The sequence below is a fragment of the Poecile atricapillus genome, chromosome 4, assembly GCF_030490865.1.
Source record: "Poecile atricapillus isolate bPoeAtr1 chromosome 4, bPoeAtr1.hap1, whole genome shotgun sequence".
NCBI lineage: Eukaryota > Metazoa > Chordata > Aves > Passeriformes > Paridae > Poecile > Poecile atricapillus.
Window position 1 is genome coordinate 49,944,027 of NC_081252.1, and position 283,906 is coordinate 50,227,932.

The 283,906-nt window shown below is 39.0% G+C and overlaps 3 protein-coding genes and 2 non-coding genes across 5 annotated transcripts; 2 read left to right on the forward strand and 3 right to left on the reverse strand.

The window, feature by feature from the left end:
* The first annotated feature begins 1,724 nt into the window (after positions 1-1,724).
* Positions 1,725-193,120, forward strand: SCFD2 (sec1 family domain containing 2). The gene is made up of 9 exons (XM_058838116.1): positions 1,725-2,591; positions 7,101-7,269; positions 32,325-32,452; positions 50,735-50,910; positions 82,335-82,584; positions 178,235-178,380; positions 181,903-182,037; positions 187,348-187,467; positions 191,453-193,120. The coding sequence occupies exons 1-9, from the start codon at positions 1,856-1,858 to the stop codon at positions 191,525-191,527; spliced, it is 1,935 nt and encodes a 644-aa protein (XP_058694099.1). The 5' UTR covers positions 1,725-1,855; the 3' UTR covers positions 191,528-193,120.
* A 1,450-nt stretch (positions 193,121-194,570) lies between these two features.
* On the reverse strand, positions 194,571-198,412 carry RASL11B (RAS like family 11 member B). Its single transcript, XM_058837908.1, has 4 exons — positions 198,232-198,412; positions 198,087-198,143; positions 196,996-197,072; positions 194,571-196,159 (listed from the first exon to the last, which is right to left on the reverse strand). Exons 1-4 carry the CDS (start codon positions 198,353-198,355, stop codon positions 195,692-195,694), a joined length of 726 nt encoding a protein of 241 aa, XP_058693891.1. The 5' UTR covers positions 198,356-198,412; the 3' UTR covers positions 194,571-195,691.
* Positions 198,413-234,587: 36,175 nt separating this feature from the next.
* Positions 234,588-234,706, reverse strand: LOC131579385 (small nucleolar RNA SNORA26). The gene has a single exon (XR_009277702.1). It is a non-coding gene; the product is annotated as a small nucleolar RNA SNORA26 (small nucleolar RNA).
* Positions 234,707-235,999: 1,293 nt separating this feature from the next.
* LOC131579378 (small nucleolar RNA SNORA26) lies at positions 236,000-236,122 on the reverse strand. The gene has a single exon (XR_009277696.1). It is a non-coding gene; the product is annotated as a small nucleolar RNA SNORA26 (small nucleolar RNA).
* Positions 236,123-243,897: 7,775 nt separating this feature from the next.
* On the forward strand, positions 243,898-278,874 carry USP46 (ubiquitin specific peptidase 46). Its single transcript, XM_058837953.1, has 9 exons — positions 243,898-244,031; positions 257,026-257,106; positions 257,850-258,063; positions 260,314-260,543; positions 263,933-264,009; positions 269,249-269,332; positions 269,628-269,825; positions 270,488-270,566; positions 271,540-278,874. Exons 1-9 carry the CDS (start codon positions 243,996-243,998, stop codon positions 271,639-271,641), a joined length of 1,101 nt encoding a protein of 366 aa, XP_058693936.1. The 5' UTR covers positions 243,898-243,995; the 3' UTR covers positions 271,642-278,874.
* The last annotated feature ends 5,032 nt before the right edge of the window (positions 278,875-283,906 follow it).

The window sequence follows — 283,906 nt, forward strand, 5'->3', positions numbered from 1 at the left end:
GGCTAAGAACAAAAAATGCTTTAAAATACTTTAATGCAGATCCTCCAGGCAGTTTTCCATGTACAAACCTTTAAGGAGAAATCACACAGAGCTGGCGGTGATGGAAAAATCCACTTTGAATGGTTGTGGCTTGTAAAAACTCTTTCTTCTAAGACTTAGAGAAGCTGAAAGGCTAAAGACAGAATGCATCTGTGCAAGCTGCATTACCATATTCACTCACAGGTTACACCCCAGAAACCCAGAAAAAGATACCAATTTATGGGAACCAGTTCTTCTGACACAGTAGTTGTCACCTTGCACAAGGGATAAAATAAGCTGTAAAAACTACTTAGATCATTTTGTTTCATAATTTAACCATTGTGCTTTAAACCGATTAACTTCATTTGGTCTTCTGGCAAGTAATTTTTTCTTTCAACACTGGCATATGCACAACTAGTTGCAATCTATACAATATTAATAAAGTAAAAAACTATTCACTTTCTTTAAAAAAATCTGATATTTTGACAATAATATCTGAAAAAAACCCCTCAACTTTTTAAAGGAGGGCAGCTCACCTTCCCTCTCCTTTTTAATGGTTTTAAAAGTTTGGAACCCCTTTTAAATTGTTGGGCAAACCATTATTTATCTAGATTTTGTCTGTGGTACTCACCTATAAAGCAAAAACTCAGAGATACATAATCTCTGAGGTAATTCAGTCTGAGAGAAGGATAGTTCTACTTCTTTATAAACTCTCAGGCCCAGTGGTTAACTATCCCCCATCCTTTCTTAGCGTTCATTTTTCAAATCAAAATAGTCAATAAGGATATTAACTTACATATTTTTCTAGCATCATGAACCCATATGCCCTAAAGTTAAAATAACAGATTGGTGCTAGAACAGCGCAAAGATGGGGAAGAATGTATCTGAGTAGAAATGTCAGTGGAGAGCACTGAAAGGAAAGGATCTGATTTAATTACTGGAAATCTACTGAATTCAGCATTACTCATGTTTTTCATGTTTTTCTGAAAACTGTTGAATCTGTAAAAGACCTGAGAACACCAGTTCAGATGGAGGGTGAACGAATTAAGTATTTGATCTCTTTATTAATGCTGATAATCCTGCTATGTCAGAAAGGGTACCTTCCTCACTGCGTTGCAAGGAGGTTGTCCAAGTGAATACTGTGTAGAACACAGATTTGCAATCGAGCGATCCATTATCTGGGGAGGAGAAATTGCCCATGCTTGTTATGGCTTTTTTTCTCCTTAGCTTTGAAACTGATTTCGAGATCAAGAGCTTTTAAGGGGGGAAATGGAATTAAACTGATTTGTCATACGTCTCTAACTGTGCAGAGAAAAGTCGCATTTACTGAGGAAGATTACTCCGTCTTGCCAGCTCATCCACCAAAGCCTTTTGCTAGTAAGTCACAATAGTAGGGTAGGGAGCAGTGATGAAAGTTTCGCCTCTCGGCTGCTGTACATTTAAAGTGCCGGGGAAGCAGCTGGTCTCGCCGTGACACCCAGGCAGGCCGCGGCACGGGCGGGGCGGTGACACTGCGGGGCGGTGCCATGGAGGGACGGTGGCATGGAGGGGCGGTGACACAGGCGGGACGGTGACACTGAGGGGCGGTGACACTGAGGGGCGGTGACACAGGCGGGGCGGTGACACTGCGGGGCGGTGGCATGGAGGGACGGTGGCATGGAGGGGCGGTGACACAGGCGGGACGGTGACACAGGCGGGGACCCTCAGCAGCCGCAGCGCCCACCGAGGGCCCCGAGCGCCCCGCCCCGCCGGCTCGCAGCCAACCCGCGCCCGCCGCGTCATCGCGCGGCGCCGGCGGCGCGCCCGGCACGTGCGGCGTGTTGTGGCTGTCACCGCCATGGCGGTGCCGGAGGTGCTGCGGCAGCTGAGCCGCCGGGCCTGGGAGCCCGCGCTGGCCCGGGCGCGCCGCGCCGCCGTGCTCATGGACGCGCCCTCCGCCGAGGCTCTGCACTGGGCCGGCGGGGCGGGCGAGCTGCTGGCGGCCGGGGCGCTGGCTGTCAGCGCGCTGTCCGCCGAGGCGGCGGTGCCGGCGGGGGCGGCCTCCGTCGTGTTCGTGCTGAGCGGGACGTTGCGGGGCGGCGCGGCGGCCGCGGTGCGCGGCGTGCTGGAGCAGGGCGCCGTGCGGCACTACGTGCTGGTGTGCGGCGGCGAGGCGGAGGGCGGCGGGGCGGCGGAGCTGGAGGAGACCTTGCGGCGGTGGACGGGCGAGGGCGGCCGCACCGAGGTGGTGCTGCGGGACCCGCCGCTCCTGGCACCCGTCTCGGCGGAGCTCTGCCTCCTGCCCGCCCTGGCAGCGCTCCTCCCGCCGCTGCCCGGCCCTGGCGGCCCCGGCCCCGCAGAGGTCGGGCTGGGTGCGCTGCCCGCCGAGCTGCGGGCGGCGGTGCGGGCCCTGGTAGGTGACCTCGACTCTCTCTTCACCGGCCTGGGCCTGCGGGAGGAGAGCTTTGCTGTGGGAGCCCTTAGCAGGGTCATCGCCGCTGAGCTGGCAAGCTACGCCCCAGCCAGAAACAGGAGAAGGACAGCCACCAACAAGGCCTCGGTCATCTTCGTGGACAGGACGTTGGACCTCGCTGGTAAGAAATCCTCAGCTGGTGTGGGCTGTCATTCTGAGGGGCCTATACCCACCCCAACGGGAGGGTGTCAGATAGTGGGAGCTCTGGTGACCTGGTGTTACCAAGAATCCATATTCCACTTTGTACTGCACTTCTTCCATTGCTATGTTCAATTCTGGGTCCTGTGTGGGATTACTCTTGAGATCTGGTCTGCTAGAGTACACTTGCTCAGTGTTCAGTGGCTACCAGGCAGTCATAGTAGAACTCTGGGCTTCTTCTGAAGCTTAGAGAAACACAGCTGGGTTCAAAGCAGAAGTCACTGGAAGTCCCACATCATCCTGCTCCAGTAGGAAAACTTGGTGTTCCAGAATTCTGCTGGTGATACTCAATATCCTCCTTTCTGTCCCAAGACAGCTATTACCATGCAGAATATGTGTACTGTAATCTTTTGTCCCAGTGTCAGTTTCATGCTTCCTGGATTAAAAGCCACTGCTCTCAAGCATCCAGATCATCCGTTACTCACATTATCCAGTTGTTTGGAAAAGTACCTTACAGGCTGCTTCCATGACCCCAAATGCTGTGCCAATACCCCTAATGCCAGGTGCATACTTTCATGCAGAAATAGCTCAAATGGTTTGGTTAAGTGGTTGTCCCTGGTGGTCAGTGACCCCGAAGTCATACTTAGCTGTCCAATGAACTGGTGCTGGTTTCCAAATTAGGAGGAACATAGGCATAACTTAGCTGGTTACTCTTCTGTTCTTCTTGGTTTGTGTTTAGCATGATCTTACAGAATAAGCGCTTCTGTTCCACAGGCTAGTGGTTTGAAGAGTAATCATTGTATTAAGCCACCAGGTGTGCAAACAGTTCTTCATCTGGCAACACTGGGAGCACGCTTAACCCTGTGGCCACGATGGTTGCTTACACACCCTTGTAGCCCAGTGGATCATAGAGATGAAGAGTAAAGTAGAAGGCTCTGCTGTAAATCCAGAGGTTTGTTTCTAGCACTTCAATTTTGCTGCGAACTATAAATCTTAATTGTACCTTTGTGCCGCCTTGAGGGGTGAAGGAAACGGTCTGCATGTTTCAGACTCAGCCTTATGGATTGCTGTGAGGTATCCAGTGTATCTACTTGTCACTCTTATCTTTATATCTGTCTAAGCAGATACACGTCTCTGTGTAACCCTTAGCCATATCTATATGCCTGAAGGTGTTTCTGTACATATGTGTGTTGATGAAGGAATGACTGCATTTGCTATCCCAGTCGTACATACCTCCTGCTGGCATGCAGAGTGTGGGCCTGGTTCTGTTTGTAGTCAGTAATTCAGGTCATAATTTTTTGCCACCACGTGTCATGTAGCAAGTACTTGGTACAATGTTGCACCCTGCAGCCGGTCTGTCTGAATTTTCCGAAGTATTTTTTTTTCCTTCCATGATTTTGCCATTGTGTATCCTTGAACTGCTGTAGGGTTCATAGCCCTCAACAATGTGCTAAAGAGCAGCTAAGGATCCAGACAGTTAATGTTGTGCTGAGGTTGGGAAAATTGATCAGAAGACTGCAGGAAAGTGGACTTGGATAAGGAGCCATAAAATGAAATTATGAGAAGAGTGTTGGTTTGGGGTGGGAATGGGGAAAGGATTTATTTATGCACTCAAATAGTGGGAAGTGTGGTGTCTCGTACTTCAATAGGAGAAGGTTTTTCAGAGATAACATCAGGGCTGTAGTGAGCAGCATTGGAAGGAAACATCAAAGCTTACAGAGTAAGGATGCAAAGTTACAGGATTTGGTTTTTTAAGATTCTATTCTCAGTATCCATAAATGAAATTAAGATCCCTGCATACAACCATTCTTTTGTTACCAACAAATGTCTCTGGAATTCATTAGTAATTTCACTGAATTATTCCTATGTGTTGGATGTGATGCTTGTCCTATCAAATACAACGCAGACTGAAGGAAGAAAAATCTAGTGTATTCTAGAGGTAAAGCTGAATATGAACCTGAATTTAGCACCACACAATGAGATTTGTTTCATTGGTTTGCTAAAAACTGTACATTAAAAAATTCACAGGGGAAGCAGGGGGTGTAGCTAATGAGTTTCTGGCTGATGTTAAAGAATTGGTTGGTTGACTTTGCAAGTTGTATTGGCTACAACTTGTATCAAATGTCACCTATTTCACTTTGTAAGTTATAATGTAAAGAAAAAAATTAAATTAGAACAGCATGATGCATAAGAGTTCTTCTGTCCTGAAAGCTAGATGTTAGCTTGGCATGGAAACTCATATTTTGCAGTGGATAACTTGTCACATGAACGCTCAATCTGTCTGTGCTTTGGCAGAATTCAGACCCATCACTTGTGCCTTAAACAGTGTTGCTCATGAGAAGCTGCTGAGCAGTCTGTTGACTGTCCTCAGAAGTGGTGAGTAGAGAGGATCAGAACTAGTCCCATGCACCCTGCTGAAGTCAGTGCAGTTTGAAAGCGACTCCCTGTGATTTCCTGTCCTAGTCTTGTGAAGTTTAAGTCTTTTCAGGCTTGGTTGATTTATGCAGTTGATTGGGGTGACAGTGACTTTTAAAATCTCCAGCAGATATTTTGTGATTGATTTGATGAGGCATGGCAAAAGCCAGTAGCGTCAGTGGACCAGTGGAAACCTCCAAGAGGTAACAGTTATGGGAAAGAGAGATGGCACTGGCTGTTCATGGAGTCAGCTCAAGTACTGAGTCTTCCCCCTATGCCAAGAAGAGAGGAGGGATGTTAATTATGTGGGTTAATTTGCATTTGAGGTGTTTCTAGTGTCTTGTCTAGCTAAATGTTGCTCGCATGCAGCATGTGTGGAGAGATGCTTCCAGTACATGGGGTGGAGGTTCAGAAGATTACTGCTGGTTTTCCCTGTGCAACTTTGCAAGTGTTGCAGTGTGCCTTACATATGATTGACTTGGTAAGAAGAATGTAGGGATTTTGACAATAAGATAGGTTAGGGAGTCACAAAGATAACCCAGCTCATTCCATCTGCACTTCACTGGTCTAACTCTGGCTGAGAATGGTAGAAAAGAAAGTTGCTGTCATTCTGTAATTCTGTAATTGTTGTTGTCTTTGGTGGAACAAATGGGTAATAATCCAGCTGAGTGGTCAGATAGCCACACTGCAGTATCACCCCGTGCTGGACACATGTGCCTTCTTTGCTTTCTGTGGATGGAGGCATTGCCAGAACAGAATTTGACTTCACTTTTCTTTTCCTTTTTCATCCTTGCTTCTCAATTTCCTTTGCAATACAGAATAGTGGATAAACCAGTGGATAATCCATGGCTTACAACCTGGATACCTGTCTGCTATAGAATTGGAGACACTCTTCTGCTTCTGCTATCCAAGAGCACTTAATAATCTGACCTTGGCAATTTACTTGATGTAAGGGCCTTGTTTGGATTTGTGGAGCATGTGAAGCTAATTCAGCTGTTGAAACAGATCCCTGGAAATGATGAAAACATAAGAGCGGATAGCTGCTACACAGACAGACTTAGATGGAGTGGGAACATTGCCTGAGAGAACTTTTTCCTGCCTCTCAGTGGTGCTTCAAAAGTTCCCATTTTTCTGTGGTTAAAGCTAGGACAACAAAACTGAGTTCAGCACTGCTGTCCAGCCCTGTGCTGATGGCTGAACCATAGCTTAAGTGGCAGACTACAAATACCCTCAAATATCTTGTTCCTGACCTAAAGGCAATAAGGTTTCTGGTCCCTCTCTCTTGACTTTTTTATCTGTAGTGTGTGTCATGTTTTTCTGCTTTGACTTGGCTCACAGCCCTAGTATTTTTTAAGTTGGTTGTAGAGCCTGTGTTGAGAGTTCATGAATAGAAAGAAAAGCATGTGTGTTTGAAATCAGGAAAATTGAAGAATACATGCCAGCTGGAGTCCGGAATTTCTCTTGGAATCCAGTCAAATTGACATTTCGTACTTTGTAGCTTGGGTTGGTTTAGTTATTTCATTTTTGTTTCACCTGAGCTGCCCTTAGTTCATATAAAAGTGATGATCTTGATTGTGGCATGCCATTGGTAATTGTTTATTTTAATATTAGGCTGGCCTGCCTGGATGACTATTTATGCAACTTGTATATAGTCCTTTTAAGCACAGCCAAATTAATTTATATAGAAAAGTACAGTATTCTTGGGAGTGTATATATAAATACTTCCTTGCTTTTTTCAATAACCATTACAAATATTATTTAACAACTTCTTTAGGAAAAGAAAAATGTTTTTCATGTCTAAGTGTAAAACCAGTGAATATCTAACAGCTGTAAAACTAAGTCTAATTTGTGCTTTTTAAATGAATCTTTCTGAAATGTTGTGCTTTTAACTTTACACATTCTAGAAATTAATTTTACTTTTGTAGAAAAATATTTTTGAAAAGCTAAATGTAGTTGTGAAGTTAGGAGTACCAGTGTCCTCCCCAAAACATGGTTATTTTCTTTTAAATTCCTTGTGTTTGTTTGTTTTTCTAGTTATGCACCTGATAGGTTTTTTTGGGCTTTTTTTTTTCCTTAGGAGCAGTTGGCCATCATGGTGACAATCTTGCAGAGAAGATTCTTTCTGTGCTTCCTAAACTTCCTGGCCACAAGACCGATGTGATGGTTAACATGGTGGAACTTACAGCACTGCAGACTACAGATGAAACTTGCAGTATTATAGCACCTGGCTGCTTAGCACAACCAAAGTAAACATTCTTCTCTTCTTTCTTTTTTTTTTATTTTTATTTTTTTAATGTTGAATGTGATTGTTATGTGTCTGTGAAAAAATGAACAGAGAACAAGTCTTTTAAAAAAAACAACAAAAGAAAGCAGTCAAGTTTACAGCAAAACCCCATATGGTCGTAATTCTGCTGGAATGTAATAGTCTATATGTGTACATTAAGTGAGTAGGCCAGATAAGACTTCCAAAAGTGGGAGAATCTCAAGACCTTTTAGATTTGGGTTGTTTAAATTGTTGTAGATTACTGTAGCAAAAATCAGTACAGATTAACACCAAGAATTCTCCTTGTGACATTTCTTTTTCTGCCTAAGTAATAGGTCTTGCAAACAGTTAGGTCTCAATGGTGACTTCCTTTTCCCATAAGCCTCTTCATAAAGTAGCTGGATGCTGAATTTTTATTAGAGTACCTTTTAATTTAAGGTTTTATCCCTGTTTTCAAACACAGTACCTGTGGAGAAGGATAAGGCACAAATTCAGGTATACAGACAGTTTCACGAGGGCCTGAGTTTTGCTTAAACAAGAGCAACCTAAAAGCAGTAACTTCAAATAATTGTACTTAGCTATGTATAATGTGTAGCTAAGACTTTACAATCAAAGTGTGTCAGCTTTGATGTTTCACTTTCTAAATTTAGTTGTCCAAATGAAAACCTTCCTGCAGCTCCTGTTACTATGCAAAAACAAGGAAACATACCAGGTGCTGGTTTCACTCCACAAGAAAAATTTTTCTCAGCAGTGCTCTAGAAATTAATACAGTGCAAAGGAGATTAAAAGTTCTTTCTCCTTTACTATAATGCTCTCCTCATATATTAGATTTTTTTTGAGATGGGCTATTTAATGTAATTTATATTCTTCTCTTTTGACTTGTTTTGTGATTCTACACCTGCACTGTATCCTTTTTCTTCCCTCCCCCCAGCAAAGATTTCACAGATTTCCACCGTTAGCAACATATGGTCTTTGTTTTCTGAGAGCCTTTGTCACCTTCCATCTCTCACACGTGCTGTAACCGGGTCCAGTTTCTAGGTTTTGCATTGCATACCTCTCTTCTTCCCTAGAAGTTGGAGAGGAAATGTTTCCTCATAGAGAAGGACTCAGTTTTAACTTGCTGCCAGGGTGACTAGCTTATATAAAATTTGGTCTGGTTTGCTTCTTGCTGTCTGCTTTCCTGCTGATTCCTGAAGTAGAAGTGAGATGTCCTTAAAGATCTGTCTACACAGCAAAATGAAGAGGTTATTGTCCATAGTAGAATTTAGTGATAGCTTTTTGTGCTAACTTTGAGTAGCTAACAGAAATAAAGAAAATACTGTCAGTGTGGACTAGTAAAAAAAAAAAAAAAAAGATAATTACTGCCCTGAGATTGTTGGCCTGTGCTACCAATCTATTGTTTCTCACATTATTGACATTGAGAAGACTCAAGGTAGTGCTGGTATGCCTTCCCATGGCTAAATTATGATTTCAGTCATGTATTCATGTTTTTAGTAACAGCTGACAGAGTTGTGTTATGTTCTAAGGTGGCTAGTAGTATATATACACATCAAGATTTGTTTGCCTATTTGCTGGCAAATGGGAAGATGCCCTCTGTTAACAGTAATTAGTCTTAACTTATTTTGCAAAGTCTCATATGGACACAGCTGGTTAAAGAACAGCAGGATTTGGCCACAAGATGCAAGTGTGGGAAAGTTGGGTGACAGTAGCTAATACCTGGTACCAAGGAAGTGGTGCCATTAACACACTGGTCTATAACAGCTTCTCCAAAATACCCTCCCTCTGTACCTCATGGTACAGAATCTGTTACACTGGAAATATTTAGGAACAGATCAGGCAAATATTTTAAACCGTCCTTACCTTGCCTTGCAGCACAGCAAAGGGACAAGATGACCTCTGAAAATCTCTCATTACCACTGTTCACAACAGAACAACAGAAGAAGAGTTGTGGGCTGTACAAGAGTCTCCAAATTCCAAGTGACACTGTGATGTTTAATCTGTTTTTCACTTCTTCTCCAACTATATAATGATCAAGAATAGTTCCTAGGTTAAAATAGACACTTCCAAACTAGCTTAAGACAATTGGTGAAGAGTGCTTGAAACCATAACAGTGGCTGAATGTGTTGCTGAAGGTGGGAGTTTCCATTCTGGTTGACAGGACTGTTTTCTGTGTTGGTTTAGACATTTATTATCTTTGCTAGTGTAAAATGGTTGTTTTTTTTAAGCACTGAAATGGATTAAAGATTCCCTCTGGTAAGTTTCTGTGTCAATTCCATAGTAAATTCCTTAGGATGCTCTCAGTTCCTCATCAACTTGGTTGTTGCCCTTGGTAGCTGGTTCAGAAGTGTTTCTTATAATTGAAAACTTAAGTCTTCATTTGTATTTGTAAATGATGCATGGCAAGGAGTGTTCCTCTTGTAAATTCTCTGTTTACTCTGGTGAGTGAAAGTGCCAGCCCTTTCCCCAGAGACAGGACCAGTGACTTCAGTTACACCCAAATTAAATGCGTGGGAGTTCTTTCACATGAAATTTTGCGATCAGACTGTGGCATTTCAGACCCACATATTCAGAATATTTTTCAAATGTTTTCATTGTTTTTCTCAAGTAATATTTGAGCATGCTGTAGTGAGGGGAGAGAGAGAGTCTGGTCCTTGCATACAGCTTGCTATATTTAACTTCTCTTACAGCATGCCACTCCAGCAGAAACATCTGGGCTCAGTTACAGAGTTAGCAAACAGAATTAATGAATAATTTATGGTTGGTGTGGTGAAATAAAGCAGGGCTCTTTTTTCAAATATAAGGAAATAATGGGCTTCTTTAAAGATTTAGACGAAAATGTAAATGCCATATGCTGCTTGAGTTACTGTACTTTGAAGGTGCCCTCTTTGTGAGGAACGGAATTTCTTAAAAAAACCCACAAACAATTCTACAGTTCTTGATTTTTTTAGTCTTATTAGCCTCAAGAATCTCATGGAGTAGTTTTTTTTCCGTACTGTAGTCACTGACATGTTGCTGTTCCAGTGTGGATGATAGTAGAGTTATAATCTTTCAGAACTGTGTCAAAGTATTTTATTCATTTTTAGATACAGATGAATGTACATAACAGAAGGGAAACAGGTCATAGGTATTTAGCTAAAGACATCCACTCTTGATCAGAACTGCTGGTGTCTGATCCAGAAAAGTAGTAGCCACCCTGTCCTTTCAAACAAATGATGCATAATAGAAGTGAAATTGTAGTGAAAGCTTAGTAGTAGGGATGATTTGAAAAAATTGATTACAGTACTTTTGCTGGTCTTTGTATTTTGATGAACCATACAATGTTTGTAGAGGAATTCTTCCAAATTTCAGCTTCTGATTTTAAGCATGCATGTAGTGGCTTCTAGGGGTTGTCTGTTCGGATGTACGTCAAGCTCTGTGTTTGTGAGCAATCCATCCTGTACATTTGATAACATTTTGGCCACATTGTTTCTCAGAGCACTCATCTTGTGCTTTTAAGATTTATATTTTTTTTTAGCATGTTGATGCTCTTGCTGTCAGTAATTAGTTTATCTTGATGGAGCTTTATCTTTTCTGCCTTGTGTGAGCTGGGAGCTGAGGTGCATGAAGCCCCTGTGGCTCCCTAAAACCCCAGCTGAGGGTTCAGATGCCTGATTTGGTCACAGGCCTGTGGTGTGTGAGAAATAAAGATTTATATGACACTGTGGACAACTATATTTACTCTTTTTTGATTATGCTTTTTTATTAGTCAGGAACATATTTGATATGGTCTCCTATTTTGCTGAATAGACTGAATATTTAGTTTGTTTATGCACATTTCAAGAACTTGCTGAATAGAGGTTTCTTATTTGTTTTTTCACTCTTGCTTCCTTTCTCCAGTGTTTGAAGACTGTAGGCTTCTTAAAATTCAGTATGATGTTAAAATCTTTTTAAAAGTCCCAATTTATATTTAAAATATATATGTATTCAATGCAATCTACAAAGAACCATTGGACTCTTACAACAACCATTTTTCCATAAAGATGAAATAATGTAACACAGTTTATGTTTGGGCTGCTATGCCTAAAGCAATTCAATAAGCAATATAGCCGATAACTTCTGACAGAGCAGGTGGAGCCACTAAATCATCTGTACTTGCTTTTGGGGGAGAAATAACAAGTTGAGAATGAAGTGACCATGTTGATGGGTGTGATGCAGAAAGCATTTTTATGCAGGCCAGATGTCTAAATCACAGCATCCACAAACAGATATACCTTTCTTTAAGTCTTGTATAAGGAGTGGAAAGGAAGATGTGCTGGGGAGTGGGCTAAAAATTAGGACTTTTCTGGAGATGGAATGATAAAATTTCAGTGTCTTATGGTAGTGGCAGTTGAAAATACATACTTCTCCCAATCATTCTTAGTTCTGAAGCTGTTATTCCCATTTTGGACTGATCAGTACTTTTTACAAATGCTAGAATTGGGATGGAGAAGAAAGCCCCGCTCCAGCTGCATTTTTGCTTTTGGGTGTGATGTGATGATTCAGTGCTCCTCTGGTACTGGTGGGACTTGGACAACCCCAAACGTGAGGGAAGGCCATGAAGTGAGGGGACTTGTGTTTCAGTGCTGATTCTGCTTTCAGCTTGCAGCATGATCTCAGACAGGTCACTTGATTCCTTTCTGCCTCTGATTCCTCTTGTAGTCCTTGTCCAAGGAATTTGTTTTCTAAACCAGTAAAACAGGGAGTTTCTTAGGATGCACATTTTCATACTGAAGGCAGAAAAATCCTAGGGGTTCTGATCTCTGGGGGTGCAAGTAACAGTGCAGATGAGTGCAAAGGGAGCTAAGGTGTGAGGACTATTGAGCACAGGATCTCTGTTTGTGCTTTCTTTGGTACTGTGTCCTTCCCACTCCTACTCACAGTGCTTTGTTGCCCTGGGAGGGGAGGCAGTTTTGAGTTGTTTTCACCTGGCCCCCTTTCCTGGGAACTGATAGAGCAGCAGTTCCAGTGATCTCTGTGTAACACACTCTGCAATATTCCTTGAACAGTCACATATATGATGTCAATTTCAAATGAAAGATTTTTTTGTGTGTGTATGGCAAAGAAAAGGGCAACAAGAATTAAAATTGAAGAGGAGATTAAAGTCTCCCTTTAATCTGGGAAATAAACTTTTATTGAATCATTGATTTTATTCTCTTAGAGTTTTTTTAAGTTTTATTGTTTTTTTAATCAGGGAACAAGTATCTGAAGGATATTGATTTTTTTTTTTTTTTTTTTTTTAAACAGTATGGTTCTTGGATCTTTTTGGTATTTTCAATATTTTAAAAAAATATTTCCTTTACATCAGCTGTAGATATTAATTAGGAAAAAATCCACAACTTCTTTTTTGCATGCATACATTTTTAGAAGGTAATTTGGGACAGTGTTATTCTTGAATGAGCTGGAAATTTATGGCATAAATTAGAGCAATTTTCCTTTCTGGAATGTTAATATTAAAGAGGAAACATTGCTATTGCAGTAAGAAAATCCAGATGTCATGACTATATTGCTTCATATCCACTGCGAGTCTTGCAGAGGAGGAAGGGTAACCCAAGACAAAGGATGGCAAGGCTCTTTGAGACGGGGAGAGAGACAGCTTCGTGCTAAAAACTGCTTTTGGATCTGGTCCGGTATGTTGGTGGTGGCGCAGCAGCAGCAGCGGGGTGCTCCCTGCCCGTCCCTGCGGCTGGGGTGTTCCTCCCGCGTTTCTGTTGCTGGACACTTCCCCCTGCTGGAAGCTGCACGATCCTGCTCTCCCGGGACCCAGCCTCCTGTCTCTGCTGAACTCTGCTCCTAAAGATTGTTTGAAACCTAAACTCAACGCCCCAAGACAAAAAAAAAAAAACAAACCAGCTCAAAAGAAGCCACCATCCATGGTACAGCTGTTTCCTATCTGCCTTTTTCAACAAGATGGGCAGCACTCTGGGGAGAGAAGGAAGTTTTAATTGCAGAGTTTATGAAAAGCAGCCATCCCATTGCATTAAATAAAACTCTGAAACTTTTCTTTCACCAATAACAGGTGAAATTACAGCCTGGCCCTGTGCTTCCAGGTCTCCTGTTGTGCTACTAAGGTCCATTTTCAGGGCGACTGTGCTTTAGAGGGTCTTAGAGGTTGGTACCTTTTGCCTTTTCAGCAGTCCAGCCAGGAGATGCTTCACAGAGTGGTGGATTGAGCAGTAGGAATGCCACAAACACAGCATTCTTTCCTCTCCCCCCATGCTCCCGGACTGGTAGCCTTCCTGATCTCCACTTTATTGTACTCATACAGGCTTAGTGCACAGTCCTGAACTGAGGCCTATTTAGAGTTTCCTCATTGTTTGAAATTTCTCAGGGCATCTTCTTTGTGGAAATTAGAGCCCAGGCTGGATCAGCTTCTGGGGTTTGTCAGTCAAGACAAGCTTTCCAGGAGATGCTTTCTGCTCAATTTCAAATCAGCCTGAGTCAAATGAACGTAATTGACTGTTGTCACAGGATGAGATGAACAAGCTGATAAGATTTATTATATTTTACAATAAATGTGTATATTTGCCTGGATCCCTTCAACATGGGACCTCCTTGAAATGGAAGAAATGAAGGGGTGAGAGGGCTGTGCTGAGAGTGGAAAATTCTGGAAAGAGGTCAGGACCTTCAGCTTGCCTGTGCTATGTAACATACAGCATTGCTAGATGAACTTGCTGCCGCTCTGTAGAACTCGTTTGCTGCAGTAGTGAGTCTGTTGAGGTAAACAGCAGAGGAATTTCATGAGGGTTCTTTGTCCAACTATCCTCCTGCCTAATAGGTGCCACATTTTTGTCAATTGTCTGTTATGACAGGGCTCAGAAGCCTTCTAAGTTGTCTTCTAGATAAGAGGAAGTTTGAAGCTTATTTTACTTGAGATAAAGGATGAATTGGGCTGACAGGCTCTTGGCATCAGCTGGGTGGCTCTTCCTTATCTATGCCTCTCAGCCCACAAAAAGAACTTCTGGGGGTTATGGGAAGCTGGACTGCTCAAGACTTCATTCTTGTACTTTAGAGAACCTCTAACTGCCCTCTTTGCCTAGGCTTAGTCAGGCTTAGTAATGAAAGTATTCAGATGGAATTCAGACTGTGTTTCCTGGGCCCTCTGACACTATCATAGCAGCCCTCAGAGTACAAGGATCAAGAGGGTTGAGATGCTCTTCCCTGTAGAATCAGTTTGGTGAAAATGGCAAAATCAGAACCCTTTGTTCTTAATTTTTGAAGACATATTTTTAATTCTAAAGAAAAAAGGCTCCCTGTATTTATATTATTCTCCATATTCTCTCTCTCTATTTGAGTTCTGCCAATAAGTCCCAAGGTTTTGACTTTCCTTTGTCCTTGGAAAGAAAAAATAAATTTGATTCTTACCCTGAAGTTGTCCAGCCATCAACACATCTGAGTACTTATTTGCATCGTCACCTGATTATCAGAGCAAGGTAGCTTAATGCCTATAAGGAAATTCAGTGAGTACAAACCCTCATATGTCTTCTAGCTGTTCCCTGGTTACCACTGTGCTCTGTTCTGCAGGCTCATTCCTTGCAAGATGTAAAGGACAAATCTCTTTTTGATGACCGATCAGGAAGAGTAACTACTGTCTGCAGTCAGGACAGAAAGGAAAAATCTTTATATTGTTTAGAGGCAATTCTTTTTTTGTCTCTGCATTTCTTGTAAAACTGACATCACTTTTTTGTTTCCCTAATAGTTTTGTTTATGATTTTGTGAGTTTCTTTTTTCCCCTGTTTGCAAAGTGCTTTTCTCTTGGTGTGGCCACAGTGCATTTTCCTGCAGATGTGTTCAGCGTGTAATAGTAGCATAAAGACTGTGTCTGTTTAAGTAGACTTTATGGCTCTCTAAAATGAGCTCTGATCTTTCTTGTGTTATAGTACAATCTCCTGGAGACTGTTGCTTTGGCTGATGTTGTGAGATTTTTCTAAGACTAGGTCTTACTCTGCTTGGCCATCTGCCTTCAAGTTTGCCTCCTGAATGACCTCAACAGTGAGGTTTTAAAATGCAGTGATATGAGTCGGCCTTATTACATACTGTGGAGTTACTCATTTGCTGTACAGCCATAGTACCAGAACAGAGTGACTGAGTGACCTGGAGGGGTGTTTTAGTTTATCATTCTTATGCTGTAAAGTAAGCCTGCAGTGTCTTACAGTGGAGAGAAATGTGCTGTAATAGACTGATGAAAAGAACTAATGACAGCTGCTCATTTGGATGACGAAGTAATGTTTAGGAAGGAAACAGAATTATCTGTTGGCAAGAGGTCTGATTGCAAGTTTTGACTATATGATTTGGGTTATTTCATGACTCCAGACTTAATATGAATCAAGAGTCAAAGTTTAAAGTTTAAAGCTTCAATTATGTGAAGTGAGCTATTTACCTGTCAGAATTTGAAGTTCCTTTTACTTTGGAAAGTAGACAGAATCTTGCATAGATAAATACTCTGATTTTATACAGATAAGCACATACACAACTATTGATTTTAATTTAATTGAGCCAAAAATCCAACATTTTTTTCTGCTATTTAGCATGGCTAAATAATATTTAGCATGGCTTCTGTTATTTAGATGGCAGATCTTTGGAATCTAATTCATGATGCCTAGGTCTAGTGTTTACCTGTGTGTATGTGTTTCTTTTTCCTGAAGTGTAGTTACAGGATGCTGAAATGGGTATTGCTACTTTATAACTGTTCACAGTTTCAAAAGTGGTTGTGAATATTGATCAAGCCAAGTCAGTTCTTATGCCCTGATAATCTACAACCCCACAGCAGTCTTTCTGCAGCTTCTGGATGACTGTGCTCCACCAAGTACCACTTAATTTCCACAGGTTGTGAATATATATTTTTAAATGATCTTCGACTGGAAAAGATTTCCAACCTCTTTGGGAGAGAAAAAGCTTTATGACCTTACTTAATTCTCTGCACAACTCTATTACTTATTTAAATAAGTAACAAGAAAAATCCATATCAGGTCATTTTCACTAACTGGAAACAGCCACAGAACACATGCTGAATGTATACGCTGCATGTAGCTGCCTAAGCTCCAGTTAGCCCTTTAAAAAAAAGGGAAATTAACCTCAACAAAAAAAGCTGCAGTTCTTATTGATGATGGGAATGGGTCATGGCTTCAGACCTTCTTTGACAGGTCAGAAAATGCCATCAATGGGACTTGGCTTGCTGGTAAGGAGAGTATGTGGAGGAGGAGGGAATTAGACAGTGGCAAACACACTGATTATAGAAACCTGTTTTAGGAGGAGGATGCAGAGTTAATATTGAATGACTAAAAAAAGTGACCAAAAATCCAGGGATTTTGGATTAGGACAAAATTCTGCTCTCACCACTCAATCTATGGCAGGCAAAAGTGTATCAGGAAGGGGTTGTGAGAAGATACCCCAGAGCACAGGGTCAATATATTCAATGCGGACAGAAGTCCTTATCTGTTTCTCATGACAGATGAACCAGAGTATGGAAATGGTTATAAAAATGAAAGCCTGAGGCTGGAGCTTTCTTCTTTCTGAATAGCTGTCAGTTTGGTTTTGAAGGCTAGAATTGTCCATATTAGGTTTGCATTAGATCTGAGGGAAGCTAGGGCTCTAGGTTTGCAGTGAAACTATGACAAATATGCTACTTTGAAGTAAGAAAGTGGAATAATGAAGATATGCAGAACCCAGCCCTTGAGTTGATCTAAGCTTCACCAACATGCTAGCAAAGAATCTGGCCCTGCATGTTCAAACATCTCTTCTTTAAGATGTAAAGACTGCTTCAGATTTTATTTTTTTTTTTTTTACGATTTATTTTGGATCTCAAAGTATCTACTTGAATACTTGTTCTCAACTCATAAGAAGAGTTATGAGTTTGACTCTTAACTAGTTATATTATAAAACTTACTAAGCAGTGATTCTTGTGGTAACTGAGTCATTTATGCAAAGAGTTGTCTTTCCATCTGTGAAGAAGATGTATTTTTGTACATTAAGCCCTCAAAATGGCTTAGTCAAGAGGTTGCATTGATGACTGCAGGCTTTGGGCAAGCAAATGAGGGAGGGAGGTCAAAGGAGACTACCAAAAATTGTCCTTGTAAATCAAAAACATGGAGGAGAAGGAATTCCTGGCATTCCATGGTATCTGGGTTTATTTTCTTACATTTCTCTAATAAGAAAAACACACGTCAGATGTGTTCTTGGTAAATGTTTTCACTTGTCTCATCTATCTCTGCTGCCAAACGTGACCCAAAATACATTGGTCTCGCATGCCCTGAGGACATCTACTGGATAACTAAGCAGTGCATCTGTAAAAGTGGACTTGGCACTCCAGTGCAATCCCTAAATGTAGATTCAGTTGTCAGCACCTCATTACTAACTGCTCTTTCCCTGGAATCATTTTTATTAAAATAACCTTATGCAATAGCTTTAAAATGCAGAGCAGAATGCTCTAAAGTAACCTATTGTGTTACATGTAATATTCTCAAGCAATGTGTTAGTTGTAAGGATCAGACTTTATATTTAGTATAATTCATTGCTTTGTCCAAAACTGAAATTAAAATCCCTGACAAGTAACTCTTTAATATACACATTTTAAAGAGATGCTTGCCAAGAATTTTGCTGTACCTTGTAGTGCACAAAATCCTACTCAGAAGCTTTCAATTTACTTGATTCATGCAGTAACTCAGTCTAGCATTCTGTATAAGTGGTCCTGCAGCTTGTAGGAATGAAACATTTTGCTGAAACATTTTGTTGGGCTAAAAGGCAGTGAGTTGAAACTCAGATGGGGTTAAGTGATGGTTATGAGTAGAAAGTTTTAAGAAATTATTTGTATGCACTTTTTATCCTTCACCCCTGCAGAGTTTGGCCACTGTTAGAGGAGCAAGAGTGAATTTTGGGGTAGTGCTGGCCTGTTTTATTACAGTGCGCAAGAGGGCTGAGAGGCCTGTGGTATATCTGGGAAGCTTTTCAGCATCAATCCTTCCCTTTACCTTGTGAAAAATAGAATACATCCAGATCTGCTAACTGCAAAACATGGTGGATCGGGTCACGATAAGCAATTCTACTTCTGGCAGAAAGAATTTCACTTTTCAGTGATTTTTTTCATTTGTCTTGAAGGAAGCAAACTCGCCTCAGTGTTCATCTGGATGTCAGTTGTTTTGTTTCTGGCAGTCCTCCAATTGCTGTGGTGTGCTTGGTTGTTTATTTGGACCAGTCTGCATTTAATTGCAGAATTGTTGCCCTGGGGTCTAAAGATCAGGTGTCACTTCTGCTTTTGAATGGTGATGGACAGCTGGGATAACATTTTTAGGGTTTTTTTTGGTTGGGTTTTTGTTTGTTTGGCTTTTAACACTACTTGACAATGAATCCTCATGCTATTCCAGGCTATGCATTTTACCTTTCTATTCTTTCTACAGGAGACCCTTCTGAGAAATCTCTGAAAACTTCCAAGGAATGTATTATGGGGGGAGGGGCAGGGGGATGGTGTGCAAGAGAAGAATAGGAAGGAGCACGCCTAGACCTGGTCCCATGCTGGGTCAATACAGAGAAACTTCGTCCTGAATACCTGTCAAGAAGTGACAACACTGCCATATATTTGGTTGGAACTGAAACTTGTTTTTCCAAGTTCAATTATGATGCATCGTTATTGTTATTCACAAAGTGCCTCAGTATCACTCTAATTGTTTAAGATCCCTTTAGTACTACTTAATAATGGAAAAGTTTTAGAGTAGCTAAATGTTGTGTTGCCTGTCATAAAGGCTCCTCTGCAGAGATGAGTGCTGTGAAGCTATTGCAGAAGGGAGGAAAACTTACTTGCTGGTTAATAGATAAAAATTCTAACAGTATGTATTATGTATTTTTAAATAACATAATTTTAAAAAGGAATAGCTAAGGGTTAGAGGAAGGATAGAGTTAAACTGTTTTGAGATGTCCTGACCACATCTTAGAGCTAGAATGCTTTACTCAGTGGATAGTTAATCTGCTTTTCTCTTTGCACAGAACATGTTCAAAATCATGTCTGTATACAAGATGGAGCTTAGTGGGATTTAATATTTCAAGGATTAGTAAGACCTAGAGATCAGCTGGTGTCTATCAAAACCAGTCCTACTTTCCTGAGATGTGTCTTGTTTGTTCTCCATTACCTTCAAAGTAAGCTGCTAGCTCCCTCTGCTTCAGCTGTCAGTAAACAGGGTTAAAATTATCCAACCTTGTTAAATACACTTGCTGTAGATCAAAAAGAATAAGCCTTTAAAAAAGATTAATAAAATCCCTCTTTTCTTGATATACTTTCAGTAAAGTTTTTGAGATAATTCAACTTTTGAAAGAAGCACACTGAAATTCATATATTTTAAGACATTGAGGCATTTGTTGCAGGGTAATGATCCTGCAAGATTATAGACTTCAGAGGTTCTTGAAGTCAATAAGTAACTGTCATAAAAAGGACTTCAGGCAAGGATGATGATCTGTTTCTTGTTGATACAATTGCCAGGCATGGCTTCTGTTTCAGGCTGTGTGACTAATGCTTCCCTTCCACTCATGCTTCAGCCTGCTGAGCAGTGACAGCTTTGCATGGGTTCCTTTTCCTACACTCCTTACCTTCCAAACGTGCCTTTGTTTCCTCAAGACTTGTCTCAGGGTAACATCTTCCAGAATAAGCATGATGACAAGAAACTGCAGTTTGCACAGTAAATGTACAGTAGTCATGTAATGGTGTGAAACATCACTGACATTTGGTTTTGTAGAATGTGAGTAGAGCTGGCTTCAGAAATTTATTTAGGTTGAACCTCTTCCTTCACCAGCCATTTCATGCTGGTGCTGTTGCTTCTTCCAACTTCACCAGAGTAGCCTTACTTGTTTAGAATAATTTTCTTTCTACCAAAACATTTGATAGCTGATGCAGAATTTTTCCTGTAGCAGTATCAGCTGCCATATTAAGTTGGAAAGCTAAATGATCTTGCTTACATGACTTTCAGTGTGTGTGCGTGTGAGATAGTGTTATATTTAATTCAGAATTTTCCAAAGGGAGCTTTGGAACAGTCAGTAACCTAAATCCAGTCATTTTGTAATTTGCAGGCAACAGGGCTTTATGGAATTAAGCACTAGTTCTCCTTTTCACAGGGTACTTTGGGAAGATGAAGAATCCTGATTAAAGCAGTTTCTCCCTGAAGTATCAGCCTCTTCTCTTTAGTCAGTTTATTTTACAGATTTGATGTACTGCACTTGGATGCCACAGCACATGTAGGGTATGACAGTTTATATTTGTATTTTCTTCTGATGTCACGAATAATGATTATCTGGTTTATCTGCATGTATAGCTTTGTTAGTGTTGGCATGTGTCATTTACAGAAGGATAGCTATGAGAGGAAAGGGAGTCCAGGAATTGCAGAGATTTTGTGTGATGTTTAGTCCACAAACAGATCCCTCTTGATCTTGAGAGGTGTTGTATTTGTAAGGCTTTTGTGTGTTCTCAGTACTGCTGGTCACAAGCTTATACATGTAACATAACATGTCACTGCTGTAGCTTAACAACAACGATCAATGCAGACTTAGGTTAGAGGGTTCATGTTGCTTGTGACAGTGGTAAGATATTTACACAATATTACAATTTTGGGCCTGTATTTTTATTCCATTTCTGGACTGTTTGATAACTATTTTTCTACTCATTTTGTTCTGATTGCATAGCATTTTCTAGAAAGACAGAGTTTGTTAATTTTAAAAATTATTAACTAACAGGAATTGCTAGTGTTCTGTAAATCCTCCAAATTTAACTCTGGCTTAACATGGAGTGTATCTTCCTATCTTTTCTACTACCAAGGAAAAGAATTTTTAAAAAGTGTAGTTTAAGGAAACTGCCTTAGTGTTTCACAATATATAACTAGTTGAATATTCCGTATTATATTGCTTCCTTATGTTTCACCTTTTGTTGACCTTCAAGTTTACAGGTTCAAGTGGATATTAATGATCTTGGGAATAGCTAGAATAAACAGAACTCAAAAGAGATGAGAACCCATACCTCCCCAAGCTGTTTGTTGGACTGTGTGGTTTTGGTTATTAACACAGGAAAATGCTGTATTGTCCATCTGTAATCAGCTGAAACGTCATAGAAATGCTGTCTGGCTAGAGGATTACTGTGACCAAACCATTTGACAAACATATATATATTTATATAAAAATATAAAATTCTACATAAAAAGAAAGCAAGCTCTGAATGTTTTATAAGAAATTTTTCACTAACGGTTCTAATATTAATCTGGAACAGAAATTCTCTATTACTAGTCTATATAAATGGAATAGAATAAGAGGATTTCTTAATCAATTTTCAGGTGCTCTGTATATACCTGTACATGTGTGTGTTTGTGCTGACTTGTATTATGGTAAAATACAGTGCAGGGATTATCTTTCTGCTGTCTTGGTTTAATGCACACTGGTGTCATTGGTTTACACTATAATTCTTTGATATTGGAAGCAGCAATGAGTGAAGTTGCATTACTTTTTAATAACATCATTCGTGCACAGCTGCATTGTCTCGTATGTGGTTATTAGCAAGTTGTTTTGTGTCATGCTAAAGTGTGTATGTTAAACTTTTTGGCTTTCTGAAGCCAAAATACTTATTGCATGTATATCACAGCATGCATATATATATATATATATATATATATATACATATATACACAAATACGTCTAAATTTAGATCCACATGAAACAAGACTGTGATTTAAATGCTTGTCCTTATAAGTTTACATGATGCTTGGATTGAGGAAATGTTTGATAAAACTGAAGATGGTGGGTTTGGCAAGACATGAACATGCTTCAGATGGTGGTTGACCACACTCATCAGACTTGTGTACATATTTTAATTTATAAGTATGGCCATCTGTAAAGTAGATATATGAATGAGCCAAATAGAGTTAAGTTTCTTTTATTTTTTTATTTAAGGAAAAAAGAAAGGGAAAACATAGAATGCTATGTTATCATTTAGTTTTGTTAGGAGGTTTTGTTTCCCTTCTTTTTAATCAGTTCCTGATATGAACTGAATCCTTGGCAACCTTTTAATAATTATTTATTAAATTTTATTGTAATTCAATTTATCTGTGAGACCAAAAATATGTCACATATTAAGAGTCTGATTTACTTTCCATTATCTATAAAGGAAGGAAAAGGAATTCATCCCAAAACAAAGAGCTGTTGGTAAACAGAGAAGTTTTGTGACATTTTGGGGTTGCTCTGTTGGTTGTGTTTATAAGTACCTCCTGAAATGTTTATTTTTCAGTTCTCCCATGCTCTGCTGATAACAGGGAGCATATTTCTTCCTGGTTTGGGGTATAATGTTCACGGTTTTCTCTGAACATAGTAGTTTATACAAACTTTTTTTTGTACAAAACAGCAGATTCACAACTTAAAATTGCGATGATGTTTACAAACAGGTTTGATATCACTCTTTTCATAATTTTTGTTTGTCTGAAATAAACTTCTGATTTTTTTTGTGTTCTCAACATATTATAGACCTTGCTACTATGTTTGTGAAAATCCTGTCTCATACTTCCATATGCTTCTTTGTAAGAGAAATGGAAACTTGTTCTCTCATTATGTTCAATAACAAATTTAAAGAACACTTTCCTATTACTATTGGTCTTAGTCACTGGTTGTGTCTTGTGAATCTTATTTTCTCTTCTCTTAATGGTAAGCAAGAATTTCTTTTATCTTCCCATGTCTGCAAATGGTTGCCAAATTCAAGTTTACTTGACTGGCCTTGCCCTGAAGTGTAAGTATCTGTAGCAATGCCTTTATGAGGTTAAATATAATGGCTTGAATATAATAACTCATGTACAGTAACTGTTCCTTGTCTTATTGGTGTGTTTTAACCAACTTTACCCTGGTGCACTCCACAACGTACCCTTCTTTTGTGAGCCAGAGCTTTCATAGTTTAACTCTTGTGCTCTGCCTGTTGGGGTTTTTTACAGCCATGTTGAGTCAGCTGTAGACAAAATCAGTAATGAAGGAAAATGTGGGCTGTATCCTGTGGAACTGCCTGGCAGCACCTCCCAGCTGTCGAGGAGTAGGCAAAGTTCTTTGCTCCTGGTTTGGTTTGCGTGTGATTCTGTATGCTGCGTCAGTATTGCTGGCACAAGGAGACCCATGCCAGAATAAAAACAGGGGAGGAGGCAAAATATTAAAAATTTTTTACTTCTAGTGGCAAGTCTTGCCTTTTTATGAGTGAATCCACTGTATTAGTCCAGATAATACTGCACTTCCTTGGTATGTATACCTGGATATTGAACAACATACAGTGAACTGACAAACTCCTGTTGCTTCTCACCTTTTTTATTACCACAGATATTTCAGGTAGTCCAGAGGGGAATCTGTTGTAAAACTGGTGGCTGATAAGCAGCTTCCAGTTCTGCTCAAAGCACTTCAGCCTTGGTGGCTGCAAGCTGATTTGCAACACTTTAAATATTATTTTAGAACTGCTTTTAAAATGCCTGGCAGCATCCTTTTTATATATCTGTTGTTTAAAATAAGTGCTTTAAAATAAATTGGTGACCAAAGGCTCTTAAAAATTTAGTCTTACTGTAATGATTTTTGTCTATGTTTTTAAAATGAGACTATATTTTTTAATTAAAAATTTATGGTGTTTGTGTCTTGCAGAAAAGTAATTATTGTATGATTTGATAATGAAGTTCCCTAACATCTAATAAATAATGACTTGGTCATACTGGACTATGTTCTTAAGTATTTTAACAGTATAGAAACTTATATACTAGGAAATATTCCCAGTTTGGATCTAGTAAGTAGCAAAGTATATCACATGCAAGGCCTTTTGTTTTCTTTTGGTGGAATAGTTTGCAGAACTAACAATATACAAAATTAAGTTATGTGACCCTTTCTGTTGTAGAATGTGATTTATTTTTTGCTTAAATATCTCATAAAGCACTGATTATTTTCTGAACTTTGCAGTGCAATTTAATTGACAGATTAATTTCTCATAGCTTCTTTCATCTATTTTTCTAGTAAGATTATTTCTTTAAGATTCCTGTTCGTAGCATGGAAAAATGCAAATCTCAAAACCTTGTGTTATTGAGGCAGAAAAGTTGGTGTTTTAACAGCACTCTGTGTGACCTTTAGTAAATCAATTGTTTTATCAATCAAATTATGCTAGTATGAGTTAATTAATTAACTTGATCTTGATGTGACACAGCCTTCCTGGAGTATACACAAAAAAGAGGGAGGAGAAAGAAGGGTCTGTATAAACACCATATGCAAAGGCTGAAGCTATCAGCCTGCCATTAGCCCTTTATCTAAGAGGCCCTTGGCATATAAATCAAACAATAACCTCTCTGTTTTGACTCAGTGCCAAAGTATACAGCCACAGTTGAGTCTAGGACAGATTACACCCACTGAGTGGCTTGAGGGCTTAGAGTGAAACTGGGAAATAACCATTGAATTATTCAGGAACATATTTGTGTTCTTTATTATTGGCTGTTGGACACTTTTTTTGTACTATTTGCTTCATGTTCTAATCATAAAAACCAATACATGGAAGCATTTTAACATACATGTAAGTAAGGATGTGAGAATAATGTTCTAAGTTGAGGTGCTGCAAAGATCTTGGTTTTTAAATGTTTTGTGTGTTATGCCATGTTGCAAAATCTTTATTAATCTATGGCAGAGGTGGTAATTTTCATGCTCTTGCTGTTTTATGCAGGCACAATACCAAGATGAGATTAGCTTTCTGTATGATTTTTTCTAAGGTTAGGAAGGATTAGAAAATAGTTTCAGTTTCTACTGCCTGATGTTCATTTCATTAGGCTGAGCAGATCTGCCAACTGTACAAAATGTTCAACAGCACAATGACAGCCCACTGCTAGGAACCTCTTCACGTTATTTTGCTTTCTTAGAAATAATGTTAGTCCCTTCTGCGGCTGTGCAACTTACATTTATTTGAAAACAAAATTTTTGTGGCTTTTGTATTTTTCTCTGAGTAAAGTATTGCTGAATCTTTAGCTGAACACACATTGGCTTAGCCCATCAAGAGCAGATGCTTGGGATATGCTCAAATTGCAGCCATGCTAGAGACTGAGCTCTTGAAAATGATGATAGCTGTTTCTACATGGAAAATTTTAGATAAATTATGTTGGAGCTGTTTGGTCACTTTCAGAAGGGTGAAATGAAGAGCAGCTTCATTCTCTGAGCCCAGTTGTAATGTGGAAACATGGCAGTGTGGAGCTCTTCTCATCCACCTGGCATTCCCCACAGTATGTCCGCACAGTCCCTGTGGCATGGAGGAGCTGCTGTTCCAGGGAGGCTATTCCAGATGTTGTTGGTTGTTTCCCATGGGGGGGCTGCCGTATGTGTGGTGGGGTGCAGACGGGGACTTGGCTGTCCCCACCACAGTTGTCAGGCTGGCGCTTGTCCCCAGGAATCCGCGGTACATCCCGCGTAGCCTTGGCGCAGCCTCCGCAGCCTGCGGAACAGCAGGGCAGTTGGAGGAGGGAGGATGTCTCTTGATACGTGGCCCTTTGCTCCAGGCTCAAAGCCAAATTGCTGCATCTTATCGCAGGCTTGTGCTTGTCTTTGCTCGGTATTCAAATGACATATTGCAGCAATGCATTTGTCCTTCGTAGTAATGGTCTTCTGACCACTGGTGGTGATTTTTGAAGTGCTGTGCACTTAATGTGGGTGTTGCGTTGTCTTTAAAGAAATGTGTTATTGCAAAGGCAATACTTGGCAGCACACCTTTTTTTTTTTAGCAGTCACTCAGGTTTGGGCAGCTTTGTGGTATTAATGACCCTCTAATTTAATCTTTTTCACTTCTGACTGACTTTTTCCCTTCTCCCTTCCTCTTGTGAAAATATACAGGCGTAGCTGAGTTGTAAATCTATATAGACGAAAGGCAAAAGTTTTGGTGATACAATAACCACGGAATCTGTCACATGTTGAGACTAGAACAGTTTTCCTTCTGATTTTTTTTAATCTGTGAAAACATAAACCTGACTACTTTGTTATGCTGAAATTCTGTTATTTCAGTTGATTAATATTTGAAACCCACTCACAGTTATTTTCTGTCTCCTATTCAGAGCCTGTGTCAGCAAATTGCTGTTTGAAATCCCATGTCTCTTACCAGATGTATAAATAAGAACATTTGCATACTCTTTCTTCTTTATTAGTATCTTGCTCATATGATGTCCTCCACCTGATTATTTGCTGTTCATGATGTTATGATATAGGCTGTGCTTTCACCTGATTCCAAAAGGTTTGAAATCAAAATAAAACTGTTCCAAGTCATCTTTTTCTTCCTTCATTTAAGCTACAGGAGATCTGTGAAGGAAACTGTATGTAGATACTGATTTCTCAATTTAGCCTTTGAAAAGGTTATAGAAGAGACTCTTTTTTTCAGTAAGCCTGGGGCATGGCAAGGCCTACATGTAACTGAAAAAAATGCCAGTGTTTTATAAGGAGAAAGCAGGATGACCTGAATTTGTCCTATTAGGCAAAGAAGTCCAGACAAAAATCCAGCAACAGATAATGTACATGTCACTTTTATCTTTCTTGACTGGACATTAAATCACATCATAATAATTCGTAATAGCTTGCCAGAGACTACATATGTGGCTGATAATTTTGGTGATTATGGTATGCTGCTTGGACAAGAGTGTTTGACTTGTTTTTATTGGTTAGTTACTCATGCTGATTGAAGAAATACATTGCCAAACAAATACAATAAATGCTAGGAGGGTTAGGAATGGTCTATTCATGCATCTGAAAACATAATGGTAAATGAGGAGCACTTAGTAATTGAATGAACATATTTTCTAGTATAGGCTTATTGCTTCCTGACCTTTTGCTCTTGCATTAGAGACCAGGAAGACCATATTTTAATAATTTGTAAATAATAGACAAGACCTGAAGCGGTAAAGGAAGTAATCTCTTTCTGTACTGGTGGTATGAAGCAAGACACATGTCATTTCAGCCAAGGATAAATTGTGGTGTTGTTCACTGAATTCCCTCAGGATAAGTGCCCCCAGATTTCTGTCCTTGCCTCTAGTTTTGCATTTGCTGTGAGAGTTTCGGCTCCATTGATGGGTGCTTGATTTCACCTATTTCCAGATTACTGCCTCCAGCTTGGAAATAGCACATCCCAGTGCCACCAATACACCCCTGTTCTCCCCAGATTTGTTCTAAATGAGTAGCTTTGAGACTAAACCTACAGATGATCATGGATAGGGATACTCTCTGTCTGCTAGATAAACTTGGCAGTGTTTTCCTTGCAGGACTGGACCAGACCAGATCAAGTGAGTAAATTATAGTTATTTTAACAGATGCAAGATTAGGTATTTGATAATCAACCTGTAAATGTCTAGATCAAACAAATTAGTTTAGTTATCAGAACACATTGCTGAAAGGAGTTCAATGGGAAAGAGAGCAAGCTCCCCCACACTGAGTATTGCTGAAGCTAATGCGCCATCACCAAAGAACTGCTTACCATACCACACCCTTACATCTGCTCAGGGTTTTGGCTTTTCCACCCTGACATCTTGCAGGCTTTTTCACCCTGCATCTTGTAAACAACAGATTTCATTGTGTGGTCTTCCCTTCGGATATGATAAATTTGAGAAGCCAGCTAATTAGCCACTTCATGGCTAAATCATTTTATTATTGATTTTTATTTTTGTTTTTCCATCTCTCTTATCTTTAATTAAGGAAAGTGTTCCTCTGGAGGCTGTAGATTGGAGCTGCTTTGAAGCACCTGCATCAACCTTTAGTCAGCATGGAACATCCCAGTCTTTCTGACTGGTTCTCATCAGCACCTTTTTCCTGGCACTATTGCCAGGTGGAGTGTCACTTTAGGATTCATATAGACTATGGATCTGATGACTTGGTCCTTTTCCCCTCTGTCTTCATGATTCAGCTTTGAAAACTGGCATGCAAATACCAGAAGTAGGGAAGCTGCATCTTTTAGTTGTCTAGGTTTCTCCCTCTTTCTATATAATAATTTTTATTGTAATTTTAAAGTACAAATTATATACAGTTACATTTTAATTAGTTTTGGAACAGAGAATGTCTCATTAAAAAAAAATTGTATGAGGGAAGGGAGAAATTTGCCATTATGAGATGTCTGTCAGAGGCTGCTTTATGTAAATTGAATGGTATAACTGTGTCCAATGGGGCTTTTCAAAGACTTATGCTTTTTCTCTGGACCTAGTGTGATATTTTTGTTTAATAAATTTTCTACCAGGTTACTGCTATGCATGTTTTTATTAAATTCTGTTTTCTGATATAACTGGTTGATTTGATACAATCCAATGACTATAGTGATAAAAGAAATGGGCAGGATATCAAATCTGTGAGCAAAACTCTACCCTTGTTGGTGAAACTGATATATCAGAGAGGTCCCTGAATTTTTGTGTTCTCTTTGTCAGGCTTGCTGTGCCCTTCAAAACATTTTTAATAGAAATGCACAGAAATGTGTACTTCAATATTTACCTAATTTTGTGACATTCATTTTGGAGGGTGTTTTTGAATTCCTGAGCCGTACTGTTGTGTAACTGTAAAAGATTTATTTTTTCTTCAGGAAACCATCATCATTCAGACAATATCTTTTAAGGATTTTGTAATGCACTGAATATTTAAAAAAAACTGTTTCATTTCAGAAAACTACTTTCAGAGTGCAGAGGTTGACTAGATGATGTGTAAAATCAATACATCGTTCTTGGGAAATCAAGGAATGCAAGATGAGGGAGAAATTTGAATTAGGGTGCTGGATTCTGTAGAAATCACTGATTACCAGTGTCACCAGACTGGGGCATTTGCACCAAAGCAGAGGAGCTGCAGATGGGAAAAAGAGGAGGGGAAGGGCACCATGACAAGAGCTGGAAGGCAGTTGCAGACAAATGTTTCCCCGAAAGGGTAAGATAAGATAATATATTTTCCAAGTGTTAGAAATCTCTAAAAGGAAAATGTTGTGGTAACTTCTCAGATTAGGCAAGAGGCAACACCAGAGCCCTGTACTGTGTCCTACTGATTCATTCCCAGCAGTCATTCCTGTCTTGTCACTGATGAAGGTTAAGAGTGGGTGTTTTTCAGAGCAAAAACCTTTCTTGGAAAGGGTAATAGAGGGGGAACAGGAAAAGTGTTACCAGTAGAAAAAATATAAGTACTTTTGTGGCTCTTTCCCCCTATTATATTAAAAAAAAAAAAAGACTGCGCTTAATTTTTTTTTCTGTGGATTGACCTAGTCAGTTGACTGTGTTAGGTATTGATATACATTGACCTCATCCTGCTTATATATACTTATATATATGATACCTAAACCACTAAATATTCTGCAAAGCAGTGAGAAGAAAAATGTCTACAGAAACTCTGGATGACAGAGATGTAGCATACAGACTTGTGGTTGACTCTCATCTCCTTTAAGGATGTACCATAGCTGTTTTGCTTTTTGCTATTTTTGGTGTATTAGAACAACCCTCAGGGATCCTGCAAACTTTGGTCCTTGGGATTAAAGAAAAATTTACTGTGGCTAAAGGAGGAAGAAAGAATATACAAAGCAAAAAGCAAATCCACACCCCTCCCCTTTTTTTGTTTTCTTAAAGCATTAGTATGACTCGTTCTTAATTTTTGTTTCTTCGTTTAGTTTAAAATAATGTGTCTGTTATTTTTGAGGGGTATTATAGTTTATTAACAAGTTGAAGGACCAGCTGAAACAGGGGCTTTTGGTAGTGATGATACTATACAGTATGATACATGTTGCTTCCACACAGGGTGTGGAAACAGAGCAGCAAGCAAGGATTATGAAAAAATGGTGTAAACTTATCACATGCATGTTTATTGACTTCTATAGATGCTTTTAGGATGAGTTTTCATCCTAAAGCAAACTTTACTGTTTGCTAAGTATCTTTCTGAAGTATAGGAGTGAGAAAGATGAGACTGAAAAAACCTGTGCAAAATATGGTCGGCTTTTATTTTAGTTTCCTTATGTTGCTTGTTTTCCTTTGTTTGAAAAGCTTAGCTCCTGGTATCTTGTTTCTGTGACACTCTGTGCTTACATTTATGGTGATGAAGAGAATTGTGAGAATGAGAACAAGTTAAAGACCTTAAACAGAAGCTTGACTTTATTTTCTTCCAAATAGGAAAAAAAGAATTTTTAAACCTAGCTTCATGCTGTTTCAGGTCCAGTTCCTGATCTCTATAGATTTGGTATTGGACTTGTATGTTCAGGAAGAGATTAGTTACCAGGCAATGCAGTGACCTTATAAAATCCAAACCTCAGGCACAGTTATAAATGACAGTGAGACGTACTCTGTGAATGTGATGTGAACATGATCAATACAGTGCATTTTCAAGTGATGTTGGGTGGGGAGTAGATTGAATAGATAATATGTAAAAATAGCATAGTTGAGGATCACAGAATCAGAGCTATTAAAAGATCTCCAAGATCATCAAATCAAACCTCTGAGTACACCCATGCCCACCAAATCACAAAGTTCCAGATCTACTCATTTTTGGACACTTCCAGCTGTGGTGACTCCACCACTTCTCTGGGGAGCCTGTCCCAATGCCTGACAACCCTTTCCAATAAGAATTTTTTTTTTATTGTATTTAAGCATCTAGTTGCTTTGGAAATCTCTCATTTCTCGTATTGTATGTAACATACAACATATATTGTATGTTACATATCACTGTTGTTTTTCTTGTGAGTAATCTCCTTGGAGCTGCTGCCCATGAAAAGTCACAGCATCAGTGCTCAGATCGCACTTGGTGATGGAGTAGAGATGCTGCAGATGCTCCAGCTGCTTTTGGGAGGTGCTGCCTTCTGCCTCTGTTTAGAAGGAGGTTGAGTTGCCCTGTGTGAAAGAGAAATGGAAAGACTGTGTTAGGTCATCTATTTTTTTTACTTTTTTTTTTCTTTAAACCATCGTAGTAGGGTGAAATTTGCACTTCCTATTAGTTTGTGATTTGTTCAGAATAAAGGTAACTCATCCTTCTTCTCACAGTCCTTCCACCCACTCAGTCTTTGACAGAGTAGTGGGTTGCTTGGATGTCAAAAATGGGGCTTGGTGATCCTCTTACCTGGTTTGGAAGACAGCACAGATTTGCTAAATACAGCCCTGCTGTTGAAGCAGAGCATAAGAACAGCTGCTCTGGAATGGGTATCAAATGAATTATTATGGATTTCTATGTCCATGAAACAAAGCTTGTTTTGGCATGTTTATAAGTATGTTGTAAATGACATCAAAATGTCTTGAGTAATTAAATGTCTCATGAAGAAAAAACAAAGGGAAGCTTTTCCTTTAAAACATAAACTAAATAAATAATAAAATAAAAAAATCGGCATAGTTAATCCCAATGTGTGGCTTTAGCCCCAAGCAAGGGATTTTCCTACTTTATCCTCCCCTACCACTGAGAGAACACTGAATTCATTCACACTAGCAACAAATGCAGTGTCCTGGAGGAAAGAGAAGACTGACAGGGAACTGAGTGCAGATGAGTACACAAATGCCTAATTTAAGTTTAGCAGCAACAACAACAAAAAGGAAATCAGTAATTACAGAAATCATAAGGACAAGTTAATTTCTGCTATGAATTATTCATTTCACATACAGAGAATCCATGAAACCCAAAGTGACAGTAGTTCATCAAAATTATAACAGCCTTCAGCATTGGAAGTACCAGCTTTGGGATTTAAATTCTCATGGGAAAGTTAGAACCCATCTTTTCCATAGCTTTTTAGTAACTGAAGAAGTTTGGATTGTGTCCGATATTCTCATGATTGAACAGTGATTACTTTTGGAATGATATGCTTATTTATTATACATTAATTCTAATGCTTTATAATTGGTAGCAAAAAAATCTAGCTTTTCTGTAAAGCTGTAAAAACTGTTCTGCTAAGAATAATCAAGCTTTTATATCACTTTTATTTTTGCATGTATCTCTTATCCCACCTAAGAGATTAGTAAGTAAAAGCATTCATCTCAAAACATAAATGTTGTCTTAAGTTTACTCCATTATTCAAGCAATGTTTAATGTAACCATGCCATTTTCTTACAGTGATCCAGCTGCTAAAGCTCTCTGGGAGTCCTTCATGAACCTCAAACAAAAGGAAGCTGTGATGGAGGCCAGGAGACACCTTGTGGAGGCTGCAAGCAGAGAAAATTTACCTATAAAGATGAGCATGGGTGAGCAATGTGTCAGTCTCCCTTACATAGTGATCATGTGATGAGATGATGTCAGCTTCTCTTTTTCCACATAACCCTCTTGGACAAAATCCACCCATTCTTGGTTCGTCCCCATGCTTGTCAACAGGTTTCAGGTGACCTTCATGGCTACTATAGGATCTTTCTGGCATATAAGTGAGAGATAATTTAAATAAAAAAAAATACACCAACCGTAAAAAGATTGAGAACCATGGAAAAGCCTTGAGTTTTAGAAGGAGGGTTTTAAAGTCATGTAAATAGTTAGCAATGCTACATGTCTTTATTTTCCAGAGGATGAGAATTTTTTTATTAAAAAAGTTAACAAGATTTGTGTCCTGAAAGCAGACATTGTAAATAGCAACTGGAAGCTGTGCAGCACTTGCATATGATGACATTATGTAGGTAGTACTTACATTAAATAGGTAATGAGGTTTATGTCACGTAAGGCTCGGGGGAGTTGAAGCTGAAATGTCTGGACACACTTTAAACCTAATTTTTTCAAAATATTAGAGAAACATTGAAATCCATTGTGTCTTAATCCAGCTCTTTTAGAACCTCATCCTCATCATATACTATACTCAGTAAAACATGGAAATTGATATATTAGATGTATAAAAATTGGTATTGCCTCTATCCAGTAATATTTTTTGTATTGTGTATACTCTTAGGTCTACTTCTTGCTGAACTTTTCATCAAGACAGAAAAGTTATTGTGGGAGTAACAGATTTTTATCTGTGACTCCAGAGTATACTGCCAAGATATTGTAGAATTGTACAACCAACTCACGAACTCTTTACAACTATAACATGTGAGATATTGTATGGTCTTTACAAATAACTAGAGCATGCATTTAATAGAATATTAGTCAGAAATACTATATTTCTGCAACAGTCATATTGCAAGCTGTTTTAAAGAAATGGAAAAGGAGTAGCTCAGAAAAGGCTATTACAAAATTGTCTGAAGGAGGGAAGTTTCAGTAAACAATAAAATCTTGTTTAAGTTTTTAATATGTGTGTGAGTATTCACCATAATAATGTTAAGAAGCCCCCATTATTTTTCTGTGACACTGTAAAAGCAATTATTATTAATGTCGAAATTCCTCTTAGTTATAAAAGCAATTGCTTCTTGTCTTTAAGAGGTAATGATCCATCTGTGACCTTTGCTCCTTTTTGTGAATGATTAGGTTAGCCACCCTTTCCTCTGTGTCCCCTTCCTGTGGTATCCAGCGAAGGCTGCAGTAACTTAGTTTTTAATCACAGTAGCTGACACTTACTGAATGTCTTACATCCATGGGCCTGATGCAGTGTTGTATGGAAACATTGTGAGTTGATGGTGAAACAGATTTCTGTTTTTTTTGTTGTTGTTGCTGAAATGTAGCATAAAGTAATATTCACAGAATTTTGTTCTTCTGTGAATCGTATATTTATCTTGCACTAGAATCATAATCAGTTGTTAACTTTGTAGTTGAAATTCAAAGGGTGAAGTAAAGTTTGAAGCAGTCTTGTAAATGATAAACAGGGATAAAATCAGAAACAAGGAGAGGGTGACACTACAGTCACCAAAATAAAACATTTATTATTGAGCAGAAATGCAGAACACCCAAAACCCACACCCAGATGTGATATTGTGCAATGACACATATTTGTTAATGATGTCTCAAAATGGACAGCATTCACTGCTTGTTCACCGTGCTGCAGAACGTCTTACTTCTCTGTAAGGAAGCTGCAAATTGTGCTGTTTATCAATTGCTACATTTGCTGAGAAGCAACAAACTGTAGTGGCCTGTTCTGGTCCTGATTGCTGTGTTTTTTTGAAAGGCTCCTTCCACTGCAGCTGTGATATGAAGCAACTCTGGCTGGAGAGAAGGGAAATGTTTTCCCTGGGCTCTGTGCTTAGACTGGAGTTTTTTATGACTTTACCTCAGGTTCTGCCTGTTCTGGAAGATCTCGGTGGATTGCACATTGTTTTTCTCAACACACAGGGTATTTTCTCAGTTTTTTATGGCCCTGTTATTAAATGTCAGAGATTTTCTAGCATGAAAGTTTCCTCTTACTCTCTTTACTAAGACCAGCTGTGTCAGATGGTAAGAGTATTTTCCTTACTATTTTTTTTCTTTTTTTTTTTTTTTTTCTTCCCTCCCTGGAAATAAGGAGTGAATTACATTTGAAAGCAAAGCTTTGAATTCCATTTGGTGTGGCTGAGCCCTCCTGCAGTGGCCACCTGCCTGAAAAACTGCATCACTCGTGACACTGGCAGCATGGGAGCCCTGTGCAGTGATGGGAAATTCAATCCCATCCTGTTTCTGTATTTTCAGTGAAAGGAAAATAAATTCTTATGTTTTCTGGGCTTTGAAAGGCTGCTCATTGCTCTGAGGTGTTCGTGTGCTTGCCCATGTTTCCCCTGCAAGGGATGTGCCTGATGCCCAGCTTTCCTCTTTCTCTGCCTGGCTGCGTGTGTCAGGAGCAGTGACAGTTCTGGGAGGACACATAGCTCAAGCTTTTGCTTTCTGATATCTTCTGAAGGTGTCCTCCTCCTCCTGAGAAGGAAGAAGACTAGGAAAACTGTAGAAGGGGACACATGTCTTCTTTCCAGCACCTCCAAATGTCTGCAGGGCACTGGGAAAACTCCATCTTTTTCCATTGAGATAAGCAGGAAGAGAGGAGATCTGATTAGGGAGAAAAAAAGAGAAATAAAGGGTACAACAATTATGGTTACATTTTTTTGAGCTGGATAGATTTGAGCTCTGCTTTCAGATGCTCTTGATTTGCATATTCATTTTTTTAGTTATATCAAGAGAAGTGGTAGTGGGGATGTCTGAAGTATTTGTTTGCATGTGAATAGGTGAAGCTGTCCTTTTCTAGATGTCATTTAAATAAAGAGGCATTAAGATATTGCATGTCAATCTATATACACAGACACACACACTTCAAAAAACTCAAAAGCCAACAAACAACACTTTTTAAGAAATACATCAGCTCCCTTTTTCCTCTGAGGTATTTGCATTCATATGTTATGTACCCAGATGAGTGCTGGTAAATACTTGCCAAATTTTGGTCAGATATCCCATTGTTTAGGTGTAAATACATAGGTGTAAATTATTTTGGTATAATAAAAATCCTGTCATTATTAAAATTATTTTATTTGATAAAATTATATTGTATAATCATATTATAATTAATATGATATTATATATCATATTAAAATATATTTTATTTCAAGAATTAAATATCCTTTTGAAAAGCTCTTTGGAAGACAAGATTGTCTCAATAGCTTTTGGGTAAGATTTACAGTATTGTGCTAAATTTAAGTGAAATTGTAAATACTGGAAAGGGATTATTTCTGCCCACCCCTTAGTAAGTGCCTGTAATGAAGCTGCTCTGTAGGAGCAGAGAGATTGCTACTTTTTCCATTCCTGAATTTCCTGCTCCATTCTTCATAGGTCTGATGCATATCTTAATCACCCTCAAAGCATGGCTGCCCCTGACTCTCTCCTTGAAAGCTTTACTATTAGCATAGTGTTTGGCAGTGGTAAAAACTTTGCTACAAATGTTCTTTTGTGGCTTTAGCAACACCCTCACTCTTCTGTTTGAAAAGAGCACAGTAAACCTTGACTGAGTCTGAATTCCTTTATTGTGTCTTTTTACTGGCATGGAGACTGATGAAAGTTGAAACACTGGTATAGTAACAGAAACAATGTGCAGTGTGCTGTTACACAAGCCCTTGTTAGCGAGAGAAAAGCCGTTTGGTTTCTTTCCATTTGAATTGTACAAATACAGTTTTAAAAATCAAGCTCACTATAAAATTAGCAAAGCCTTAGTCTTTGTGAATTAAAAAAAAAGAGTGCTTTAACTTTTTCAAAATCAGGGGGTTTTAAATGGGTTGAATTGAACTCTTATTTTTTGAGTAGAAATAGGAAGAGGCTGACAGTCTAGTGTGACAATACAAAATAATACTTTGAGTTTAGAGCAGTAGCTTAAAATGGAGAGGATCAATACAGTAAATCAATACTTTATCTAAAAACATAAAGTATATAAAATGTGCATTATTTTCTTTTTAATGAGGAGTTGCATTGCACTGCAACGGTATTTAACATACTATTTGTTCTTTGTGAGACCAATATAAAAATACTTAATACCATAATAAATTTCTGGAATAAATTTTAAGGATAAGAGCTACCAGCCAAGATAATGAGCTAATAAGGTAGGTAAGTACACACACACACACACACACACGTATATATATATGCCTTTCTAGATAAAACGAGTCTGATCTCAGGTATCTAAAATTCACCCTGGCCAACCATTAGGACAGTTTTCTGTTGGAGACAAGTAGTGAGACAACACCAGTCTGAATCTGAGGTCCTTACAAGGGAGTAGATGGAAAGTCATCATTGCTGAGCTCAGTGTGGTCTGTGGGGTCATCATTCTGAATCATTCTGCAGCATATCTCTGAGTAAGTAGGTACCTGGAAAACAGCTGGGTTTGGAGACACTATGGCCCCTCGTTTTTCAGAGAAGACATCATATTGTAGATTGGTTCTTGGCATTCTTATTATGTTTCTCTGATGCCTGTTTACCTGGTCTCCAAATCCTTTGGGAGAGCAAGCAGCAGGATCAGTAAGGCAGCAGCTCATGAAGTGAGAGGCTTCCTGTACCAACTCAACTGACACAGGTCTGGCTTAACCTGAGGTGTCCCAAATGTCTAATAGCTGGTCTCACAGTGGTTCTTCAAGGGCTCCCTGATCTTCTCAGGGCATTTTTCCAAGGAGAGGGAATGCTGTTTTTCTCAGACTTGAATTCCTCCCATTGTTCAGCCTGGATCCTGAACAGGCAGGTTTTAAGCTAAATTAGTCTGCTCTTTGTCTCTTTAAAAGTAGCAAGAGTCCTGTAGTGTGGGACTTTCTAGCCAAGTGGATTTTTTTCCAGGCTATTGCAATAGTGAGTTCCTGATTTCTCCCTGTAGTGCAGCTAAAAACGTAGCCTTGACCTGAAGCAAATGTTCCCAACCTCAGTGATGGTCAATATAGCAGATGTTTCATTGCATCATTCACCCCTGGAGGCAGGAAGGCTTTTTGCTTCTCAGTGTGCTAAATGTTTTTGAAGACTTTGAAGTGTTTTTGTAAAATCTGGAATTATTCCTATTTGGGTGGCTTCTGGGGAATACACTTTCAGTATCATGGAGATAGGCTTTCCCTAGTAACTGTTGGTGAAGGTAGTTTCTGAACAGTATTTACCACATTGAGAACTGTAGGAAGACATTGACATTACAGTTATTTCATTTTGCAGTGTTAAAACAGGCTGAAGTTCAGGGCTTCAACCCTGCTGAGGGCTCACCTAATTAACAAAATAGATCCCTATCTTCTGATAGTCATCTGGGTTTGCCAGTTTAGGACAGAAATGTTCCAAGCTCCACATATGCACAGATTATGTAGCCTTCTGCTGTTTTTCTTAAACAATGAAATTTTTCACTTAATCTCTGTAACTCATTAGATGTAACAGAAAAGATTAAGGACACTCATATTCCTAGCAATGAAGTTCTCTGTTTTTCAGGAGATGTGACAAAGTAGCTGAGATGGAGAGATATTCATGAGCAGAAGTTTGGTTTTCATCAGTAAGTGACACTGCATTAGCATGTAGTATTGTTTAGAAGCATCACCAGCCAAGGAGCCATCTTTGTACTAATCATTATACTTCTTTCAAGCTGGATGATGTGCCTGTTCATTTTCTTTTCACTCTCATCTGCTGATATTCAGAGTAGCATCCTTGAGAGCTTGAAATAATTGCTCAAAAGAAAAAACAAGCACAACTCAAAGTAACTGCAACTATATGAAGTGAGACACCCCTATGCATATTTTGCAATTTATCCATGCTTTTTTTTCCTGTCTAGCACATCTAGGTTCCTGTAGTTGAAAGAATCCTGTGATTTATGAGGAATAAGTATTTATGCTCTTGCTGTGAATCCTGTGCAGGTTGAAGATTGAATTGAGTTCTTACTGGGCTCGGGAACAGCTGTTGGTGTGGAGGCAACTGTGTGGCAGAAGCTTGGTGGTATTAGGAAGATAAGGCAGTGGCAGAAAGCTCATTTTGAGAGCACAGCTATTCATCCTTTCTTACCAGGTGTATCCCAGAGGAAGAATTATGTGCTGTAAAGTTGATTGAAAAGGTCTGGCAGGAATTTTCCTCTTTTTGATGACTGCTTCCATCATAGCAGAGAATTAGGGATATTGACAAATAACAATGAACTTGATTAATCTTGGGTTGAAAGGGATCTCTGGAGTTCATGTAGTCCAACCTCCTACTCAAATCAAGGACAGCTTAAGAGTTAGGCTAGATACACTGTACCTTGTTCGGCTGGATTTTGAATATTAATGTGGTGGGTTGAGCACTGGCCACTAAATTCCACAGCCTGTCTGGCTACTCTGCACCAGTCTTAATCACTCTTGTGGAGAAAATGTTCTCTTTTCTGTACCATTTGATTTTTCACATGCTGCAGTGTGTGACTACAGCTTCTTGTCCTCTCACTCTGAGATGTCTGTTAGTCTTCCTACTCACCACATCCATGAAGACAGTTACACCCCTCACTGCTTTCATATCTTCAGATTAAGCAAACGCATCTCCTTTAGCCTTTACTCATGCATCATTTTCTCTGGCCTAAAGCATTGTAGTGACCCTTCTCTGAACTACTCTAGTGTGTCTTGTATTGTGGAGCCCTAAACTTCATATTCCAGATGCTGTCTCTCAAGTACTAAATGGAGATTTACAACCACTTCCCTCTGCCTGCCAGTTGCACTTGTGCTGATGCCACCTAGTACATGATTCGCCTTAATTGGTGCAAGGGCATATGGGTGATTCATGTTCAACTGGATAGACACATTTGATCCTGAACTTTGAAGGACCTAGGTCACTATTCTATGAATTTCATAGTGAAGGAACTCTCAACCAGTGGAGCAATACAGTGTATTTCATGAGGAAGAAGTGAAGTCTAAAATGAAAAAGGCAGCTTGTTCTTATCCAGCTCTGTCAATCTTGTAGCTGCTCAGCTGATTCTGTCAATTATTCTTTCTGGTTTTGTTTTTCCTTCGTTTAACAGCTTACCGATTTCTTTTGTTTGTCTCTTACCTTTCCTTGCTCCCCTCCCTCCTTTTCCTACTGAGTTGTCTTTTAGTAGTTTATGTTCCTTTATGAACTGGGGAAAACACCACTTCACGTCTGCCTGTTATTTGGTCACTAGTTTATCTTTAATGACAGAGTATCAATTTGACCCTCAAAGTACAGGATTTTATTTTTTTTCTGGGAAATGTACACACTCAAATCTATCTGAGGTGAGAAGAGAGGGAAAAATGGATCCTTGAATATCTGTGTCCTTTATACATCCTGTCTGAAAAAAAAGTACTTTGGAGTACTAAATTCTAATCTGAATAGTAGAGATGAAAAGAATGGTTTGGAATGTGCAATCCAACTGGCTTCTGCTACTGCAACAACAGCCACAACTTTTGAGAATGAGTTTGGAAGGGGTCCTGGGAGTTAAGTATTGCCCTATTCTTCAAGGAAGCATACTATGTTTATAGAAGGAAACTGAGATTGATAGAGTGAAGTACATTCATAACAAAAATAAATTTTAATAGGTAAGCAGAGATGTTTTAATCCAAAACTGCAGCTACCCAGGATAGTATTGAAATTTAAAAAAAAAAATATTCTTGGTGAGCATTCTGTAGCCTCTCTATTGCAAGAAGTTTATTTGGAGGCTAAATTTCTCCCTGAATATTTTAGGAAGGTATTCCCTACAGGTGACTGTAAATGGCTTTTAGCTGTTCTTATTTAGCAGATCAAGTGTTCTTCAAATTTGTTTTGAGTGTTGTGAGTTGGTTTGAGTTAGGGTTTTTTTGTTTGTTTAATGACTACTTAATTATGTGTTGTGTGAATTTACCTTAAAAAATAATGTAATATCAGGAGTACTCATTCCTGATTTAAGTTCAAAGAAAAATTTCAGCTCATTCTGAAATTTGCACCAAATACCATGCTTTACCCTAAGGCCTTGTTGAATTTTTTTTTTACTTTATTTCTAATTCTGTGATTTCATATTCTTGTAAAAATAACAGTTCTTAGGTTAAGTTAGTTTTCGAAGTATCAGTAAAGGTCTCAATTGTGCCTCATTGTTCTGTGAATAATGTACTGCATGCTAAGTAGTTTCTTGTGGTGTAAGATGAGTAATGGTTCAAGTCCTAATAAAATTGTAAAACCTGTCATATTTGTGTCTCATACCTCATCTACTTTGCACTTCACTGCTATGAAACAGCAGATGGAAGTGAAACACAGAACCCTGTGCAGTGATGAGAAACAGAAAAATATGTTGGTAGTATGTTTTCTTTGATTAAATTGTAGTTGGCGCATGGGTGCAGGACTATTTGGCAAACTTTACCATTACTTTTAAGAAGGGAGTGGGGTGACATTAGTCTTTCTATGTGCCTGGATTTTTTTGGATAAAGTTTTAATTTTTCATTATTTTTATATCAACTTTTTTTTGTAGAAAATAAACCAAAACACTGAAATATAAACATGGGGCCAAGTCTCCTTCAGTGTCTGGTTGTGATTAAAGTTGAAGATAATTCTTAAAAATTTTTAAGTAAACACAAGTGTTGCTCTTGCAGAAGTTCTGTAAATATGTCATTTCATTATTTGTATTATTTCCTAATGTCATACTGCAGAGCTTATATAAACTTCAATGTAAAGTCTTTTTGTCTTAATAAAAGTATAAGGAAAAGCCTTCTTTAATGTGGTCTTTCTCTAGACAATTTTAATGATGTTCGCAGTAGTTCAGAGTAAACATTGATGTGCAGATAAACATTTGTGAAGTTTGGAAACAAAGGTTTAATGAAAATCTACATTGTTACTCCTTTTTTTTTGTACTGTTTTAATCAAGAAAAAATGATTTTGAGTTAAAGGCTTAAGAATTTAAATAGCATTTACTTGCACATATACTGGCAACTGGTATATTTGAGGGATTTCATAACTAACTTTACTTATTGATTTTCTGGAATCTGTAGTAGTAGCAAGTCAGTTTCTAACATCTCTAAACAAATGGCTTTTATACCAAACAAACCAAATTGTTCAGAAAAGGTTGAAAGGTGTCTTCCAGTTTTTGGGTACCTGTGAGCCAGTTCTGATAAAGCTAGATTAACTCCTTCTCTGTATAAATAAGCTGATTAAAAAGAAAAGAAATATCTACACACACACACACACACATATAATTTTAAAGTATCAGTATCAGTTATGAATGCTGGTACAACTTCCTGAAAAGAAATAATTGTATTGCCATCTTCTGTTCTCTGATAAATTTTATTGGGTGGGGTTTTTTCAGGTAAACACCAGGCTTTTTTTACCCACTAAACTTTATTTTTTTCTGGTATTGAGTTCTATTGTATCATCTCAGTCTTGAAAGTAAGTATTTTGGTTTTTGAGTTGGAAGTTGTTTTTTTTTTTAAAAAAAAAGTCACTCTACAGTACACTGTCCATTTGTGATAATCAAGATGTGGTTAAAAATACAGGAGCAAGTCCTTTAAGCCTCATTGTATCTGGGTGAAAAATAAAATACTTCAAGCTCAGAAAATGAAATTCACTGCAATTGCTGTTCTTCATATCTGTGGGGAAGCAGATTAGTTGAAAATAAGATAGAACTTGCTGTAACGTGTGCTGTGATATCTTCATTTTGCAGGGTGTGTCAGCCACAAGGACTGTGTTTTACATCAAGGAAGAGTTGATGAGTGTGGGTTGGGAGATGCTGCTTCTGGCATGCAGTAGGAACACATGGCACCTGCGCTTTGTTGGAACACTGTTGTGGGTATCAGCACTAAGTGACGTACTTTGTGTGTCTGACGATCACAGAAAGGACTTTAAGTTTTTCCCCCTCCTTTTCTAACATAAGCAACTTCTAAAGTGGCTGAAAGTGATGTAGAAGTAGAGGAGCAAAGCGTCACCGAGAAGAGCCTGTGTCAGAGGATTTAAACCAAAGATAAAATATATGCCGATGTGCTTGCAACATCTGTAGGTGTAAAACTTGAGGTGGAACATGGCAATTTAGTACAACTGTGTGGGTTGCCCAGTGCTTTTTTTCCAAAGTATAATTGTGTAAGCCTCTTCATTCAGTCTTGCAAAGGATGACTTGTTACACAAGAGACATGGTGAATTACATATGTACATACTCATATATCATCATGTTTTCCATCCCTATTTAATTGCTTACCACCCCAAATGATTGTTCAGATATTCTCAGCTGCAGAATCCAGAAATCGTAAGAAAAGTAATAAGTCCTGTGAATAGTGTACCAAAGAAGAACAATAACCTCCTTTTCTCTGGGGCAGTATGCCAAGAACACAATGAAGTGCTTCAGTGTCTAAGAACATATGTCCTAGGGCTAAATGAGGACATGGGTAAGCCACCTGACATTCCCTCGGGAGTGTTATTTTTAAGACAAAAAAGTTGATTCATTTCTGAAAGAAGTTTAAAGTGTTCTGGAGATAATTCAACCAAATTTGTAGATTTCAAGTCCTTTTGCAGTCACAGTGAATTACTGTTTCTAAGGGTTATTGGGTTTTAAGGGCTGGAGATTCTCTGTTTGGGAGTTGGCCTAGTACTCTGTATTTATTAACTTGGTGGAAGTGGTAAAAACTAAGTAATAAAATCCAACCCCTATGCATATTTACTCAGGATTTTGAGGAGTATTAGTTAAACTCTGGTATGCCAGTATTAAATTACAAGAGTAATATTGATGATAACTCCTGGGAAGCTTAATTCTAGAAGATGATATTTCACCTGTTTATTCAAACAATTCTCTTTTTAAAAAAAAATTGCTTTAATGTTTAGGAGGGCAATCAGAGAGTACTGTAGACACTGGCTAGAGATGGTTGTTACTTTTTTGTGTATACTGACTTACCAGTCAGAAGAGGGAAAATTGAATGGTAGAGTACAGAAAGAAAGAAACAATCATTTGAAAGCCCAGAACATTGAAAAACAAAATCTGAAGGACAGAAAAGAAAAAAATTATCAAGTCATGTTGAAACACCTAACCTATAAATTTTTTAAAGCCTTCAGGATGTATTTGAAAACATGACACTGTAGATGGACTAGGAGTTATAAATCATTGCTAGGGTCAAATTTAGACATCTGGATTTCGGTGCATAGAAATGAAAATGTTGATGATGATTATATTAGAGCTGATTATATAAGCTTTAGTTATATTTTTCCCACCTAATTGATTAGTTTTAAGATCAGATTTGTTTTAAGGCATGTAAAATAATTTCAAAAAAATAGTCAACAGAACTGATATTTAAATATGGTTTTCATTTTGTAATAAAAGGTTAAGGCTTATTAGGAGAGAAAGCTAAAACAGCATATGGCTCTAATGTGAATATAATTGTCTCTATAGGAACACTGTTAAGACAAGGATTGAATGATACCATACACATCTAGTGATAGAGAATAAACTGCTTTTGGGATAACTAACTCAATGCTACAGCTGATGGGACTGAAGCCGAGACAGGTTAGGTGTTCAAGCTCTCATGGCAAGTGCTAGATGAGTAGTAAATAGAGTCCAGCTTTATTTGTTCTGGGTATATGCCTCTATTCCAGAATTTGCTAAATATTAACATAGTTGTTGCCATTGTCTATGGCTCCATGAAAGCCACTGCATACACACCTTCAGATGTGAGATGTGGCACGTTCTGCCTCCCTTAAGGAGATGTATTGGTCTCGGGATGTATTAGGAAGCCTGTGACACACAGGGAGGCGTGTCTGACCTCCAATGCCTGTGTTCTCCAGATGTTGTTAAGGTGGCGGGAGGAATGGAAATCAGTAAGGGCTGGTCACAGCACTTCCTTGGTGGCACAGTGCTGTGGGGGCAGGCAGCAGGAGGCTGCCACTGCCTTGTGGCAGAGTACTTTGATGTGTATTTCAGGGACTGCTCAGACTCCCAAAAGAGACTTATCCTGGCATTGCTCTAGTGGGGACTTGCTGTTTGTACTCATAACTGTGACCATGGGGTTATCTGAGTACTGGAGTTTCTGCCACAAAAATGGGAGAGGTCTACAAGTGTCCATAAAACCCAGAACAGATGGTCACATGTTTGTGGGAGATGAGCATACACTGTTAGAAATAAGCCTGAATCATCTGCTTTCAGTCTGCTGTAAGGTTTAGAGCTCTTCAGGTCCAGAGCCTTATTCTGGAAAATCCAGCCAAACAGTATCTCATACTGGCCTACTTTCCTTCTCTCCAAAGAACTAGGGATTAACTGATGCTCTTGTTTTCTTTATTAACAGTTTAAGGGCTGGATGACTTTTGAAGTAAGCTAAACAAAAGTTGAGATTAAATTATTTTCCTGGCGCTTGTTGTTAAAGATTGTTATTGAAGCTTCCCAAGAAGTACAAAAGAATTTTGAGTTAATAACAACATCTGGAAATTAGACTAACAAGTAGACGTAAGGGACATCATCTGTCCTGCTAAATTGCTCTCACTCAGTTTGTCAAATGTCCAACTCCCTTAGCAGCACAGTTGCCCAGTTGGCTTTGTGGAGTACAAGAGCTTTCTGCATTCCTTGCAAGTATCCGGCATTGCTACTGGGAGAGATAGGTCTATGTTTCTTAGACTGTGAACAAGGAAAACAATTTATCTGGATTTCTTCAGTCCTCTACTGACTTGAAAAATCTCATCTGTGAATATAAGCGTGCCAAGATTGTTTCTTATTCTTGGTTCTTTCAAGTGGAAAATGGACCTCAGCAAAAGGATTCCAGCCAGTGAAGCTCTGTGTTCTTGCATAAAACTGAACAAAGTTAAAAGCTGTGTGTATTTGGCGATTCCTGCAGTCTTGGAAGAGCATTCACTGATTTACTCAGTTGGTCGCAAAATCTACTTTCCTCTTTACTTGTTGCCTTATCCCTATGGAGATAATTAACTAAGTGTTTTATGAAAAAAATAAGACCTGGATGTTTGGAACAGTGCATTGATAATTCTGACCTTTCCTCTTTAGACACCTTGTTCATCCATAAATTTTTATTGGATGCATAAGTGCCTTTGGATTCTGAATTTTAAAAAATTACTTCTACCAGTAAATCTATCTTGAAAAATAATTATATTATTGAAGCAATGCCTGCATTGCACTACATAGACTGCAGCATTAATTTCAAATGGAAAAGAAGTCATACTGGTAAATTGCATCTTAATGTCTACAAATGTGGTTTTTCCAGTTGATTTTCTGTTTTACTGTTAAGGTGAAAGTCCTTTTGTTCCACTCAGTCTACTCTTACTCAAACCCAGAATTTTGAGACACCTTTAATATCAGTTGCTGGTAATTTCTGCCACAATATGTCTGTCTTGAGTGAGCTGCTTTGCCAGTAACAGAAATACTTCTTCCCTTCAGGCTAATGGTGCATGTCATAATTTCTACATGTATTATGAACTGCGTATATTTGATATGGTAAAACATTGAAAATGTTGATATTCAGTGCTGCTATTTTCATATTTAGCAATGAATTATTTATTCAATTAGTTATTAAAAAAACAAAAACAAGCAACATCTGTAATTGAAAAGTCGGCAAAATTGATCTGCAGTTCTTTTGGGATCTGCTCTAAATTCTTGAAAGTTGGAGGTGGAATTCAACCAATATGTTTACAAATTAATTATCATAGGAATAAAGGATTAAAGGGGGCCATTTGTATTGAATTAAGTCTTGTGAACATTTATGCAGCTGTTCATGAGACACTCATCAAACCTCACCTTAGAACAAGTTACATTTGTTTGCCTCCACTCTTGTGTCCACTGCTGGAAGACTGATTGATACAGTGGTGTTTCTTAATGTCTTGTGTAAAAATATCCATGTATTATTTATCCCCATTGGTTGTAGTACCAGTATTGAACTTTCATGTAAATATTTATGCATTCAAAGGGACCTCTTTTTTTTTTTTTTCCGGCTGGTGCAGGGAGCCCATATAAGCTAGACATTTCTGTTTTGCTTTCCTAATTTTACTTCTCCATCATCATAATTGTTATAGTAACCTCTATGTGCGTGCATCACAGTTTTGAGTTAAACTTCCAGGAATGGGGTGATTTGAGCTGCACAGGGAGGGATAGGCTTTGTATTGAGGCATTTTTATGGTCCTGTTTTTACTACAACTGTATCACTTGAAAAGAATTTTACCTGCTCTTTTACAATGAAGAGGCCTAGACATTTTTTCCTTCCTCTGTCATTTTCAGGTTTTAACTCCACATTTACAGCTCTTACCCTAGCTTCAAAATGCATCATTTTTATACTGTTAAATTTCATCCCACTTGTATTTGTCCAATACTCAAAGCAATCCAGCTCTGCTGGCTGCTCTTTCTCCATATGAATGATGTTCCACAAGCTTCTGACAGCACCTGTTTTGGCACCATTTATTACCAAAATTTGTACTATAAATATGTACAAGCACACAGAAGAACACTCTTATTTTACCTTTTCTTTTTTTTTATTCTATTACTTCTCTATTGCATATTACTTGCCATCTGCTTTTGGGTGTTTCTTAGATATCTTACAATTCTTGTAGTTGTAGTCTTTCCCACTGAAATGTAGTTATGGCACAAATAATGGTCTGTTAAATCCACGTGCATTGTAATTAATTTGTTAATTGGTTGCATATCAATTTTGACATTATGTTCTTTGATAAATATACTTTGCATTTTATCCCATTTTTAGGTGTGATGTAAGATACTTTTTTCTTGGACATTTGTCCTGAAGCTTTTTAACACTCTTGACATCAGCTAAATAAGGCAGCTAATTTCACCATATCTTTGACATAAATGTTAGTTTTATCCTTTCCTAGGCCAGTCTAGTCTCTGTTATGTCTTAATATTTATCTTCCATTTATCAGAGTACTAAAACACAGGGTTGCTTCATCACACTGATGTTCAGTGTTTCTTGGATGGGACAGGTCCCTCAGTAGTGAGATAGGTTGCTAGTCTGTCATGTGTCTGTTACTTCTGTAATATCCAGTCTCATTCCCTACACTGTTATTTCGTTCTGTTTCCTAAGATTACTTCTTTCATGAAAGATTATTTCTTTAGTGTTAATTGTGCCAAACTAGCCATTCATTGTTTTTTAGGTGAATTAGTTCCCACACATCATCAGTCTGTTTTTCTTCCCTGCTCCCCATCCTCCTATGTTCTGTTAACTTTTGGGTTTCACTGTGATACTTTCCAGTGACAACCTATTGATTTTACCCTCTCTGTATATTTATGAAGAGGCATGAGGCTTCAGAGTGTTGGGGTGATTTGTGTTGTTGTTGAGATTTGTATTTGTTTCCATGTGTGTGTGTGGTTGTTTTAGTTTTGTTTTAATATTGCTTTCAGTAGATGTCATTTTTTCAAGTCCTGTATTGGGGTTTAATGTAATTGACAGAGTTTGGGACAAGTGTACCTGTTTCACACATTCTGCTTGATAACTCTTAATGGCAAAGGTTATTTCTTAGACAATATGGAATATGGAATTCCTGGCATTTGTGCAAAAAGGTTATCAGTACTTTTAAATTCTTTAACAGTGGTTTAGATCAAACTTTTCCTTTCCACTTCCGGGAATTTAATATTTAATAATTTGATAAAAAATTATCAAGTGCTTTGTCAGCATAATGTATTTATCACAAGTCAGGCTTTGATGCCCACACAAACTTTTGACTATGCATGATCTAGAGTTTGAGCAGTGTATGGCTGATGGAGCAGGAAGATGAGAGCAGGACAAGACGCTTACACTAAAGTCTTGTTGCCAGTAGTTGCCATATTCTGCCTGTGAACCTCAAAATGTGCTTTAAGAGAACAAAATGACAGCTGAGACATGTTGTGGTTGAAATAGATCTCCACTTGACTTCTTAGGACCTGTCTGCCGCATTGCAATGAAACGACCTGAAACAACAGAGGGACTTTAAAAATCCAAAGGGCTGGTAGGGTTGAAATTAGATTAACGTTAGTCTGTTGTGCTGAAGTCTCCCTCTGTGAGCAAGCAGCAGGGAAGATGATGAGGATTTAGGCCTTGGGAAAAGCCATTTAATTGCTGATTACCACCAATTACTTTCCCAAATTCCTTTCCTCAGCTACTGGAATAGTAGAATACTGGAACTATATTTATCAGCTAGCTGTCCAGGGAGATTGCTGTGTAGAAGTTGGCTGGAACTCTCAAACCCTGGATCTGAGTGGTTCTATGGGTATTGTAAACATCACAGATGAGATGCTGCGCTCCTTAATGCCAGTATAAGTTTTGTTAATGACTTTCTAAGGTCAGGATTTTCCTTATACTTACACATGTGTTGGACTTTCTTTTGGTGGTATTCTGATGGTGGGAAAGAATTTGATTGTTTATCTAAAATGGTGCTGAATGGGTCTCAAACTGATCCAGTGCTGCATCTGGATTCACTTTCACAAGGAACAATGTGGAACAAAACTATTGAATTTTATTTTTTTTTTAATTGAAATCAGAAGCCTTGAAAGCCCTCCGATTTTTCAGATTCGTATGATGAGGGAAGGGCTGGCAACTGCATGTTTTCTCAATTGAAGCAAGTTATCAGATTTTGAATATGCTACAATATATCAGGACTGCTCTGGGTTATAATGCTGTGATTATCAAAGGTATGCTGCAAGGCATCGTGGACTGACATTTTCAAATCACCGTGTAAATCTGCCTGACACAGCTTTAAAAGAAATAAAACAAGACTGAAAGCTCCAGTGTTTAGTCTAAAAACACACATGGCCATGGTTGCTGTTTTAGCCTATGTGGGCTAACCATGGAAGCCTTTTGTCAGCCCTCTGGCCTACTGAGTGGTGTCAGCTTGATTTGTGTGTTAATTTGCTGACTTTTTGGTTTGATGCTTTCCATTAAAATTCACATAAAGAGCTTGTGTGTTTTCGCTTTATTTAGCAGCTTTCTCAAGTCTAAATGCTATTCCAAAGACTGTCCTTGATATCACTGAAACTAAGAGGAAGAGCTTTCAACATTTATTCCTTGTTGGAATCATTTATTTGCCATTTATATGATACTGAAAGGATGAAGGCAGATGGGGAGCCTTGTTAAGTGATGATATAACCAAACACAGAGAAGAAACACAGTGGCAGTTTTACAAGATTTTTCCTTTATGGAAAAATTCTGACTGAAATGATCAGTGTTGTAAGCTGTGAACCGCTTAGCATCAGGACACTCATGTGTTCCTGGCACCAAAGATTGTCATATTTACGTTAAAGGATCCTCCTCACTCTATCTCATATAATATCTCTGCTTTTTAGGTCTGGTTTGCTTGAGGAAGATGACTTATTACTGGCAGAGGCTTCCAGCAACCGGCCCTGGACTGGGTCACAATCCAGACTTGCAGCTAGGATGGTGTTTTGACACCATTTTTGCCTGTCTGTTGAGGGTGTGTGTAATTGCCTGTGATGATTTTCTTGGGATAGATGAGCTGCCTTCCTTCCTGAAAGAGTTCCCTTCCAAAACATAAATTGCTTGAGCAGTTCAGCCAGCATTTTAACATTGGATGAAGCAACAGCTAATCCTGTAGTATTTGTCTGGCCAAAATGGTGCCCCTCATGCTCTTCTAATAAGGAGAGATCTACAGGACCTTGTGTGGGTGATGCGGTGTTTATTTTCAAACAGCTGGTGAAATCATGCTGTGGTTACATCATGTCAGAAAATGAAGTCACACCTTGGAAGTGTCCCTTCCAAGAACAGCTCCAGAAATCAGGTGCTTGTGTCACTGACTTTCTATCTGTTTCTTGAGTCAAAGCTAATCAAAAAAGGTACCCTCAGGAAGTTGTGAGAAGATTTGAGTTTTCTCTAAGGTAAAAGACTCATTGGACTTTTGGTAAAAACAGAAAGATTGTTTAGAAGTAGTCATCAAATATTATTTCCCTAGCTGGAATGAATGTCCCTCTTTGTCTGAAAACAAAATTATTACCCTTTATGTCACCATCTGTTGTGGATTGTTAAAAACCTGCCATATTAGGTTTAACTATATTTAACGTATTTAAGTTTAACATATTAGGTTTAACATATTAGGTTTAACCTCAAGGCACAATTCATGAATGATGTATGTCTTTGTCCTGACCTGTTGCTGCAGCTGAAGCTTCCAGTGACTACAGCATAGCTAAGATCATACCCATAGTGGAGAGGCCTCTAAACTTCTCCATAACCTTTTCACTATAATTTAAAAAATTTAGTTTTGCATGTGTCACCACTGAATGCTGCATCCTGTTTTCCTTTCTACAGGCAGAGTCACCCCAGAACAGCTCAGCTCATACATTCAGCTTTTCAGAAACAATCTCAAAGCTTTGGAGAACCACTGTGGTCTTCTGCAGCTTGTGCTGGCCACGGTCCAGACTTTGAAACACCCCCAGACTTCCAAATGGGACAATTTCCTTGCCTTTGAGAGATTACTTCTGCAGGTACACATTATGTTTAATGTTTTGATTTTCCGTTGCATTCTGTAACTTTGGTATTTTTATATTTGTTTATGAAGAGGTGTGTTGGGATGTCTTGCCAAAGAGCTGTTCCTGATTACCAAATGGGTGAGAGGAATGGGAACGTACATATTTATTCTTTTATAGCTGTGTCTAAGATATTGTATAAACTAAAGAGTAGGCATTAAAGGTGAAGTATATAAGTAATCTGAATTGGGTGACAGTTTTGCATTTATATGAACTTTCAAGAAGATATAACTTCTGTCATTGCCTAGATTGTTGCTGTTGTTATTATTATTATTAATTATTATTAGTAGTAATTATTATTATTTATTATTATATGCTTCTTGCAGTATGTGCTGAATCAAATGCAGAGAGGAATTTCTTACTATGTAAGTGTAAAACTTGTGTAATTTGCTCAGTTGATGAGTAGATGAAAGTTGGAAATTCCATGCACCAAGAGAGTGAGCTTTCTCTTGTTCACAACTGTCATCTACCCTCAGTTCTTCCCACCACCGCATTTTTTATGGCATCCTGTTTGTGACCACAGTATTATTTACATACCATTTTCTATCACATTTGGATTTCTCTCAGGAAATTTAGAGTTAGTGGTGTATTGAACTCTATCCCACTAACCTTTGGAGATGTACCAAACAAAGGAGAAGCTTTTTCTAAGAACCTAGTAAAGCTAATTCCTGCTGAAGTTCACAGAAAGCTTAAAACTTTTCTTCCTGTCTCTTCTGGCATTTTATTGTTTTAACCATCTTCTGAAACCCTATCAAGAAACATGTCTTGATGAGCAAACTCCTAATGAAGTTTAAGTCAGCCTTAAATGAGTGAAACCAGATATCTCTGTAAAAATCAGGCGTCTAGACAACAACCAAACAATTTGATTCTCCTCGTGATCTCTGGCAGCAGGGTACAGTCCCTGGTCCTTCAAGAGGAACATGCCCATACATCACAGCTTCGTAGTCAATGACTTTCTGCAAGGTTTGGAGAGCAAAAAACTACAAAACTTAGATAGTAGCAAACTCTTGTCTAAATTAATTTTCTAAACTACTATCTCTTGGTAAGACTGAAATATTTTTGAGTATCATAGGCAACTTTCTTTTTCTATTTAAAAAAAACAACACACCTCAGGTCAAATAACTTGTACCAGCCATCCTTTAATTTTTCTGTAGAAGATGGGACTGATAGCATATAGTCCCCTTCTCTCTCCCACAGTGAGTCATGTCGCATAGCTCTTCTCGGAGACTGGCTAAGTTCCATCTTAAAGCCGTTCAGCTTTAGAATTATAATAAAGCTGCACCCTCAGCATTGTTTTCACAACAGACAGCTGCCTATATAAAAGCCACGCAGTAAATCAGCAGGGAGTGGGAAAACAGAGGTAAGGAACAACCAAACTATATATTTCATAAAAAAGAAATGTTTAACAAGCACTCCCATAGTCGTAGGTGGCTTTGGATTATACCCTCTGCCTTCCACCCATCATATTAAGGTAACCTGTGTTAGCCAAAGCAAACTTTCTAGGCTAACATTTTTAACTGTTCCTTAAGCACATAGTTATTTTCAGTAGTTCAAACAACAGTTATTTTGAATTACATAGACTCTATTTTGAAGACAAAATCTGACATGCATTTTCTGCTTCTGAGCACATGGCCTGTCTTTGAGCTGTTGACAGGGCTTTGTAGGGAGAGCAAAGTATTGAGCCCCAGAAGACATTAAAGATATATTTATTTAAAAAAAAAATCAGGACATTACTTTGTGAATGCTTGGTACATAGCACACTGCACTAAATTTGATGCTGTCATAGTTTATTTCAGCAGTATTACTGAGAAATTCTTAAGCATATTTTTTATGTTTCATATAGTTTAAAACAATAAATCTTAAAGCATCCTCAATAAAATGTACTTGTTTCAACATGAAAGTAGCATTGTATATTGGAATGGCATGGAAGACAACTGTTTGTAAAATATCTACTGGGACTAATATTGTTAGACTCTGACAACGTAGGAATTGTAGATTTTCTGTTGATGGATGCGTGTCAGACTCCAGCTGATGCTAAAGGAGATAAGCCAGTAAAAACAGTTGATGTTAGAATCTCAGATTTCCCAAAAAAATAAATCTGCACAGTGTTGGAATTTCTGACATTACTGGATCTCTCCGATGGCTCTCATGATTCTCTGCTTAGTCTATTTCATGCTTTTTAGAAAAAAAACACATTGTTGATAAGAAACCATTAGTCGAACCATTACACTTTTATGTTTTTCTTTTTTATGTTTTAAAAAACCTTTTATGTTTTTCTTTTTCTCTCTACTCTTTGATTTACCCTTTTCAATTGCAAGTACTCAATTCAAAAAAATGGCCTGCTAGAGGTCAAAACAGCCCACTTCTACACTTTTGTTGTAACTAAAATCTCTACATTTTTCAGACCTATGTTGGTTCATTAAATTTTTTACATCTGCATCAAGGAAATTTGGTTTTGACTGAAGGTCTGCTAAAATGCAGCTGCATACTTACCTTTCGCAGAGTGTTGTTCTTTCCTTAACTGGGATGGATGAATAGTTTGGGAGTAATATTAGATTTCAATGGAATCACAGTGTTGAGCTCAAAGGAAAGAGAATCATGATCTAAGAGTAATGCATCAAAATTATTAATTTTGTCAGCCACAAGTTTGCTCTGTGTACTACTGCTCTTCCTCTGCACATGATAGAGCTTTCACTACTGAGGAGCTTTAAATGCTGTGTGAATTGAAAGTTTGTCCTATTTACAAAGGAGATACCCTACCCCATTTCTTCTTTTGAGATTCTCTTTCTACTTTTTCTTATTCTGACCATCCATAAAACTGATAGATGGGAAAGGGAACACAGACTAAATGCTGCACCCCACAGCCTGTAACTCCCCAGTGTTCCTCACGTGAAGGCTTTGTTTTCCTGCAAGATTTAGTATTTAGGGAGGTAACAAAGTAATAAAGAGTGTTGCCACTCCATACTTTTTAGCTATATTCCCTATTCCTCTAAAATTTATGTCTTTATTGCAGGTTTATTAAGCAGTGTAGACACATGAAATACAAAAGCACAAGAGCTCTCTCCAGAGTAAACAAAATGTGACACTTTGAGAGAAAAAAACTTTTGCTGTTTTTAGCATATACTACTCATATATTTACTAAGCAGGGATTTTTCCTCCAAATTCACTTTAAAAGTACCCAGCAGACAGTGTGAATGGGACCATAATGTTCCCCAAAGGAAAGTGTTGTTCCTCTTTGATTGGCACTACTCTAAAATTACTGAGGTTGGGTGTTACCTCTTAGAATTGGCTGAATCCTTCTGGCATAATTTATTCAAGATTTAAGAATAAAGTACTTGTCATACTGAGTAGAAGTCTATTTTATTAATATCCCCATCATTTAAATTCCAATATTAGAGGGTTTTTTCTGTGATCCTTCCCAAAAGAGGAAGCTGTCTTTCTTGTTTAATATGAGGACACTCTCTTCTTTTTTAAGATGTCTGTGGTAAACTTCCTTCTAAAACTGCAAATGTACCAGCATTGTTAGAATATCTGGATTGGCAAAAATAAGGATATCTGGAAGATTATTAAATTCATTGTTATTATAGTGTTGGAGAGAGAAATCTTGCTTCTTGAGATTTTTTGTGCAACAAAGTTTTTGCACCTGCTGTCCAACATTTCACAGTTTCCTGGGAAATTAGACAGCTTCAGCATTAACCTAAAAAACCATGATGCTACCTACCATTGGATCTCAGAACTGTCGAAGTTTTGTTTTGTGATGCTGATTAATGTCACATAATCTCAAGAGTAATTTGAATTCAATTCATAACAAATAATACTATAAAACCCAGAACCCAAACAAATTCACAAAATCAATCCATAACCAAAAATCATTAACACAATCACAGTTTCATCCTATAGATCAGTGGATGTAATTACCTGTATGATGCCTAGCTGATAAAAAATTCTTTCAGCTACCATAAAAAAAGACAACACTCTAATATTTTAGCAAAAGTAACTGGAATTTTTAGTCACTCCTGGTAATAATATAAGTAGGTCAAATACTCTGGTGGTAGAAGCTGTATACATACACTTAGGTGGAGATCTCTTGACAATACAGTATTTTCATCTCTAAAATTCCAAGTACTAATTAGTACAAATTTGATGCTGTAAAATTTGTCAGAATACAGATTTTATTGTTGTCCTTGGTGTCTAGAGAAACAGAAAGTATAAACATGTTTTTAAGGAAACAGAGACTTAATGCCAGATGTCATTCCAATGTTTTTATTTTCCTTTTGGCAGAAAGTGGTTATAAGTTAAATCAATGACATCATTCTTCCTCTTATGAGTATTAGTGTTCAAACTCACAAAAAAAAAATAAAAGTGAAAAAATTGCAATGCTGCTGAGAGTTTTATGTTGTAGTTAATGTTTCAGTAGCAAGAGCTAATAGCTAGAGTGTTAGTAACCGTGCCATACTGTGCTGTGATTCTTTACCATTTTTACAAATGGAAAGTACAGGACTCATTACTTAATCAAGGGTGACATTATTATTTATTTGCACATAATAGGTTAGGTTCCTCACATACGCATGCCTGCACAGAATCCTTTGCCAATAAATTTGAAAACTCCTAAAACAGCTTACAAATTTTCCCTGTCTAGAACTCAGTGTAGTTTTCAGACTGCTCAACCTTTCTATAGGATACAGTAGTTACTAGGTAACATTTACTGATTCTAAACTGGTGTAAACCAAGAGCTTAAGCATGGGCTTCAGTTTGCTGAGGCAAGCAGTTTAATACAAAGAAGTGGAAAAAATAGAAAACTTTTGGAGTACTTCCTCTTGCTCTGCAAGAATAATTCATAGGTCAGCTGTTGAGAGACCTTCACTTCTACATAGATTGGATTAAGATCAGTGACATTACTTGTTGTTTTTATTTATATTGCTTATTCTGTGTGTAATTTATAATTACATAGCTCAGCTCAGTGCAATGAATTATCTTTTTGGTGGCCTACAATGTTGATCAGTTAATCTGTTCACAACAGATATTGCAACAGTATTTGGAAAGAAGACCCGTAGTGCTAGCTGCCAACAATTAGAGATTGTACATTTAAAAAAAAATAAATCTTGAAATTAGCTCAGTCACTTTTCAACATAAAGCTACTCATGGAATGAATTGTCTTGGAGTCTTGCATGATACCATGGTGATTGCAGAGGTCATCCTCAGGAATTTGGTATCTTTTGGATACAATTGCAGTTTAGACACTGATACGCATTCTGTCTTACACAACTAACAATAAAATGTACTTTGTTGGTGAAGTGAAAATAGTCATGTATCAATTACTTAAGCTTCCAAAGTATTTGCTGTTAGTTCTTATTTAGCCGTCTGTTTGTTAGACTTTCTGCATTTATACCGGAGTCCTCTCCATTACATGTAAACCCATTTGGATTCTTCCCTTACATATGCAATATTTTTAACTTCTTAAGTATTTATTCTACATAATATTTATGTTGCGTTTCATGGCCTTTCATAAAAACTGGTATATACAAGCCTTGAAGTATCTTGACACCTCTCTCACATGGTCTCAGTTCATTAATTTCTTTTGCTTGCTCGGTGCCTCTTATGCTCATGCTACCTTGTTTTTTACAGGAATTCAGATGTGTTTGTGTTTTTTAAACATTTCTATAAAGTAGAGCCATAAACTGCTGGAGGCATCTTAGTACTACAGCAATACAGGTAAAACAGTGAACTAAGTTTGAGGAAGTGATGAGCTCTTTTGAGTGTGTTTGGTTTTGTGTCACTGTCTGTGACACTCCATGGAGAAAGGGTTTGTTAGTTATAATTTATATTCCATGGGCTTAGGGAGCTTAGTTATGGGGCATTTCCCAGGTTTGACATACCAGGATTAAGGCATTCCAAATAGTTTTGCTCAGAAAGAAAGATATATATATGTGTATATATACACATATAAATAATTTTATTCTATATGTATTATAGAATTATTCTAGTTAAAATTATCTCCTGTAAGTAGAATACTATTGCTCAGACTACTTTGAAAGTACAAAATAAAGTGCAGGTAAGGATTGTTTTAACATTGAATAAATGTTTTGAGAGTGAACAAAAGCTGTCTTTATTAACCATTTATTATATATCTGTTGAAAGAAAGCTACTTGAGATTTTTCTAACTCTGGCTGACAAGGGGTTAAAATATTTTAAGTGTCATTTCCATATCATATAGGAGTTAAGAATATCTTTCAGTATTCTTGTCAAAGAAATGTGTTTGCATTTGGTCTGAAAATTGCCAAATATTGCCATTATGGTTCTCATTTGAAACACAATGATCTCCCTCCCTCACCCTGTGAAAGGGCTAATATTTTGTATCCAGACACAGGTCACCTACAGTCTCTAAAACGAGCACTAAATGAAGAAATTACTTTCTTAAATGAACAAATGTCAACATCTGTAAGACTTTTAAAGCCTTGTGGGAAGAGGCTAAACATATTAAGTGAATTATAACTGTTAAATTAGTGTTCTGTGTACAAAACCAAAAAACTTCTTGTAAAATGAAAGAATCCCAATGTAAAAATTATTGTAATAGGAGCCAGCTTATCAGGGGGTAAAGCAGAAAACCACTATCCCCCCCTCTACACAGATGCACTTTTTTTTTTTGCTTGAAGTTTAAACAATACCTTTTACTTGCTAGGTTTTTTTAGATATATGTGATTACATGGCAGTTGCTATCTGCTTAACCAAGGCTGCAGAAGGGCAGCATTGTTCTCAGTGTCATATCAACACTCTCCATCAGTGAAACCCAGAGTCCTTCACCAGTCCTGGGAATCCCTGTGCGGAGCTATAGCTCTGCTGGCCATTTGCCATTCTTCCTCCTCTGTGACTTTTCCCCTTAAAAAGTAGCATTAACTCCTTACTTTCTGCAAGAGTTAGTATTAATTGTGACAAAAGGCAGGTGCCCACAATCCCTGCCAGTAGATGTAGAGGAGTAGTGAGGAGACACAGTATTAACAATATTGAATAAGTCATCATTTATTCTTACACTGATAATTGTGCTCCAAGAGGCAAAGCTTCTGTTGCATGTACTCCCAGTAGATCTTTGCTTTGCTCTACACCATGCTCCAGTGATAAGGGTTGCCTGCTACCCGATTTCCTTTAAATGCAGGATCTGATTTCCAGTGTCCGCTTCTTGAGGAGATTGGTACCACCCTCACAAAAAAAAAATTTGTCTTGTTTCTTTCTGGTTTTACTTGCACAGGACAGGCTGAGTCATACATGAAATGTGTTTTAAAAAGCACTTTTCCTACAATTTCCTACATGGCAATTATCTCCAATAGACTGGACAAATGTCATGGCTTATTAACCCACCTCAAAATCGCATGCATTATTTTGGATTCAACAAAGTGGAGGAGTCAAGAACTCTTGGCAGCAGCATCTTTTATATTGAAAGGCAGAGACTTGTAAGCAGTTCCTTTTTAGATGTGGCTTCTGTGGTCACAGGTAAGCAGTGTAAGACGGCAGATTCCTTTAGTTCATCTTTTTGCCTCTTAACTACAGAAATCCCATTAGCAATGCCCATTCATCAGTCTCGTGATGGACAGATTAATTGTCAAGGTTTTGCTGGGTACTGAATCAAGTGTGTTTTTGTGGTGTTAAGTCTCTGCTAATAAGCTCGTTAATTTGATGTTAATTGAGTGTTACTGGCAGGCAAAATCATATATGAATGGAGATGGGGAAGTAGACAGCTCCATTTGTATTCTAGTATTTATTTTGTATCAATTTCATTCATTATGCTACTCATAGTTATTTGATAAAAATACTAGTTTGGTGTATTTTTTTTAATCCTTTCAGTCAAAATGTATCACTCAGCTTGTCAAAGGCTGGATTAGAAAGGCAAGGAGTTTATTTTGAGATGATATGTAGGATTTCTTAGCTATTAATCATAATTGGATATTGCCCCCTTTTTAGAGCCAGACTGTGTTTACCTTTGGATTTCTTCTGCTTTCACTAACTATACTGAATTCTTTAAGGAAATGAGCATTGCCTTATTTTTACAGCCCATGTGTCCTCCCTCCCAACAGATACTGTTGTAATAATAGTGAAGTCAACACCACAAAGCACAGTGTATAGTGTGTATAGAATCCTTTATTCATAGGAACTGATTATCGTTATGTTTCTTAGCTCAAAGGCAGTATCACCTATCAAATCTCGTATCTGGAAACCAGTTTGATAGTGCTAGCACTGTATATGTGGGTTTGAGTGTGATTATATTAGTCTGTCAGTTTGATTTTCCTTCCTTTGGAGAATACACTTGATTATTTCCTACAGACTGGCAAGGAGAAAGCAGAGAAACAACACAGTTGAAAACTAGTGAAAACTTTACTGTGGGCAATATCCAAAATTAACAGTGTGGCTGCCACATTGCATTTCCTTTGTCTCCCCCCCTTAATGAGTTATATTAACTTTCAACAGGCCCCCCACACTTCCTTGGATCAGATATTTCTAAACACATGGAGCATGCATAGACAGAGGTGCATTTACTTTCACTAGAAAAACAAGCATGTTCTTAAATTTAATTTTGCTTATTTGATGGAAAACAAGGTGGTGTTAATTTTCTGAGCTTTCAGGACAGCTGAGATCAGGGTGGTCTAGGCCTTCTATGTCTGACTTAAGATTTTGTCTTTTATGTGGTGAAGTGGAACTGGCAGTGGAAAACTTGCAAAACTGTTGTTTTCAATGAAAACCCCATCCCCAAAGGAAACTACACAAAAAGACACTAGTGCACAGCAAGCTGATTGTGGTTCGGTCCAGCTATGGAGCCACGGCAGATTTTTGTTCATTATAAATGATTACATAATTGTTTGTAGATATATATAGTAGACGTATAGACTTCCTTTGCTATTTGTTCATTTCCAGCAAAGAAGGCAGGCTCTGCTCTCCTTCTCCTTCTCTGGGCTAGAAAAGCAAGTCATGTTTGCAAGCAGCATGCTGATTTGGCCAGCAAAATACTAGTGGAATTTCACCTCTGCAGTAGGCCATGAAGAATAACTTTTAAAATCAAATCTGGCTTGCCAGAGTTCTGTCTGTATAATACTTATTGCTGGGAATCATTTTGGAGTTGACTGGTTAGCTCTACTTTAAACAGAGTTCTTGCTCTAACTCTTCCCTCTTAGAGAGGTATAAAATATTAGAATTTAATCAAGGAGATTACTACTGCTGTCCCATAGGTATGTGTAACAGACAAATGACTCAACCTCCTAGGTGTTTCCCATGTGTTCCTAAGTTTTCTTAGGGAATGAAGAGAGATTTTCCTTTAGAGGCTGTCTTTAGGTTTTCTCCAGTTCACACCTCTTCAGCTAAGTTACCTTACTTTGCCATGAAGTTTCTCTAGGGACTCTCTCAGTCTAAAAAGATGCCTCTTCAAATGCCTCCCTATTTCACCCCATGGCATCATATTTGAGCAGAAGGCCATTAAGGTCAGCATAGGACAAATGTGACAAAAGTGGATTTACGCTCAAAGCTGCCTGCTGTGGTGTTCCTGGCTAGGTGCAGAGCAATGTGAGGGCTGATACAAGACACTCTGGTGTAACAAGGCTGCTTGATTCTCACTTGTATCCCACCTTCCTCCAAAGAGCAAAAGGAAGTATTTGCTCCATACCTAGAAATTATCTGCATTTCCTTATTCTGAGGCTTCTTTAGCATTGTAGTCTCTGTGTTTACTCTTTTGTGTATTTAATAAGAATGTTTCGTTAAATAAAAATGTGGTAGGCATAGGAGAAAAAAATTATATTTCCTTCTGGATGTCCCCCCTGCACCACCTCATCCCAGACTGTTTGCCTTTCTATGCCTTTAAAACAAATAGCATATGGTTCTGTGAGTGTTCCTGTAATTTAAAGTAGTTGTGTTGCCTGCAGAAATGAAGGGTACTGTGCACACGTAAAACTTGTACGGTATTTTCTAATGAAATACAACAGCTCATTTGTGCAGCTGTGTCTAATAAGGCATGAATACACTTAACTGCTGTTTATGTCCTCACACTGTTTGTCTGAAGTACAGAAATGCTGTACATTCACATTAGGCAATTCAGTATAGAAATCTAACTTGGACTGACTATTGATGGGAAGTATTTCATAATTTTGTAGCAGGTTAAAACATATGGTTGTAGTTACAATAAATAAATTACTTGGTCCATAAACCACTGCCATTCAGCACAACTGTCAGGTTGATGTAAGTTTATTCCTCAGGAAAATAAAATGTAGATAACAGATAAGTAATAAATTATAATCTGAGTCTCTGGGGAAGGAAAAAGTTTCAAATTCTTTTTAACGAGGGCATTTGGAAGAGAAGAGGAAAAGGTAATGTGCCAGAGATGAGAAACTCTCCAAATATGACTTAATTCTATCCATCAGTTTTTCTTCTAGTATTTCTTCCCTACTCATTCTCAAGTCTAGGGAAAATGAAATATCTGCTATGCCCTAGGCAGAAAATGATTCAGGCATGTTTCACAGTTGCATCTGACTTACCCTTGCATAGTACTATTGCCATTTCTGAACGGAGCTGAAATGTTCTTCTGTGATAGAAAATAAGGAGCATTTTCTTTCAGTTTTTAAAAATTGTCTCTTGCTTTATCTGAGTTTCTTAACCCAGTGTTCTTCTGCAACAGAAACAGAGATAGGACAGTTGAATTTGGAAAGATGTAGATACTGTATTAAGATACCTGTAACTTTTAATAGCTGTAAATATTAAATGTATCTGCTCAGAATATTGTTTTGCAGTAACAGTATCAGAGTGTGGTTAACATAAAGGATCCCTGAGGAAGACTGGCGCAGATCCTCAACTGCGTTTTTATTAACATATAGTTTAATTGTGGCTTTGGTGTCCCTGGTGACCAAGCTCTCACTGGCATGAATTTTTTAAGTTCTGTTTGGTTTTGAAAGTATATTTTTAAAAATCATTCATTCTTATATCTGTTTTAACAGATATGATTATGAAAAAACTCTGCAAGTCTCTGCTTACTTCACAAACAAAGAATATTAAAAAAGCTAATGTTTTTGGTATCATATACCACCACTTTAAGTTCATTATCTTTACTGGACAGTAGCCTCAGCTGGGCATAATTCTTCTGATTGTAACTATATGATACATAGGAATAAATAAATAAATAAAAATTAATTTAATTTTAAAAAATAAGGTTTTCCCCCAGACTGTAGGTGTACTTTCTGATCCGGTTATTTAATTTCTGGAATTCCACAAAAAAATTCTCAATGCTCAAAGAGTCAGTACACAACATTCAAGTACTCTGAATACCACAGTAGTTCTGGAGAGCTTGAGAGCAACTCATTTAGCACCTTCTGTGTCCCCTTATCTACTGTTTCTCCAAGCTTGTCTTGGTGAGACCTTGGCTTTTGCCACAGTTATTGGAAATCTGTGCTTTTTCTCTGTCCCATGAAAGAAAAGGCTGTTTGAGAAGCTACCTACTGCAGGAGAGAAATGGTTCCCAACATCTCATTGCATCTACAGAGGTGACAGCAGATGCACAAGGACATACAGTGCTGGTGCTTCAAGGGATTGTCACTCACTGGCATAGGCCATGTTTGGCTTTGTCTACATGTTGGTTTAGTTTCATCTGCTTGTTTACTGCGGAGAAGAAGTTGAATATACTGAAGACATATGTGCCCACATTTAATTTGTAGGGGTCTGACTGCAAGCATTGGCAACAAATGTATAGATTGGGAAGCCGCCATGTGTTTTAGGGGAAGTCTGTTAACAGCTTGCAAAAATTCAGTGTTTTGCTTTGGATTCTGATTTCATCTGATTTTTGAGCTACATGGAATGAAATTTTTTCTCTGTACGAATTCACCCAAGTAAGATTATAGGTTTGAACTTCAAACATCAGCATCTGCAAATGGTTTTGTTGACTCTGTGAAATTAATTGTTTCCTAGCCTATCGCTGTGTGCATGTGTTTTATCCGTAGCCTGAGCAAGATCTCCTTCAGAAGTGATCACTAGCAGAAAAATGAATTGTTTCTTTAGTGTCTGATGGGTAGACTTAGAGTAGTACAGATAAGCATGGAGTGGTGTGCCTCTTCTCATTATGTTTTCATTCTGTAAGTCAAAAGAGGAGACACAGTTTTAAGACTAAAGCACTCTCACCTGACACTAGTTTTTCTTATCCTATTCCTACATGTGTTGTTCTTAGAGGTTTTAGTTTCATAAAATACATAGAGGCAGAGGAAAGGTTTAAATCTCTTAACTCTTAATTGTTTTTGATAAGAATGGCACAGGAATGGAATTTCTTTATGTAAAAATACAAAAGCTGGATGCTGTCTCACACAAGAAGAAACATATTTCAAGCAGATGAGCTGCTTTCAAATGAGGATGGAAACAGCAACTCATGGATGACCAGGTGCCCTGTTTTTCTGTGCTGAAGAACTAAGAATAATTTACATATTTTTGTTTTTAAAACATTTGCATGTCATCGTGGTGTGATTACTGGCACATGTTGTATTGATTCAATTTTATTGTCACATTATTATCTCACATTCAAGGGTCACATGTGCTCCACATCTGGTGAACATTGCAAAGCCTTTTGAAAAAATATCACCATGGTTTTTTTCTTAGAAATGTTTATGGCAAATATCACGGTCTTGCATCTGCTTCTGCTATTGGTTGCAAAGAGGATGCACTAGGCTGTGCCTACTGTCCAGTTACAAAACCACCAACAATAACACAATACATTTCCTGTTAACTGAAGTGATTAACTGCTTGACTATTGATCCTTGTTTCTTACACTAGAATGACTGATAGGAATGAACTTTTTTATAGTTATTCGTGCTAAAATATAATCTTGCTTTTGAGGAGACCATACTGATTAAAAACCACTTGCATAGTATTCAACATCAAAAGTCTCCAAGAACCTACTACTTAAAACATTCTGGAAAATATTGAATGTTTCCCGGCAGATCTGCCAGTGCTGTTCTGGTTTGGTGCATTGCTCAGTGCATTTTATAGTGTGACTGCATGACTGTTTACCACGCTTCATGACAGTGACGTTGCATTTATCATGAACATCTGATGGTGTGAAGCACACTCATTGCAAACACCATCTGTTACATTTCCCCATACCTAACCAGTTGCACGCAAAGAAGATTGCAGTGTGCTTTTTGTACATTATTTATTACATAGGGCAAAGTTAGACATCATGATTAGCATCTTCTTACATTTCACCCTTAGGTGCATATTATATAAAATCTCATTTGGAGATACCTAAACCCAAACTCAAAAATGAAACATGTTTAGTTGGGCTTAGAATGAAGGAGAAAATATTCTCCTGACTCAATAATGAACTTCATTTCTCTTTTGGGACTTGACTTCTGACACAGAGCGAAGGCCAAAATAAAACCCAGACTGAGTGAGGGCCCCGACTTAAACCTGCTTTTAATTAAGCCCTGTAAAGAAGCTTTTCTGCTAAAACTCTCAAGTTGAAGAGTTCATGCAAAAAACCTCCCTGTGGCTTATGAACAGCCAAAGTGGGGACATTCAAACATATATTTTTGAATAGTTTAATCCAGAAAAAATTCAAGTGAGAAAGTCCATATTATTTAATGCAGTTTTTATCAGATCACTCCTTCTCCAGTTTTTTTCTTTTTTCATTGTTCTGTGTGTTTCAGTTAAAACTTAACACTGCTACAAGATGGTTTGATATTAACAAACATGAAAATAAAATTGTTTTGGTTTTCTTTTTTCCTAATTGCACATAAATCTGACCCAGTTCAGCTGGACACAGTTACAGGGAGTTAGACATGTAATACACATTTCAAATCAGAATCCTTGTGCCAAGGCAAAGGTCAAAGTAATTTTCTTGTTTGTTTGTTTTTAAAGGGATTAAATAAATGTAGTTTTACCACAAGGAAAATGACAGCATCCATTGCTCACTTATAACTTTGAAGTCCACATTTAAATGGGAGAAGACAGTCTTGTCTGGATGCATGGCAGGGATAATTTTAAACGTAAAGGTTGTGTGTTTTCTGTGCAAAATGATGCTCTGTGCAAGACGTCTGCTAGATCACTTACACTATCAACCCCAGACAAGAGCTTATAGCACATTAAAATAAAGCTGTGGCTTCAGTGACAGGCTGTAAACAAAAGGGGTGGGATACAGTTAATGGCAGCAGTGTAGTGCTAAAGAAAAATAAATAATTCCCTTTTACTTGCAACTGGCAAATGCCCAAATGCTGAAACATCATCAATCATCCTTGATGACTAGATGAGATCATAAACTGAATGAGGAAAAATAAACTTGAATTTATCTTAAATTGTGATTGGCACAGTAAAAATTAACTTTCACCCTAAAAAATGTTTTTTTCTTCCAAAACATTTCTAACTGCTGCCTTTCCCAACTTTTCTCCACCCATTGCAGAAGTTCCAAGTGCTCCTCAGTGTTGGTAATGTCAGCTTTCCATGTCTGTTTCAGCATGTGCTTTTAGTTTTTTTCTTGAGAAGCAAGCTGCTTTTGCATTTCTTCCAAAAAAACATCTTAAGTGTAGTCTTCATATAAATACTGAACATCATGTTATTCACAACCTCATAATTCACCAGTCTAGCAGCTGAATAATGTAGCAGGCATAGAAGACTGGGAAGCGAAGGATGTTATACAGAGCAGGAGAGCCATTCTGACAAAAATCTGTTGGGGAAAAACTTCCTGGGAAAAATACGTTAAGTTTCCTATTCAGTTCTTCACACATCTACAGCTTATTATGAAGAAAATACACACTCTAGGGAACAGTTATGTAGTGTCAGGAAAACTGACTTGATGTTTTAATTTTTACAGCTGTTTGTGTTTTGCACCACGATTTTTTAAAAAGTGTCTTTATCATATCCCTGGAGAGAGTTGTTCGTTCTTATGAGTGGATAGCTTTAAATATAAAACTTAGGTTCTGGAAAGTTTGAGACCTGGTAGAAATAATACTAGAATTCCACCAATGGTATGAAGTTCTGACATTGTGAAGTCAGCTTTGAAGCTGGCAGTCTACAACATTATTTAAAAGATAAAGCGGTGCATCACAAATATTGCAGTCAGGCAATGATCATTACTAATTATTTGAAAAACATCAGATATGACTGGAAGAATCACTTTGACACTGATTTTGATAGGCAATAAGCAAGGAAATGTTGTCATTTTAGACCATTGGTTTAAAGGTAGTGTTACATCCTGGCTATTCATGGCACATACCAAGTAAGTTGAGAACATCAGTCTCGTTCTTAGGGGTCTTATTGGTGCCAAATTGGCAGAGACTGAGCAGTATGGGAGCTCGGGCTACCCCCCTAACCTCCTGAGCTTTTGCATACTTACTTTATCAGTTGTGTAGATAAGGGCTTTTGCTTCACCGTGCTGTCAGTCTGGTCTTTGGTCTAAGATGAAAACATTGAATTTAATTATGTAGTGTGGGCTTGGGTTCAGCCCTCCCCTGTGGTATCAGATGTATGAAGGGAACCTCTGATGGTAATTAGTGTGTATTACTGGTGAGTGTTGGGAACAAACTATGTGAGCGATCTTTTCGATAGATACACTGAGAGGTTAGGTTTCCCCCTTAATAAAAAACAAAGACATAAATGCTTTAATAAAATAAAGGCATTTATGCTTTAAAGGCATAAATTCATATAATCATTCTTGCCAGAAAGTGGAAACATAAGTACAGAAGGTTTTGAGACACCCAGAGTAGCTTTTGTGGCTGTGGAAGATTTAACAGTAGTCGGTAGGGCTGTCTCAGTGGCCAGTGTAGGAGAATTTGGATGTGAGAACTGTGAGCTTTGTGGCAGTACTGTGCTGTTGTCAGGAGGGAAACATGACTGCTATGCCCTAGGGCCAGATGGCACTTCTAGGGCCACAGTGTCTTTTGAAAGGACCAGTAGTAAAGGTTAATTATAACACATTGTTCTAGAGTATTTTGTTTCAATTTTGCTTTACTGAAGTTACCACAACAGTTCCTTGAGTGGTTTGATATTAGATATTATTAGATATTTAATATCTATCTATATATATGCAGATAGATAATATGGATATTATTAGAGATTTAATAACCCTGTCTTCTAAATTCATGGCATATTTAGATGAGATAGGTGACCATTGAAAGACCTAATTCAAGACTGAGAACTGGTGGAGTGGTTCTTTCTGTCTAATTCTCAGTTATTTTGTGGTTGGCTCAGTGTTTGCTAGCCTGTGCTGAAAAGAAGAGCTGAGAAAAGGTGACTGTACTGGTTCCAAGGAGAACTTCTTACAGCTGAAAGCTGAGTCAGCTCTTGCAAAGCCCATTGATACCTCAATCTCAGGATAAAGAGTGAGTTTGGAACATCCCAGGAGCCCCAACATTTTTTCAAATCAAGAAATTTTACCTATTGTTTTGCCATTGCCATTAGCAAAGTTGTCTTTGCTGTGTGGTTTCTACATTCCTACCTGCAGCATCAGAGCCTGTTCTGAATTTCATGGCTGTGGCACTAAATATTCTACATTTAATAGCACTCTGCAGAGAACAGCATGAAATACTGGCTTTTGTTGCTCAGCCTTGGTCTTTTCCTGATGTTTGGGTTATTTGGGTAATTTGATTGTTGATCAGTTACCTACTAGTTATTTTCAGGCGGAATGTTTTGCTTTTACTGCAAATTTTCCATTGCTCTGTGCCTGAGGATTTCCCCTTCTTACTAGGATTTTAATAAATTCACTCCAAAAGTTGGTAGTAACATGTATTGGAAGAATAAGAGTATATTCTGGAAGATCAGGTGAGTAACAAGAATAATGTTCAGGCATCTTTCATTAATTCAACCCTTCAGTTTAAATGTAAAACACTGTTATTCCTGTAGTAATCTAGAACTTCAGCAAGCTGTTTTTTGGCAAAGGCAGTAAGAATTAGGGAATTCAGAATTTCAGAATTTTTTCCTGATAGTAATTTTTTTCTTTCAGTAACAACAAATATATATATTTAATATCCTTCACTTTACCCACATGTACTAAAAGGTTGCAAGTTTTAAATTATCAGTAAACTAGTAAAACAATAATTCTTATTCTTCAGTTATCCTCTGGGAATCTGGTACAGAGGGAAAGATTCCAGGAAGCCAACTCTCCTGCAGGAATGAGGAATTCTGATTACTTGTTTCAGAGTATTTGTCCACTCCATGGGCTGGTTTGAAGGTCAAGATCTGGCAAAGGCATTTCACTCCCAAGGGAAGTGGAAGCTATAGAGGCCAGTGGGTAAATTTAAGTAGCTTCATTTTTCTTTTCTAATGCTTCTGCCGAGGATCATCTAAGCCCTCACAAAAGTTGTGCTAAATAAAAGGAAACCATTGCAGTTAACGTATACATTTGCCTTTAGTGGCTAATGGAACATTCACATCATCTTTCATTTCAGACATGAGGTATAGCAACTTCTGGTTTTTCTTCAAGGAATTTGGTTTGTCGGGGAAACATCTGGTTTATGTAAATGAGCAGGGAATTCGATACACAAGAAGGTGATTGCAAAATCGCATCTAGTGGTCTCTGCATCAGTTATTCAGTTACCTTTTGCAAAAATAAACAGCTATCACATCTGTAACTGCTGTCCCTTTTTCAGTGTGCCATGTTAATGAACATGTTTTGCTCCTGCGACTTTAAAACAAATAAATGGATATTTAAAAAAAAAAAAAAAAAAAGCAGAAAGGAAGAAAAAAAAATAAGAAGAAAAAAGGGAGGAGAGCGAAGCAGCATCTCCGCTGCAGCAACGACATAGCAGGATTTTCCTGATCCTGGGTAATACCCTGCTGCAGAGGGTCGAGTTCAGCCTGGGTCCGTTCTCCAGGCGGCGGCTCCGTGCCCACAGCGCTCCAACAGCGCCACCTGCAGGGCGCGCCCGTGCCCGGGGCACTCGGCCCGCGCCGCCGGGAGCGCCTGGGCTCTGTCCTGCCCTGCCGTCTGTCCTGCCCTGGGCTCTGTCCTGCCCTGCCGTCTGTCCTGCCCTGCCGTCTGTCCTGCCCTGGGTTCTGTCCTGCCCTGGGCTCTGTCCCGCTGCTTGCCTTCCTCGTCTCAGATCCCGGTCCCGCCGCAGCGCGTTGGGCTGGGGCACTGCGCGCCGTCCTCCTTCCACACCAGCGGAGAGGTCCGCACACTTCTCTTTGCTCTTCTGCAGAAGGCGAGCTAGAAATTCACCTCAACGAATTCAAACTCAGAGAAACAGTTCGTATCTTAAAGTCTAATTATTCTGATTCCTTTTAACTCGGTTCCGTCTCGGCCATGTTTTATTAAAATGATTTTGGTGGTATTTCTCTTGCATGTTTTCTGATGTGGAAAAACAAATCAAAACCCACTTATCACATGAATCATTGTTAAAGTCAGCAGTAGTCCTCTGTGTAAAATCCGCCAGTAAAAGCCGGGAGGATGGGGATTAAACCTGGAGCACATTAAATTAGTTCCAGTCTATCCCGAGCAGGCTCTGCATTGCTTGCTTAGGCAGGCAAAACGGAAACAGGCAGTTTATAACGAGGCTGGTTTAAAAACCGTGGGGTTCATTTGAAAAAGATTTATATCCCTCACTTATATAAACATTACAAACGTGGGCTGCAAGCAGGAGACAAATCTTTATCAAAATCTCTTTAAGAGCTTTTTCATTGTGAATAAAATGGACCGCGTGTACTCTTGTTTGAAGATCCGCCAATATCTGTACACTGATCTTTTCTCAGTGCTCTTCCTAATTAAAATATGACTCGGGGTAGAACAGCGAGACCACCAAGCAGTTTGCTAGGGTCTGACAGAAGTGGTGATAACTGAGGTGGCAGAGGGACATTATTTGGAGGCAAAAGAAAAGATTGTCTGGAGACTAGTCTAGGTTTTTTGCAGTGGTTATAAAAAAAGGAAAAAAAGGTGAAATTATAAAGAGAAACAACTGTGTCTAGATTTATCTCCAACCACTCTCTTCCTATGCTGCTGTTCTTAAACAGTAGCAGAGACATTTTGTGGGGTAAGTGATCTTTGCTAGAGCATGCAGCACTGTCTGCTGGGAAGATCAAAATATTTGCACCAGGAAAACTAGAAGTAGTCTGGGATGTGAATGATGACTGGAGTGCAACTCACATTGTAACATTTCTGGGTAACTTAATTGTGATGATGTTGTTTTGAAAGGTTATTTTTAGAAGGAGTAAACATACATTAGTGCAGTAAAAAAATAAATATTTTTTAGTAATAACAGTTTTTTCTAGCTGTTGCAGTACCATTTTACTGCATTTAGGGTACATTATACGAGTTCTTCAGATCTTGGATTTAACGGAAAGTGCTTTCCATATTTCATTTTGATGTTAATAAACAGTGTCTAAAAGAGCTTTGTAATGCTAGTCTGCCTTCCAAAATATGATCCAAGACTCAGATAAATGATTCAAAGTATTTTGTGCATTATAATATATAACTAAGGTACTCTGGATTCTCTCATCAAACTAGGGTGTCTCACACCTCCTTTTTTTTGCTGTGATGGTGTCTCCATGCGGAATATCACTTATGACCCAAAAGTCTGATTGTCATGTCCTGAGAGCATGCTGACAGATGGATTGTTACAAAAGTGGAAACTTTCTTTGCTGTGAAATGAGTTAAGAATTTTCTTGTAGTTCTTTAAGAAGAAATTTGGATTTTTCTGCTCTTCTAGTGGTATGAGTATGCTACACTGGTAAAGGTTGGAAGCACTTCCTTCCTGAAGTGTGGGGAGCCAGAAAAGAAGGAAAGAAATTACATCAAAATGCTGTATTTTCTCCTTTGTAAGAGCTGTACAAGAGAGGCTGTGAGATACACAGACATACCTATACTGGCTTTTGAAGAAAGAAGCCAGTTGATGGTGAGCTCCATCTTGTGACAGCTTGACGGCTGTTGAAGCTCACACTGAATAGGTTACAGTGAGCTCAAGTGTGCCTCTATTGTATTGGCATCAGTGTACCATGACTCACAATGTAGGTGGGGGCTGTAAAGGGAATTGTTAGCTACACTGAATGTTGTTTCTCATATCCAGGCCCCAGCATAAGGCTATCAGAGCACTCAAATTAACATTTGGTAGCATGGGAAGCTACCACTGCTTACAGAAGTAGAAAAGCAAGAAGCTCACATTTGGACTTGGAGCTGAGCATTGGTCTCCAGAGGATCAGTCCAGTGCTGACCACTGGGCCAGGACTTCTTTCTCTGCTACCAAAAATCACAATGGGTAACTAACTGAAAAGCATCCTGGAACCTCACCTTCTAGCATGTACAGCTGAGTTTGTGGGATTTTTCTTTGTTTGTTGGATAGGTTTGGGGCTTTTTTTTACATTGCATATAATAACCACCTTTTTTTTTGCCTGTAGAATCTGAATTGTGTTGTATTTCATGACATGTTGATACTCTCCTAAAATAATTTTTTTAAAAGTAGTTAACATGTAAATAGCTTAAGCCAGATCTGGTCTTATCTTTCAAGTGTTGTTTTTTGGGTTTCTTTTCCTAGTTAAAATGAGGTGGAATATACATTTGTCTACATCTTTAGAATGAAACTTGGAACGTAAGAAATGCTTTCTGCATGAAGCAACTAGGAAATATATATGAAAATAACTGAAAACTTCTAAAGTCCTTAAATGTTTGGAATGACATGCATGATTTAAGTGTTTTTAGATATTGGGACCAGATGTCCTGTGCTCCAGTCGTCTCCCTTTGCACAAATGGGATATCATGAGGGATAGCTATGCTGACTCAGGCATTTGGCTGAGTGGGAGGGAAATCTCAGGGGGACAGAAAGTGGGATTGTTTTTCTAGTTGTAGTTCATGCTGGATAAATGGATGGGGAAGAGGTGTGGCAGGAGCAATCCCTGGCAGCCAGGATGCCCTCACATGGCCCTTGCAGCTGGTGATGGGAAAGCAGTCTGACTTTTTTTCTGCCCAGAGCAAGGATCCAGCAGCAAAACCACTGCTGATGTCACCCAGCTGGCCTGGCTCCACACAGGGATGATGGGAACGCTGAAAGGAACCAAAAGAGGAGAGGTCTTGCCACATGCCAACCAAAGGAAGGACACGTGGGCCAAGAGGCAAAGAACATCATGACTGAGAAGCAAGTGTTGCATGTACTCTCTTATAATGAGCATCCTAAAAATTCACATACCCACACACAGGCATGCACAGCCCTGGCTGTGCAGTCTGGTCGCCACTGCAGGTGAATACCAGCACAGAAGATTCCTGCCCAGTTAGGGAGCTGAAGAAACAGCTTGTAGGCAATTGAGTTAAGTTGTGCTTGAAAAGAGAACTGTTAGCTTCTAGAGCAGGAAAGCATTTCCAAGATGGGATGAGAAGATTAAAAGAGTGGGATTTCAGTAGTGTTTCACCATAATTGTCATTCTACCTATGCCTGTATTTCACTCGATGTTTATTAGATACATGCTGAGTAGTCATTGTTGCTGCAATTCACACATTTATAGGGGAAAAAAATTGTCCTTTTCTTTGAAGTATCACTGTTCTGCCATCTGCTGCTCTCTGAAAGGTGGTAACCTGGTTAGTTTTTCATGGTAGTAGAAAACTGAACAGGAAAATTAAGGTTTTAACCTGATACATTTCATAGGATGGAGTGAGATATTGTTCTATAATTAACTTTCTTTTATTCTCCCCAACGTGAAGAGGTGAAAAACATGTTCTTCCTTGTGCAAATTATGCCACGGTGAGCATCCTCCAATGGAGATGTCCTGTGAATGAAAGTTTTCTTCCACATGCAAAAACGAACCAGGCATTCCTAGGTTATAAACTTACTTATATATGACATCTGCCTTTAATCACCATGAAAACTTGAATCCTGCTTGAAGCATAGGGAGCCTTGTACAAGGGCTAGAAATGTCAGTACTCTGTTGTGATAACATTTACTGTACTGATTAACAGCCGTGGTGCTTTGCAGCAAACTGATAATCCGCCTTCATGTGTCTTTGTGTTGCCGTTGTGTCTCCTTCCTGTGGTTCCAGCTGGGGCTGTGGACAGAGCAGTGGGATCTCCTGTGCAAACCTCTCATGTCCATATATTTTTATGTATTATGTCTTTGTCTATCTGCAAATCAAGGTGTAAAATATTTCAAATACAATGCAAAACATTTTCAAATTAGCTACTGTTTAAATTCCTAAAACAACATGATCTGGCGTCTAGTCTCATACAACTATCTCATGCAAGTTCATGTTTTAAATGTCTTTCAAGTTTCTTGACATGTAGGAATTTCAATTGCTAGTATTTTAGTAAATTAAAACAGTTTTTGGTAGGTGTGTTTGTCTTAGTGATAGATTTTCACCAAGTTTCTTGGCCACTTTTTTTTTAAAAATAAAGGAGCAAAATAGAAGGGATGAGGAGAGTGAATGCTGCTTTGCTCAGATCTGTATCCATTTCCACTGAAATAGCCGACAGAAAGTTGAATCTCAGGGATACTGCAAAATGGGGTATGTTTTGGTCAAGATAGTACCCTTATTCAGCATATTTTATGTAGTAGTATCATCTCTAAGTATCACCAAAAGATATCAGGTGTATGTTTGGCCCTTAGCTGAAATCATGATTTTAGTGATGCTTTGGTGCAAACTGGCATTGTGGCTTTTGGCAATGTATGATTGATGCCCTGGTTGTCTGTTAATATCAAACTTGTAGGGGCAGAAGTTAACTGGATTTATTTTGAAAAGTCTGATGGCAAGATAACACAAACAGAAAGAGTCAATAGCACTTAGAAAATTAATGTCTTTCAAAAAGACCCAAACAGTCATGCAGGCTCCAAACTCCTTTTGTTTTTCACTTGATGTGACTGGTTTTGCCATTTTACCCTTGCCCCCAGTCCTCATTTTTCATTTCTGGTACCAGTGTCCACCATGGTGTGACCCATCACCAAAAGTCTGGAGGTTTTCCTGCAGCCCTGAGGAGTTTCTGGAACATCTGATGTTAGATTAACATAGGAGTGAAGTACGATGCATGAAATGAAGGTTTGAGAGAAAAAAAAGGTGACAGAAAAGGAAGAATGTGAAGAAAAAGCACAAGATGGGCTTGTTTTGACTGTCAGTCTCCTTTCATGACTCACTGCTTACAACCTTCACAGCATGTATTGTCTTCATCTTTTCTCCTGCTTCTGAAGTACTTTTCCCTCACAGTTCACAATTCCTTTCACTGCAATCAAGAACCATCCTAAATAGTTTATAGTTTTATTCACCAAATGTATTTAATGCACAGCATTCTATTCCATGAGACCACTGAGTCTGTGCTTTCTGCTCATTTTCTGCCTTTTCATCTTCAAAAATCTTTGTGAAATGTGCACACAACTGAGAACATACTCACTAACTTGAGAACTGGAAAAATCATAGTTTCAACTTCCCTTGTTCCTCATGTGCCTTTCTTGACTACATTCAAGAGCTGTCTCATACTCTGAAATTTTCTTCTGTCCAAAGAGACATACATAAGCTGTTATTCTTCCTTTTGATAAGAAACTGTCTCCCACTATGAAGAAATTTACCCTTTCAGTTGTTTTGTAATTGTTTTCAATGTTATCTTTAGCTTTTCACATCCTATTAAAAACATGGACTCTAGGACTTAGCACAGTATATAGGAATTAATCCTGACAGTGTCACATACTGTAGTAAAGCTGCTTTCTTACTTCTGTCCCATGGTACTGTATTTTCTAGTTACGTTGGTCCTTTTGCCATGGCCTTGATGTAAGTATGTTTATGGACTGGATCAAAAATGCAACCGAGATAATTTGTTTAATAAAAAAAGTTTACTTCTGCTCAAAAGCAGCTGCTTACAGAAGATTAGGAGAAGAGAACAAGGTTATATGATATTCTCCCTGTTCCAGCCACTATGAGTTCTGTAACAGTTGTGGTTTCCGTGTATTTACTAATATTTGATGTAATTTTTTTCCCTTCTGAGATTTCCCATCATCTTTGTGAGTCCAAGTAAGAATTTAGCAGCACAATAACATTTGGCAAGAAGTTCCACATGTAAGCAAATTGCATGAGGAAATACCTCCATTTAATTTGCTCTTTAAACTGGCTCCTTACCACCTCTGTGTATTACCTCTTTGCTGTTGTGGTGAGAGAGAGTGAGCAATCATTCCCTATCTGCCTTCTCTAGTCCACTCATGATTTTTTAGACCTTTTCTCTCTACTGGGTCATCTATTTTTTTGACCTGAATGACTATACTAAGTCATCTAAGCAGGAATTCAATACTTTTCTTTGTCCTCAGCATCTCCCAAATCTTTTTCAGTAATCATCTCCTGGAACAGAATCCCGTCCTTCTGCAGGCATGATCTGATCTATTGAAGGACCAAATTGGTTATACTATATTTTTTCTTGATTTAGACCCCTTTTTTGTTTTCTAACCAACTGGATTCTTATCCCTTGCTTTGTAGTGATTGAGTGCTTTCCCATTGTTTCCCTCAAAGCTGATAGGAGGTTTAAGCTTATAGGATACTATGTTATCCCCATGACCTTTTCTCAGTTTTGAAGCCCTACCATCTTCTGGCAATTTTCTCAAGACTTATAGAAACAAACAGCCTCAAAAGCCACACACAAAAAATCCTGACAAGCATAGCGCCAAGATCTTTTTCTGATTTTATCTTGTTTTATCTTGACTGTGCCTGTATTCCTTTTTCATTCTTCTGATGCTGTTTTTGCTGTGCTGATTCATGTTTTTACCCAGCACGACTGTAGAAACTATCACAGCTAAAAGCTTTGACTGAGTAGGTTGGAAGTGTTCCCTTTTTAACCTGCTGATGAGTCTCTTATGTCAGACATGAGGTGATTTAAGTAAAAATCTCCTTATCCTTGCAGAGCTTCATCTAATAAAATCCAGACTTATTAAATATCCTTTTTTCAGTACACTGTTGCTCTTGAGCCCCCATGAACCCATTAAAATATCTTAACGCAGCTGTACATGTAGATGATCTCCAAAGAGAGGGAAAAACTGGACCATATGATGTAATGATTGCCCCACGGCATAACTCATTATGATGAGGTGATTTCGGTGCTGTTGAAGAGGAGATATCAGTGGGCATTTGAATTTCTCAAAATGTATAAATCTTGCAGTACTGTCAGAGTGACAGAATCTGCTTGTTGTAGCAGAAGAAGCAAAAATAACTGAAGAAGTCATGAGATGATTAAAACCAGGAAATTGTTGTCAAGCAACTGTGGTGCTCAGTGAAGACGGGAGAAATGTGTTAAGAACAAATCTTAATTATGTTGTTCAAAATATAGCTTCTTTTATGTCCTAAGGATACTAGTTAAAGAAAAAAACTGGAATATACTACTTCGGCTGTGGGATCCAGATGGAATCCAATTGCTTATTTCATGATCATAGGCTAGGGAGTTATTGGCAGAAAGAACTGTCCTGGGCTTTGCTTTTGTTTTGGTTTTAGAAATTATAGAGCTTGATGAGCTTGTTTTAAATACTTGTATTGTTATCACATATTAGCTGTTAAGTGTTAGTGCTGTGTTTTTGGAATTATGCAAGACACGTTAAAAAATTATCTCTGACCAGAAGAGCTTACAAAGAGCTTGTTGTGCTTTTAAAAAGTTTTATGTTGTCAGTAGTTTTTCCTGCCTTTAACATATCACTGCATTCTGCAGTTACTTCTAACATCCTGGATAGATATTTATCAGGTATACAAAAGGGCTGTTGATGTCTGTCATGTTGACTGATAGACACCAATTAAGCATCTGCCCATATGACAGTGTATTGAAGAAGTCATCCAATGAGCAGGTCTCTGTTTCTATAATTTTCTTTTATCTCTTGGCAACCTTAAACTCGAGCTCGTCTAAGCTTCAAGCCAGCACTGTTGCATAAGGAGGCAGTCCAATCTTTGTCCTTCACAACTAGTGGAAGTGTTTCTGTGGCCAAGCAGTAAACCCAAGCAAAGAACCAGTATGGTTAAAATGATTTGTTTTAATGCACAGTCACAGAAACACTCTAGCAGGTGCAAAAGGATGAGGCTGCTGTGGTGAGTGGAAGGTGAGAATGAAGTCTAATTGGGAGAGCATGGACATAGGATGAATGTGAATCTGTATCTTTGACAGCATGAGCCAGGTTAAAAATAGCTTCTGGAAAGCTTACTCCTTTTATTTGTTTACAGTAAAATTTTAAGATTCTGTCTCTCTACAAGGAGAGCCTGAAAATTGTCTCTACAGTTTTGAGAACATAGTTCCTTGGGCAATGTTCAAAGTGGATAATAAATGCAGAAAAGAGGGCAAGAGATTGGTTTGGCTCTATAGGGATATTTCGTTAAAACAGAAGAATCATTAAAAGTAATGACAGAGGAGACAGGTCCTAGATTCTTTTACTCTTTCCTGTGTCTCTCACTAGCAGTTTAGTTCTCCACTGTTTTCTTTATATATGTATTCTTGGTGGGTTTCTGTATCATTTATCAAGTGAATAGACAGATGCTGCCATTAAAGAGAGGAAGATGCAGTTCCTTGGTATTGGCAGGGGCAAGTCATAAAGCTGTTTTGGTCTCCAACAAAAGGCAATTGATGTCTCTCCTGATCTTTAATGGCTTACACTTTTTTTTTTTTAAACTGGAAGCAGCCATTTACTGCCAGCATCTTACACCTCCACTCTGAATCTGCTGTGAGTTCACTCAATGCTTTGTCTGCTTTCCCCTAAGGGCAAAGTTTGCTCATTCTCCCTGCAAGGAGAGGCTTTGTCAGCCCCTCCCCAGCTGGAAACATAATTTTGAGACTAAAATTTTACTTCCTGCAAAAGGAAAATATAGACAGTGGACTGTGGTTATCTAAAATCACCTGTCTGAATAACTGCATGGTCTATATCATGACAAATACAGATTGAAGTGTTTTTCTAATGGTGAGAGTGTGGTACTTTTAAGAACTTATTTTTTTTAAGTTGTGTTCTGGGTTGCTTATTCTTGAATCATACCCTAGAATATGTAAAGAGAAGACAAAGCAGAGGTGCATTTTTATCAAAACCTGCCTAAATCAATAATTATAATGATTTCTGGAGCTTCATAGCAAATCATAATTTGAATGTTAAGATCATACTTAACTGATTTATTTTGTCAAGTCACTAGTCACCTGTAGGCCATTTAATAAAAACTAACACATGATATAATTGTTTTGCAGGGAGTACAGACATCTTCCCACCCATATGGAAATTATGTGCAATCAACCCCAAATCTCAGATGGCCAAACAGTGTAAAACAGCACGAAGCAGAACTGCAGCATTTGATTTATGGGCAGCTGAGCACTGCAGGCAGCAAGGACTCCTCCTTAGCTTGGCAGCGCCTGTTGTTTTCACTAAAATGACTATTGCTGCAGAGATCTATTACCATCAAAGGATCTGAGCCAGTTTCACATACCCATGAGGTCCTCTTCTGGTGCCATTGTCACTTATAGCAGTTAGAATGTTCTTGCCTCTGTCTGGACAGTGGGAAAGTTAATACACAGTGTGGCAAAATCACAAATCACAAGAAGTTAGGCCCAGGTAAAACATGAAAAATCAAATAGGGCAACAGTGGAAAGCTGCTTATTCCACATCTCTTTTCCTACCTAAGTTGTCAATAAAAGGAGCTGTTATTAAATAGACCAGTCCAGGAACATGGAGCAGCAAATTACCCAAGGGCTTGTGAGTTTCCACTGATTCTTCTGCTGGTTTTACCTGCAGCTGGGTTTTGGGGTTGTTTTTTAATTTTGGTTGTCTCCAATAAAATTCTTCACTTGTGTAAAGCTGTGTGGTTCCCATTCCAAGAAGTTCTGTTTAACTCATGTGACCTCTGAAGGAATTAAGCATGTTTTGCTTCCTGAATGGAAAGCCACTAGAATATTTACGTAGTGAAGTAGTCTCTCAAGATTTATCTCCTCCTTCCTCCTGGATTTTAAAGAAAATAAATTCCACTTGGTTGAAGTTGATTTTTGCTTTAATATTTTTAAGGACGTGTTGAGGACACTGGGTTGGAAGCAGAGGGGTTACAGTGCTCAGTTCTAAGTTTTGTCAGGGACACACGTTAATTTAAGTAAACTCTGACCCTCATCTTCTCTTCCTCCCAAACTCACTCTGTTTTCTATTGTGTAAAATAAGACTAATGATACATATGGCTTTAGATTCTTACAGGGCTTTTTAATACTGAAAATAATGCCTCTCACAAAATTTTTTCTTGGGTTATTACACTTCCTCCTAATTCCTGTAGATCCTATAAAAAAGATTTAAAATAAGATTTTGAAGCAAAATGTGATGTTCAGCATTTAAACCCCTCCAAAAAATATGTTTGTATTTTCTTCACTATAATCTGCCAAAATTCAGGTCTTTTGCAAAATTCAGCAAATTGACATCAGTTTATTTATCCTTAGGGACATCAAATTATTACACCGCTTAAGTTCTAAAAATAATTAACTAAAGAGGGTGGAGAGAACAACAAAAATCTGTCACAAACCCTCCCTGAATTCTCAAGAATATATGATTAGAGCATTAAAATGTCCAAACCATGCAACCAAGCAGAAAGTGTTCAAGCTTGGGCCTTTTAGCTGGCTCTGTACTAAGCAGCATTAATGTTTTTATACAGTCTTTGGAAAGCTCAGAATTGACCTGTTTTTGTTATTTTTATTGGCTCCCTTGATGATAGACAAACGGGGCTAACTTGAGGCCAACATAACCAGCAGGAAATTTGGGTCATGGGTAGTTACATTTTTAAAACTTTTGTTCTAGGGCTGTTAAATCAGGGTAATTGATTGATTGTTAGGTGGTGCAGGGAGCCCCTAAATCACTGGAGGTGGCCAGATAATGACAATCTGCCAGTGGATTTTGTTTGAGGCAAATTTCCCAGCTCCCTGTGGAGCCATGCTCTGCAGTGAGGTTGTGAGTCCCATTTTTTTTTTTTGTGCACGGTCCAGTCCAACTGGTCTGTTTGGACAAAATAGCCTCTGAAACTTCGAAGTTCCATTTGAAGTCCTCTGTGGTGCCATTTCCCAAGAGATAAGGGGAGAAACATTCCAGAGAAGTTCATACCCCAGAAAGACCCTATGTGCATTCTGAAGTTAATGGTTTATTGCAGCTCTTTAATTTTTTTTTCCTCTTTCATTTTTACTTTGAAGATAAGAGGTGGCAATTGTTACTTGAAGTTGTTGAGTTTCAGCCTGTCTTACAGTAAATCACCCTGCAAGTTTAGACATGATTTTTTTTTTAATCATGTATGAAAGTTTGCCAAAGGTGCTGTACATGTGTACTTGCAGGAGCTGTGATCTTCAAGCAGGAGTTGTTCACTCTACTATTCTATACAACCATGTGCATCCCCAGTGCTCCGTGCCTGTGGATAATTCATGCGTGCAAAATACAGCTTTATTAAGAACTAATCTTCGGTGGTGTAGCAGAAGTGAAGGTGGTGAAGTAGAGTCTGTGTATTGGGAGGGGAGGAGGGGAAGAGATGATGCACCAGTAGGTAGTAGATGATGCTCAGTAATACCTGGCATAGGTCTTGCCTTGCCTCTTCACAAAAATGAATTCAGGCTCATATAGGCTCAAAGTTCGTCATCTATTCCAGAATAATTCCACATGTAGGTTTATCTTGATTTCTTAGATTTTTAGGGCTGATTAGGCTTTTGTTCATTGCAGATGGCTTCCTTATGATAGATGCATACCTCTGAATTCCTTGAAGCTTTGGTTTTTTCCATCTTAGGATCTGAAAGGTCTGTTACTTACTGTACTGGCATCCAGATGAGAATTTATTTGTGTCACTTTTCAAGAAGAGAAGAGGTAATACTCAACTAAGTCAGGGCTAAGTTGAAATCCCAGAATCAAACAGCCTTGTCTTGCGGATGGCCCCGCTATCAGCACATGCCAGACTGGTGCCAAACACCATAGATTTGCTTCCTGGGTGGAGCAGGACTTACTGTGTATGTGATTTAGCACTCCCTGCCCAAACACAGAGGATGCCAACACCTCCTGGATTTCAGAATGTTCCTTCTTGGCTCTCACATGCTTTTGACCACTGCAGCTTTGTAATTTATTGCTTCAAGTCTGCAGTTGCACTTACTGTTAGGTTTTGTGGATAGTTAGAAAATTCTTCTCCAAGGTATGTATTCAAATGGAAACATAATACCTGACCTGACACTGAAGTCCCATGGATCCATGGCAAAACTTGTATGTCAAGAGCAGGGTGGGGTACAAAAGTCCATGTAAGTGTAGTTTCTTATAGTACAGCATGGAAAAAGGTTTCTTGGAGCTTAAGTAATTCATGGTTTCTTAATGATTGAGATCTGTGGTGGATCAGTGTAGGTATAAAAATGACAGTTTATGAGATGCATGTTAGTGTTTCTGAGACTGACAAAGAACAACTGAAAATACAGCCAGACCTCTGACGTATGAAGTATGGAGTACACCAGGAGATAAAGCTTTCAGTTTCTGTGTTCCTAAAGCTATTGCATAGTTTTGTTCTTGTATAAACTTGTGTCTCTTCCTAGTATATTTGATTTGTATTTTATTTACTTATTGTGAATCAATTTAAAGGGCATATTGTTGGCTGTGGTGCCTATTTACGATGACTAGTCTGTGTGAAGTTACTGTAGTAACAATCAAGAATAAGTGTTTGTAGACTTGACTGCTTGGATTACAAGAGATTTGATGTTTCACTGTATACTATGAGCTGACACACAGGTTTTCACAGGGGGATCTTTTAGGTGATCACAGGACAAGGGGCAGGGTACTGGTGTTGCAGGTGACCTCCTGGTTGGATCTGAGCAATTGCTAGCACCAGGAGAGAAAGACTGTTCTTTCCTCCCACATCTCCCCCCCCATACAAGAGCAGAGTGTTCCTCCTGTTTGCCTTGCAATGTTCCCACCTCTCACCTGATCCTGCAGCTGATTCCCAGCTAAGCCAAAGCAGAAAATTAGCAGGTAGAAGTTTCATCCACAGGTGTTTGTGGGCAATGAGGGTGGCAGTTTGATGGGACAATTAGTCACTGGCCTGCTCTGAGTGGCAGAGATCTGCACATGGATCTAAATGCCAGCCCTGGTGTTGCATGATCTGGATGTCAGCAAGTCAATGGAAGCTGGGCTTTGATCTCCCTGCTCATGTACAAAATCAGACCCAAGGATGAACCCTAAAAGTTAGAGGAACTGCTTGACCTTGTACTTTGTACCATTTCTACCTGTAGCAAGGGATGGATGCTCTCATCCTCTCACCATACTGGTACTTGGAGAAGATCTAAATCATAAGGCTTTTCAAGTGCTAAAATGCTGCTATCTTGAATCCCGAAGAAAAAAACTAGACAACTAATAAATTCACTGTCTGAGCAGCAAATAAATCCCATCACCATCTGCTGACTGAGAATGTGAATATTGAATGGTATGCCACATGTGTATGTCTGGTCCCAACTTATAAGCACTATGGAGACAATCTGACACACTCTTCCTTCTGTTTTCCAGACTATTGGCGAGTCAGAAATGCCCAGTGTTCTGAACCAGTTACTGCCAATGATCAAGTCTTACAATGAAAGGACAAAAGATGATTATGCCTGTGAGGACTTCCTTGTTTTGCTGATATACATATATTCTGTGGTTGGAGAAATCAAATGTGGAAAAGAGCTAGACACAGCTGAAGAAGAGGTGAAAAAAGCCCTCGTCAAGGCAATTTGTGATGAGCCAGAGCCATCTGCTTTGTTGCAGAAAATTACAGGTATGATTCTGCTTGTGTGGTGAGAAATTGGATGTCTGGGAACATGTGAACTGGGAGAAGTGTGTAAAAATGTCTTGTCTTGTCTGTGGTGCTGAGAATACATGAGTAAGCACAAGGATTTCCTGTAGATTTGTTCCATCTCCTATGTTCATATATGCCAAATGCTGACAGGCTGTCCTTGAAGAGTGCTGAGTCTGATGAAAGCTCTGCAAGTTGTTCTTTTTGTTAAAGGTTGGCTAAGTTTGTGTGTTTTCATAAGGTAATCTTTTCCACAATTTCTTCCATTGATTGGTGTAAAGTTGACCCTGGAAAGTCAGAATTAATCCTGGAAACATGTTCAGTGAACCACAGTTGCTTTGTGAATACAAGAAGCTGGCTTGTCTGGCATAAAAGAAGAAATGTGTCTAAAACCAACACTGAGCCTTTTGCTGAAACAACATGAACATTAGCCTTTAAAAATAGCATGCTAAGCCTTTTTTTTTAGATGAGCACTCATAGAATAGGAAAGCCCTAACCTCTTGTTGCTGGTATCACATTTTAGGAAAAAAAAAGTTAAAAACTTAATTTTAAATGAATGAAATGTGGCTCAGGAGTGGCCTAGCATGACAGAGGGGATCTCACTTTCTGCTATCAGTTTTCTCAGTTTTTAGTAATATTGAGTAGGTCATTGACAGGTCATCTTTGAGTTGAGGAGCATATGAGCATAAATCAAGATGTTGAGAGGAGCTTAGAATTGAAAACATTTTCCAAGAATGGACCTAAGTGGGTCCATCCTAAGTCTCAAGGGAAGTGCTGTTGGTTATTCTGGTACTATTTCCTGTGGACACTTCTAATTCAAAATACAGGTGTGGTCTCATTGGTCTGCTGTTGCTTTGCGTGTAAAATACTGTAATAGTTAAAAGTCTAGGGTAGAAATGGGGTCACTCAGTCATCTTTGCACTGTGGTGTTATTTTAATACTCCTGGCCACAGCGCCCACAGTGTTTCAGGCTTCAGGTAGGCTTTTGCCTTCCTGTTTTTCAATATGTATTGCACAGCTTGTCCACCAAATGGTGCTTCCCTCACAACTTCAGTGTTGTCTTCTAGTGGATGGGTTGTAGTAATTTCTAAATCTCTGGTTTCATATTTTTCCCTTTCTCCAATCATCAGAAGTTTTAAATCAGTTTTGTCAGTTTCTGTTCATTGTGCTTAATGTAAGTCTGTGAAGATTTTAAGTCTCTAAAACTTCAGCCAAGTATCAAAGAGAAGCTGAAGAGAAACCCAGTACAGGTAGTTTTAGACCAAGCCCATCATTATCATGTGATAAAATTAATGGCATAACACAAAGCCAGAATCTTTGCATGCTTATATTTCTGTATCTGTGTTTTAGCACAACCATGTCTGTGCAGTCTGCACAAGCAGGTGATAGTATTGCATACTTTTTGCATACTTACTGCTTGATACTTTTTTTGGTTCTTCAGCATTTTTTGTTTTCATATCTTACTTATTTTGAGTTATTCATGGAAGAGGGCGAAGGAAAATAACATCTATTGTCATAACCAGAAATAAACTTCGTGTTGGCAGCAAAGTATCACATGAAATTTCTAGTATTTCATTCAACTTATAATGTCTAGGGTCTTGTATAAATACTTCATAGGTAGTTTTCAAGCCTTTATTTATCCAACCATTTGCTTTGTCAGTGCTAGTGGAATTTGCTGAATTTGCAATTTGCTGTATGTGCAGTACAGTTGATTTGGCAAGACTTAAACCTGGACCAGCCTTAGACCTACTCCTCCTTGATCTCTATTTTGCCACGCCTGTGTTCTACAGCCTGCTGCCCTCTGAACCTTGCTTGCTAATTGAGAGACAAAGCAAATCAGAACTGTAGGACCATCCACAAGTTTTCCTTCAAAGGCACAGCAGGACTTTCTTTGTAGCAGGGCTGAAAGTCAGGGAATAGAGAGCAGGGACGGCGTCTCCTTATTGTACAGTCATAGATATAGAGCCAAGACATATTCTGCTACCAGCAGATCATCTATGAGCTACAGACTGACTATTCCTTTTAGCAGATGCAGGTTGGCACATTTTCACAAAGTCAGCAGAGCTCTGCAAGTTAGCAACAGCCATGAGTCTGGTCAGATTATGTTCCAGATCTGCAGTGTTCTGCCCTCATTTTACTTTGAAGTCAGAAACAAGAAAACCTTTTTTATGTTCTTAAAGGGCCACAAAAGTTAATTAGACTAAAATAAGTTTTGGTAATGCTTAGAATTATTCATTCATGATCAGAGCAAAGTAAAATGCTCATGGTCTTTTATTTTCACCTGTCCATCAAGGTAAGTATTAGGAAGAATATTAAATGTGATATATCAGGAGACAAAACTGTGCCAGTTATTGGATGGATTTGAAAGACACTGCCTGCTGGCTCATTCCTCACCTCCATGTTGAAGTTTCAAACCCTTCTGGCAATCCATGATTGAACAGCTTGAGTCATAGCAAGAGATAGCAAAATTTACTGTTGCCTGTAAAAAGAGGCACACAGAAGTAATTATACATAGGCTGCAAATCCAAGCATTTCAAACTTGAGAAATGCCAGTAAATAATTTTCCCATGTAACCATCATTTGACTCGTGTAGCACAGTCCTCAATTTCATGATTACATAGTGTATTTTCTATGAGCCATGTCTGCATTCACTGTATGCACTGAACACCACAGAGAACTAGAACAATAGAGCTTCAGTATTCTTCACATGAGGAGGAAGTACAATAAAGTAAGTGAGACTCTTACGATATTCAGCAAGTAACTTTCTCTGGCTCTCAGTTTGCAGTTGATGAAGTGGACTGGTGCTCAGCTTTGTGACTCATTTTGGAACTTGAAGCAGAATGTCATTAAATTACATTTTGAGGCATTAGTGATTACATGTCTTTGAACAGAGGGGACTTTGTGCACCTGGTGCCTGATGTTTTTAGCTTGGGCCCAGCACTGTTCTAAGGCACTGTGGTTGATTTAAATTAAAATTGAAATTAAAAGCTGTATCTTAGCTGTGGCTCTGAACTGCTGCCTCAGCCTTTTGCTTTCTTCTTTTCTGCAAAGCATGGAAGTTGTGCAATCTTTACAAGTACACATTTTTCTTGGTTTTATTTGTTGTTCCCATAGAGTCACTTGAGAAATACAATGCAAAAAAGCTTTTAAAAGCTTTCAAAGACTTGCCTTTGAGATCAAATTATCAGTCAAAATAATATTCAGGATTATATGAGTTATCTTTTATTCCTGTTATACTTGTTAAATGTAAACTTACTGATGCTTGCATGAGTCTATGCCTATAGAAAATCTCCAGTTATGTGACTGCCTCACAGAGTTAGTGCAAATCTCCCCCAAAAGAGGCAGCCCACAGGTGCACAGGGGATATTTGCGCTATTTGGTGTTACCTAGTGAAACTGGACTGGTATTTGCAGCAGTGGGAAGAAAGCAATTGTCAGAGACAGGGCCTGTCTGTCCCATTGGCCACACTAGGTTTCCCTAAGGCACTCTAGGTTATAGCCCTCTGCAGAATATGTTAAAGATGCAGCACTTGCACAAGCTTATATTGTGTAAGAAGCACAAGCCCTTCCAATTTCCTGGCTGTTGAGTGTTAGGATACTCAGCCTTAGTGTTGCCTGAACATATGTTTTCCCAAATATTTGTACAATAGCATTCTGCATTTATGTAACACCTTGTTTCATTGAAGCACAAAAAAATATTGTGGGACTGTTAAATAAAATGAAAATACAGTGCATTAATCACACATTGAATTTCAAGAAATACAATACTAAATTTTGCATGCATAATAATATAAAAGTACATTAGCAGTGTCTTGTTTGATGGAACTGTTAAATAATAAGTGTAGTGCTGGAGTATTCTAATGCCTTGGGTAATAAAACTGAATGTAACAGTTACAGGATTTCTCCTGGGTGTCATTTACCTCAAACATATGTTCTACATCACTGATTCCAGCAGAATGTTACAAATTGGAGGGGAAAAAGAATAGACCAGAACATAATGGAAAATTATGTTTTTCCCAGAATGCTAGGTTTGGGAGCTTTAGGGGTGGGGCTTTTTGGCAGCTGTTTGAAAAAAAACCTGCTGCAAAATAGCATATTTATTTTATCATCTTATCTGTTCATCTGATTTTCTAAATGTCTGTGTAGAGCTGTGTGCAAATGCAAACGTCTGCAAAAGTAATGCTAATAGAGCCACAAAGCGATAAAAAAGTCTATTTTTTCAGCTGTGCCATTCTCTTTTTCATCTGCAAGTCTCTGTGGGAGCTTTGTAGAACAGATCTGCCTTCCATGGTGTGCTCTGAGCCCCTCCAGCACAGGCAGCTGGATGTGCTGCCCATGTGCAGTAACTTTCACTTTACTTTAGGGCTGTATTAGTTGCATCCTCTTGAGCTCAGGTATAACAGGAATTCTTTTGTGCCAGGAACTTCTGGAATTTTTAATCACAAAATGGATTTCTGGACCTTTCTTTTGGTTTTTCTAAATTCTGTGTGTTATATAACTGGGGGGGGGGAGGGCAGGGAGCAAACTCAGAAATCTTTAAGTAAAGACCAAAGTGGAAGTGCAGAGTTCTTTTAACGTCTAGAGTCTTGCATAAAAGTTGTCTGAAATCTGTATTGTACACTTTTTGACCTCTGTATAAATCTAGGGACTGGGAATCATAAGTCTCTTTATCTTTTATTTGTCTGGAGATACATCTGAATCTTTGGGTTTGGGGGGAGAGATTGGATGCTATTTCTTCCTCTTTTCTCATAGTTAAATTTGAAAGAACAGAGTGAAGGCGATGGGCCAGTGGAGGATTCCTTGTCCATGGCAGAGGAGTTGGAGCTAGAAGGTTCCTTCCAACTCAAATCTTTCTGTGATTCAATGATTCCCTGATTCCATGGAGTGTAGACATTGGCAATTTGGATTAGACACTTCTCAACGGATTCTGCTTGTCCTCAACACATGATTTTTGGGGGGACATGTTTCCTATTAATGAAGTTACATGCTAATGCCAGTGTGGCCTAAGTATCATTAATCCTAAAACCATTCCTGGTTTTGCAATAAACGTTTGCATTCCTAGACAGGGACAGACAGTTTTCTCAGAGGACAGACATACACACTTATATTTGCTTGTGGTCTTCACTGCTGATTTGGAGCAACATTTTCCCAAACCTGGCTATATTATGGGTGGGTGGGTGGGTAGGTAGGTAGGTATGAAATTGGCTGAAGTTCTACTATATCCCCGTTAGACTAAATGTGCCACTTGTTTTGTGTAGGAGGGAGTTTTCCCAGCTTAACAGTAGAGGTATAGCTCAGGTATCTGGTAGTGATTTTTTATTCATATAGAAAAATAAAACATTGTGTAAAATTCAAGAGTGAATTCTGAATGATTTTAAAGTTTCCACACTTTTACAGAAAACAAGTGTTTTCTGTAAGGTTAATAAAGTTGGCACTAATTCAGTGGAACCCACTGAACTAACCCACCCTTTTTCTTGCATACTAGCTTCTTTCCAAGTAATCTGTGAGTTTTGCAGCAGAACTGATGGGAAAAAAATAGTCATGACTTGAAAAAAAATTAAACACATTAATGGCAACATGTAGACAAATTAGAGAAGGGCTAATATGGTGTTTCTATATAGTGTAAGTATTTATGTTGGGAACTATAACTGGCTGCATTTATACAAAATAAAATTTAGAAGTCTGCAACCAAGTTGTTGCTTGGTATCATTTAGGGAAATACAGAAAAATAAAAATTACATATTGTACTTTCTGAGCTTGCAAAGATTACATATTCAAGAAATTAAAAGTTCTTTGTTTTGAATATTTAGAGAAGTATTAATCAGCTGCCCTGTCTGTAAGCCTTCTCAAGATCTTCCATTTTTCCCATTTACACTTCAAGAGCTCTGCACTTGCATTGTCTGCACAAAAAAAAAAAGCAACAGCCATGTGTGGTTACACATGGCTTAATGTTGGATCCTGCTGGGGTGTTCCTCCTGCATGTCTAGGTAGAGGACTCAGGTTTAAAAATTGATCTGTGGTTCTAGGTGTGTGGAAATTGGTGCCAGTAAATTTAGTAAATAGGCATCTGCTCCCCACCAAAACAAAGGCTTCTAAGTGTTGTGTTTTAACCCCTGCCAGCCCCATGCACCCCCCGCTCACTCACTCCTCCCCCATGGGATGGGGAAAAGAATCAGAAGAGTAAAAGGGAGAAAACTCGTGGGTTGACATAAAGACAGTTTAATAGGCAAAGCAAAAGCTGTGTGCATAAGCAAAGCAGACCAAGGAATTCATTCACCACTTCCCATGGGCAGCCATCCCCAGAAAAGCAGGGTTCATCACTTTTGACAATGATGTGGGAAGAATAATGCCATCCTTCCAAATGTCTCACCCCTCCCTTCCTCCTTCTTCCCCCAGCTGTATGTGCTGAGCATTACTCCATATGGTCTGAAATATCCTTTGGGTCAGCTGGGGTCAGCTTTCCTGGCTGCATCCCCTCCCAGCTCCTTGTGCACCCCAAGACTCTTTCTGGGGTGAGGTGAGGAACAGAAAAGGCCTTGAACACTGTGTAAACACTGCTCATCAATAACTAAAATATCCATCTGTTATCAACCCTATTTTCAGTACAAATCCAAACCAGAGTCATACCAAATACTATGATGAAAATTAACTGTATCTCAGCCCAAACCAGCACATTAGCTAAACGGTTCATGTTAAAGTTTCACAAGGGTTAGAGAGGGTGAGAGAATACCTTAACACATCAAATAGCTAAACATTTTGAAGGTCTAAATAGGCATCTCTCAGAAATACTGATCAGCTTCTTCTAGTCCTTGTCCTTGAATATGTAAAGAGTCATACTCATGCCTAATGTTGGTGGGACAGCTTTGCACTCAGGTTTGAAATAGGAAGACCTCTTTCCACCATGTTAGTCTGTCTACGTGCATGATTGTAGGATGCATTGTTTGGGTAATCTCTGTTCTGTTTCCTGCAAGTCCTGCAGCTCGGTACTGAAGGCAAATGCCAGAAGTGTCACAGATTGTGATCTGTGTAGAGCTATATGTATCTGCTGTGATAGCGAGAGGAGCTGCGAATGCTGCTGGTGCGCTGTGGCTGTGCAAACTTCAGGGCTGCTGCCTCACAATGGGTGCATTTCAAAGAAGAAAATCTTTCTCATAGGATGGCTCTAATCAAATGATAGAAAAACAACTCAGATTATGGCAAGGTTTCTTTCTCCCATGCTCCCTGTATCTCCTCCAGTAGTGAGGAGAAGGCCCTTGTCCTGCACAGCCCTCCCAGGCTGGCATGCAGATAAGGTGCAGTTGGAATGAGATTCCCCTTTTGGGTTAGGCAATGAAATGTAGTCTCTGTTCTTAGAGCTAAGTAGTTTCATCATGCAACCTTGCAGGCATTATTATTGTAGCTAGAAAAAATCCAGATCATTTTCTTCCCAATTCTGAAATGAAAGTGTGATGTTCAGGAAGCTTTTTTTCCTATTGCCCCAGCTGATTTTATAGATACCTTAAATACCCCTCTCTGACTATGTGTAAAATGACCCCCTGGTATCTCTATTTCTCAGTGTGTTTTGGACATGATCCAGAGGAAAGTACTTGTGGTCCAGCAGTCCCAGATGGTGGTGGATCTGACATTCACCCTGCCAGGAGCACTGGGAAGACACGAGCAAAGCCGCTGTCTGGGGGGCTGCTTAGGGAGCGCCTGCAGTTTAATTAATCTTGAGATGCTGCCACTACTGCAACACTTCAGTCCTTTGCTTCATGGTAACAGAGCCATTGGGCAAAAAAGGTCACTTCACATGTCCCAAGATATTTATCTGATTTACACAACAGGCAGAAGGATTCATGGGGATTTTTGTGATCTCTTGAGAAAAAAGGAGAAATTGGGTATGCACTGAAGCAATGACCTGTTCTGGTTTAGCCACTGACTTTGCAGATGCACATATCCTAAATTTTATCAGCTCTTCTTAGGATCCTTGAGCTCTCCAAGACCACGGTACCTTTCTGCTGTGCCCTTTCTAAAGGGTTTTCCCATTTCTGTTCAAAATCTGTGAATCACAACTGGAAGATGAGTGAGCCAATTCAATTGACTGTAGGCTTTGTGTCACAGCTTGGGTGGATTCCTGGCCTATTTTTCAGCTGAGAAATGTGGAAGGATTTCTAGTGAATTGTTTGAAAGATAGATTGCAATAGTTTTCTGGATTCATTTGCTATCTAAATTTGCATAGGCATATTTTTTATAGGTCTTAAAAATTTCAGGCATAACTTAAATAACACTTAAAAAGTTGTAGCCCTAAACATGAGAAAATCTGGTTGTTTTCTACACATGCAGGTATATTTTGTTTGGATTTCATTATTTATATTAAAATCTATGGTAGAAGACAATCCCAATGAAAGGCCAGTGGCATTGGGGATGTTTTTTTTTTTAACCTTTCATGTGTTGTCTGTTTATTTTGTCTTCAACACCTGCTCTCAGTTGGTTCCAAACTGGATAATAATTTTCATTGAAATGTTTATAACATGAAGTCTTTTTTTCTTTTTTTAACATGAGACATATGCCTGCAGCTCTGCAGGCCACTGTCTCACTGCCAACTTAGCAGACAGCCAGCTGCAACAGGAAACTGATACCCTGCAATTTTCATTAATGATTTATATTATTTTTCTGCATGCAATTTCAACTGCATGTAAAAGATGCTTCTAATACCAAATATATCTTTGCTTCAAGAATGAAATGAAAACAGAAGCATCTTTAGAATTAGGCAACTTTTTAAAAGGTACTTTTGTATGTACATGGTGAGGTTAAATAATTTTTTTTCTTCTTTTCATACAGGTCATTTCCTTGTCAAACCTTCAAGTTTTGACATTTGTTGCAAAATCATGAGTAAATTCTTGCTGTTTTGAAGAGCACACCCTGCCTGGGAAACCAAAAATTGTTCAGTATTAAAAAACTCAAAACAAAAAGAAAGATTTGTTAATCATCACCCATATGACAGAAAACTAGTGAGATTGTTTTAGAGTTGTTTTTCTTTTGTATACAGACACAAATGTTAAGGTATTTGCTGGAGATTGCAAAATTTCACTTGATTCATTTGAGTTCTTTCTTGTAAGAATTTCTAAGTATTCTAATTCTTGTCAATTTGGTGTCTGTTTTAAATGCATGCTGTGTGCTGGATCTGATGGGACAAGGACAGACAGCATTGCCTCTGCAGAGGCAAGGATGAATAATTGCCATCTTTAGATATTTCTAGGTATTTTATTCAGCTCAGTGGTGGTTGTAATTCTTTTGAAACTGTGAGATTTTTATCAGAGGTGAATGCTGTTCTTTGAATTTTGGACAGTCAACCTATGTCATGTTAACAATCTCCACATATTTTAATGATAATGCAATATGTTGAAATCCAGTATTTCAAGGAGTCAAGTCCACACATAAAATGGAGTTACACAGTTCTGTGATGTTGCAGTGTTAAACCAAAGAAATCTTTTTGAATAATGGACAATAACCAAGCAATCTTTTATCTTGCAGCACCATTGCTGTATTGGTCATCTTACCATTTCAACAGAAGAACCAGGACTATAAAAATCACTTTCTAAAGAACTTCTAGAATTTAATAGATAGCTCAGGGATTTATGGCTTAAACATACATCACTTGCCCATGCAGTTCACTAAGTTAGCATACCCTGATTTTCCTCTCTTCATCTCAAGATTTTGAAGACTCATAGATTTGGCTCTGGACATAGATCTGGCAGCTGGACAAACTGCTCATTTTAGTCAAGATAATTTACTTTCTTACATACTTTCATATATACTCAATATTTTAAGTGTTAGGCTCTGCTTCTGTATGAATTGGTGTGAAAATACATAGTTCTCCTAGTGTTTGCAACAGTCCTAAGAGAAAGTTTAAGGGGTAGATCAAACTGTTTTGGTGTTGTCTATGGATCAATTCTGACTTAAGGGGCTAAGCAGGATTAAATATTTTCATTGATCTGTCAACTGTGCCTAATGCAACTTTTTTTTCCACATAAAAATTATATACCTTCTTTAGAAATGTTGCAGGGCTAATATCGTTTGCATTTTCAGTAATGTCCAAATATTGTCCTGTATTACAGAAATTCAAAGACTCTACCTTATTAAATCATTACTTTCTCACAAATCCCTTCATGTGTACTCAAGCTCTAGTAAGAAATAACTAAGAAGTAGATCTTTCATGGTCTTGAATTTTAAATCAACATGGAGAAGACACTGTCATAGTCCTGTCTCCCTATTTGTTCTTGTTTAGTTTTAAGTTTTATGGTTAAGTAAATGTCAGCTCTGGTGGTTAAAGTTCAGGTCAAGTTACATTTTGCTGTGACCCTTCTGCTCTTTTTTGCAGACACTGGGACTGTGGTCTGTCAAGACAGGAAAGCTCACAGATCATAGCTGAAGGATTTCTTTTCCCCCTTCCCCTTTCTCAGATATCATTTTGTCAGGCAAGGAAAGTAATGTTTGTAAAATTAGATTGAGGAACCTTTGTTAACTGAAAGTTTTGTGTAAATAACAGAATGATGTTTGTGTCATACACAATTTTGAAAACCCAAATGCATCACTAAGGCTAGTTCAGTACCAGATGTCCTATTCTCTCTTACTTTCCCACTTCATTCATTAAAATAAACATTGTGGAAGTAGTTGCCTGATGAGAGGTGGCAACAGCAAGTCACAAGCAATTAGACAAATTTACCTAGGAAAAAACAATACAAATAAGGAATTTGACTTGCCTGGATTTGTGTTAAAGTGAGGAATGTGTGGATATAATGTGTGAATGTCCCTTGTTGATTCAAATCTCCTTCAGGCTCTTCTACGTGGTGCTGTCTGCACATATTTGTTTTGCAGATCTGTGTATTGATCTATGTGTATTGATGCAGCCACCAACACCTTAAAAATTAACAGGGAAAGAGAGAAAGAGGTAGAATTACAGTTATAAGACAGCCTTTGGGGACTGCTTTTAGCCACAGAGAGGTGCTGCTGCTGGTTCACCAAGCTGCACTTTCTAGATGACATCTTCTTTCCCAGGCTGTTACTGAATATCAGCACGTCTGTACCAGAAGGCTCCCCAGAGATCTACCAGGATTCCAGAGAGAATTCTGACTTTCTTCTCTTAAAATGTTGAGCAGTTGGAGAATATACAGAAATGGCAGAAGCAATCTTCTTTTACCTTAAATGAGATATCTTGTGTTATCTTTATTAGACTGGAGGCTGCAAAAGAGAAAAACCTAACAAAAATTTTGAAAAAGCCATGCCTCCAGTAGCCTTGCCTAACAGCAGGTGAGAACTGGGAGTCAGAGAAAGTGAAACTAATTTTTCAGTTTCTTCATCTTTTACACCTTTCTGTGATCTTCTCCATACTCTGCCCACATTCTTGATAATCCTGTGCACTAAGAAGAAATGGCAAAAGTAATAGGGGCTAATTGATTGCTTCTGCATCTTAATGTTGTTCATGCTGAGGAACTGTATTCTGGCATTTGTTAACTTTTGACTACTTGCCTTCACAAACTCACTGTTGTTCCTTTGATGCTTTCAGGTAATTTCTGAAGTAAGCAAACAAAATGCTTAAAAGCTGAAACAACATTTCGACTGTAGAGAATGATAATTATTTTAATGGCAAGTTCAAATAATTTGTCTGCACATCATAGCTAGCTGCTGCTTCCACTAGTGAAGTGACCTGCAATAGCAGGTTATTTTCCTTGTCTTCCAAATGGACCAAATGTTTACTAGTAGGTAAACATACCACCTAGGCTTTGCAGGTATTTGGCAGCAACAGAGTCCTGAGTTTTACGAAGAATTAATTCGATTTGAGATTTTCTGCCTGTATTCTTTTAGATTCTTCTGTGTTTTCATGACACAAAATTTTTCATCCACAATCTATCTCATATTCCTCCCTGTCCCTCTGTTTTTACATCTGCCCCCATTTCCAGCCAGCTGCCTCTGTCTCTCCATCACCCACATGTATCCAGACCTTAGCTCCTTAGCGCCTTGCTACACTTTCCTTTTTGTTTACCTTCTCCTAAAATCTGCCTTTGGTTTCCGTAGACTCCACCTGTCAGCTGTCTTGTACCTTTGCTGCATTCATGTAGGGGAGAAGTATCTTCTTACTCTGTTATTCCAAATTTCAGATCAGGCATTTATTGTGAGGAAACTGACTGGTTGCTATCCGCAGGTGAAAATGCTATGTTCTTACTACCCCACTCATGTTCCCCAGAATAAGCTACTTAGGAAAGTTCTATCTAACAGCTGGTTATGAAATTAATTTTTAAAAAGGAAAAGAAAATAAAAAAAAAGAAAATAAAACAAAGACATGCTTATTTTTTTATAGCTCTGTACTACATTGGGCCCCCATAATATTTACTTGTATTGATCAGAGTTGAAAATTAAGAATGTTTGGTTTGCTCTTGTCACCCAGTTCAAGGCAGGTTTAAAACAGGAACCTTGTCTGTCTGTCTGTCTTTCTGCCTTTTCATGGCACACAGAGAGAGCTTTTTGAGGGTATGAGTCATCTTGTTTAATTAGGTGTCTTGAACCAGCTTTAGGAAGTACCTGTCCCTCCATTTCCAAGGAAGAGCTGTGGGAACCATTCTTCACCAAAGGGGTTTTGTACTTCCAGGGCAGGCATCCCTGCCTGGTTTATGGTTTGTCTGCCAGGGGCCATAGCAGGATGGTGACAATGAGTGCCCAGTCTGTTCCTGGGGGCTTTCGTCAACAAAAGTCAGGTTGCAAAGTTTGGGTGTTGCTTTGTTTCTGTTCATAATTATTCATTTGTGCCTTTTTCTTTCCTTTACATTCTGTAAAACCCCTTTTCTTTAAAAATACTCTTATACTGGAAGTTTATCTTATATTGGAAGTGCATTTCCTTTCACCAACACTGTCCTTCTCCAAAGGTCTGGGTATTTTACTTTGAGTTCATGGCCCCTAAGTTATGTTTATGATGGTTCCTTCTCATGTCTTTGGTAGACAGGAAAACCACATTTGTCTGGCATGTATTTAACAAAAAGAATATGTATAAGGTAATATATACTCATTTACAAGTTTTATGAGATGTTCTTTGTTACTTTTTATTTTATTTGTCATGCCAATTTACCATCTTCTCCCTCAAGACAGTGTTTCTGGCAGATAGACAGGAACTGGAAGTGCATCATGCCTTTGATTTTGTAGTGAGTGGGGCTTTCTGCATTTTTCAATATACATGTACCTTCCTTAATTAAGTCTTAATTAACTCTAACCTGAGTTTAAGGTGCCATCTTGGGTGTTGCCTGTGCAAATAATTTCTTCCAGTCTCTTATTTATAGTGGTGGATGGACTGGTCTGATTTGTTTTCCCTTGTAGCAGCTGTGATTGTTGGATTTAATGTCTATTTGATTCTAGTATACTTTGCTAGTATCTCTTTCCTGGTTTTCTGGAGATAAACTGCAATGAGTCATAAAGCACTTATTCCCAGAGATAGATTCAGCAATTGAAGGGAAACCATGAATACTTCAGGCAAAAGAACTAGATATTAAGCATAGATGGTATGAAGGTCACTGGTTTTTGTTATTTTTTCCCCCTCCCTAAGCAGATGAAATTCTCTTCAAACAGACTGCAGAAATACCAATTAGTGTGTTTCATTCTGAAATGTAATCAAATTTAAAATGTAAAAAATCCCTTTCGGCTACAGTATAATCAGGCCCCTAATTATGAAAGGCATATGTTCCCCTCTGTCTTTCTTCCCTCCACCCATGTAGATAATTGTCCTTCTTGAATGATTTCTTCTTTGCAGAAATCTTTGTGATGTTCTACTCCAGGTTAGCTCAAAGCAATGCTGTTATCTGGTGCATTAGGTTTGTGTTGTTGGATTCTCGCAAGATAATATTCAATATAGTTACACTGATTACTTGCTGTTTCGTCTGTCATCTGTGTTTTGGAGTATCTCAAAGCTTGTCAGTCTTCCGCTGGGGATTACATCATTTTGGGGGTCTCAACCGCTCTGAAACAAAAGCATACTTCAGTGGTAAAATATGTACGCCCGGACAACTGGCAGTCTTTCAAGGCCCCAGAGTTGACACAGACTTAATCTCAGAGAAACACCCCCCTCCCTCCTCCCAGCCTCCCTGCTTTTTTAACTTCCCTTTCTTAATGTAGGGATTTCTTTGTGGATAGTAAATAGCGGCATGATGTGCATTTATTTGCTTCTTTCACAGCACTTGCAGGATTTATTCTGGTAGTGATTTTGGTTTCTTCATGGTCTTTTGACTGTTCTGACTATGAATACTCAAATTAATAGCTGTTTCTTTAGTGGTAAGCCTGATCTATTTTTGAAACATGCAGGTCTCTCAGTTATTAGTTTGCCTTTTCTTTCAGGGGCAGACTTTTGAGGAGAAAGTTGCTTGCACCTTCTAAGCTACCTCGTCCTGTATCAACTTCTAGCAACAAATTGGTCTCACAGACTGTATGCCCCGTAAGCACCATTTATGTTTTAAGCACTTCATAAGGGTTAAACTAGAGGACAACTGGTTCCACTAGGGTGAATTTGATCCCAGTATCCACTGTATAAAATGCCTTGAGAGCTGTTGCAAGAAAGTGCTGAAGAAAACAGCAATGTGAAAGTGGACTAAGAATTTGCCATGAGCGAATCCTCCGTGTGTGTAGTTAGTCTAGATTTTCATTCTATTCCTATTACTTAGTTGGGTTTGAAAGATATGTGCTGCATTTAGGTTGTTCTGAGGAAAATCTGACTGCCAGATTACCAACCTGCAGCTTTTTTTGGGGGTAGTCTGATTCCACACTCATGCCTTGGTGGGTCCTGTTTTGGTACCAGTTTCTGCTGTAAATCTAATTCATAGGAAAACCCTGCTTTGGGAGCTGCTGCATTTAGAGACACTGCCTGAATATCTCTCTCTTAGACTCACTATGTCAGGATATAGACAAAATAATCTGTAGAATATTCCCATCTTTAACAGAGTATCTTTTCCTAAACTACTATTTAATAAAATATTTTTATCTTATCTCTCTAACATTAAAGATTTGCCTTTTCATTTTAAAGAGGATTTAGGCATAGAGTATGAGTAACTGACACAAACTAAAAATAGCAAATAAAAATGTAAATGAGCTAATAATACTAATTTATTTTAATTGTCATATAGCACAATAAATAAGTTGCTATTGCTAGGGATGTAGGTATTAATCTATTTCTGTATTTAATTCACCAGAAAATTTGCGTGAGTTTCTGCTTAATTTTTTGATAGATTTTTAATTTGAAAATATTTCATAGTGAAAGAGTTTGGGATGTGGAGAAATTATGCTTTTGTTTCACATAAGATGCAGACATCTCTGGTATGACAGATAAGTTTTTATTTATGTAGAAAAGAATTTAAATAAGTGGAAAACAAATATGAAAAAGTTCAGGGATTTTTTTTTTTAAGACTGGAACTTTCCAAAGACATCCCTTAATAAGATTTTCTATCTCCTTTTAACTTATCACAGATTAACGAACTCCATGTTCCTCCTAATTTTAGAGGGATTTAATTTTAATTACTCTTTCTTTTTTCTTGTCTGCAAAAAATTTCTAATATAAAGTGGTTAGATAGACTTCATAATCTTTGCAAGGCATACCATTGCCAAAAGAACACTTTGTAAGCAATTGAGTGGAATTGTGCAAGCTCCTGACACTGTTGTTTAAATCTATGGCAAATCTGATTCCCCATTGGTTTTGCATGCAAGTCATGCAGTCAAATGTCTAAGCTATGCAGATTGTGCAAATTAAAAGTTTATTGCAGAGCATGTATAGTTACTAATGGCAGCTGTCCACAGGGTCCTTAACACTGAGCTGAAAATTTATCTTTTGATTTGAATGGTTCTCACCCCTAAAAGCATTAGAAAGTCTCAAGAGCATTGCTATTTTTAACTAAATAGGGCTTATGTCTTTGAGTTTACTTAGGCATCAGCCGAAAGATCATTGAAGTCAATATGAATTCTTCACTTACATCAGCATGCTCTAGGTCATGCCCTTAATAAACTGTTGTGTTTGCTCGCCAAACCAGAAGAGATTACAGCATAAAAACTGGTGTGGTACAAACCAGTGATAGCCTGAAGTACTAATTCTATCTCCAGTCAACCTCTCAAGAAAAACAGAGATAAACACCCCACAAGAAAAGCTGAACTGTTTGTTGCATGAAAGTTACCTTTCACCTAACCCTGGTGAAAACATCTTGGCATTTCCACCCTGTGCCCACACCAGTGTGAGTGATGAGAGGTTGGGGTGAGCAATAAAATGCCATGTAAGATTTTGGAGCATGAGTGTTTAATCATTAAGCAAACACTGGCTCATCTATGAAGTAAAAAAAAGCATTTTCATCTTTGTTTTGAAAGTCTTTTGATAATGATAGAACAATTATATGTACTATGCAGATGTTTGGAAAGATGTGGTGAAGATGATAGTAACAATTAAGAAGCCCTGTATCAGGAACCATGAAAAGATATTTGAATTAGAAAGTTCAGTAACCTAAAAATTAGGAATTCATGTAAATTGTACTGTATTGTACTGTTTCACAATAAGGAGGAAAAAATAAATACAGCACAGTATGCAACATTATTCTGTTAGTGTTCAGAGGAGAACATAAAATGAAGAAAAATAATAAAAATAACTCTTTCATGTCATTACTTTATAACTGAGAAATCCTGTGGGCTTAAAAACAGCTTTATGAATTAAAGAAAGGGAAGAAAAATACACTAAAATTAAAAATATCCCAGACAACCAATGAATTCAGGATAAAAAAGTGTGCTATACAAAAAAAACCAACAACTTGATTTTGAACTTTAAGGCAAGCATCTTCATCATTCTCTCTGAAAGAGCTTAGAGAAGCAGAATATTTTCTGCATTAAAAGAAGCTAAATTCTGTTCAGATCCTTACTGAATGGCACAGGAGGAATAGTCACAGAAGGGGAAAAATATTGTTAGATAGAAAATTGCAGTCTGAATTGAGACTTTACAAGAATACTCACATGGAAAGTCCTTCAGTCATGGGTCTGAAAATGCAAACCTTTTTACTTGCTTTTGTTTAGCAGATGTATTCACCTTACTGGAAGCCTTAATAATAGTATGCCTTTTTTTCATGTGTGAGGCTGAATTTTACCTTTGCAGCAAGAAAAATCACAAACTATTGAAATGTGATAATAGTATTAAAAATGTGAAAATAGTATTAAAAAATTAATTTTATTTAGTTTAATTTTTAAAATAGCTTTTTTTTGAGGTATGAAAAGGAAACTGAAAGAAATTGATATCACTATGCTAAAATGTTGTCTGCTTCCTAGTTTTGTTCCATGCTAAATTATTCCCTTGACAGGATAGAAAATATTTATACATCACATTGTATGATGTATCAGCCTCTATGTTTGTGTCTGGGTTAGTAAAAACAGAGCTACTGTTGAAGGGTGGAAATAATCATGCTGGCTTATGCCTGTGGTCAGTGCTCCTGCCTCTGTTACACTTTTTGTATGTAAAAAAAATGTACTCTGGTACATTTTTTCTAGCCTGTATCAGGAAAGGTCTGCTAAGGGGCTCTTTGGGCAAAGGCTTTCACTTATGCTTTATACAGTTCAGAAGCAGAAGTGCCTTGGTATTATTAGTGGTTAATTGTTCATATTAAGTGCCTGAGGTTATTTTTTGATGGTAGCAGAATCTCCAAAAATGTTTGTCATTACTGGCTCAGGAGCGAGGTCTGGTTAGATTGGTGCTTCTCACCCCTGGGAATCAAGTCCATATGATTTCTTCAAGTTGCTTTATGGTCCAGCTGATGGAGTAGCTTCTTTGAACACAATTCACCAGCTACTTTGATATTATTATCACTGAAGGCACTTCAGTACAATTTGCAGTCACCATGGGCAAAGTGCTCCCTTGCAGTCCCAGCTCAGATAGAAATTCCTTCTCTCATATTTTGCAGATGGAGCCAGAGGGGGTCTCAGCTCAGGTTTCTGGACATTTAGCAAAAAGCCACAAGGCCCTTGGAGGGCACCGTGCATCACTAAGGGCATCTGAAGTTCAGATTTATCTAAAAGAAGAAGCTGAGCCCTGGAATCTGTGTTTTCCCTCATTTTATCTGGGTTGGATGGAGGTCAGGGCAGGTGCTGGTGATTAAACTGGAGAGGTGCACACCGTGAATACTGGCTCTGTTCCTAAACCCTGTTTATCAAAGAGGAAGGTACTTATTAGCACAGAAGTGAGAAGGGAGTGTTGCTGGCCTACAAGTCATTGTTATCTGGATTTCTGCATGGAAATAGATATGAAGAAGAAAATGTGCCTCCAAACACAGCCTTATCCACTAGCTCGTTTCATAACTTCCTTCATACAATTTGCATTCTTTGCAAGCAGTGTCTTGCTTCTGTTTTCTCTCTGCCAAGGGGAAATGGAAATAAATGGCTCATTTTCTTGTGTGATTTTGGTATCTTCTGTACGTCATAAGAAACAGTAGATTTTTTTCTAAAGATAGTCTTGAATACAAGTGTTTACATGGTTTAGAATGGAAGAGGCACATTTTTTTTCATTATACTTCAAATTGTGGATGAAGCTTTATAGCCTATGTTCTTATTTATGAGTGCAAGTGCTGTTTTGTTCAGATAAGTTTGCTTAGTTTACCCACACAAATGCTGCACCATGAGCAAGTGCCATTGATTGTAAAAGCCAGCATAGAAAAAGCAAAAGGTCACCATGAAATAGCCATAATGATTTATTAATTATTATAAACAATAACATAATAATGCAAAATGCTTGCTCAGGTTTTTTTAATACCTGCAAAAAAGGTATTTCCTGATGCAGGGCAATTCAACAGAAAGGAGATTATTTTCTGGCCATTAGTCTAAGGACAATTAATAAAAAACTGTAACCCTGTAAAAAAGCAGACACTGTTAGTAGTTGACAGCATTTTTTTACAGGTTGTTGTTTGTTCTAACTTGGATTGATTTCCTGGTCTGGTTCACAGTGTAGCTTGTCTATCAGCTTGTACCAGTGTGGCTGAGGAAATCAGTTTGCAGTGCCAGAGGGTGCCAGAAGGGTTGAGGACTCTTGCTGTCATCCTGCCTGCTGGGCAGCCCAGACAACCATTTGTTTCATGAACTCTGTTCCATATGATTAGCACTTAATCAGCCAAATTCATGAATTGCATAGCTTTCACCACAGTATCCTCCTGCTCTTTCTGTTCAGTCTTTACACTGGTTGTTAAATTGTTTCTGAAATAAAATAGCAGGCACTCCTCTTGGAGACAGAAGAAGTTGTGTCAGTCTCTCTGGTGCCCTTCAGCACTGTTACCATTGTCCTGCAGCTTTTGTCTTCTCATAATGCAGAAATGCATCCTATCAGTTATGTTGTTGGATGGGTGCTAATCCCCACTTCCCTTTTTCCTCCCCATCCCCACAGCATTTTTCTCTAGGGCATTGATTATATCTTTATATACTCTCCTTTATTCATTTTAATCTAATCTACCTCCCTCATTACATCATTCTCTCCTCTTCCTGATGGGAAGTCGTGTTGAGGGGAGCTCCCTGAGAGCTGTCTCAGGAAGATATCTTGTGCTGCTGAAGGTCCTGTTTTATGCTTTGTGTAACACTGAGGTCTAGACACAAATTGCATTTTGTCTTTCAACAACAAGGGCTGTTCAGCCTGGAGAAGAGGAGGCTTTGGAGAAATCCAATTACAAGAGAGCTGGCAAAGGGCTTTTGGGAAGGGCATGTAGTGATTTAACGAGGGGGAATGGGTTTAAACTGGAAGAGGATTGATTTAGATTAGATAGTAGGAAAAAATTATAAGGAACAGGTTGCCCAGAGAAGTTGTAGACACCCCATCTTGGAAGTGCTCAAGGGTTGGATGGGACTCTGAGAAACCTTGTCTAGTGGAAAATGTCTGCCTATGGCAAGGGGGTGGAACCGGATGATCTTTAAGGTCCCCTCCAGCCCAAACCATTCTATGATTCTATAAAGTACTGCATTTTTAGCACATACTTCCAGTAAATACAGCAAGAGGAGAACCAGTTAGCAATGGTCCCCTGGTGCAAGTATTCCTGTTACCTTGGAACTTTATAGTGCCTCAGTATGGCATGTTTATATCCCCTCTCAGGAACATCGCTTCAAGGATATGGGTGTGCTTTAAAGTAATACCACAGTGCTGAAAATGTGCTTCCTAAAGTCCTTGTAGTATTTTCTCATACTTTATTATTTCTAAATAGCTGTTTGTTATGCTGCTCCACAAGGGAATAAAGCTACAACACAACAGTTAGACTTCCTTTGTTCCCCAGAAAATTATGTCTTACACAGGCACATTTATTTAAGAGGCTACATACCTTAGCCTCTATTTGCATTGTTTGGATAGATCATTTTTAACCAAAAATTGTATCAATCTCTGCCCAGATGAAATGTGAAATTAAATTTTAAAATTGCAAACAGTTTTTGATTTTAATCAGTTATATAAAGCTTCTTTAAATGTCCTAAAAGCTTCACTTGACTAGACATCATCCATTGCTATCTGGTTTTTATCCGTAAATTGGAAATTTGATTTCTGTATCTAATAAGCAATTATTTTCTCAGCTTCAAGTGAACTAGCCTTTGAATTGAGCTACATGAATAAAGTGATTTAAATAAAATCTTCTCCCTGCACCTGCAGAAGAAGCTGCAGCTGCCAAAAGATGAATACTTCAAAAAACATGGATCCTTAGGATTCAGCCATCGATTTCTGCCAGTTTAGTACTTTGATGTTCTTTGAAAATTCATCACCAAATGAACAGTAATGTGGGTTATTATGTAAGTATAGCCCTTTAAAAAAAATAGCATGATCTCAATTTGAAATCTAAATAAGTAAAAAAATTCAACTTTAGTGAAACTACTGGCAATTTTTATCACCTGTTTTTTATTCATTCTCTTGTCTCTGAAATTAGTACAGGTTTTCTATACAATCATGTCAGTGCAGGTGATAGAGGTTAACTGCCAGCAGAGACAGGTATTTATTTAAAAGGATGAAAAAAGATATGCCAGAGAGGGAAGTATAATTTCCCCAGGTCACCAGGAGTAGAGGGTGTTTGTCCAAGGTTTCTGAAAGAATTTCAGGACACAGCTGAGGTACATTCACATGTAACTTACTGAAAACAGTTACTTCAACAAAGAAACTGGTGTGGCAGACAACATACCTAATTTAGAAAAGTAGGTATATTTATGAACCTTACTTTCCTACTGGCACAAAGAGTGAAGTACTGAAGAGAGAAGTACAAAGGCAGGAGATGGCTGTTGAGAGCTGTAAGCACAGGCAGGAGATTTCTGGGATGCAGGGGAGGGCAGTGTCCAGGGCCATGGGTTGCAGGAGGTAGCAATGACCCATGCAGGAATTCTCCCCCATTTTTAATGGCACTGCAGATAAAGTCTTGCTTCTCCTGACAGAAGGATAGTATCCATCAGAAACCTGGATCATCAGCAATGTGCTAACAGACCTGCCTCACATCATGATGGGAGGAAGGAGCTATTCAGTTCATAGTCCACTTTATTCTGCTTGAAAATGCAGAAATATTGTGGTAAGCTTATGCATTTAGAAAACAAGTTACAGAAATTCACTGTACTCAAATGCAGGAAGGACTATATAACTCTCTCTTTGGCTTGTTGTTGTTGTTTTACCCAGTAAAAATGACATCGGATTAGGTTTTTTGCAAGTAGGAGATTAGCTATGTTTTAAGCCTGGACAGCAGTTGTCAAATAAATTCATTTACTACTAGCATTTTTGAGGGTTTTATTTTGCATAAGTTGAGATTGGCACTTAAAAGTGAAGTCATTTTTCTCTTTATTATGTTCAGTTATATCAATTATTATACAACATAAAAAAATGCAGCAATGGGAAGTGAATAGACAGAAGGGCATACAAGGAACCAGGGTTATCTGGGAAAGTTTGAAGAAGACAGGAGAAGAACTGAAAAAGTCTAAACCATGAGTTTTTGTATGAAGAATTTCGTTCAGAGTTCTTATTTGCCTTTAATATAGGGATGCTGAAATTAAAATGGTATACAGTTTGGAGGCTATCAGTGGAGGTGTTTCAGATACAGCTCTTGTGCTAATTTTCTAGTGTGAACCCAGGAGACACATTCAGTTACGTGGCCTACATATGCACTTTCATGCACTTCCATGAAGGAATGTGCCTTGTGAAGTCTACCCATGGCTGGAAGAGATGAGGCAGGATCTAGTGCTAATTTCCTTTTTTGTGCTCTTGCCTGAGCAAAGTTTGCAGGATGCAGTCACATTGCAAGGAACACGTGCTGATATTTCGGACTGTCAGGTGTCATGGTTTTAAAGTTAGCACTGTTACATCAGAAAAAAGCCCTCAAATACCAGAATGATATATTTTTTTAAAATAACTGAAATATATTCTATTAGCAGTAATGATGTGGTAGAAATAAAAATAAAAATGCTATATTTCACAGCTGAACACTTCAAAGGATACTCCTCTCCCAGTAATCCTCTGATCTGCTTCATGTCACAGGTCACCTAAACAATATTTACAAAACTCCTGACTGGAGCACTCATTCAGGATTTAAGGTGTCGCAACTTTTTTTGGCATAAAAAGTTCAAGTGCTTCAATATTTCTCTAAGAATTTTACATCAGAGTTAGTTTTATATAGACTTGTGTTTGTGAATATGTCTCCCTAAGACCAATGTAAAACTCGCCTGGGAAGGGGAAAACTTTTCTCCTGACAGCTGTGTGATCAGGTTATGCAGTGTCTGGTGTGTTGATACTTTGAATGTGCTCAGAAAGGTGAGGACCAAAGTAGGAGACAAAAGGCTTGATGTGCCAAATTGAGAAACTGGTGAGAACTCCTGGTTCCAGTTACTACTGAATGTAAATATACATATATTCTCCACAGTGCTTTGCCTTGGAAGAGTAAAATGCAACTAGTAATTGCTGCTGTAATTTTGAGTGTGGGCTGGATTTGGATGTGAAGTCTCTCTTTTAGCACCAAACTCATCTTGAGAGGCTGGTGTTTACCACATGATGCTTGGGCAGCAATGGATTCTGCTGTCTCAAGCAGGTATTGCCTTTAATTCTAGATGGCATTTCCAAATCCTCCAAGGGATGACAGTTTGGGAATTTTGTACTGATCAGACAGTTCCTAGTTATATCAATTACATGGTCCTATCTCTTTCCACAGACTAAGCTTACTTTTACTCTGTCTTACTACTCCAATTAAATGATATCTGAATTAAGCTGATTACTGCAAGTTCCCATGCAGTTAGTTGCAAACCCTTGCAGAAGGAAAGCTGCTTAGGAAACCCTAGTGTTAGGCATATTGGCAGGTGTTTGAAGAGACTTCTTTCATATTTTTTTTTTCTTTTTTTTTGTTTTTACAAGAAAAGAGCATATTCAAAATATTTCTGTCACACCAAGATGAAAGGGCCAAGTTCCCAGGGTCACAGCTGAATATTTTAAGCTTTCTGAAATAGGAATGCCTGGTTGCTTTGTCCATGAATGATTGGAAGGAAGAAGGATATTTTTTCAAATCTGTTTAATTAAGATGCCTCTTCAGTTCACCCCATCCTTTATTTCAATAGGTTTTCAGAGACTTTCAAAACAGAACTACACAGGGCTCTATTTCAAGTGTGCTGTAAAGACCTGATAATATAGCCTCTGTGGCTGGGGCACAGAATCTTCCTTATATAGCTTTTCTGAACAGGATGCGCTTGTTCTGCAACAGATCTTGCGTTGTTTATTCCTGATAACCATTCTCAAGTCAGTATAAATGACACTTCCAGATAACTTTCTTCCTCCCTGATAACAATCTGGTAGTTTATACCACTTTCCAGAAGTGTATATTTCTGTTTAGTTCTTTAGGGTGCATTTGGTATGGCCAAAGTAGTAATTCTTTCAATATCTGCCAGCTAGATCAGTTTTGAGAAGAGTCTCTTCAAAGCAATGTCTGTTTAGAACTGACTTATTTATGTGCAGTTTTTGTTCTACAACAAAGCAGTCAGTGAAATGGAGCATCAGTTCCTGGTGCCTGAGAAAGAGGCCTGAGAAAGGTCTCAGAGAACAGGTATAATTTAGAAAGTCATTTGCAAGGACTCTGTGTCCTCAATAGCTGTGTACTTGTGCACATTTCAGACCTTATTTTCAAGGCTCAGTTTTTTTAACAAAGTGCAGTTGGATGTTGAAAGGACAGTGGCTCATGCTGAGAAGGAAGTGATTTGGATCCAGGGAGGTAACTAGCAAAGCTCTTCAATGGTGGTACACTCAGGACAGTGGTATGGTCCCATAAATGGCTTTAGCATATTAGGGATGCATATAGGTTGCTGGTGACTCAAAGTTGTCAGTACAGGGGAAGGTGAGCTGTCATGCAGAAAGGAACTGGACCACATTAAAGAACTAGGAATTGGGCAGAATATCATGGGTCAAAATAGATGTTGAGACTACTGAGATATGTTGTCTGGAAAGAGTGACTGTGATACATTGATGAGGTATCACAGGCAGGTGATCCTGAGCTAGAGTTTTGTGTTCGTGCATGTCAGGCAGCTAATTACAGCCAGGCAGATGTGTCATGGATGTTGCTGAGTTTGGGCTAGGAAAATTCCTCTAGTTCTGTTTGCTCACATGCACAAGAAGTTGCTGTAGCTGGAACAAGTTAAGAGAGCTTGTTGCGTGTTAAGGAAGGAGTTTTTGGATGCTAAAGAAGAACATGCATTTTACAGGGTGGAGAATTATTAAGACTAGGGAGCGAAGGAGGAGTATCTTACATGGGGGACTAGCTGGTTTGAATTGCATAGCATCACAAAAGTGAGGAGGTGGATGCTCTATGCAAATATGCTTGAGAGCCAAAACCCAAGCAAACAGTGGTGTATGCTGCATCTCAGATAGGACATTACTGGTGTAAAAACAAACAGCATAAGCCTGATGATAAATACTGTAGGAAAACAGTAACAAGTTTCTAACTGTGGAGTAGCACACTTGTATGTAGGTCTGAGGGCACATAAATCCCCCTCTAACATGCTGTTCTCCAAATAGGGCTCTGTAAATAAGTAGGATTGTATAATAAGGTGGCCCACAAAATAAGAAATTAATAACAAGGGATTGATAATTGTGAAAAAATGCATTTCCAGTCCTTCTTGTTCATAAGTTATAAGATATCAAAAAGGTAAACACGAAGTATGTAGGGGTTTATTAGCTATAACATATGTCTTGCTATCTCTTTCAAACACTTTAAGGTACTTTCTGATTTTTTTTCTCTGTTCTGAAATTGCATTTACTAGTAGAAAAATGAAAATATATTGCCATACTTGTAGGGGGAAAAATATGTTCTGTTGTATCTGCCAGCCCATGAGATACAGGGATGCTGCAGTTCCATGTCCCCAGGTTCAACCATTAGCAAAGCAGAAGATGTACACTGTGTGTACATGCACACACAGTGTATATATAGATAAATCCCTTCCTCTGAGTCCTGCATTCAGGTTCCTCACCTGCCAATATGCCACAGTGCTCCTCTGGGCTTGTACAGGTGGGTCATCGGTGTACTGAAACGTTTCCTGTGATGGGTGTAGGAGTAGCGGGGCAGGATATTGTTTGGGGTCCTCCTCCTGCAGTCATGTCACTGTGCTCCTTCATAGGCGTGCAGATGAGATTTTGTTAAGTAACTAACAGTGAACAAGCTCAGCTTCGAATGTGGGTCAAACAGGGAGCAGCTCTAGGAGGCAGAGGGGTCTCCATTCAGTAGCTGCACAGCACAGGTCCGTGCTTAACATGAGAAACATTGAACTTCACTATATTTTCCCAGAAGATTGGTGGAAAAAACTTTAAAAAGTAGGACTGCAACATGGAAATGTCTAGATGACAGCAAATATGTTTGTCAGATGATACTAGAGAAAAAAAAAGAAATGCAGACTTTCTCACCTGCATATGTCCTTATGATACATAGAAATAATCTGGTCATTCTGATCTTTTAGTGAAATTTTATAGAATAGTACTTAAAATACAAACAGAGAGATAGATCAACTATTTTTCTGCAGAGTATATCATCCTCTCATCACCCATTTTCACTTATCAAAGCTTTCTGATTAAGTTAATGGACACATATGGGTATTCCTGAGGGATTTTGCTTTAATTCTAACTAGCTCACTCTTAGGTACCAGAGAAGTCTTCTACATGCACTTTTTGACATAGAGTTGGCTCTAATGCATTTCTGTTCACAGTAAATGATTGCTGCCCAGGTAGCTGCCATTATGCTTGTGCTGAGGTGTTTTCCCTCCAGGAAAAGTGTTTATATACTCCTCAGCTTGTCTCTCTGTCCAAGTGGAGTGCCTTAGTGTGTGTAATATGTGACATTACAGTTGGAGGAGAAGAATCAAGTAGAATCATAGAATCACGGAATTATGACCTTCAAAGATCACCTTATGCTCCTAGATATCTTTCACTGTCTCAAGTTTCTTAAAACCCTGTCTACTGTAAACTGATGTTGAACACTTCCAGTGATGGGTAGTCCACAAACTCTTTGAACACTGCTCCAATATCTCACTACTTTCACAATAAAAAATAAGTCTTCCTTACAGCCAGTCTAAATCTACTCTTTTTCAGCTTAAACTGAGTAGCAGTGCTTCCAGCTTTGCTGAACACCCACCTCTCTTTCCTGAAGGAAAAAGTCAGGTACTCTCAGCTCATTTGAAACACTCAGGTGATGAGCAGATTTCCTTTTCTTGCTCCATGCTCCTCCCCTCAGCTATTTCTAATTTTATAAAAATAATGCACTTGGACAATTCAAAGCTTTTATTATTTGATGCCTACCAAAAATTACTGTCAAAGACTCCTTTTAAGTAACCATTTTGAATGAAGATGAGAAGGGCTCCTATTCTTTCTATTCTTTCTAGGTAACAAAGGTCTTATATTTTGCAAGTCTTCATTACAAATGCAGTAAAAATCTTTACATTTTTAAGATGGTCAGAGCAGGATCCACTTTAATATGGGCACATTCCCTAACAGTAGATACAGATTCTCCCACTTATGTCTTGCTTTCAAACTAAAAGCAAAGTAAGTATATTTTGGCTTTACAACTTCGTTACATGCCAGGAATATATAGATTCAAACAGTGACTGATAGTACTTTAGCAATAGCTACAGTCCAAAAGATGTTCAGTGTGGTTGTAAAGTGAGATGAACCAAATAAATGAGTCTGCAGAAGAGCTGCAAAGTCTGCCAAGTATGCTCTATCATCTTCCATCTTCATGTTTCTGGCTTCAGCATGGATGGTGTGGCTGAGGCTCCCTTAAAGAATGGGTGCTTGGAGTGTGTCTGACTGCCAAGATCTGTGAAACTGGGACCTGCATTCTTAATGACTTGAAAAATTAAAAACTCAACAAGGTTGACATGGAGAACAATTTGGGGCAATAGGAAGGAGTTGCATTGTTCCATGGTGCCACTCTCTTCTCTCTTCCACCAAAGCAGTAGTGCAGGAGTAACCATGCAGTGCATTTATGTTGTGCATGCAGAATAGGCCTGGCACGTCCCCAGCACACTGGATTCCCCATGGATGGGATGCACAGCACATGTACAGACTGCTGCATAGCTGACATTTCTTTTACTAAAACATGGGAGCCATGTGTGCATATGCCTGGATTACGTGCCATGACTGTGCAACATCATCTGGCCAGGTCTGCTTGAACCATGCGTCCACTGCAATGATCCTGTGCCACATAAAGTGGGCTTGTTACACGCTGGAGTAAGAGAAGGGAGTGACTCCTTTCAGCAATTCCAAGTGATGAGAATTGGGAACCCTAACACTGAAAGATTTAAAAAGTATGAGCCTTTGGCAATATTTTCCTTAAACTATTTTTGTCTAGGATTATAGCTAGATTTGGCTACACATCTGTCTCTAAACTTCTGTAGGGAAACATAGCTGTTGTAAATATAAATGTCTTTAAAACTTCCATTTAATTGGTAATTCCACAAATCTACAGTATTTTTAAATTGATTTTTCCCATATTTAACTTCTAAGGGCACTGAAATAGAGGCTTTGCAAAGCGGCGTCTAAAGCGTAGCTGTTAGAATTGTGAACAGCTGTGTATGGGAATCACACAATGCACATAATGTACTGTGACAGCAGGGGAGCTAATTTGCAGAGAATTGATGCTTTTTTTTACTTTCAAGGTCACTTTAGACACCGCTGTGCAAATCAGCCCTCAAAATTGTAAGATAGAAGAAACTATTAAATATTTTTATGAATGTAGAAGTTAATAATTAGAGTGACTCCAATAACATTTATATGAGCAAGAATTAAAGATCTTAAAAACATTTTTACGTAAAAGAGGTGAAGTTTCTGAGTGATCTGTAATACAATTTAAGTCCATTTGAATCTCAGATTAGGGTTGTTTTTGAACTGAAACAATGCATAGTCAGTGTGGTTAAAGCTTTCATTCAAATGCATGTTGGTTTGTTGTTTTTTTTAAATTCTATAACCACAGAAGACAATCATCCGTTTTCATTCTACTTTAAAAAAGACATATTTCAACTTTATGAAGTAGGTGTTCTCTGCAGAATGGGTGCTGATGAGAACCATGCATAGAACAGGAAGTTCAGAAGACAGGGGATGGCAGCCGAGAGCGGCTCCATCTGCTCTGGAAACTCATTGCTGTAAGCACAGGCCAAAATAACTGACAACACAAAGTCATTATTTATGGAAAGACTCTGAACTCTGGCCATTTGTCAAGCTGACTCAAGTAATCTGCTGCTGGGCCTGATGAGCTAGCAAGTATCTAACAGATTTGTGCTCTAATAAATGTCAGATACAGAGGCGTTACTGAAACAAATTGCTAAAATATCAGTAGGAAAGGGGAATGTACATTGAACAGCAAAAGTCCCTAATTACTGACTTCACTAATAAGTACTGGAAAGCATAAAAATGCATTAATTTCAAAAGAAAAGTGTGGGAGAGAGCAGCATGGTGTCCCAGCCCTGAAGCCAATGGCAGAGCTCTCTCTGAGTGTTACAGAGCTAGGGTTTCGCCTGCTGTGTACACCATTTAAGTGTACTTCTCTGTACATTCACTTCATCCTAAGGGAGTTGGGATGGTTCATGGGTTTGTGAAATAGTTTCCATGTCTTCCTATTTAGTAAAAGTTTCAGTCCCCAGACCAATGAAAACATTCCCCAATCTCTTAAAAAATGTGCATCAGCAAGTATAGATGATACCTTTTAGATTAATAAAAAAATGTTTAGGATGATGATGTGCTTTTTTAATGCTATCTTCTGTTGAAAGCTGGGATTTAGAAGAAAATCAGCTGAAATAAGCATGACAAATCTTATAGCCAAGTCAGGTTGCAATTTTTTTGGCTGTTCTTTTGAGGGTTTCCCAAATCTTGTCATCATGCTCAAATAGATTAATTATATCATGTTAAAAAATTACCAGAAGGAAGATTTCTTTCAGTAACTGTATGGTATACATGCTATATATGCCCAACAGCTAGAAATTTGTGTGCCATCCTGCTCAGTTGCTTTAGTATCTGACTTTAATAGCAAAAAGTAACTTGAGGCTGTCTTCAAAATGTGTCATGATTCTTAGTTAGTTACAGGCATTTTCCTATTGCAAAAACATTTTCTAAAATAGGCACTTCTAAAAAAATAATAAACCCAAACCTCCAAGTAGAAAGCCTGTCTAAGTTCATTGCTTGGCTGCGTGACACACAGCAAGAAAGGGAGCCACATGTTCCCGTCTGGAAAGTGATCAGTTACATTGTTCTAAGCATTAAAATGTGTCCATATGCTTGCATATGTACACACAGACACGCATACTTCAGATCATGCTGATAATGGCATTTCCAGTCTCCAAAGAAAAATAGATTGTGTACAAAATACTTCATTTATCAGGTGGAGAATTTCATTCTGATCTACCCCTTTGACTTTAAAAATACCCTATTATGATAGCAAGAGCAGTCTTAGAGTAGTTAACTGATTCTTTCATTTAGTCTGTTACTAAATGAAAAAAGGAGTCCATTGATCTCCCACTTGCTTATCATATTTTATCTAGTGTAAATGAAGGTTATGTGTATCTGTAGTTCTGTATAAAATAGTGTATCTGTTATAGTCCTGTACAGTGTATAATCTAGAGAGCTGAGACTCTCATAATGAGTTGTAGGTATGTGACAGTGTTTTATTACATGGCTGTGACAGTCTCACCTGCATGCTGGCCATTAATCTGCTTTTCAAGAAGGTGCAACTTTACTGTTCCCAGGCAATTTTTCAGTCTCCCTGCACAGAAAGGCAAAACCTGCTACAAAACTGTCTCCATACTATCAAAGGTAGAACTTCCTCCAAAAGTGCTCTCAGTGAGGCCTAAAATGAGCAAGGTTCAGTCTAGAACTAGTGGTGAAGTCACTAGTGGACCATTGGCATAACTGCAAGCGTTCAAGGCCAGACTGGACAGGGCTCTGTGCAACCTGTTCTAGTGGAAGATGTCCCTGCCTGTGGCAGAAGGGTCGGACTGGAAGATCTGTGGTGGTCCGTTCCAACCCAACTATGCTATGGTTCTGTGAAGCAGGACATTTGTAATGAGGGAGTGAGGGGGCAACCATATTTCTGCTGACCTAAGAAAGGTCTCCATCACAGGCCTTTCACACTGTAGAAGTGGCAAAAAGTGGTAAGGTAGAAAGGATCAAAGCCATCTTTCAGCCATTGGGATCTGAAGCTATCAGCACGATTAGGGGCTGTAGATGATGGGGAAGCAGCTGAAATGACACACATGGCCTTCAGCTTGATCCAGCCTACTTAGGAAGAACTGGTTGGGGCATTCCAGAGTTATGCTGGTGACAGTAATAGTGTTTGTTAACAGCACTGAACCTATATGGGGGTTTGTCTCTTTATCAGTGGGCGGTATAGAGGGGCCCTCCTAGGATAGGATGCCCAGTGGACCATGAAGTCAAGGACAAGCACCCTGAGGCATGCTGGATCATGCCTTCCATGCACTTTTCCTATCACAGTGTTCCTTACTGTCTGCTTAAAAACAGAACCTTTTGGGGCTTTGGGGATTAGGTCTGATCTGCACAAGTATGTGGCAGTGGCTTTACCTCTGTTGTCTGAGTTATTACTGAACAGTTCTTATTATGTTCATTAAATTTAGCTGTGTTTTTCTGTCTCCATTAGGAGTTTATTTATAACAAAAAGAATTTATTTTGTCAGTTAACTTATTTACTTTTCTTTCACTGAAATGTAATTTCCAGTGCGGAAGACAAGTCTTGGTTTTGGGAAGGGGAGAAGGATCAGATATTTTACAAATGAACAGCCAGTTTCTAAATTCTGTGTTACAAAGGTTATTGTGGATTTCTACTGCATTTGATACTCATTATGATGTACATGATCTGTTCTTTCCATGAGGAATCCTGCAGATGTAAAGGCTCACACAATGGCTGGTTTAATTAGAGTGTCAAGAAATTTGGCACCTTTTTCATTCTTTGTTCAAATCACAAACGTTAAACACATGGACTCCAATTAATTCCTGAAACAATTTTACTGATTTGAGTGGCGGTACAACGGAGGTCATTTAGGCTATGGCGTCAATTTCAAATGAGTTATTTTTTTATTAACTTCTCTAATTAGAATTGCCATCAAAAAATCGGTGGTAAAAGAGGAATAACCTGAGATCTGAGAAAACTGGCTTCAGCCATACTTTTATTGGCAAATCATTTCACGGAATCACAGAATCCAAGAACGGCTTGGATTGGAAACCTTAAAGATCATTGAGTTCCAGCCCCACTCCTATGGGCAATGAACCTTTCACTAGACTAGGTTGCTCAAAGCCCCTACCCAACCTGTCCTTGAATAGGGGTGAGGCATCCACAACCTTCCTGGGCAATCTGTTCCAGTGCCTTACCACCTTCTCAGTAAAGAATTCATTCCTAATATCCAACCTAAATGTAACCCTCCTTCAGTTTAAAGCCATTCCCCCTTGTCCTAGCACTACATGCCCTTGTAAAAAGTCCATTTCCAGCTTTCTTGTAGGGCCCCTTTAGGTACTGATTTATAGGTGATTTTCTGAACATTGTTCTGCTAAGGGCCAGCACTGAAGAGAGAGTATTTTTATTAATCCCCTTTTTTTGCTTTTGGGAGAGTGACAACTGCAGAGTACTGAAGGTCCTCTTCTGTAACTAGAGTTCAGTTGTATTCTTGCAAATTGTCAACTGAAGTAGTTTGCTGCTGCAAGTTATTGGTGGAAATGACTGTAGAAGAATTAGGCTCTTAAGTTACAATATTGTCAAAGAAGCTGTTACATACAGTAATAAGAAACTTCAAAATGTTTTAACTGATATTTGCTTTGAGAAATAGTAATTTCACATGCCTTTGCTGCAAGTGTTGATTTGTATGTGTGTCCATACTCATTTCCAAGGTGCAAAATTAGCAAATGACTAGTGGATTGAATCAGTAAAGCTATTGTGCTCTGTGCAGAAGTGAATAAACCAGCTATTTTAACCCCAGCCTTGGCTTCCCCTCTCCTGGGCTTCCTAGCGGATCCTTTTGAGATATATCTGTTCGCAAAATAAAGACACTTTTTATGCTTTTTAGTACTTGCTGACTATTTGCCAAGGATTTCTATGAAGTATCTGTGAATATAGCCTGAGACAACACGACACTGCTTCCCCTGTTTCCTGTGGTGAATGGCGAGTCCCTATGATAAACTGTAACACTACTCAAGGTAGGAAGGGTGAGCTGCCAGAAACTATTTATCACTTCGCTGGCTTTGTACCATGTACATCCGTCTGAAGTTAAATTGAGGTTGTAAGAGGAGTTTTCTTTTTGCTCCAGCTTTGCCAGCAATAGTATCTTGCATAAAGATGAACATAAAAAGTTCAGTGTTCAGCCCTTAGATGTTCCCATGCGATGAAAAGAAGATGGAAGTGATAAAAAATTTAACTCAAATACCTCCAGTTTCTGACAGCTAATGCTATAATGTTAATCTGCTACTTGATAAGGTGAATGCTTCTTTATAATGGTGGATTTCAGGATGATATTTTATGTTTTAATATATAATGTCAGATTTCACCCTCTTTGGCTATTTTAGGAGTTTTAAAATACTAATATCTCCCATCCTTTCATTCTATTTGATGTTGCTGTTATGGATAAAAAAGTGACTTCTCTTTTGTCTATACAACCTCATTTTAGAAATGGTAGATATTCTAAGCTAAAAATAAAATGTACGTGATAGTCTAAGCAAAGCTTTGGGTAATTCTTTACAGTTCAACTCATTATAAACCAATAAATCCACATGAAGTTAATCTTTCTGCAGTAGAACGTGAGTTTAAATTTTTGTGATGTTTCTCTCTTATTCAGTGTCTAGTGCAGTGAATCCCATGATACATAACTATTTTGTAAAATTGAAGTATTATCCAAAGAACTCAGCATGCATTCAGCAACCTAGCACTTCTCATTTTAGCACATTCAAAGCAGACATGCATCTTCTTTATACGTGCTGGTTGTGTTTTGATTTAATGGCTGTGCCAGGTGCTGCTTCACTCAGGAAAAAAACTGAATCAAAGAGACAAGAGACTTCACTTGTGAAAAGACAGTACTTGATATGCAGCCATCTGATAGCAGGTGGCTACTGATGCACTGCATGCTCTTACACATCTTCCAATAACTCACTAGTTGTAGCTGTTGCAAAATGTGGTTTTCCTAGGAGAACTTTCCAGTTTCCATTTCTACTGACTGCAGCTTGTTTAAGTTTGGGCTGTTATTTTTGAACTGTTGGCTCATGCTAACAGGAATATTGGCGGCCAGTCTCATCAGCTCAAGTGGAACAGGGTGCTGAAGCCGACCACCCTGTTGTCTGAAGACAAGGAGCCTGAGAGCAGAGCACACCGCTTGGGAGCAATTATGTACTGGGTGACCTCCCAGCCACTCCACACAAAGCATCTCCTTTCCCATGCTTTCTCCAGACCTTGGCAATAGCAGAGAACTAAATGGATGAGAGGGTGTTCTGGGAGAGACAGAGCTGGGGATGAAGGGAGGCAAAGAAGCCTTTATTTCTAGACCTTGAGTGGGTATTTTTGAAGCCTTCATGGATATTTTGCATATGACCCCAAAGCTTTAAGTAAGGCATATTTTAAATTAATCAAAATATATTACTGCAAAAAATTTATTTGTGTAACCAAAATTCCATCATATAATCAAAATTCACCTATTCTTTAAATTTATGGTAACAGCAAACTGATTTCATGCTTTTCTGAGCATGTTAAAAATGTTTAATATATCATTTGAAAAATGTTAGTCCAGTAGTTATGTTTTCTTTTTACACCAGAATACAAAAATGCATTATAAAAATGCCATGAAGAGAAATAGTTGATTGCTAGTCCATGCCAGAGACTGACTGACTGACTGACTACACAAGACCCTTAAGTAATAAAATTGCTTTAACCAAAGATAGCTTGGCCAGATTCCTTTATGTAATTCTCACCCTCCACCCAGGATTCATAATTTCATTTCACTTGATGTTTACCTTGCTGTAAGCTACAAACACACAGATAATGTGTCAAATCCAATTCATAGTCTTGGTTTTGCTTTATGAAAGAAAAAAATTGGATTTGCTCCATTATTTTAATGTTTGTGCTTAAAGAGTTTTCAAGAGGTCAGTTGCTTTCAACTGGTACTTCAACTGTTGCTTTCAATACTTCAATGTGTGTGTGGGTTCTTTCACAGAGAAATGGGGATATTGAAGCTGATCAAATAAAGGTCACATTTTCTGCTAAAAATACAATTCTCGTGACTTGCTGCCTGGTTTTACCTTGCATTCCCCTTTCCTTTTGAATTTTGCTCTCACAAAGAAGGGTAGCTAAATAAATACAGTAGCAGAGAAGCAAATGGAAAACATCTGTTGTTCTTATTCAGGAATGTAGTGACTCAGGTTTTATGAACATCTGAACTCAGCACTTTTACATATTTTTATAATTTTCTGTAATTTAAAATTGTTGCTATAAAACATATACTTAAAGAGAATACTGTAAGAATTCTGGAGATTGTGTTTGTACCTTGGAAATGCCAGACCTGAACAGGAATGAGAAGAAGGTGGTTTTTTGGTTTTGTTTTCTCTTAAATGGAAATTATTCAGAGCCCCAAGGAAATATGAAGAGCATACAGGAACACTCCATGGCTTAGAGTGGTGCCTGTGTCTGGAGTGGTCACTATAAGGAAATGAAAATCAGAGTAATCCTTCCCTGATATGCCATTGAGTTCTCCAGCTATCTCCAATGAGCATTACAAGATGTGCAGAGCTAGAGGTGGATCTTGTAGCTACAATAGCAGTGTAATGGAAAGGGGTATTCTGGGATTTATAAACTGCAAGACTAAGGGATATTTTAAATAGATGGAAGCACAGGGGTTTGTTAATAGAAAATGGGTAGGTACTGTGACTTAAAGAGGTTTCTGTAAAGTAACATCTGGTTTTGATAATAGAGTAATCTGACCTAAAATATTAAGAATGTCTTTCTCAAGTTGAAAATGGCTCCTTCTGCTGGTATGGCCTATTTTTGTATCAGGGATCATTGTGGAAATCTCTTGCTGCCTCTTACTCCTTCAGACCATCTCCTTTATTTCTACAGCTTTCTCCTCTGCATTTAGTGCCCCTTCAAAACTTTATTCTGTGCAACTCTGGTATTTGAGACATATAAGTATTACCACATTGCCAGAGCTGCATGTTCTTAAATCCCTAGTGTTCCCATAATTTTATCTCCACTTGCTTGGGACTATTGTCAATGTTCATGAATTCAGTATCCTGTTATGTCATCTTTATTTTGGAAACTTAGGGACCCTTATTCACACACATCTTCCTCAGCTGCAAATTGCTAAAAGTGGGATTACATGAATTCATTCATGTATCAAAGTGGAGCTCTTAATGGAGCTCAAATCCGCTTTCTTGAAGGGTAAGCGCCTCTTTCCCACCAAATGCCAATGGACATTTTCTTGCAGTCATGGCAGCAATGATATAATGTCATCACTACCTTTTTGGTAATCTTCAAAAAGGGAAAGAGAGCCCACAGTTTTTGTTCAATCACAGAATGTGCTGAGTTGGAAGGGATGATCATCTAATCCAACTCCTGGCCCTGAACAGGACCATCCCCAAGAGTCACACCATATGCCTGAGAGCATTGTCCAAATGCTTCTTGAACTCTGCCAGGCTGGTGCTGTGACCGCTTCTCTGGAGAGCCTGTTCCAGTGCCCAACACCCTCTGGGTGAAAAACTTTCTCCAACCTAAACCTCCCCTCACACAGCTTCATGCTCTTCCCTTGGGTTCTGTCACTGGTCACCAGAGAGAAGTAAAAGTACTAAATTGTCTATAACTGTCTAAAACTGAGCTAGAAAAGTTTTTAAACTTTGTGGAAATTCAACACCTCCAAAAATATTATTTTGGTTCTAATTAGTGGCTATCCAAACTACAATAAAGCACCAGATGCTGGGCACCAAAGGTTTGAAAAATTCAAGTTAGTTACACCTCCCACCTTTAAAGTGTATGTTGAAAAAAGTTGAGACTAACACAAATATCAACTATCAGAAAATATTTTGTGATAATATAAACTAAAAATGAGCTATTAAAACATGAAGCTATTTCAGTCTGCATTGTTGAAAAAGGCAGTGTCAGCCATGAGATTAACAACTGATAATTATGACAGAAAGAACCTTCCTGTTTGTTAGCAGATGTTAGGTTGCAGTCAGTCCTTTCCCCTGAAGAAACTTAATAGTCTGGAAGGTCTTGTGTAGTTTGAAACATGAAAAACTAGGTAAACCAACCCCAATGTGTTGTTTTGAGCACTGGAATACCAACATCTACTGGTGCAGTGAATGCCAGCTCTGTTTTCTGTATCTGATTGATTACATGGGGAGCAGAACCTGGAGTCAGCCTCTAAAAAGAATTAATGTTTTCTATGATTTTGCTTGTATGTGCTAATTATTTGCTTTGGTGTATATGCTGTTATTTCTTGGCAAGAAGATGAAAAGGTCCTTTTGCCCTGAAAATTGCTAAAAGAAAAGTGTGGGGATACCTTTGTACGGTCCAGAGTGAACTGAGAATCCATTCCTCTACATCTCCCACTTACACAATTTCAAATCCTCTGCTCGACACGGTCAGTTGAGTCAGGTCAGAGCCAATGCAAAGGAAAGCTATGTGGTTTGTAGTTTGAGGATCTTACTAGTTTCAGCCTTCTCTGTTAGATCTTCAGTAGCTTGTTTGATGCCCATCCAGTGGCTCTGACAGTTTGTATCACCTAAAAAATCTCACTTAGAATAATGTTGGTAGCTGTGCTGCAAGCAGCTAGGTATGTTCATTCATGCAGACTTTACTGTTTCTTTTGTGCCTTCTCAAATTTCCAGGATGGTCCCAGTGTAAGGTTTTTAGATACTGAAAATATTTGGTTTTCCTTCAGTATATTTGCATTTCCAAAACCATTTCTTTACTGTTTTCACTTCATTATGTAGAAAGCTGATGCACAAAGACTAGGATTAGAAATGGTCTTATGCTACGCTGTGCTCTTTTTTTCAGAGATGTAATTAAACTGAAAAGAAGGGCTACAATTTTGGTCACCTAATAGAATGACAACAACAGTAGGTAGTTACTGATCTTGAGACTTAACTTGTAGACAGTTTTTGTTAAGTCTCAAAGCACATGCTGTTGATGCTGTGTAAGTAGTAAGTAATGATGATGAGCTTTCAAGTAAAGAGCACAATTTCCATTTGTCTTTGGAGCTGTCATCATGGTATCTGAGGGGCTTGAAGTTGTTAACCCCTCAGGTAGATGGATATATCAATCTGGAACAACTGGTAAATTCTTAACAGGAGTGAACTGGGGTAGTTCCATGTAAGTATGAGCATCTGTGTTGTTTTAATCCAGCTGAGAATTTGTCCCATAATTTTCATAACCTTTGTGGGTCTGCCTATGGCAATCATTCTTAGAGAATGCTGCTATCTACCATGACCGCAAAAGCACATTCAATCTCAGTTTAGGGGCTCCATTTTCATTGGGGTTTTTTTAAAGAATTGCTAAGATTAAGAATTCTCATGAGGATCATCTCCCCCTCCTAATGAGAAAACCAAAATTCAATTCCCTCTCATAAGTGATGCTCTTCATCACTTTTGGCTATCTCCAACTTGAAATGAAGTTTCAGATATCCCACTTGCGTCGGACACACATAATTTTGGTAGTCCTGCTCCATAATGTTATATTTATTGGCAAAAAGGAAAGACTAACTACTTTGTAGGAATTTTTCATCCTTCAGGTTTGTAATTTCATGCTTCCGCCTTATGTACATATAAAAATATATATTTATATATTTATATATATATCAATATATATAAATATATATAAATCTATAAATATATAAAAATATATATAAATATATTTATATATATAAATATATATATAAATATATATAAATATATGTGTGTGTGTGTATGTGTGTATGTATGTAAATCGGTGTTCATTGGTTTCTTGGGTTTTTTTCCCCCCTTACCGTAGCTTTTGGTACAGGAAGAGGAAAAATCTGTCTGTATCGCAAAATTCTCCAAATGAACAATGGAAATGCACTGAGTACAATTTTGGTCCATAGCTCTTAAGAAGTAGAGACAAAGGAAAAACAGGAGAAGTGACTGCGTTGAATCTGGGTACTTTAGGCATCGCCTTTCATCTTCGTGCTTAATGCACTACTCTGGGGATAAGAGAGTCTTAAGAGAAACAAGCTGGGGAACACCTAATTTAATGCAGCATCCAATAGCTGCTAAAAGGGGCAGAAAATGTTTAGCATTTCTGCGTCAGCTTCTTCTCCTGACACCATTTTCTATATGCCAACAGTTGTGAAAAGGTTCCTTGGAGAGCTGTGTTATGGTAATCTGCCAGATTTTTGTACCAGAAAGTCTTCCTTGAAAAAATAAACTGATGGTTTCCTTTGTAATACATCAGCCCTTTGCATGATGCCAGGGTGGGAAAGAAGATCTCATCCTCTGTTTCATGCCTTTATTTAATATGCTGACCCTATTCATATCTTCCAGCCTTGTATCTCAAAATTCCATATAAAGATTGATCAATGCTTTCATCCCCATCATTGTGGATGCAAAAACAGAGACTGTGAATCATTCAGGATAACAAAGGGTAGTGCCATGAAATACAGGGTTTGAAACAAGAGACTCCTGACTCTCTAATTTTTTGAGCTATGATTGTTTTTTTCCCTTCCAGAAGCATCTTAAATGATCATATTTCTGTCCCATTCTCTTAATATATCAAGAGATTAATTAAAATCATTTTAAGTTAAATGATTTTTCAAACTCAATTGGGTCATTGTGGGCAGGCGAAATTGAAACAGGCAAGACAAGCATTCTTGCTGTACTCCATGCTTATCAAAGTGTCAGGTTGGACCAAGAACATTCTGTAAATGTTATTCTGTGTTACAACAAATCCCTTAGCTAGATTACAGCATTGACAAATTTTTACCAGATTTTTGCTGCCAAGTTCACTGGGAGCACATCTGGAACTATTCGACATTGTCGTGTCTGGCAGATCATGTTCCTTTTCCATTGAGGGCAGGTTGGTCATCATTGGGAGAATTCCTAGCTGCAATCCTATGTCCTATGTCCTTTCCCACTCATAACTTAAAGGGGTGCCCTGAGTTCATTATTCTCCTCTGTTTGACACAGTTAAGATCTACCAACTGAATTAAGGAGGCATAGAATCAGGATTTGCATACTGATACATCTATTTGAGTTGATTGGGTATTTTGTCACTGTCGGACACATAATGATTCACACAGACACAGCTCGAAGTGTGATGAAAGAAGAAGAAAGTTTATTTTGTTCTTTCAGTATTTATAGGTTTTCAGCAACAACCAGGGATTAGATAGTCAGGTCACCACCTTCCCAACCACACTGGCGGTGAGCGACGTCCATCAAAAGGCATATCTTTAATGGAATGTATAAACACCTATGTTTATAGTTCTTTCCTGGGAAAGTGACTAGAAATTATGAAAACAGTATCGAAAGGCCTGATTCTCAGGGCGACAGTATTTATATATACATATGTGTCCAGAGGGAGAGACAATCATGCTCCCATGTTCCAAGTCATATGCACTACAGGAGATAGAGTCTGAAAGGATCCTGAAACATCCCTCACTGCATCTGCCAACCCTGAGCAGGCATCTTCTTACTAGATGTTTCTCTGTGAAGTTCTTAAAAATTGCCATGAACACTCCTCAAACTTTCAAAACTTTTCCAGCGAATCCAGTACATAACTCCTTTTACTACAAAAGTTTCTCCTTACATCCAGTACCTTAACTTAACCTTAACCTTAACCTTCCTGCAACTTAACTCCAGCCTCACTGGCCATGCATAAGTCTGTTAGGTAAAGCATGACTAAGAAAAGTATTTGAAAAATGCTCCCCTGTTCCTTCCTGTCTTCTCTGCCCCAGACTAAACAAACCAAGGTCTCTTATTCTTGGTTTTGCTAGCTGTGTGATGATTTTGGGCACTTTGCTCTGGGTTGTCTGCAAGTTTTCCTTCTGCTTCCTCAACTGCAGTGGTCACAATGAGGAGCAGTACTGCAAGAGAGTCATCTCTGCAGAGCAGAAGACTGGATTATTTCTTGTTTCTCCCACATGATACTTGTCTGTAATTCATATGTGGGACTTGCTTCTGCAGCCATGGTGCTGCATTGTTTGCAAGAGTGGATTGTTTCTGGGCTCCCCTTCATAAAAACAGGTGCTTACACTTGCCTCCTGGCCTTTTGAAACTTCAGGCATTGCCTGCACCTCCTCAAAGAAAGCCTGTAATGGGTCTGAGATTAGTCACTAACTTCTTGAAATTCTCTCAGGTACAATTCATCTGGCCCAGCTGACATGAAAATGTCTCAGCTTAACTAGTCTGGTTTTCCTCTAGTCTATCCATGATTAGTCTAATAATCTGATTATGCTATCTTTCTCAGCTAAGGCTGCAGCAAAGAGGCATCAAACCTATTAACCTTCTCAGTAATAACTGTGGATATATTTGCCTTGCATTTAATAATGATATCTTCAATTTTTGTTGTCATCTCTCTGAAATTTATTCCATCATTCCCTGTTTCCTCTTTCCTTCTTCTAATGTTTTCTTTCCATCCCTCTCAGGGGATGTTAAGAGCACCTTTGTTCATTCTGATTTTCCCCCTAAGTGCCTTAGTTTTATCTGTAGTGGTCTGAGCTGAGTTGTACTTCCCATGACTTGTTGTTTCTGAAGTCAGCAAAGTCCTCATGATTTAGCCAGGAGGATCTCCTTCTGTTTCTCTAGGTTTTCTGCCTCATAGGGGAAATTTATGCTTACATATTGATTTGTGTCTTTTAGGAAACAGTACCTTTCCTGGAATCTTTTTACCTTGTAGCCTTGGTTTGGTTGTAGTCTTGTATACAGAGTTGCTTAGTTTTTTCATCCTGTTTTCTTGAATACAGATCCTTTTTGTGTTCCTGTTCTTCCTTTTCCCATGCTGAATCAGGTGAACTCAGTCATTTCAAGTTTTTTGCTAGTGTAATTGCTGCCTACAATCTCAGTAAGTTTCCTGTTGTTCATAAAAATTAAATTTAGAAAAGTCCTGCCTCTAATGACTTCTTCTAATACCTGTATGAAAAAAAAAAATTATCAGCTGTACATCTAAGGACTTTACTGATTGTAGTACAGCAGCTAAAGGTGACATAGCTAATTACAAATTTGCAATATATATATATACTTGAAAAATAACTTTTGTGCCTTGCACAGTCAGTGAAAAATACTACAAAATCTCCAGAAGTAAGCTTGTTTTTTATTTGTAGTATAAATGTATATATAGAAACCTTAAATGCACATTTGATTATGAGATAACTTAGCATATCCCAATTGTTGGTGGTAAAGTCTGCCTATGTCTGCAAGGAGTGTCATAAGTTCTCTGAGACAAGATGAGAAAGTACAGGGCAGAGCTTTAGATTGCACAACCCCCTTTCACAAATTTAGTAATTTAACCTGCCTGGTGGATGAGATAGTCTCAGAAATAGTCAGGTCTACCTGGCCAAGTGCTTTGCATCATAGCTTGTAATGTCTTGCTGTGATACCGTGTGGTGACACTGGGCAGACAAGGTGCCTGTGCACCATCCTACAAGGGTCTGACATCTGTTGCGGTGAGTCAGTCTGAGATGCGTAAGAATTACAGATGTTTGCCAGGAAGGCAGACTTGTGGATCTGTGAGCATTGGTAAATCTGTGCTTTACAGGGAAGTGTACTCCTAACCACAGGTGATCAACAACTTACTAGTGGCAGGGAGCCAGTAGCAGTAGTTCTGTAAAAAACTGTTGCAATAGGCTGTATGAAAATGCTAAATGTGGAATATGGAGGCCGATACAGTATTTTGAATGCTGTATTTTAGGTAAGATTTCTTTGTGTAGACTTTTAACCATGAAGATGAAAGATTACAGAAAATAAGGTGTTTTATTTATAGTTTTGTTTTGAACTACAAGATTATGCTACATTGCCTTGTTCTCATGGGAGATAGCTAATAGTGTAATTTTTAATGGTGCTGATAAATGGTGAGTTGTGACTGGTTGTTCTCTGCTGTGTTCTCCCTTACTCTTTATGAATTGCCCATTCTGAGAATCAGTAATATCTTGCATATGATTGCACCATATATAAGGCTAGGGTGGCAGACTTCTACATAAACATGAAGGCCAACTTGCACATAGATACAGGCTTGAGATGAGCTCTGGGGTGTGCCAGCAGAGGAAGCTTGGGTCTGTATTGCCCTTGGGTACAATGCTGTAGCATCTTACAGAGAAGTTCAAATTGCCTCAGATTCTTTTTCTAGAAAACAATGAAAACACAGACACAATGTCACCTGGATTTGGGAAGCAGCCTGAGATTGGCCTTCCCTGAGAGAGCACGGGGCTGAGCTGAGGGGTCCTGGAGCTGGCAGCAGGGATGCTGGGGGTACAGGTAGAGACCACGGTATATATGAGCCTGTTCACCTCAGGAGCTCTGCCACATCTCCACCGCAATTCCAGGATGCTCAAACAGCATTCCTGGAGGTCCAGACTTCTTTCAAGTTTGAGAGATCAAAGATCTACAAATCTGTCTCTCTACTTTGGTGTTACATCATGGTTCTCATCATGTTTGTGATTTAGCACCATGTGCTTGTGAAATTGCTGATTCTTTGGAGGTATGCACTCTGTGGATGGTTTGGTGGCAAGTCTTGGATACAAGGTGCTGTATTGTTCACATGCATATTAATTATATGTGTGTGTTTATATATATACATATACGTTAATATATATGGATTTTTATATATATACACACATATATGCACTCTTTTATATCTATATGTATCTATAGATATGTAAATATATATATATATATATATATATACACACACTTATTTATTCACAATAAGGAAAATATTCCTTCCCCATCCATAAAAAAAATATTTGCCATTTTTTCATTTAGTCACTAAATAGTAAACAACTTCTCTAAACTAAACTAAACTTCTCTAAACTAAAAGAAAATACCATTCCCCACTGTGTCTTTGCCATGTAAGCACTGGGATACTTACTGCCTGGGACAGACACTTCTTTTCTTTGCCATGAAGTAAAAGGCAACAGGGAAATTCTGCAAATTGCTCTGGTATACATCTTCCAAGATGAAAAAGAACTGCATGTTTATTTCTTCTTTGCATCATCCAGACACAGCAGCAATTTTCTGACCACAGAAAGGGTGTATTCTGGTATTGTCCAATTTTAGAAAGAATGGTACTTCTGCTAGTTGCTTCTGCAAAAGTTTTGAACATCTGAACACCAGAAGAAACTACAGCTGAGAGCTAATGTTGCATGATAATGCTGGAAATGCTCTTATGAGTTCAATAAGTGTTCCTATTCTGAAAATTCTGAAATTAATTAGCAAAAGCTTGCAATATGAGGAAGATATATTTGCATGCATATCTGAGACTGATGATGTGCAAATTGTAAAAAAGGAAAGTTTAATCACTGTATGCTAACCTGAAAAAACTAAAATCGTGGTTACCATGGGTTGTTTCATTTTGGTGGCCTTTTTTTCTTCTTTTTTTGTGTTTTGAAATGAAGTTGGGGGGAAGAAGCAAATATGTGACAAGCAGCATATGCAAACTGTAAGGTGGAAGTGGTGAGTACGACCACATTTGGAAGAGACAGATGTTGCTTTTTTTTGATCATATGGTAGCACTGGCAGTAGAAATGTTTTGGAGTTAGAGAAGTGGAGAGGCCAGACACATTTCCTAAATGCAGGATGATTTATTTGTAGAACATGGAGAAATGCAGGGAACAAAAACATTAAACAACCCTTGGAGACGTGCATGAACATGATACATTTATTTGTGGTTTGCTTTGAACTCCTGGCCACTGACATGGGATCTGTGATTATATATTCTTGCTTTGGCTGATAACATGTCCCAGCATTTCTTGTCACCATTGCCAGTTTCTCCGTTTCTGGTATCTGCTTAGCTATTGCTGCAATGTGCCTTCTTCAGACCCCATTTAGCCAAAAATTGTCTTACATCTGCCCACAGTTATTTCTGTTCTCATTGTTTGTAGGTTAACCTTCAGTCAGCTGGACATCTGATTAACAGATACATCCATAGATCTGATTTGGCAAAAGCCTGGTTATTGAGCTAGCTCATTACAATGCTAGAAGGTATTAACATATCCTCTGTCAGGAGGAATGGTGCAATACAGGCATATAAAGTGGATAAAAACTCACTGTGTGATGGGGAGATATTTTTTATGTATATATATCATGAAAAGGATGATTTCTGAAAATCAGTTGATAGAGGAAATAACTTTCTGCAACTCTTATGTTTTTATAATTACTTGAGCAGCATCTCAGGTTACTTCTGTAACTTACTGTTACTTCTGAAAACATGTAATCAAAACTTTCTGAAAAATAGCGTAGCAAGAGAATAGTTCAACTTTTTAATTACCATTTGTTTGATTGTGTTGTGCAGTTTGTAGGAAACTATTTATTTAACAGTAAATCTTAGATATTTTTAACAACTGAGCATCTGAGTAAATAGAACAACATTTTCATTGCAATATTTGGAAGATGTATAATATGCAAAAATCTTTCTAGAATATGGAAAACAAATGCTTAAATACAGTTTAATAGTGAAAAAGAAAAAAAAATTTGCAAGCAAAACCTGTATGGAAATAGCAGAAGGTACTCTTGAAAATCCACTTGTCACATTTTTGTCTTGCAAAGATGATAAAACTAATGGCATTTCACACACTAGTGGAAGGAAACAAAGTAGAACTTTCAGCTGACAGGATGAGAAGAATTTTGCTAAAGCTTCAGTAGAAAGTGCAGAATCTAAAGCTTAACAGGGTCAGGAGTTTAAACTAAACCTGTTTGAAAATACTGTGGTCCTGCTCACAGATACCTGAAATCTCAACAAAAGATAGACTAATCAGTGGGTTTTTTTTACTTTCACAGCATTAAAAAAATGCTGAAATTCAAGGCATTTCTTTGCAACAAAACATTACTTGTTTTGTTGACTAAGGGAGAACATGTTTATTTGTACTAAATATGATTTATTGGGAGTTTTGAGAGAACTATGAAGACAAAATACTTTGGAAAACTTCTGGACATTATGAACATTGCAGAACAATGGATGCTGATTAAATGCTCCTCTACAGACTGTGAGTGTATTCATAGAGAAGACATTTAAAGATTAATTTCGACACCTTCTGCGTCATTCTTCTTTGGCACCACTCAGACATACCATGGCAGGACCCCCTCAGCCGTGGAGAGGCACACCGCAGTAATGAGAATGATGTTGAAGGATGTGACTGGCTAAAAGGATATTCTAATGCCCCACAAGTTATTTTCCGGGATTGGTATTGTGATACAAAGTCACACATCTCCTGTTGAGATTTGACATATTTGAAAAGATCACCTGATGTCAAAGTTCATGAAGACAGCTTGTCCCTGGCTATTTTGTTTAAATTTATGTTTTGTGTACATTTATAATTACATTAAACTTTATTTTCAGATGGGCATGAGAGCATTGATATGGTCAGATGTCTTCTGAGTCCCTCATTTAAGTCTAGGCTTGTCCTTAAATTAAGTTAGTTGAGCTTCAACAATTTCAAATCATAGGAAGCCATCCCCCTGCAGATTCCCTGAGGGGGTGGTGATACCCACCCTGTCCCTAACTCACCCTGGACCTGTCTCATGACTCAGCCCATTCTCAAAGCAATTCACCATTGTGCTGGCTTGCCCGTAGCTTCTCAGTGGTAAAAAACACATTTTCCTCTTTCCTAGATTTCCTGCAGCTGGCATGCCCTCCATTTCTTTTGCATCCCCAGCATGAAATGATTTTATATTCAGCAGTGCATTGGCAGCACTATTGGCTGGACGATGTCAGTGTGATCTTCCTTCCAGTGCCACACCAGATGAATGCTGGAAAGTTAATTCATTTACCTGAACTGGAAATTCTTCATTTCATTGACCTGCTCCATAATATTTGTAAAGCAGTAAGTTAGAAGATTATGTTTAAATTACAGAAAGTAAGCTTAGAAACAGCCTTTATTCAAGGAGAGGTGTATCGTTTTGATCATAGTGTGAGACTGTACAATAGCTGACCAGCAGGCATAGATAGCGGTGGGGGAATCAAAAGGCATCTCCAGATTCAGTGCTGAGGCTGTGCCAAGTGTAATTTTATTGAGAACTGTAGGAAGAGAGGATTGTATGGGGCAATGAAGATTAACCCTCCTTTCTTTATTCCAGGAGTGGGGAGTGTTTCAGACAAGCGTTTCGCTTTATCAAAGTGCAAGTGCTGCTGACTGCACAGTACCCTCCTACCTTTGACTTAGGTACTTGAGTTTCTATGCCTTGGAGACTTTTCAGGTTATGTTACTTAGCAGCTGAAATAATGGAGATTTAATTTACTAAGTTGTACAGATTCAGACTCCTAGTTTGCAGTGGATTGACCTAAAAGATACCTCAAAATGGGTCCTTGGAGTTCTGAAGTTTATTTTTGTTTCTGCACAGCTGGTTTACATGTGTTTCTTTAAAACCACATGTTAAAAGTCTTATGAAACACTTAAAAACACACTCTGCATACTATGGACTTGCTTAGCAAGTCTTAGTATCTTTATTCATTCAAAAATTAAAAATACTATGTTACTTAATTTTTCATAATAGGTTGACCCATATTTATTGGATTTTATTAATGAAAAGCAGCTAAGTAATATGAAAAAAAGAGTTTATATATACTAGACTACAGTCTGTATTCCTTCAAGATTTAGAACAATGAGCTTGTGTGTTGCAGAGTTTATTTTGTTTTCTGAAAGGCTTAGGAGCAGTAATTCAAATCCTGAATCAGCTGAAGCTGATGGCAAATTCTTGGGAACCGAATTTCTTTGGACTAAAATTACTTTATTCCATGCCTGTATGATATGCTGCTAGTCCTCAGCTTCAACTGACTGCAGCGAGTTGGAGTAGCATTTGGAGCAGAAACTTCAGTAGCCACATGACTGCATTAGCAGATCGTGAAGGTGGAAATCATAAAAGGAAGGGAGAAACCAATCAACTGAAGATGTAAACAGTTATTAGAAAAGACTCCAGGCACAGGCTTAGGCAGTGCAGATGTAACTACCTAGGTGTTTCCCAACAGTGGATCCTTTAGCATAATTACCTTCAAATAAGTTTTGACTGAAGCTCATGTATGTGGTCCATGCAGTCCTACTCTGTGAATAAGGATTTTTTCATGTGTATGAATTTCAAAATGCTTAAGATGAGACTTCCCTACTTCTGAAGCTGTCTGCTAACATCATCTCATGATAGATTAACCAGTCAGTTTTGGTATTTCAGAGGTAAGACCTCAGATGTACAGAGATATTTTCCTGGAAAAAAAAAATGTATTTCTTTAAATGCAGAGCTGTGTATGCTGGTAATGCTAAGTTAAGCACTCTGTGATCTGCATTTCAGTTTCTTGCAGTTAAATGTAAGACAAATCTTGCAGCATGGCTGGTTTCAGAGAAATCAGGAATAATTTGGAATAATTCACATGAAGAGTTGTCTTTCATTAATTAAGCAGCTTGATTGCTGATGCTCTGATGTATTGCACACTATCTTATCTATCAGTGCTTGAAAGGCCCCCTGTAGCATCTTTGCCTTTTGCTTCACTGCTCATTAGGCACCATTTCTAGGGGAGCTTAGGCAATCACAGATTCCTAAAGCCCCAAGATATTGTGAGAAGGGGACTCTGTCTTCCCTGTCAGTAAATGCCAAACTTGCACAGCTACTGCAATCAGCTTCCAGCTGACATACCAGGGACCAGATCTGCTCATAGATCTCAGCTGTCTTGCTCTGCTCCATAGATCCCCTGATGGTTTACTAACTGTAAACTTTTCTTCTTTAGGGATGCACACCATCTTTGCTTTGATTCAGCAATGAATATGTATGTAAAAATATATGTATGTCTATTACTGTGTATCTTCAAACCATGGAAATACCATATATGACATTAATAGTCATGTATAAAATAAGGAATGTTTACAGATTATTAAAAAATGAAGCACTTTAGGATAAAGAGGTTGCAGGATTGATGGAGCTCTCCTCAAATCAAGGATTACAGTAAATCTTACATTTAGATATAACCACCCTTAAAAGTAATCTGAACATTCAAACAGAAGCAATCTTAACTCCTTTTGTTAATACCATGAAGTAAGAATGTGGGGACAGAGTCCTTAAAAAAAAGGTTTGCATTCACCTGGGATTATAAGTGCTTTAAATGCAATCAAAAGTGTATCATGGAATAAGAGTGAGCACAGTTATTTGTGCGCTTAACTGTACAAGTGTTAGCTGGTGTGCCTGCATTCCTTTTAAGTATTATTATACAGTATAGCCTGTACCTAAATAACCTAAAGTATAATTCTGATTGGTTACTACTTCTGATCTGTTCTCTTTTGCCGTGTTTGTAAAACATCTATTAACAAATCAAATGAGAGATGGGGAGTGTGCAGCTTTAGCACGAAGTTAGGGCTGAAAGGAAAGTCTATTTGTAATTTGTACAGGAAATATTACAGCTGTATGGCCAAATTTACAGAAACAATTGAGCCCTCAGAATTTTCTGCCATTTCTTTGCATCCCAAGGCAACCATTTGTGAGCCAACTATCAAAATGAAATAGATAAAAAACATATAGGATACACTAATAGCTTTCATGGTATTTTTTTATTTGTTACTTTTTAATTTTGTTCATATTTTTTATTATTTTTTAATGGGAAATCTGCATGAGAACAGAATTTGGTCGGTGTAGCTTACACACAAGGCTTTCAGAAAAGAGGAGAGTATTTCAAGATTTTGCCTGCAGGTTTATTTTACAATAGAGATTGAAATTCTAGAAAATCCTTTCCATGAAAATGCAAAAACTGTTCTGTGCAATCAAATAAAATATTTTTGTTTCAGAAAAAAAGAAAATTAAAAATGAAGCAAAAATCCAAACAATTTTACTGTGTGTATTTGACATCCCCTGTGTAAATGATCTGGTTCTGATCATGGTCATGAAATGTGAGGTCTGATTGCAACAGTTCTTGACCCAGACACAAACAAACAGTGCTTCTCACTTTAATTTAATTTTCATCTATGGTTGGAGCACCACCTCCACTAGGGATTATAACAAAGGGCTTGTTACAAACATTCAAAGTGAAACAGCACGGCAGAGCCTCCAAAGGCATAGACCATGTCGAGTCTTTGACTGCCTTTCTCCTTATCACCTTAAATCTACAATAGACAAGGCCAGCAGTTGGTTACTGTCATTCTCATCCTTACCAAACTGAAAAGTGAGGCTATGAATGTGCTCTTAAAATAAACTCAAGATTTTTTAAAATTACAGGCTTAAAAAGTAAATTGTCTAAGCTGTATGGGCAGAAGCATACATAAAAGTTCCTTCACAAAAAAGGGAAAGCAGCATCTGAAGAGCAAAATCTATTTTGCATCCATGTCAAACACCATAAATTGCTGGTGGAATGTGATAGTTGGGACCTGGTCATGCTCCCATCCGTCCCATGCAATGGGTAGTTTTCCTTCTCTGAGAGCCAAGTTTGTCTCTCAGGAGTATCCAAGCAGTCATCACATGTCTTAGCTGCTCCGGACTTGGCTCTTAAATGATGATTAAAGCCAGAAATTGTAGATACCATTTTCCTTCTTTGCCTGTTTCTTGTCTTGAGTTTTATATTTGTTTCCCCTATATCCCTGTGTCCCGAAGTGTGATCTTCCACTTTGTTTTGTGCACAGACATTAACCCTTCAAAGTATGAGCTTATTTTTCCTGAGTCTGTACTGGGTTTTGTACCCAAAAACTTGAGAATCTGTCAGCTTCCTGAAGATGGACAAATGTAATTTTCAGCTATTTTCTGGGGCCCATTTTTCTTTTCTAATTTCTCAATCTTTTCTGGCCCCTTAAGCAGCAGACCCAGATGCTTAATGCTGTTTTTAGCTTCCCTGCCTGGGCAGCCTCTGTTGTGCCACGCAAACCATCTCATCCCTGCAAGCTTTGTCTACCACATGCAAGCTCATTAGGAAGGTGATATTAATTTCTCCTCTCATCTGAATTCAAGATTGAACTACAGAGTTTTCCTGTCATCATTCTCCACAGGAGAAGTCTGTTCATGACCCCAGAGTGGCAGGAATCAGCCTTTGCAACCAGCCCAAAGGCACATCCAGAACAGTAATTCCCTTGCTCCCCACCACAGGCAGGCTTTTTCTCCTAGGAGATGCTGCAATTTTTTTTTCTCCCTCCATCACTTAGGGAGGGAGAACAACTAGGCCAGAGGCATATTTTTAACTAACCCACTGTCAGCATCTTTGCTCTGGTAGTTTTGTTTCTCGTTCTGGGCTGTCCTTCCTCCACCTCAGCTCTCCCACCTTTTCTTCTCTGCTGCTTTCTGGTGGTTGCTCTGCAGAACTTAAACTGCCTGTACAGTTCAGTTCCAGCTGTTTGTGGACTTTGGCTTTGCTGGTCATAGCTTTTGCCACTGTGTAATGAAAAATATAGCCCAAATCTTTCTCTTTGCCTACCTTTGGTAAATATGGCCTTTTAAGAAGGTAGATTAGCTGTTTGATTCAAAAAAAAGAGGGGCAAATGCAACGGAATCCATGAGTGATTTGAGGAAATTGCCATTGGTATTGGCTTGTGTCTGGCAGACCCTGAAAACAGCAGGTTTCTATCTGTGGTTGTTTATTCTGTGCTATAAGTCCTTACTAAACAGCTATCTGTTCCCAGGCTGTTGTATCTGAGTGCTTTGCAGAAACTGAGGTTAAATAAGGAGCAAAACACATTTCAGGTGCTGGTGTTTTGGCAGTCAGGATTAGTTTGTAGTCTGAGTATTTCTTGTTGGGAGAAGATGTAGGATGGAGATGAAGGGTTTGAATTCCATCCTGCTGGTGAATTTGTGCTGGCATCTCTCTGTCTTTCCTGCTGGGTCAGTCTGGCATGGCTTTTACAGCTGCAACCGACTGTTCATCTTCCTCTCAGCCTTCCTCTGCTCCTGATGTGGGTTAATCAGCAGCAGCTCTTTGGGACCACCGCAAGGAAGGTCTTTGCAGACAAAAACCAGCATTTTGGAACTGTCTGAGGGAGAGACTGCACAGACTGTTGTGTTTTGAGCTGATTGGTGCTCTTTCCTTATTTCAGAAACCCCACTCCCTCCCGCTTCCTAACTGAAATATTTCTATCCCAAACTGTCCTTTGGTAAGTTTTGAATTGCTTTCCAGCAGTAGATGGTTATCTACACATTTCCTATCTTTCAGCATTCTCCACTGTTCAGACTAAGACCTTACCATAAAGTGATTACCTTCAAAAGTTTCTCAGAATAGAATTGCTTATCTTCATTCTCATTGAAATCCAAGTTGTAGTTATTGAAAATAATTGCAGACCTATCATGTCACAACAGAGGTGCACAATGCTTTGGGGTAAAATTTCTGTTTCCTGAGTGGTGTTAGGAGATAGTTATTAGCTCTAACCTTAAAAATCTTTTTGTTCTTCTTCTTCTTTTTTTGTGAAGCACTTTCAGGCTACTTTACTTCTCATTTATTTTTTCTCGCAGAAGACCACTGACTGTTCAGAGCCACAGTACTGGAGGAATAACTCCTTTCACGTTATTATCAAAACAACAAAATTATAGGAATGTTTTCAGTAGCCAGCAAAACTTCTCTTAAACCCAAAAATCCAAACTCTCATGAAGATCCTTGTTTTTTATAGCAATGTCCTCTAAGCCTTTCATACCCTGAGATCCTGGCATTCAGTTGTTTGGACAGGATTGTCCCGCTCTCTAATGGGTTCCAGCTGCTGTCTTGGCATCGTTGCTCAGGAGGTGTTGCTCAGTTCCTATCTAGGTCTCTCTCAAGCCAAGAGCCCTTGCAGGAGAGCAGGCAATCCATTGCATCTCTTGGCAATGAGGTCCTTCTTTTAGCAATAAAAGATCGTGATGATTTACATAAAGAAACTGCAGATTTGAAGGAAGCAAACTGTATTGTGTGAGGTTTTTTCCTACGGAAGGAGCAAAATATTACACAATGAGTATTCTTTTATTCTTTTACTGTTCTTCTGTCAGAAATGAGAAACAAATTATGCAGCTTTTTTTTTTTTTCCAGCTGTGCTGAACACAAGTTGAAGTAGTCTGACTTTGTTGGGATCTTCAAAGCACAGCTCTCCTCCTCAGAACAGGTCACTGTAGATGCACTCTCACAGTTTTGTGCTCAGAATATTGTGTTTGCACACACACCTCAGTTTGCCATGTGTTCCTAATGTAAAAGCAGGCAATTAAAAAAACATCCTTATCAAAACATTCATGCAGTGATGCATTGCTTTGGAACAAAATTCCTATACTAGTTTCCAACACATGTCAAAAAGTTAAAACCATGATTTTGAAAGGGAAATAGGTTTTGGGTTTTTTCTATGGGTTTGGTTTTGGGGTTTTTTTCTCTCTCCTTGCACTGATATTTTAAGGTTAAATGCTGAACCTGGTTATGAAAGATAGTTTTATTTTTAAAATATCATAGGGTTAATTAAGGTAATTTCTAAGGTAATTACAGTAAAATCTGTATTTTCTAGTGGGATATTCTTATATGTAGAATTAACTATAATAAAAATATTGACTATAATAAAGCTATTATGTAGTAGGTTTATTTTGTAAAATGGAAAGTTTTCTTTTCCCTGCCAACCAATACTGTATGTGTTGAAGGAACACCAGCTCAGCATTTCTGAGTGCTGTAGTTTCACCTGTATAATTTCTTCATCAGCAAAGGGACATTTTACATTTTTTGAGGTTGGAATTCAGACTCATTGGTAACAGAGGAGAATAAGACCTTGTATGGAGCCAGGTGATTTATCCACACATCGTGAGAACCCACCCAAATGCAAGCAGTACCATGCAAGGTTTGTCACATTTATCTGCTGATCCTGCTGAAAGTTTTTGAAATGTCTGTTGCCCTGTGGATTTAGGCAAACCTGAGGTCAGCACCGATCCCATTTGTTGGTTTATTGTCTGGGCACCAACAGTGGAGACAGCTGCTCAAAGCAAACAGGCAAACTGGGAACAACTGCTGGTGTCTCCTCAGATTAGATGTGCTCTTGGTGCCCACTCAGGGTAGGGAAGGCTCTTGTCGAGTCCTGTTGCCGTGGGTTGGGGTTGGATGGAGGCTGGTCCCTTCTGCCTGGCCTGACAAGCATACGCCATCCTCCCACATCAGAGATCTCTCCTGCTTGCTCAGCAAGATAGTCAGTTGGGGGAGGTTTTGGAGACTGCTCTGTTTAGCCTCTGCACAAGACATCACATTCAAACAGTAATTAGCAATGTGGTGGAACTAATGCAGGCAATGTGGGAACAATGCTGTGGGCCCAGCTACTAAAAAAAAGCTACTATCCTTTTAAATTAAATCAGTATCTTGGGAAAGTTACTGACTTGTCTCTTCCCCCCTGCCTTTGCTGTTTTGTCCCTTCCACCCCCACTGAAATATTTCTAGGCTGAGTTTCAGCAAAGGCTGCAAATAAGAGCATTTTTCTATGATACAGACACAATTGATTATGGATGTTCAGTGGTAATTATATTAATGTAGTAGAAGTGAAACATTCTACTGCATTATCAGCTTTGTTATCAGTGATTATGATTTTTAAGGGATAGTATTTTTGTACTAGTAGCAGCACTGTATATGCAGTTGAAAGCTAGATGCTAAATTATGGCCAAACGCCAGCAGTCCAAAGGTCAATTTGATTGTACAAGTACAGTCCCAGAGTTATGTAGGAACATATGCTCTACATACTTATTAATTAGCAAAGTTAGACTGGCATGAGCTCTGCTGTATTTTCTCTTCTTCAAGAGTTTACATATGATCTTTGGTACAGATAGTGCAGAGATCCATTTTCTAGAAAGACCTATTTAAGCATAAAGAAAATAGTAGGATGCAGATTGTTAGCTGAAAGCTTGATTCTATTTCAGCTAATGGAGGGGCTGAGTGGGATCTGAAAAGGTGCCAGTAATTCATGGTTGGCATCTCCCTCAGGTCTGTGTGCATTTGGGAAAGGCATATAGAAGGAAACCCATGAGCCCAAAGCATTTGAAAGCTGTGATCAGCTGAACTGTTGCAGGGGAATACTCCAGGGAACCTGGTTGGTACATTTTTATTTAAGTGCTCCTGCTTATAGCTTGAGAAAAGGCTCTTCCAAGGCACCCAGCTTTCCAAAATCATGCTGCTTGGATCAGCTCTGTCATTGTGACAAAGGATCTAGGCAGCTAATGGAGGGTGAAATTAAGCTCTCAGATTTAGGGCGTTTTCCTGTGATTGCTTGCTGTAGGATAACTACTGGATGAAAGTATAGCCTCACATTTCTCTTCTTGTAGTTTCAGAATTTCTTCATCATACCTGATTTACTGTGTTATTACACTTTTGTAGATTGGCTTACTTAAATCCAGTTTAGTGTTCACACAGTTAATTCTGTGTGTGTGTCTCATAGTGAACTTAAAATTTGGTGGGTTTATTTACCACCCATGCTGTGGCAGAGTCCAGGTGCTCTAGCAGTTAATTTTGATGATCTAACAAAAAACTCATCAGAGGAAAGATAAATAGTACTCTTTTTGCCTAAGAGAAGTAGCTTCATGAGTTAAAGCTACACAGATTTTTACGATCTGTGGTCCTATTCCAGCGTTGAATCCAGATGTGAGGTGTGTGCCCAAGAGGTAAAATTAAACTTGTTTGCTGAACCAGTTCTCCTTGAAAGCGTTCTCAAGGGATTGAACTACAAATGCTTCAGGGGAATATTGGTTTTCAGATACCACTGCTCCAAAATGTTCTAATATAACCAGAAATACTAAAGAAAAAAATGTAATTTGACATATTCTAGAATATCTGAGGAATATTTTTAAAATAAATCTAGATTTCTCTTTCATGCAAGAAAAGGGTCAGCTGGTGGTTATCACTAAGGCTGGTTTCCTGTGTTGCAAGGGAACATTTGCCTCCTTATTCCCTCTTATGTTAGGTAAAGTTATGCATTGCTGTGGAATTTACTGAAATCTAAAGCTGACATTTTCACCCAAGCTTTCCTTAATTTTTAACATTTTAAAGTGCTTAACATCAGTGTGGCATGCATGTAAGAGGAAGAGCATAGGTGTTACAAGTGTTGGCATGCATTGCTTTCAAAATCTCTTTAAGGGGAATGAATAGACTCATTATAAACTCCACCTCCATATCTTTGAGCAAAGATCACTGTCATGGCTTGTGCTTTGAGATACAAGTCTGTTCAGCACTTGTGAGACATGTGAAAGGAAGGGAATTGTGTCCCCTTCCTGCCTGACAGCCCAAGGCAGGTGGTATGTGTGAGCTGTGGGTAGGTGGCTTTCTGCTGGAGCAGGGGGGTGACTAATTTAATTTGGGAGAAGAGACATCAGCTAGAAGACAAGGAGTTCCATATACTACCTCTGTCGTTATTGCTAGTTCAACTTAATTCAATTCTGATAATGTCAAGAGATCTCTCTGTACAACATCTTTCAGCTGTATGGAGTTATTCTGGCAGCTCCCACAACCCAAGGAGGCGTCTGGCACTATCTGTCATCTTGTTCATGAGGTTCAGACAGTGTTTCATCCAGGATCATGTAGAAGCCTCAGTTTATACACTACCTGAAAGTAGATCTAGTCTGCAGTGACTTTGCATGTACCATGGCTCTGTGCTGGTCTTTAGCCTTGTCATCATGGAGAATTTTGGCCCACGCCAGGCACTTTTTGAGGTATACGGACATCATAGAGAGCAGCTTCATTTATTTCTTCAGTGCAGCTGCTCTGCTTTTTTGTGTTCATGTTAAGAGGGGAATAAAACATGGCTGCAGAAAAACACTGTTGAGATTGTCCACTCCTTTACTCTTCTCTCTCAGCAAATAGATCATTTGTCAAGGGAAGAGGAGAGTCTCGATTCTGCTCTCCTAGCTGACAAGTTCAAATCCAGACAAAGAGATTGAGAAATCTTCTGTGCAAACAAAAAGCTGCAAATTATTTAAAGTACAATTTTCCTGTTGGGAGGAATGTTCAAGATCTGAAGTACAACTTGCTTGTTGGGAGAAATGCTCAAATATTTTAGACCAAGGCAAGACTTTGAGGTTTTTATGTGTTTTAAAAGTTTCATATTCTTCCAAAATATCCTTTTTCTGTTGCACTCACTGCATACCCAGCTATTTCTAAAAGGCATGGTCTGTCTATGACACCCGATTTTCTTAATATGTGATCCAAAAATGTTCATACTTTTGAATTTGTGAAATCATATTAATTTCCATGACAACTGACTAATGTTGCAAACAAAGGACTAATTGCTTTGTTGTGGCATGAAGCAGAGGGGGAATTTAGATCACATGAGGAAAAAGTGAAGCGCCTATATAAATGCAAACATATTGTAATTGCAAAGGCAATATAACAAAGGAAGAGCTAAATATGTTTTTCTTTAACTAAATCTTCAAATTCGTCAAGCTTGTTTTAGTGTTCTAAGTTGCTTTCTGGAGGAAGATGTACGAGAATATCAGTTAATTCCTTGTGCAAGTCTGAAGAGTTTATCTCACTCACTGATCCAGCATCCAAACTGCAACTGGCCAAACATCTGCAGGCAGACAAAGGCAGCTGTCCTTCATGACTGGAGAAACCCACACGTCTTGTGTTGGGGCTTCAGCGTCGGTGGGAACTAAAAAGTCAATTCCCTCCAGAAAGCCCGGCATGTTCCTATTTGTTAACTCACAGTGCCTTCTTGTGGGCACTGAGGCTTACTGCCGCCTGGAAGCCTTGGCACGGCGGCTCCTTCCTCCGCCTGCCCCATTTTAACTCAAGACAATTCGGGGAAAAAACCCAAGGAATGTAAAACATGTGGGTTTAGATACAGAAATTGCAAACGCATGTGAAACCATCCAGCTTGCCGTACATCACAACTTTCAATTAATGAAAGCTCTCTTTTGAAGTCTCTAGGAATGGGATGAACACAGGGTTTGACTTTCACAGTGCTAAGAAACATTTTAAATTTTTGATTTGATTTTGTTCAAGAAAAAGATGCAAGGTTACAGCGAAATAGATGTAGCAATAACTTGTCAGACATTTTCTCATTATCTTCCCTTTTTGCAGGAAGGTTTTTCTCTTTCTTTCAAATTCAGACACATATGCATACATGCACGTGGATGCCAGATGCTCAGGCACACACATGTACAGGGCGGGGTGGATGGGACAGTAAATCATTTCTGGCATTTCTGATTTCCCTTTTCTGCTTAGGGAATTACGTGGCTGTGCAGGGTACCTCGAGCACCTCTGCGCATCAAACCCTTCAGCAAGCTGAGGTTTCAGCCCTGCAGCACCGATCCTTTCCCACAGTCTTCCCCCTCCCACTCCTCAAGGATTCTCCAGGCGAGTGTATTTATAAGCCTCTCTTCTCCCCACAACCAAGTGCATGTAAACTTGGGGGTTTCAGTTGTTGCAACACCGCTGTTAAACCCAAAGCAAAGGGCCAGATCTGATGTGCAAGCAGGCTGGCCCTGGGCGTGGGTGCGTGTTTCAGTGGCTGCTGACCAAGGAACAGAGGTAGGCTCATTTCTGAATGGGAAGGAAGGCACCCGGAATGAGAGGCCATACCCCTCTTTTCTTGTAATTGTTGCATTCTTTTTGTCACATGTTTATAGTAAATACAATAACTGGGTACTTCCCCTTCAGCAAGTTTTAAATGTTTGCAAGACTAAACTGCAAATGTGTTTATTGCTGAGATGAGGCTTACATTTGAAACCAGTTCTGAATTTGCAGCTTCTTTCATGCAGCCAGTATCAGTCCAAGTGTGGTGGAGTTGAGTCTAGTGAAGGCCCCTTCCTGTCATAAATAAGATTACTTTCATTTCACTTGTGGAGTGTGTTATTCCTCAGAGTAATGAATTTCCTCTGTGCCTTTGAGCACATAAACATGGTTTTCATTAGGTTTCTATTAAAAAAAAAAAAAGACAGAGTAAAATTAATAAGAGGACTATTAACTCCATAAATGCAGATGTATTTTCACTGTATAACTGTGTTGGAAGTAAACAGTTTATTCTCTGAAGGCTCCAAACTGCAGAAAATGAAACAATTCTGCAAACCTGAATTCTGCTATCAGAGAACAAAAATACTGGGAAATGTGACAGTTAAAAACTAGTTTATTGGGAGGAAAAATAGACTATCAGATTAAATGTAGACAGACAAATAACTTCAGGCTTTTTACTTAATAAGTAACGTATGTGATAATAATAGTTTAAAGCTGTATATTCAGAATTAGCGTTGCAGCTAGGGGTTTGAACGTGGCTCTTTTTTCCTGTGTTCTACCAGATATATTCCTACAGTTGCAGAAAGAGGGATAGTAACATTTGAAAATATTCCACTGTTGGGCCCCGTAACTCATAAAATTTTCATGTACCATTTGTATTTGTGGCTTAAGATCCCTGTCAAGTGGTGAATCCGTACAGATTCATTGTGGTTTTCTTTTTTTCATAGCTGCCAGCATTTTAAACAGAAAACCAAAAATCACCATGCACGTGAAGCCAGGAATTTTCAGAAATACAGACTTTAAACTGCTGGTGTCTCATTCTACCTCATAGTCAAAAGTATATTATAAAATATAGAAATTAGCAGTTAGAACACATGCTCTTCGCACTCATCTAATATATTTTTTGCAGAAAAGTGAGATCACTTTATCACACAAATCCTGTGCAATAGATTTAACTTTCTCAAAATGAAGTTGCTAGATTTGAGTAGAAACTAGACTTCAGTATCAAAGACTACAGCTTGGCAACTAATTCAATTTCAAAACATCATCAGCCCTCTAAATATAATTTTTTATTGTTCTGTAGGCTGTTTTAAATCTTGTTAAAACAGAAAATAAAAAATCTGAAATTCTTTATGCATAGTTACCATTTCCATTCTGCTTAGGCAAATTCAATGCAAACAACAAAAAGGCATAGTAATTTTTGTTCTTGATGCTGATCGAGACATTTTGCTTGAACACAGAAATACAAGTGTTCCTTTCATGTATCAACTTACTGTGATTTAAAATAAATTATCATGTCTTTATTTTTCTTCTCACAATTTATTTCTTAATAGTTCTATAAGGAAAATTGCTGATTTTACCTGAGAGTAATTTTTAGTCTGATGCTAAGCCTTTTAATTATTCTTCCCTGCTATGATGCAAGTTTTGCCATTCTGTTACTGCTAACAGTGCAGATGTTTACCATTTAAAATTGTAAGGATGAAGTTGTGTAAAGAGCCAGTCTCATTTATGGGTGAGCATTTCTGTTGAAACCTAACAACAGAAGAAAAGTCTTAAATAGCAGCTCCTATTTACCTTTAATTTTGGGCGGGATTTTTTTTTTTTTTTTGAGGGGGTGTAAAGATTAAAAGTCCTGCTGCACATTAAAAGTTCTTTAATATTTGCTCAGTAGTGCACTATCCCCTAATCAAGCCCCTGCAAGCTGTAAATCATGGCCACTATGTCACTGTTTTGATTGGAAGCAAGAGCTGTACCATGACAAATCTCTAGGGACAGCAAACTTCTGCAGCTGTGGAAAGCTGGAACTATTTGCTATTATTATTATGAAAGGAATCAGAATTTCTTTTTTTTATTATTTTTATGTGAAGTTGTAGTGAAATTCATAAGGTGCACAAGGGATGTAGTATGAAGATTTTGCAGCAAGCGTAGCCTGTAATAGTGTTTCAGTAATAGAAATTAAGTTGTCCTAAGTGTCAAAGCAGAAAATGTGATATTATAGTCACTTTCTCATGTCTTCCATTATCCATCTTAGGAAAAATTATATGTGAGTAATTATAAAATATTTCTAACTCTAAAACAACAGACAAGCATTTGGGGCTTCAGTAAATGTCTTCCTGTTGAATGTTAGGAAGTGTTTTCCTTTAGAAACATGCTGATAATTTTTACTATAATTTTGTTTTCTTGAAGGTGTTTTGAATGTGTGTTGGTCTTTAACTTCTGAACTACAGCTAGTATAAATGGAGCCTTAGGACAGAAATGCTAACTTCTGCAGAAGTGCAATGTAAATACTTGAGTTAATTTATATACTGTTTATCACAGAGAGTTCTAGAACTAGATGATAACTTTCCATTAGAATATTGTCTTTAACATACTCTAGAGTGCTATCCCAAGATTAAATTGAATGACTACAGAGGAAATTAATTTTTGACGTATGCAAATCCATCCATATCCACAGGCTTCTTGCAGGATTGATTGTAATAATATTCCCAGAGGCCCAAATAATATGTTAGGTCTTGATTAATTAATCACATAGTCACACTGGGATTTTTCCTAACAGTAAGTCTGGTGTTGTGACGTGCCTCAGGAGGCAAAGAGTTACTTTTCAGATAAGCATTGTCCCACCCCAAACCCCTTGTGAAGGGCGGCCCAGGAGTTCTGATTGGGTTTGAGTCCCTGGCGGGGGGGTTCTCCCTTGGTGTGTTTCTAATGGTCCCTGACCCTGAACTCCACCCTCAAGGGTGGAGACCCTCAAGGTTCTGTCCCTCAAAAACCCCTGCTCTGCGTTTGTTCGGAGCTCTCTGTTCTGATCTGAGTTTGTTCCCATGCTGAACAAATGGTTTCATGAACAAGAGTTCGTGTTCCATGCTGGTCCCCAGAACCCTGCGGCTTCCCTGGAGGAGATCCTGAGGTTGCGGACTGCAACAGTCTGCCACACTGATACATTCAGTTTGAAGGAGGGAAGAGTCGGGGAATGGGAAAGGCAGCATGCTCATTGACATTTGGCTTATGCCAGCAGTTAGGAATCAAAATTAAGTACTGATATGGAAAAAATTATTCCTGTTCGACTAAAAGATGGCTTGATTGTATTTTGACATCTGAAATCAGCCTTTGTATTTACTGCAACAGCATCCTGTACAGTAGCATGTCTCAAATCCTTGGTAATGTAGTACATTTCTAATGTAACATGGATATAACATAATATCTAATAAATTACTTGCATGGATTGTTTGGAAAACAAAACAAAATATTTTCACCTTTGAAAAGAAATGGGTAAACATTGAATAAACAAGCAGATAAGGTTTATTGCTGTAATCTCTTTAGTAAATGAATAGTTAGCATTAATAGCAGTGCTGGGTTTCTGCAGTGCTAATGCTTCTTGCCACTGCTATTTTCAAAGTCCTCTAGCTGCAGCCTGCAATCTGCCTGGCTTTATTCAGGATTATTCATAGCTCAGCTTTCATAATTATTAAATGAACCAAATTTTCATACTTCCTTATTCAGATACAGATCTATTTTAAAACTCCTATGGAAAAAAATGCTTTCTAGTAACAAACCCATCTCATTAGTCCTAAGTCTTGCTAAGAAGCAGTAAAAGGTGGTGTTATGTTTGGAAGTGTGCCTGGAGGGATCACATGTCGAATGTGTACTTTGTTCCCAGGTAGGTCCCTTTACACCTCTCTGATTAGTTTAAAGTGGCTGCGAATGAGCACAGATCAAACTTTAGGCCTCTTTTCCTTCAACTCAACAACAACATGAAAGCCATCTGACAGAAGGCAAATCAGGTGTGTGATATTTTGAAATGTACAGTAAAAACATAAGTTGGGTAGAGCACACAGTGCCTCCGTGAAAAGTCTTTTCTTTCTCCCAGGTATGTACATTCAGAGACAAACCAATAGGCCTGTACAAGGCCACCCGGTGTAGTTACGGCACCACTGGGATTAGAGCTCAGGAGCTGGTTTTGTGCAACCCACTAATCTGCTGTTTCTGTGACTCCCTTTGTGTGCAAAGCGAGCTGCCACAGACCTGGATTGCTCATAGAGAGGTTGAGGGATGAATCCACCCTTCCTGTCTGTGAGCGATTACAAGCAAGCCCCATCGCATCACCAAATCCGCACTATTGGCGCGCAGCTGATTTGAACATGAGGTATGGGGTTTTCTTTGCATAGTCCATCTCAGAACCTTTCCTGCACTATGTTTTAGCCCAGTGTAGAAACCCTACCTGAGATGTGTTGCTGTGTCACCTGGTGACTGCAGCTAGGCAGGATTTGCTGTGCTCTTTGGGCATTCACAGTCTGCTGCAAATACATGGAACAAGTGAGTTGCACTCATCCATGTTTACCACCCTCCATCCTAGGGAGACCCACAATATAAAAATACCCTCAATGGCTCTGTTTCAGTGAATGTCAAACAGGAAGAGAATGATCCCACAACCTTTCTGAGGTATTAATTAAAGTGTGGTTGTTTTTATGTGGTATTAAAGTGAATATTGAAAAAAAAAATTTTAAAAAAATCCAGCTTCTGGATGTACTTGTGTAGTCTCAACCATCTCTGTGTAGACAGTTATTTTCTCTCACAGTCATTTTTAGTGCCCGGATTGCTTGTTTTTTCTTTACACTCTTCCCTTCCAATTCTGCATATCACGGTGGAATCTTACAAAAAGTCAGGTTGGATGTGCTGATGGTTTTACTGGAACATTCCTGTGATGTGAAAGTTAAATCTCTAACTTTGTGTGCCAGATAGAAATGACCTGCTGGTCCTTCTTCATTTAGAACTTCTTTGCCAATTAGCATACTTTGCCACCTTCTTCTTGAAGTATGTTGTCAAAGGCCATCATTCTAGCACTGTGGCATGTATTTAATAAGACCTGCATGCAGGAAATAGAGAATTAGTATTTTGACATTATTCATTCATGATTTTAAATAGTAGCCCAAATATTATGTCATGTACAAAATTTGTCAACAAAATATTAGGGGACCAAATCAGCATAGTCTTAGAAGTCACTCTAAGAATATCTAATCATAGAAAACCAGTAAATGCATTGCAGTACCTAGCCTTTTTAATTCAAAAGACAACCCACTAAGATTACATGCTTATTTTATATTGAATTTATTTGTTAATTGATTTAATATTGAATGTATTCATTTATTCACCTGCTGTTGGTGGAAAAGTAAAATACAGTGAATCTTTCTGATAGTACTTTTTCCTCTCCTGTAATGCCTACCCAGCCTTTTGGAGAGCTATATATTGCTTAGTGCAGCTGTCATATCATCCTCACTGAATGCACATTTTGCAAAACCAAAACCAAATTCTCATCTGTCCTGTTTGAACAGTGAATGTATATCACCTGAACTCTAGGAAATCTGCTGTATGTCCAAATTGTAGTAAAGCTCTTCAGCTACACAGTAGAATCAATTTTCCTTTCTTTTTTATAAAAAAATACTAACCTCAGCACTAAAGTTCTGCAGTTGCAAGAATATTTTTTGCAGGATTCAGTTTGGACAGAATCCTGTGTTAGTCTTCTGAGTCAGACTGATTGTTTCCTGTTGCCATTTCATCCTTTACCAAGTGCCATCTGTAAGGCATAACCATATGTAGGGTGGTGTTTCCCTCTGTGACTAAAAACTAAATGTCTAGATGTGCCTTCTCTTTATTGAAGAGTATAGCAATCACAGTGTCTAATTAAAGGACAACATAATTAATTAAAGGACAACACAATTACTGTTTAAAAGTCTAAGAAGATACTCAAAATCAATTGAGGCTATTTTGGACTTGTTATACCTAAATAAACAGGGTTCTCCTTTGCTCTTATTCACTGCCCTCTCTTGCAAACCACCTTGAAAACCTAGTCAAGGTTACTCTTGTGGCTTATATCATCCATTATTTGCATCCAGTACAATTTTAAAAGTTACCATTTTCAGTGTGACCAGGATATTTTTTCTCCTGGTGAATTTGATCATAGGTGCATTAGTACTCAAATGTCAAAAAGTATATTTCTGTGGGATTGGGTTTCTTTGGTTTAGCTCCCCTTCAAAGTGGTGTCATTTCCTTTCCATTTTCCCCCATCTCATTCCCAAAGGAGTTAGCAGCAAGCTCCCTTTGAGAAAAAACACAGCTGAGGAAGAAAAATACTTTTGATGATTAAGGCCCTTCTATTCAAACAGTTCCTGTCTACACTATGTAATCCATAGATACTGGGGATATAAAGGAGAGAGTTAGAAGATAACTAAGACCCCTCAGGCTCGGTGTGTAATCAAAGAAGTATTGTTTGTGAATGACTTAAGGGGAAGTGGAGTGGCCAACATTTTGGCCCCAATCCAGCTACTGCTAGAATTGATGGCAGAATTCCCACTGACTTCAGAGAAGGGAGAGCAGGTCTTTTGTCTGGTAGGGACAAGCAAATGAAAACACAACAGGAAAGATGACAACCATGCAAATTGGGAAAGGCAACTGCCTACAGATTTCTTATTTAAAGGATATCTCTGCCTGGGTAAGTGAGCTTGATAGGAGAGGCATGTTTCCTCTCCAGTCCCTGGGCAGTGCCCATCTCAGTCAGCAGCACCTTTTGGTGGAGGCAGGATCCCACTGTACAGATAAGAGCAATTCCAGGAATATGGCTCTGTATCTTGCCAGGTGAAGTTGTAAGAGCAGCTGAAAATTAGCTAATAATATAAGTGCAGATGTGCTAGGCAGTAACAAAGAGCTAGCTATCCTGGCCATCTGCTTTCTGTAGAGGATTAAAGAACAGCAGCTTAGGTCATGTAGAGCAAAGTGCCTCCTTTGGTACAACACCCCAATTTTCCTAAGGCAGTAATTTAGAGCTATTTGGGTATTATTTACATTTCAGAACATTCTGGACCTGTGTGCAAACAGTTGAAGCCTGAACTCCAGGCTTCTCTCACTATATTTATGTTAACAGCTCTGCAAGTGAGTAGATGTACCTCAGCAGCTGCACTGTAGGCTACCTCTTGCAGGGTCAGACACTGAAAAAGATGCTCTCTACCTCTTCTGTGCTCTCACTGTTGTGTGAGTGATCAGAGGCACCTCTCTCAGGGCTAGTAGATCATTTTTCTGGGTATTTGCAGTTCAGGCATTAGAAGGCTGGTGTTGGACTCTAGCTTCTGCTTGGGTTTAGGCCTCTTGGAATTGTATAGTTTCCCTGAAGAGCAATGACAGCTGTGACTGGCAATCCCTGAAGTGGAGGAGTTTAGATACCATAAACTTGATTAGGAACCAGCACTGGGAAATCTAGCAAAACCCACAGAGAGAAAATTAAACCTTTAGGAAAGTCTGAGAAGGAAAATAAATATGTGAGGTACAGAAACCAGGGAAAAAAGGACAGAGTAAAAGAGAGATTTGACAACTGTTCAGGGACCTACAAAAGGGGCCACATCTGTACTGGCACTATGCCAAGCCATGAACAGGTCTGACAACTACAGAAGATGCTTTCCCCATGCAAAGATTGGAGAGGTGTTTGGTGGAAAGGGTACAGTGAAAACTAGCTGCACTTTCCTTTGCCTTATGTTCATATGGTTTCCATTTATTGGGTGGAATTGAATATCTGCAGACATGCCACTCTCAGAGGAAAGAGATCGTCTTACTTACTGTAAAAGTCTTGGGGGCGTTTGTGCTTGAAGAGAAGGACGCTTTGGCTGTGACTTGTGACTTGTGAAACCTTGCACAGTGCACAACAGGAACTCCGAGGTGATTTTGCTTCAGTGCAAGTGTGACTCAAGGGCATATGTGGCCACAAATACCACTCAGCTGCTGGAGCAATCTTCAGTGAGCAAAACCAGCCTGGTGCTCTGATATCTACTCCATAGCTTTGGCAAAATAGGGTCAGGAACACAAGAGGGATGTGTGAAAAATTCATTTGATTAAGAATTCTGGGCATGGAAATCAGACCATTTTCTATCAGCTTTTCTCAGGTCCAAGTTGTTGGAAGAAATGAGCCTGGTGCCACTCAGTGGTGGTACAGGCAGGGTCAGTGTCAGTTTTAATTCTTCCCTCAGTCGTAACTCTTCCTCTAGCCCCATGTCCACATCTGCCCGGTTTTGGTCTTCCACTTCAAACTCCAGCAGCTGAGTTTAAGTTACTACCTGAGAAGAAAAATAAGTTCGTATCACTTGTGGCTAGGAAAAGAGGCTAAAAACATGAAACTAAAATGAGCCAAAGCCAATGAAAGAATTCAAAATTTATATTGCATATGGATTTTTGAAGCCTTTTTCCCCAATCTTTGAATGCTAGTTCAGAAATAACTGAAGAACTCAGGTGAAACAAATTATGCAAACAATTCTCCCTGCCAGCAGTAAGCAAAGTAAAGCTCTAATGCTATTTATTTAGCTGCAGAAAGTTTGGAGGAACAAATAGTTTAATGAAGGATACCATTTGTCTGTAGTCAAAGACTGCCTGTTTTAGGGGTGAAATGGGAGGCTTAAAACAGTGATATCCTTTGTATACTGAGTGGAAGAAAGTCCATTCTCCAAGCTTATTTCTCACTGTGATAAACAATCCCATCATTTTTGTCTTCCTCAGGTTAATCAGAACTGTCAGCTTTAGTAACTTATATTTTTTGTATTCCATTTTGGACAAAGTCTTTAACTGACCATTTCTCCAAAGTACATGACTATTTTTTTAATAACCTATTATCTCATAAACAAACTCATGAAAAATTTTCATCAGCAGCTGTTAAAACATCAATACTAATGAAAGAAAATTCTGATTGCATTCAGACTTGAGCAATTCTATTGACATTGCTCTGCTTTGGAGGTGTAATGCTCTGTAACAAAAAAGGGAGCAAATAAACCGGTGTCTGATCAGTCCCGCTGGAGAGGAGAATCAATGTGGCTTCTGCAGAATTAATTCTGACATGTTAGTGCTCAGTGAGTAGAGTAAGGAAGGTGCCAGCAATCAGCTGTCTTTGGTTGAGACATAATAATATGCTTGCATTTCATCCACAGCCATCACCCAAGGCTTGTACATAAACTGAATGGCCACAGGTCAGTGTGGAAAATTCACTTACAGATTACTGGTTACAAATTAGGACATTTTAAAAAACCCACAAGCAGGGTACCAAAAATAGTCACAGACATTCAATGTGAGTGTGCTTCAATTTCTCCAGGCATGCTGAAGTGTGATAGTATGGATTGACTTTGCCACTTCTCTCCCATATGGACCATAGAGCAAAGGGTTTACACCAAGTAGCAACTCAATTACAGTCCCAGGGGTGAATGAAACATGAGTGAGGAACATAATATTAGGAAATTGCACCACTACTCTCAGATTTCTTTGGCTTTATTTTTACAGCTGAATTGACGTGAGTTATCTCGGCTCGAGTGAATTTCCCCCAGCACAGCACAGTTTACTCACGAGCAGCTATCCCACAAAATCATACTGGAGCACCACAAATTAATCTAGGGATCAACAATGTGCCTGTGTAGCAACACAGAGAGGTTAACCTGGGAAAACTAAATATTTTGCCCCTTCATTATATCTTGACACAAATGACACAAGTTAAAAAGTACCATCACTTTTGAACTAATATTTTTCTTTATGGTTGTAAGTCTGGCTATGGCTGAAATTTTACTTTGGTTCAAATTAATTCTAGCTGAAGATAAGTGCTTTAATTAGCAGTGTACAGAAAAGTACATTTTTGTAGAACTTACTTCAATTTCCTTCTAAGGGATGTCCAAGCAGCTCTGGGACTCCAGTGGCTCCTGGGATATAATGTTTTGCCTCTCATTCATTCTGCTGAAGAACTGCTTTTGGAAGCAAAACTCAAATCCCACATTCTTTGTTTACATATATCTCATTTTGCTCTGGGAAGAAAAAGGAAAATTGTGTCTGGAAGACAAAATGAGACTGGAAAATTAGCAGGATACTTGAGAATAATGTTAAAATTGCTTTCCTCAGCCAGAGCCCATGAACACCTGTGTGCAGTTGAGGTAGGAGCAGCACCTCTTGTTTTAAAGCATTATGGAGCCCACAGGAGCATGTGTTTCATACAATGGAAATGAAGGGCTATGAACTTAGTGGAAGTTCAGTTTGTTGTTTTTGTTGTGTAGTTAATTTAATCTCCCCCTGCCAAAAAAACAAAACAAACAAACAAACGAAAAAAAACAAACAAAGCAAGACTATCTTTATTCTGTTAAAGCCTTGAATTTTCCAAATGAGACTTCCAGGAGGGACTCTTTATCTGTGTGTTCTCCAGCATTGGCAAAGCTGCTTGTTTCTTATATCTAGAAAAAAGGCTTTTTTTTATGGGGAGAAGTCCCAAATGCAGACAGCCTAATTTGTTCTTGGCAAATTTGTGTTGCTATGGGGGTCAGAACTGTAATAATTCACAAATCTATCTCCTGAGTCGGGCTCAATTATTCAGTCTTCTTTTTTTCTTTTTTTTTCTTTTCTTTTTTTTTCTTTCTTTTTTTCTTTTTTGGGGGGGCTTTTTTGTTTGTTTTTTTCTTTTCCAGTTGCCTTTTGGGATAGGTAGAGCCTTCCCTGAGCAAAGCAGGGGGTCTTGGAGCATGTTGTGTGGTACTATGCCTAGCAATGCCTCTGGTACTGGAAGGAGCAGAGACAGGACAACACTGTCTCTGCCTTCATCAGGAGTGGAAATGGGGCTTGTCAGGAGAAGTCACTCATCTCCTCTGCACCCTTTCTTGCTGTAGGAAGAAATTGCACTTCCCCTGCTGATGTTTAAAATTCTTCCTTCCATTGTCTACAAGATCTACAGGAAATGAACCCTTTTCATTCAAGGCTGGGGCTTCACTGCCCGTGTTTCCTCCTTGCTAGACCTGGCATAAGGCAGCCACAGGAATATAAATTCCCCCTGTCCAAGGAAGGTCCCATACCAACATTTGGCAGGGCGGCTCCCAAAGGGATGGGAAGCTGAGGAGCCACCAGCCTGCAGCACAGGCATGAATGCTGCATCTTCCCAGAGTGCTGCTGGGAATTCCTGTGAGGTCCAGGGCAGGTTGTGTCATCTCTTCCTGCCTCAGTTTGCCTGGGATGTACATAAACAGCGGAAATAGTGGTGGAAGCTGGATGCAGTGATTAAAACTTCACAGTTTTGGGATCTCCGAGCTGCTCCTAAGCATTTCAGTTACCATTATTCATAAAGTACAGCTGTGTGCTTTAAAAACACTTAAGACTAGGCCATATCAAAATGGATGTTGAACAGACACAGGAAAATATATACCTACCTAATCTCAAACCTGGATTTAAGCTTTCCAGCTACTTCTAGGTGTTAGAGCAAAGATAAGCAAGAGAGTTGCTGAAAATATTTAAAATGACAAGGAATTTCTCTTCTCTGTTCCCAGAAGCAGGTGGAATATTTTTACTCCTTCCTTCTAACCATATACACTTTTTGAGGAGAAATTGGATAAAAAGTATTCTATTTTGACAGAATTATGAGAATCTGAAGGACTTTTGCATGTGACTTTCAGCTACAACTGTCTCTGACAGCTCCAGAGATAATGAAAGGTCACATTTCATGTATCTAAAGGTTCATTGCATGGCAAAATCCAGACCCTGGTGTAATCAAAAGCATGATGTGCTGACTTGGGTCAGCTCTGGTGCATAGAATCTTACTAAAGGCTGGATGAATGTATATGCATTCTCTACCTCTTCCTGTGTCATGGGTTGAGGTCTTAGTCTGGTTGGGCTTTTTATGAAACAAGGTGCAGTTGTGGAAGCATTTAAGCAAGATATTTCACTGCTATTATGATAATAGTGGGGAAAGTCCACAAAATGCCAACATTTCTCCTGTGCTGCAATTGATAGTACAGCCATTAAAATCTTTAGCCACTGATATATACTGATATTAAGAAATAACAGCTTTTATAACAATGGATGAAACCTCTTTGTTCAGTAGTAATTTCATTTCACAGTATTATTTTTCCATTTGCCTGTGCTTGCTGACATTAGAAAGGTAAGAAATCAAAGGTTAGGCATGATATGAAACCTCTTTTACAGGTGCATATATATAGAATCACAAAATGACAAATCGTAAGAATCATTTCCATTGGAAAAGACCCTTAAGTTGTGAAGTCCGACCATTAAGTCTGCACTGCCAAGTCCACCACTAAACCATGTCCCTCAGTGCTTCATCTACACATCATTTAAATAATCTCAGGGGTGGTGACTCCACCACTTCCCTGGGTAGCCTGTTTCAATGCTTGACCATCCTTTAAGAGAATAAATTTTTCCTGATATCCAATCTAAACTTCCCCTGGCACAACTTGAGGCCATTTTCTCTCATCCTGTCCCTTCTTACCTGGGAGAATTGAGCAACCCCACCTGGCTACAACTTCTTTTGAGGCAGTGGTAGAGAGCAATAAGGTCTCCTCTGAGCCTCTTTTAATCTAGGATAAACAACCTCAGCCCCCTCAGCCACTCCTCATAAGACTTATGCTCCAGAGCCTTCACCAACTCCACTGCCCTTCTCTGGTCTCTCTCCAGCACCTCAGTGTCTTTATTGCAGTGTGGGGCCCAGAACTGGACACAGGATTTGAGGTGTGGCCTCCCCAGTGCCGAGTACAGGAGGACAATCCCTGCCCTGCTCCTGCTGGCCACACTATTGCTGACACAGGCCAGGATGCCATTGGCCTTCTTGGCCACCTGGGCACTGCTGGCTCATGTTCAGCTGCTGTCACCAGCACCCCCAGGTCCTTCTCTGCTGGGCAGCTTTCCAGCCCCTCTTCCCCCAGGCTGTAGCACTGCAGGGGATTGTTGTGACCCAAGTGCAGGACCTGACACTTGGCCCAGTTGAACCTCATACAATTGGCCTCAGCCCATCAATCCAGCCTCTCCAGATCCTTCTGCAGAGCCTTCCTGCCCTCCAGCAGATCAACACCCCCACCCAACCCAGTGTTGTCTGCAAACCTGTTGAGGGTGCCTTCTATCCCCTCTTTGGGAAATATATTAAACAGAATTGGAAAGATATTAAACAGAAATATATATATACATAGAAAGTACTAGGCAAACAAATATTGTTTCAGGTTGTATGATAACAGTTATTAAAAATATATAGGCAAAGAGTTGCAAAATATCTTTTATTCAGAGGTCTGATAGTTATTTCCACTTAATGAGATGGTTTAGACAAATAGTTAGCCTTAGATATTGTATGCCAAGCAAGAATTGCCTATTGTGTCAATCAAAGTTTGCCAGTATGGTAAACTCTGAAGTATACTCTGGGGACAGAGCCAATAGAGGGGAGCTTAAAGAATTTGATTTAGCAGAGAAATGACAATCATTTAGAACAATACAGGTGAAGGTATAAAATGTAATTGGAAGGGACATTTTCTTGGAGTACCAATAGAAGCCAGCTACTGTAAACAGTCTGGGTAAATAGTAACCATGAAATATTTGACTCATCAATTTTAATTCAGTAGCAGATTCATGTAATATATGATACTGGGGCTTTTATTTATTTAGAATGTCTTGTACATTATCATTCTTTCTGTTTATTAATCAAGAGTTTTGCAAATATACAGTGATAAGAAAACAATAACAAGTAAATAAGTAGAAATTCAGTCAATACTATCCAGTGGAAATCATTGCAAAGGAAATTAAGAAGGAGCTTATGCAATAAAATGGTTGGAGGGAAGGAATAATGCCTCAGAACTGATGAATTAATGGTTTCCTATAGATTTGTGTCTCAAGTGTACTAAAAATCTCTCTACTACTTGCAATTTTGTAGTTCAAACCTAATAATGTGATGGAAGCATTTTCATGTCATTATTTAAGAGGTATTTTTACTGAAGTAGAAGCTATGAATTCAGTGTAACACAGCAGAGAGAACAAAAGCTGATACATCAAAAATGCAGGCATACAGCACACAGCAGAAGTAGCAAAGCTGAGTTCAAAATTCATGGCTATTTTCATTTCCCATTTATTTAGGCATCTTGGCAGACACAAACCAGTTTTTCAGAATTGTTTCTGATTAGTTCAGCACATCCCTGTCTTAAATCCTTTCCTGGAGCGCAAGTCACACTGCCTGCAAAAGCTCTGTGAAGGAGAACTAATCAACTGTGAGCTCCCCTGTGGATGTGACCTCTGTCAACAAGCTGTTTATGATTCCCAGAATGGATTTAAATGGATACCAGTTCTTCTTCTGCTGTGAGAAGCTGTTGACATGGTTGCAAATGGGTAAAAAAAAAATCACTATATCTTATAGGAGAGTAAGTGAATCATTGCTTTACTTAGGGAGCCTTCAGATCAACATTTCACTCTTTAAAAAAAAAGCAAAGGACAGCAAAACCACCTCTGGGCCTTGCTGGTCATGCCCACCCAGAGCAGAGTTTCCAAGAGTTTCCACTGCTGAGACAAACATCCAGAAGGATTCTCTCTTCCTTTTAACATAAAGAACAATAAGAAGCAATAAGTTTATTCAGCACTTAAGGCAGGGAATGGATCAAGAGGAGGAAGGTGGGGAAGTTCTCTTGGCTGTGTTTCCAAACAGGCTCTCTCACAAGACAGCAGAGGTCAGTGTGCTCATTAGGAAAGAAGCGGGGAAATCGGAAGGCACTTGGGATATTTCAGTCCTTAGCTGACAGAAACAGTGTCTTTCTTCCTCCAGAAATTAATTGTTAATTCAGTTTAGTTTTTCTGTAGTTTAAGATAAAACAATATCTTTTGGCCAATACTAAATATAAAATCTGCATTTAAGAAGGATCCTCTAAATTCTCACTGCCTTTAACCTGAAGAAGTTATTAAATTGGATATGGAGATGGAGACTCCACAGACTAATTTCTGTCACTTGAAGGACTGGAGGGTATGCAACAACACACTCTGGGCAGCTTTTAGTCTTTACCTGTCTTTGCCCTAAAATACCAAAAAGATTTTTACTGACAAATGTAAGTTGCAAGAGCAGCCCAAGAGGGTTTATTATCATGTGTATTTCTCACTAGAGAGCTGCAGTCTTGAGTATGATAAGTTTGATAACTATTCCCTGAGACACCAGGAAATGTGTGTGGTTCCCTGGGTAGCCCTCATGCAGCATCTTTCAGATGATCCTGGTTAAACTTGAGAATGGAGTGACACAGGAGAGGTGAAAGATAGGGGAACTACTACTACTACTACTACTACTACTACTACTACTACTACTAATCATCATCATCATCATCATCATCATCATCATCATCATCTTTGTATCCAGTCAGGCAGTTGCTTTCAGTCCTCGGTGCAGTCTGTGCTATGTTACCTACCGTCCATTGTAAGTTTCTGTCCTTTCTTAAAATTTGTAAAATCAAATCTAGCTTTGTTTTGACAGCTGGCATTAAAACTTAATTTTTTCCTACCTCATAGGAAAAGAAAATAATCTGTTCTTTGCTTGGCTATCCAGCTGCCTATTTTTTGTCCAAACCCAGCAGGCTGAAGCTAGAACAGAAGAGGGCAGTACAGGAGTGTCTGAGCACCCAGACTGTCAGCAAAATAGGGTGAGCATTTTGCATATGGGCATTTAGGAAGCATATTTTGTTCTCATCGGTGGCAAAAGAGAAACTCTTAAAACTCCATTTGCTTTTTCAAATAAATGTTTTGTATCATAGACACACTGTAAATTAAATTCAGAATTGTTTAGTGGCTAAAACCAGGGGATGATATTATTTATGCTGACACGTTGGGTTAATTTGTTGTGATAAGAGAGGAGCATTTCTTATGGGGGCTGAAAAAAGCAAGACAGCAATTTTTAATTCAGCTAAGGATAATCTGGGATATTGGACACATGTATTTAGGTATCTTTCCTGAGCTGCATTTCATGGGACTGCATCCCTGCATCCAGCTGTATGTGTTGGGATTTGTGGTGTGGCTGAGCAGGTGGAATGTGCTGAGGCACAGTTTAATCCGGAGGCACTCCAAGCATTTGCTATGAAGTGAGGAGAGACAGCTTTGCCCTCTGACACAGGACAGCAGTTGAGCCTTTTAGTGCAATTCTTTCACAGAAAGCAGTGCTCTAATGTCTCCATAATGATGTACAGCTCAACAAGCACATGAATAAGCATCCACTGCAGCTGTGCCTCCTGCCAGCCCAATCCCCCCACCTCTCCTGGAAGGAGGCTCACCCCCTGAACTTTGCCTTTCTCTGACTCCCCACCAAAACAATCTATGTCTTAGAGGGTGACTTGGATGATTGTAGGCAAAGGAAGAGGGTGATCCTCCGGACAGGAGGAAATCCCTCCCTCCTCTCTACAAAATCATGGAAACACAGCTTTAAAAGCACAAGGCCAACTCATCAATGGAAGTAGGAGCTTGGCAGTCTGTTCCTTTGACAGAGGACATATGGGACTGCTATAAGACAAATTGGTCAGCTGAGCTACAGCCTCTTTTTTAGTCTTTAGAAATTGTCTCAGGTGTCAGTCTTCCTAAAGATCCCTTTATTTCTTGAAATAGAGAAGCATTATATTAGCATAACAAAGAAGGATGCAATTATCTCCTATTACCTGGTTTGAAGAACCTGTGAGAAAAGACCTGTTCTTCATTTATGGTAACACAGACCTCTTAGGGGTCACTGTGCCACCTGATGCTGTACAAGCAGTTGTCAGTACAAGGAAGAGAGAAACTTCTGCTCCTTAAATCCCTCCTAACATCCATGTGCCAAACACTGATAAAGAAGTCAGCACGAGGGTTCATCTTAACTCTGCATGTCTCAACCCAATTGTACCCAAGTTATACCAGTTCTCAGGACTCAAACCACAGATACAGGACAGAGAAAGGCTGTACTGAACCAGTATACATTTGCTGCTTGGTTTATTTTGCTAGCTTCAGTATCATGAGTGGATAGTGGGTCTTTTCTACTCGCGTAGCTACATGGAAGTATGAAACACAGTAAGTGCATGGAAATAAAAAGCAGGCAAAAGAATTTGCCTTGGGGTTTTGTTGTTGTTGTTTTGGGGTTTTTTTAAAGAGGGGATGTAGAGAGAAGCTCAATCAACACAACAACAAAAAAAATAGGATCTGTTTAAAGGCTGACCTTAATGACATTACTGATTCCTTGAGCACAAGTCTGCTTTGCTTTGTCCATCCTTTTAGAAAAAGGCTGACCTAGACTCACTCACAGATTTTTTTCTTTCATTCTTTTTTTTTTCATTTTCAGAGACATCCTCAAACAATCTCCTTCCTTTTTTATCCTAACAATTCTGAAATGTTTACTTCCACACCATTATCTTTTATGGAACTTAGCAGCACGGTCATTTGTTATTTTTAGAGCTTTTCAAACAGCAGAAGGTTTCATTGCAGTTTTGCGTATCTTTTGCTGCCTGTTAGTGTTACTTTTCTTTCATTAAATCACTTAGCTCAGTGTGTATACCATAGTGTTTTCTCTTTGAGTGAAGTAGCTTTCTGTTTCCCTTCTGCTTATTCTCAATACACACTGTCACAGCTCATGCTGTGAAGCCAGCTTGATGAGCTGGAGACTCATTCTTGTCTGGTCCTGTGATATGAATTAGTCATTGGAGGGCATTTTTGGTTTAGTTAGAAGGAATTCTGTTCATGCACTCCAAGGTTACTTTCTAATGCAAATCAAAGCACAGCAAATGGGAATTAGAAGATGATAAAATTCCTAATCCAAACTAAAATCTAATATAGATGTAACTAATGGAATTTAGTACCTATACCATAAAGGTACTTTAAAAGTGAATCAGAATTACTTCTCAGCTTGTCTACATGCATTTTTTAAGGGATCACACAACTGACTAAGCATGGTCATGCATGGATAACTGGAGTGACACCACCACCAAATGTCTGTCCTAGCTTAGCTAGTTAGTTGTGTGATTTTTATTTTATATGTAATCTTTAGATCTGTTAGACATTCTTAGGTTTGGAGTTTGAGTAGAATAAGTTTTTTGGTAGAAAACTTGTTTTGGATAAAGTAGTTTATTTTAAAGATACTAGAACTGATAAATATATTAGAAATAAGCATTGTTGGGGGGCAAGTTCTGTAGGAACATGACAAAAGCCTTATCTTTATCTGATCTCTAAAATGTTCGGGCTCGAGCATTGGGAATCAACAATCTGATCCCAGGCTCTTTTACCAGGTAGATTTATAAGCATAAAAAATCTGCATGCACAGTGCTGACATCTTTCCAGCCTACATAGATTTACTGCTAGATATCCTGCCGCAGTAAACTTCACCTCAAGGGGAGGAAAAAAAATGCTCTGTGGAAGTGATGCAACACAATTTGACAAATTTAAGTTCTTGACTTGAGAAAGCCCTTTAATTTGTTAAAAGCACAAATGGGTATGTGCTGAGACACTACCGAATAACAGATAATTGCCTGTGCCTGTGTGTTCAGCAGCTTTCTACAAGGGATCTCTTCTAGCACTTTTCCACATTCGTACACACACAATTCCTAGCTCTTCCTAATTTTTCTTTTTCAATTAGCCTCTCAGTTGCAAGAGCTTTTTTTGAATAACAAATAGAAGCTGATGAGACTCATGCTATTACCCAAGGGAGGATGGCTGGGTAGAAAGCTACCTTTATAAAGTTTTCTGCCTCTAAATTTTTCTGTTTTCCCTGAGGCCATGCCTTGAACATCAGAGGCCAGAAGGCAGCATTAAGGCTGGGAGTGGTTGTATACAATGGCATGCCCCTTTTCAGTCTAATGAATGTGTAGAGGGATCATTTCAAGTAATTTATAGAACTGTGGGTTGCTGTTTCTTTGAAGTAGCTTTTTCACACTGACTTGTGCTAAAATTCATTCTTTCGTCCTTAGGGTGGGGAATCTCCTAGATGTCTGTCAGAGCAATTGGCTTAACTCCTTTGATTTGAAGGATATTGCAGTATTGAATTACCAAAGGGATTTCTCTAAAGAAAGGAGAGGAAGAAGACTTGGGGAAAGCCTGGGCTGCCTGTACCAAAGCAATGACCAAACAGCCTTTACTTGTACTTTGCCAAGGGCTGTCTGATCACACCACGCAAGTACCCTTTTCTTATCTGTAGCTGCAAACTGCCCTGAAAATATTATAAAAACGTGTTCAGTGGTTTTTTAGAGTCACTGGATAGATGAACAGTTGATGCACTTACTGGAGGGCTAAGACGCAACCTGGAGGTGAAGATCTAAAGGCTGTCGCTGCTGTGGTTCCAGCTGTGAGTCTCCCTGTTAAGCTTCAGAGATTGTTGGCAAATTAGACTTCAGCCACTGTTTCAGTGTTGTCTACAGTATCTTATGAATAGAACTATGAACTGAAATTATTGAAGAAGTGATTTTACATACCTTATACACTGTAGAGAACTTTAATACTAGTGCATTTCAATGGCCTGTCTTTTCTTTCTCTTGGTTACATAATAGTAGTCTAATCAAAGCAGAAATAATTCCCCCATCATCTTATATTGTAAGGATCTTAAAGTGAAAGGAAGAAATCTCACTTTTAAAATAAACACCAGAGTTTATTATAACTATAGCTTCTATGTATTATCATTGGACTATCTCTCCTAAATGATCCAGAGGCATGCATGTGTATTCTTCAGAAGAATTTGACCCACTGCCTATTTAGTATATTTAGTATTTTACTCTGATCTGATATTAGATGTATGATCCATCAGTTAAATATATCTGTCTACCTGTTGAAGTTGGCCAGGCTGAAGCCACTGATGCAGAGAGGCTTCATCAGCTATTCAGAGTGCAACACCAAGTGACCAGCTCTGGCATGCACTGTGCATTCAGGTTCTCCACCCATACAACAGGATGGCATGCCAGTAGTTCTCTTAAGAAAAACAAGTTAAATTTCGTGCTTAGAGATGGAATAGTTTAATTTGTCTGGCTACCTATTGTGCTGATATCTATCATAACATTTTGGATTCCTAGCTGAAAATATGCTCAGTGTAAAATACACTTCCGGCATCTCTGACTTTTATTAATACAGCTATATTATAATTTTCATTGAAGCTCAGTTTTGCTTAGTGTTTCTCCTGGTGAAGCAAGGGATGAAATGCATTTTCATTGAAAGTAGAGTGCAGTCCATACAATTAATTTCTTAAAATATTTTAATAGTTCATAGAGATTTTAGCAGTGAAAATCCTGTTGTAACAAATATATGGTGTTTGCAGATGTACTTCTCAGTTTGTGAAGTAAATGTGGTGGTTGTGGAAGCTACACACTGACAATCAGGGGAACAATAAACTCTGATTTTAACACACCTAACTTTATAAAAGCAGGGAAACCTAAAGCAGCAACAGTGTTTCATTATGATTCCCAGCATCCCAGGAAGATCCAGGCTATTCTTTGTGCCAGTTCAGTCTTTGGCTTTTATTTTGACCGAGCTGTCTTTGGTGTTCTAATTTGCAAGTGTCTATAAAATGAAAAAGGGTCTATCAACTCAGGTCACTCAAATCACTCACACTTCTTTTGTGAGTAGGCTCCTGTTAAGATCAGTGGTTGCCTGAAGAAAGACACTTGAGCCACAAAGAGATCTCCAGAGCTCTTCCCTAGAAGTCAAGATCCTTGTCTCCCAGCTCTCCATTAGCCAAAGGAGCCTTTCTAAAACAGTTGTTAAGCCTTATTTGTAGAAGAGATTAGTACAATATTTTGAGACTAATTAATTAATGTTTAAACAGTGACTAATAGACCTGGAGTCGTTGGTTCTTAAAACTTCTTTCCAAATTTACTGCTGATCTCCTTTGAATGTAGATCCAATGATGTCACTTGTCACTTTCAAATACTGCTTTTTCAGTAACTTTGTGTGGTTATTTTTCCTTCAAAAACATGTAAAAGCAACACTTACATACAAGCTAGTAGAAAGATTGTCCACTAAATCTAATTGGTTTCTCCAACAAGAACCCAAGTTCATGATGTCCCTCAGCTGCTCAGTCTTCTGGGGTTTCATCTGGTAGTGTTCAATGTATCCTCCCTAAGTGTATTCCTTTTGAGCTGGAAGTCTAGCTATATGTCACTGAGTCTTCTGCAAAATCCAAAGAGCTGAAAGGTGCACAGAACCATGAGGATTTGGACCTCCCAGGATGTATTGCTTGTAGTTTACAGAGTAATTTTGATTCTGATCATTCCTGCTTTCTCCATCTTGAGGCCAGCAGTTCAGGTCCTGTCAATGGGGACCTTCTCACGTTGAGCAGGGTCTCCAAGCAGCAGATAATGCCCAGTCCATCCTGATGCCCTCCTCAGTGCTTACTGCCGAGTATTCTTAGGTACCCTGCCTCCAATTCCTCTACAATGCTTCATAATAAACCTCAGCCATATTAGGTCCCTTATTTCTAGTAATTTCTACATTTATAATCACGTTACTTTTAAATTCTTTTTGTGATTTTTTTTTGCCCATTATAGCATTTTAAGGCTCCCTAAAACAAACCTGATAAAACTCCTTCCTTGCATATGACACACAGACTGTTGCTTCCTGACATCTGATTTTACATTCTTGAAGCAGCTGCTCTTGAAACTTCATCAAGAACATCAAGAAATATTTTCCCAAAGAAAAGAGTACTCTTCCTCACAGTTCATCCATTTTTCTGTGCTTACCTATTTTTTGTCACTTTTTTATGATACAAACAATTTCTCTGATGAGCTCTTTTTTTTTTTACTGACTCCTTTTCTGTAATTCCTTCCATATGTTTATTGTCCTTTGTGAAAAGTATGGAGTAAATTATTCCTGCTGAGGTCATGCCATTCTGTTTACATTCTTAGTAAATATGAAGAGTGTGATCGGAGCCCTTTAGGCATCTCAAGTATGAATGTCTTTTTCCTGAGTCTTCTATAAAAACAAGATGCTGAATTTTGTGAAGCTAACCCAGCAAGGAATAAGTTTAATAAAATGAATAGATTTATTGGTAAGTATAGTTTTTGGGGTTTTTTTGTTGTTGTTGTTTTTGTTAAATTCCTCTCTAGTTTAACAACTTACTAAACATTAAAAACAAAAACAAAAGAAGGAGCAACTATCTTTCTATAACTCATTTTCTATATGGACTTTATCTTTAGACACAGCCTCATCATTGCCTAGGTGTCATTAGTAGCCTGCTCCTTTCTGAAGCAGTGGATATAACCCCATGGCACCAGTGCGGTGGGTAAGCAGCACTGGTCTAGGTACAGCCCAGAAAATGCAGCAGGCTCACGGTGTTTTTTGAGAATGACACATTTTTAGCTGTCTGATCACAGTTAGGAGCTGGGAAGTAACAGATCACAGCTTGCTGCACTTTAGGAGTGATGGATGGACTGTTCTGTTAGCACTATGTCCTGTGAAAGACTGGAGTATGTTTGGCAAGAGCATCCTTAGACATCTTAATAGTGAAAATCCAACAAGGCTTAGCTGAGCATGTGTGAGCGATGATCTTTCAGAGGTTTACAGCTTGCCCAGACTTTCAGAGGAGCAAGGAAATGCCTGTCTCTAGCTGTAGAACCAGGCAGTTGCTAAATGCCACCTCCCTGTTCTCTGCAGTACAGGGCAGCAGGAGGTGTTTAAAATATAATTTTTAACAGATATATTCCCTGCTTCATCCTTCTCTCCTCAGCTAAGCTTTCTAAATAGCAAGGAAGTGAAGTCTGCCTTGCCATGCTACCCAGAAATATGTGATTCAAGCTCTTCCTTGCAAGAGTAAACTGCACACCCTACAGAATCCCATGTACACCACAAAACCTCTTGCTTCTCCTGCCTTTTGGAAACATATCACATAACACTAGTCTGAAGTGTTTTCCTCTGCCTGTTTTCCTTTCAGCCTTGACTATTTCATTGCCTTGCCTCTCGGATGACCTTTCCACATTTCAATGCAGAAGTAGTTTGGTTTATTAGGAAAGTCAAAGAGCTACGCATCTGTGTTTTCTGATGGCTTTACTATTCCTACTAGGCTTTTCCAATGGCTAGACAACTTACTCAACATTTATGTTTGAGAGGAGGAAGGAGAACCGTAGTAACTTTCTATGGGGAGAAATATTTTCATTTCTATTAGAGACTGATTCCCAGCTTTGAGCACTTTGTCATTAGCGGGTTGTAAACCTCTCAGACAGGCTGTCCCATAGCTATCCACTGAGCCGTTTGTCAGGGCAGAAAAATGTGCCTGGTGAAATTAGTCGCTGGCAGGCTGCAGCTAGACTGAGCAGGCTTTCAAAAAGGCTGCCAGACATTGCTGCACTTTTAATAGTCAAAATCCTACATTAGCATTTATGAGAACATTTATAGGGAGTTTGAGCAATTGCATGGTTTTTCTCCTTGATGTAATATTGAATCTCTGAAATACAAAAATTTTTCGGAATGATCAGGGTTGTATGTGGAAAGACTGGGCAAGTAGGTGCTTCTCTCACCACCAGACCAGACCCCCTGTTCATTCCAAGGCAAATATATTATGTAAGCTTACTTATAAACTTATCAAAATCCATCTTAAAACTGCTTTTATTTCCACTGCTTTTAATTCCAAATTATTTCCAATTTCCATCTACTTTCACACAAAGGCTCCTTCAGTGGTTGGATACTTCATTCAACTTTCTAGCTTACTAATCTTCAATTTTCCTGTTACTGAGCTGAAAAAGCCCAAATTTTTTCAGATAAAAATGTTTTCTGATTTCTGTAGTCATGCTCACAGATCTGCTTTAAATGTGTTGCAGTTTGAATTCAAGCACTAGTGACCAGAATTTTTCTGTTGTAGTTCTACCATTTTTAGGACAGAGCTAGCATATCTGTGTATTTACAGGAAGTATATTATTTGATGAGTTCTGCATGTCTCATGTAGTGCTGGTAGCCCAGAGTTGTCCCTGAATCACCCAGATTCTTTTCTTTCTGTTGTTTTTGATCACAGAGTCCCAGCTGGAGAGATTTCCTATTATTACCCACTAAGTTGATGGCCCAGGTGAAGTTTATCTCATTTTGTATGGCTGTATTGGTCTCTTTTTTCTCATTTCTATTTCTTCATAACTTATATCCTCTATAATATTTTGGCTTCTACTACCTTTAGCAATACCTCATAGCTTTGTCATCAACAGTCCTAGTTTTTGTGCAAAAGTCATCAATGAACATAGTTAGAGCAATCCTCAAGGAACATTGCTAAGACTCTATGTAACCCAGGCCATTGTTATCTCCCCTTCTGCCTGTTCCTTACAACTGTTTTATGAAGTCCCATCTCTTCACTCCAAACTAATTCTCCAGGTGGCATTGTATGAAATCTTTAACTGAAATCATAATAAATCAGAATAATCATCTGCCAGACTTCTGTCAGCTGAACAGTTATCCCACCCAGAAATACGGGTACAGCAATCTTGGTTATCACCTGCATTTTGAGGAGCTTTTGTCCTCCTTCATTGTTCATTTTTCACACTTAGTTTTCCTTTTCAAAATCTGAATGAACTTTGTGCCTGTTTGAAGGGCAAGTGACTTAACTGTTGGTTCCTGTAGAATTTTTCCTCTTCCCTTACATTTATGTGCTGCATTTGGTGTTCTGCAGTTACTCAGTTATTCAGTCTTCAATTGAACCAAGTAGATATATGGAGAGAAATGATTTGCAAACAGCTCTGTGGGGGTTGCATGTTTACAGCCACTGTGACTCATATCAAATTTGCTCAACTTACAACTGCAAATATGTTTTTCTAGCTGCTAGCTCTGCAAAAACGTTCTCAGATTTTTAAGCCAACCTATGTCCATTTTGGCTCTGTGCACTGGAGCTTTGTATCCTACTGCTTTGCTGCTTCATTCTGCCATTACTTGTTTCCCTTTGTCTACAATAGTTGATTGAGGTCATCTCTGTGTAGGTCAGACTCTGAATTTTGTGGTCAGCAGTCTGGAGAAGCTATGGAAAAGACCACATAAAAGACCTCAAATAAATTAAGCAAACATTATACATATTAAAGACCCCTCACAAATGGATCGTATTCCATTTATCATTTGCATGACAAGGTATTTCTAGATAATGTCTCTGTCCTTTTTCCTTTCTGTTGTGTTGGTGGAAGCAGAAAGTAGGACAGTTTATTTATAACTGCAGAGTAAGCGTTTCTGACTTTGAATGCGCTGGGGGCTGACGATAGCATCTATTCATAGATGTTTTTTAGATGAACAACACATGCCTCTTTATGCTTGTCATAGTTCTTTTGGTCTACAGATTAATACTTTTTTCTTATCTCAGATTTGTATTGCTTTAGCTTATTCCATGTTAATGATTTGGCCCTTTAGTTGAAAGTGGGAATTATTTCACAGAGTTTGATGTTAGCAGGTGAAACTTTAGAAAGTCTGCCTCTAGTAAGTGCAGACAGATTGGCCTTCCCAGGAGATTTTGTGGGATGGGATAATGGGTATGGACTAGGTTTCTGTTTTTAAGATGGCTAGTTGATAGAGATTAATCCCACTTTAGAATATTTTTTAATGGAAAATAATCAACATAAAACAAACGCTAATGTTATTCTGCAAGAGCAACAAATGGCCGAAGTAAATTTCTGGGAGTGCAGAGAGTTACAATAAGCTGTGACAGGACAATTCAAGACTGGGAAATTACAGCAGAAACTTAAACATGATATTATACCTAATACAATCTTTGGTTGCTGTGTGCTCTGCTTAGTGACGTCTGGGGTGGGTCCCTTCAGCTCAGGAACTGGATGCAGAACAACTGTGCCCAGAAAATGCAGCATTCTGGTCTTGAAATGGGCAAACCTGGTAGGTTTGGATGAGGTATCATCCTTGTGAGTCAGTGTTTTTCCTGGGAGCTGAAAATGGTGTGTTGCTGCATTGCAGCAGAGACTGAGCTCAACCCCAGAGCTTGAGCATGGTGCTGTCCTCTGCCATCTCCATCTAGCATAAATACCACTATGTAATGATTTCCAGGCTCTACTCTCAGGTTTTATTCAGTTATTGGGGCTGTTCTGCCCCAGTGAAGAGACAAAATACCTGTGCAAGAAAACAGTGTATTTTTCAGATGCCATATAGAATAGCTTAATTTCTAATCCTTTGGTGTAAAAATAAAAATCTGTTTTAAAAAAAATAAAGGTAGGTCACAAATATGGGGAAAATAAGATATTATTACATCACAGATAATGGAGGCTGTCATCATAATTTTACATCTGAGGTTGGTAAAAACTTAACTAAAATGATCTAGAACATCACCATGATGTTGGCCAAGACTGTAAGGTTTCATTGAATCTGCAGTAAGCAGCCCTGCTTATCTGACAAAAAAAGCCCACAGTAATAAAGTGTATGGGGAATCTTTCTCATTTAATATTTTTAATTTCTTGAAAATGTAAACGCTTTCTTTCTCTGGTGTGACTCAATTCCGAGGTGATGTTTGCTGCTGCCAAACCCCATGGCTGGCTGCACATGGCTGTCAGGAGGGGGGAAATGATGCACATGGAGACTGCTCTGGTGGCAACACTGATAGGCCTGAGCAGCTCTACTGTGCATGTCCTCTGTACCTCCCTCTGTGTGTGTGTGTGTGTGTGTGTGTGTGTGTGTGCAGGGGGGTCTCCTTATAGCAGGAGGAAGAAGAGGGAATGACTGAAGGATGTCCGTCAAGCAGGTGTTGGTAGCAGCCTTCTGTTGTTCAGAAGCATGCTTCCATGTAAATTCAACAAATCAGAATTAGTATTTTCCCTGTCTGAAATGAAACATGCTTATGGCAGAAGTCTAAGGAGTTTCCTCTCCTTCACAGGCTTCATTACATATCCATGGAAGTGAATCTATGATCATTTGAGTACCTATTGGCTTAGATATAGTATGTATTAATATTTCTATTGTAACTACACAAATTTCATTGTGTGAGCACCCTGCACCTGCCCAGTCCCAGGATAGCAAACAGCATTCAGTTGCCACAAACCAGCTTCATGATTAAACTTCTGCTGTCAGCCCATCACACTTGACTGGTTGTTTGCACTTAGTAATGTCTCTGTCTCCTAAACAACATCAACAACCAAAAAATCCCCCAGTTAATTCTGAAATTGCATGTCTTCTTTCATTCTTAGGCAGGCACAATTCAAAGCAAAAAATCCCTGTTCTTCTGCCACATACTTGGAACATAAATCAAGTTATCCTTAGTCTTTTGGCCACAATAAATAAACAGGTGTTGAAACTTGACTACAAGATGACTAGTGTTTTTCATAATTTCTCTTTCCTGAAAACGTTAACAATTTATACTAAATGGAAATTACTACAGGTCTCAGGCATTTTCTGTCAGTTACTTGTTTCTTCAAACCTCTGTTAAAAGCTGTGTTTTCACTAATTCACCCAACGTTTTCAATTGGTTTTAAAGACAAAAAATGCTATTACTTGTGTGCTTAAGACACACTTTAGACCAACTCCACAAGCCATTCAATTGTTTGTTAATTAAAATAGCACAATTAATTCTGAATTTAAACCAGAGTAATTCAACAGCACATTTAACCACTACCCTAACTCCATCCTGTCACACCTTTTAAGTTGAATGTGTGTTTACATTTTCTGTTAAACTGAGACCTATGCCAGTATCTTTTTTTTCATCTATTGCACATATTATGAATCATTGTCTGTTTTATGAATATGAGTTCATTCCACTTAATACTCTAGGATACTCCTACATGCACTTGAGGCTTGTACTGGTGATCATTTTCTTCATTGACTGATACTTGCCATCTGCACTACAATGTGGTTTCTAATAAACAGACAAGAAGAGGAATAAAAATGAGCATTGATTGTATAATTTTGTGTTATTCATAGTTTGGGATCTGATATGTCTTAGGGCAGCTGCAACCGTCATGTACTCAGAGGAAAGGGGGCCTTGGCACATGGTTGTGTTGTTCATTCTTTGGGAAAAAATAGCACTGCATTGGTCCATCTTCCCATAGCAGGGTTCCTTTTCTTCTCTTCAGATCCTTTCCACAGTCTCACTTCTTTCATTCTGCTTTTCATCCAAAGTATGCTTCATGGTGCCTGTCTTGTCTCTTGTATAAAGTAGTTTCAAGTTAAAAATTAACAGAAAGTGGGATAATTCATGCAATTCTTTCTTTCTAACTTGTGTTTTTTTATTGCTTTATTCTTGTTCTTCCCAGGCTTTTTACTTGCTTTGCTTGCCTTTTCTTGTTCATCCACCAACTTTAAAATGTTTGGTCTGAACTGTGTGTTTATGATCTCTGTAAAGGGCAGTGCAGTTTCAATGTGAGCATAGATGAACATAGGAGGACTTTTAAATAATTTATACTTCCATAAAGCTAAAAAAAAGTCTCCTGTGAAGGTACTTTTTATAGGATGTTATCCTCAATCAGATGTGACATATTCCCAAAACAAGAAGAGTTATCTTTTGAGACAGTACTACAGCAACAATTTCAAATTAAATAGTTTTACAGCTGGTGCTGAAAAAAACAAACAACCATTTAAACCAAAGCTGGAGAGGGAAATAGGCAAAGACCTCTCCTGGTTTTTTTTCTAACTCCAAATGCAATATTGGTTTTGCTTAAATATTTCCATGAGATTCATGAAGAGTAAATGCCTCTGCAAAATATGGTTTTCCTAATCTTATCAGATACACAATGCTTATTCTAAATGATGCAATCATCTATCCTGTAGGCTAAGTTATCATTTACCTTTTCACCTAATTGCAAAGCATTTTAGCATCAAACTCTGGTAGGTAACAGATAATACATGTTGCTTTTATACTAAAATTAAACTGTTCATGATTCATAGCTTCAAAAATTGACTCATGCATCCCAAGCCCACATGTACAACGTTGTGCTTTACAGATAGATGAATATCTGTACCAACAGTGGAAGTTTTTCTCTGTGTATTCTTTAGAGCAAGATCTGAAATGCCATAACTTCATATTAGGTCATTTATTCAGTAGATCAAGTACAGTACCAGAGACAAGGGTTTGTCTCCAGAGGGTCTGTTTTATGCACGGCATGCAATACTGTTGAGCTGGGAAGACAGAATAAATGTCGTGCATGGATAAAACCACATGAGCTCCTTGCCATGATCTCTTTGTTCTGATGGAAGGGATTGAGAGGGCTGTGCTTCAGCATAACTTCTCATCTGTCTGCAAATAGGGACATCTGTGTTCTATGTTCACCTTTGGCATGTGTGACCAGCAGAAGGACTCATGCATGGCTTCTTTACAGCTCTCCTACAGCCTCAGCTCCTTGCTGGAGGCACCCCCAGCAAGGCTGGGACACCAGAGAGAATGTAGCCCATTCTTTGTGTGCATGATACCACTGATGGTGGCAGGACAAACAGCTCCAGTGATGGACAAGTGTTGTCACAGTGTGAATGCAGTAATTTTCAGTGTTCCAGTTCTTAGTCCTTTTGTCCTTAGTCATGTGTGACTTGCAATGTGGCAGGTTGCCATTAAAGTAGGATTTCTGATTTCAGTGTGGAGAATTGTGGCTGTTGCTTTCAGTGTTATGTGTTAAAAAAGTTTTTGGTTTGTTTTTTTTTTTTTATTTTATGCAGTTAAGCCCTTTATCATAAGTATTTCTGGTTTTTCTCTGAAAGTTGTTACACTTCAATTATCCTTACTTGCAGGATGAAAGAACAGTTGTTCTGCCTTTACCCTGTTTTATCCCCATATTCCACCTTAGTGTCCAAAGAGTTAATGTCCATTTTTAGGAGAAGCAGCATCAGGAACAAAAAGAATCATAATGTGGTCCTTGTCCAGTACAACCCTGGTCTCCAGCAGAGCATCACAAGCCGCACTTCTCTGCTTTTCAGCATCATAAATGGTTTCACACACCCTAGTCAGCTTCAGGCTACATTTGCAGAGGCTTAGTAGGTCATGGTTGTTGCACTACTGATGGAAGGACAAGAGAAGTTCTTGTGCAATCTGCCAGGTAGAAAATTGTTCCCTCTAATGACTTAGCAGGTTATTGTTAGTATGAAAAAAAGAAGGGAAGCCTTCCTTTCTCCTCCTAACATTTGTGCCACTTGACTTTCTCTTCTCATCAGCTTGTGCTCAACAGGCTGCAGTAAGTCATAACTCCCTCAGCAAACCTGCTCTGAACTGAGCCTGGAGTTAGGTTTTTATTTAGGCAGTAGCAGTATCTGATGTAGCTGTCTAAGTCTAAATTGCAATTATTCTAATCTATCATTTTTTTCTAACATTAAATATTGCCTATTGAATGCAACCTAGGTGCCCATTGTCTTTGTCAGTTTTCAGATGGCTTTTCACCTGTGCTATAGTACACTGGGTGAAGAGGCCTTTTGGAAAATATAATTATACATAGCATTAGAATAGGATTATTTTTGTCTTTCTGTTAAAAATATTGTTTTGTTTCAGTAGCTGATAAATAGATTACAGTAATTAGTTTTAATTGTGGTCTTATGTTTTTATACATTTACATTATTGTATAAAGCTGCCTACACTAATTTGTGGATACTGTGAGTCCTGTGAGTTTGGCTCAGAACTTAAACTAACAGAAAATGTCTCTTGGACATTTCTCCATTATCATTATTCTTTGATCCATGAATTAAAGCAGTTTTCTGCATTTCTACCAAATTCTAGGTATTATCATTGTTTTCAGAAGGAAGCATTTTCCAATTATGTCCAATCTGCAAGCCTGACTTCGCAGTTTGAGCAATACACAAACAAATTGGACTGCAAATGAAAAAAACATCAATGGTATTCATTTTCATTGTCCAAGGGAAAAAAAAAAAAAGGAAAAATCAACTAAAAATATTGAAATACTTATTTTACCTTGTTATTGTTTTAAAAGTATGATTCATTTAAATCAACATAAAGAAGAAAACTTTTTTTAAAAAATAAGCACATTTACAGATCTTGCCATGTGTTCCAGATGTTCTGAATACAAGTGGGTAAAGCTTCTAGACTCCCATGCATGCATGGACTTCTGGTCAAGGCAGCTGTGCAGGACCAGTACTAGTAGTAGTCTGCCTCACCTGCTGCTACTTGGACACAAACCTCATCCCTCGTCCTTTGTCCTTCACATATGTGGTACCTCTTGGAGTACCTTGTGGACAAGGTGAGAAGCAGCAGATCTGAGGGTGAAACTTCATAGCATCACTGGAAGTTATTGGCTAATACTCCACCTGAATGGACATTCCACCTGAATGGAAAGGACATCCCTGATGGGAGTAAAAATCAGTCCTTGCCACAGTGCAGCCACCAGTGTGAAGACAAAAAGAGGATATCTGAGAATAATTTGCAAAAGACTGAGCAAGGACTTTTGATCATATAGGTCCTGGGGTGGTATGTTCATAAAGCTCTATATTGTTTAGTAAAACCTGGAGTTTTACTGAGTTCTTACAAGAACATTATTGGCAGGCCTTATTGGACTTACAGAACATTTACCATGGCTTTATTAGCATCTGTGGTTTTTTAATTAAGATATGGGCGGCTTGAGGGAGTAACTGAATGGTTCCCTAATGAATTTGTTGCATTAATTTCCTTCAGAAAGCACATCTGAGCCTAACTTAAATTCCTCCTGCAATTAATTCATATAATTTATTGTAGTAAGTTCTGTAGTTTTTCCCTTTAATTGTTCACTGAATTGACAGGTTTAATTTCATGTAACATGAGAACCAGCAGTACCAAGCTTGCAGTGCTTCATAAAAGTTGATATTACATGTTGTGCTGTTGGATTTTGGCAGGGAGAAGGCAATAAAATATTCCTGTAGAATAGAAACATCCAAAAGACAGATATTAAGGCCAAAATTTTTTTTAAAAAAAATTCCTCTCCTAAAGTAACTCTTAAATCCATATTTTATCGCGCAGGTAAGTGGCCGGATTTTGACATGTGCAGCTTTAGAGCTTGAGATCCATCAAAATACTTACCCACATGGGCTGTGTGTGCCTTGTACACCAAAGAGCAGTTTCCAGAAGAGAGTTCAAAGAGTTGATGCCAAAAACGACCTTTCCTAGCACAGTGCTCCTCAAGGAACCCCAGAGCTTGCAGGATGTGTCCCTGTATAATAAAGATCAGATAAGGTGCTGAAATGCCCTTGGAGATATACATGTGCAATCCCTGGATGCTCAGCACTGCTAAAGTGTGGATGCATATTTAGAAGCTGAAGCAGAGATATAGGATTCTAAATTTAGTTAAGTCTTTAAAAAACCATCCTGGGCTTTTCTTTCAAATAGGAGATGTTTGTTGTGATGAGAATAAAACTACAAATTTCATCTTTGTCAGTCACAATGCTGGCTTCTGTGGTTTCCTTGGAAGTGGGGTCAGGCACACTCTCCTCCTGTCATAGACACCAGATCCATACCATCACCTGCACTGCGTGGTCTGGTGACTGCCCCAAAATACATCACTGTTTTCATCCTCCATGTGGCAATCAGATCATAAATTAAATCTATAGAAACACAGAACTTCAATTTTTGATATTGTGTGCATTTTTCTCTCTTTTCTGATGTTTTCCCCATATGCTGCTATTCTGTGCTTTCCTCCTGCTCTCTATCTTTTCTGCCTTCTAGCATTTGCAGTCCAAATTCTGGGCTGCATCAAAAGGAGTCTGGCCATCAGGTTGAAGGAGGTGATTGTCCCCTTTTGCTCTGCTCTTGTGGGACCCCTCCTGGAGTGCTGCATCCATCTCTGGGCCCTCCAGCATAAGAAGGATATGGAACTATTGAAAGAAGTCCATAGGAGGGACACAAAGTTGATAAGGGGACTGGGGCACCTCCCCTGTCTGTGAAGACAGGCTGAGAAACCTGGAGCTGTTCAGCCTGGAGAGGAGAAGGTTGTGTGGAGACCTCATAGCAACCTTCCAGAACCTGATTAGGGCCTACAAGGAAGCAGAGAAGGACTCTTCATCAGGAACTGTAGTGATAGGACAAAAAGCAGCAGGTACCAGCTGAAAGAGGAGAAATTTTAGATAGCTGTTAGGAAGAATTTTTTTACTGTGAGTGTGGTTAGGCACTGGAACAGGTTGGCCATGGAAGTTGTGGATGCTCCACACCCAACAGTGTTCAAGGACAGGTTGGATAAGGTCTTGTACAGCCTGGTCTAGTGAAAGGTGTCCTTGCCCATGGCAGGGCAGCTGGAACTAGATGATCTTTAATGTCCATTTCAACCCCTTAACATTTTATGATTCTGTGATTCTGTGCTGTGTGGACTGGCAGAAGGGTCAAGTCCAGGACTGGGGTATCTCAAATTCCCAATCTGACACTGATGCTAAACTCCTGGACACCTTGGAAGAGTTTGGGTCTCTTGACTTCTAGTGCAAAAATAACTTGCCCCTAGTGGGGTTGGAGTGGTTTTGCAGCCGTGTGGTCCAAGCTGAGTTCAGGCTCCCAAAGCCACAAAGGGCCGAGGCATGACTGGGGCAAGGAGCCATTCAAGAAGACGGAGAGAAGAGGGAGGGTGAGAAAAGGGATTGAATTGGGATAATACCTTAGAAATCTGCTATGGTTGCTGGCAGGAGATGGGAAAAGAGCATCCCAAGGCTGTGGATAGGGACAGGTTATCTGTGTAGGTCTATGCCAGCCCTTCCCCAGCTGATGAGCTTCTTCCTTTCTCTGCCAGCAGCACCAACACACTGCTTTGCTAGGGCTTCATCAAAACAGTCATGTTATTTTTTTTATGATGTGAGCTACCAGCAGCACAGAGCTGACTGTCCATCCAGCACCACACATGCTCTGGCTGGGGGTGCAGAGGACAAAGCGAGCACAGAGCAGGACCCTCTCAAAGCCCTAGGAATGGATGTGCTGTCACAGGTATCACTGCATCTGTCCCTTCTGGACACTCTCTTCTCATGGGCTGTAGAACATACCTTTCTTCTGAAATCCCCCAAACTAAAATGGACTAAACTACAATTTTTCACCTTCTACTCTTTTAACTATGGGGAAATGGCAGACTCCTTGTGTTCTGGCCTTTCTTTCCTTGTCCTACAGTGTCACACTCGCTTAGCAGCTTCACTTTTTAGATGCATCAGAGAGCATCAGACAATTCTGTACAAATCAGATTGAAGAATAAAGATTCAAATGCATGGCAGAATCCAGAGGGAAGAAAAGTGACAGGAGAATTATGCAAATTACATCCTAGTTTTGGGTTTAAAAACTCTTTTTTACCCTGCAAAAACCAGCAGTGGTCTGTGTCACTGTACACATTTCTACCTACTTTTGCATAAAAAATCTTAGTGCACAAATATACCAAAACTATTGTAAAATGTATGTCTCTAGCTGTGCATATGTAGGTCCTTGGATTTATCTGCTCGAAAAAGAAGGGCCCCCATTGCTATGCTATCACCTAAAGTATAAAAATAGAAGATTTAATTAATATCAGAGTGCTGTATTTTGAGTTCTGACTTTCAAGGAACCCTTTATCTCTCTTGTTCTGTCTTTTGCTGACAAGCATATTAACTCTGCATATCTAGAAAATAATGAAATCCTGCATAATAAAATCCTGATGCTGGATTTTCTCTCCCTCAAAGTGCAAGTTTTCTGGTTTAGCCTATGATTCAATGTGCACCTCTGAAATGGCTTGGTTACTCTACTGGCTCTGTTCCAGGGTTTGCAGGGTTTACATTGGTTTATTTTTGTAAGAGGGTTACAGAGAGAGCCTGAGTTGGAGAGAGCTGAAGTTAATACCAATAAAACAGTGGTAAACTTTCAGCTTTCCTAAACTTTTAACTTTGTAAGAATCATAGGCCTAGTGATCTCTCTGAATTATCAAAGTCCTTCACAAAATGTTGATAATTATCATACTGCTTTAGAGAAAGAAGATGTTTGTTAATAATGCCTTTATGTGTAACAAAAGAGACTAAGCACAGTGAAAAGTCTCTTGAAACTCAGGTCTGAAATACTCATTTGTTACATTTTGTGAGGTAGAGGGAGGATAATCAATCACATGCTGCTCTATAATTATAGCTCTCATGGGTTCACAGTGCTCATGTCCTTTTCTTAAAGCATTTTCCTTCCAGTTTCAGAAATCAGTAGAAAAGCTGGTCCTGTTTGGTTCCTGTGTCACTCAGTACAGTAGAAAACAACATGTCCATTCATTCTCCTTTTTTTCAAACTTCTTGTGAAAATGGATTAATTGTGGTACTAATGGTTATGCAGATGTGTTGCTTAAGAGGAGGTGTACTTTTGCTCATGAAAAAGTTCAAAAAGTCTCAGCCTGGTAGGCACTGAATGCAGCCCCCAACAGACTAATTTTCCTCAAATTTGGCACAAGTGGATAGGAGAAGAACAGAAGCAATATTGGTGAGGATGGGCATCACTGCAGAACTAGGTTGTGTTCTTTAAAATCTTGAGTCCTCTGCAGGTTAGTGGTGATTTTCTTTTTCTCCACAACTGGGCTTCTTCAAGGAAACAGGAAATCCTCGAATTTTATTTAAATGCCTTATCCCATATATAATAGGGCTTGGGATTCAAAAGAATTCATTCAGCATGCTCTCCAAATGGCTTTTAACTTCCCAAGAAAAAACAGTAACAGGAAGTTTTGTTTTAATTAGTACATGAGCTGTGCAGCAGCTAATGTATTCCACCTCTTCACTGTTGTAAAAGGAGCAGATTTCTTGGTAGCATGAAGCAAGCAGAGAAGAGGGATTGTGTTCTGCTCTCCATATGCTGCAGAGCCCCATTTGCAAGGAAGGTGTGAATGGGAGGTGATTTTGTAGCTGCCTGCCACTCGTAAAGAACAAGCTTCTGTTGTTCCCCAGGCTGGAAAGAAACCTGGGTCCCCTCTATAACCCTAGTGCAGTGCAACAGTTAGACAGCAGCCTTTAGAGATTTAATTTCAACAATAAGGGATTGCAAAGAAAGCTTATTTTTTCATTTACATTAAAAAACTAAGTACTAGATGTCAGGCTGGAAATCCCTAGTTTCCTCAGACATGATATTTCTTGATGGAAAGTCCCAAGGAAGTCACATTTTAGAGAAACTTTGAAAGTACATGTCTTTTCCCTCTGTCAGGCCAGCCATAAACAGCCAGATCTCCAATTCCCAGTGCCATCTCGAGGTCCCAAACTGATCCAGCACAGCACTGTTGTGGAGACTGGAAATGGACATTGGCCCCTCCCTGCTCCAGTGCTCCTCGAGATGCACTTTTGGTTTTGCCAGAAGGCAGAGCTGAACACAGCCCAGTGCACCAATGCTCCCACACCTCTTCTCAACAAACAATATTCATACAAGTGAGAGCTCAGTGTCTAATCACCATCTTGTAGGAATAGTTTCAGAGCTCTGCAAGTGTATATGTGTGTATGCATTTATATTGTATATATTTTTTACTGTGTGGAACGTAGAGGTATGAAAGTAATTCAGATTCACTGTCAAATATTCTCTGCACATTTTGAACTTAGCAACTTTTTATTGATTTTTTTTAGTACATAAGGATTCTGTCCTTTGTCAGTTGCAGAGGAAAGTTTGTTCAGGGATCTCCTACCCAAAAATCCAGGTGTCTCCTTGACAGACTGGATATTTGTTTTCAGTGCCAGGCTCCATGGGCGCAGCACAGTGCAAGCTGGACCTGCAGGGAGACTCTGCCGTCTCAGCAGGATTCTGCACAGACATAGAGGTTTGCTGGTGTGGGATTGGTTTCTGAACTGGAGGATGGACACAGAAGCCACCACAGCAGCATCCCTGGAGAAGACAATAACAATAAGCAGGAGTGAGTGTGTTGGTGTGAGCGTGTGGCAAGAAAGGTTATTTTGTGGCGGATTTTCTGCCACAGGGATGAAGAGTCAAACAAGAAGAGAGGCAGGCAGAGATGTCAAGAGGAGTAGATGTGTGTTGACAAGGCAATAAAAATGTCAGGTGACCCACTTACCTCTCACTTAGCTAATTCTCATCAGCAGTAGAGCTGAGAAAACATTATTTTCAATGCTTCTGTGCAGTATAGGTCCTGTGGTGAGGGGGATGGAGCCAAGACTAAGAATTTATTTTTTCCAAGGCACTGTCTGGCCACCCAGAGGGGCATTTTAGGTGGTCCTGTAATTGCAATTTAGCCTTAGCGGAAGATAAGCATTATACCTTAGCAGAAGTGCATTGGAAAAATACATTAGAAGTAATAACTCTGCCACTTTGAGGGATAAGAATTTTTTTTGTGACCATGCAGCTCTTTCCAATGCCTGGCTGACATTTCTGCTGTATTTAGCACAGACTCTTCCATTTTTCTTGTCACAAAGGTAAGAAATGTATTTGGAGTCAGCAGCCTGGGAGGAGCAGTTCCCTTCTTCATGGCTGTTTACCCAAGCAGACCAGCAGACCAGCTGGCTCCTTTCCACATAACAGGGGACTCTTCTTGGGGGTCTGCTAGCATGGAACCTTTCTGTTAAGAGCAAAAACATACTCTGTGCTGATGAATATGCTGTGTGATTAAGATTACAAAGGCCTTCACTTTGCCTGCTGTCCAGAATTTTTGCCTTCTTGCTTATCTGCAGAGGCTTGTGCCATGCTGAGGACATGCTGTCGAACAAGCCCCTGAGTTTCTAGAATATAATACGATGAAAATAATTTAAAATTTCCTCCCAGTTACCCTTTTCCTACTGTTTATTATCAAAACATGAACATTTTTCACTCACTCAGCTGTGTGTTTCTTTATTTCTTTAGGCTGTGACTCGTCACTGAACCTGACATCTCAGAAAGCCACAGATGCAATGGATGGTATCTTTCGGTCCCTCAGGGATATTGCCAGAGTCCGAATGCACATGAAACAGTTTAATTCCATACATAATCCAGGCAGCAATACCCACCAGGCAAGTGTAGCTTTCTTTTCCCTCTGTTTGTTATTTCTCTAGCATGCTGTCAAAATTACAGCACTAATTTTGTGGACGTGCTAATCCTATGCACATTCTGCCCATGAGGAAGATACTTAAGCAGAGATTTTTATATTCAACCTAGTCATCAAAAACTTCCTTAAGTCCTTTGTCCAGTCTCAGGCATATGCATATCAATGTCAGCTCTGGGGAAGAAATTTGGGCTTTGCTCTGCGGCACTGTGGAATGATATGACTGCCTGTGAAAGGCAGGGCTAGGTCAGGGTGGATCTTGGCTTAGACCGCTCAAAGCAGAGGGAAGCAGGATGTCTGCAGCCATACGGCAACTATATTCTTGTCTTTTCTTTCCCGTCCCTGTAAGCATGAGAGACAAACTTGTTTGTAAATAGGTGACAAATGCAGCTTCTGTTTCTGAAATAGGAACATATGATCTACAATAGTGCTTTAGGTCATCACAGTAGACAGTGGTTTTCCTTCTCTCTGTCTCCCCTGAAGACCTTTTCCAGTTCAAAACAGAGTTTTACAGGAGAAAGCAGTGATTTAGAGAGAGATCATAAAACATGATTTTAGCCTTGAGCCAGAAAAGAAATCCTTCCAAACTTCTAACAGTGCTGTAGACCAGCAAAGGGATGTAGTTCAAATTAAGCATTGCTTTGTAAGAACACGAGTGTTGCAAAATGTCACTGGAAGTCTAAGGTGGAAAAAACCTGTTCCTAAAGTCTTCTTACAGTTTGGACCAGTCTGGTGTCCAAACTGGGGAAAATTGTTAAACATTTAATACAGTTCAGTGCAGGGGCAGTGAGATGATAAGAAAAGTTTCCTGAAAGTGTAATTATCATCTGTGTGTCCTTTGGATGTAATCCACTTTGCTTGCTTAGAGATAAGTGCTAGAACACAGCAAGGGATATATTAACACCTTGCAACCCCTTAATCTAGCCATGCAGGGGATCTAGTTGCTTGAGCAGGACAAACCTTCTGCTGAGGGAAGTCCAGAAGATTTATAATAGTAGAAATAAGCAGGCAGTATGTGATTGTCCATGACACTTACAGTTCTCTAGAAATGGGCATTTCTTTTGACTGGCAGGTGTTGGGTGTGATCAGTTTAGCATGTCAGAAGAAGCAGTGCCCATCCTGTGACCACACTCACCACCAAACCTGCTTAGTGCTGTGGGAATGGGTTTATCCTCTACGTACTTTTTCACTTTGTCTGTAAAAAGCTGGGAAGCCTCCAGGTTTCTATGGATGAGTAACTGGGAATTGGATAATCTCTTAGAAGGACTTTTTTGTAGCATGCAGTTCGTATGTCTTACATAAAATGATAAATGTTTTCATCACATTATCAAACTAGTTCATGTAGTGACCATGCAAGAACAGAATTTTGCCTGTTATTGAAACTACTATCATTTTGATATAGGTGTATTTCTGCCTTCCTCCTTCCCTTCCTCTATTCCTTCTTCCATCCCTCACTCTCCTTTTCTCAGTCTCTCTCTTTCTCTCTGTTTCTCTCTCTTTTCCTCTTTATAATCTTGCATGGGATGTGTCCCATAGCTATTAAAGTTTTTAACAGCTATTTTAAACAAATTTGTGCCTGCCAAAATTTAAAGTTGATGAGAGTTTCATTATATGAGATAGAAACTGATGCAGCTGTTGGAGGTAGCACACAAAAAAACTACCAAACAACCTAAAAATATAGAATATTAATTCCACATCATAAAAGATTTTTTAAAAATATTTGAAACCATTATACTTTAGAAAAGTAGGTGATCATACTATCTGTATTTTAGTATCTGACTGGGTTGTTTTGAAGGGCACTGAGTTTTGGTGCTGAAAATTCAGACATGCAAAATCATAGCACATTTTTCACATCTTTTGAGTACATAGTTTTTGTCTGAATGATACTTTTCATTTCAGTCAGATGCTCTTTTTCTTTTAATTTTGTGGAGTAAGCTTCTCTGTTAAACTGTGATTTGATCTCTGCTCCAAAAATATTTAATCACTAATGTTCTTCTGTTCCTCATCTATGAAGATATTAAACAGATTTTTATAAATAGGACTTCATGCCTGCATGTGTGTTTTCAAACAGTTGTTTATTGCGTGACTAGATTTGACAGAAATCTTGACATGTTCTAAAAGATCCTGCAGCTCATGTCTGCTGTAATTTGCTTTGTTGGCTCAACTAAAAATTATGCACATGTTGTGAGAAGAACTAGATGAGTTGTATAAATCTTTGTTGACAGGACTGTATTAAAAAACTGTAAGCTTTGTTTCTCACTCTAAAGTGTTGGATGAAAAACATTTCTTTAATGACTCCAGAAAATTTTAGTTTCAAGCCAAGTGGTTTGTGTTTTATTTTCCATCCATTTTTACTATTATCTTGCAAGCTGTCTTTGTAGATATCATCTTTGCAAAATTAATGATGTTACACTTCATTCCCCTAAGTAATCTAAGAGATGATATATACCTGGGGCAGTCCCAAAGCCAAATAAGTGTGCTAATTTTAAAGCTGCTCATTTTCTAAGGCAGTTGCACTTTCTGAAATGGTCATGGCTCTGTTGCAGTTAAAAGCAGTAATACAAAGCTCCGTCTGTAAACCAAGTAAACTTGAATTTTCATTAAAGATCTTTCCACTGGTTCCTAAAATTTTATCTTAAAAATTTTTTCAGCATGTCAGAGTGGTTTAAACCTTGCTTGGAATATGGAGATTATTAGACTACTACTTCATATTCAGCCTGAGTTTGTGGATCCTGAGGAGGATACAAGATTGATCCTTTAGGAGTAGACCTTCCAGCATGTTGACCATTTGTACCTTTATATTTTCCACTTCTCTTAGCCCCTAACTTCTCTGAAGCTCTGACATTCATGGTAATGGTGGGGTAGTCTGACCTGTTTTTCAAAAGTCTTCCACAGGTGGAAGTATTATGTGGATTGCCATGGCCTTGGAAGGTAAAGGACTAACAGGGACTCCTTAGCTCTGCTCTCCCAAGGGGGACAAACAGGCAGGTTGGGCTCTTCCCTTCCCTGCTGATATCCAGACTTCAGTGGGGACATGACACTAGGAATAATGCAGGAGCGGTGAATTAAAAAAAAAATCCTTGTTTAGGTGTTTGAAAAATCATTGAAGAGGGAATGAGATCTGGGTGCACAATGGGCAACAGAGTCTCATCCATATGGTTATCCATTTCTGTATTACCTCCAGAAAGATTCCAGAGGAAGTAAAAGTCCCCCCTTTCCTCCTTGTCTCTCTTTACTGATACAATACACATGGGTCAGAGTAATTGTGTGGCTCTCTTCCACTCTTTTCAGTCTGATGTTGTGCTGGTGCACACCATCTGCAGTCAAGGTCACAATCTCTCTGAATGCTTTCATTTCTGTATTCTATATGTATTATATATAATACATTCTGATAATTATTTCTGTAATCTTTAATAGAAATAAAATATTTAGAATTGTGATGTCACTGAGTCTAAACAGGTTTACTCACAGTGTTGTTCTCTTTGTGCAGGCTTCTTACAAACCTCTGCTGAAGCAGGTAGTGGAAGAGATCTGTAATCCTGATCGTCCCGATCCTGTTGATATTGAGCATATTTCATCAGGCCTCACTGATCTCCTTAAAACTGGATTCAGCATGTTTATGAAGGTAAACCAGCCTTCCCAAGATCTTCTGTAAGATTTTCCTGAGGTCAGAGAATCATGCAGCAGTAGCTGATTTTATTATTCTGTTCAGCAGAACTTAAGGGGAGGTTAGGAGAGTTAAATCCCTGAAGTGGGGCTGGGAATAGCTCAAGGCACCACATTGCAGGTACAGTGCAGACAGGTAGCACCTCCTGAACACAACAAAAGGAATGGAGCAAACTGAACATCTAAATAAGTGTGATGACCAAAATAAGGATGATATATCTGGGAAGAGGCAATGTGGCTTTGCTAAAGGAAAGTCCTAACTCATAGCTTTTAGGGCTCCTCAGAGACACCCAACAAACAAATGAGTGTCAACCCTACCTGGCATTCCAACAGGCATTCAATCGACAGGGCACCACAGCAAAGGACTTCAAGGACACTCAGCAGCCTTGAGATAGCAGAGAAGTATGAACAATCACAGGGAATGAAGGAGGAATTCTGTATTCAATACCTTTGCTATAATTTGATATGGTTCAACTTATACCATAGGGGGAGGAAGGAAGCCTGTAAATTAGACATTTCTTTGTGGATCCTCTTAGCATGTTTGAAGACAGTCATTCTACAAGAATTTACTCTGCCTTACAAATTAGCCCATGCTAAGTGTCCGGTAAATATTTACAGAGCTGAAGCCGTGGAGTAACCAGCATGTTGTGCATTCAGCCTTCCTTATTGCATATCCTGATTTTCTGTTGAAAAAAACCCTAAATTCACATCAAACCACATCAGTACTATGGTTATGAATGCAGTACATTTCAGTACTGTGCCTGGTGTTTTTCTTTGTGTTACCACCTCTGCCCCTCTGCATGGAAGAGACAACAGCAAACTGTTGGGCAGTGTTGTCCACTATGAGGCAGTGGAGACAAGTTGTAGCAAAGGAAATTCCAGTTGAATAAAGGAAAAAAATTTCTAACTGTAAGAGTGGTTAAGTCAAATGAATTCTTTATCTCTGAGATATTCAAATGTTGGCCAAACAAAGCCATAAGTAACCTGATATAATTTTGAAGTTGGCCCTGCTTTGGGCAGGGAGGTGAGCTAGATGAGCTACAAAGACTCCTTCCAACTTGATTCTGCGATTCTACGGTAACAGAAAAGAAAAAAAGTTTTTTTCTCTGTTGTGAAAATTTCTGCTAAACCTGCATATAAAGTCAGGTGACAAAAATCGTTTAGGCTGTTGTGTTGGTACTATTTTAGAACCCAGTATCACAGTAACAAAGTTGTTTTTCTGTTATTTCAAGGAAAGCTAGTATTGAGCACATAATCAAAATTCTAAATCTAAAAATTTATAAAATCCTAATAAAGCACTAATAAAGTGATTATTTTCAGGAGTCTGTTTCCACAGCTGAAATGGATTTCCAAAATATATCCACTTAGGTTTCTAAATTGAAATTCTCAGTTCTTCATAGCTAATGATAAAGCCCTAAGACAACAGAGGATACATATAGAAAAGGTGACCCAATATATTTCTATTCTTGTGTCAGAACTGAAAAATTTATGCCAACACTCCAAAAAATAGTAGAATTAAAAACACATTCCACTATCAAACAAAGTAACCATGCTGGTACACCCAAGTATTTCTTTTAATTATTGGTTTAATTTGCCAGTAATTCTCACAATTCTATTGATTTCATTGTATTTTTTTTTTTATTGAAGAATTTTTAAGCAGGAATATACCTTATTCTTAAAAAGGAAAAAAAAAAAAGAAAAAAAAAGAAAAAAGAAAAAAAGAAGATTATAAGGACTTCAGAAAGCCTAGTTAGATGGAGACATTGACACCTTTAACTAGTTTGAGGACTAATCTATCTTTTTAGAAGGTGTGGGTGGGTGTGTGAAAGAGAGAGACATAAGCAGTTGTAGCAATATTTACCTGTAAATTCATCTTTCCTGGTAAGACAAATATCCTAGTATAAGGAATATTTAAGGGATGAGCAAATGTATTTTGTGTAGGATAAACATTTCATAGGCATCATCACATACTTCACAAATGTGTCCATGCTTGCTCCCTTAGCTTGTACCCTGGCTTGCTGGCATGTGCTCAATTGTATGAATGAGTGTCTGACCAGCCTGTATTTCTGACACAATCACACCATCAACACAGTAATTATTCTGTGAACTTCTTTATTTTTGTTTTCTTCTCAATGCCTGAATATAAATGACAACTCACATAAAAATACTTTGGTGATTGCCTCAGGTGTGTCAGTTCAGGACTGACTTTTAAAGATACCTCTCATCCAGAAATTGTTTGTCTGGCAGATATGTTTGTTTTGAAGCTAAGGGATGGTGAAGGGAAAAGGCTCCCCTGCCTCAAGGACTCCTGTTTTGACTGCTGCTCTAGGCCACATGTGTTTTATGATGATCTGAGCTTGCTATCATTGATATCAAGTGCCCTACATAGCAGCCTAGTTTCTGGTGATCCACATATTTTCCTTTTTCCAGTTATTGAGCTAAATAATTGGTTTCTGGTTGGTTACAAATACCAGAATCATCAGTGCTGTTGTTTTTGGGTGAGTTACAGAACAATAACATTTGTTTTTGCTGACTTTCCTCAGGAAAAAAACTGTTTTGTGAGCTGCCATAAGCCATGAGAATAAACCTGTCCTCTAATGCCTTCCTGTTTCTGAGTTTTATTGACCCTGTTTCAGTTTTAGAGTTTTATTGACCACTGCCACCCTGTTTTACCACCTCCTCCTCCTCCTCTCTCTCTCTCCTCCACACCTGCACCAGCAAAGAGCCCTCTGATCACTAGCACCCTGAGTATACCCTGTATGGTGAGCTCAGAGCTGGGGAGAAGGCCCTGATGTCCTGCTGCAACACTCTGCTGGCTCAGGGCACCATCCCCCCTTCCTTTAGGCTCTTTCATGTCAACATAATGGTTTTGAGGTGTTTTTGTTTAATCTTTTTAATTGCCTGAGACAGCTTTCCAAATTTTTATTTTAATATATGGCATTTTGAATTGAAAGTGAATTTCACTCAGGGATTTTGGCAAAATTCAAATTTCACAGTAAATTCAGAGGCATTGGAAATGTCCCAAATCAACCTAACTGTAGAAGGATCCCAGGAGATACACAATGCTTTTGTTTGCAACCCATTTCAGTTCTTCTTCCATATCACTGAAATGAGTTGTGTTCAGCTACACGCAGCCAGTTCCTTCAAAAGAGAAAGTCTTGGGTGGTTGTATTATCAAACAAACAAAAAAAAAAAATATTGGCAGAAACTTGCATTCTTAACACAGCCAAATATTTTGTACCCAAAGTATTGTCCTCCTTCAAAACACTTACACAAAGCATAACAAAATTACAGATTCCAAGACCCTTTTCATTTCTGTTTTAATTTAATTTAGAGTTTGCATGCCTAATAGTATTTTTAATTTGCATTTCTGGAATTTGTGGTTTGAACTTTAGTCTTCTGAAAAATAGTAAGTTTTATATAGGCACCATGTGTTTGGATCTAGGTTTATTTTGACTGAAGGAAACGATTTGTCAAGACATTTTCTCTTTAACATTACCCTGAAAGTTCATGTTTTCTGATTCTTATACTGAGTGTCCTTTCAGTGTGCCCAATGTTCTGCATGCATGTTTATTATGAGTTTGTTTTTGCTAGGAAAGATACTAAGAATCATAAAATCCCAGAATCACAGAATATTCTGAGTTGGAATGAGCCCCCAAGGATTATCAAATCCAGCTCCTGGCTCTGCGCAACACCATTCCCAAGTGTCACACCACGTGCTCAAGGGTATTATCCAGGCATGTGTGGTGTTGTGACCACTTTCCTGGCGATGGAAATGTGCCCTGGAATTGTAGGATGTTTTTTATCTGTGCCATCAGCTCAATGAAGATGGCCAGCAAAGTCAGGGTGAGTAGGAGAATAAATACCCAGTGTGCAAATACTCAGCTAGCTAATACATCTGTCAAAGGCTTTGTACTAATTTCAAACACTCAGCAATTCAAGAGCTCCTTGCCTGGGGAGCAGCATTGAACAGGGAGCCCCATGTAATCAAAGCCAGCTAGCCTGGAGAGAGGACAGGGCATCTCCCTGTGCTTCAAAAGGAAGAGTCCTTGCAGAAGATTACCAGGCAGAAAGCCTGACAGACCTGAAGGATGAAAATGCTCCAAAAGACTAAATATAGGAAAGCCACAATAAAGAAAAGAAGAAGAGCTGTACCCCCAGGAGCTGGAGCCACAAGAATCAAAGCAAGCTGCTGTGGTGGGGGAAGCAAAAGAACCCTGCTCTGCCCAAACATGGGTTGACACCACTTTCATTCTGTCGAGTGAATGCTGTTAAAAGCCCACGCTCATGCAAGGAAAGGAGGCAGAGAGTCTAAAAAGGAATTAAACTATTTTGTCACTTTTCAGAGCTGAACATTTGGAGTGTTTCATGCTCCAGGGTGATGTGACAAGAGCAATTGCATGGGCTCTGTTGACATCCCTCCCAAAGACTGGATCAAGGTAGCATCAAGGGAGTGTGTTTTCTCAAGATGGAAAACAGTTTGCTAGGAAACAGCAAAGTCATCAACTTCTAGAAGTGGCTAACAGGAAACTGATGTAAAGCATCACCTTCACATTTAAAATTAAAATGCAGTTTCATAAAGTCTTAACTGAAGTGGGATGTTTGTGCCATTTCAAAGATAATTGGGGAAAAATGAAACAAGTATTTTCTTGGAACTAAAGTTTCACTCTATTATTTGCAAGGCAGTCATAGAAACATTGAAAATTGAATTGAAACAAGCTATAAGCTGATTCTGTACTATAATGGACCTGATTTATTGTTATTGGATGAATTGTAAAAGATTATTCCCTGCACCAGTGAAAACACATTGCATAAAATTCTTTTCCGTATTGACCTCAGGCAGGGATTCTAGTATGTTTAGGCTGGACTCCTTTCTTCTACTGAATCGTAATTTACCACTCATTCCTTAAAGTCTCCTGTGTATGTATATCCAAAGAAAATATCCACCCAAGTACTCTCCTCCCACTCTGGGAAAAGGAGGAAAGTAATGAAGAAGGAATGGAGGGAGAAACTCTGAGACTTCAGGAGAAACTCCCATAGGTTTCAGTGGAGTCCATGGAGACTTTATTTCCCTGGAAACAGTTAATTAGTTCTAACTGGGCATCATCCCCATTGATTTCCCTCTCAGCTGCCACAGCATTCCATGAGTATTTCTTTCTGAGCTTCCTCTTTGGTCTTCCTCTAGCCACTTAGGGAGCTGATCACTGGTAATCCATAGGTTTGGACCTGGATGAAGCAAGTACAAATAATGCTTTTCTTCATTTTACAGGTGAATCGCCCTCACCCTGGTGATCACCCTCTTCTGATCATCTTTATGGTTGGAGGAGTGTCAGTCTCCGAGGTCAAAATGGTGAAGGATTTGGTAGCAACACGCAAACCTGGTACCCAGGTAAAAAAACAGCTCTAAGCATACAGTTCCTATCCAAATAAAAACTAAGAAAATACATCAGTGTTCCTTATAGAACTGACACCAAAGCTAGAGAGAGCCACAAACAGAGGGACAGGAATGATGTTACAATTTTGCTGTGAAACATCTGTAGGCAGCAAGTATCCAGGCACCAAGGGTCTGTTTTTTCACATTATAGTCAGCAACAAAAGTTCAAACTCAGGTTGGACAGTTCAGAACAAACTGGCATTAATTTGAAGTAGCTTCCATCAGGTCTCAAAAGATTAATTTCTTTGTATTCTTTATAAACAGAAATATTTGCTGTCCAAAAAGCTACAGGGTCCCTGGCAGTCCTTTTGCGGGACATAGTGCAGGGATACTCAGGAGTCTGGATACCACCTGGTGACTTCCCAGTGGTTCCTGCAGACATGCCAATTAGCAATGGTGAGGAGCAAAGTAAAATAACTTGGATACAGCTGTACTGTTCCTGTGTCTGGCCAGGTGTCTCTGATAGATACCTGACCACTAGACCTTAAGTAGCCTGAAGCAGGTTATGTGGAGAAAGCCCCAAGTCTCTGCATCCCTTTGATGCACTCCTGGAAGGAGGATGGTTCCTACAGTGAAGATTCAGTAATGTCGATGTGGCTGATCTTTGCTTCATCCACTCTCTGGCAGCAGAACTTGACTACAGTAACTGTCATCAGAGTGGAGGAGGGAGAGGAAGAGGATGAGTGAGCTCTGGTGGCACCTGAGATGTTAATAGTCATCATTAATTGTGGAGAACCAATCAGGTGTCTGTTGAGTGCTGCAGATAACACAGGGTAATACGAATACTCTAAAGTGATGTATAACCAGCTGCATCATAAACATAACTCTGGTTTCCAGGGTGGCTTGTAAACATCTTGTTTTCAATTCCTATGGAAGGCAGTTTTGATTAGTGAGAAATCATTAGCAAAATTGGGCCAACCAAAGGCAGAACAGCCCCTCAGCTTGACATGTGTTTTCCATGTTTCAATTGGCTTTGCAAGGCAGTCTCAAGCATTATTTTATAAGATGGAGTACCATTTTAGCAGGTTTTTGGGTTTTTTTATCTGATAACGCATTTCTTCCCCATTAGTCTACTGCTGATCTCCTCAAAATAGCAAATTAAATTTTCCCTCTTGGAGGGGAACTGAGTTGTGACACACTGATGGACAAGTTAATCCACACACAAAATGTATTAAGACACCCTGAAAGATAAACAGAGGGTTAACATCTGAGTTGGCTGAGAACTATGCAGGGAGATTTTCAGCTGGCTTTCTAAAGGGACTTAAGGCTTGACAGTGGTGACATGGGATCTGGTGTTGCTTTGCTTTGGCTTAACCCGGGCAGCAGGTCACTCTCTGAGGCAGATTCCTAAAGCATTTTAAGCTTTTACTGAATCTTGCCCTTTATCCAAATACACTGTGTTAGAGGTGAAAGAACTTCAGGGGAGAGGCGGGAGGAAGAAGAGAAAGAAACTAAGCAGTTGTGCAAGTCTCTCACAAAAAAAAAAAAAAATGTTTGTACATTTTTTGGCTTTACCTGGATTTCTGCACTATAGCTGTGAACATGCACCACCTGTTTAGGATTATTCTCTTTTCAAAAAGCCAGGCATTTATCTAACTCAAGCCAGGGTTTAACAGAGCCTTTTTGTGCTGTTCAGACAGTCAGGTTCAGGCTTCAAGGAAACACTGGCCTTCCAAATCCATTCCAGTCAAACAAAGCACTAACATTTATACTAATTACTGGCTCTTGGAAAAATGGAGAAATGTGAAAGTACAAAAAATTGAGTAAAGTAATTGAAGAAAAAAATGACAGGGTGCACTGATTACTTCAGCAACTGTTTGGAGTTGAGGCAAATGACATTTAAATGTGGAATAAGAGACACATGTTTCCATCCACAGAACTGCTCTGCATCTGGATGTGAATGATGATTTTATTTCTCATGGAGAAGCACAAAGGAATACAGTGTTTCCTATGCACCATTTGGTTTTGGATGGTGGTAAATAGCTCCCAATAATGAGTGAGAACTATCCTATTTTTGAAGGAAGAAATTACTTCTCTTTTTCTGCTTTAATCAGAAGAGTAATAAAGGGGAAAGAGCATGAGAGAATGTTTCCCCCTCCCTTCTCCCAACATGCCCAACCACCTAGGCAGGCAGACATGAACTCTTTCAGATGCACTTTTAGATGTTAGCTGCATCCTTCCCTGACTTCTGCTGTGCTGAGGGGAGCACACTCCACTTCCCATTGGAGTTCAGTGGGTCAGGATGGGAACTCCTGTCTCTTCCACCTTGGCATCCACTAGGAGGGGATAGCCCTTCAGGTGATGTGTGAAAGACAGGCATGGGGCAAGACAGGCACGGAGTACCGAACAGTGAGAAGGTCTGCAAAGAACTGTCCTTAAGTGAGCTGACTGGGAAGGAGATGGACACTACTTATCTGGGCAATTGTCCTCTTCTCTGTAAAAATGAAAGAACAAACATTCACATTTATCCCCCTCAAGAAGCCCTTGGAGATACTGGAGGGAAAGGAGAGAAGTCCTGCTGTATTCAAGCATCTGAGACATTAAAGTTGCAGATCTCATTTTTCTCTCTGGGGTTGCTATTTGTTGCACAAATCCCCTGAGGGTTCAGTGGTAGGACTCCAAGAAGAAATTGCTTTTATCTGTCAGTGGCTATTGTTGATGTTTGGCTTGTACACTCAAACAACTTTGGTAACATGTCCCTTCGTGTTTTTCAGAGTTAAGCTGCGTGATAACAAGATGAGCACATACTGTGCTGTAGTCTGATTCTCGTGTAACATAAGTAAGACAGTGTCAGCCTTTGGCATCTGCAAGTTACAGAGAGTTTTTCAAGCTTATGAAGGAAAAGATAATCAGTGTCAGTTTGCTGCAGATTGTGTGGGAGGACAAGGGAAGAGGAGAAGTGAAGGGGAGGCTATCACCAATACAGAAGGGATCTTTGCAGTATCTGAAGTGAAAAGATGAAAGAAAGAAGGAACAACAAAAAAAGTTGAAATGCAGCATTACCACATACTTGGACAGCACAAGGCATTTGATAGCTGCTGCAGTAAATGGACACACAGACATACTCTGTTGTTGATGTTTGTGCTTCCTCTCCTTGGTTTTGTGCTGAAGAAGCAAATTCATTTTCAAGTGAGCTAGCATGATTAAATCTGCCCCCAGCTCCCCGCCTGCAATCCTGACCCTATGGGCACTGCTAAACTTGGGACTCAGTAAGAGCAGTGTCCTATGATTTTGACCCTGGGTTAGCTCCTCACAGCAAGAGTGTATGCACTCACTCCTGGATGATAGCTTTGCTCTGCAGAGAAGCCTTCACACCACATAATTAGATACTGGTTTTCACTAAGGGAAAACAGATACCTGCACCTAGCAGGATACGTATCATAGCTGTAGTGAGGGATGGTTTCATTCATCAGAGCTGTCTGGGACTAAAAACTGGAAGAAGCCAAAGTGAACATCTGACAGTGCTCAAGGTTGAGCCTGATGTGCAGAACAGCCTGTGCCTGGTCTGAAAAGAGCCTGGCTGGCTTCCTGCAGCAGGCACTTCTGTGATGCTTACCTTACCTGCAACTGAGAGGAAACAGGCATCACTCAAATCTGTGCTGTAGGAGAGGAAACCACGGCTTCATCAGCTGGTGCCTCGCAGTAAATGCACTGGCAGTCACAATAAATCACCAGGTAAGGTGTGGGTAGAAATGTGTCAAAGCACACATTCATTTAGGCATACAATGCTACTAGTCATTACACTCCTTAAAGCGATTTAACTGCAGTTATTAGTGAGCAGACAGTTTTGCTGGACAAGTTGTATTGCCCTGTCAGTAAACACCAGAATCAGACAGCCTGCCTAGAGCTGGATAAAGCAAACAGTTACTATCTATGGCTCATTAGCACTGTCTCAATCCCTTTCAGTTTGACTTGTTGCTTCTTGTTCCCCTTCTTTCAGGTAATTGTGCTCTCATCTGTACTCCTGACACCACACAGTGCTGTTGAGTTGTTGTTTGCCCCAGACCGTCTCTAGCCTGATGCTCATGTCTAACGGGGGAGGCTGTGGAGAAGATTGAGTGCCTTGCCTGGAAACATCAAGTCCCTGCTCTGTCACTCTTCTCAATAGCCCTCCAAAAACTGATGTGTCAACTGCTGCAATTACAGCTCCAGGTGAAACAGCTGGGTATCTGCCTGCAAGGGAACATCTGTAGTTCATGGGCAGCTCTTCAAAATGGTCCAGTTACCCGACAACAAATGTCCCCTCCTTGATGATAGCACTGTGCAGTGCTGAATCACTCCCAGCCTCACTCAGCATGGTGAGGGTAATTGTTTGAAAAAATTCCCTAGAAAAGGAACAGCTGAGAACCAGGTGATGCAAAATTTGCACTCCCCAAGCAGTACCATTTTTCCTGATGGTTCTGCTGGGCTTGCAGCTGGTGGGAAATGCTGCTGAGAGAGTGAGAGGCTAGAAAAATCCACTGTCATGCTACCCTGCAAAACGTGTGCCTTATACAATGTTAACAGCCTCTACTCTTACTTTGTCCCTCACTCCAGGGAGATCATGGAACACAGCCGTGATTTAGCTGGCACAGCAGCTCCCAGCTTGGTGATGCTCTTTTCAGCAGGACTGTTAGAGGTAGGGAAGCAGAGAGCTACTCAAGGGCTGGGTTTCATGGCTGCTTCTCTCTCAGCTTTCCATTTCCTGCTCTACTTTTTCCACCCACAGTCCCAGAAGAAAAGACAGTTTCTGATGGCACACACTCTGTAGATTTACACAGGAGGCCATATGGGCTGTGATGGTTTGATGATAACCCCAAAAGAATCCTCCCCTCACATGCATATTAAAAAAAAAGAACAAAAAAAGGGCAAGATCCCATTTTCAAGAGGCCACAGCAGATTCTGTCTCGAGCTAGATTTCTGAGCAGCATGATTGGAAAACAGCTTTTATTTTTAATTTATAATCATGAAAGAGCTGCAATCAAATTCAGTTACACAAATTTCTTTATAAAACTTTGCTACAATCTGTGATGAAAGAGGAGCAGCTAATAGAGATTTTAATTGCATATAGCACCCAGTTTTTGAATTGCAGCATAAAATGGTGGAGCTCTAAAGCTGCATCCTCTTGCCTCATCCAAGTAATGCTACAACTCCAGCTTACACTGAGATGAGAATGTCAAATCAAGTGACATCCACTCTATCATAGCATTCTTTATTATGCCAAAGGAGTAGATTAAATGGGAAGCAGTTTTTTAAATTTTGTTCACTAGCTAGCATTAGCTCTCCTAAATGTTTATAATGGTCTTCAGAAAAGGGTGCATTTTGGTATAAATTCAATTTTGAGTTGCTGGAAGGAAACAATGGACTGATTATAAAGCATGGACAATGTCGCCTCTATGGAAGAGAAATTTATAAGAATGACTATAGAATGGAACTTTGTGCTATAAAAAATGATAAATGCTAGGAGATTGCAATATTAAAAGCTCAAGGAATAGTTTGAATAGAGCAACTGGAAAGCAAGTAGCTGGTCTCTTGGTTTTTCTGTCATTCTGTACGGTTCAATCTTTCTTAGAATATGGTTGTTTCATAAATTCTGTAATCAATAAAGCGATGTTCTCCCAATGCCAAACTTGATCAGTCTTCTCCTTTTCTCCTAGTATGCCAGAACTGCATATTCCTGCAACCTCTTTTACTTTTGCATTATTTAATTGCCCCTGGGAATCTAGACCTTCTGTCTTGGTCCTTGAACATTTCCTACACTCTGCTCATAGCAGAAAGGCTTTCCTGTGTTCAGTGACCATTGCTGAGTTCAGGTACACCTCTGAGATGCTGCTGCTTTCATGAACTGATGGAGGCTTCTGGTTGTGGTCTTCACTCCCTCATCTCTCTTTCACCAAATGCCCTCAGGCCTCTGACTTGGCCATCTAAAGACATACAGTATTGAGAAGGCAGGGGGTGAGTCTAAGCAGACACTGGTGATCTTGCACTTCCTCTGGGTCAAGTAGCTCCTTTGACTGAAACAGAGTAGCTTTCCAGGCCCACACACACTTTGGAGGAATCTTGTAGGGCCACAGCTGTGGTAATTGATGCTGGAACTCAGCCACTATCTCATACTTAAGCACTTATATACCAAAAGTACAGTGGAGTCTTTCCAGTGGCCCTAGAGCAATAGTAAGCTTATTTGTAGGAAATAGCTGTAGCAGCTACAGGGGAAAAGGTCAAGGGATCTCCTGCCAGTTCTATGTGAGTAGAAACAGCACAGAAGAAAGTTGCATGGGCAGGTGCAAGACTACATCAAAGAATGTCTGAGTCCTCAGCCTGCAACACCAAGCAATACTCAAAAGGCAAGGAGAAAACATAAAGCTAACCTTGGGAAATTTATTTACTTCTCTACTGATAAACTTTTTTGATATAAGCTCAGAAGAAGGGCAAGCTCAGTTTTGTTTGCAACTCTAATCCTAAATCACTTGGCTAGTAACTCATGGTGCAAAAGATTATCATCAGCAGGACCCCGTGAGTTTCCCTGCATCACTTACTGCAGCTGTGTGCTAACAAGGTGAGCCTGTATGGCCACCAGCCCAGTACCAGCACAAACATCCTCCTCAGGAAGGCTTTTAGTAAAGCTACTTCAAACATGAAAAAGGTAGTTGAGGACTTGTGATTTTATTAAGTTCTTCATGATGATATAGCTCAAAACATATATATTTTTTTTTTTTTAAAGAAAGCAGCAGTCACCTAGAATTCATGTTTTTCCAGGTTTTGACCTACCTCACACCATTCCTTTCTTACTGAAGGCCAAAGTATTTTTGACAAGTGGAAATGAAGAATCCCATTTTAATTTGAAAGGCCTTTGCCTTATTCAATTCCTCTCCTAAAAAAATTTCTTGAAAGGAAGTTGTAAAGTACTTGTGAGAGCAAAACCCCTGTGGTTTATGCTAATAAAGCAACAGCATAGGCAGGAAAGGACACCTTGCTGTTTCTGCAGTGTATGTTAACTACCTTAAAGTTATTACTTTGTCTCAACACTTCAGTGGTTGTTACTCCTTGTTTCTCACCCCCAAAGAACACACAAGGAAACATGCAATTCAAAAAATTTAATGTTGTACCAGGCAGTAAGAACAAAAAGCCCACTCCCTAGGAGGAGTAACTGTACACAAAATAAATAAGTTACAGTTAAACAAAAGCACGACTGGCTTTTTAAAGTGCATGTGTATAAGGCCCTTAGGCTCTAAACTCCATTGGCTCAATATTTTTAAAAAAATTAAGTATTTATATAAATCTGCCATTTGTTTAAGAACGAAGAGGGCCTGGCTCAGCTCAGAACAAGCCATCAGCTTCATTGCCTGGAGCCAGCCATGCTTCACACCTTTTGTTCTTTTGTGCCTACCGAACAAAGGAGAGAGAGAAAAAAGGATGTCTTAAAATGGCATCTGTAATAGATTATCACTCCACACACATTCCTCAGAAGCTCCATGTTGGATCATTTAGCCTGGATAGTACTTTTTTAAGACAGTAAAAGAGTTGTTTGTAATTAGATATGTTTACACCCTGTGGACAATAGCTTTGCATACAAAGATTATGGTCAAGTTGTCAGCAATAACATGGCTAGTAAAAAATAAAGGACCATTGTTTACAGTCTTGATGCTCAGTCCTGTCCACTTACTTTACACTTATTTTTACAGAACCGTTTGATGTTTGCTTATTTGTTATGAAATACACACAAAAAAACCCCAGTTCTACTGTGCAATAAAATTAAACAGTTGCATCATGCTGTTCTTCATCCATGTGACAGCAAAACTCAAGTGGTTACTTCTGAACAGGGACCTGCAGTTCAGGGCATTTCCCTGCTCAAGTGGAGTTACAGCAAAAAGGTTGTTTCTGCACATATGAAAGCCAAATCTGTCCAGCTGGGGAAACGGCAAATTGTTTCATTTACTGAAAAGTTCACTTTCCAAATTAAAATACCTGTTCAGCAAGTCACATCCTAGAACCTTTTCAGGAGGTTTTAGTTGGTTTTTGTTTCCTCCTTTTCTAATCTGATACTGTTCCTTTTTTAAGCAACTGCTTAAAGACTTCTACCATTTAAAAGGCTAGTCAAACCATCCTCCTTGCACAACGCCTTGGATTCTACATGTGCCAGTGTTAAAAAACCCAGGTTTCAATCTCAAGCTAACTGTTGGGTAGACCAAGGGCTGTGCCATCAAACAGAAGTGACAGTCCTCACTTTGGCAGACAAAGCTTGCTTAAACCTTCTCTTCAGATCCTGCATGTTGGGTGATTTTGGCCGTGGAATAAGAGAGGTTCTCCTCCTCTCAGGGGTGCTGGTTATTTGTTGTTTATTGACTTCTTTACAGAGGAGATGGAAGGCATTAAAGACGTTGTTATAGTTTTCACTGACAGATACTTCATAGAAAGTACAGCCCAGCATATTGGCCAGCTGAAGTCCCTGCTGAGGCTCCACCTCTTTGATATGCAAGAGATCAGCTTTGTTTGCCACAATGACGACAGGGACCATGTTCCCTGGATGCAGCTGTCGAACATGATGGTAGAGGTGACTGAGTAGTTCAAAGCTCTTATAGTCAGTGATGGAGAAGACAATCACCAGGGCATCTGCCCAGCGAATGCATCTGTTCAGCTGCTCATTACAATCCAGACTGTGTTCATGGATCTGAAAAATGAATGGCCTCAAATTAGATAGCTGAAGTCATATAAGATTAAAGGAACCTGTCTTCAAGAGTCTGTAAAGCCAAATAGCATTTTACAGCTTCAGACATATATTTGGATTTCACATAGTAAGTATGAACTTAATCTGAGCATAGTGAATAAATGCAGATGTTGATTCAGCTGCAAAAAGCTGGAATTTAACACTGGAGTTTGCTGTACTCAAATGGAAAATTGACCCGAGTAGTTCTGCATGCAGAGAAAGACTTTGTAGTTCCACAGAATGGGAAATTAACTGGCTAGACAGTAAGTCTGGGGAAGCAAAGATATGAGCTGGAAGCATTTAGACCTGGAGTTTTGCCCAGTTCAAAAAGGCAACAATCCAGCATTACTCAGGTCTATACATTCAAAACTTTTAACTTGTGACACACTAATGAACACAGCCACAATGTAGCAGATTTCACTTTGTCATACACATTTATGAAGCTTGTTGGGTAGCAGTCACGACATTTATTTTCTCATATACTATATTTCACATATACCAGTTTGAGTTGTTTCTGGGTTTGTGCCTAATGTTCCCAATATACAGGAACGAGGCACTTCAGTAATTCAGCCAGTCAAAAGTAATGGGCCTCCAATGAACAAATGATTCATTGAAACAGTCTCTCAACACAGCTAGCTTGACTGGTTAAAACACAAGTTACCACCTCTCTCACACAAAACACCAAACTCTGAAATGAAGCAAAATAATTTACAGAAAGACCATAGCAAGATGCTGCACAAAGGGATGCAAACACACAAACATTTAGAGCTACTCTGGTAGCATGGTTGCATCTAGCTCACCTGAATTCCTGGAGTATCTTGCACTTGGATGGCCAACATCTCTCCATCTACCTGGATGTGCCTGCTGTAGAGATTACCTGACAAGAGCACCAACAGGTTCACAAGTACAGTCATCACTCTACAGACAAGTGTTGCTTTTGCTGTCCATTAGTTGTGTAGGGAAAGCCATATCACCACTCACAAAGCAAGAAGCCAGTGTTACAAGCTTTTTAGGTGTTAACAGCATTTACTATATTACTAGAAACCTTGGATTAAATCATGAATTGACTTGTTTTGGAGCTGGGCATTAAATGGAAGGCAACTTGGAACTTAATCTCTCTTAAAGACCGTTTTACCTGGAATAATAAAGGTAAGAGTGCAAAATATCCAGCTTTCATTACGTAGAAAAGCAGTTTTCTTGTCATTTAGTATTTCCACAATTTAGTGAAGCTCCCTGTCGGCTGGCCTATAAAATTTTCTGGGTTGGTGTTCTTTTTTTTCATTTGTTTGGCTTTTTCAAGTAATTTTCTCAACAGAAGGCTGTATGTTTTACATCGGCATTAGTTTAGACTCCACACTGTACTCATTGAATGAGATCCATAACATCACCTCTCCATTTTCCTCTCTAAACTGGCCCTGCCCAGCTATGTAGCTGCTGGCACTCACTTTGCAAAGAACAATACAACAGGATTGTTTTACAGGATGTTTTCTTGCTTTGGCTAAAAGGCTCCTTCAAAAAAGGGGTACTTTCACCACATAAAGCAAATTCTGTCAGGGACCTGCAGTACAACCCATCTCTAGGGCTGCTGCGACCACAAACCGCATGTGGCTGTGTCCGGCGTGCCCCTTCCCGCGAGCTGCGAGCAGACCGGGGAGGGAGGCGGCTCTCAGGGAGCCAGCAGCCGCCGAACCCCGGCCCTTCGTGTCGCTGGCAGCACCTGCCGAGCGCCCCGCAGTCCCGGGGGCAGCGAGCTCTTCCCTTCCCACCTGTGCCCCGGCTCGGCGCTGGCGTGTGCTCACTCACTCTCAGGGCTTACACCCCGCTCCCCGCAGCCCAGGCACCCCCTGCCCGTCCCCATCCCGGCGGGAGCGAAGCCGAGCCGCCCGCCTACCTGCGTTCCGCTCATAGTCTCCGATGAACCGCCGTGTGAGGAACCGCACCACGAGCGCTGCGGGCAGGCACAGACAGGCACCATTAGCCGCGCTCCGCCGCTGCCAGCCCCCCACCCGCCTCGCCCCGGCCGCTGCCCCCCTCACCTGTCTTGCCCACGCCGCTGCCCCCCACCACCGCGATCTTGACGAGGCGGGGCCGAGCGGTGGCGGGGCCGTCGCCGCCGGGCGCGCACTCGGCGATGGTGCACATGCTCTGCGTCAGGCGCATCCCGTCCGCGACCCGCGCCCGCCGCTGCCGCCGCCACCGCGCCCCCGGCCCTTTTCTCGCCCCCGCGTCCCGCCCCGGCTCCTGGCGGCCACTCAGAGCTCCCGAACGCCGCCCCGCCGCGCCCCGAAACACGCCCCGAAACGCGCTCCGAAACACGCCCCGAAAAACGCCCCGAACCACGCCCCGAGCCGCGCTCCGCCCGGGCCGGGCAGGGTGAGCGGCTGCGGGGACCGCGGCGGAGCCCGCGCTTCGGGTGGGCTGGCTGGGGAAGGATGTCAGAAATGAGGAGTCTGTGTCTGTGTGTGACCTCCCCGCTCTTCGGGAGTCAAACACCCGCAGCACCCTAACGGCGACGGATCGAGCGTTTCCGAAGATCTCAGCGCCGCCGTCTTCTCCCAAAATCCCACCAGGCGGACTGAAATTGTTTCATAGGTGCAGCTTAAGATAAATAGATGGGTAAAACAGATTTATAGGAAGGCATTCTAAGTCAAAAGGGGAAAGAGTAAGAGGCACAGTTAGAAATAAATCAACAAGACTGAAGGACTCAAGGACTTGAATACGAGGATTTCTTTATGCCAGTGCGGCAGAAATGAGCTGGACATTGTACCCTGAGCAAAGGGAAAGGGTTTCATAGATTATCTGGAGTCTTGGTAACTAAGGTTATTTGAAATAGAAAACCTAAAGATGAAAGTGAAGAGGATCACTCTCCTAAGAAAGTTTTGTCTTCACGATGAGGAAATGCAGAAGATAAATAATGTCAGCTAGAAGTAGTTACCTCAACCGGGGAAAAAGAAACAGGGCAATTGTCCTGGACAGCAATGCAGTAATGTGGTGAGAAGGGCATACAGATTGAAGGAAGTCTGGCAATATTTAGAAAACGAAGAAGCATTTTGCTTCTAGTTTTAATAAAGATGATTGCATGAAAGATGGATGCAGAAGGAAGGTGAGTAATGGGAAGAAAGTCATGGGTAATTACTACAGTGGGGGAAAACAAAGGATCTCATCCAGTGTGCAAACAGGCCAAGTGTGTGGAGATGAGAGTGAAAGGAGCACAAACTTTCACTCTAGCACGCAAGTCATTCTGGAATACTTGCACTGGAGAAAGGGAGGGAAATAATTTACAATAATCTGACAAATTTTGAAGGAGAGAATAATTAAAGATATGAGAGTAAATGGAATAAAAATAAAGTGTTCAATTAAATGAGATGTTGCTTCAGCAGGATATCTTTCTCTGTTTCCCCTTCTCTTCAAGAAATGAAATGGGGTAGATGTAGTCTATTTGGGATTAATAATAGCTGATACTGTCCGGACAGGAAACAGCTGTTGAAGTAGAAGAGCATATGAATCAGGAGACAATGACAGAGGGGTGTTTTATATGGGAAGTGTCAGACTGAAGGAAAGTGCTCTGTGTGATTCATCAATGCTCCTGTCATCCTTCATGTTTTCATCACAATGGTGTCATCAAGAACACAAGCAGGCTAATGAAATCTGCTGTTGACAGAGCTGGGAGTAGTTAGTATATTGGACAAGCTGCATGTCTCTTAGAACAGGTTTAATGAAAATATAATTAAATTCAATACCATTAATGACATGCAGAGATTAATAAAAAAATTTCTTCCACTGGTTATAAGATCAGCATTTGGATAAGAGAGACTAGTTAATCTTGAGATGAGTAGGAGCTGTTTAAAAAGGGAAGTGTAAACCCAGCAATGTCAGATATGTAATTTCAGAAAAGATCTGCAGTACAGTGTGTGATTCTGTCAGCCAGTCAAGAGAAAATCAGTGTTTGTCAAGGTTTTACCCCAGTCAGCAACTAAGCACCACACAGCTGCTTGCTTACTCCCCACTGCCTGCCTCTCTTGGAAGGAGAATCAGAGAGAAAGCAAAGCTCATGGATCAGGTAAGAACAGTTCAATAGCTGAGACAAAATAAAATATACAAAAGTGGGGCTTAGGAAATGGACAAGCCAGGAAAGTTAAAACTGAGGGCCAATGTCAGCATAATTGGGTATAAACTGATTCAGAGTAGCAAAACACCAGAACAGTTCTCTAACAAGAGTGGAAGGAGCAAAATCAAGCCTAATTTCCATAAAATTGAGCTGGTGGATTTTATAGAAGAAAATATGTGGTGTGATTGACTTTAGTGGTAATGAGATTCAATGATCTCTTCTAAAAGCCTATTGAGAGTATTCTAACATCATTCCATAAATAAATATGCTAACATATAACAATGCATACAGACGTGGTATCTCCAACACATGAAGAGATGCAGTAAAAACCACAAAAAAGAGAAACGGGAAAGGATGATGAAAATGAGACAATGCCTCAGTAAACTGGTTTTATAAAGGAGATGATTAATTAGGGGCTGGATGAAAGTGCTAAAATAACTGGAGAATAGAATCTTCTTCCTCTGTCTCAAAATACCAAAAGCAAAACAATCAACCAGATTGAAAGGTGGAATTTCTGGAAAAACTGAGATACAAAAGATATTCTTTTAAAATGCATATTTGAGTCACTGAGTCAATTTCTGTAGGAAGGCAGTGGAATAAAAACTAAAATTACATCTGTAATAAAAAGGATGCACTTATAAATAAGGAGGCGATGTATTTTTCAGTACTTTATGGTACCTTAGAATTCATTAGCTGCAGTAAATAATCTTCTCAAATTTTGCACAAATTTCTTAAGCATTGTGGACTAGAAAGTATTCTAATGTGGTGTGGACAGCCTTTCCCATCCATCAGTCTTTTTAATATAAAATTTCTTATATTGTCCTTTCAGACAGAAATTACTGCTGTCAGAGATGAGCCCTTAGCTCAGATGGTCATGGGGCAGAGCTGGTGGGAATACAATTCCACAGTTCAGGGACACATTCCTATGGCTTATTTTATGGTACTGGACAGAGGGTATGTTTGTATGTGGTTTTACACTTTCTATAAAGACACTTCCATCAACAGCCAGGGAATAAACCTCCCTTTGTTACCTAGTGCTTTGGTAGTTCTGACTCAGTTCCTCAGAGAAACAAGTGCTGTGGACACAGCGTGCAGAAACATGGTCAAGGGCTGCTCAGTCCAGTTGAGCATTTACTTCCCAAAGCACTGTGAGATCTTTCTGTGGCTTTATAAGAGTAAATACAAGAAAGCTCCCTTTCCATGGCACAACACGTGTTCCATGCTCCCAGCTTTTAAAGCCGAGCGAACCTGCCCCTGTGAACAGCCTAAGACTGGAGTTTATCCCTCCTCCAACACAGCCCTGCACCACCTTCCAAGAGCAAAACAAAAGAGGGAGGGAGCAGAGATATTAAAAGAAACTACATAAGCGGAAAGCAGCTTCTCTCTGTACTGGGAGAGAGCTCCTGGCCAGCAAAAGCCAAGCTTACAGAGCAAGATATGATCTTCATTCCAAGGCAGAGAAAGGCGGGAGAGAGGGAACGACATGCTCTATGCACTCTCACCTACTCACAGGCCCTGTGTGGTTTCTATAGCAGCACAATAGCAGACATTTTTCTCTCTCCACAAGAAAGCCTTAGTAATGTTCTGCAATTATATTAGTCTGCATTTTAATCAGATTTTATCTTCTTTTAAGCTTGCATTTTTTTTCCCATTTCCTCTTTATGTAATGGTACCAAACTCTAATCCAAGAAGTGAAAAGCTCAAAGGTTTTGTTTTTCATTCAGGCCTGCCCATCTGCTGTCAGTATTTTTTTGTGCTGGTTTGTGCCTCCACAGTACAAGCAGTTGTTCTGCACACAGAGTGCTGGTTTGATCTGAAAAGTAGCGGGGGAAAGCCCCAATGGCAAAATGTCTTGAATTAATACAATCTCTAATACTTCATTCAAAAATGTATATGAGAGAACATAGCAAAATTTTTGTTTGCCATTTTAAGAATGCCTCAGGATCTGTATTAAGCCTTCTAAAAACTATGGGATTAAAGTCACATTAGCAACCTCCCACAATCTCACCTGATGTTACAACAGAGTCAGTTCATCAAGGGGCTAATGCCTGGGTTGCACTAGGGAAGGTCAGTGGCAAATCCTGCTGTGCCCGGCCAACTGTAGGATTATGCTGACACTGGCAGAGGAATTCTGGGGCTGGCACAGTTTCTCTCAGTTGCTAAGTACATGAAGAGTTTGTTTCATATCCATTCTTCAAGTCTAACATCTGCAGACCCTTTAAGTTTGTGGAGTTGTCACCCAGAAGTTGCATCCCCAAAACTGCAGAGAGGAAAGGCAGTGTTTTGATTACCATCTCCCCAAATTTCAGCTGGCACACCTGGGCATGCAGCAACTGTTCAGCTGGTGAGTTGCCCTGGGTGCTCATGTGCTGCCCTGCTCAGGGTTTCAGCCAGGATGGCATCACTGAACATGGCTTGAGCTGGCCTTGTGCTGAAGTTGTAAGATACTGAAAGCTACATTTCTAATATAACTTCTTTAGCAAGAAAGATGTAAATTCAAGTCACAGGTACATACTACAACAGAAAATTATGATGTGAGAATGTGTAGGTTGCAAAGTCAATTGCAGAAAATATAGATAATGCCAGAAATAAGATTGCCTGGGCAACCTTAACTCATCCTCCCACAGGCATATGCATTTTATTAGAGCCTTAATTGCATAATGTCCTACCATTACACTGTCTCCTGTCATACTGGCAGTCTGTCTTCTATTTACCTATTGGAACAGAGGACCTAAATATACTTGAAGATCTGGATGTTATTCTGCATTTCTTTTAAATCCTCAATTAATCAGCCCATGCTGCAACACAGGAAGCATTCCCATTGTACAGGAATTACTAACTCTTTCATAGGCTTACCATGGCGTATGGCAAAGATGCACGAGAAAAAGTCAAACTCCAAATGAACTAGGCTGCCTCAGCCCAGCATGTACCTGCCACTCCAACTCTTTCCAGTTGCTACCTCATCTTGAAACACCTCAATACTTTATACACCCAAGTACTCTGTGGCAAAGTCCCATAAGCACACTTCATTGAAGCAGAGACTGCAGCCCTGAAGTTTCTGAGATGAGCAGTTGAAACACGGAAGGAGTCCTTCTCTCTCTACCTGAATGAACATCAAATCCCTCAGGACACTGGAACAACTTGGGCAGGAGGGCTGAGAGAACCACATCTCTGCCTACATGCCAGGCCACATCTCTGAGCCTTCTTCTGTAAACGCCACAGCCTGGGGCCAAGGGCTTCCCTAAAACCAAGGAGAAACGGGACAACCGGAATATGTAGGCAGCAAGCATGGCAGTAGATCCTGTTAGGGCAAGCACCTGGCAGGAAAGGGTGACGGGATGGGTGGGAGCTCCCCAGCAGTACCAGGCTCAGGTCTTCCAGGTCTAAGGGGTGCAGCAAGGGGCTGTGAGGGCAATCAGGGAGGGAAAGACAGTTTTACAAGAGGAGAGGAGGAAGGACAGACTTCCTTAGCCTAGGAAATGGTGCCTGTGAGAGGAAATGATAACCTGCTGCCAGCTCACGAGAGGGATCACGGAGGAAAGCAGAGCTCCTTAGAGCGAGGAGCGGCTCATCAGAGGGTTTTCCTTATGAGTGGGTTTTGCAGACTTAAATGCCTAAAAGTTACAGGTTCTTTATTCATCTTGCCTTTCAGTAGGAAATGGATCTGCTTACCATTTTACAAATGCAATTGCTGTTAACTATTTGTAACGGTTTCCTAAAAAACCTGAAATTATCGAGATTTCCATAAGGAACCAGGTGATTCAAAACATTTTGTCAATATCCAAACTAGATAAACAATGAAAAGGTAACAGGGAAAACTGGAAGGTAAATGATTCCCACTTGGGAAACATTACTAACAAGCTATATAGGCATGCAGACTACAGGAAATGGGTTATATTCTGCTTCACTGTGTTTCTGTATCATAAATTTCTATATTCTGTTATGCTCGAGGCTCAAAACCACTGGTGGTACATAGCAAAGGATGTGTTTTAAAGCATTTGAATGAGCAGGCTTTGCTGTCTACAAGGCAGTCTTAACAGCGTTAAAAACATTTTATTCATCAAAGTTTCAGGATCGTCATTAACATTCACACAATTACTATGCAGGCAGATGACTACAGATAAGCAGCCAAAAATTGTCAGAGGAATGGCATTCATTTTTATTAGCCAAAAAAAATGAGACTTTGCAGCTACTGCAACACCCAACATTTTAATAACAATCCATTTTTCAACTGTACACTGTTCAGCTGGCTAAATAGGCACAAGGATTAAACACAGGAAGCTTAAGAGCAGACTGTCAATTATGTTTGTTTTCTATAAACCCCTTTGTGATGATGACGAACTGCACCACAACACAGAAGTATGGTTTAGTGTTATTATATAGATGACTCATACAACATCTACAGTTTGACAAGAGCACAGGTTTTTGGTTTCCTTTTTTTCCCCTAAATAAAGCAAGTAGTTGGTCCAAAAATAGAAGTAACACTTGGAAGAATGCAGCTCCTGGAGGAATTACAAATTCCATCTACCGAAAACACAGAGGTTGGTATGCTGGGGCATCTCTGCTGAGGATATTGTGCAAAAGCCATTAATTCCTCATCTGGAATGTAAATCTATGCCGTCCAAATGGGATTTAAGTGTTTCAAGGTAGAACTTCAGTTCCCGGCTGGAACCAGATTTAACCGGTTGGGCAATTTTCATGGTCATTTTTGTATTTGCTTTCTTGCTCGGAGCCCGGAGTTATTTGCCCCATGCTACCTGCAGTGCTGTGGCGTGGAATGGCTGGAATGGGTCCCCAGGCGAGGAAGGAAATGGGGCCCTGGTCCCCTCAGCTTTTCCCCTCCTTTCACCCTGGCACAGCCTCCCCCAGCAGCCTGCAGAGCGATGGCATGGCTGGCTGAGTCGAAGGGCACACCGCTGCTGCAGCACATGCAATTGCACATGTCCAGGTATAGTGCCATATTGATAAATAGGAAGGAAGAAAAGCATCAGTGACAGATAAAGGAAAATATTTCTATGTGTTTCTTAAGCTACACAAAGAAGGTCTTTGCCTTCTGACCAAAATATTCAGGAACTCTGAAAAGAAATAGTCTTGTTTTCCCAGAATAGCCTGGAGACATGTTTCTGTGGCTGAACTACAACTTACCTTTAATTAGGTCTCACTGATTTCTCAGAAACAAACAGATGTAAAAAGTCTCAATGTATGAATACATTGGTCATGTTTCCCTCTGAATAAATCACAGAAATCTCCACCAAATGAGAAAGAAAAATGCTAACAGAGACCATCTTATTGTCTGACTTCTGGCCAGAAGCTGGAGAGGTAAGATCCACAGACAGGCTGTGCCTGGGTACCCCATGCCCTTACACACCACAGCTTGGGGGGAGGTTTATCCAGCTGCCTAGGAAATATTTGTCATTCAAACCAGGTTGAACTACAGCCTGAGAGGAAGTTTCTTGTTCACACCATCCAAAATAAATCCTGCCACTACTAATTCTTGTTGTACACAGCTGAAGATGTGAAAAAAAACTGGGCTTAAACTAGCACCTCTGAGAAAGATCTCTCTCCTGGGTGCATGCCAGGGCAGGAAGTTTTGTGGAGAGTATGAGGCCCAGAGAACAAACCAGCTGGCTAAATGCAGAGGGATTTCCATCTGGATCTGTTGGTTTAATGTGGGTTTTCCTTAATTTCTGGTTTCCATGGAGTCACTGTTGTGGGATGGCCACAGAAAGGCTGCAAATACACCACAGCAATTTCCCCCTGTCCAGACAGGACAGGTGGCTCGGTCTGATGGCAGCCTTACCCATGCCAGCAAGCGACTGGGCTCCTCCAGGGCTCTCAGCAGCAGACAAGCCACCATTTAGGAAGTAGGACTGGGCTTGGTTTTGTTGTTACAAAACATCAAGTCTCTGCAGTACAACATAAACAATCAAGAGATCCAGTGGGTTATCCTCATTTCAGTACTGCTCCTGATGACACCCCATGACAAGTCTGTGCTCTTTGCCTCAGGGACATTTTCCTGTGCTTGGAGCAGGTTGCAGAGCAGTGGCTTCAGGACAGCTTAGCTACCAGTGGGCTTTGCCGACCTCAGGATTCCTCTGCCTTCACATATTAACTGGCAAAGGGAGGATTGGAGCTAAAGTCTCCATAAGTGTCAACCTGAAATACTGCACTTTAAATTTAAGATGAAGATGCATTGAAATGCAAAGTACCCTTTATCCCTTTATCTGAGTATGTAAGAAAATGCCTCATTATATTCCACTGTACAACTAATGCTGTATGTGTTTTCCTAGAAGTTTAATTCCACGGTTGATATAAATGAAAGTTTACATTAATTTTCATTGTATGGGAATAGAATTACAGACTACAGAGTGCATTCCCATAGTCTGAAGCTGGGAAAAAAAAAATGTATCTAGAGAGTCTGGGAAGACTTATGCTTTTTCACAGTTGTGTTTGTAAAACAGATTTTTTTCTTTTATATTGAAAAGGAATTCTGGCCAAGACAGACTTGTGACTCGAGACATTATTTCAAGTTGCTGAGAAGAATACAAAGAGTCAGCATCAAGCTAGCTGTAAAGCAAGCTGTATGCTTGCTAAGAGCAATAGAAAAGAATAGTGTAATGAGTCAGGCTTAAGAGCAGTTCCAATTAGAATCAACTACTGGAAAATTAGGTGATGCTGAAATTTGATACATATTGGTTTTTACTGCATCCTAGACAAAGGATCACTGTATCTGCAAGTCTAACTACAAATAGTAATTCTCCCCAGTAGTTATTGTCAGCATCTTTCCTTATTCCCACGGGTGTGTAAAGGGAATTGGGTTTGCACACAAATAATTAGGAAAACCAGCCAAATAGTGTTATTCCAGCCATACTACTTAGCTATAGATGTAGGTAACAGCTGACTCATGGCTTAAAATCCCACATTCTCCAATGTCTTGATATCTGAAATAACTGAAACTTCACAAACTGATAATAGGATTTCTAGCTGAGAAGTGGAAGTATTTTGCATTAATATTACATAGAGCAATGAATAAAACATTAACATGTAACTAGAATGTTTTTCACTTGTATTTGAACATTAACTGCAATCTCAGCTGTTTCAAAGTATGTATTCTTTCAAAATACCAGGAGGCAGTGGTACATAGAAGATTCATTCTCTTTTGGTCTATGAATCAACTATGAAAAAACTGAAGTTGCAGTTCATTCTTCTGTCCTCTCAGCAAGCAGTACAACTACATTATTACTGATCTGGGAGAGTTTGTAATGTAAACTCTGAAATAAAAATTCCCCAAAAAAAAGTCAATGCTCAGTAAAAATACTCCAGGGAAAAAAAAACAGAACAACTGTTAAAATAAAGCATAATTTTCTCAAACTCTACTCATACAGTATTTTCTAAATAAACATCTATATTTATTAATATATGTCCCATTTTCTTTGACTACTAAATTTTTTGTAGAAGTGGAAAACTTTGTTAAAAGTTATAATAAGATTGAATTTACAGAAAGAAACCTTTTTTCCAAGACTTTCTGCAAGCTGTACAGCATCTCATCTACACCAATTTAGCTTACAATTTTTCCTCACATTAGGACAGGCTGTCTTTTAGTTAGTACTAAGTGAGAATATTTTATTTGTCATCTCTTATCATTTTAAATAAAATGCAGAGACAAATTATATGAATTTTGGTTTGTCTTTCAGACCTATAGCTCCACTAGCACTTCAAAAATTGCCCAACATATTGTCAGGGAAAAATCCTTTGAACATGATAAAAGAAGCATCCAACAAGTAGAGAATGGACAACACATTCTGCAAAGAAGTGAATCACAGCCCGCACTTGTGATGGGAAAAGAGAAAGACACGGTGGGCAGGCTGGATATGGAAAGTGGGGCTGTGGGAAGAGTTCATTCACACTGTAAAGTTTTGTAGCCCATGACACATAGGTTTCTTAAACGGAGCCACACAGACCTGCTTTTTGCAGGTAGTTATTTCAGCCATTACATCCTTGGCACTCTGGCAGTCACCAAAAACAACAGCAATGATGTGCAACAGCATCTATGGACTGAGAGATGAGCCTGCTGCCAGCCTCACCTGCTGGCCTGCCAGCAGCTAGGGGCTCCTGCCATCCAAGCAGCAGAGGGAAACACAAACAGGATTCATTTGCTTCAGAAAACAGAGTAGCTGTTGCCATGAGCAGAAGAAGTAAAAAACCTGTAGTTCAGCCCAGTCTCTGTCCACGGCCAGATCAGAAACTTACTGACATCACATGGGATTCTGGAGCTCGGTGGCCTTGCCTCAGGCTCTTCAGGGTGTGAGTGCCCTCCTAGACCTGAGGTGCCCAAAGTTAACTTGAGAGCCACCACTGACAGCAGTAGGTATCATAAAGAGATGGCCAACACCTTGAAGAGCAGTGATCAGGAGTCTGTCTCTGGTCACACCTCAGGATGAAGCATGTCCCAGTCTGCTTGCTCCATCTTCCTGTCACCTAGTCTAACACCAGGCCAAGCCAAACCAAACTCCCCTGCCTTTGCTCACCACCATCTGTGTCCCATACAAAGTCATATGCTGAGCCCAGCCCTTGTGCTTGTCTGCTGGCTCCCACCCTATGCCTTCAGCAGTCTTTTGGTGTTTTGAGCCGAAAGCACAGCCCCTGTATTGGCGGTGTTCTGCAGGCTTCGGTGCCAGGCCACCCTCACACCTGAGAGCTTGCTGGGCAAGAAGCCAGAGCTTCCCCCATCCTCCAGCAGTGCTGATAGGACACCCCAGACAGCAGATGGCTGCCATCCCAGTGGTGCCAAGAGGAAAGCAGAGGCAGCTCCCCTTTGGGGTTCTCATCTGCTTGTGGTTTTCTTACCAGTGGCACGGGCACTGGCACATGGCAGCGGTGCTGTAAGTGAGATGAATGGCCTGGGGCTGAGGTCAGGAAGCCCTGTCTCTCATGGCAAGTTAGTCTGTTCACTCTCACAAGGTTTTCTTTTCTGAGTTTTTTTTATCCCCTCAACATCTGTGCTCATATTTTACCCTGGCTGATTGCCATAAAGATCATGTAAGATACTGCTGGTGGATTGTAGGTGAAACTTGTGGCTTCAAGGATGGATTTGTTGGGGGGTGTATGAGGAAACTGAAGCATGATGGTGTGCAGGGCTGTTGGGGCTCCCGAGGAGAGGCTGCCAGCATAGGCAAAGAGGCTGAATACAGAATATGTACAATTTACATCTCATCACATATTCCTGGAGGACATGTACTTCATGTCTAGAAAATGGAGCTGTTATTACAAAATGAAAATCCATACTCCACAAGGCTTGTTTTTGGCCTTACTGGAAGTCTGTGCTCTTAGGAGCAGAGCTGTTGTGAAACAGTAAGGGACGCTCTGATTCACCATGTGATCCAGCAGGATCTTCCAAACCGTGGAGCAGTTGTTTTTCTTATAGTATCCAAATGGCTTTTGTTCGCCTGCCAAATTCAGCTGACATGTCCTGCCTTGCAGCCCTTTGTGAGGAAAGAGCAGACCCAGATGGCACACAGCATAGTCACAGCTAAGGCAAGCTCCTCCAAGCTCAGACATACCTCAGCCCACAGAGAAGAAAAACTGTGGGTAAAGAAACACAGTATCTTTCAGGGAGACAAATGGAAGCAATATGTGCTGTGACAAGTACTAGCGGGCTAAGATTTTGTGGTGCATGCTTTTCTTTAGAGAGACAGAGTAAGATTAGTGTAGGTCTCCAAAGAAACCCCAAACAAGACCACTGATACAAGAAACATATGACTTCTTGAATCAGCACTATTGCCCCGGGAGGTTTCTTAGGCCTCCTGCTAGTGCCTTTCTATATCCTTCCTTCTTGGAATCCCTAGTATTCAATCAGCTTTAACAAGAGGAGATATGCTGTGCACAAAAACAATATTAGGGAAAAAAAAAGGTACATGTAGGTGATTTCCTAATTGCAGAAAATTCAAGACAGCATTTCTTTGTTTTCAAGAAAGCCAAGATGGTTCCCCTTCTCCTTTCTTCTTCCTTCCCACTCTCTAAGTCTGCTGACAGATATTATGGGGTGTATTAATTGTAGCCACAAAATGTGCATTTCTAAAACATCCTCTGCTCTTTATCTAACTATATTTCTGGCCTCTCCCACTGGCCAGAAATATTGAAACATTCACCTAGACGTTAGCTGCTCTGAATTATATCAAAAGCAAGCTGAATTGCCTGGTTTTCCATTTTCCACATCTCTAGAATGAGGCAATAATCTTACACATCACCATCAAGTACGCAAAGGTAGGTAGATAAAAAGCACTGTCAAAGTGTAAAATCCTTAATAAAATGGTGGCTTGCAAAAAAAAAAAAGTGCAGGTGTTTTCAGAGTGCAAGTGAGGCCAGGCTGTGCTGGCTAAGGATGAAAGTTGGAGCAGCTTTCTGGGAGTGAAGTCCCATGACTCCCTAGGAAGGATTAACTTTTATCTATTTGGCAAGTTGGCAGAGCCACCTGCCAACAGCTAAATCAAGGATGAGGCAAAAAGTCTGGAGGCTTTGCCTGCCCTGTTGTCAGTGGTGGTCATCCTCTCCTGAGGGATGGCCAAATCAGCTTCAGGAGGACATCCACAGGACTTTTTGTGGCCCAGCAGAGCTTCACAGGGACTCTGCTGTCAGACAGAGTTAGTAGGAAGGATACAAAGCCAGTCCATTCCTTATGTCTAAAGGGTCACATGATGATCGTGGTTGTGTAAACACTGATACCGTGAAGTTTTTTTAGACCCAGCTTTACGAAGACACTTGGGGATAATGATGCTCAGAGACACAGATCAGTTCTTTCAGTGCAGATCTTCAGCTCACTCTTTTCTCTTCAGAGATCAGAATGATGGAGAATGCCTATGACTGCCCGTGACAGACAAGAGGCTGCAGTGCTCATCCAGAAAGAAGACCTACATTCAGAGTTCTCCTCAGCCTGAGTCAAAGACATATCTTGCTCCTTTCCAGGACTCCAGCCACTGGACTGGATACTTCTATGGAGAAAGGGCATTCCTTGCCTCTTCTCTCAAAACAGAGTGATAGCACAGCAAGAAACAAGATTCAGAGGGCCAGAGAGAGAAAGAGAACACTCAAGAAAGTGCTTCTCTGTGTCATCCACTATTGCAACATTCAGCTGAAGGAATGAGGCATTGGCTCCAGAAGACTTTATATATTTTCAGCTAATGCTTTACAGCACTAAATATTCAGAGAAACAAACAAACAAACAAAGAAACAACTAAAAACTGTAGTTGTTATTTAATGAAATACAGAAGTCTTCATTGGCATTTATTAACTCTGAATGGTAAAAGGACTTTAGGAGCTGTATACATCCATTCCAGCTGTAAGAATGATTAATATGAATCTCTTGAAAAATAAAAGTTTTCTGTAGCAACAGTGACTGTTGCTAGAATGCCATAACCCATTTGAGCAGAGGCAAACCAATGATTCTTTCATATTTCAAGCTGGACAAGTAGGGGCTGCTGTCCTGTTGATAAATGTAATGTTCTATCTCTCACTAGAGCACAAACTGGACACCAGCCTAAAGCAACCTGTATTATTATAATGGGTCAATATGCACTGTGGCAACTGTCCAGACCTTCCCTGGAGCTTCTCATGCAGGTGGAATCAGGGGTAGTCCAAAGACATGACTTCACAGAGTAGTCCTGTGACTATTACAGTCACAAGGAAGGATCTGCAGTGGTGATAACTGCAGATCAAAAATTGCCAACCCAGCAGCAAGGCAGCCCAACAGTGATTACTTTGGGGGATGGGTAAAATTTGTTAAGGTCATGAGCAAGTGCATGGATTGCATGGTGTTCTCTTTCTCCCCCTGCCCCAACTTTGTCTTTGAGAACCGCAGGGGATAGAGACTGACAGTGATCCAGACTTCTGAAACGCTCAGAGGGAGTGAAGGTCAAGTTCAATTATCTCTTATTTGATAAGTAGGGAGCCAGTAGTCAGGATATGGGGCCAGTGAGTGTGTCTGCATGAGTCTTGCACCCCAGGCTTGCTGCTAATGCTGCCTTGTCTGCCAGAGATGTTTAATGTTGCTCCTGCCCATTTTTGGAGGCTAAGGCTTTCTATTCATTATCAGATTTCTTATTAAAAGGACAGCATTAGGTTTTACTCTTGAATTAATTTTCTGGGTACTCAAGGATGTCACTAAATATTAAATTCACAGGAATCACGATACTTGTATCTTAAAGTCTGCCTTGTACCTGAAACCTGAGAAATATCATCTTGGAAATAGTTGAGTTAAATTTGACAATAGAATAAAAGATGTTTGTACTTTTTTTTTTTTAAAGATCAGTGTATATTCAACATACTAGAACCCTGCAAAAAAGGTTAAGTTTTATAGCAGATATCTGAACAAAAATAAAAATGCTTAAAAAAGCTGTGTTCAGTGGAAAGGAAGACACTCAGTAAAACTAAAAGTAAGTTTTGCAAGGGCAGACAACAATAAGGTAGCTTACACTTTAGACTTAAGTTTTTGTCCTCTGAGATCTACAGGTTAGTATCTTGGGAATAGAGGGAAAGAATTAGCATGGAATAGTGAAAATCAATGAAAATCAAAAAATAGTTCTGAGTTACACTGATGTTCCACAATTTGAAAATCTCTTCAGAATGTTATTGCTTAAGCAAAAGCAAAAAAGACAGTTTAAATATCTCAACAACCCCATAATGTCTCAAAACCACACCACAGAAATTAATGTGTTAACTCTGGAAGCTGTTGAGATTGAACTTGCAGGGCATGAAGTAGCCACAAAAGCCTTTGAGATTACCATCTTTTAGGTTAGACCCATTTTTGGTAGTAATTCCTACTGTGTTTACAAGTTGGTTAATCACTACTAGACAGCTTGAATGCAAAGGAGAGCTAGGAGCTGGGGGAATTTTTAACACAAATTTCTGGCTCACAGGTTTTAAAATGAGCAAGCAGGAAATGTAGGGAATGAGATCAGACTACCCAGACTCACTACCTTACTGGCTTGTTGGAATGGGGAGAGGAACAAACACTGGTAAAGATAAGAAATACTTGTAACTTAGCATTAAGTTGTTTGGTAGCTTCTCTACCAACTTTAATGTACTACTGATGTTTTAAAGCAAATAACGACTTTTCAGAGGTATGTGATCCCAAAGCCTCACAAATTGCAGCCACATAAAAAAGAGAGGTAAAATAACATAGCAATACTCCTGTTACAAAATGCTAGGAGGAAAATTACAGGCAATTTCAGTCCTATCGCTATTTTCTTTACTGCTTTGAAGGAATGCAGTAGATTACCTGCATTAAAATGGCAGGCTCAGAAAATGGTTCTCTTCTACAGGCTGCTATAGCCTCAAAGGCCTTAATGCCTTTGGAAATGTCCACACAGCAAAATAAAGGACACAAAATAGTGTGGTAACCCTCAACAAGCTTTTATCTCGCTACTACAGATAACAATAGCATCAAAAACATAGCAGGTAGAAAGGGCTTTTCACACCAGCATGTGTCTGTAACATCTACAGAGACTGTCCCAGGAGAGTTTATGTTTGGTTTGCTGGTTTGTGCTCCAGACAGTCCGTGTCCACCCATCATGTTGTGTAGGCATGCTTTCTGTCTTACAGGCAGTAGATTCAAATGATAACTATCCACAATTAACAGAGCTTTTTTCCTCACCCACTGAAATCTCAGCAGGCTACGGACAAAACTGAAGCACATGGAACATCAAACACAATCACAGACTGTTAGCAGGGGGGCTATTTTGTATATCACATCCATGTTAACTGTGATTCTAAGAGAACAGATCTGTTAGAAAAGGGATAGAAGTTTTCAGAACACAAAGACCCAAGGCTGACTGGTACTTTTTATTAAATGCTTGGCAGCCTGTGCCTCTATGGGTGGTTCAAACCACTTGAGGAACGACTGGAAACAAGATCAAAAATAATCAGTAAAACTCTTTGTCTTTAGACTGTATAAAATCCAGCCTAACAAGTAGTGACCAGGTCTGGTTAACATCTCCTGCCTATTGCTTAACTTATTTTTAAACAGTCATTAAGACTGTTATTTGCACCGGGACAGGTGCTGTGCAGATAGGGTAAAGCAACAGGGAAGCCTACTTTAAGGGGGAAAACCAAGTTGATGCCATTAATTATGGTTCACAGGCACCTAGGCAGGCTCTGAACAAGTTAGCAACGCTCAAAGTGACACATCAGTAGCACCAGAAGCAGCAGATTTCTGTGCCCATGCTTTGTCAGTCCAGTGGCTATCACTTACCTGACAATTATACAAGATACAACCCAAGTTTATAGTTATCAAAATAACTTTACAACACTGAATCATTATACTCCTTGCTCCTTCCCACACCAGTAACAGAGTCACCTGCATGTTACTTCTGTTCAGGATCTGTTTATATACATGGGTAGTTAGAGCTAGTTGGAAAAAATAGGTTTTATTGCAATGGAACACAAACCATTTCCATCAGAAACTTGACCTACACACCTTTCTTCCATTTCTGAGATAAAGCTTGTTGCAAGAAAAAAAAATTAAAATGTTGAGATAAATGTTAAACTGTTTTATTTTCACTTTATTTAGTTGAAAATAATCTGTTCAGAAAACAATCTGATCTGCCAGTCAGGCTATGTACACTTTCACTGGTGTAAGCAAAAATTCCCATCAAGCTGAGGAACACAAGAGCAAGGAGTGTCCCCTTGTCCCACTTTCTGCAGCTGTTTGTCATTGTGTGTCCAGCCTGCAGCCATCTCGAGGCAGAAACAAACACACCAAGCTAGCCTGGACACCAGAGAGGTGCCAACTCAGAACTCCCTTATCTACAAGCTGAGATGCAAGTCTGTGGCTGTGGCAGACACATCATTAAGCTGGGTCTGGGTAAGTCAGTCACTTTTCTGGGATAAGACATGTCTTTATCAATGGCTTTCAATTGATAACCTCACCAGTGTATGTTTTTCTAAAGCAGATAATGAAAAAGCACACAACCTTTCCAACTGAGAAATAACCTCGTCCTTTCCTGTTAAAATATCTGTAAAAGGGACCCAACAAGGTCACATAGTTCAGCCCCACAACCCCCACCCCAGGCAGGAACAACTAAATTTAAACTATCTATCACAGGAACTGCTTACTATACTTTTCTTGTCTGGTCACACATTCTTTTAAACCAACCTTAACCTTTCTCTTTCAGTTAAAAGAGGATGGATGATATTGTTCTTGCTCAGTAGACTTCCTGCTGTTTCTCTCTTTCAATATGTTGTTTTTGCTGGATGTTTTTCAAAGTCAAATGCCCTTCCTAGGAATCCGGGCACCTTGTTGGATCTGAAACTGCTGTCGGAGTTCACTATTGACTAATGTGTGTAGACTAGGATTAATGCAATTTTTATAAGAAAAGCAAATATTTGCAGGAAAAGAATGGGAATGAATATATATTGTTGTGGACATTGAGATATACTTTGTGGAGACTATATTTTCTGTTTCTTATCTGATAATAATTTCCTTGATTTCCTGGGACAGATTCTCAACTTAAATAAACAATTTCCAGCGGGACTGACCCATGTGCATTTATGCTAAGTAATAAAATGTCTCTCAGTCTCAACACACAGTGCACTTGGGCAGCCAGAAATGAGAATTCAAAATATTTCTCTGTGGCTCCAGCCACACAGTACTTTAAGGTGTATACTAAGAAAAATATAAACCTGTGGGAAAACAGTTTGTTTGCAACACAAATTACTGAGAAAACAGAAAAAAAACTTTCTTCTTTTTTTTTTTAGTAGAGATTTTGCTTGTAAGGTGCTGTGCTTCAAAGGTATATTTCGACCACAATGCCATGCTCTGATAGAACACAGGAAAGCACAGACCACAAGAAATCAGCCTTGATAAATTAATGTAGTATTAAAACAGTTATCACATAATTATGTCACTGCCATTCTATGCTGTGAAGGTTGCAGGGTTATGGAAAGTCCTGGAACAGTAAGGGAATGAATACAAAATTGCCATTTTCTCATATTTTTAGATGATGCAGAAGAAGGTAACAGTCTATCCATTTTCACTGTGCATTTTTTCAAGTTTTCATGAGCAGGAAAAAGAAGGAAGTCTCCTGCCTGTTTTCTCTTCATATGTATTAAACTAATTATTCTGCTTTAACAAGGGGAACTTTGTTCTCATAATTTCCAAGTTTCATTCCAACCCCTGCAGCTAATCATGACCACGGTCGCTGATAATGAGTAGTAAATTGTTATAGTCCTTAGACCCTGATAGGTACATTCCAGTCTGCATCATGCAGCCCTGCTGCTCTATACATTATTGTTCACAGATGGTAGCTGTCAAACTCTGTCAACTTCATATACACATTCAGAGAGTTACATCCGCATTCCTGAAATTTATGACTGCACAGCCCTCACCTTCTAAGGCCCTTAATTCAATAACATGTCATGTCCCTTCAGTCTCACCCTGCTTTAAAATACTTTCACCCACTTATAGGCCTTCAATTTAGGGGAAAAAAACTCCCAAACATGAACCCTACTGACTTATTACAATGTAAATATTTTAATAGAACGGGGTGGTAGTTGGGAGGGGGGCAGGGAGAAGCCTATCTGATTTTAAACAGCTCCATTATTACATGAAGATTGATGATCAGGAGCTAATGGAGCATTTTCTTTAAAAGTTTATTTAACTACAGGGAAAGTGGATACAGATATGTGTATCTATTGACTGCCACATCACTGAGTCTTTGGATAATAATACTTAATATAAAGAGATATTTGCTAGGGTTTCATTGTCTGAAGGGTATTATTTAAACTAACTTTGCCTAGAAAAATATAAACAGGTATGAATAATTTCCATTTCACTTTATAAGCACTTCTTTTTACATTAATGAACATTGAATTTTGAAGATGGATGTCTGAGGATTCTGTCACTAATAATAATAATGGAAAAGGAGAAATTCCTTCCTTTGTCCAGACTCAGATAATGAAGTGCAAATTAATAAACAGGGCAAGTGAAACAAATAAATTGAAAGATATTTTTTCCAGAGCTTTTGCACTTTGAAACTGGCCTTGTTTCAAATTTATCTAAGACCATCTTCCAGAAAGGACTCAAGGAAGAGAAGTTGCAGTAGTAGTCTGTAAACTGACAGCATCTCCGGGCTAGACACAAATCAGCCAGAGCTCTGAGCTAGATCTGCCTTCGCCTTTCCCATCTCTGAGTTATTCAAAAAGCCAGTGAGTCTTTAAAACTGAGGGAAGTTGGATTTTATTAGGATGTGCACATAGCAAATATCAGAAATTAAAATGATTGGTACATAGCTCTCTGTCACACTGTGTCCTGAAGCAATGGCTTGGGGTTTTTTTCATTTCACATTTTCCTCAAATGAAGGACATGAGCATGGTCCTGCTGACACCTGTGTGAGTGTGTCACACACGGCAGGAGTGCGTCATGCCCATGAACAGCACACAGGTTCACCGCTAACTCAACAGCCACACTTACATTCTGTGTAAGAATTTAAGGGAATCTCATGCTGCAAACAAACTGAACTAAGTTTTCCTCCTACATGTCTTTCAGGCTAAAGCAAGAGAGTTTTTTTTTCCCCATGAATAATGCAATAGGATGTATCTGGTCTTGCAGAAACATTTCAAACACACCCCCACACCCTCAGTAAGAGAACTATAAGTAATTTGATAGGGGTTATTCTGAAATTCAGTTGCAATGCTTGTGTCCCTTCCCTCATTAACCTTTTTAAAAGAACCCTAAAACTTTCTCCAGCCTCCCTGGTGGGAACTGGTGCCATCACAAATGGCATGTAGCACACGTGCTATGTCACATTTATGGCCATCTCCTCCAGTGCTGATATCACTAGGAGCCCATTGTTGCAGCAGTGATGTATATGTCACATGAAAGGTCTGTAAGGCTGTAATTTATCCAGCGCTGCATGTTCTGAGATCACAGCCATGGTGACCTTGAGACCATGTCACAGTGGGACTCCTTTATAGGTTGCCCCACTCTAAAGTGCATCCTGCCAAGGTGGAGACACAGCCTGGGTCAGAGGATGGCTCTTACAAAATCTTGTAAATAACATTCTGAAAACTGTATGTTCTTTTGTCTTCCTTCACCTTGGGTGAAGAGATAATCATTAAATCATTGCAAAACACATGAAATGATATTTCAGGTACTAACAACAAAGCTAAAAATGGAGGGGGATTTAACTCAGGTTATGATTTTTAAATCTCAAAGTGTGATAGATCAGGATATCTATAGGATATCTATATATATAGGGATATAAGCAAAACAAAACACGAGCAAAACAAAACATGCCTCCACCTTCCCTCCCACTCTCCACCCCTGCCCCCTGGCCAAAAAAAAATGCAAAAATGCATCTATTCCATTAGTAAAACATCAACAAATTGAAGCATGTTTTGGTAATCTTTAATTTCTGAGATTCTAGTCTGACTGCCTTTCTGTCATAACTGGGTAACTTTATCACAGAGAAGACATATAGAGTCAAAACTCCAAAACTACTCAGACATCTCAGTAAAAGTGGCTCCAAAAGGGGCTGCATTATCACAGGTCTGAGTCAGGGAAACATCTATGGTCAGGAAAGCTCTTAAGTCACTGAGAGATGTGGTCTATTCACAGCAACACTGTCCTGGTGGTCTGTTGTTTGGAGAGCTGAAGCAGAAAGATACTTGAAAGTTTTTCAGTAAAAGCTTATCTGGTTTTCAGATATTAGAAAGGGAAAAAACCAATTTATAGGCTGTGTTTTATAAAGGCTCTTGTGCATAGGTTTTTGCCATGACAATGCAATGTCTCAGTCTGTTCTGCATATTTTCTAGCACTTCAGGGCATAGAAGAAATGAGTATTACATGGCACACAACTTGCTAACACCGTACAAAAGCTGGAGAATCAGTCACCCAGGCCCATTCTAGTCCTTAGTCTCTTCTGATTTCTTGATAACAATTCAGCTAGAAGTACGTGGGATATCTGAGAAAAATAACCTCAAGGATTAATCTGGTCTTCATTTTAATATCTATCTTGATCAGCCAATTGTCTAAATGAAGGGAGCCATGGATACCAATAACCCTTTAGGTGCTGGTCTATCACCTGTCACTTTTGATGAGGATCCAGGATATAACAGGGAGTGTGAAGAGCAGCAGGCCATAAAATAATGATTCAGACCCTCTGAATCCTATTGGCCAAACTATTGGTCTGTATGATTCTACCTGGATTTGGGTACAAAAAGATTTCTCTCCTCCTCTTAGCAGGTTTTATTTCAATAGTTTACCAAAATGCAGCCTGCCTGAGCATGACAACTGTGTGCAGCATTCAGCAAAATGTGGCTTGGATCCTAACTGATCATTTAAGTGTTAATGTATGACAAAAAATTTCATCCCATACCTAAAAGAAAGTGCTAGGAAAAATATATTACTTTTGGAAGAATGACTACAATTGTTACTTATATTTAATAAAGGTGGGAACTATTCATTTGGTCCTATCTATGAGAAGAAATGAAGGTTATAGAGAAAAAAATCTAGTAATTCTAAAATTGCTTGGGCTCAGATTTGCAAACCTTTTCCATTGTTGCAGGACCTGAACCAAATCCAAGTGTTTGAAAGCACTGAAATTTGCTCTTTTCAAAATACAAATCTAATCCTTTCTAACTCTATGCACTGCTTGTTGCAAACAAAAAGTCAGCTTTTTTTCCTGTTTATATATCAGTTACAGCTTAACTGAGGATACAGTGGAACCACTGTACTGGCAACTTGCTGCTGATCTACAGCACATTCCTTCAGGTGCCAATTGGAGCAGCCTTATCAGGAGAATTTGTGCAGGTGCAGCAGGGAGCGTGCTGGTCTGGCAGCAGAGAGCATTTTTCTAATGCATTTTAGGGCCTAATTACACAGCATTGTTCATTGGAGAACACATACAGCACAGAGAATTTCTGATCCAAATAACAGCAAAAGTAATTTTCTAATGTTAACAGAAATGATTTTGCAATGCATGCTTTTGCTACACTTTGGCAATAGATTCAAACAGAAACATTTCTTTGTTGAGTATTTAAACAGAAACATTTATTTGTTGAGTGAACCTATGTAAAAAATACACAGTTGAATCAGTACATAATAAAATCATTTACAACTGGCTTGTAAATAGTGCACTAGGTACATGGGGTTTTTAAAATTTATATGGGTCCATATTACTCTGCTTATTTTCTAAGTGTTTTGTTCCTTGAGCAGCTTGATTGTGGATTTCCCAGACTCACCTGGCAAAGTGGAGAGATAACAATGCATAGCAGGAAGAAGACATGTCAGATGCACAAAACTAACATTTTGGAGGTAAAATAATTTAACCCAACCTGCTGTTCACCTTCCCTTCTCTGCTGCAGGCTTGCTGGAGAAGGTGTAGATGGAAGTGAAGTATCAATTTAAAAGGCCAGGACTGGGCGAGACAACCCAGAGGCAGCGCTGGGCAGGGAGACGTGGGGGCACAGGAGGGTGCTTGCCTTCTAAGGAGAAGCTATACAGAGAATTTGTTTCATGGGAGGAGGTGCAGGAAACCTGTTTCCTTTACATGAACAATGTTTTAGATCTGAATTAGAGTAATTACATCAGCAGCAGTTGCCAAAACCACTCCCTCTTCTAGGTAAGTGTCCTGGTTTCAGCCGAGATATAATTCATTTTCTTCTCAGGAGCTGGGGAAAGGCTGTGTTTTGATGACACACTGGTATTTTGTTGCCTAGTAGTGCATACTCTGGTTCAAGGACTTTCCAGTTTCACATGCTTTGCCAGTGAACAGGTGGACAAGAAATTGTGATGGAGTACGTCCAGGACAGCTGACCCAAGCTGGCTAAAGGGATATGCTACACCATAAAATGTTGTGCTCTAAACTGGTAAGTGAGAAGCAATATGCCCCATTTAATCATGGGTGCTGCTGTAGTAAAGTATCACAGGTAGAAGAAAACTCTATGAAATCCACTATGACAAGATGTGGAAACTGATGAAGTCAGAGTCAGGTAAGTCAGTTTGCAGAGGCAGAACCCATCTAGCTGGGTCCAGACATTGGTGAACAAGAAAAATGGGCAATATTTTGCCTCTATACTGATTCATAGATGGCAGCAGATGCCCTTTGTGGGTGGCTGCAGCAATGGAAGCAGAATAACTGTCAGTGCAGAGGTAAAGCCATCTGGGCTACTGTATTGTGGCCCAGATGGACAACTTGTGAAGGTACATCGTGTAGATAGATGCTCCTGTACCCTAGGGTCAGATCACTGCAGAACAACAGAATAACCAACAGGTGGATCAGGATGCTAAGACGGAACTGGCTCAAGCGGATTTGCGCTGGCAGCATAAGAGTGAATGGTTTCTAGGTCAGTGGGTCGATGACACCCTGGGCCATCAAGAGGTGCAACATATAGATGGGCTCATGACCGATGGGTGCACTTAACCAAGGGAACTAGCACACAGATTATCTATGAATCTATGTATGTGAAGCCTACATATCTATGAATGTGAAACATGCTCTGCAATTAAGAAAGCCAAGTGATTAAAGTCTCTCTGGTAAGGAGGATGATGGCTGAAATATAAATATGGGGAAGCCTGGCAGATTGACTGAATCACACTCTCACAAACCCACCACGTGCTTACAATGGTGGAAGAAGCGACTGGATGGCTGGAAGTATATCCTGTATCCCATGCTACTGCTTGGAATACTCTCCTGGGCCTTGAAAGGCAAGCCTTAAGGAGACATGATAGCACAGAGAGAATGGTCAGACACTGGGACTCAGTTCTGAAACAGCCAAAGAGCGCAGCACTGAGTGGGTACATCACATTCCCTACCACAAGCCAGCCTCTAGGAAGACTGAGGAATACAATGGACTGTCAGACACTACGCTGAGAGCTGTGGGTGGTGGGACCTTCAAACACTGGGATACACATTTAACAAAGGCCACCTCCGTAGTCAACACTAGGGCATCTGCCATTCAGGCTGGCCCTGCTCAAACGAGACTGTAATGTACTGTAGAAGGGGAAAGAATTCCTGCAGTGCACATTAAAAGTATGCAGGGGAAAACTGGGTTATTTCTGCCTTAGGCAAAGACAAACCTCTCCATGGGACTGCTTGTGTTCAAGGACTTGTGTGCACTTGGTGGGTACTGCAGGAGGATGGAGCAGCCCAGAACATGCCTCAAGGGGGATATGATTCTGGGCAATAATGATCAGTGAATTAAAATGTATGATGTTATTTGCTATAGAATGCGTCATATTATAATTTCCATGGAGGATTGATACCCATCACCACATCAGGTACCAGCATCCATCACTCCAGATCTGAGGGTAAGAACCTGACTTCCTTTTGACCATCATGTTAATAAAGAATGAACTTTAATAAAACTAGGTAAGTGCAGCAGTGACAGAATCAGAACTGGCTTTAACATGCAGCAGTCCAAAACATCAGACCACAGACTCCTATGATGGAAGGATCTCCAGGTGACAGACTAAATTAACTCAGACTTTTATAGACATTGTCAACAGACTAAGGGAGTGACAGTTGTGTATGCACCTATCAAAAGGCAGGATATTTAATGGTGCATTGGAAAGCGTGGGAATTAGGATGATGTCAATGATGTGCAATAAGGGGTGGATACTGTCCTGGTTTCGGCTGGGATAGGGTTCATTTTCTTCTTAGCAACAGGTACAGGGCTGTGTTTTGGACTCAGTATGAGAGTCATGTTAATAACACCCTGATATTTTTGTTGTTACTGATCAGCACTATAAGTCAAGAACTTCCCAGTTTCCCATTTCTGCCAATGAGCAGGTGCATAAGAAGCCAGAGGGAAAATGTAAATTAAAAAAAATTTATGAAAGATGAGACTATTTCCTTCCTCTTCATTGCAGTCATCCTGTGTCACCAGATGAGAAAGCTCACACTGTACTAGTTCTAGGAACAAAAGGAACAGTTCCTTTCCCTAGTGCTAACAACCTGATACCGTTCACAAGCACTGCCAATTTAAATTAGGAACATAGAAAAGGTACAAGAATTTTAGGCAGACAAGCTGAATTGGAAGGATTCTTGAAAAGGGCCTCTGGTACCCTGAATCTGTATGCAGCTGTAGGAGCTGCTAAACCAGAGTAGCTGATCAGCAGGAACAAAAATGTAGGCCAGCCATATTTCACTCAATAAGGAGTTCATTAAGATTTTTGTCTTCCATCTAAGTATTCTAACAGCAAATGCACCCAGGTGTTATTTTTTAAATAGACTCATAATTTGAATATTACCAAGCCAACAGGATAGTTACCAGAAAGGTCACAAGCATTCTTAAAAATAGCACAAATTGACCTATTTTCTAGTAACAAAAGGCCTTGGAGGTATGATTTTATGACATTTTACATGCAGTTATTTTTGTCTCTTGGTGTTCCAATATCAGCTGAAAATTATCTTAAGTGTTACAGTATGGTGGCAGTGGTGAGCTCCCTGCCCTGGTGCTGGAACAAGGAGGGAAGGTCAGCAGAGTTCTTTGTGTTTACTCACTAAATGTTGTATATGTAGAAAAGAGTAAGCTAGTGGGTAAGCTAGTGCGAACACCAGTGGTGAAGGATTATACCCAAATGATTTTGAAACCTCTTCCAAAATTATTCTGAGAACAAAATGTACCTGTATATTTGTTCCCAGTATACTGAGAAATTAGATGAGTACAAAACTGTGCACCAGCTGCCTGTCTCAACAAGAAAAGGATCACCAGGTTCTGGCATAAACCTGCAGTTATTCTACAATGAGATTAGTATTACTAGCAACTATTTAGGAAATGTCTCAGCTGTCAGGTTTTTTGAGTTACAAAATAAAGGCAAAGAGGAGAAAGTCAGTAGTTGTTTCCCCCAATCCAATCTTACCAACTCCACGTTACCTCAGTGTTGATAATTAACTTTAGTTGTTTTAACAGTGGATCTGTGGATCTGTGTGGCATGAGCCTACACAGGCTCATGCAAACCTTAATACAATCCTCTGGATAATTTGCTTCCCTTGTTCACTTGCTTCGTGTAAGTTTGAGATCTTCAAAACTGAATAAAAATTAAACCTAGATTACAAAAAGTAATTTTGTAATAATCTAGAGTAATGGGGGCAAGGGGACAGGGGAGTGGGAGGGGGTGTGTGTCATTTTGTTGATGATACAATGCAGTGGTTTTGCTTTTCATTGGTATGGTCCAGCGTTTTGTCATCTGTTTTGTTTCGAGTTTTCATTCTTTCAGGCCAACCCATGATTTAAGCGTTGAAATTGACCAAGGCAAAGTCTCTACCTAATACAAAATATCTTAGATTTGATACACTAACATTTCTCTCACAAGACAAAAAGCCTTTCTGTTACAATTCATTAGGTTTCAAAACCCCATGTGTAACACTTCATTAGAATTTACCATTTCTGGGAATTTGGAAAGCTTTCAAGTTGCTGCAAGTTAGGGTAAAGCTGCTAAAAACTATCACCCAGGGAAAAGCATCTCTGCTGCCTTGTGCAGCAAACCTAACAATTAAAATGCCCTGAAGAAATGGGGCACAGGCACATCTTTAAACAAAACCACACTTTTGTCCTTGGGTAGCCAAAGTGTTTGGCTGTGGCACAGAGGGTACAGTGAGGTAATGGATAACGCCAGAATGAAATTAAGTTTCTCAATGCAGTAAAATCAGTTATTTATAGAAGTATAATTATAAGGAGACATATTTTCTCCCATTGTTTTACACATAATTCCAGCTGTGAAAGAATTTCAGAACATAAAAATTACCTTTGTGATAAAATAATTAATACTATGCATCCTGCAGTGCTGCTGAATGCCCACCACTATAGAGAACCAGGTCCCTTATGATATATCCAGGTTCTATGGCACAAAAATCCTCCCCAAAATTAGGTCTAAGCAGATGTTTGCATACTGCAAGAAGACTGCTGATTTATGGTGTTCCCTACAGCTTTGTTTAACATGTTCCTCTCTGCTACCACAACAAGAGCTGATCCTTTATAAATTACAGTGGAGGTTTTTTCTACACTGCATTGATCACATCCCTTTGTAGATTTGCAGCTCTATGGAGAGAACAGGAAATGAACTCCTGGGTGAGGAAACTGTACCATTCTCCTGTTCTCCAGATGTCTGAGGGGATACTGTCACAGGTATACCATTACAGTGAGGCCCCATCCATTTCCATTACTCACTCCCTAACTCCTCTCTGAAGACATAATATCCCGTAGAAGCTGGAGACCTACATTCTCTACCTTTGCTCAGATTCATCTTGAATAGCCACCCATTCTGAGTGCAGATCCTTTCCATATGTCTGTTCACACAAACAGACCTGCTCCAAAGAGCTTGGAATCAAAAGCAGAAGGCAAATGGGGTAACCCACCCCACCAGCACTGGGTTAATAGAGCAATAGCTGAACAAGGAGCCAGGAGTGTCTGATCTCAAACTTCTGTTTCTAATTAGATTAGCACAGAAACCACACAGCCAATACAAACAAGTTTGTTTTTAAAAAAAAAAAACTTAAAGATGATTTTGCTGAATTTGCAAACTTCTTTTCTAACAAGCAGGGGTGACATTATACTTGGGGTTTTCAGCTGAATTACAGCAATTACCTAAATGAATAGCTCATTTTCTGGACAAAATGCCTGCAAACAGTTTGGGGGGCAGGGGAGTTTCAGAAAATTATACCAGATTGAACTTTTAAATCAACATTACTGTGTTTTTATGTAATATTCTTAATCATACAAATCTACAGACACTGATAATGAAAATCCTGTACTGAATATCCCACCTCTTTCTAATGCTATAGACCAGAAATGTGAGAGGTGTGTAAAATATTTCTGGTTTTGCTGTATAAACTATCGAGCAAGAAGAAAAACTAATTTAGCTTCAATGCACACTAGACATACTCAGTTTCAGAAAATGTCTGCATTTTATTCTGTATTTGGTTCCGTTTTTGCCAAATTTATATCAGCTCTAGATGAGCTTTGAACCAACTAATTCTTATTTTAACTTAGATTTTGTAAGTGACTTTAACCATTAAACCACTAAAGACCATTAAACATATGTTGTCACAAAAATATTTAACATCTCTTTAGCAAGTTAATGTTTTTAAGAGACTGATAAAATACAATTCCCATACCAAGAGATAATCAGCTAATAGTGTTTATTGAAGTATCCTAAACCAGAGCAACCAAACCGAGCTCTCAAGTTTCCTGAACAACATACAGAACACAAACCACTGAATCTTTGCTTTCTCATTCAAATTTTTTTTAGAAGCATTCACGCAACCATATTTACACCTTTCTTCAGTCCAAGCCTAAAAAACTTAAATTAAATTTGTTGTAGCTTTCCAGTTTCAAAGTGAAACTGGAATTAAACACTGCTGTATAGAATGGCTATAAACGCTCTTTCACTCGTCTCATGGTGTTTCCTCAAGCTATCATATTCTAAGGAGATTTGTTTTAATAATTGTAACTCTGTGTTCTATCTAGCTTTTCATTACAAATAATTAATTAATTAATAATAATTACATATTTTTAATGTAGGATTTTCTTTTACCCTGTGATGCCCCCATGATGACACTGAGGTATGCACACTACGCTCTGAGACTGTTCTCATGTTCTAGATTGAGTCTTCCGTACCATTCTCTGTATGAATCTATTTTTCCCCTAGAAATCTTAATCTCTGTGGATGCTTTAATTTACAGGCTGGCACTGTAGTGTGTTTACAGACCATGGGTGTGAGCTGTCAATAATAACTCTAGAACTGTATTTTAGGAAACAAAATACAATCAAGCAGTTAAGTATTACACAGGACTAGCTCAGGTTTGTAACGAGCTGCATTGTGAGTAACAAAATTTTCTCTAATCAAGATTCTGCCTTTTAAAATAGTTCATATTTACAAGACCATTTATATTGGATAATATATTTGATGGTACCTAGGGCATGAACTAACACTTCTAAAAAGACAGGCTACAACCACATCTGTGTTTTCTGTATTTCCTTCAGTGCTGACAGCGTAATACGTTGTTTTTTCCTGTTGGCTCCATGATATAAGTACAGAATTACTTTACAAGAGTTTGTGTGTGGCCAATCCAAATTACCTGGCTGAAGCAAACACACCCTGCCACTTGAAGAGATTAAGGAATACCAAAGATTTTTATTTTAGTAACCAGCAGTGGGTTTTTCAAACTATTCAGCAGAGGCCAAATTTTGTTCTATTGATGTCAACAGTAAAACTCTTCAGAAAGACTGGAAAGAGTCCAGTTCTGACTACTTCTGAAAAACCCTACCCTAAAAATCTTTATTTTGAATTCCTTCAAAACATGCAATTTATAGAATCTACCACAAGAAATTCTGCCAGTGTGGATCTGAAAGGCAGCTGGGGATATAAGAAAACAGATGATCCGTATGATATTCTTACTTGGAGCTTTGCACTCTGACAACTGCAAATAATTTACTTGGAAGGAAAAATAATTTCTCTCCACCCCCTTTTCAATACATGAAATATTCAATTCTCATTTATTTTTCCACAAGAAAATGGCAACAGCATTTTGTACTACTGAATTTTATGCAAGACCATCTCAAGCAGTCCAACTTGTTCTCAAATCTCAAGGCAATAAAAATATCAACTATGGAAAAATTCAACTGAATAAAAACAAAGACACTTAAATCACAGTCTATAACTACTTTGATGAATCTGATTACATATTGCAAGGTGTTTTTTCTTTCTGTGCTCACACATACATACAAGACATTAAACAACCTTCTTAAGGTAGGCTCACTAATAATACAATTACCCTGAACAAAAAAAAAAAAAAAAGAGTGAAATGGAAATAATTCACAGTTGAAGTGCAGAAGTCATAATGGAAGGACAGATCAACTACATGGAAGAGTAAAGATTATAATTCTTAAAGTTAAATGCAGTTAATACATGAGGAACTGCATGAGTCAAGCTAGAAATTTATGACACCCTGCTGAACAATATAAAAAATGAGATCAGGTTAACAGCATGAAAATTAGTGAGAAATTGTATAAATAACTTTATATAACCCCAGACCTGGGCACCTGGCAGCATGGCACTGAGCAAGACTGGTGAGGTGAGTTACTGAGATAAGAAAAAGGCAAGTCTGAGGACAGAACCTCAAATCTTCTTAGACATTAGGTTATGAAAACCTCAGAAAGATAGCCAAGGCTTGTAGAGAGAAAGGGTGGGCTGACTCTTTGCTGAGGTAAACAAGCAGGGCTTAATTGAATTTTGATGAAACTGACTGAAGATCTGCTCTGCATTTGTGTTAGTTCTCTTACAGGTCCTAGTGACCTCCAACTAAGTGTGCATACCTTATTGTTTGGGAGATTTAAAGCTAGATTCTGGCAACCTTTTCAAATTATAATTGATAGACCTAAGGCCAGAGAGAGCTGAGAGAGCAGCTCTTCCATCATGCTACAGTTTACAAGGAACATCTTCATTGAATAAGAAAATGCATCAATTTTCTTAAAAACCCCACACCATTAAGCAGTGGTGGTCTCCTACCTAGATTTTCTTCCTCATAAATCAGGTCCTGTCCAAGGGTCACATGGGAGTTGTTACTAACTTCATAATGACTGCTGGTTCTGCTTACAGCTCCTGAAGTGACAGCAGCACAATAATTGAGTGTTGTGAAGCAGCTTGAGATGCGAGGTACATTCAAGGGGGTGTATAATATATTCACTATTTCTCTTCACTGTTTTATTTCATACCTAAATTCTATATCCAAGCATGCAGAGAGAGATCTCATCTGATAACTGAATCTGCATTCAGTTGTCATAATTCTAGTCCATAGCTCCTTCCAAAATGGAAGGCCTTAAGCCCCTTTCTAACAGCATAAATACACATACTCAAATTCTCAAGGCTTTATGATGAATTCTTGGCATGCTTTCTTTTCCCCAGCAATTCTGAAAGAAAATGAGCAAGAAGTTCAAGAAAAAAGTTTATAAACTTGTGGACTATACAATATTTAGTGCATAAGCTAACTTAATTACAGAAGTATGAGGAAAAAAAGTCGTGGTATGTCAGGGCATACCAGGAACTCTAAAAAGCTTGTGCCATACTTGACCTGAAATCAGTACCTTCAGTCTGGGTATGTAGAAGAAAATACATTATTTCTGGAAACAAACTGCATCCTTCTCCGTGCTGTACTTGGCTTTATTCCTTCTAATCAGTTTACCAGTAAAGTATGTTGTGCATATTTTATGTTTACACTTCAGAGGAACAAAATCCTTAAATGATGAGCCTAATAGGATCTTTAACTAAAATCCTGAGAACATTACAGTTGGCAATCTTTTTGAGTGGCTTGCTAAGATTTCTCTTCTGCAGAGCTATTGATTTTCTTTCATTTTCCAAACTCTGTGAGTCTTCGCTTAGAAAGTCTGAAAAGCACACTGAATCATAGGCCACACACCATTTCTGCTTGAGTGTGCAATATACCACTGAGAAGGAAATAAAGTTACCTCACTTGCTACCATGTTAAATAAAATAGAGATCTGCATGACCCAGGCAGTCCTAAAAACAGGAACTCATAGCAGTTTTCCTTCCCTGGTTTTATGCACACTACTCTTTCTAGACTTATGCCTATTTCCAGTTACTTCTGCTCATACATTTAATAAAGTATATTTGTTGAAATACCTTTATTAGAATGTGTGATCAATTAAATAACTTTGTGTCTTACAATAAACACATATAGTACAATCTGAAGATGGTAAGTCATTGTTGACAGATTCTATACTTTTCTAAATTGAAAAAGTATGAGTATTTTCAGTTTTACTGAGTGCTCATTATTTATGCATTGAGTCAAAGGTGTAGAATTTTATTATCAAAGCATAGGAGGAAATCTCTGAGATTTACATCAAAGTCCACTGAACAGAAAAAGTCCTCTCTGCAACAACAAATGTCAGGCCACCTTTACTGAGTTAAGCAAAAGTATTGATGTGTGGAAAAATCCAATGAGACTTGCATCTGAAACCAAAAGTACAACATTTTAAGAAAATGTAGTTTATATAGATCTGAGATGTAACAACCATAAACAGGATTTTTCCATGTCATAAACTCTGATGTGGTAAGAAATGTCTGCCTGCATTGATCCAAACCAGAATGCACAGGATGCATGCACTTTGTTTCTTTGATTCAAGTGCATTCAGCCAACATTCTCATCCTCTTTGCATGAGCTAAAGGATCTTGGATACAGCTGTAACTCTATGAGAAAACATGAACTAAGGAAGATGCAGTCAACTAACCATCAACTCAGAAGAATAGCTAGGACAAGAAGTAGCCATTATTACTTGAGTATTACCTCCAAGCTTCCAGCTGAATATCAGGCTGATTTGTTAATGTAAGGCCACAAAGATTCATAAAGCTTATGCTACCATGAATTAATACCTGCATCCAAACTTCAGGTTATTAAAAACAATGCGCTACAAACCCCTGAGATCACAAATCTCTCTTACAAACCAGAAGTCACACAAGCTCTGATATTGACAAGCTCCTTAGAACTAAAATTCTTGCAGAGTACCAGACTTTCAAGGTAGCCTCCCAATTCTTACCAATTTAAAAAATATATATATTAAAAAAAATTATGCTTTTCCAGACTCTTGCACAGAACATAACAAAATGTTGCTTTGTGTAGCCCTGTGTATAGAAAACTGTCCAGGGCTAAGCAGACTATTCCATAAGTATATTCTTCAGAGTTTGGGGTTTTTTTCCATTCCTTTGATCATTGTGTCTCATCAATTGTAACTACTTACCAAAAGGAAGTGAAATAGGAAATATCATGCTTTTCAATTGTCTGTGAGAACAGGAATAAATAAACAGATATGTAAATATTCCCCCTTCTGTTTGACAGTTTTCAGTCTTGATGAACAGAACCTTCTTGCAGATTTAGTCAAAGAAAAACCAAAGTAGTATTCCTACATTTGCTATCACTTGCCAGAATAAGGAGAAGTGCAGAGATTAAAAACTATATCTTCCCCTCTTCTTTATTTTCCCCAAATTTCTCATATAATCCCTGTTGTACAAAGCATATATACAAAAATTTATAAAATAACAGAGTATGGTTTCACATCATTTAGCCTGTAACAAGGCTGTAACCCAACTCAGTAGCCCTTGACTATTCTCAGGCAAGCCTGGCTATTAGTCTTCACTTTTCCAATGAGTAACAAGGGGAGAATTGTAATGTAATCTCTCCTTTCAGAGCATAGCAGAACTGCACAGCCCCAAGCATACAGTCCCTCAGGGTGGTGGTCTGGGTGAATGAGCTCATTTACACCCATGAAGTTACTGGATTTAGACCCACTTCCTATACCTAGACTAGTACTAATCCCTTTGTTTTGCTTCTACTTCTTTAATGTGATATATCATAAATATAGTTAGATGAGTGATGCCTGAACTGACATATTTATATTCCAAAAAGCCTGTAGGTGGACTAGGAGCAAGCCAAAGTTAATTGAGGAGAGATTTCTTATAAATATTCATAAGAAATCACAGAACAAAGCAGTCTCAAGTGACTTACCATTCCAACCAGTGTTTCTTCAAAGAGCTTTCAGCATAGAACAATGCCCCCAACTTAATGAAAACAAATCACTAAATATAAAAAGTTATAAGGCTTATAGATACGTGAAATAATTTGATACTTCTTTAGTTTTAAATTAAATCTCTCCTTTGATTTTGCATTAAGGGTAAAACTTTAAGTGTTCACCATGTCGTCTCAGGTAGACTTTATTTCATTCTTGATCTCTCTCCAGATGTACTAAACCCACTAAACTTATTCCATTAACGCGGTGTGAAATCAGAGTAGTAGATCATGTCTAGAATGGGCTCTCTTTTCATTAGCCTTTCTAACCAGATGTCTCATAAAAAGAGAACAGCAAAGGCTGGACCTAACATGCAGCATTGTCACTTAGTGGCACTTGAGTATTTCATCAAAAGCAGCAGCAAATTATGACTTCACTATCAGAGTGTTTCTATTGGGAAGCTTTTACACCATAGTGACAATACACTGTGTAAGCCACTAATGTGAAAAAATTTTCTTCTGCATTAGACTGACACAACACAATACTTCAGATGTCAGTAATAGAAAGAGATAGATCCTAGAACATTTGTATATTAAACTTCTTGAAACTTAAGACGTGTGTCTTTAAGGAAAAAAAAAAGTGGAAAGTAGACAGCAATAAAACCACAAAAAAATAAAAGGGCAGAATACTCAGAATTAACTGGCTTCAGACTCCAAAAGATCTTGATTCTGACAAGATCCTTTTACACAGAGCAGCGGGTGGAATTTTATGCCTTTTATTGCATGATGAATGAATCTGGACAGGAAAACTCCAAACTTAATTCCAAGATACTTTAATTCTGTGTGAAATTCTGGAAGTGTAGACAGCTCACTGAGAACATCATGCCATACTATCAAGTGTAAACAAGCTTACTGGTTAAAGAAAACTGAAATAAACATTCAGAAATAAGTCTTGAAATCATCAATTAACATTGAACCTGAGAGGTAAATTAGAAATCTTGCACAGGGCAAACTTAAAACCTCAACCCCATAATGCAAGACTGAATAGACTAAAACCTAATCCTCAAGCATGGGTACAGAAGAGAAAGATCTATAGAACTGACAAGACTTACAAGAAATTGTTTGTCACAAGAGGAAATGGACACTTGTCAAGTTTAATATCATTAAGAGAAGGTACTTCTGTATACCCTTCAAATTTAGTTTTGTCTCTTATTAAAACAAGCAGACTTAGGTGAGCCTAGGCCACAAGTAGATCACTACTCATCCCTTTTAGTGCATGCTTAAGCAAAAGTAAAAAGAAGCACTTCCTGGCTAGATAGGGGTTAAATAGGACCATGTATGTGTAAATATATATATGTTTGTTCCTAAAACCACACCAATTCACTGTCTAGGCAGTGGCGAGCACCACTTCTATACATCCTATTTTATATCCTTGCTTGTGCATTCTAGGGAAGCATTAGCAGTAATAGGATGCAGTTACTCCACTTTACAACCTATCATTAAGAAAAATGTGTTAAGACATAAGCTATTGAAAAACACACAAGCTTTCAATTGTTCAACAATGATCTTGCTCTTCCAGGACCTTCCCACTGATAGTGCTTTACATGGAATATTCCAGCACTTACCTTGTTAATTTAAAATAGGTATGGAATGGGATTCTTTCGAACTTGTTCTTTAGTTTGAGACAATCCTTTTCTAGAGAATATGCAAATACATACAGTCTAATGAAATAAATTTGGAGTTAGCTGGCTGATCTCAGTGCTTTTGTATTGTGAAATACTTCAGAATACTCAGATACCAATAACAAAAGACTACAAGGGCCTTTTTGATGGATCTGTAAACTTAAACTTATCAAGTCTGGACATGGCAAGAGAATGTTTCTGTGTGACAGCACAAAAGTTTTAAAGTCAGAAAGTACCTTAAGAAACCTTCAGAACACAAACTTTTGGTAGCATACTCATTTTATTTCAATTAATACTCAGTTTATTTCAATCAATCCACAAACACAATCAAATTACAGCAGTTTTTATTAGGAAACCTTTTTCAGCAAACAGTGAGATGCCTGTTTCAACATGATTATCGAAGACATAATTTTAGCCATCACTTGTCCCAATTCTACTTCCAAGACAATACTTAGAGGTGACAACTGGAATCATCCTGTACGAAGTCAGAAATCACCCACTCAGGAAATCATAAACTGATGTTTAACATCAGTTCCTGGCACATGTTGTTTTCATCCCTGCAAAAGAAGTTTTATTTAACTTGCAGTCAGCATCATGCACACATAAAACAGGTAACTGCTCTTAGGCTGAGCTACACGAACCTTCTATATGACACTAACCCTTAGGCCAGAGTCTTTTCTCAAAAGAAATTACTTACCTAGTAACTATCATGGGCTTTTCTCTGATTTTTTTGCTATTAATTTTTGGCTAAATCTATATAAAGTTCTAACAGTTACCACACAAGTTTCTACCAGTCAAAGCTACTTTTCTTCATTTTCCAGCAAGGAGTAAATGACACTCCTTCAGGAACAGGAAACAATGCATCCACTATTATCTGATAATCCTTTTCACAGTTCCATACCTGGAGATCAAACAATTTACAAGAAATTGTTCACACAAGACATTAATCACATAGGTTCACAAAAGCACAAAGATTTGGGAAACCTGTGATATTAAGATTCAGGTATCATAGCAAGCTGACAGTTCAAAATCTTCCTACAAGCTACTAATAAAGTTGATTCAGCAGCGGAAGTCCAGCAGTTACATGAATGTGTTCCTCCTAAGCATGATCCAAAGAAGAGTTTCAACCTCAGCTCTGGGTTTGCAAGAGAACTTCTATACCCCTCTGTGTTGGCCACTTAAGACACTGCCAGACTTAAGAGGGCAAAGCATAAAAGGGGAGTAGTATATTTTAGTATATTGTTTTCTTATCAACTAAAATTATCTGAACTTACTATTTGCTCAAGAGATACCACAATCTGCTTGAAATTTTAAAATTATTAAAGAGCAATATTAAAAGCCATCAGCAATTGTCATTAGACGAGAGCACTTACCTTCCAGTAGAAGGCATTATTTATTCTTAAGAAATCCAGAGCATTGCTTCACATTTAGGTGCGATTACCCATGTCTAAAACATTTCAGGCATGAGGTTGCTATGTGAGGCCTCTAAATAACACACAAAAAATCGTAAAATTATAATTAATAATGTTTAATTACAGACCTTCTCAAAGCCATAGTCTACAGAGTTTCTACTATGTTGTTAAACATTTTGAAAGTAATTTTCCACGGAGTTGCAGAAATAATTTACAAATCCATTATCAAATCAAAACCTAGAGCAAAAGGTCGTGGTTCAATCTGTTGAAGAGGCATGTTCATTAGCCCAGGTAAACTATATATAACATATTTTTAACAATTTTTAAAATATACTTTTATACATAAAGTTTATTTCATACATGAAGTTTATTTATATACATAAATTCCTTTAGCGCTCACACTACCGAGACATGTAGATTTGACTGAAACATTGCCGGGCAATTCATTGCTACCTTGTGTCTATTTGCAAATAGATATCACACCTTGTTACAAATTATACAGCACTCAACCGAGAGACGTCAAAAGACACTGTTACAAGGTGGACTAGAAGATTGCACGGAATGACCAAGACAGGAGGGTTTTTTCGTTGTTTGAACAGTTATTAAAAGCCCATTAAGCCCAAATTCCAAGTGCCCCCAGCCTAAACATCGCAGGATATAATTGCAATTTTCTTGATGTGGCCTATAAAAAAGTAAATTTATGCAGTGATTCAGATTTAAGGTCTGTGCAGCTCAATAGCTGCAATTTAAAGAACAGTAGCGCGCAAATGTAGACAGTCATTTTGGCTCAGAGACACAGGGCAGCACTCCCATTAAAGTTTGCCTTTAAAAAGTCTCGGGATTCAAAGCCCTCCACTTCTGAAGCCCGAAGCCTTTTCTTACCGGCCCCAGGCTGTAAGGGGAGTGATGAGCTGACTGTGCCCCTCACCCATTGGCGTCCAAAGGCGTGAGCGCAGACCGCCAGCGCTTCCCCCTGCCCATCGGGAGCGTCTGAAGAGCTCGCCGGTGCCTCGGGACACACTGCGGAAGGAGAGAGGTATCAGCCGGGCAGGGAGGGGACCGAGTGGGGGGGAAAGGAGGGACGGGCCATTTGTGCCTCACGACAGGATACAGGGCGGAGAGGAGGGCTCCGCACTGGGTTTTAGTGAGAACGAGTTGTTCTATCCCCCCGTGTTGACTCCACGGAGCACTGCCAAGCTCCGAGAGGGCAAGATGTGAAGGGAAAGCGGCGTAGGTTCCATCCCCCAGCCCCAGGCCCAGAACTCTCCCTGGGAGCGGCCGCAGCCCGCTTACCGCGCCCACAGCCGGCGGACAGAGAGGGCGAGCCGGGCCTCTCCGCGCCTTAAATACAGCCCCGCGCTCCCGCGAGACCCCACGCGCTCCAGCCGCCGCTGCCTATTGGCGAGGCCAGCGCGCGTGACCCCGCGCGGGGCGGGGCCGGTGGGGCAGAGGGCGCTGGAGCTGCTCCAGAGCCGGGCCACGGTCGGGTCTGAGGGCTCGGCCCGGTTGCTCAGCTGTGCTTCCTGCCGCAGCCCCCACGGGTCACATCAAGGCTTTTCTTGGGGATGTGCTCGTCCATTCCCGCCCAGGCCGAGTTCTGGGTGCTCGGAGATGTTTAACACAGGGAAACAAAAGTGCGAAGTAGCAGCTGTGTAGCGGTTTTGAGGCGCTAAATACCGCTGATCTCTGTCTAAACTCCTGTCTAAGCCCTGCTTAGGAGGCTTAGGAACTGTCTATGAGGATGGCGAGGTAAAGCCCCGAGCCTCGCTAATGCGCTGACGGACAGCTCTGCTGGGCTGCGCGCCAGGGGTGACACGGAGGCAGCAGGCCTGTCCTGCGAGCCAGCCCTCAGCACTGCTGCTGCCCTGCCCCAGATAAAATGGGCTGCCTGTCTGGGGATGCTACTAAGAGCTTTTGGAGCGAGTACGAGCAGATTAGTATAAACAGGGAATTAGTAGTTTGAAGCACAGACACTTGTTGTTGTCCAGCAAAGCTGGTAGGTAGAAATCACAACATATCACAGAATAGACCAAATTGGAAGGGACTCATCGGGATCTTTGAGTCCAACCCTTGGCCCTGCACAGGACACCCCAAGAATCACACCCTGTGCCTGAGAGCATTGTCCAAACTGAAGTCCCTGCTTCTCAAATAGGTGTGTATATTGCTGAAAATTCATACCTTCTTGTCCCAGTAAGAAACAATATGTCTTGGCTCATGCCGAGTTACTACCGGCACAACACCTGTAAAGTGTGTGAAAGGAAAATAACGAGCTGGCCGGCTACACCTAATCTGAACCCTGCATTTAAATTACTCTCAACAGAGTTGAAACAAGCTGATGCAGCCTGAAACATATAGTCACATAGTTGCAATCAAGGGATGACTCTAGAAATTGTTTCCTACCACTTCTAGCTACGTCTTCTGTCTAATTCTTGACACTTAAAACATTGTTGCAGATTAACCCTGTGCCAGTTAATTGTCTGTGCAACAAGAGTCAAAATCTGTCTCAGGACTCTGGGTGTATCAGTCTCTGGAGATAAATTTGTGAGACATGTTTGAAGTTATTTCAAGTGGGCTCCTTTGCAATGACTGTTTTCTACAGTCAGACACCTAAGTAAGATCAGTCCTTTTCTGTAATGTAGTCAAATAGATGAAGTGGCATCCAACCTTTAAATTTCTAGCACTTGTGACAGTGGGATTTACATCATTGGTTTCTTCTTTTCCAGTATAGAATGTAAACTGGGATTTCTGTTACACATAAAAACAGCGAACCACTGCAAACCAGTGATCAGCATCCATCCCAGATGAGCATTTTAATCATTTGCATAATCCTACACCTTTTTCTTGCCCCTCACAAGCATTTTTCTGTTTTCCCCATACAAGTTTGCATTGTTTGTTTTCTTTCTGGCTCCATGAAACTAACTTTTGTGTCTGACAGTGGCACAACTTCAAGAGAAGGAATGCAGAGTCTACCTGACCTGACTGTCCTTTACCAAACCCTCCCTATAGAATAAAATAACTGTCCTTTAATAAATTACTGCAAGGGTCAGATGTGGATTTGAGCCTCTTTACTTGCAGGTTAGTTCTCCCATTTCCTGGGAAAATGCTGTAACCATTAAGTTGCTACCTACGAGGCTGCAGGCAGATCTGCTATTTCCATGTGTGTGGGTGAACTTGTCAGCTGGACACTGAGTCTGCCTGCAACCTGGGTACTCTGGGGACTTGATGGAAATATCAGTGGATCTGGTTAATTTTGCAATTGCCCTGGATCACTAACTGGGAGAAATATAGCCCTTGTCATGAGCAGAATTTGTAGGAAATCCAGTTATCGTGGGGGCACTTTGAAATTTATTAAGCGGCAGCAGGGTGTCTTGGTTATTTTGTAGATTAGTGTTCAGCTTTTCAAAGAGTTGGATGAGGTGAACTAACTTGCTCAAATCTTGAAGAGTGGTGCTCTAATTAGCCAAGTCTCTCCTTGTCAGATGCAAGAATTAAGTCTCAAAGTCACTGCTTTGATTCTTCTCACAGAAGACTTGAAAACAACTTGTTTAACAACATCATGAGTTTACCACAATGTGCAATTGTCATAAATGTTTCATTTCAATTTTACCATCTTTCTCCACACTGAAGGAGAATCAATCAAGTAAAACCTCATTGTGACCATCAGTCTTTGCAGGTGGATTACTGAGTACTCAGTAGTACTGAGTATCATTAAATAATTGTCAGGTTTGGAATCTTAGAATGTAATAGCCTTTGATTTATATATATATACTTGTGTGTGGGTGTGTGTGTATAATTTGGTTAAAACTTTGAGAGGATAATATAAAAAAGTGTAATTTAATTAATTTATGCACAATTTAATAAAACGTAAAGGCTATTTTAAATTCATGCTGAAAACAGACTAAATTCCACTTAGAGCTTGTCTATCCTTTGAGGGTTTTTTTTGCCCTCAGAATGTTTGTGAGTTAAAATTGGAGCCTGTAAAATACAATAAAAATAACAAATTAAATCTTTGGAGAAGAGGAAGGCAAGCCAGAATCTTTATTTCCTTTTCAGAGTCAGAAATAGTGATATATTTCTGTAAAAAATTTCAGTTTTCTGTTATTTTTCTTTAGTGAGTCTCCTTTTGTTTGATAAATTACTTCCATAGTTTTTAATTTTTGGTTATCTCTTTCCAGCCAATATGCATGTTTAAAATTTAAATAGTATTTTTCCACCTGAAAGCGCATCTTTTATTGGTAAGAAAAATGCCAGTAAAGTTTACTAATGAGCTCCCTGGCTGAATAATATACCTGATGAAGAGGCCATTCTTCAAGATTCTTACTTCTGGAAAGGTAGGAATATTTTTACTTGAGTTGTGAGTGTGGGGAAGGTTAGTATTCTCTAAACTGGTGAAGCAGTTCACTGAAGTTCTCCTTTGTCACTGTTCCAAGCTCTTAACACAGTGTATTTGTAACTCAAGCAGAAGGAAAAGGGCAGAAGTAAGATATTATGAGATAATCACAGCTCTAGGCCATTCTCAACATTGGACTGACTGCAGAGGCTTTAACAGTCTCCTCATAGAATAGAATTTAGTGGCTTTCACTAGAGAACTACAAGACCCCTTGTATTGACTCAGCTTTTGGTACATCAACATCAGTGTATTTGCATCTGTGTTATTCTGCTGTCTTTGGGCTTTCAGATCTGTTGTCTGGCCAAAAAAAAGGATGATGTCAGATGCTGTAAATGTGTTTTGTTTTCTCCTATAAAGTAGCAGTTTCTGAGAAAAATGAAGAGATGGTATTCTCTACTTGCCAACTATAAGATGCTTAAACTAGCAAAAGGTAGGCAAGATCTGGGGATCAATTTAATGCAGCAGCATTTTCCATGCTTTATCTTTGGAATCCTGACAAGTCATACCATCACCAAAACAGTAAGTTTTACAGTATTTTGAATCAAGAGAAATAATTTCTCAGATAATTTGAAAATGTTGGGTAGAGGTTGCTTTAAAAATGATAGTTTTAAAGAAGAATAGTAATTCCAAAGTTTGGTTGATTTTTTGGTTTTAGACTCTCCACATTTTCTATGGATTTAATGATTTTTTTGTGGACTACAACTCACTCTTACCATTAAAATTTCAGGTGCAGATGGAGTGGTTTCCATGGACCTGCTATGAGCCATGTGCCACAGATTCAATCCATAGGCTGCAAGCTGCCATTTGGCATTGTACTAAAGCCACCAGTCTGTTCTGAGATAAGGCCAAGTTTCATGGAAAATCCTGATTACTCATTCCTGTGTCTACACATTTGCCATTTTCTTAAAGATATTTTGTCATTTTTTGGTAGAACAAAATTTAATATTAGAAGACATAAAACATATTTTTAAAAAATTGTAAAATTCTAAACATACATTGTCAGCACTGCAAGTATTTCAGGTATCTGAATTCTCTTATAATTCTTATATCTTTTCCATGCTTCCAGAAAACCTTAGTATTGTATTAACTCCCTTTTCCATTTAAAGGACCTTTTAATTAGTTGGAAATATATCCTAAATTTGACCTGTTTCAAACATTTGTTCAGCAGAACTGACAGATGATTACCCACTTCTGAACTCAAGTTTATTACAAGAAAAACATAATGAACCTTGTGTGGAATTTTCCAAGATTTCTGGAGAGGAAATGCAATATCCTTTTTGTAGAACAGAACGAGCAGATATCCTAGCCTCAGATTTGCTACCAACTCTTCTGTTTAACTTTGGACAAGTCACTAAATTTCTGCTGGCAATTTTCTTGCTTTGTAAAAGAAGCTAATATTAACTTGCCATCCAGTAATTTGACAATTCTGAGTGAATGCTTGAAGAGTACTCTGAAAAAGTCAGATGGAAAATGTTATAGAAGTCCATGCCTCTGCTAGCCAAGGAGGATATTTACAATAGGTCCATATTTTATGCAGTGAAATAGAAATGTTCCAGTGTAAAACCAGATGAGACTAAGATGGGTCTAAAATTAAATGCAGGAGGTATTTTTTGACTTTTCAACAGAAATTATATAAGCATTCTTAGGTTATAAATAGTCCTTTGTTTTCCTTCTCTTTGTCTAACACCCAGAAGAAACACAGGGTTGGTTGTTTGTTGTAAGGAGATAGGGCAGTGTTTTAGAGTGGAAACAATTGTGCACTGTTCTTTATTTATACAATTCCTATAAAGTTTGTAACTAGTATTTGTTGCATTGCTTAGCACTTTTTTATCTTCAAACAGTTACAGAAATAAAGTTTCTATTCCTGAATATGACAACAGCAGAAGAAAACAAAAACAGTCCATTTCCAGCATGAAACTTCCTTTTTTCCTCTTTTGAGATATCTGAAGAGGAAAAAAGACAGTGCTAGACTACTGTCAAACTGACATTATATGCACTTGTATATTATTCCCTATTTTTATTATTAATCTTCAGAAACAAGACAAAATGTGTCCACCTTTAAATGAAAGTATTTCTATTATCATTAATGAATATGGTACGGAATTCACAGAATGATGTGTGTGCATGTTTACAAATATTTCCTTGAGCAACTAATAAGTGCTTAATCAGTAGCAAGCAATTAAATTTTGTGCCCCAAAAAAATAATGTTTAATGAACAGAAACAACTGAAAACTTACCCTGAAGTCAAGCAACTAGCATTTGAGAAAAACAGAATTATGAAAATACTACTTTTTTCTATTTTATTTTCACAATTTCTTTAATTTCTCTGAGGTTTGTACTATGGAAATTATGTTATTAACATTAAAATATATGTGAGGCAAATGGCTTTATTAGATACTGCATTTTGTTTCATTTAAAATTTTAATCACCTTTCAAACCCATTTGTTTGCTCCATAACTTTTCACTGACAGAAAGTATGATTCTCCACAGTAAATTAGAATAAGCAGGCTGCAGCAAAGAATACATGATTAGGCTTGTGTAATGACAGGCATCAGAGTTTAAAAACCAGGTACTGTGCAGTACTGTTCAGTCTCTGCAGGCTACTTAGAAATGCATTGGAAACTAATCAGACCTTGATTGCTTCAGTCCTGACACATCAGCTTAACTCCCATTTTCCCTGGTTATGTTGAGAAAACCTGTCATATTATGTATAATCCAGTCCTCTGAGTTTAAGCAAATTAAACACTTGGGATCAAATTCACACATAATGTAAGACCATGAACTTAATAGAATTATACCAAAGATATTTTTTTTTCTCAGTGATGTTATGTGATGGCTCTTTGTTATAGTGATTTGTGGATTTATGAAGCAGTTTAATGGCCCTGAGGACTTCACTCCATTATGTCCAAAAATCTTTCTCCATCCTGTATTTTAAATGTCTGCAATGATTTAATATAACTAATCCAACTTAGGGAGGGAAGAAAGTTCTGTCTCTGTGACAACTCAATTTTGAGTTTCTTTGCTGAAACTGTCAACTGGAGATACCAACTAATGCCAAACTTGATACCATTCTTATAAAGTGGGCACTTGTCCACAGTGAGTTGGATTAAGGCCACTTACCTAACAGTATTCTCAGGGCAGGAATTTATCTTTAGATGTTACTGGTATTACTGCTGATGCCAGATTTTTACTAGTAATCATAGATCTTCTTTTGAAATTATAATAATAAAAAAACAATATACTTAAAAATAAATAAATAAATAAATAAATAAACCCTGTGGATCCAGGCTCTGTAGGCTGCAATTTTATTCCAGCATCATGAAATGAAAGGCATAGCCAAGCATGTACATGCCACACTTCAGGTGCTGTTAGGAGCAGAAGTGTCTGTAGAAATGTTAGTAGCTCTCTCCTCATTTGAATGATTTCCTCAGCATAGCAGAGGAACAATAAACGGGCCTTAAGCTCCTGCTGAAAAAAAGCAACATCTGCTAAGGAAAGGGGAATTCTAAAATGAGAATTGCCCTAGCTGAATTCTGTTCTTGCTTCTCTCTGAGATTTACTATGTGACCTCAAGTTAGCTATTTAACAACTTTGTGCCTATTATCACGCGTGTAAATTTAATATACTCACACTGCTCTACCTTGGAGAAAGGCATGGGCTTCAACTTGCTTGTGTTTGAAGAGAAACTGTGATTATTACATTAACTGTGTTGTGTAAATGTTACATGTTGTGAATTTGTGAGTGAGCACTTGCACACGTGGTGTGGACATAGTCCCGAAACGACATTTGTGAAGATAAATGCAATCTGCACGCACGGCAATACAAAGCACCAACTGTGGGCAGTAAATGACATTTCAGCCTACTGTTCTGGATTTTGCAAGTGCCTGGGCTCCCGTGTACCTCTAAATAGGTGGGGTGAGCATGTCCCAAAGCACGGTGCCGCCGAAACTGCCATACATCCACGTCCTCCTGCCTGCACTCTGCCTTCCTGTCCTTCACCCCGCTGCCTGCCGGTATGCTTGTGTACGCTCTGAGGCCGGCTTTCTCAGCCCCGTGGCCCTTCCAGGCCCGGCGACTAAAGCACCACGGCCCCTCTCGGAGGGCCCGTCCGGAGGGGCGACGGGCGCAGCCCCCCCGCGCCCCCTCGGCCCCGCAGCGCATTGGCTGCGGCGGCGGCCGCCCCGCCGGGCCCGCTGGGGTGCCCGTGCCGGGCACTGCCTCTGACCTTCCCTTTCCCGGCGCTGTCACAGCAGATCAGCGGGCGCGGCGCTGCGATGGAGCGGCGAGCGGCAGCGGCAGCCGCCGGGAGAGGAGGAAGAGGAGGAGGAGGAGGAAGGGAGAGATTAGCGCGGTGCCGGCTGGCGCAGAGGCGCGGCTGAGCGCTCCAGCGGGAGCCGGGGCCCTGCGGACCGTGCGAGAGGCACAGGCGGAAGGAGCGGAGATGCGGCCGCTCTCCCCGCGCTGCTGAAGCTCCCAGTCACTCGCCCGGAGGAGGGAGGCCGAGAAGGTCCGTCCTTCTCGCTGCTCTGCGGCCGCAAAGGGTGCCTGTGCAGTCCCCTCCTCTCGCTTTTATCCCAGCCCCGGAGCAGGAGCCGCCGCCGCCCCCTATCCCTTCCTGCGCTCTTCCCACCATGAGCGGGGCTGTTTTCACCTTATAAAGATGGCGGTGTGGGATCGCTGCAACCTTTAGACTAATGACTGTCAGAAACATCGCCTCCATCTGTAATATGGTGAGTGCTGACGGGGGGCGGGCGGCACGGCAGCCCCTGCGGGGGCCGGCTGGGGGGCTGCCCGGGGGCGCAGCACAACCGCGCCACTCCGTCCCTTGCCCCGGCGGCGGGGGAACAGGGCGGGCTGCGCCGGGGAGTGCCTGGGATGGAGTTGGCCGACTGAGAGTGACGATGTCCCGAGGAGTTTTCCTGGAGCAGCCGGGGCGTGGGCCGGGGAGGGACGGAGATGCAGAGACGGAGCGCGTCTGACCCCGGCCGAAGCGCGTAGCAGACGGAGCTGTGGCCCGCCCTTCCTCCGCCTGCCCTTCCTCCTGCCCTAATAACACTGCGAAAGGACCAAAGTTGGGTTCTGAATCCACATTAAATCAGTGACCCTGTTTAACGCCTTCAGGAAGGCACCCTGCTGTCTCCTAGGACCAGGAGCTCCCCAGATTACACAGAAAAGGAGGATGTTTAGATGCCTAATAACACTCTTGGATCCCGATGCTAGGTGCCTGTTCTAGGAAGTCTTGGCTTTAGAGCTTACAGGGTTTAACTTGCACTGCATGCTGCTCGAAGAGGACTGCTGTTTGTACTCTTGAATCACTTAGCTTTCTCCAAACCAGACTAGGCAATTAGGAGGCAATAAGGAAACATTTATATTTTTGTTTGTTATGTTCAATTTACTACTTTTCTCCCCATGGAACGGTTGAAACGATGCTTTCTGCACTGTGTTTGGGTTTAATTTCAATTCTAACTTGGACCACCTAATTTGGTTTATGTTTTTGAAACTTCTTGGTGGGATGAGGAAAAGTTCAAACTTCGTAAAAGACTTTAATACAGTGAGGCAGTAGCAAACTTGCCAAAGAAATGGTTGCATGCTAAGCATCTCAATGCAAACAGAAGAGAATCTTATTTTTGTTCATTTTGGTTTTTTTAGTCTGTATTTTTCACCCTTATTTCCAGGTTCTTCAAGAGCAGCTACACACAGTTGCCAGCTTCCCTCCATGTGGTGCCCCAGCATGCCTTGTGCTGCTGATGCCACACATACTATTCCTTTGCCCTGGAGAATGGAGCCTGTCTCTAGGGTAAGGCAGCGGACACAGCCCCAGAGGCCTGGCTTCTGTGGGCTCAGAGTGAGGGAGTGTAGATTGCAAGCCTTCTCCCCTTCCATGTGTCCACACTTCCACTTAAGTGGGATTGCTCTTTTGTTGCAAATGAGATGCCTGGGAAATCCTATGCATAGTTTCAATTTGAACCTCAGTCCTCCCTTTGAAATGTCTACTCTGAAATACAGAGAGGGTGAGTTGGTTCTGAGGTTTAAAGAATTAATACAGAGTCCAGATTTTAGGGATAATAACCTGGGTGCTCACCTTTCTTCACCAACATCAACTAGTTTTCTGAAATTTCCATTGTTCTTAATGATTTCCAGTCCAGTGAGCCATAAATACTGCAAAGAGAGGTTCAGGAAATGATACAGGACTGAGGAGAAAACCTAGGTGCACTTACCCTCTCTCTGAGGCAGGCTTCAATTTTTACTGCTGATTAATGGTGGTTGTGATGCCTTGTAAACTGTATAAAAGAGCACCGCATGAAGGGGATCTGGAGACTCATAGGTAAGACCTTGGCATAAAGTATTAGGAACACTTATTTTTTTATGTGCTTCAGACAGATGCACTTGTGTGCAGCACGCTTCTCCCAAAGACTGAGCAGATTCACAGCAGAGCTGATGAGGTTGTTGTAATGGTGTGCTGCTCAGCTGTCATTGCCAGTGTATCCTGCAAAAGTAGCATCTGAGAGATGGAGAGACTGAAGGGAAGAAGGAGAGCCCGAAGCAGAAAAGGCATACAAGGATTCATACTTCAAGGCAATTCTAGCTCACGGTACTGTGACAGAAGGTGCAGTCAATTCAATGTTAATGATGCTTTAAGGCTACATATTCCTTGAGGTCTGTGTACTTAGCTTTTAGAGATGCTATGTTGTGTTGGTCACATTTCATTTTTTCTGGATAACCCTTAGGGACTGGAAGTTCTTTTAGGCAATGGAGTTTTCAGACAGCTATGGGAATTTGGGGCTGAAAGAGAAATACAAGTTCTTGCAAGTGTTGGCATTATTGTGTTATGGCTCTTCTGCAAATGTGTCCATTCTGATGAGGTGATGGACTTGAACTCAGCGATCTGTAGGATCTATGACAACCTTCCAGAGGGCTAGAGATATAAAAGTAAACCTTTTGCCTTTGTAAGACCTAAATATTTGCAGCACTATTTTGATTTAAGATATCTGTAGAAATCTGTCTAGAAGGATGCTGAGATGCTGATTCCCAGACCTTGTTCCTCCACTACAATGCTTGAAAACTGAGCTACTGACAATATGTGGAACAAGAAAAAGCTGTGTAGTTCATAGGTAATATAATACATTTTTCTATATAATGCTACATAACTGTAGGTTTCTAAGTTTTTTAACCTGGTTGGACTCAGTAATTAAAAAAAAATAAAATAGGTGATCTGGTTTTTATTTTTTTCCCATTGCACTTGAGAGTGCTGACAAAGGGTTTTTGTTTTTTGAAAAAAATGCCTCCAAAATCTAAACAGTGATGTCTGATTGATTTTCAGGGGTGGAAGGGGGAGTAGTGGAAGACAGACAGAGGTGGCAATTGGTCCTGAAATACTTGCCCCTCCCTGAGTGCAACTTAGATTATGCTTTTGATGGCAATCCTTTTCTTGACAAAGTTTTATGTGTGTGTTTATCGAATGTTTGCTCTCGTGTTCTGAAGGGAAAAAAAACCCTGAAATTTAGCTGAATTAATTTAAAAATCTGGTTAGTCAGCATTTTTGGATGTATGCTTGCTATTAAGTTTACTTACTGCCTGATATCTGGTATCTTGAGTTGTAATTTTGATCTCCTAAAGATGGTAAAGATTGTTAGTCTTTTCAGGAAGGATCAAAACAAGTGTAGTGGAGCAAGAAAGACAGGAACAGTATTTAACTCTCTTGCAAAAGATACTTAGTACTATATATTCACTGGATAAGCTCTCACATGCTGAGACAGACACAGTAGGAGCTAGCCAGTAAGAAAAAAATATTGGCAGGGGAATTTTCCACTTGGCACATTTACTTGTAGTAAATATTTAAATGCACAGCTTTCTAGAATTAAACAAAATTCTTCTATTGTCTTCTACCACTTTTGTCCTCTAAGTTACAATAATAGCAATAGTTCTAGTTATTATCACTGATTAGCTTAATGAGAACTAAGAGCTAAAACTTGTTCTGAATGGTGGAGGGGATGAAGGCAACTGTGCCTGAAGGAGTTGGTGGGATTCTTACATGGGTGTGATGGCCATGTTCCCTGAGAAGGGAGGTCTAGTCCCCAGGATGTTCAACTTACCTGCCCTTCAGCCCCTGTAAAAGCTCATTCACTCTGTCTGCACACCATGTTCACCACTGAGGGACACATACACCAGACAGTTGTCGTATTTTATGCAGAACAGGTACAATAGATGTGAAGAAGCATAAGACACATTAAAAAAACTCTATTTGAGGGAATACCAACAGGCAGTGCCTCACAACACTTGTAGACTGCAGGCACCAGCTAGGGATGTGATGTAGCCCCTACAGTGCTGTAATTCTCTTTGGTTATTGTTTCTGTGAAATAACCCAATGACTCAAGTACCAAATGCTGGTTCAAAGACAGTCATGCTGGCATTTTATGCTTACTGAAATCCTCTGTAGTATGTTTCTCTGCTTTAGGTACAGCCTTGAGTTCTGAGTTAAGCTCATGCTGCAGCTGTGGCCTAGGGATATTACTGTTATGTGCAGTGAAGGACATCTAACCATTTCAGAATGTATTGACATACATTTATACTGATCTGGCTAACAAGCTCTGTGGACCATATTTCTCTTTTGTAATTCTCTTGAGAACAGAATTATTAATTCCTCTCCTTTCATAATTTTGTAATAGTATTTCAAATATTCCAACTAGAACGTCATGTTGTTCTGGCCATTAATAAACAGAATAATCTAACCACATTCAGATTTCTCTGATACAAGGTGTCATCTGAGATACTTCACAGTTAGTCCTGGTAGTTGTTGTATAGACATCCTTTGGGAAGTAAGTTGCAGTTCCTTGGATTAATATTGGAGTTTCATGTTACTTTTTCTTCTCATAGTCTCAGAGTTATGAGTTTCAGGGAAATAGCTGGTTTTCTGCATGAAAACATTCACAGAATTCATCAGGAATTATGTGAGCACTTGTGAATTGCAGCTTTCATTTTAAAATAAACAAACAAGCAAACAAACAAAGAGTTTCTAACCATCCTAGAAACTAGTTGTAGAGAAAAAACATACATGCCTAGGAGTCTCTACATTCAGGAAAAAAGAATAAATGTTGGATTTTTTTGTTTATTTAATAACATGATTTTAGAGACTCATTGCAGGATTTTTTTGAATACAGGGCATTGGCAGAATGAAGACTCAAACTACAAACAGATTTGAAAAATGCTTTAGACAAAAAAAAATCCCTACAATTTTAATGCTGTGAAAATACTAAAATACTGTTTCATTCAGGAATAATAAGAATACTATTCAGTTGCAGAACTGATCACTATGATTTTCAGCTGGATTTATTCATTTGGACAACCTGCAGTGTATATTACTTCATATCTTTTATATCTTCCCATAAATACAGATAAAGGCAAAATAATTCATGCCAGACAATAAAAAAGTTATCTGAAGGCATATTTAGATGGATAAGAAAAATTAATTTTTACATCTGATAAGATTAGAGAGTTCAAGCAATGCAGTTTTAGAACCATAGTCTAAACAAATAGATATTTTTTTTCTAAATAGATAACAATATTTTTTCTAAAAAGAAAAATATAGAAACAAAAATATGAAAAGTACAGAGAATATGAAGTCTAACCATTGGAAAACTTTCTGAAGTAATGAGAAACTTGAGAGTATGGCTGACAAACGAGTAGTGGACTAACAGACAGGAAGTGTGCATTCCATCAAACGATGAATGGAAGTCCACAAAAGATATTTTTTATTGGATAGAGGAGCATATGCAGAATGAGAAACATCCTAATATATCATTTCTAAAGAATAAGCCCAAGTAAGTGCTGAAGCTTGTCTCTCATGAATACCCTGTAATGGCTAAAGTAGGTTTATGCACTGTTTAGAAAGTAAGCACAAGAGGACAATTCATGAACACAATATGTAGTGTACAGTGTGTTTCTTTTAGATGCATGTAGTCTCTGGCTTCATGTTGCTGAATTAAGAGTAAAACCAGTGGTTATGCTAAACACCTCAATAAAGGAACCTCTTAGGAATGGCTCAGCAAGGCCCAGTGAATCTGCATTGTGGAAGAGATGACGTTAAAAGCAGCCTCTGGACCCTGATTAACTGTGTGTGGTGGGCAAGTGCCACACAGGAGGTGAGGTTCTGATGGGTTTGAAGAGCCACAGTCTGTGGAGTCTTAAGTCCTGGCCAGTCAGAGAAGCAGTCAGCCAATTCTCTTCCACTGACCTTCCTTTAGTGTCAGGAACTGTCCTTGGTTGGCTGTTTTATAGATACACTTACATATATTTACGAACATGATGTACTTAACGCCCCAGGGTATCAGTGCTTGCGGGGAGGAAGCACCCCCACTGTCAGGACTCCACTGTAACCATGTTCTTGGGTATGCTCAGCTCTTGCCGAAAAGGCTGTTGTGCTGAAGGTTTCAAACATTACTGGATATTGTGTATTTCCATTATTAAATTTGATTTTATGATTTCACAATTAATGGCCTCATAACAGCTGTATATAAAGTATCATAGGACAATAAAATCTCCAACTTCATCTCTGCTGAATATGATAAACCTGTGTTATTTCTGCTCTAGGTCAGCCAGAGTTGGAGATTTTCAATGATAGGAGCTACATCACATTTCCTAATGTCATACTGGAATCTACATTACAGTAATTTGAGCTTGGTACTTCTCATCCTGTCCATTGCTGAGACCAAGAACAGACTAGTTCCTTTCTGTAACAAACTGTAGACTTGAAAATATTGTCATGCTCTTTCCTGCATTATGCAGCCTTTTCTGTCTTATGCAACACAACCCCATTCAACCTTTTTTATAGGTCACTTTTCTCTAGAGCTGAGTCTTCCATTTTGACTGGCTCCTTTTGGATTCTTTTCAGTTACCTTTATCTTTCTTGAAACCAGGCACACAAACCTGGATGTAAGATGTCCTACTTCTGACAAGTTAAACAGAAAGTTGTGCTAAGATCTTTGTAGACTACCATCTGCAAGAATTCATTGTGTTGTCAACATTTGTTGTTGTGGTTTTGGGAATTTTTTTTAAACAAACACAGAGACTTCCCTTTTATTTCTTTTTTTCTAAAACACTACTAACTTAGCTGTTTCCCATTTTGTACATGGTGTTTCTTCTCTTCATGTGAAGAATCTTGCACTTATCACAGCTCCTTAGTGGATTCTCTAAAATAAAAATACTGTCCAAAAATAATTTTTAATTCTAAACCTGTCCTGCAACATAGCTGTAGCCCTCATTACTCACCTTGTATGGAGATTTAATAAACATATTCCTACTTCTGTGTCCAGGTTATCAGAGTATTCCAGGTGGTGCAGCTGTGATGAAGTTAAAAGGTGCGTTGCTTTTAAAATGTTCTGAGGCACCACATATGCAGTCTAGGTAGTCTAGACAAAAATGTTTCTGAAGAAGCTAATAGTTTTTAAGCAAATCTTAGTTTCATTTTGACTCATGAGACAATCTTGATGTTACGCATTCTGAAGAAGGAAACTGGCCAAAACCAATGGTTTTGCTACTTTTTCCAGCAAAAGCCTGGGTGCCACTAATCCAAGAATGATTAAACTGGGGATACAGACAGACTAGCAAGAGAATATTGAGTTGCAGTTCGGTAAAAGCTGTCTAATCCTTGAAAGTTTAAAGGTCAATATTTTTTTAAAATTAGTTGTGGATATAGACATTGGACTTGCAATGCTTCACTAGAACCTCACTTGCAGTACCTGGTTGCTTTGTGCTTTGAGAAAACCGAGTTTACCAGCTATGACTGTAAAACTCAGCTAAACTGAGCACCTTAAAAACTTTGTCCAAGGTTTTAAATGATTCAGGATTTCAGGTCTTGCAATTTTTATCTGTTTCTTGGAAACCACACAGTAAAGGGCTGAAGTTATTTGAAGTATATGCAATACTTAGATCTGTTAATAGAGATAGTTAATGTACCCAACAAGGAAAAAGGTTAGGCCTCTCCTCTCAAACTCTTACAATTTGCCTTAATGAACAGAAGACTTTTTGGAAAAACACACAAAAATAATTTATTTAGATATATTTTGATAAATCATCTTTCCTAAAAAAAATTTGAATACACTGTGGTTTTTCAGTCAGTCAAGGTTCTTTTGTTGTTTACTATGATCCCCTGTGTGTTTTCATAGAATTGTCTCTCCTCTTTCTTCTTGAGGCAAAAAAAACCCCAAAATAGCTTTGCTGGAGGAACAAAAAGCATTTCTTCGCAGAATGAAGAGAGAACTAATCTGGTTAAATTCAACCATCTTGTGGGACTTAGACTTTAAAAACTTATAGAAATGTTCCAAGTTTGGCATTTAATATCTATGAGTTTTTAGGAAGGCTGGTTCAGCTATTTCAGTTACTCATCATATCTCTCTGAAAGCTGAGATTGTTCCCGAGTATAGCCAAAGTCCAACACTGGGGACAGGCGATGCATCTGTTGAAAGCAGCTGCATGGATGCTGCATGTTGTGCTATTGCTAGCACTCCTTTTACTCTGGATTCTTTGTGTTGCTTCTGGAAGCTAATTATGGGTTTTATTTACAGTTGCCTCCTCTCTTTTGAGTTATCCATCACTGCCATTTGTTGGCCAGGAGGGCTTCCCCATCTTTCTTTATCTTTTTTTTCTTTCCCTTCCATGTGCTGTGCCTTCCAAAATCTTTAAACTCAGGCTGCCTAGCCCTGAAGCCATTTCTATTTTTAATCTAATTTCTCCTCTACTAGCCCAAACATCCCTGTTATTTTGTCTTAAGTCTTCAGTTTCTCCCTTCAGGAAACTATTGTGTTGCTCTCACTTTCCCTGAATACTAAGAAAAAAAGAAATCTAATCTATAAATGTATATGATCCAAAACCCTTTGTCATGGACCAGCCATCTTCCTTCACTGATCTCTTGCTCTTTGTGTATTTAAGTTTCTGTTTTACTTATTCAGTTTTTATGTATTTTTCCCTTATATTTTTTAGATTTTCTTGTGAACAAGATATTTCTTCTGATTTCTTTGTCTTTGTACAGACATACTTTTCTGTACAAAGAAAAATTTAATTAATTTTGTTTTTCCTACCATGTTTCTGTTTATTTAGTGATACCCACTTAATAGGTGGCTTATGAGAAAGTCCTAATTACTGTATTCATTTACTGGAAATTAAACACGTACATATTTCTAGAAAGTTCGTGACATTTTTATAGCTCTGTCACAGTACAGCTCAGTCTGATTTGCTGGCTTCTGTTGACACTACCTTTCATATTAGCTCTTGTCCATTTCTCATTCTCCTTTGAATAATAGCATTTAGATTACTTTGCTACATGAGATTTAATGAACTAATGTGATGACCTTTTTTTTCTCCTGAGTTTTTTTTTTATATATATATGCTAAAGTGTAAAGGAACAGGAGAGGGTTTTTTACCTAATCTGTTTCATATGATGCAAAGCACAAATGAAACTCTTAGCAACATTATCAGAAATTTCAACTGAAAAGAAAACCAGCAGTCTTATTCTTTGGAAGGTCTAGGGCAAAATTACATGAGGAAAAAAATATAGGTCATATGGGCCGAATGTTTTTGGAGCCATGCTGTGGCAAAAACCTTGGCCTGAACTGACCTGTGCTTGGCTATGTCTCCAGCTGTATGTCTTTGCCATTTTACGAGGCCTGAATACTGATTGTTGAATTAAGTGTTAAAACTGACAAATCAAGGTTCCAACACCACAGAATACATAGTAGGAGTTTCCACATTGACCTAGTTCTCACTCATAAGGTCTGGATACCACAGTCACTCCACTGTGTTTCCCTCACTAGTGTATTCTTTTAAGAAGAAGCCAGTCTCCTTTACTGTGATATGACTATTTAATACTCCCAAATCCCACTTTGTTGACTTATGCAGCCTCTCCTCATTTCAGGCTCCCTAGCTACACTGCTGCTCCTGCTTATTTTTATGGAACTACAGTAGATTCAGCTGTGGTAGGATATTTCTTCTAGCTGAAGCATTTATAAAACCATAGAGAGTGGTTGCATTAAAATGTCTGAGCAGATTTTCACTGCAGAAGTAATCAAAATCACTTGCTAGGAGTGAGAACAAACACAAACACCCTGAAACATGCTGAAAACCATGTTAAATAGTCATGGTTGATGTTTGCTGTAGATCAGCCTCAGTAGACTAACTAATATGTTTTCCATTTGATATGATTGATTTAAACTGAATTCTGAACCACCTTTAACACAACCCTTATAAATATATTTTTTCCAGTTTAAACCTGGATTGGGTGTACAGTTTCTGGTATACTGTCTTGGAAAAATTTCCTTCTTCTCATGTCCTCATGTCAACTGCATATTGAGGAAACTTCATATGCAAAACAAGTAATTTATATGCAATGTGACATGGTTTGTGTTTTACTAAGTAGCCTGTCTACATTTTTTTCTCCATATAAGGAATATATACTTTGAAGCATCAGATTTCTCTGTTTCTTACCCATGTTCCTAGACTTCTTTTTCAATGGATTTAACAGTATCTTTTGGGAGACCTCAGAATAAATCAGACTGAAATTGTCTTTGATACAAGAAGGCCCTACTCTTAATGAAGTCTGAGCAGGTTATGTCAGTTTAATCAAAGACTGAATTTAGTCCCACAGTTTTGTTGTGTCACTGGCACACTGTACCTTATTTTATATTTGCAACAGCCAAGACCTGGTTTTGGAGAGGTAAAAAAACCTCCATGGTGAGACTTGTTTTTCAACAGCAGGTACTTTGGAAATTTCCATGCAATGTAGAGTTTTAATATGAAGATTCGTTAGTATACATCATGTATTTGTTTGGTTTTCAGTGATAATTTTGTTTGGTAAATCTTGGTTCTTGCTCTTTCTCACAATATTTACTAGAAAATTTAAATATGAGAAGGGGTTTGTCCAGCCATCTGGCATCCTCTGAAGTAAGAAACCCTGGCTGTGGAGGAAAGGCAAATGAGTAATGTAGAAGCAACTAGTTAGCAGAGTGCTTGCTTTGTATTTGTATTTGTCTAACAGTACACTAACCTGTAGTTTATGAAAGAATAGGAGGTTAGTTTTTAGAGATAGTATTTTCCATGAGCTGTAGAGGGAGAATTTATTTCAGTGTGGAGAATACTATCTACGAAACTGGAAAAAGACCCATTTCATTTTTCTTTTAGGGAACTTGATTGTAATGTTAGTAGTGTGTTCAAAGAAAACCTTTGCTTTGATCTGAATGCTGTACAATGACTATTAATATGATATTTTTCCTCAGAAGTTGCATTAATCTTCTGTAGTCTTGTTTCTCTTGTATCAGACAAGATTTTGAGGGTAACAGTGGCTGCTTGCTTCACTGCTAATATCAGATAGGCAAATATTTATCAGTTTCATCCCTCTTGGAATGCTTTGCTGAATATGTGCATCTTTGGCAAGGCTAACTTTCCAAGCAATGAAACTAATCTTCGTACGAGACTTACATAATTATCACACTGTCATCTCTGTTGAACTGTAGCCAATAATTGCTTTGTATCAATCAATCTTTTTTTCCAAGTTTCTCACCAAGACATAAAGTCTGGTGAGAGCACACATCTCTTATGAAGCTGCTCATGAAGACTTGTGCTTGTAAAGTACTTCAGTCTCAAAGGGATTTTCTGGGAAGTAACATACACTTGGTCTGAGCAATGAGCTCTGTGTATGTGAGAGAAAGAGAGAAAATGGAAAAAGATCTGAGAAGGGGATTTGAAATATGAAATCTTTGGAGCTTTTCTGGAACCTGGCAACTATAAGGAGATATTTTACTTTCAAGGCTTGCAAACTCTCAAAGACCACCTGTGCTGAGTTTCACACTGCTAATTCTGTTGACGTAATCTTCTTTAATGAATTGGCATGATATAATAATCTAATTTGGCCAGCAGTGGTGATGGTAAGTGCAGTGAGGAAACAGAAATCAGGCCTTGGAGAGATGGGGAAGGGACATGAGAATTCTAAATCTGATTACCAGTTACTTTGAAAATTTTAGCTGATGAAGTCTGAGCAAATATCTACCCTCACTTCACCAAGGCTTTCGACACTGTCTCTCACAATGTCCTCATAGGCAAATTCAAGAAGTGTGGACTGGGTAAGTGGATGCTGGGATGGATTGGGAGCTGGCTGACCACAGAGAGTCGCTATCAGTGACACAGGGTCTGGCTGGAGTCCTGACACTAGTGGTGTCCCCCACAATTCAGTATTGGGAATTGTTTAACTTATTCATCAATGACTTGGCAGAGACATCCTCAGCAAGTTTGCTGATGACACAAATCTGGGAGGAGCAGCCAATAGCCCAGAGTGATGTGCAGCCCTTCAGAAGGGCCTTGACAGGATGGAGAGATGGGCAGAAAGGAAATCCAGTGAAGGCAAGTGCAGGGTTCTGCACCTGGGGAGGAGTAACCCCAGGCACCAGCACAGGCTGGGGATTGACCTGCTGGAAAGCAGCTGTACAGGGAGGGACCTCGGGGTCCTGGTGGAAACAAACTCTCCTACATGAGCCAGCGATGTGCCCGTGCAGATGGGAAGGCCAGTGGTGTCCTGGGGTGCATTGGGAAGGGCATTGCCAGCAGGCTGAGGGAGGGGATCCTGGTCCTCTACTCAGCCCTGGTGAGGCACATCAGGAGTGCTGTGTCCAGTTCTGGGCTCCTCAGGGCAAGAGAGACATGGAGCTCCTGGAGCAGGTCCAGTGGAGGGGAACAGTGATGATTAAGGGGTTGGAGCATCTCTTGTGAGGAAAGGCTGATGGAGCTGGACCTCCTGTTCAGCACTGAGAAGAGACAGTTGAGAGGGGAAGTCATCTGAAGTGTCTGAAGAAGTATCTGAAGTGAGGGTGTCAGAGGATGGAGCCAAGCTTATAATGTGTATAGGAGTGATGACATTTGCTTTGGCAGCAATCACTTACTTAGTAATTTTAACAGGTTCAAAAATGGGCATTTTAATATAGCAAAAGAACAGGTAACATACCAAATTAGTGGTTTTACCTACAGACCAGCAGTTACTTAACAACTTTGGTGTTGGAGTGAAGATACAGCTGAACATAACTTACCACATTAGGGCACTGACTAAGAAATCTAAGAGTGCTTGCATTTATGTGCTCTTTAATATTAGATAGAACAAAACAACAAGTACATTTCACTTGCTTTTAGCATCAGTGATGTTACTAGAACTGGGTGCCAATCTTAAGCCCAAGTATTGTTACAGGCTGATGTTTAATTAGGAGGGATTCAGAGGAGTTTCTTTAATGCTTAGAAAACCTGTCTTCCATCTAGGAACTGGTTTTTAGGTTTTTGCTTAAGATCAACTACTGTCTTTATGAGACAAGAGAGTAATGGGATCCAGATTACAGTGTACACAGTAAAAATAAGGGGGAGGTGGGTGTGGGAGGTGGTCACTGTTCTGACCCATTCACTTCTAGTCATCTATTGCTAAAGAGTCCATGCCAGGCCAGCTTCACTATCCAGATTTGCAAATATTTTTAGTGGCTTATGAGATAGTTGTTCTTGCCTATCAGTAAGACAGGGTTATCTTGGCTAATCATAACTAAAAGGAAAGAACTATTTCTGTCTTGATACTGTCCATAATTTTACTTTAGAATCTTAATATTCTAAGTAATTTCTTCCTTTTTAATGCATGTTTGTTTTATTTTTTTTTTTGTTGGGTTTTGACTTCTTTTTTTTTTTTTTTTTTTTTTTTTTTTTTTTGTATAGGGCACCAATGCCTCTGCTCTGGAAAAAGATATTGGCCCAGAGCAGTTTCCAATCAATGAACACTACTTTGGATTGGTCAATGTGAGTACCATTTTGATGTTACTTGAAATTTGCTTTGCTCCTTGGTTTTGTTTTGTCTTTTCTCTCCCCTACTCTTATCAATTTTATTCTAATGCAGGATTGTCTTTTTTTTCTTAAGTGCTGCTCATGTTGCAATTTTAGGCAAAGTAGGTTGCAAAACTGTATCAGATATTTGAAGATGGCTTCATACACCCCCAGAGAGAACAGTTCTATTAATATTTCCAGGGATTAGAACATACACTTAAATAAAATTAAAAGTCTATTTTAGCTGTGAAATAGGAGGGAGGAAGTGATTAAAGTATGTACAAGTTTAGGTACAGCATTCTGCATTGGCGACTCTTAGGAGGAGCTTTTTTATTTGACCAAGGAGAAAATGAGTGAGAGGAGTGTTTTAATCACTTGTTTGTTCCCATAGAAATTATATAGATATACTAATTTTTTCCACTGAAAACATTAGTCATTCTGCCACTGAGCAGTAAGATAGAGCCCTGATATGGAAATAAACTTAATGAATTCCATTATAATAATTATTTTTCTTACAAGTGGAAACTTTGTATGCTAGTTAATTTAGAGCACCATAGTTTTTTCCATGAAGTGTCATGGTGGGTGTGGAAATATACTTCTACTGCAATCATGTGGCAAAATGGCTGGTTTGTGACAGTGACAGGAGTCAGAATCTGAATGAACAGCTAGTTTTGTTGTGATGCACAGAGATTAAGTTTGTTTTTAATTTTGCATGGCAGTTTGGGAACACCTGCTACTGTAACTCCGTGCTGCAGGCATTGTATTTTTGCCGGCCATTTCGGGAAAATGTATTATCATACAAGGCCCAACAGAAAAAGAAGGAAAACCTCTTGACATGCCTGGCAGATCTTTTCCACAGTATTGCTACTCAGAAGAAAAAAGTTGGAGTTATTCCACCAAAGAAATTCATATCAAGGTTACGAAAAGAGAATGGTAAGTGTAAAACTGAAGTCCTCTAAGGTATTCATGCATTGATCCAAAAAGTATAAATAAATATTGTGCAATGTGATCATATTAATCAGAAATACAGGTTAGATTTGTAAATTGATTTTAGTACTTTGTGGGGTGTATTATTATTTTAGTATCTGTGTATATGTTATTATGCTTTAAATAACCATAGCAGATTTCACAGGCTCCCAGTGGTGTGCGAATTAGTGATGTTTTCACTGCACGGTGGGGCAGACCTTGCTGTAGAGTGAGCTAGGGCTGGGAATAGGGTGACACTGCTGTAATTTTTTAATTGTTTTTCTTTGTGGAGTATGGCAGAGGGAAACACTGAAAGCAGCTGGCAGTATAGAAAATGTGTGACCTAGAAAGGTTGCAGACACCACCTACTCCAGAACACCCTGGAGGATAAGGAGCTGGGTATGTGGGGAGTGGTCAGTCAACTACACATCAGCTGCTGCTCTGGTTCATGGAAGTGGTGGACACAGTCCTGCCTTGCAAAGCATCAGACCCCTTTTGACCATTAAGTTGGCAACAGAATATACCTAATCTTCTAAGGGATACAAGGAACATCTTGAGATAGAGAAGCCTGTCACAGCTCCATTTTGGCCTGCATTCATATCGGTGTGGATGGTATGCTTAGAAACAGAGGGGCTTTGAATGAAGAGACAAAGTATGAGCCAAACACCTGGAAGAAATTGCTTCCTGGTGACAGCATATAAATGGGCAGATTGTTCATTTCAGAGCAAACATTTGAAATCATGAAAAAGTTAACTCTGAGTCATCTAGTGATAAATCCCCCACACTGTTTGGGATCATTTGTAAAGACTGGACCTTATGTTTTCAGCTTTTTTAAATTAGGGCTAGAGTCAGTGTGTATTACCCTGCTTTTATGTCCAGGCTAGACACTACAAAGCCAAGGGTTCTGTACAATATTTTCTGAGGAAATCCATGTGAACTTTTTCAGGAGCAGGGGGATAAAAATACACATTTCTGGTAACACACATTCTTTTTTCTTTAACTTCATGGGCAAGTTAAGCCTTTACTGGAAAAGTCTGTACTAAATCACCACTGGGATATTTTCCCCTCTTTCTGCAAGCATTTAGTATTGAACAGGACAAGTCTTTTCTCCTCGGACTTGTGTGTGAAAAATGAGCTTTGTTAGGTGGTGGTACTGTTACTACTTGAAGTGAGTTAACCTTGACTGGCTGCCAGGTGTCCACCAAGTCTGTCTCTTACTCCTCATCTCAGCAGGGCAGGGGGAGAAGAGGAAAAAACCTCATGAGCTGAGATTAAAGTAGTATAATGAATAAATAAATAAATAAATAAATAAATAAATAAATAAATAAATAAATAAAAATTACATGCAGAAACAAAGGAAAACCAAAGGAGATTTATTCTCTACCTCCCATCAACAGATGATTTCCAGCTAGCTACTACCTGGGACAAAGGGTCTTGGCATATGTAGAAGTTGGTTTGGAAGATATATATCTTAATAAAGAAAACCTGCCCATCTTTCTATTAGATTTTAGTGACAAACATTAAGTCACATGGCATAAAATATGACTGGCCAGTTTGGGTCAGCTGCCTCATCTATGTCCCCTTCCCAACCTCTTTCACATCCAGCCTACCAGCCTTTGGGCAGGATGAGGGTTGGAGGGACAGCCTTGATGCTGTGTGAGTGCTGCTCAGCATCAGCTGAAACATTGGCACATCATCACCACCATTTTAGCCACACCTACAAAGCACAGCATCCTGTGTTGGCTACTGTGAGGAAAGGGAACTCCACCCCAGACACTGTACACAAGTATGTGTCAGCATCCAATGGCTTCAATTTTCCCAGCCGTGTGGCTTACTGTGATATTCCTAAATGTCTGAGGGACTTGGAATATATAGATGGAAGTCAGTGCTGACTTAAGTTAGGCAGTAAGTGTCTAGTGTAAGGAAATAATTCAGGATGAGTCATGCTCTTGCTTTCTTCATTGACTGTAACGGGAGCCTACACAACCAACTCCAATGAGTGTAACTCTCTAGACAGCTAAAGTTAGGTGAGATGAAGCTTTCCCCCAAAGTGGCTTCATTGAAGCCAGGGTGACTGGCTGCAAAACTGTTCTTTGGGATGATTCCAAATACCTTGCTGAGCAAGGGCCAGTACAACAAGTATTTGGGAAAAAAATAATTTTCTTTCATGGAGGAAAGGATATTCAGCTGTACAAATCTTGACTCTCTCCTTCACAGATCTCTTTGACAACTACATGCAGCAGGATGCACATGAGTTTTTAAATTACCTGCTCAACACCATTGCAGACATTTTGCAGGAGGAGAAGAAACAGGAAAAGCAAAATGGGAAACTGAAAAATGGCAACATGAATGAAGCTGAAGAGAACAATAAACAGGAACTCACCTGGGTGCATGAGATTTTTCAGGGAACACTGACTAACGAAACTAGATGTTTGAACTGTGAAACCGTAAGCATTGGGATAGATTTTTTTTGTTGTTGTTGCCCGTTAATAGATAGATACATTTTGTATATATAAATACATGAATCTTTTCAGACATCTGAGAATTGTGGATATTCCTGTAGAATTTACTTCTTGAAGTGAGTATATTCTTTTCTAAAAATTTATTTTCCTAAGCATTACTTGGCTAATCTCTGCCAGGTTTTGCTGTTCTAATATATATCTCTACAGTTAAAATCCTTGCTAGAGAATCAATACCTTTTCTTATCACTGTAACTTTGAGAGAAGGTATTCACATCATATTCATATAATAAGTAAAACATTAAGATGAGTTTGTGTTAATTCCATCTTAAGAGTCTGACAGGTATACAGAGGAGGTTCATTAACAAACTGTTTTCTTTTATCTCCCTAATATTTTCTAGAGGAAAGTTTAAAATCTTTTATATTTGAGCTGTAAGTAAAAAGTAATTTTAGTTGGGAAGCCTGATTGCAAGTCTCCAATTGATTACTGTCTTTTTTAAGCACAAGCTTCTATTGAAAGAGAAAAGAAATATTTTTTTCAAGTTGTTCTTGTCATATTGCATGAAAGAGTAACACAGACAGGAAAAAAAAAATCTCCTTTTGGAAGATCATTGACCTTGACCTTCCATAAAGGTTGGAATTAACATTACCTAACCTTTGCTTGGTAAAACAAAGTTGATAGGCATCAAGGATGAACTAGTTTTCTCAGCTCCTGCAGATGATGGAGATTATGAAGGAGCTTTTGCAGGAAAGTCTCTCCATCTGTTTCTAGGCTGTTTCATGAAACAAAGTTTTTAGCAGTATCTGCTGTTTTGTTCCATACAGCTCATCCTGACTCCATGGTGTTACTAAGCCATTGCAATTGTTGGTGCAGCAGTGCTGAGAACTGGGCCAACAAACTGATCTGGCCTAAGAACGATGTACTTTTACTCAGATCAGTGCTGCTACTATGGGCTTCCCCAAAGAAAACACAGCTTTAGATTAGCTGTATAAAGATAGGAGAAGGTGCCCAGAGAAGGTATCTTCAGACAGCAAGCTGAGGTTTAGACAACTGAAGTTTGATGAGATAAACTCTACCCAGGTCCTCCCAGATGTGTAAAAGAATGTAGTCTGATATTTCTAACCATAAAGAATAGCTCTGTATTCCAAGAGAATATATATGGCTTTTCAAGGGACTTGGTCAGAGGGGCATGGTGAGGAGAAGAGATACCATGATAGTCAACACAAAAAAAGATGTTGGAATAAGTTTGGAACACGCTTGTATAAGTGAACATATGAGAGAGATACTGAAAATTAATTATTTAATCTATTTCAATTATAAAACCTCACGTAATAGTAAGTTAAAATAAGTGAAAGGTTAGAATTATTTTTTTAACTGACAAGCTTCTCTTAAGAGTTGTGGCTTAATTCTAAATCAATATCTAGTGTTTACTTTGTAAAACTGTGGTGAAGTGAGGATGTGTCCTTGGGTAACAGCATAACTGCACAATTTCCTACTTATAATTCAAAGTGATGAATCTTTATGGAAAATTTAGCTTGTCTGTAGCTATCTCTGAATACAGAAATATCTTACTGTTCAGGATATTTTTCCAGTTTGTTTTCCTTGGACTAGTGTAACTTGAAATCTTAGGAAAATAGTAAAACAGATTAAAAGTTATTCCTTTGCTAAAATATTCATAAGTAGTACATGAAGAATTATTCTGATTTCAGCAGTTCTTATTCTCACCTACAAAAGAGTGCAGTTTGAATCTGGTTTTCCAGCTACCTTTAGTTTTAGTCTATTATTCTAGCTCTAAGTAGCTAGAATAATAATTCTAGCTCATCTTCCCTTCCAGTAAATATTTGATGTGCAGAAATCAAGAACAGCATTCCTAGCTTCTTTGAGGCATTCAGATGAAGCACTGTATTCACCAAGGACTTTTTCAAGTGCACTCAGTGTGTCTGACAGAACTCTAGTTCCAGCTGTGGAGACATAATGTTCTCTGAAGTTTTGTTGCTTTATCTCTCAAGTTTTAGCTGTATATTTATACTGCAGCTGATTGCTGCCAATTTTGTGATTTCCTGTCTTCTGTGGATCAAATCATGTCTCAGAGAGGATTTTTGTTTGAAGAACAGTTCATTTCATTTGGGTGTGCATTATGCCTCTGCACATCTTTGATAATATCAAAATTAATCCAGCCAAAGGTGTTTCTCTGCATTCACTAGGCTTATAGGACCCCTGTTATAACACAAATATGAGCTCAAGGTGGTACACAGCTATCACATTCACAGAATTGCAAAAATCTGAGCATGAGGAACTTCTACCTGAACAATGGATTCATCCCCTCACAGAAGTTCTTTATTTGGGCTTCACTATTCTCCCATCTGATTTAGTTGTTTTAAGGAAATGCAGTCATAGGAGGCAAAACAGGGCATGTTCAGGAAACATTTCGTTAAAAATTTGTAATGAATAAGACTGAATTCATACGCAGTAAATAATTCTGCTGTTTTTTGACTCAGTTGAAGTATTACAATAATTAGCCATTTGGATGATTTTTTTGTTAATATTACTTCACCTTTGAGATTAAACACTCAGTGAAGAATAATTTTCAATGCAAAAATCAGAATCTGTCATTCTGAAAACATTTGGACTTAAATTTTTTAAATAAAGACTCTTCATTATAATTTTTCTCCTCTTGTTCTGTCTAAAAAAAACATTGGCATTATCAAGATGATTTTGCAAAATATTATCACTGAGCCATTTTTGCCTTTAATCTTTTAAATTTTTTAATCAAAATATTGACCAGGAACAATATCCAATGGGGAAATGTAGCTGTGTCAACCAGAAGTATAAACCCATCCTTTTCAATACTCACCGGAGAGAAAAGATAACATGGTTAAGTATGACTTTTTTGACAGAAACATATTTGGAAATTATCTTTATTGCATCTTTAATAGTGGAAATAATTTCATAAGAATAAAATGTGAATGCATATTGTAATATGTTACACAAAAGGTAAACAAATTTCTGATAACAAAAGAAAGTAGACTGTTACAGAACAAGGAAACATATGTAATGCACCAATCCCAGGCAATATAGGGGAGGATGGTTCACCTTTACTGAACAGTAGGTTGTCATTAATGTCCCATGGTTGGTGGGATTGAATAAGTGGAATAGACAGAAGCTAAATTATATGAAAGCTGGATTGGTAGAATTACTAATAAATATCACACTGAACATTAGTCACACTGAACTAAAAAAAATTAAAGCATTCAAATGAATTATTTTTATGTAAGAGCAGTTTCTACAGAAATAAATATTTTTAGCATTTACTAAAGATATAAACAGCATTTAGATGTATGGCATCTCTGTTTTACATGTATGTTTTTTGCAACAGGTTAGTAGCAAAGATGAAGATTTTCTTGACCTTTCTGTTGATGTGGAGCAGAACACATCGATTACACACTGTCTAAGGTAAATAAATGCATCTTTTTGGCAGATAATTCTAACTGCTAGATTTTTCAGGCCTAGTAGGTATAGAGAAAAGTAGAATAACATTTACATTTGGACTTACCCTAAGCAGGATAAAAATACTTCAAACTGGATATTTCCTCTAATGAAAAAATACACATTAATGTACTTTGCTTTACTCACCTTCTCTTTCAATGTATGTATTTGAAAGAGGAAAATAAATCAACTTTCAGGGATAATTGATTGCATTGTTGTCTGGAAGTATTGCTGCAGAATAAAAATTGGCTTCAAAGAGATTTAAATGTGCTTTTTTTAAGCTTCTGTACAAGTGCTTTGTTGATTATGATTTATATGCATATTAAAAGTTAACTATGTGTTTTGCACAATGAGTACTAGAGTCCATAGAGGGCAAAATATTTCAAAAGTCTGTTTTATTATCAGAAATTTCTTATTCTGTGTCTCATCCTAAAATTATGGGAAGTCTTTTATTCTAAATTTCTGTTCTGCTCCTAGTATATTCTTAACTTAAAAACTCTAGACATCCAAAAAATTTTCAGTCTTACATGGGTGATTATTCTGAGAGATTTAAAATGTCCAGAATTTTGACATTGATACAGTAAACAATTACCTAAGACAATGTGTTGCTGTTCTAAGGTAATGATTTTTCAATCGGTCAAACTTCTTCAAAATCCAAAATTGCTATCAAGGTTGAAATTGCATTTATCAGTTATTCTGGAATACCTAGGAGGGACTTCCTGGTGTGTTATCCCAAAGTGAGAGTTACAGAAAGAGAAATAATGTGAGGTATTAACTATTTCCTGAATCAGAAAGCAGTGACTTCTCTGTGAATATGACAACTGTACTAATTTCTATTAAAAAGTATTTTCCCCTCTCAGCTTCTATTCAGTCTCCCATAGGATACTGTAGTAGTCCTTAGCCCTCAAGTAGTCCACACTGCATTAATTTACCTCTCTCTAATAAGTGAGCAAACCTAAGAGAGGCTCTGGAAAGCAATGTGTTCTCCTTTTCTCCTGCAGTCTCTTTGCCTCTTCATAGTAACCAGTAGATGAACCATTATTGTTACTATAGGCTTTTGTTTGCACACTTTTCAGTTCTTCATTGTAGCCACTACCCTGAACTTGCCAGTATTACTTACCTTTCCCTACGGTGTTCAAAGTCAATTTGAAATCCCAGTGAGCTGTAAGGGTGCTGCAGTGCCTTCTGAGGTCCTTTCTAATCCGAGCTGTTATTTGGTTCTGTGGCACTGGAGATTGAGCTCTAAGATTTTCTTATAGCTGAGTCTTGTGAGCATGTTAGAAACCACTGCTGTATAGAAGTTACTATCTGTTCTTCAGCTTTCTCCAGTTTTTAATTTACATTCTTGATTTTTATTGTGGAAATGTTTTGTTGGGAGTGGCCGTTTTATCTAAAGGCAGAGTAAGTACTTCAGTACAAACACCAATAGCATTTCCTCTACTGAACAGCCTGGCTGTAGCTTAAGGCATGGAAGAACTGCATCTGCACAATTGCAACCAACAAGTGAATGCTGGAGTTGAAAGTGACTCCAAAGAGGTTAACCCCTACCTTCATGTCAGAGAGGATGCTTATCCAACCTGCTCCAGAAGATCTTTTTAGCAGTGTTATCTTGTCTATCCTAGTCCTTCCTGTTCTTCACTACCAATAAGTTTTTCCTGCTGTGTAATATGAATCTTTGTTGTTTCAGTTCAAGCCTATTTCTACTTGCCCTGTGTACTCTAGACATGAACCAGGGGTTGCCCTCATTCGCCTTAGCAGTAGCCTTTTGCATACAAGAAGAAGGTAATCACTTTGATTTAAACAGCCTAAGGTCATGCAACTTTTCCTTCTCAGGCTGTCTTCTCTGGATCTCTACACATGTTCATAACTCTTCAACCTTCTCTCCAACTGGACCTCTCTCTTGAACTCTTTCTTGAAGTGCTGCTGTCTAGAGCAGGGCATAATATTCCAACAGAGGTCTATACAATCCTGAGAAGAATGGATGCCCTAAGTCTCTTCATGCATTCCAGTGTAGTGCCTTTACTCAGGCATCGCCTTTACTTTACAACACCGTAACATGCATTTTGAAGTTTACCCATTGCTTCCTTTGGAAATAAAGGAAAGCAAAATCTCAATTTTTCTTTTCTTGGGGTGGGAGGTATAGGCCACTATTTACAGATTGAACAGGAGGAGAGTTATCACTTCTCATCTATTCTGACTGTGCTTTGTTAGCAACATTTCTACCTGTTTAGAAAACATATATTCAGTTAGAATATGGATTTCCTCTCATTGCTGTCTGGTATTACTCATTATTACACAAAATGTAAGTGCTTTTGTAGTTTCTTTCAATAGGAACATCCAAGTTATTACTCTTTTTGGAATCTTTGCTGTTTTCTTTTCAATGAATACTTGCTGTGTCTTAATAGCTTTAAGGGCTGCTGCATTTAAAAGGTAAAATACAAAAAAGATGTGCAAGGTAACATTTAAGTATAATGAATCTCCTACAGATGAATATTCTTTTATTTCTGTAGTTTTTCAAAATGTAAAAGGTCTTTGTGTACTCAAGATGTCCAATGAACAGAAAGAATACAAGCCTCTGGTATAGTCTAAGCCCACAGGATAGACAGCTGGGTCTGAAGCAATAAAAGTCCAATAACAAATATAATATATACCCATTGTTTTTATTTCCACTGGAAGTTGCAAAGTTTACCAGTCAGTTTGATCCTGACTTGTGTAATAATAATTAATATTACACTAATAATTCTTTCATCTCTTAAAACACAAAATTAATATTATTTACACATATAAACAATAGAAAGCATTTTTTACAATGTAGCAGCGAGGCTGTAGAAGCACAAGGTCAATGTGATAAGTTAGTACATCTTGAGCAGGTGTATTTAAAAATTTCTCTTTTTTTGCTAAAATAACATATAAGCAAAATGCAGGTTGGACTATTAATGGAATAGGAGAGAGTTAGACATATCTTGAAACTAGCTTTGCAGATCTAGAGAAGAGTTCTGCAAGGCTGTGGCTCTTGCACATGCAGACTTTGTGATCTCCAGTCAGTGATCTGTTGTTTTGAACTGTTTAACATCTGTTAGAAATGCCATGCTGAAAATTCTCAATTGCTGAAAGAGTTACCGAAGTTGCAAATTATCTCAATGCCTAACCATTTTTTCAGTGAAACTTGTTTTTCTAATACTACTAATAATAAATTCATAAGATAAAATAGAACCATAAGATTCCTTAAGATTCCATAATGCTGCTATTAAATTAATGAATAAATACTAATTCTACTAATAATAAATAATACTAATGATATATATTAATAGCATCAGAATAACTAGTACATTTTAAAAGGAATTCAGAAACTCTTTGAGTTTAATTAACTTTCATGGGAGGCTTGGCATAGAACAAACCAATATCTATCAAATTTCTACCATCTGCACATGCTTCTTCATGTTAGAAAAACATTATTTCCTTGCCTCACTTTGAGATAGGAGGAAAACTAATAAATTCCCCAAATTTGTTTGCTTTTTTAAAATTTGAGACTGTAGGCTTTGAAAATAAACATCAGACTCTTTCTGTAACAGCCAACCTGAAACTTTCACAGGCACATTCTATGGAGTCTTATGTTCCATGCACATATAACTTATCTTTAATATTTTCTTTCAGGTCTTTGCTTGTGGTTCCCTGAAAGGTTACCATGTTTTTCAGATGAATTGGCTGAATTCAGTTAATTTTGTGTTTAAATTCAAATGTGAAATCAGGTGTTGAGATCGGTGTTTAACGATGAAGCAAATCCTTCCCAGTGATAATGCTTTATTTTCTTTTAGATAAAAAATACTTATGATCAAAGTTTAGCTGTAACTTATCTTTCAAAATATGTATTTTTTCCTAAATTTCAGCACTTTCTCCAAAGTGTTAAGACCTTATAAAGAAAAGAAATCAATAAAAGTATTCTCAGTTATTAAAAATATTATAGAGTCATATGAAGTGCTTCCTTGTCACACTCTGTCAACCTTAAACTTTTATGAAGTTATGTAATTAACTTCTAAGATCTATGCCCTAGCAAACTATACAGTCTTCATCTCTCCCACCTACCCCTGTAGTGATGATGTCAGGAAGAAATTACCATCCAGAATCCTCCCTTTGCCTTGTAAGACAGTTCTGGTGCTGCCTTCTGTGACAGCAAGATGAAGTTGGAGACAGTGTGTATTCAGCTTCCATCAAGGTGAATTGCAGTGGTAGAAGGGAATTTATTTGGGTTGGAATTAGCCTGGAGTTCAGAAGCCTGTCAGGTATGAGGTAGGGGCACTCAATAGGACAGTTCTGGAATTCTGATATATCTACTTATGGCTCAAAGTCACAGGAAAGCCCATGCGTTTAAAATGGGAGATAAGTGCTTATATCTGCATTCACAGTTCTCAAAACACCTGCTCAGCTGCAATATAACACAAGAGGTGACAAAAATAATTACCGTTACTTTTTTTTTTTTACAGTTAAGTACTGTTAGGTACCTAAAATTCTGCTCCAGAGCATATCAGCACTGACTTCCCGCAAATCTTTTCTGTGAGCTGAAAGATATTATCCAACCAGCCTTCCACTGCCTTTATCACTTTAAAAGTTCAATCCAGAAATATCTCCAAGTATATTTACTTGACCAAGATTTACAAAACTTTCTATACCAGCTGCCTCTTTCCTTTTTTAGAACATGAAAAAGTGTAATCTAAAAACTTCTAGATGACTGTTTAAAAGGTTAGAGAACGCAGGAAACTAAGTTAAATTTATTTCTTCTTTGTAAGAGGATTCAAACCTCTCTTATGGAAGAAAACCATAAACTGTGAGATATTTGGGGATGGTAGAAGTGCACTTAAAGTTGCTCCATTCTGCAAATAATTTAAAAAGTAACAGAATGGATTGAGTGATTATACCCAAGTCTGGGCAGCCCCTTTATGTGAGAGACCAGATATAGGTCCCATTCTGGGACACCTGACCTTTCATCTGTATCATATAGAGGGCCTCAGCTCCTAATATAACTTGTCATAGCAGCCAGATACCCTAATTCCATTTGCAACCCCCAATACAGTCTCTTCAGATGCTTTAGAAAACTGGAATGGGTGAAAATTTCATCCTGCATGTCTTTTGAATTTGCTTCAGTTCATCAGCCCAAGTGGGGCAAATGTATTCATATCCCTAAATAACTGATGGTTGAATTTATTTGCAGAGACTTCAGTAACACAGAGACACTATGTAGTGAACAGAAATACTACTGTGAAACTTGCTGCAGTAAACAAGAGGCACAGAAGAGGTAAGCAAAGAGCAGGCTGTTTCACCATGCACCTCCTGGGCTCTGGCAAACTTACTCTTTGATATTTATTCTCTTTAAATACCTAGAAACCTTACATCCCAAATGCATTCTCTGTGTGGACCAGAGAACCTGCAGACAGATTTAAAGGCATGTGTCTTAGTCTAGAAGCTAGTGCTAGTTGACTATTGTTACTTACAAAGTGCTTTTATAATGCAGACATTTGCTTATTAAGGGAAGAGAGAATGGTTTTGAACTGGTCAGGGGTTTATCATATGCATTCTTAATGGTTTCACAGGATGAGAGTTAAAAAACTGCCAATGATTCTTGCCTTACACCTCAAGAGATTCAAGTACATGGAGCAATTGCACAGGTATACGAAGCTGTCTTACCGGGTAGTGTTTCCTCTGGAGTTACGTCTCTTCAACACATCTGGCGACGCTGTCAACTTAGATCGGATGTACGACTTGGTAGCTGTTGTTGTCCACTGTGGAAGGTGATGTACTTTCATGTGTATCACAAGCTATTGCCAGGTGTTTGCCAAGGGCAGAGCTATCCCTGACAAAATGCAGGGAGAATGGGAGGCAGGGCTTACAGCCTGCTGCTGTACAAACCTGCATGGGTCTTGGGCTGAACCATATGGCCAGCCTCCCTCATAGTAAACCAGTACTTGTTTAAGAAATAGTGTCTCAGCTCTCCTGAAGTCACAAGTTCGGTTTAAATTGATCAAACTACCTCCTTCTTCATAAGATTCCTTAAGAAGTTGGGAGCCAGGATTCTGTGACAGCCAAAGGCTGTCATTGTGTAGGCCCCACAACAGATCGCCTTGGTCAATTTTCCCCCGCTAAGTTCTTAAAGTTTTAAAAGAATTTAATACCTACCAAGAGAAACTTGTTAAGTGCTCTGTGGGATAACTTGCTAAATGGTCCTGGCACAGATAAAAAAAACACCTTTAGTTTTCATTTGATTAGCTTTGCAACAAGTTAAAATAAAAAGGTGAAAGGACTAAATGTCTAGTGTACCACCACAGGTGGATTTACCATGTTTTTCATAACTTTTAATTATAACATATAATTCTGTATTCATAAAGAAATGTAGCTTATCAGAGTGGACTCCATAGTATATTCTAATATTTTGGGGTTTTGTTTTGTTTTCTAGTGGACCGAATCGGGGCCATTACATTACCATTGTGAAAAGTCATGGATTTTGGCTCTTGTTTGATGATGACATTGTAGAGGTCAGTATGCTGAAGGTCATGAGCACAACTTTTGTCTTAGTGTTTGCTTCCCTACTTGGGTTAAAATTCTGATCCAGAACTGGGTTTACTAGTTAATCTCAGTTTACCAGACTGAGATTGCCAGTCTGCAAAGCCACAGTTTGGTTGTAATGTTTATTTCAACTCCGTTAGGAAGAAAGATTGTAAACAAAATTATTAATCCTGTAGTTTGTGCTCTGTCAGTTTCAGAGGGATTTTTATTTCATAACTACATCAAATGTTTTTAATACGAGACTTTAAGAATTTAATTTTGAATGTTTTCTATATCTAATAAATCAATTTAATTCATTAAAACCTTATCACTTGGTGAAACTGAACTAGGTAAAGCTAGCACTGCTGTAGAATTTTCAGTTTTGAATAGGGAATTTACAAGAAAGTCTGAACTGTGTTGTTGTTCTGGGATTGTCTGAATGTGGATTAGAGTAGAATCTGTCCCACAGCTATTGCAGATTCTGTCTAAGCATTCTGAAACTCATTCTTATGCAAACCCTTTATGTCATTGTGGCACACTGGCAAAACTGAGATTTCAAGTCTGATTTCCCAAGAGGTATGGAAAGTGAGCACTGGGATGGTGGATGGGGCAAGTTTTGAAGAAGGTTTCTGAAAATCTGAGAAAGATGGGATCACATGGTCACATTTATATCTTAACACAAAAATGTTCATTACTGCATTCCAAGGAATCTCTCTGTTATTGGAAAAAGCCTAATTCAGTTAGGTTCAGTGACAGAAGCATGTCTATGACTTTCATGAGTGAGATCAGCAAGGCTTAGCCCCCCAGTCTTTACCCTTTAACTGCTTAAGTTGCAAGCAGTATTTTCTAATTGCTACCTCTAAACAAATAAATGAATTTGTCTTTTCTGTTCATACAGTCATTTAATCTGTGTTTGGTATTTGTTTTATCTAACAGCATATTAAAAAAATATTTATTTTACAGAAAATAGATGCTCAAGCTATTGAAGAATTCTATGGTCTGACCTCTGATATATCAAAAAATTCAGAGTCTGGCTATATTTTATTCTATCAGTCAAGAGAGTGACTTGGCAAACTGTGATAATTTCGCACAAGAATGCTGCAAGCAAAAGAAGGTGTTGGCTCCCCTGAACTGACTTTTACACAGACCACATCTCGGATGGTTGAACAACAATACACTGTCTCCTATTCCATGGTCTACATGATGTTGACTATAACCGTCCAATTTTGGCATTCAGAATTTTATTTTAGAGAGGGGGGGTTGTTTGTAGTTTTTAAGACTGATTGAAGAGCTAATTGAAGTCAGATTTTAGTGGAATTTATATGGACTAACATTTACAAATAATAAGATTTGGATGTCAACTGTTAAACCCAATCCAGCTAGAGTAGTATTTTATATGAAAGTGTTCATTACATTTAGGGAAAAATTATTTAAAACTTTCTAGATTGTTCTGGAGTGTGTTGATTTACAAAGCATTCCTTTAAATACATCCTGACGTATACCTACCCCTTATAAGTGTAAGGAAAAAAATGGATTTCATGATGATTTGAGTTGTGGTTGTATTGGGGATTTTTTTACATTACTCCGTTACTCTGCTGCAGAAAAGATGCTTGGGTTACCCTGCTGCAGAAAAGATATTCTTCCAAAATTATTTCATTTTTGGTTGTAAAAGCTTTTGGTGTGTAACCACAGGCCTAAAATTCACATAGAGGGATTTAAATTACACTGGAATGAAGTAATTCTGTATGTTCAGTCACTTTGTCATGAGATAGTACAGATGAGGTGAGATTTCAGAACTTACAGAGCACTGGAATAAAGGGAGTAAGATCACATATATGATACAGAGATAAATTGCTCTTATAAAGATTGATCTTTTTGTTAAAATGATATCATACATTGTTTACTTTGAGTTTGCAGCGATTGCAACAGTGCTCACATGTGACATATCCATCCCGACTGAAATTATCCAGTCCATTGAAATAAGCATTGTTTGTACATAAAACATGGCTTGATCCTGCAATTTTCTAAATATCTGTAAGTCCTATTTTCATTTCTCAAGACAGAGCCCATTTCTTAGAAACATAATACATAACAACCACTAGTGTACACACTATCATGTATATATCATCCTTAACATTTTTGGTCATATTTGACAGAGTTTTGTCACCACAAAAATAGATAGGGATCTGGAGTGCTTGATTTCAAAATCAGTACAAAAAGCTTAGTTTGTGATTTTCCTGGGTGAATTTGGCTGGGGCTTGTCAGGCACTGGCTAATAAAATTTCTGAATTCACCTGAATACCTGAATTTGGCAAGGAATAAATGTAGAAGAAAGTATCAATAAGGTTTGAGAAAGGATTGATAGTGGCTTGAGACAGTGGTAATGCTGGATAGCTACCTTGTTCAGTTTGACACTTTCGCTCCATTACACAATTCTTGAACTTCTGTAGCCAAAGTCCTATTCCAATGACATCAACAACAAAAACACTCTTCTTGTCTTCATGGGGACTGACAGTGGGTTATACTATTTATAAGGAAATATTCTCATCTCACAAATTTATTTCTACCTGTTACATTTTATTTACTTATTATGTATTTATCAGACAGTGTTGCTTTTTGTCCTTTTCTTTAAGAAGCCTGCCTGACACTTTATGGCCAACACTCCATTTCAAGAAATGGCTTTTGAAGTGCAGCTACATCTCATATTTTAGTCTTCTGTAGAAAAGATAATAATGCTTTTTGCTGTACTCTACTGTGAATGTGAAATATCTTTTGTAAAATATTGGTGAAAATGAAGTAGCTTCTACTGTAACATCATCTGAATTTCAGTTGGATTTAACAATGGTCATTTTGTAAACTAAGGCAATGTAGCACTTTACACTGAATGAGAAGCAGAAGTAGACTTTTCAGCTAAGATTATTTGTGATTTATCATGTTATTATACTGATGCAAGAAAACAGATGTAGAATGTAACCTCAGAGGACTTAAGTGAATGAAAGTAGTGGTCTACAGAGATCACTCACATGAATGAAGGCTGGTATGCAGGCTCTAGACAAGCATAATTAGGATGCAGCTCTTCTTTTATTGATGTTAGAATGAAATGTTCTGTCTAATACCGAAGATAGACATCTTACAGCAGACTTCAACTCCCACTGAGACCCAGGAGCTTTTCCACTGAAAGGCTAAACCTGCAAATCCCTCTTTAACTGATTTTTTCATAAACATTCAGAATTTCTGTATAGAAAAATATAAAAATGACTGGCCTTTTAAAATGGATAAGGTTTCCTCACTGTGAATGAAATCACTTTCTATATCAGCATTAATTAGTGCTTGTCCAAAGGTCTGTATTTTGCAGTTTACTACTGAACATTCTTACAGCATTCTTTAGTTTTAAAAGATTCAACAAAACAGATATTCTTAAAGTATCATTTGAATCTTCAGGGCTCATGTTGATATGAAAAGTAATTTTTCATAAAAATAATTTTTAAATCAGTTCAATTTTAGGAAACATGTTCCTTATTTCAACAGACTTATGTGAAACTTGGTTTTTAAAATGTTAATAGTTTGAATTAATATTTAAATGCTAAACTACAGGATAATAATCTCTGATTTTTCTCCACTGCAAGACAGCTTTAGATTGTAAAACACACAGTTCATTGCAGTAAGTTATTGAGAGTAAAATTACTAGAATAAGCTGCTTCAGAAAGTATGAAAAAGCATTTCTAATTCATGCTAGCCCATGAAAAGATCACAGCACTAGTATCACAGCAGTCCAGCATCAGGAGTCTGACAGCAGCTCTGCAACATTGTGGAATACACACTTCATATTAACACTAGCTAAACTAGGGAGCATTTTCTTTTGATTAACAAAGTTGCAGTCACAATTCTATAAATTGGATCCAGTCTGCAGTGTGCTGAATGTCTTGACTTCAGTCCAAAAGCTGTCTGTCACAGCTGTATGAATAGTGCCAGTCTAGGCAGAGGAATTCTTCTTTGTCAAATTAAGCACATTCACTCAAGTTTTGCAGGATTGGGATCCCCACAGGAACAATCATATGGTATAAAGTATTTTAATTGATTAAATAAAGCATAATCCCTTTTCTCTTATGCTTATGCATAGATTTCCAGTCTCTTATGAAAGAATGGAAAAATACCTAAGACAATAAAAGATTTTCAGCTAGCAGTGAGAAAACAAAGTGCTAACACAGATCTCTAATACTATTCAGTGTTTCCCTAAAATTACTGTATTTTGTGGCGTCAGGTTCTAGGTATATTAGGTCTAACAACAATTGAAGTTTTCCAATTGTTTCCCATGCTGTTGCTGAGATTCATTGTCCATTTATAAATACTACTGCAATGTTCTCTATTTAAAAAAAAAACATTTTTGTCTTGTGCTGTGTTTCCACAGCACTGCAGTGCTGATGGATCAGTTACCTTAGAGGATAAGCTCAGAACTCAGCTTTTATATTTCCAAGAACAGGCTGTTGGGATTTTATGGAATTTCTAATTTGGGAACATAGCAGAGGGAGGCAGAAGAGTGGAGTGATGGAAAAGCTGTACCAATGAAACAGAGCACCTTTTTGAAATTAGGTCCCAAAATTACTCCTGTCAATTCTAACAATTTAGTAACCGCAGAGTACTAGATTATGTATGAAAAGTCTTGAGCAGTTGGAGTAAAGAAAACAAAGCAGCAGGAATTTCCTTCATATCAGGTTTAATAAATTATTAAAGACCTAGCAAAATTAAACTGAAATTCACCTTACACAATGGGCCCTAAAGTGCTATCACAACCTGCTTTTTATCTTCAGACATTACATTTCAGTCATTCATCTGTTGCAGCATCATGTAGTTGGCACCTGAGCTGACAGCTTGCAGCTGCCAGTGATTTGATGCCTCTCAACAGCAGACCCTTCTTGTTTTATCCCTTTTTTGCTGCATGTGGCTGATAGTTGTGAGCAGTGTCTTACAGCTGAATGAATACTAGAAATTTAAACAAATTTTGGTTGTGTACCTGTTCTTTGTTAGTATCTCTTAGAAGGATTTGTTTTAACTTATTTTTCTTGTGTTGGTCTGTTACTGTATTTGTATAATAACTTATGTGGTTAATGCTATTTGCTTTGCTTTAATTTTTATGTACTTAGTTTTTTTTAAAATGTAATCAACCCAAGCACTTTAAGCAACAATGTCAATCTTGTGAAATTCCAATCAGCTTAATGTTTTGCCTTTGTCTTACTGTTTTTCAGCTGCTTATTTGTGGTCCAATATCTCTAGTTACAACTCAATTTCTATTTTAAGGTTTGTAGTCCTAGCTGGGTTGTAAAATTGGAAAGCCCAAGTATTTTCATACATATTTGTTCATGCATAAAAAGGAGGGAGTGTTTACTATGTGTCTGCTACACACATCAGCGTGTACCTGACGAGCTGCACTCTGCACATTTCACAGCCTCTTTTGCTCTCTGCCTGCTAACCCATCTGAGGATGTCTGTAATACTTCAATCTGTGACACAGTTATCCATGATTAGAATTTAGAAAAGTTCCAATTCTTACAGGAAAATTCTCTTTTACCAGACACAGAGTAAGCTGTCAATCAGCTGATAATACAGGTATTGCTCCCTTTGCCATTTTATCAGTCCTCTGTTCAGTTTCAATTCTGAATAATCTGACGAGCCACAATTATTCTTGGCTACTGTGTGCGTGCTGGCAAGGAAAGCAAACTTTTGCATCTTTCTTCTCTTCACTTGGGCCAACATAAAGCAAAAGAAAAGAGATAATGAGGTAAGGTGAATGCTTGTGTAAAATGATGGTTTTAGAGGACAGCATCTATGGTGTTCATATCAGAAAGTCACTGACTTTCTCTGTTGTTAATGCAAGGGTTATTCCTAGTGCTTTAGATATTGTATTTTCTTTGATCGATGAAAAGACCAGAACTTTTTCCTGTTGCATCTGTTCTGATACTGAGGTGTTTCTTCTCAATTTAACGTGGCCCTTAATATGTAAATAGCCCTTGGCAAGCCTTGATAGACACCCATTTAATTTCCTTCCAGATAATATGCATTACTTCAAAGAGATTGCTTGGACCTGCCTACAAGATTTATTCAGAGAACACAGTTCTTTTGCATACAGGGTCAAATAACACCTATCAGGAGGTATGTGCCCACCTGATGGGACCATCTGGCTAAAGCCACACTATTTTACATACTCATGATTCTCAACCCTCTAGGAGGTTTGCTTGCTGGCTTTGCCTGACTGATTTAATATGAAACTGCAAATAACTCCCTTTATTCATGGTCTCAGAGTTGCTATAATTCTTTAATAAATTCTGTTTCATTTGGTTATCAAGGCTGGGACTATTGTACTATGTAAAATAAATTAACTTGTGTGTGCTATTCACAGCAGTCAATTTAACAGCCTAATGCTTCTGATGAAGGCAATTGCAGGTGGCAACTTCACTATATGTAAGAATATGAAAAAGTAACTTTTCTGTGATAGCACAGTAGGTCTATAGGAGAAGCTGGACTGACATGCAGCTTCCTAACCTCCATTCTCTAGCTAATCCTGACCCTTCTCATAGGGTTCCAAAGTGGCAAGACTAAACCCTTTGTGAAGACGTCTTGCAGTTCACCAAAACATGTTGCTTGCTGCAGTAGATAATTAATGAGTACTTGCCATGTCTCTGTCCTCCCTCCCCAGAATCTCATTAATATGTATACATTCCTTGAAGAGGCTGAGCTTAAACCTCATCTTTGTATTTGCAATGGCGTTCATGTTTGAAATGTTCCACACCAGACTCGGGCCACATACTAAATTGTTCCCCAGCCCTCTCTCAACTCTCATTCTAACAGCAAGAGCAGTATCAGGGCAGCCATGTGACCTTCACTGAAACAGAGCAGAAACAAGCTCCATAACTTATCATGATGCTTTAGGAGTAAAGCCACAACATCCTGTATGAATATGAATGTAGGGTAGGGGGAAGAAGAAAGAGAAGAGGATGAAATAAGGAAAGGGTTGGTTTTTTTCAGGCTTTGAATATGTGTATCTATTTGTAAATATATAGTCCCTCTCTACCTTGTCAAAATGATGCAATCATAATAAAACTACTTAAATTTTGTGCTAGTTTTTTAAAAGGAATAAGAGGTAGCAAAATTATGAGGCACACAATTGGGAACACATACAAATACTGGATTTCTAGTACAGCGTACAGTACTTGGTGTATGTGTACAAATGAATATCTGCCCTTTTTAATCATCATGTACATGTAATTGAACCCTGCGCCACCTGCAGAACTGTAAGATAAAAATCATGTTGGTTATTCAGGTTGTAACATAAGAAAACAGTATTTTCTCCTGTTAACATGTTTATATTTTACATAAAATAAACTCCCTAGCTGATCTTGCTTCCATTCAATTTGCTTTGACTCCAGCTGGAGCCATACTAAGGCTGAGTACTGAAGTTGGTTTTTAGACGTCATGCTTCTGAATGTCAGATGCCTGTGTTCTTACAGATGATAAGACTACTGATGCTTGCTTTTTATTTAATTTAATATGATCATCACATTTTAAGTGACTTCAGAGAATATTTCACCATGTGGGCTGACTGCCTCTGAAGTGTCTTAAGAGAACAAGTGCTGCAAGTAGCTTCTGAATTGTCTTGGTAGAATATACATACAATTGCATGACTGAGCTGTACCCAGCTAAAACACACCACTGACCTTGTCAATGTTTCTGAGCTTCAATGTTTCAGCTAAAACTGAAGAGAATAAAAATCAGCCAGAATTGAACTACCCTTTACTTCAGGGAGCAATGACCCCTTTTAGCCTGGGATTTTACTTGCAACTAATGGAGTAGGAAAGGATTTTCCTAATGAAGTCTAAAATTTTGTTAAAGAGTTGAAAGGTTCCTGTTGTCTGCTGATTTTCCTTTAGTTGTTCATTAACAAACACAAAAATTCTCATTCATACATTCTCAAAAGTGAGATAGATAAAAGGCTGGAGTTTCTTGCTCCTGTCTAAATAGATTGTCTTTATTCCTTCAGAATCATTTAGGGAAGTGAAATAAAATATAGCTGTCAAACTGCATGTTATATTTATAGCTAACACACTTAGATTTATGGTACATCAGACTATCAAAGGACTGGGTTGAAAAACACTTCATATCTTACAGTGCATATTTTCTCTCAAAATAAAAATATTTGAAGTACCCTCAAATATATTTCTGGGTTATTAGGACATAAGCATTTGACTGCAAATCCATTCTTTAAAAACATTTTCAAGAAATAGAATTTGTGGTGTACAAATAAAGAAACCAAGAAAAAGTTTCCAGTGGCAGGATTCATAATCACTGTACATGGGCTCCACTAGAATTTCTCTCACTTCAGAAATGCACTTTCCTAGAAGCTGTATGATGTTTACCTGTATCTCTGTTCTTTATTCTTTTGTATGAATTCAGTTAATCATTTTACATTAGACTGGGCTATGTTCTGTGCTGTAGATATCCAGAGAAATGCTAAAAATATAATTTAATCTGAATTGAAAAGTCAGATATGGTAGGAGAAAATTGTAAGTTTACTCATTTAAATGTACTCACCAGATTTCAAACAATATTTATCAGACATGACTAAATACATAACATGGAAAAACTACATTACACATTTCTGGAGATATCAATTTTCTTGAATGCTTGTATGCAACTTAAAAATCTAGTAAAAATTCTTAAAGAAGAAAAATAGGACATCCATTTTCAATACACACACACACACACACCCCACACACATATGGCAACAGAACATTGTAATTATCTGTTCTGAAAAAAATTTCCTCTTATTAATTTTTTTACAAATACTTTGAGATCACACCATCACCTTGTTAAATTTCACTCACCCTCACTGCACAATGCAGGGTTTAACTAGTCACAAACAGTTCACCTGGTGCTAATAGTGCACTTCGTTTCACCATGAATACAGAAACAGCAGAGGAGTCAACACTCTGGAGTTTGCAGGTTGTCCCAGGTTGCATGGAGAGACCTACCGGGATCAAATTAAAGTCAAGAGATGGAAATCACTGCAAGGGTAAAATAAAGAGGTCAATGCTGCGTGAAATTTGGAATAAGACAGACTGAGACATCCTTTGGATTTCATTTGACACACATATAAGAAAAAATATTCAAGTCATGTACAGAGCAGAACCAAAGATGTTGAAAGAGAAGATACAGACATCACCTATTATTGCAAACCAGACATCACAAATGCTTAGAGAGCAAATTTTACTATCAATGACTTCACTATAGCTGTAAAGAAGCTCCAGGTAGGTTTGCAGCTTTACAGTGGGATTAGTAATAATGGAATCCAGAATAAAGTTTCTTATAGCATCCTCATAAAAATTCTGGTGTGCAGAGCTGTATTTTCTGTGCAGCTGTAAGACATGTAATGTAAGATATGTAAGCTGTAATGTAATGTATGGAACACTGTGAACACTGAAGAACTACTACTACTATTACTACTGAAGGTGTGAATAACTCTGCTCTTTGAAAACAGGTTTCAGGAGGTTAAATTTTAAAATCTTAAATTTTATTTATTCACTAATCATGTAATTCTCACTATCATTCATGAAGCATTTTTCATCAAGGTAGTTTACCTGATAGTCAAATAACTTTCCAACTCTTAATCTGTGGAAAATCAGGTAATGTGTACCAAAATCCATATATATTTTAGATAACTTCAACTTGAGCTGGATCTGGCCACCACTCAGCTAGAACAGTTGAACTGTAGGAACGTTTTCACTGGCTCCTCAGCAGCTGCCTTGATGACCTCTTCACTCCTGCTGATGTCCGGAGATACTACCTAGAACAGAGGCTAGACAGAGCTAAAGGATAAAGGCAGGTATTTATTAAAGGCCTTCACAAGGTACACCTTGGGCAGTGCAGAGTCTTGCAGAGACTACACCCAAAATGGACAGCAATCACAAGTTTTTCAGACAGGTACGTGTTTGTTCCATTTGCATATCGGAGGTTAATTGTCCAGTTAGAGCTTCAGGTAATGTAATCACATTCCTCCAGTTTGCTCCCCACAATTCACTTTTTGTTTACATTTTTTGGGGCCTGAGACAGTCAGGTGTCCTTGAGTTTCAGGCCTAGAGAGAAGTTGTTTTTTCTGAATAAAATGGGAGAACAGTAGCTGCAAGGATATGGAGTTTTAGAGTTATGCACCAAAGTAGTGCTGAAGAATATAAAAGCTAAAACTTAAGGCATCACTGGATGCTGTTCAAAGTGCAGTTCAAAGACCTCATACCACATCATTCCAGTATAACCTGATGCCTTGCTGTCCCTGATACAGCTCATCTTGCCTGGAATACACTGGGGCAGCCAAGGTTACTCAAGAAGTTTGTCATTACAGCACCTTCCAAGGAATGGATGGCTTTTCTTTTTCCCCTTAGTAATTGTTAACTATTACACACTAGCAGAAAATGCTAGATAAAGCAAGGATGATGTCATTCATTTATGGTTTATCTCTCTTTCTTCATTCTGGATATACATTTTCAGGTGAACAAAAGTTTGAGGTCACAGACTGTTTTAATTCTGCAAGATGAGTAGCTCAAGCAGAGACCAGTGTTGGCTAAGACAGCAGCACGATACTCTCTTGCCTGTCAGAATATGGCCTTGAGGACAACATAAAGCCCAAAATGTAAACAGACTTCTTCCCCCTAACCTTTACAACTGTGATATTTTTAAATACTCAAGCACAGGTTGCTAATTCTACTGTTGACATTTACGGGATATTTCTGGGCATACCGCATCATTATCCTGTCATGTTGTTTCAACCAACATTGAACCAACCAAACTTTTGTATTAACATGCTTCAGAGTAGTATTCAATATTTATATTAAATTGTATTTTTACCATGACTTAAAGAACATGGTTTGTTTTAACTCAAAGCTTTATTTTATGGCAATGTTGTGCATCCATACTTATTTATTTTCCCCAAATGCACTTACAGAGAATGAGGAAAGTTTATCCTAAAATAAGTGGTACTGCAGAGCACAGACTGTGCCCAGCCAGTGCTTGGTGTGGTAACAGCTGTGAATAGAGGCTCACTGTTTAGTGTCTCTGTTTAGTTGTCATGACACTTGTAAAAGTAATATACCTGGAGAATGTGTTTCCTTAATATAGTGAATCTCTTGCTCTCACTCTTGTGCAGCCTATCTACACCTCCAGATACTGTGCTGAAAACAAACCAATTCATTCACCATGCTCTAAATAGAGTTGAACTTTATTTACCCAAAGGTATTTTTTACTCAAAATCCCTGTAATATGATAATGAGCAGTATCTCCTAGGTGATTTTTTTTTTTCATGAAGCTGTGTTAAATTTTAATTCATTATACCAGTTCTTAATGAAAAAAAAATCGAAGATGCAGGTCCTCCTCCAATGGCAGTCCTCTAGTGACATTTTGTGGTATTTACATTGGAGTGTTGGGGTTTTTTTTCCCTATTAGCCATTATGTTTGGGCTTCTTTATTTTTCCTATTGCTCCTGTGATTTTGGACAGTATCATCTACTATTCCAGCTCTTCTTGAATGGAAGAGTACTTATCTTCTCTTTCTCCAAGGGATTGCAATGTCAGTCCGCCAGCTTCAGTGAATTTTGCAACCGTTCACTAGCCCGAATTATTGGGTACATTCTTAGGACTCATCCTTTGGGAGAGTAAGTTCAGGAAAGCAGCAGGGGCTGTAGATTGGATAGGCAAGTCCGAGCTTTCCATTCTTATCCCTTTCAAGAACTCATTGTATCACATGGACAAAGAATGCAACCTCTCTCTTCCTCTATTTCTCAACTAGAAAAGGAGCAAGCCAATATTTATTTGTATCAGGAAACTATGGAGCTTAGATCAGAGTAGAGGCTGGAACCTAAAATGCTCTTATATGCACAATAATTAGGTTACTACACTTTTTTTTTCCTTTTCAGGCAGTAATCAGTTAATAATTGCAGCTGTCCTTTCAAGGAAGGAGATTTGTATATGTTAAGAGTAGTTAACTGCTTTGACAGAAGAATTGTCAATTTTACAAAGACAGCTAATGTCCAGACGTGGCAGGAATTAATTCAGTGATACAAACGTGCTCCAAGTTTGTCCTAAAAGGTCAGTACTATTGGATTTTTTTTCCAAGCAACATACCCCCTCATAAGCCAAACCAAAGTCAGTTTAAGAAAGTCAGGTCCAGCTCCCCGTCTCTCATCATGACTACATCTAGTGATTTCAAAGGAAGAGGGAAAATTCTATTACAGACAGCTTATGAAATAAATGACCCATTAAAGATCACTTCCTTAGAAAGTAATGAAAGTTTACAAGGGAAAGAAACTTTCTATCCAAGCTTACTCAGTTTATGGCTGCCTTTTTTACAGATAGGAATTAAGCTAATGGGTTATACACTGCATATTGCCTCATTCTTCATGTATTCGCTTAACTAATTTCCCCATAAAATATTTTGTTATCCATAATAATTTTCCATGTATGCCTTAGATAATAAGATGTTATCATGTTATTTACAGCATTACTTATTATTACTTATCTTGGGCTTTGGAATGTTTACATGAATATAAACAAAACTGACCTAACAAGCATAAGATAATACCAAAAAAACCAACCAACCAACCAACCAACCAACCAACCAACCAAAAAAGCCAACAAACAAAACCAAACAAACAAAAAAAAAAAAAAGGAAGAAGCCCTTTAATGGTTTTATAAAGCTAAATAGCAAAAAAGGTGAAGATTTTATGGAAACATTTTTTTCCCAGAACTCTGTTCTTGAATTATTTTACTCTTGGGTTTTGTACTCTTCATTTTAATCTCTTTTTTCATATCTGCAAAGGAGAGAAGTCAGCTAAGTCATGGCAATGTGCTGGGAAAGGAGTGGTTGATGTCCATGAAGAGGAGTAAGAAATGCTGTATTCCCTTTATAAAGGGCAATTCCTCACCCACATGGGCACTTGGAGCTCATACAGATTGGGTTTCCAAATAACCCATGTTTTGAGTCTGGAACAAACAGTATTCAATATGCAGAAGTGAACCATCCTCAGCTGTCACTGTGATGGGCTGGTGGTTAAAAAGCTGCTGCTCATTTCCAATGTTCATTTTTATCAGACCCTTTTAACTGGTCACTGAAGAAAGGAAAGGTAAAAGCCTACAAGATCTTTTCTAGAGGAAAATTTTCATTTAGCAGAATGTTAATTTTATAATGCTGTCCAGCTACAGCAGAATAATTTGCTTTTGCTTCCTCCACACACCCAGCACACACACAGCCAGGAAGGGACTCTACAAAACCTTCTCAGCTTCTTTGAACAAGTA

Bases quoted from the DNA above. Each gene is read 5' to 3' on its own strand.
- USP46 (XM_058837953.1), top strand. From the start codon at position 243,996: ATGACTGTCAGAAACATCGCCTCCATCTGTAATATG. The intron at 264,010-269,248 runs GTAAATAAATGC...ATTTATTTGCAG, and splicing joins TCGATTACACACTGTCTAAG to AGACTTCAGTAACACAGAGA. The intron at 269,826-270,487 runs GTGATGTACTTT...TTTGTTTTCTAG, and splicing joins GTTGTTGTCCACTGTGGAAG to TGGACCGAATCGGGGCCATT.
- SCFD2 (XM_058838116.1), top strand. From the start codon at position 1,856: ATGGCGGTGCCGGAGGTGCTGCGGCAGCTGAGCCGCCGGGCCTGGGAG. The intron at 7,270-32,324 runs GTAAACATTCTT...ATTTTCTTACAG, and splicing joins GGCTGCTTAGCACAACCAAA to TGATCCAGCTGCTAAAGCTC. The intron at 187,468-191,452 runs GTAAAAAAACAG...CCCTTCTTTCAG, and splicing joins CACGCAAACCTGGTACCCAG to GTAATTGTGCTCTCATCTGT.
- RASL11B (XM_058837908.1), bottom strand. From the start codon at position 198,355: ATGCGCCTGACGCAGAGCATGTGCACCATCGCCGAGTGCGCGCCCGGC. The intron at 198,144-198,231 runs GTGAGGGGGGCA...GCCTGCCCGCAG, and splicing joins CAGCGGCGTGGGCAAGACAG to CGCTCGTGGTGCGGTTCCTC. The intron at 196,160-196,995 runs GTGAGCTAGATG...TTCATTTTTCAG, and splicing joins AAGATACTCCAGGAATTCAG to ATCCATGAACACAGTCTGGA.